General features: G+C 37.9%; 20 protein-coding genes, 1 long non-coding RNA gene and 1 pseudogene across 31 annotated transcripts; 9 read left to right on the forward strand and 13 right to left on the reverse strand.

Moving 5' to 3' along the window:
* The first annotated feature begins 540 nt into the window (after positions 1 to 540).
* LOC136252842 (ras-related protein Rab-18-like) lies at positions 541 to 1,236 on the forward strand. Its single transcript, XM_066045419.1, has one exon. It carries the CDS (start codon positions 541 to 543, stop codon positions 1,234 to 1,236), a length of 696 nt encoding a protein of 231 aa, XP_065901491.1.
* A 12,221-nt stretch (positions 1,237 to 13,457) lies between these two features.
* Positions 13,458 to 62,759, forward strand: LOC136252837 (neurogenic locus notch homolog protein 1-like). 2 transcript variants are annotated; one of them, XM_066045412.1, is made up of 10 exons: positions 26,748 to 26,958; positions 33,951 to 34,082; positions 42,561 to 42,914; positions 52,608 to 56,581; positions 56,909 to 57,153; positions 59,247 to 59,314; positions 59,364 to 59,872; positions 60,097 to 60,326; positions 62,285 to 62,483; positions 62,538 to 62,759. In XM_066045412.1, exons 1-10 carry the CDS (start codon positions 26,859 to 26,861, stop codon positions 62,607 to 62,609), a joined length of 5,883 nt encoding a protein of 1,960 aa, XP_065901484.1. In that variant the 5' UTR covers positions 26,748 to 26,858; the 3' UTR covers positions 62,610 to 62,759. The 2 variants fall into 2 exon arrangements, with proteins under 2 accessions (XP_065901485.1, XP_065901484.1); XM_066045413.1 differs by lacking the exons at positions 26,748 to 26,958; positions 33,951 to 34,082; positions 42,561 to 42,914 and adding an exon at positions 13,458 to 13,526.
* A 3,053-nt stretch (positions 62,760 to 65,812) lies between these two features.
* LOC136254136 (uncharacterized) lies at positions 65,813 to 68,779 on the reverse strand. The gene is made up of 3 exons (XM_066046813.1): positions 68,567 to 68,779; positions 66,604 to 66,996; positions 65,813 to 66,223 (listed from the first exon to the last, which is right to left on the reverse strand). The coding sequence occupies exons 1-3, from the start codon at positions 68,646 to 68,648 to the stop codon at positions 65,967 to 65,969; spliced, it is 732 nt and encodes a 243-aa protein (XP_065902885.1). The 5' UTR covers positions 68,649 to 68,779; the 3' UTR covers positions 65,813 to 65,966.
* Positions 68,780 to 71,725: 2,946 nt separating this feature from the next.
* On the reverse strand, positions 71,726 to 75,415 carry LOC136254169 (uncharacterized). The gene is made up of 3 exons (XM_066046846.1): positions 75,214 to 75,415; positions 72,515 to 72,916; positions 71,726 to 72,097 (listed from the first exon to the last, which is right to left on the reverse strand). Exons 1-3 carry the CDS (start codon positions 75,311 to 75,313, stop codon positions 71,859 to 71,861), a joined length of 741 nt encoding a protein of 246 aa, XP_065902918.1. The 5' UTR covers positions 75,314 to 75,415; the 3' UTR covers positions 71,726 to 71,858.
* Positions 75,416 to 75,475: 60 nt separating this feature from the next.
* Positions 75,476 to 76,648, forward strand: LOC136252840 (membrane progestin receptor gamma-like). Its single transcript, XM_066045416.1, has one exon. The coding sequence runs from the start codon at positions 75,556 to 75,558 to the stop codon at positions 76,549 to 76,551; it is 996 nt and encodes a 331-aa protein (XP_065901488.1). The 5' UTR covers positions 75,476 to 75,555; the 3' UTR covers positions 76,552 to 76,648.
* A 2,993-nt stretch (positions 76,649 to 79,641) lies between these two features.
* Positions 79,642 to 83,805, reverse strand: LOC136252999 (uncharacterized). Its single transcript, XR_010699891.1, has 4 exons — positions 81,668 to 83,805; positions 81,268 to 81,380; positions 79,949 to 80,062; positions 79,642 to 79,899 (listed from the first exon to the last, which is right to left on the reverse strand). It is a non-coding gene; the product is annotated as an uncharacterized lncRNA (long non-coding RNA).
* A 1,709-nt stretch (positions 83,806 to 85,514) lies between these two features.
* Positions 85,515 to 87,181, forward strand: LOC136252998 (membrane progestin receptor delta-like). The gene has a single exon (XM_066045587.1). The coding sequence runs from the start codon at positions 85,948 to 85,950 to the stop codon at positions 86,950 to 86,952; it is 1,005 nt and encodes a 334-aa protein (XP_065901659.1). The 5' UTR covers positions 85,515 to 85,947; the 3' UTR covers positions 86,953 to 87,181.
* Positions 87,182 to 88,399: 1,218 nt separating this feature from the next.
* On the reverse strand, positions 88,400 to 103,999 carry LOC136254581 (elongator complex protein 5-like). Its single transcript, XM_066047327.1, has 5 exons — positions 103,910 to 103,999; positions 92,152 to 92,327; positions 91,916 to 92,094; positions 90,232 to 90,312; positions 88,400 to 88,710 (listed from the first exon to the last, which is right to left on the reverse strand). Exons 2-5 carry the CDS (start codon positions 92,294 to 92,296, stop codon positions 88,504 to 88,506), a joined length of 612 nt encoding a protein of 203 aa, XP_065903399.1. The 5' UTR covers positions 92,297 to 92,327; positions 103,910 to 103,999; the 3' UTR covers positions 88,400 to 88,503.
* LOC136254580 (TNF receptor-associated factor 4-like) lies at positions 96,221 to 99,999 on the forward strand. 3 transcript variants are annotated; one of them, XM_066047326.1, is made up of 3 exons: positions 96,221 to 96,588; positions 98,380 to 99,573; positions 99,619 to 99,999. In XM_066047326.1, exons 2-3 carry the CDS (start codon positions 98,394 to 98,396, stop codon positions 99,765 to 99,767), a joined length of 1,329 nt encoding a protein of 442 aa, XP_065903398.1. In that variant the 5' UTR covers positions 96,221 to 96,588; positions 98,380 to 98,393; the 3' UTR covers positions 99,768 to 99,999. The 3 variants fall into 3 exon arrangements, with proteins under 3 accessions (XP_065903398.1, XP_065903396.1, XP_065903397.1); XM_066047324.1 differs by having other exon boundaries at positions 96,225 to 96,588; positions 98,380 to 99,998; XM_066047325.1 differs by having other exon boundaries at positions 96,485 to 96,588; positions 98,385 to 99,999.
* Positions 104,000 to 105,325: 1,326 nt separating the features above from the next.
* LOC136254583 (elongator complex protein 5-like) lies at positions 105,326 to 109,969 on the reverse strand. The gene is made up of 7 exons (XM_066047332.1): positions 109,879 to 109,969; positions 109,658 to 109,823; positions 109,547 to 109,606; positions 108,476 to 108,651; positions 108,238 to 108,416; positions 106,686 to 106,766; positions 105,326 to 105,638 (listed from the first exon to the last, which is right to left on the reverse strand). Exons 4-7 carry the CDS (start codon positions 108,618 to 108,620, stop codon positions 105,432 to 105,434), a joined length of 612 nt encoding a protein of 203 aa, XP_065903404.1. The 5' UTR covers positions 108,621 to 108,651; positions 109,547 to 109,606; positions 109,658 to 109,823; positions 109,879 to 109,969; the 3' UTR covers positions 105,326 to 105,431.
* On the forward strand, positions 109,794 to 116,780 carry LOC136254582 (oxysterol-binding protein-related protein 11-like). 4 transcript variants are annotated; one of them, XM_066047328.1, is made up of 10 exons: positions 109,794 to 110,111; positions 110,287 to 110,354; positions 110,658 to 110,766; positions 114,720 to 114,770; positions 114,824 to 114,905; positions 115,150 to 115,393; positions 116,017 to 116,179; positions 116,242 to 116,280; positions 116,341 to 116,370; positions 116,467 to 116,780. In XM_066047328.1, exons 1-10 carry the CDS (start codon positions 109,860 to 109,862, stop codon positions 116,653 to 116,655), a joined length of 1,227 nt encoding a protein of 408 aa, XP_065903400.1. In that variant the 5' UTR covers positions 109,794 to 109,859; the 3' UTR covers positions 116,656 to 116,780. The 4 variants fall into 4 exon arrangements, with proteins under 4 accessions (XP_065903400.1, XP_065903401.1, XP_065903402.1 ...); XM_066047329.1 differs by having other exon boundaries at positions 110,661 to 110,766; XM_066047330.1 differs by having other exon boundaries at positions 109,797 to 110,111; positions 110,311 to 110,354.
* Positions 116,781 to 117,300: 520 nt separating this feature from the next.
* Positions 117,301 to 124,290, reverse strand: LOC136254585 (uncharacterized). The gene is made up of 9 exons (XM_066047334.1): positions 124,189 to 124,290; positions 122,346 to 122,439; positions 122,268 to 122,292; positions 122,148 to 122,215; positions 121,109 to 121,269; positions 119,987 to 120,143; positions 117,774 to 117,875; positions 117,619 to 117,659; positions 117,301 to 117,572 (listed from the first exon to the last, which is right to left on the reverse strand). The coding sequence occupies exons 1-9, from the start codon at positions 124,189 to 124,191 to the stop codon at positions 117,456 to 117,458; spliced, it is 768 nt and encodes a 255-aa protein (XP_065903406.1). The 5' UTR covers positions 124,192 to 124,290; the 3' UTR covers positions 117,301 to 117,455.
* On the reverse strand, positions 124,275 to 145,635 carry LOC136254586 (uncharacterized). The gene is made up of 8 exons (XM_066047335.1): positions 145,525 to 145,635; positions 145,423 to 145,471; positions 144,109 to 144,194; positions 143,775 to 143,896; positions 128,480 to 128,630; positions 127,587 to 127,688; positions 127,245 to 127,279; positions 124,275 to 124,500 (listed from the first exon to the last, which is right to left on the reverse strand). The coding sequence occupies exons 1-8, from the start codon at positions 145,589 to 145,591 to the stop codon at positions 124,381 to 124,383; spliced, it is 732 nt and encodes a 243-aa protein (XP_065903407.1). The 5' UTR covers positions 145,592 to 145,635; the 3' UTR covers positions 124,275 to 124,380.
* On the forward strand, positions 145,589 to 148,495 carry LOC136254584 (protein B4-like). The gene is made up of 6 exons (XM_066047333.1): positions 145,589 to 146,098; positions 147,049 to 147,126; positions 147,177 to 147,278; positions 147,720 to 147,821; positions 147,871 to 147,958; positions 148,273 to 148,495. Exons 1-6 carry the CDS (start codon positions 145,709 to 145,711, stop codon positions 148,434 to 148,436), a joined length of 924 nt encoding a protein of 307 aa, XP_065903405.1. The 5' UTR covers positions 145,589 to 145,708; the 3' UTR covers positions 148,437 to 148,495.
* Positions 148,496 to 148,729: 234 nt separating this feature from the next.
* LOC136252909 (methionine aminopeptidase 2-like) lies at positions 148,730 to 152,155 on the reverse strand (annotated as a pseudogene).
* Positions 152,156 to 152,325: 170 nt separating this feature from the next.
* On the reverse strand, positions 152,326 to 155,081 carry LOC136252878 (methionine aminopeptidase 2-like). Its single transcript, XM_066045459.1, has 2 exons — positions 154,298 to 155,081; positions 152,326 to 153,307 (listed from the first exon to the last, which is right to left on the reverse strand). Exons 1-2 carry the CDS (start codon positions 155,052 to 155,054, stop codon positions 152,517 to 152,519), a joined length of 1,548 nt encoding a protein of 515 aa, XP_065901531.1. The 5' UTR covers positions 155,055 to 155,081; the 3' UTR covers positions 152,326 to 152,516.
* Positions 155,082 to 155,176: 95 nt separating this feature from the next.
* Positions 155,177 to 161,248, reverse strand: LOC136252879 (TNF receptor-associated factor 4-like). Its single transcript, XM_066045460.1, has 2 exons — positions 161,095 to 161,248; positions 155,177 to 156,764 (listed from the first exon to the last, which is right to left on the reverse strand). The coding sequence occupies exon 2, from the start codon at positions 156,760 to 156,762 to the stop codon at positions 155,254 to 155,256; it is 1,509 nt and encodes a 502-aa protein (XP_065901532.1). The 5' UTR covers positions 156,763 to 156,764; positions 161,095 to 161,248; the 3' UTR covers positions 155,177 to 155,253.
* A 364-nt stretch (positions 161,249 to 161,612) lies between these two features.
* LOC136253033 (TNF receptor-associated factor 3-like) lies at positions 161,613 to 164,182 on the reverse strand. Of its 2 annotated transcripts, none has more exons than XM_066045616.1 (2): positions 164,044 to 164,182; positions 161,613 to 163,981 (listed from the first exon to the last, which is right to left on the reverse strand). In XM_066045616.1, the coding sequence occupies exon 2, from the start codon at positions 163,971 to 163,973 to the stop codon at positions 161,829 to 161,831; it is 2,145 nt and encodes a 714-aa protein (XP_065901688.1). In that variant the 5' UTR covers positions 163,974 to 163,981; positions 164,044 to 164,182; the 3' UTR covers positions 161,613 to 161,828. The 2 variants fall into 2 exon arrangements, with proteins under 2 accessions (XP_065901688.1, XP_065901689.1); XM_066045617.1 differs by having other exon boundaries at positions 161,613 to 163,973; positions 164,044 to 164,173.
* Positions 164,183 to 184,484: 20,302 nt separating this feature from the next.
* LOC136254262 (peroxisomal membrane protein 4-like) lies at positions 184,485 to 192,850 on the forward strand. Its single transcript, XM_066046927.1, has 4 exons — positions 184,485 to 184,630; positions 187,462 to 187,524; positions 188,127 to 188,325; positions 192,526 to 192,850. The coding sequence occupies exons 1-4, from the start codon at positions 184,533 to 184,535 to the stop codon at positions 192,775 to 192,777; spliced, it is 612 nt and encodes a 203-aa protein (XP_065902999.1). The 5' UTR covers positions 184,485 to 184,532; the 3' UTR covers positions 192,778 to 192,850.
* A 3,361-nt stretch (positions 192,851 to 196,211) lies between these two features.
* On the reverse strand, positions 196,212 to 197,642 carry LOC136252847 (ribonuclease inhibitor-like). Its single transcript, XM_066045424.1, has one exon. The coding sequence runs from the start codon at positions 197,640 to 197,642 to the stop codon at positions 196,212 to 196,214; it is 1,431 nt and encodes a 476-aa protein (XP_065901496.1).
* A 30,302-nt stretch (positions 197,643 to 227,944) lies between these two features.
* LOC136252944 (TNF receptor-associated factor 6-like) lies at positions 227,945 to 261,551 on the reverse strand. 4 transcript variants are annotated; one of them, XM_066045532.1, is made up of 8 exons: positions 261,417 to 261,551; positions 244,071 to 244,991; positions 241,122 to 241,222; positions 240,329 to 240,458; positions 239,843 to 239,926; positions 229,831 to 229,980; positions 229,024 to 229,193; positions 227,945 to 228,102 (listed from the first exon to the last, which is right to left on the reverse strand). In XM_066045532.1, the coding sequence occupies exons 2-8, from the start codon at positions 244,986 to 244,988 to the stop codon at positions 228,093 to 228,095; spliced, it is 1,563 nt and encodes a 520-aa protein (XP_065901604.1). In that variant the 5' UTR covers positions 244,989 to 244,991; positions 261,417 to 261,551; the 3' UTR covers positions 227,945 to 228,092. The 4 variants fall into 4 exon arrangements, with proteins under 4 accessions (XP_065901604.1, XP_065901606.1, XP_065901603.1 ...); XM_066045534.1 differs by lacking the exon at positions 227,945 to 228,102 and having other exon boundaries at positions 228,111 to 229,193; positions 244,071 to 244,432; positions 244,514 to 244,991; XM_066045531.1 differs by lacking the exon at positions 227,945 to 228,102 and having other exon boundaries at positions 228,111 to 229,193.
* Positions 261,552 to 261,804: 253 nt separating this feature from the next.
* On the forward strand, positions 261,805 to 263,142 carry LOC136252848 (TNF receptor-associated factor 4-like). Its single transcript, XM_066045425.1, has one exon. The coding sequence runs from the start codon at positions 261,805 to 261,807 to the stop codon at positions 263,140 to 263,142; it is 1,338 nt and encodes a 445-aa protein (XP_065901497.1).
* Positions 263,143 to 275,680: the final 12,538 nt, after the last annotated feature.

Here is a 275,680-nt window from a genome sequence, read left to right on the forward strand (position 1 = left end):
GGAAGCGACTAGTCTGGCGCGGCCGCCTTCGTTAAGTAGTCTTGTAAGAAGCGGTGAGCTTTTTTTAGCGTTACACTGGATATGAATATCGCAATGACTAATGATAATGGTGCAATCTAATTACGGAAAACCACGTCTCTCCCACTAATTACATTCCATTCGCACAAGAACACTATGCTAGAGTCTCTAGACCCTTCCTGTTTGCGAAGGGGCGGCCGCGCCAGACTAGGAAGCGACCGCCGTTACACTGTTCATGAAGTGCACTAACAAGATATACATATACACGTGATACCACATTACATAATATCTAATAATAATTATATTGATGTCATTAATTATATTGATGTAGTTCTCGACATATATATAGAGGAATATACCCACAATTTCTAGTATTTATAATGATAACATTGCTTATGGGCTGTTCAAGTGCGTGATTAGTAGTTATATAGCAACCACTCAGATGATTACTGAAGAGGATTAAAGTTTAAAAATCGGCACAGTAGCTAGCTACTCAGTTTATCGGCGCCAAAAAGTATGATGATGACACTGGCCCGGAGCGACGAAGCGGACTATGATCATCGATCTGAATACACATCTAGCGATGAGAACCAGCCTGATGTTGTTTTGATGCCCAGAAGAAAAGCTAATTCTTTCAATAACGTTGAAAAATTGACTGTTCTACTTGTTGGAAACAGTAATGCAGGAAAGTCTACCTTTATTAATTGGCTTAAGGAGAGGGAATTCAAGGAAAATCTCAGGACTACACTTGGTTTTGTGCCATCCTTAATCGGAGCCAAAGTTCGTAGTCAACATTACATAGTAACTCTGCTGGATACAGCTGGTACTGAAAGGTTTCACTCTGTTCCTCCAAATTGGTATCGTAAAGCTGATGGTGTAATAGTAATGTATGACCTTACTGATTTAAACAGTTTTGAACATGTTACTACCTGGAAACACAATGTAGAGAAAAATTGTGAGAAAGATAACATTCCTTACATTTTAGTAGGTAATAAAGTTGATAAAAAATGTGCACACATCGATGGAAGCCAAGTGGTCAAAGATTTCGATATGAAAGATTATTTTAAAACATCAGCAGTAACTGGTGAAGGTGTTGATGCAGCTATAAACTCAATCATTAGTTTAGCTGCTGAAACATTGAGTAACAACACTAAACTGGGCACACTTAGTCTAACACTTCATAAAACTAAAGCAAAACGATTTCTACAGTTATGTTAGCCATCACAGAAACAATTATATCTAACTTGCTTAAAGTAGAGTGTATAACTTACAATGCAATTATATGTTACAGAATCATTCACATTTATTTTATTATTGTTATTTTCCACATATATAACATAATTATGTGCAAGCCATGCACTTCTTCATTTTGGAAGCTCTATTGCATTGGGTTTGATGTCTGTTGACTTATATTTATTAAAAAGGTGCTCAAAATTGTAGCAGATGTGTTCTATAGTGTATGTATAGCTAGCTTATATATATATATATATATATATATATATATATATTATGCATGTGTGAAAACATAACAGCAAACAAAAACACATGCCTGCAGCCATGTCTTCTTCCTGTTATACCATTAGCTCAACCTTGAATAAGAGATAAGTATAGTTATATAAGGATTACAATATTTGGAAAGTAGTTACAAACAAACTAATGGAGGTCTTGCTTTGGGCAAAAAAAAAAACTATAGGAAAAAACTGAGATTTCTGTTAATGGTTGTGACAGTTAGCTACAGTAAAAGCAAATTTGAACCATTTTATTTCATTGTACATTTTAAAATTACTTAATCAGCTTTGAAATATTTGCCTTTCTTATACGTTCTACACTCTCACTTTAAGTTCTTGGCTTATGTCACAAAAAAAAGCTATAAGAGAATAGTATAGTGTAAGAGATGTTGAAATACATGGCAAGCACATTAAGTACGTATTATAGTACAGTCTTCCTTACTGTAACTATAGTGCAGAAATTTAATGCAAATTAAGATGTATTCCACAATAGCGATGATGATGCAGTAGCTAATTGCAAAATGGCTAACCAATTGACCTAACAGAGTAAAATTCTTGAACCATGCACTGTATGATATGCATAACATATTATATACAGTACACTTACTACTGTAGTTCAGTGTGTGTGGGAGCCATATAAACATTAATGCTTTTAGGAAGATTTATAAACAGGCAAAGTAGGTATAGTATTTATCACCAAGAAACTAGTATTAAGAAAGTACAATGTAAAGTGGGCCCAGAAGTTATGAACCCTGAGGAAACAGCTAAAAGAGAAGAGTGGATTTTTTCTCAACAGAAATAGCATTTCAGCAAACTGATTAGTGCATGGTGACAGTAAAGATGTCAAGTATAGACATGACAGGTGTGGTTTGGCTCCACACCACGGACAGAAAATGTGGTTTTATGGCTTCTTCATGGTGAAAATTTTGATTTCATGGTCAATATATAATGTTTCAGACATTTCAAAGAAAAGATTTTGAAATATCTTTAGTAGTTCAAGCAGTATTATAAATGAGCTAAATTTTGTAATTCCATTCATGAGTTATTAAATGGTTAGCTCAACGTGTATACATGCTATAGCTTGTATAACATTAACCACACATGCAAGCTGTTTACATTGCCATAAAGCACTAAGCATGCATGTAGGATAATACTTATTTCAGGACCAAGATGCTGTTGACATGCATGATAGACATAATAATTATGTATGAAGACAAGGCATATACCATGTTTCATTGAATTAAGAACTAAACTTGTAGCAGTTTCAGCAACTGCCAAATGATGCTAAAGTTATATCTAGACCATTTCTGTATTAACTGTTACAGTATTAGAAAGCTGGAGGTCTGGGCAGAACATGGAGTATACAGTATTATAGTGATGGAAACTTTTACTGCTTCAACCTAGCTAGCTATACTATAATATGTATGAAGTTGTCTTCCCAACTATTTTTATCATATAAATTAATAATACTGTTCTAGCTGTTGCACTGCATGGAAAAGTAGAATTTCTGCTTGTGTCAGTATGTAGTCTTAAACATTTACAATAAATGTAAATCTTTAGATTTTTGCCGCATTTATGATTATGGTGAAATGCAGCTGTCAACTAATGCATGCCTACTGTAGCTGGATAACTGCAGTAATAACCGATGCATTTATCATTTGATATTGAGCCAACACTTGATTGTCAACATAAATGTTTTGGCACCACCAATTGCAACACATGAATGCATGGAGAATCACATAGGAGAATCACATAGTACAATGTTACAACTGTGTATAAATCTTTAGTTGGTCAGGTGATATGAATTGTTAGCCTCTTATATTAAGGGAACTCCAAAGCTATAGCAGTATAAGGTCATGCTCAGTTTTGCTGTTAGAAAGTCAGAAAACTCCACTAATGGAGTTCTTTAACATAATGGATATTTACATGCATGTTCTATTTTGAGTATACCTGACTGCTCTATTAGAGTATATACCTGACTGCTCTATTGGAGTATATCAATCTTTTTACAAGCTTTCAAGAGGGCTCATGTTCCCTCTGTAAATCCTTCCCTGAGAAATGAATGTAAGCTTTATCAATGGTTGTGCTATGTTATACACTATTACTCACTCATTTTGTCCTGCCACACTAAATGGTGTGTTAGGGTCTTGCTATAAACTCAGAAGCCCAAATTTTACAGGGGGGGGGAGGGGTTCCTGAATCCCCCTCCCTACACCCCCGCTGATCTGAACAAACTGTCAGCTGAAATGTGACTGGATTTAGCAAAATCAACTATATGGGCGCAAGAGCCAAAAGTGAGATAACACCAGCATGAAGTTGCTACACTATCAGGCTAACAATCTCCATATCAAATTCGCCTTCAACTTGTCAGGTCTGCTTTTGGTGAACTGTTTTATGGTGGCCTGTATAACCACGCCAGACATCTGTACAGGTCTGTGAACAACAGGGAAGTCCTTTGGGGGGTTCATACATGAGAAAGGAGTGATGTATGTCTGTTTTGTGACATTCCAGTCAATTTCCTGCTTCTCACAGGTTGTTTTAGTCTGGTACCTTCAGTTACCATCTTCATCCATTTTGTAGCCTATCTCTTGCACACCCCACCCACCCTCCACCCCTTTTTGAGGACTCCTGACACAGCAACACCGGTGAAAAAACCTCTCTAAAATTGCAGGAAACTCTACAGGGATTACCTTGGCCACCAGGTGCTCTTAAAAGTTGTGAATTGCTCCATTTTTGGTGAAAAATCCATGTGCGTAGTTGCCAAGCCTGGTGAGTAACAATGCTTAAAATACGTTTTTTTCTCTGAATCAACAATGCACCCATAAGGGTGATTTTCCAAGGGTACTTGCTAAGTACAGGGTGAAAGTCACACTGCAGCCAGTGGCGGCTGGTCGATGCAACGTACCACCAAGAGTTTCTGAACTCTCGAGAGCTCGCATCCGGAGGGGCCCCAGGCATGTACATTTATTTGGAGGCACTCTTTGGGCATGCAAGGTGTTAGCTAGCTACCTGACAGGTGTCAAGTTATTAAACTGGAGACTGACCAGAAAGCAACTCCATAATATTGTTTAACTCTTAAACCTTATCATTAACTAAGAGATTAATGTTTCCAAAGCAGCTACAAAGAGAAATAAAGCCAAACCCAGTATAGCAATAATTATTTTTAGAGGTGTTTAATACAAAGTAACACCACATAAAGCTGTTGGATTTTGGATTTAGAGATTACTCCAAAATTAGATGACCAAAACCATTCAATTGATGGATATAAGTGTGACCAAATTTTACTACACTATCATACTAGTAGTTTTGACACTCACTACAACTCAAACTACTGGAGGCTGGTTTCAACAGACATCTTTTCTGGGTGGTGTGTAGAGCCACTCGAATGGTGGTTTTAGGCCTTGTGAAGGACCTGGCTTGGCAAGAATCAGTGGTTTACTGGTGGACAGCCTGATAATGTTGGCCAGACGTTTTTCTGTGGATTTTGCCACATATCAGCCACTAAGGAGCTAGCACAGCTCTGTAATCTCGTCTCTGGACTCCAATCGTGGTCTACCTCCATTTTGAGGTCTAACCCTTTCCCACCCCACCACCCCACCACCCCCCACACCGCCGCCTCCCCCACCCCGTCACCCTCCACCCCTTTGTGAACACTCGTGATACTACTTCGCTCGGCCAACCGCTCAGATTTTCTATCTTATTTGGCGGGAAACTCTGTGAGCAGCTACAAACGCTTGAAGTAGTCTGAAAGGTAACAGATTGATGTATCTTTAGTGTAAATTTCATACGTGTGCTTGCTATCCTTGGAGAGTTATGGTGGCTTGCAAGGGCGTCAGCCGGAGTAGGTGCGATAGTGAGGCCAGAGCCTCACCACTTTTTGGCTGAAATAAAAAAAAACTTTCAAACTTGATGAAGCTAAAACTAAATGTAGTGAACATGGAATAGGCAACTATTGACAGAAACAACACTTATCTAACCTGTTTATCATTCAGAACAGCTTCATGTTGACTTCGTCTGTACTAAGCGCGTCTAAAATAATTATCGTTATGTTTAGATTTGGCTTTGTGTCTACTTTAGAATCATTCCTTACAATTTATCTCTTATTAATAAGCTCAAATGGTAAGATTTAAGTGTTAAACAGGTACTTTTTGATCACTGACTAGGCCAGCTAGCACCTTTCACACAGTATTCCAACTCAAAACTTCTTCCAGAGAACATCTCAAGGAGTGTGCAGTTTCAAAAATTTCCTTGTGGGCATTCCACCAGACCCCCCTAGACTGAGCCTCACCACTTTCACTTTTACTCTGACACCCCTGCTGGCTTGAATTCTTTAAAACCATTTATCTCGAAACTTCTAATGTGCAATGTGGATTGTTTTTCCAAAATCCAGTCACAAATTTATTCCAAAACTGGATGACTAGAACCATCCTATTTTTGTTGTTATAAGCTATTTCTATCCAAAATTGGAAGAAAATGTCGCAAAGTAAAGAAAGCGGATCCAAAAGTGGATGAAAATTGGTCCACCATTTTTTTTCCTTTTTGGAAGTGGATCATGCCTCAAGGGGTGACTTGTACCGTAGCTGAGCATTCTAATAGAAGAATGGTGACCTGCTGAACAAAAACCTGACTTCTTTGCATTTTCCTCAGAAATGTTTTATGACTTCTTTGTTGTCTAGGGGGAAATCCTAATGGGCTGTTAAAGTTTCTGCTTTATCTGGTGAGTACTTTTGAGATTAGAGCAATAGACAGCAAGAAGAGCAAAACAATCAATTTGAACAGTACCTATACGGAAATAAATTACAGGCACTTGTTTAAGGGTGCTAGTGCCTTTTTGAAGCCACACAAATGCTGTTCTTTTTAACTTTGATACAGGTAAAACAGAAGCTACAGGAATCTATAATACTGCTTCGAAGATTGACGTACCTTTCTACTATACAGAAACCAAAGTATAAGATTGTACCTTGTTTCATTTACGCGCTATAGTCCCTCAAAGTTGACCCATATATTTTTCTTATTCCGAGATACTGGCTGCTTGCACAGGCATCAAATTTGCTGTGAAGATTCTTCAATCAACTTGTGGAAACATAGCGCATGGATTTGTCTTTACACTTCTTCCTTCTTGAGTTATGAAGCAAAGAGCACTCAAGCAAACTTCAACTTCCAGGCCTTATAACTTCATGCTGGATCACAATAATTATAATTCCATGTGCTAAAAGTTTACAAATTTGTCACTGATGGTGCACCAAAAGTTAGGTAGAGATCCAACTAGCATGTATTCCAGAGTATCACCTTTTACAATGCAGTGTAGAACTTGCGCATGCTGACCAGTTATTACAACAAATTCCACAAATGCCAGCTTTATCAAATAACAAGGTTCTGAATGTTCTTGCTCCATTTCTATACACACTGAGACACCTTCCTGTTGCTTGTAGAGTCGCCAAGCCTGCTCTTCAATAGGTAACATCTCGTAATGCACAGTCAGTGTAGTCAGGTAGCACTAATTTCACAACGCTTGATGCCTTTTGTGACTTTAACTTAAAACTCGAAAAATAATAAAATATGAAAATTCTGAGCTCGATCCCGGGACATTTCGTATTGAATCAGAGCCATAACCACTGTATCACCGCTGCCAGCTGCCGGAACCCTGAATTTTAGATGTACTTAAATGCAAGATAATATAAAAATAGTGATCTAGTGTATATTATGGCGGAACCCAAACCCTACCCGTAACTGGATTTATACTGAACCCAAACCCTAACCCTAACTTTGGACTACTGATCATGAGAAATCATTCTTTAGATAGTAGAGTGCCCTCTACTATCTTGAAACTTCGTGAAACCAATTGTGGTATAATATATCAATATATACATGTGGAGGCACCCACGGGCATGAAGTGTTGTGAAATTAGTGTAAACCAGTGTAGTCTCATCCTCGCAGACCCTATTCTCCAGGGTGGCGCTTATCGATTAGAGATTATAAGCGCCCCCTCCGAAAAGGAGGGGGCGATACCAAAACTTAAGTCTGGTTTCGTCTGGTGGGACTATTTCACATCGCAACATCACACTAAGCCTCTTACCTTTATTATCCAATAGTTCCATATCGTGAAATCCGCAAACAAAGCATATTTTAGTGATTATGTACAAAGTACCCACACTAAACAGGGCCATTTTGTCAATTATAATGTCATTGCAGATAAGGTCCATTGAAGCATGCTCGAGTTATAGTAACTTTTCTAAGTGTACAAAGATTAAAGAAGAAAAAATGAAGAAAGATACAAAGAAAATAAGATGAACTTCAAAGGCACATGTTTCAATGATGACCAATCAGAATCAGCTTGAACTTGGTATAAACGGTGCTCCAGCCTGAAGGAGTTTTTGCAAAAAATTGGCATGTAGGAACTAAGGAAGTAGCTACAGATTTATGAAAATGGTGCCATTGTTTTCATGGTTCCTGTAAAATACACACTTGTCTGTCGTGCACCCGCACCAGCTGTGCTTGATCACACGACACATTATGACACACTGTGCCTTGATTTACATCACTAATCTTAATAGCTTTTGTAGTTGCATTTGAAAACTATAAATCCTTTTACTAAGGCATAGTGATAAGATGTAGCAGTAAAATATATATTGCTGAGATATGCACATAGTACACCCTATGGAGAGTTCAGCTACATTACAAGTCATACTGTAGGAGAGTTCAATTACATTACAAGTCACCCAGTAGAGAGTTTAGCTCATTACAAGTCACCCATGTAACAGTGAGTGCAGCTACAATACAGGCCACCCAGTAGAGAGTTCACCTACATAACAAGTCTCCCTGCAGAGAGTTCAGCTACATAACAAGAGGATGATTCATGTGACAAAATTTCTAGAGCTGGTGAAACTCAATTAGAACTAATGTATGTTTGTTATAGTTAATTAGATTTTTGTGTTGTATGTGATTTGATGTCTGATAATTTCATACTCATCAATTGGTGACTGCGATGTTTGAATTGAACACCAGTATGGAAGATGACGATGTTCATCCACCAGTCAAACAACCATGTGTCGCTGCGGTCACAATCAAGCTCTTGCCATTTTGGTCGTCAGATTTACAAGTATGGTTGAGGCACAATCAATGACCAGAGGCATTAAAAATCAACGAACGATGTTTGACTATGTAATAGCTTCACCGTCACCTGAAGTAGCCACTGAGATTTGTGATCTATTCCTGATGCCCTTGGGAACAACCACCACCTTTCCCTAGGGAGCAATTAATTCAACAGACAGCTATTTCTGAACAATGACAACTTCAGCTGTTGTTGGAAAGTAAAGAGATGGGGACCGCAAACCTTTGCAATTCCTTCACCATTTGCAACAGTTAGCTGGTCCAGGAGATACAGTCAGAAATGATGGTGCTCTCATTCGTTTATAGATCACAAATCTTCCCAATCTCTTTATTATCGTTTGCAGATATACAGTCTGGAGTGATGGTGCCTTCATTCATCAACTCTTTTTACAGCAACTCCTATCCAATATCTGCATGGTCCTGGCCTCAGCTAGTGAAACTGCCTCTATCTCAGAGCTAGCTCAAACCACTGACAGGATTATAGAACTAGCCATTTCCAACATTCCAACATTCACCCCAAACGTATTGACAGAAAGTCCTTCATCTCAAGTTTTTGATATAGTGACACTACATGTCAAAATCACAGGATAAGATCAAGTCACTTTGGTGTTCTTCATGTGAGCATTCTCCTCACAGCTATTGTGCTGGTATCATCAAAATTTTGATCCTCTGCTCAGCTCATGCTCTTATTAAGGAAATGCCTCAGCCAGCTACTAATGGCGACCGTTGTCTCTGGTCACATTTCTTGTAATATATTTTACAATACTGACAATGCAACGGGATTACATTTTCTTTTGTACACCGGTGCAAAGTTAATGTTATCCCATGCACCTTTAGTATCTGATTGCAAATCTAATATCACGCTACAGGCTGTCAGTAATGCATTTGTGATAATCGACTTCTTACATTTAGCATTGAACTTTGTCATACCTTTCAGTTGGTGTTCATAATCGCTGACATTAAGCACCATTGGTGCCGACTTCGTATGAAATTACAGTCTCCTGGTGGATGTCAAGCACAACAAGCTGGTGAATAACATACACAGCTTCGAGTCCAAGGAATTTCTGTTCAAGGATCATCCCCCAGTCCTACTCTGTTATCAAACTATCCAACCACTGAATTTGAGGCAATACTACTAGACCATCCTGTAACTGTGTAGAGCAACATGTCACTTGCTACTGTCATACAGTTAACTTGCATGCACATGCCCACCCACACATACTGTCACCTGAGTGCCCCAAGGCAACGTTTTGAACACAAATAGGCACCAGCCTATTATGCTTTTAATTTTTCCTATTATGCTATGCTGCAGTGCTAAAATATTTTGCCTATTATCCCATAATTATGCTCAAAAGTTTTGCCACAGTTCCCATGTTTTGTTACTTTCTAATGGATAATGGTAAACTTTGGCTTATGAACAACTGGTTAAATGTAAAAATTACTCATTGTGCATTAAGAATTTGGCTGCATGGTAAACTATAATAACAATCATGTTAAACAACTACTTAATGTCATATCATCTTATTATTGTAAGTCAACCTTTTTCTGTGGCATGCATTTTTGCATACAGTATAGAAATTATTCTGCCTATTATGCTAGCATTATGCTTGATGCTTTCAGGCACCTATTATGTTCAAAATTATGCCAGCATAATAGGCTGGTGCCTAAACACAAACTTCAACAGAGGATCATTAGACCATTCTAGTTGTTGGGCATCACCATTATGGTCCAATGAAGATTAGCACTTTTGTGAAAAACACCGAGGCTAAAACAACATCACGTCCTCATCAGACTACAATCACAACCCCTTTCGGCTTATTTGAGTTCCTCTGTATGCCATTTGGACTATATGATGTTACTTAAACCTTTCAAAGATTTATAAACAAAGTTCTACAAGATCTGCCATATTATTATGCACATCTTGATTGCAAACAAAGATTCAGAAGAACACAAGTAGCACTTGAAACAGGTTTTTCAATGTTTCACTAATATGGAATTTTATTTAATCCTCCAAGTGTGAATTTGGACTGGGTGAATTGGCACGCATTTGGACTGCCATTTAAATAGCCAAAGTGTATGCCCTTTAGATGACAAAGTATCAACTATCAGAAAGTTCTCCAGCCATCTACGTACTCAACATGAGCTACTGTACATGAATTTTTGGGATTAGTGAATTTCTACCAATGTTCTATATATTCTCCACTTTGCACACACACTTCACCCATTGACCAATCTACTTTCCAGAGCTCACAGTAACAAATGGCGCTCCAGTGGGATGACCAAACCACACAAGCATTCACAGACAAGTGATTACTGATGCTTCACTACTAGTGCATCCCCTCTCTGATGCTACTACTCAACACATTATGGTACATAGATGCATCTGATACAGTTGTAGTAGCAGTCCTCCAACAAGAAATAGACCATCAATGGCAACCAACTGCCTTCTTCTCAAAGAAGCTTACACCAGCTGAAACAAAATACAGTACCTTTGACAAGGAGCTATTAGCTATTTACCTACATGATTTTCTACATTCTTACTGACTACAAACCGATAACATTTGCATTAGAATCCAGTCATAATCACAGTCCACAACAACTCAAATATTTCAATACAAGTGTTATTCATCATATCAGGGGTCCTAATAATAGTGTCGCAGATGCTTCATCAAAGGTTGAGACTAAATGCAATTCATACAACACAGTCCTCAGTTGTTGCCTTCAAGGACATTGCCACAGAACACCATGAATTTACCCAACTTCTTCACTCAAATTAAAACCATGCCAATTCTCTTCACTTACTCCACCATATCTGCGATGTGTCAACAGGAAACTGCACTCATATGTACCACATAAGATTCAAATAAAATTTTAAGATACCCCAGCATAGGGCAACACAGAAGTTAATCACAGTACATTATGTGTGGCCAGATATTTAAAAAACTTTGTCAGCAGGGGAATAGCCAGGAAATTTTGGAAGGGGGTCGAATTTTGGAAGTTGAATATCTGGAAAATTCCCAGGGTATTGCCCTACAGCCAGTTTCTAGACGAAGATTATGCATACATCAAATCTGTCCTTAGGTAGTAACATTAAAATTAGCTCTGTGTGCTCTATCTAGCTGAAACCTACACTGCTGTTTATGCAGCTTATGAACACTAAAATCCTACTGTAATATTAATGAAACTAGCTAGCTATTCTTCACTTCCAGATAGCATACTGATTCCCAACTTTAATCTTGTAGCACACCTCTCTTCTCCGGGATCCACTCCTGAGCTCCTTTTGTGGCAAAGCGTTATTCTGAGTGCAAACTTTAACATCATTCTTGGCTTTGTCACTAGACTGGCTTGTACTCCAGTACATTTGAGACATCACATGCTCACCTCATGGCACTAAACATCACACTAAACAGACATTCACAGTATAGATATATCATATTCAATACTTTATAGTAACCTGACATGTGTATATCACAATTACTGCAGCTGCTGCCCTTCAACTAATCTTCACCATTTTCACAAATCAGATCTCTTCCACCAGGTATCACATGATACACCCTATAGAATTGCTTCATTTCATCATTAATGATTCACCTTTAGTATCATTTGACTCCCAAGGGGCTGTGAAACATGCGTATACCTACTGGAGAGTTCCAAGGCTGAAAGTTTAATGCAATAATCACTTTAAATTAATTTTTTGCCACTGAAAGGGGGTTCACTCAAACCACTCCTGCCTATGCCCCTGGTAAGTGGGCGCAATCATGCATGCCTTAAATTTCAGAAGTTAAAAGTCCACTGCCAGATAGTTACACCACTGAGCACATTCCCCACTCCTGATGTGCAATTTGACCATGTTCACATTGATATTGTGGGTCCACTTTCAGTTTCTCAAGACAACAGTTATGTTCTTACTTGTATTGACCATTTTACTAGATGGCCAGTAGCCAAGCTCATTCATACATTTGTTCACATTTGAATCTTATGCTTCAGAGTTCCATCCACTGTAACAACTGGTAGGGGGACAACAATTTGAATCAGCTTTATGATCTTCACACATGCATTTACTGGGCTGTCAATGCATTTCTTATCACCCAATAGCTAATGAGACAACTGAATATTTCATTGCCAGTTGAAATCCATTCTAAAATTCTAAAATTATACCCTAACACAGTACAGTCAATTGGATGAAAGCATTACGTACTATATTTGCCACAATTGCCAGTCATCACTGCACTGTTTTTTTGCTGTTCTTTGATGATTATAATACAGCTTTGGATGATTTTTTCAAAATTGTGTCTGGTCAAACTATTCTGTCTTTATCCCACATACCATACAGCATTGGTTTCAGAGCAACCCAACACACACTATACACTTCCCTGATTGCTAGTGATATGGTGAATTGATATCTGCCGTTGATAACGTAAAGACTTTATGAGCTCAGTGTGGAATCCACATTTAGAATATAAGGTTTTTTAATGCATATCCTTGGTTGGATAGCACTTATGATGATGGTAATTGATTCACTTGTCTTTTTCTCAGTACCCACAGGCTACTTTGCAATACTTAATACTACTGAATATGAATTTGATGTCAGTGTGTACTCTCCTCCTGGAACTGTTGTGTTTGAGGCATGCATTTTCCTCGAAGATCCTGGTTCTATAGATCTGGTGGATATTGCCCGCTCTGGTACTCAGGCTGCTATTGATTATTTAATTAATGGAGAGTCAAGTTATGTTGTTAATGAACCAACTGAAATTATTTCCATAAATATTACAACAAATCAATCGCTCATGATTCGTGATGACCAATTTACATTATCTGTCTTTATAGTGAGAAATATGAGTGGAGTACCACCACTACTTTTGACACCACCTTTAATTATCCATATAATTGGTAAGTAAATTAAATATTAATCTGCTAAAACTATTGTCTCAAATAAGTAATTATTATTGTACAGCCATGTAACAGATATATCATCATTGAGAACTTTCAATAACAGTGCACCACATAATAGTTTTAAATAGGAAAGAGTTTCCAAGTTCCTTCAAGTAGATTTAAAGCAAATACTGAAAATATTCAGATACTACTTTTGGTATTCAAAATTGGTATTGGAATGCTTTTTAAAGATTACATGATCAGGGCCAGATCCAGACTTTAAAAACGTGGGGTTCCACTGTGGAACATAGTAACTGCAACTTCAGTGTAGCTACCTAGTAGTAATAAATATGTAATCACTTTCCAGCAATGTTTCGCTTGACACCATAACAGCTGTGAAGTTTGGTTCTTGATATTTAATGCACTTTACTTGTCAGGAACATTTACATGGGAACTTTCATATAATGTGTTTATCATTACTGTTACTTGTGGTATAAAATATGTTGCAAAGGTATTCTAGTCCTGTTTTTATTCACGTAAGATAACTAGACACTTACAGTGTAAAATCTTGTATGCTGAAGTTGAAACTTGGTAGATTAACCATCATAGAAGTGCCTTTTGGTGGTTTGAGAGAAGTTGAGATAATGGCCATGGAGTTTTTTAATACCAAGACCAGATGCATGTAACAAGTGCGTAATCGAACTTCATGAATGAACAATTTGTAGTCTCACCTAAAACCACTTAAAGGAATGAGCTGAATCATAAAAAATCATTTCAGTTATTAATTTAAAAATCCATTATTGAGTTTTAATACAAAAACCAAACATGCATGATCGAGAGACTCTAATAACACAGTCTCTAGTATTCAAGCATTCAGCAAATGCAATCACAGTTGCACAATTAGTCAATTAGCAGCCCAAAAATTGCAACAATATTTCATAAAATTCAGGTACAGTAAAGGCCTTTGTTTACAAAAGAAAAAATAGGCACAAAGCAAATGCCAAAACTGGCTTACAGCAGCTTAATGGCAAATATAAAAGAAGTGGCATTTGTACTAAAATAGTGAACCTGTGCATCCTTTACTGCTAATAAATTTATATGCATTGAAGTATCACAGTAATTTTAGCAATGTCTTCTTTGCTGTACACTTATGTATGAAAGGCTTTTAAGAATGTGTTCACACTAAAGGTCCTGGAATGCTTTCCAATGAATTACTTGATCTTTTACAGTACGTAGTGAAGTCTACAGCAGTAACTTCAGATGGCACTCCTTTTGCTTTGCCGGCTGTTTGGTGGCACGGTACACTGTGTTCTAAGCAATCCTCAACTAAATGTCAGGTTTGAGAGTATCCAGTATTACTGTTACTGTATTGTTAATACCCAGATGCAACTGTTGCTTACAGAATAAGCTTGGTCAGCATTGTTGGGTGTATTGTGTTATTTATGTAATATAAGTACAGTATATTACTAAAAAATAATATAACGTGCTACATTTCTTGAACTAGTAATATGTAACAGATGGTTACTTTCTAAAGTAATGCATTACTTAATAACACATTACTGGCCATTACATGTCTTAAAGTAAACATTATTACCTACTGTAGCAAGTTACATAACAAGCACATTACTGCAGTATTGTTATGTAACAAAATAGTAATGTGCATTAGTGTATTTAGGAGGGTTTCCAGTTCCAGAAACCCCTTCTGAAATTGTAACTTGTATAAGCTTGTAGCAGAAACACCAGATTATCATTGTTTGTAGCTCAAGAGTTATACATATACATATATATATATATATATATATACCACTTTAGAGTGGGCGTTCAAAGGTGCCGCTCAGGGTTAACTCACATATTTACCGGGAAATATCTAGATATTACCCAAGCAATATCATGGGAACACAGTTTGCTCATGGCTTTGATGCCGAATTAGACTAGATATTGAGGATTACAAATTCACCATACTTTAATCACATGAATATTGTCCAGTCTAGTCAGCAACTGCATATAATATCATCTACATTTCTATGTATAGGTAAGATGTGTAGTGCTAGGATTCTTCAGTGCATCCCCCATGTAATAATCACCATGGCAGAGCTGAGGTGATTATTACATCATTCCGGTTTATTCACTGAAGAATCTTAGCAATGCATGTCTTAGTAATTTGGACAATGGTCTGTGTGACTGAAATTTTGTTAGGGAGCCACAAAGTATGCAATTTGTTTGTCAGAGTTTGTAGCTAGATGTTTCATTTATTACATGCATCATATAATGGTTAATTTTCGAAAATTTCAAAAACTGTCAGCTGGTTTTAAACTAAAACATTTTGAAGTTTAGCTTTAAAAAACCTGATAAGTAATAGTACCAGTTCACCACTTTAGATAAAAATGCTATGTTGCAATAAAATCAGGGGGGTGGTACACCAGACGAATGTTTTTTGAAATGTTGGCAAGTTCAAAATTAACTCATCATAAAATACCCACTACATGGTACATAAATTAAAGTATTTTAATAGTGTGGAGTGGGCCTATGTTGTGGAATTTTACTTAATACAAGATATTTTTAAATCCACCTACTCAAGAAGATAAGCTGCCTGAATTTGAAAACTATACAGTAAATCTGACTAAATAAATTGCAGCACAAAGGTGGTCTTTCAATACAGGTGGTCACTAATACAGGTTGTATTGTACTTGAACACCTCCACTGTGGTTTGGCCTTATCAGGAGTGGTTATTAGAGGTGTACACTCCCATATAGCAATAGACTACAAAATTCCACTACATACCACATATATCTCTTGAACCCATTGTGGCCCCACCACAAAAATTTATCAACAATGGACCATGACCCAATCATTATTACTAAAAAATTCTGAAGCGGCACTAGTTTTTGAAATAATTAAGGATTAAAGTTTTTAATGGAGCCTTTTGAACCTTAATTAAGTTTATATCCCATAATTTATGGATTACTTGAAACATCAATTAACAGTCTTTAATCACTGAAAATTATACTGTAAAATATTAACACAGTGGTGAGCTACAGTTGATTTTGTAACTCAAGACGGACCAATTTTTCATGAAATATTCAAAATATTTGTGGTCATAAATCAGAAACTATGTGGTGTATGGGGCTAAAAATTGGTATAAGTGATGAGCACCATAGGTACTAGCTACATACACACTAAGTTTCGAGAGGTGACCTTGCAATTCCTTGGTGATTTGACATGGAATGACCCTAAAGCTAACATACTGACATAGGTCAGCAGCCATGTAGCTACGGATATGTAAGATTGTTATGAGCAGTATTAGTAAACCGCCTTCAGTGCACATATAATTAATTATATAAAGTATATTGTTGTGCTGTCATTTTTCTTATATAAGTAGCTATACCCAAAAGTAAAAACAAACTAGTGAATGTCATGTAGTGAATTTCACTACTAATTTTTACAGTGTGTAATTGCTCTGTAATCATAACTATACATGTATATTACAATAGAAAACAGATCCGATGGAAATGGAGGAGGCTTTATCATAAAAGGATCAATAGCATTGGTGTTGCTCAATGTCATGATCATATTGGGAAAAGTGGCATTGTAAGATGTACCTTTTTTTGCTATTGTGCTGCCCTTGCTACAGAAAACTATTATAATTATATGTATTATTAGCGTAGTGATAATATATGCAACCAAATCTTGGAACAAACAGTACGATGTTTTTTGACTGCTTAATTACTTGTTCACTCACATTAATTTTTTGTTATGTAATGTGGACAGCATGCGTGCAGTTAATAATTAAGCTGTAGATCTATGCTATGCAGTCAATATAGGCATTTTCATATGATTATGAATTCCTGAAAACTAAAGCTTGTACACCCATGCATGCACAATACGCAGGCTTACATACATATATTATACAATATACAGAAAGTAAATTAATATTAACTATATGAATGGTACATATATACCATCATAACAGTAGTTATCTACCGCTGTTTGAACTTATATTCAATTGGTGCATGCTTTCCATAGCATTACTCAAAAGGCTGTTCTAACATCATTTATCACACTAGTACATTAATTTTGTCATGTATTAATTTTGTCATGTGATTGCTCCATCCCATATGAAGATGAAACTGTGTATGGAGTTTGTCATTGTGCTGATGATCTTAAATTTAGCATGCATGTGCATATTACTATGTAAAAGTAAATACTTTTAGTTCAGCATTTTTACTTTTAGCAAATTAATTTTAACTAAAAATAAAATTAAGAAACTAATGATTCATTTTTATAAGTAACGTACTATATAACTAAAACTAAAATACCTTTAGTTCAGTGTAATTACTTTTAGTACACTATTTTTTAACTAAAACTTTATAAAAAATTAATTTTTTAAAAAACTAACACTGAAATTAATTTTCCATACTAAAACAACACTACATCATAGTTAGGGCTAATAAGAGCTATATGTGCATTTTTGCATAAAAGCATGAACTATCACAATTAATTATAACAATATGGTGGAAATCTTGGCGAACCCAAAACTGTGTGTAGCATTGAGGGGGAGCATGCTGCAATGGGAGAACTGAGAAATAAATGTACATATATAGTTACAAGGAGAATGATATTACATTGCTAAGTTCTGATATCTCACACAACAAACATTAGAATTCATCATTTAAAGAGCTCATCATTTCAGGTCAACAATTGTTATTTTGTGGTCCAGCTGTAGCAGGAAATCTATAGAGAAATTTTCATTTACAACCGTAGATAATTCAATACCAGAGTATATGAAAATGGAAAGGAAATATCATGGGCTATATATGCAACACCTGAACTGTGAAAAATTTTATTCGTAAAATAATAACGTTTCAGGAGTTACACTCTGCTGTAGCATTGTAATACCAAGTGGGGCAAATAGTATATACACCATCAATTCAATCAATATTTAGTCAGATATTATGTCAAATTGAGTGTTCTGCACAAACTAGGTTTATTGTGACTAATGTGAAATAGTAGTGTGCTATTGTAAGATGATGTAAATAGTTAATTAAATGAAAAATCACTAAAAGCTATAGAAATAAGTTGGAGTCTGTTATGTGTTCGTTTGTTTGTTGTTGGAATGACAAAGCAGGTTTGATTTTTTAGAGCAGACCCCTAAACTTGATTGTTTCTCAACCCCGTCCACATCCCATTTTACCCCACTGCCTCTATTTCATTACTGCTGTTATCAATCTTGTGCATACTATTTTGATGCTAAGAAGGCTGATTATCATTTACTGCACAGCAAATGTCACTTGCAACTCGATCAGAAACAGTGTAAGTACTATATAGTTCTTAAAAGGCTTTAGCTAACCTTTATAGTAACAGACAGCTTGATTTGGAGTATTTTCTTTAATAATGAACAATGAAAAATGACCTCCCACCTGCATCGATTGATTGATTGATGGGTTGTTGATTTAAACTCCACCAAATGGCCATCGCCGTTCCTCCTTGGCAGAGAGACACACACACAATAGTACACCACACAATGCATACATGCACAATACAATATTACTACAGCAAAACTTATGTTTAATACACATACATAACACTACAACGTAAAGCAAAGAGAGAGAAAAAAATTTTAAAATTAACTAAGTAGATGTCCATAAAGAGTATGTAGAAAGTCACCAAACTGAGTGAATAATACAGATGGTAAACTGTTCCACCACATGGTTGCTTTACAACAGAAGGCCAAAACCACTATATAGTCTTGTGGTGAATAATATGGCAAAAGTGTGGTGATGTACTGCATGGTCTCATATAAATGATTTGATCCAAACTCAAGTGGCGGCTCAAAGGAAATTAGAGTACGATTAATATACTGGTGATGCATCATGATGAGTGCTCTGTACTGCAATACCAGGATAAATGGCAACCACCCCAGATGATGGCGACTGTCAGAAACATGATCAAACTTACATAGACCACAAGTAACTCTAACTGCCTGATTGTTGTAAGCAAGATATTAAATTAGCTTTAAGTGATGGACTCCACACAGAAAGAATATACAACTGAGAAAATACAAGCTATCATCTTAAGGATACGTAGTGGTAACAGACGATGATGATACCATACCAATGGTTAAGGTAGTTTGAGGCTCTGACTTCACTAGTAGCACCTACTCTAGCATCCTTGGTCTATCTGCCTGTCTAGAGAAGTTTATGATAGACAATTTGCAATTGCGGGTTTCATATTACAACCACACGTGGGTTTGAATTTTCTGGTGGTAGTGTTGGTGATGTTGTATATTTAAATTATCCACAATGCCAACAGATACAATCTTTTTAGATGTCAAGAGTACTACATATCTGATGTAAGATAGTCAGTGCCTGTCAACTAAACAGAAACGTGGAGTGTGGCTAGTCTGGGGCAAGACCAGAGCGTGGCCTGTTGCTAAAGTCAGTGAAACATTAGATAAATAAAAAACAAATACGTCAAAAAAACAAGAAACAAGATTGGAAGTCTATTTGGCAGCAGCAGTCTTGAACACAGAGAGAGATCAATGAGTCATTAAACACAACAAGTTGTATTACTTAGTCCAAGTCTGATAACCAGGTAGCCAATCTCACATGATGTTTGGAGATTGGTATGTTGAAATAGTACAATGTTAGTCATATTTGGACCATATACGTATGCATGATGCATAAGTTTCCAAAGGCAAACAATACCAAATATGTGTGCAAGGGTGGATTTGGGGGGGGGGGGGGGTAAGGGACTGTAGCCCCCCCACCCTTTCCTTTCTAAGTTAGTACATCACTACCAACACAAGTAAAGTCTATGTAACTGTACATATCAAGAGTTCTTCAAAAAACAGGTTTCGATTGTGGGTTGCATCTCCAGTTACAAAAGTTTTAATTGTGGGTTTTGTTTTATTAGCAGTGTTTTCCACTATGCTATAAGAGGTGATTATATTTTAAAATGAATTATATGATTCAAAAAGTGCTAGTTGGTTAATTGGATAGAGTTATCAGCTAGCTACCAACTCAGCCATTTAGCAAACTGTAGCTAGTGTTGGACTCTTGTGGTCATATCAGAAGTAACTGATACAGATTTTACATTCATAGAGAATAGCTGCCTTATGAGACTGTAAATTACCAAACCCCCATACTGTGGGTTATGATGCTGGTATTTGTAGCTAGCTATAGATCAGTCTTCATAACCCAGCAGATCTCGAAATAGGTTGACTATCACAACAGCAAATTCAGAAAGCCCATAAATGCAAATATAGTTGTACTTTGCTAAGGATTGCCAGTGGACTAGCTAATAGCTACTAGTACCCTTCACTGCATTCTGCTTTTCAGTACACTTTATTGGTGTTAAGGCTAATAAAGTGCATGTCACTAGGCTAAGGAGCATGCATACTACCTGAATAATTATGACATTCAACACCACTACTAATTAGCTATACATGTTTCTGCCTCACAAATTTAGCTGATTAGAGCATGGCTAAGAGGAGCTGATGCATTATGGTGGTATATCTAAACGCTTAATTGGTAGCTACAAATGAAAATATTATCATGCATGCATGCATGATAGCTACTCAATGCATATTGCAATCAGTCTCGATTTAATGGAAAAGTAAAATTTAATGATATAAACTGAAATTCCATTATTTTCCACTGAAAAACTGCTAAAAACACTCTTAGATTCACCTTTAGAGGGCCTAATTTTCAAAAATGTCCTGTGGGGACATGCCTGCAGGCCCCTCTAGGTTGGCATGCTTTACACACTAATGTGGTCAATATTCCAAATAGCTAATTTGACTATGGATACTACATGAATCTTACCTAGGGCCTTGTCTTGGTATCTTCTAATGTCTGGCTAGTTACCTATGTCCCTAGCCCCCCTTTTAAAAAATCCTAGATCCGCCCCTGATGTGTTACAATAACAGCCAATTGCTAACAATGTATAGGGCTGCATTTGTGAATAAGCAGCAATGCACTTTATAAATGTGTATGAAAAATGTTTTACGGCTCTACATGCAACCTAACAATCTGCTTTAAGTTCACCCGTAGCTACAAAGCTATTCAAAATTTGGAAAATCTGCTACAATCACCCCATCTACAGCCCAGGGGTGAAGAAATAGAAACATAGCTAATATTTTATAAGTTGGTTCTGCAATGCAATTTATTCCATTAACAGATATCTATACATAAGTCAAGTGCATGACTCTATCTGAAATCCCTTCATTTACTGAAGTATAAACTTGTAGTCTAATGATAGCCATTGTTATATGATGAGTCAACTCAGTCAAATACATGATTACCACTGAAAATGCTCTCATTCAATCTCATAACACAAACATTCAAATTTTCCTGTGTGGCCCACCTTGGTACTGATTGTCATGCTAGTGTGACAGCCGCACCAGAGGCGGATTTAGGGGAGGGGCTGTGGGGGGCTGTAGCCCTCCTTTCCTTTCTAAGTTAATACGTGACCAATAAAACCCTAAACTTTCTATGTGTATCAAAAGTAGACTTAATTCAGGAACTATACATCACTACCAACACAAATAATGCCTATGTAACTATACCTATTGTTCAACTCTGTTCCAGGAGAGTACAGCTTCCTTTTCCTCAAGAGTTCTTCAAGAAAGGTTTTGATTGTGGGTTGCATCTTTAGTTACAAAAGTTTTAATTGTGGGTCTTGGATGATTAGCAGTGTTTTCTACTATAGCTATAAGAGGTGATTAGTGTGATTTTTATATTTTAAAATGATATGATTCAGAAAGTGTTAGTTGGTTTAATTGCCGGTTAGAGTTATTAGCTTCAGTATAACATGTAGTTCTTTTGGTATTTTACAAGTCAGCTATAGCACTTTTCTCTAAAATCTGTATTAGTTAACTTCTGATATGACCCCATGCTGTGGGTTATGGTGCTGGTATTTGTATCTAGCTATAGGCAGTCTTCATAACCCGGTACATCTAGAAATAAGTTAACTATCACAACAGCAAATTCAGAAACCCCATAAATGTAAATATAGTTGCACTTTGCTAAGGATTTCCAGTCGACTAGCTAGTAGCTACTAGTACCCTTCACTGCATTCTACTTTTCAGTACACTTTATTGGTGTTAAGGCTAACAAAGTGTCACTAGGCTAAGAAGCATGCATACTAACAATTGTGACATTCAACACCACTACTACTTAGCTATACATGTTTCTGCCTCTGTTAAGCTATACATGTTTCTTCCACACATTATCCCACAAAGGCTTCCCCTATTGTCTAGCTTTGTTTGATCATAATAGTATTTAGAAACAGAATGCTTCATGCAGACTGCAAAATCATCACAGTCAAACTTGTGTAGTTTGTAGTCATAGTCACCCAATGTTGATGAATCCCAGATGGTCTTTAGAAGATGATAGTCATAAAGAGAATTGCCTTAAATCTGTAGATGTTGAGGCTGGGGTAAGGATTTTCCACAATTCTTCCAACTTCATGATGTGTGAAATAATCTATACTCCAGTCTCCAACCAGTGGGATCCAACAACATTATTTTTATTAGTAAGGTAGACAGTTGAGGCTGTTGAAGAGGAGCTGATGCATTGTGGTATTAAAAGCTAGCTATATCTAAATGTTTGGTAGCTACAAAAGAAAAGATTATCATGCATGCATGATAGCTACTCAATACGTATTGCTATCAGTCTTGATTTAACGGAAAAGTAAAAGTGTTTTGATAAACTGAAATTCCATTATTTTCCACTAAAAAATAGCTAAAAATACTCTCAGCCGGATTCACCTTTAGAGGGCCTAAATTTTCAAAAAATTTCTGGGGTGGTGCACCCAGACCCCCTAGGCACACATGTTCACACACTAATGTAGTCATTATTCACAATAGCTACTTTGACCATGGATACTACATGAACCTTACCACTAGGGCCTTGTGAGAAGGCTTGGTATCTTCTAATGTCTGGCTAGTTACCTATGTCTCTGTCCAGCTTAGCCCCCCCCCCCCTTTCAAAAAATCCTAGATCCACCCCTGTGCACTGCCCCTCCAATTTGGTAGGGCTTCCACTCAAAATAGGAAAGTGCTTCATTTTGTTGTTTCTGGAGATTTTCACACAGATTTACCTTTAAGATAAAGCAAACAAGTGCTAATTGTTTGCAGCAGTTACTATCAGCACAATTTTACCATATGTAAATATTCAAAAAGTGGTCACATGACTAAAAATCCCTTCATATAGGATTTCCACTGCAAAATAAGATGATGCCTCAGCCTTTTCATTATTTCTGATGATTTTCATGCAGGTTGACCTTAAACAAAACAAACAAGTGCTAATATATTATTAAACAGTCTATTACTTTCAATATCAGTGCAGTAAATGTGACCAGATTTTACAAAACTGATCCAAATCGCACATCAAGCAAAATCAAACTAACACCTCCAGTGGATAGCTACACTATTGTACTAATAGTTTTGACACTCGGTAAAGTCTACCACGCAAACTACTCGAGGCTGGTTTCAACAGACGTCTTTTCTGGGTGGTGTGTAGAGCTCAAGTGGCTGTTTTAGGCCTTGTGAAGGACCTGGCTTGGCAAGAATCAGTGGTTTACAGGTGGACAGCCTGATAATGTTGGCCAGACGTTTTTCTGTGGATTTTGCTACATATCAGCCACTATAAGGAGCCAGCACGGCCTTGTAATCTCGTCTCTGGACTCCAACGTGGTCTGCCTCCATTTTGAGGTCTAGCCTTTGCCCACCCCCCACCCTCCACCACTCCTTTGTGAGCACTCGTGATACTACTTCGCTCGTCCAACTGCTCAGATTTTCTATCTTGTTTGGCGGGAAACTCCAAGGGAAACTCTACAAGCAGCCAGCTACAAGCACTGGATGTGGCCTGAAAGGTAATAGATTGACGCATCTTTTGTGTAAATTTCATACGCATGCTTGCTATCCTTGGAGAGTTATGCTGGCTTGAATTCTTTAAAACCGTTTATCTCGAAACTTTTATAATGTGTGATTTGGATCGTTTTTCCAAAATCCAGTCACAAATATCCAAAAAGTGGTCACGTGGCCAACAATCCCATTACATCTATAAAGGATGTGATATAGCACTACAAGATGTAGAAGTCTTCATTGTAAGGCAAGAAAATACACTAATTGTGACTTTGGTCACCCTAAAATACAGTAATTTTCTAATAAGCTAGCTGCTCAATTTAACTAGCTATTGTTATATTTTTGGTCAAGTGACCACTTTTTGTATGTTTTTGTGTGCTAAACGTATGCTGATACCCAATGCTACAAGCAATCCATAATAAATTAGCACTTGTTTACTTTATTATTATTGTTTGTTTTTACTGTGCAGAAATCATAACGCACAGATAGAATTACTTAAGTTGTTACAAAAATTATCCAGGGAAGGGGAATTAACTATATAGGGAGGGAGGGGGTTCCAAAGTTTAATCACAGAGGGGGAAAAGGAAAATTTATACGAGTCAATGTTGTCGTCAGTTGCCTATAGTATCCTTTTCTTAATCGTGAATCATTAGAAGAAGTAATCTTTGGAGATATCAATTATAAGATCATTAATAATTTTATACATCATTATAAGTTTAGCTCTCTCTCTCTCTTCTTTGTTATAAAGGAGGTAAGTTGAGTGTGCTTAGCATGTTAGTAACACTAGAGTGATGTGAAAACTCATTTAGACAAAATCTGGCTGCTCTTCTCTGTACTGCTTCAATTTTATTAATATTATTTAAGGTATGGGGGTTCCATACAGATGATGCATATTCAAGCACTGGCCTGACCATACTTCTGTAGCAGTTACATTTCCCCAGTGCTTGGACAGTGGCACAGGTTTCTGTAAATAAAGGCATTGATTTGGTTAGCTTTATTGGTGATTGTTTGGATATGGTCATTGAAGGTAAGCTTGTTGTCGTTGGTGACCCCTAGATATTTGGCAGATGAAACTTCCTTAATGGGAGAATTTTCAATATAATACGTGTGCAAGATAGGATTGTGTTGGTTTGTTACTCTAGGAACTCACATTTCAGGATATTGAATTTCATCTTCCATCTGTTGGCCCATTGAACAAGTAGGTCTAAGTCTTGTTGTAAATTTAAGCAGTCAGCAATTGATCATGTTTTCGAGAATGCAACAATACGTCATCTGCATACAGTTTGATCTTATTGTGGATGGAAAGAGGTAGGTCGTTAATATAAATCAAAAACAATAGAGGGGCAAGAACTGTACCTTGAGGTACACCAGAAAAGACCTTGGTGGTATCACTTTTGTGGTTATCTAGAATAATGTATTGTGATCTGAGACTCAGAAGTAATTTTAGCCAAGATAGTAGTGATCCTTGTACTCCGTAATGTGCTAGCTTGTGATACAGGAGCAAATGAGAAACTTTATCAAAAACCTTACTGAAATCTAGTAGAAGGATGTCGCATTGTCCCCTTTGATTCAGACATTCGGCAAAATCATTCACTGTGGAAATCAATTGAGTTTCACAACTTCTTCTCCTACAAAATCCATGCTGTTCATCACAAAGTGTTTGGTGGTGTTCTAAGTGTTTTGAGTGGCAGAATAAACAATGTGTTCTAGAATTTTGGAACAAATACTAGTAAGGGATACCGGTCTGTAATTGCTTGGCTCAGTTTTACTTCCTTTTTTATATCGGAACGACTGCAGCAGTTCGCCAAATATTTGGTAAGTGACCTTGGTCTAACGATGCTTAGAAAACAATTTTTAAAACAGGAGCAATCTCATTAGCAACTTCCTTGAGGAAACGAGCAGGTAAATTGTCTGGTCCACTAGCTTTGTGTGGTTGGATGTTAGTTAGCAATTGGGCCAGTCCTTCAACATGGACTGTTAAAGGTGATATGCTAGGCAAAGGGATATCATTTTCTTCAGGTAAGAGGGAAGTGTTGTTGCATGTGAAAACAGATGAAAAGTAATCAGCCAGCACATTAGTTTTGCTATACTTTATCTTAAAGGTCAGTCTGTGTGAAAATCACTGCACTGAACCAACAAAAGGAAACACCTTCCTATTTTGAGTTGGAAACCCTAAACTGATTTGGAGCATATAAATAAAAACACTGTTCTCCGCTCTTGGATTAGATACAGTGTGGTTCATTCGAGCAGGATAGCCAACAATGTCTGTATGTTCAATGTTCCATTGCGTCACTATCCCAATCTATGCTAAGCGAGGGGCAAAGGTTGCGAATCCGTGCGTAACAAAGTTAGCTAACCACAAGTATGTGGAATGTTGTTTACAACTTCAGGTGGGTGGTGGTGATGATCGGATAGCTTGCTACTCAGCACTGAGCATAAGGAAAGAGGTCACGTCGCCCAGTAGCATTAGATTATTGGTTGAGATGCAGCTGGCTAAATTGACTCCCGTGACAAGGATGAATGCGCTACTTGGACTGCTTGTCGCTGTTATTACATTGCATTATGGTGTAACGACGTTCACCAGTAAGTTGAAGCTAGCTACAATTAACATCACGTGCTGTGTTTAGGCCATGTCAACTTGATCAGTTGTTACTGGCGAGCCCGACCTACATATTCATGCAGCTAGATAGAAAAAGTCCTCGAAATTTTTACTCAATTGGGCTAATATACCGCTAGAAAACAATGAGCACAAGCCTCGTATTTTTAACTTGTGGGCGCGCGCCTGGTTTACTGAAATTGTTTTCCGAATTATTTGTCTTTCTTCACCCACGTGAGCGAAACTTTGTTCGCTAAAAACAGCCTTTATGTGACAAACAAAGGCCATAATTTATAGAGCCTGTATATTGAACTTCTGGGCAGGTAAGCTTTGGTTTTTAAAAAAAGGTTAATATGTGCCGGTTTGAAATACGGGTGAAACGAGTTTATAAGGACGCGGTGAAGCTTACCCAAAGGGTTCTACGGACGTCAAGCGGCCGAAAATCAACGCAGCTGGCATCCTAGGCTACCGGGTATAACAAATTCCTTACAGTTAAAAAGAGGGCGTGCCCGTACATAAGCGAACAAAAATGAAGAGCAGCTTTGAGGCTTTGCCTGGAGAATTTGCTTAAGAAAGTGTTATAGACAAGCTATAAAACAGTCAAGAAGATGGTTCTGTGCATTATTAGTGGGTTAAAGCGTTTTGTTTGAGGTACGCCTCCTTAGCAGTGCTTAGCAACAGAATTACAAAAATATTTCATCAATTACGAAATACAAATTACTATGATTCAATTGTGTATGTAGCAACAAAGTAAAACCCGTATAAATATTAGTTTAGTACATTGTTAATTAATTCCAGTTAGGTATGTTTGCTGCATGGCGCCTAGTTTTTAGAAGTAACACAACATCAAATGCATTTAACTAGCTACTCAGTGCAAATACCTTTAATGTCACAGGCCGGCGTATCCAGCAAGGTACTGCACATAGCTAGTTTCCAGATTTAGTAAAGTGCAGGGGGGTCTGGGGTTACAACTCCAGCTGCTGATAGATTTTCAACATAAAAATGCTTCAAAATTAATTTTGCTATGCTAGTTTCATTGACTATTTCAATAATGTGCATGCTTGGTTTGCTTTGCTTTGCTTTATGGCTACTCAGATATTTCATAGTGATCTAAATACATAATTGTATAATTAATTTTAAAATGAAGTAGGGATCCAAGCAATAAACAGTAGTGAAACAAGAGGTGAATGATGATATTACAGCATAGCTCAGTGAGAAAATCCCTATACATTTGGCATTGCACTACTTTTATTGCTTAGATCCCTACTTATTTTTGAATTAATAATATTTAATACTAGTTTGTTTTTGTTATAGCATACAGCTATACACATGTGACTGTTCTATTAGGGTGACAGTTGAGTATCTCGAGTCAGTCTTCACCTACCAGGGGGTGTGTCTGTTTCATTTTTCATTGTGCTAGCATTATGAATACAGCTAGGAAAATAATAACTGGGTGTGTCATCGTGATTGAGTAAATGTATTGTTAAGAGGTGTGGTGTCGGTGCTCGACTGTTATGATTAAACAACGAAGATTGCATTAATAAGCATGGTATTAAACCTATCATGAAGTTGCAGGTATCTACAGAGTGTAAGCATTTAAATAAGTTTGCAGCATCTAAATATGCTGCTCGAAGCTAAGAAAGTGCTGATAGGGAAAATTAAACCTAATTATGGTTTCATTGGATGAAGAAGGACGAAGACCAGCCTGATTGAAGATAAAAAAAGGAAATACAAGGTGCAAAGGGCATACGCTCATCGAAACCCCAAAAGGCACATCCCACTGGTGAGTTTGTTATTGTGGCTTAAAATGGTGTCCGTGCACTGCTTCATTTGGCCTCTAACCTTGTAACTGTGGTCAGTTAGGCAGGCTGGTGAGTGATCTAACTACATAAGATTAGCATATTTCATATAACAAACAATAACCAGTTGACCAATATTTTGTGAAAAAGGAAAAAAATCTGAGTCCAGTAGTTCAGTGAACCAGTCCAGTCCACTAGTCCAGTCCACTAGTCCAGTCCACTAGTCCAGTCCACTAGTCCAGTCCACTAGTCCAGTCCACTAGTCCAGTCCACTAGTCCAGTCCACTAGTCCAGTCCACTAGTCCAGTCCACTAGTCCAGTCCACTAGTCCAGTCCACTAGTCCAGTCCACTAGTCCAGTCCACTAGTCCAGTCCACTAGTCCAGTCCACTAGTCCAGTCCACTAGTCCAGTCCACTAGTCCAGTCCACTAGTCCAGTCCACTAGTCCAGTCCACTAGTCCAGTCCACTAGTCCAGTCCACTAGTCCAGTCCACTATAGTATGTTCACGTTGAGCTGAACCCTCAAAAACATTTAATAACTCATGGATGCAATTGCACACGATCTTGAAATTTGGCTCATTTGTATAGTAGCACTGCTTGACCCGCTAAAAATGTTTCAAAATCTTGTTGTTCAAATGTTAGACATAATATTTACGGTCAATCAAAATTTTCACAATACATTTCCTATGGGGAAGCCATATAAGTACAGTGTCCAATCATAGATACTAAATACATAATGGATTGGAAACGCAATACATTTTACGGTTACGGGCTCGATACGGTCACGTGATGACATTTACGGGGCACAGCAGCATTTTCAATAGGCACAATACATTTTTGTCGAATTCGCCCAGAGTTTTCTCGAAAACAGGTGTCTTTTTTAATTCGTTCATCCTTTTTTTAGTACTCTCGAAGGTATGAACTTTTCTTTAGTACAGCATGTATCGCTAGACTTGTTTTCACAAAGCCAGGAAAACCCCCACAGCCACTACCGTCATGTAGCCATTCTTTCGCTTCGCTTACGGAAAGTAACTGCTGTACAGTGCTAAAAATAATTATTTTGTATTCATTACGATGTGGCGAAACAGTTCAGCACTTCTAAAACTTCGTACGTAATACGCCCTATGTACTAAAACCCCCACAGTAGTTTTTGAACACAAATTTCGCGTTCCTTCCTTCACACCTTCGGTTGTACGAAACGACTAACCTTCAGTCACAAACCAATAAATAGCTGAATCATTTAGCAATGATTTAACGCTTTATAAAACCTGTAATAGTAGTTTCAGTGTTAAGAACAACTGCAGTTTGTACACTTGGTAACGTTGCCATAAATCACGTGACCGTATCGAGCCCGTAACCGTAAAATGTATTGCGTTTCCAATCCATTATGTATTTAGTATCTATGGTCCAATACAGCCCTTTCCCGAACTTGTAATGGAGCCAAACCGTACATGTCTGTTGTTGACACCTTTGCTGTTACCAATAATCATCTGGTTGGCTGAAATGGTAACTCTGTTGAGAAAAAAATCCACTTTTAATTTTTAGCCGTTTTTCAGGATTCAACTCAACGTGAACAAACTATAGTCCAGTCCACTAGTCCAGTCCACTAATCCAGTCCAGTGATTGTATACAACTTATAGAAATGTATCCCACATCGAGTTCTTCCAATGCATTTTACTACAGTTTATATATCTTTAGCTCAGAAACACACTATGGCTGCAAACAAGTTGCCAATTCATTGGGAGCATCCAATGAATTTTTACATGGCATCAATTCCTTTTTGGCATATCTAAGAGTGGGCTTGGTAGGGCCGGCCTGGGTCCTAATAAAGAAACTTGGTGCTCTACCAGAGGTTATTGCATACAAGATCAATACACTCTAATACATAAAACAGTCATAGCAGAACTGGTATTGTAATGATTGTAAATGTCCACAGCTCTTGGGATTGTCATTTTGAAAATTGTTTCTTGTACATAAAGTTTTTTTTTTTTATTGTGACATCAACCACTGAACATTTTAGCCAGAAGGAAGAGAAAGACCTTGGCAGGCAGTAGCTTTCCTGTACTCTACCTATCCAGATAGTCTAGATATGCTTGGCCCACAGTTTTTATACTCATGCATCTACCAATTCATCAGCTGAATGAACTCAGTTGTGTTGCTGTAGTCTGACGGTATATTTGTATATTTGTACTCCTTTTGTCCGGATGTTTTATTTATGTGGCGTGCCAACCTACTCCCATAAAAGTACTAATCAAGTATATACAGTAGCTAGAAGTGGCCAAAGTGATGAATTATCAACACGGCAATAATGCAAGGTAACTGCAGGCTGCTATATTAAACTGAACAGGGTGACTTTAACTGAAACTACCAAGATCCATCACTGGTATTGTATCAGTTGTATTTACTTATTAATCAATCAATCAAATCATCAGTATTGCTAGCTGCTTTATTCCAAATGTGTAACTAGATTTGAAATTAGCCCTACCTAATGTCACATTTAACAAATATTTAAAACCAAAATAAGACATGTCAATTAAGCTATTTATAAGCATGGCAGTGATTACAATCATTAATGAGACCTGTCTAAAGTGATCACATTTGGCCAGAAATATTTGGCCTTTATAGAGAGGTGGCTGTCTAACTCAATATCCTCTGTAAAGCAGCCATAGGACTCAAACCAAAATTTAGGGACTTAAATACTCGAGTTAAGGTATCTATACAAAAACAGCCAGGCTGTGAGAAAGGGTACCGCCCCCCAAAAATGATGCAAAATCAAAGGTGGCAACCACAAAATGGCTGGTTGGTGGGTTAATGACAAAAACTTTAATAACAGGTGAATTGTGTTGCCTTCTGCAATTTTCACTAGGATTCAGTACCAAATTCACCTGTATTGTCATTATTAACATTTTTGCTGTTAACCTACCATCAAGAGTTCATAATATTTGTATGAACTCTTGCTACCATAAAATTCCCCATTGTTAGATTAGATTATCGATTTCTGCCAAAAGACAAAGGTTGCACAAAAGGCAAAACCTGCAAACATGCTCCCCATTGTGACCCCTCTGCCACCACTAAATGTTGTAGCCTATAGGTTGAGAAATGATTTATATCTGCAGTTTATGCTGTTATACTAACAATTTTGTATCTGAAGTTCTCAACTGACAAGAAGATTCATGGTCTGCAAAGATCCATGTAAAACATCCTGAGAAAATATGCTTCGATCGTCACTAGATAACACACATATCCAATGCAGAATCTGGGTAAGACCCATTACTTTGTTGACCCAGATGACTCAACTAAGTTTCAACCCTGCAGTAGACATCCACTTTTTGTACTCATTTTGTTAACAGTTAGAATCAGAAATCCGTCAACATATACAGCATGGTAGTACTGCATAGCAAGGATCATGAAGGTTCACACTTACTTATATGAAAAAAGCGACAGCTTCGATTCACAATACCTTTACACCATGCCTTGGCAGCATTGGATGGCCATTATCAAACCCAAAAGTCCCTTCATTCCAACAATTTGTTTGTTTAATGGGATTTCTACTGCTTGACTGTCTGTCTGTCTGACTATCTGTAGACTTTCGCCAATTATGCCGGCATATTAGGCTAGCAAAAGCATCAAGCATTATGCCAATGCTCCCATTATGCCAATGATTTCTCCGTTGCAGAGGGCATCTACCAGTTTGCTAACATTTCCTGGGCTTCTGTAGGTTCTTTTAGGTGTCTTTTCTGTAGGTAAATTCTTTCTGTTTCCCTTTATATGATTTTCTTCTAGTTTCTTTCCATAGAGACATGTGGGTGGAAGGGAATGCCATTAGGGACAGAAAAAAAGCATTATGCCAGCATAATAGGACGATTTTCAAGGATTTTAATTAAAACGTGCAATACGCATGTCAAAAATACTGCACAACATGAACACACTGCACATTATTACTGCATTTCATATCAAAAACCTTGCAGTGTTATTATTTTTACTATATCTTGACTGATTATTCACACTTTATGGAAATAAGATCGAGATACTCTAATAGAGCAGTCACTTACTCTTTCAACAGTCAGGAAATGCAAATATACTCTAATAAAACAGTCCGCTATCATATTATGCTCAAAATTATGCTCTCAAAATCAAGACTACAGCACACGTTGCTGTCAGACCTTTAAGTGCTGGTCACTGTAAAGTGTTAATAATAATAATAAGCTGGCTGGATTTTTGAGCACTGCTCAAAAGCATAATAGGCAATTTTCAAAGCATAATCGGCTCAAGCCTAACTGTCTGACTTAGGGGGACTGACCGACTTAAGCACTGATGCCTTTAGACAAGCACAACTCAATAACAGCTGTTTACCTGACATGTGCCTTTTGGCTTACCTCAATACATACAATGCTTGCATCATGAATTTACATTTAAATTCATATCCAACTTTTTGCTGACACTGCAAGGTGTCAATCACTATGGCTTCATACTGCCTATGTGTCACTATAGCAAAACATTAATTATCACTAATTTTTGTACTACCCAAAGTGAGTAGATTGCAATTGATTGTAGGTCAGTTTTATTGTTCTTAGTATATAGGTCTATTAATTGGCAGAACATAGTTTAAAACAGCTAGTATGCTTTTTAGTAGGGTGTTACATACATTTACAACCGGTATGTTCTTTCAGTTGATGTGTTATAGAAAACTGGTGTTTGGAAAATAATTATAAGCAAGTTAATATGGATCATTACAATAAAACAAGAGGATCATCACCTGAAGTATAAATTTAATCACTATTTTAGCCATGCTGGTTCATTGCTAATTATACGATTTCCCTTGTTTAAGCACTATTAAATTTATTGTTGTGTTGTTTACTATATACTGGCTTGTAAAGTACTTTTCTTTAAAATTGTCATACAGTGAAATCTGTCTATTCCGGCCATCATAGGGACCAAATTTTCTGACCTCATTAAGGAGGTGGCTGCACTAGTCACTTTGTATACAGTTGGCACATGTGGGGATTTTTATAATGGCCAGTTTAGACAGGTGGCCTCTTTATGCAATGACCTGATTAGACAGATTTTACTGTATATGAAATGTTAAATAATGTCTCGCATATCTATTGTTTTGCACATATACAATTGCAATGATTTTTATTTTATTTTAATAATAATATTTTCTTTTATCCTGTGTACAGGTTGTAACTACCCTACCTTTTTTGACTCCGACAGTGGTCAATGTGTGATGACCTGTCCAAGTGGTACTTATGGAGTAGTTAATGGAGATAGTGGTGATCCTTCTTTGAATAATACTAGGAATTGTACTGCAAGTAAGTTTGTAATAACCGTATATAGTAGGAACATTTATGTGATTACCATGACAAGGTTTTACCTTATATTATATTATTGCACAAGCTGTTGCAAGGGAATATCTAGACTTTTGAAAAGGAGGGACTCCATTCTGAGGCATGGTTAGCTAGCTACAGTCCAGCTACCCTGTTGGACCTGAATGCTCTAAAGGGTGACTTGTTTGTAGCTGAACTCTCTACAGGGTAATTGAACTCTTTGCAGGGTGATTTGTTTGTAGCTGAGCTCTCTACTGGGTGATTTTAAACTCCGTACTGGGTAACTTGTTGGTAGTTAAACTCTATACAGGATGACCTGAACTCTCTACAAGGTGACTTGTTATGTAGCTGAGCTCCCTACAGGATGACTTCATATATGTTCTACTTTTAAAAAATGGAAGAAAATGTTGGACCTATTTTCTTCACTATTGAATCTTTCTTTACTTTGCAACATTTTCTTCCAATTTTGGATGGAAATAGCTCATTTTCCTATATACTGTAAACTCTGGTTATTAGGCGCTTGCGCTGATAATTTTCGGAGGAATTATTTGTGAAATTTACTATGCTTGTTAAGCGCATGCGCTTAATAATTATGGTAAGGAATTTTTGCTAGGAGGGCATTAGTTGTGCCCACTACAGTTTTCAAGCGATTTGAACACCAGTTAACAGTTTGCTTCAGTCGTGGAAACGGAAATCCTTAGAAGTTAGGTAGCATCTACAGCTATTGTTATTACAGATGGCAGTATCTGCTAGACACGGGCCTGGCGAGGCATCAAGTGTGCTGTGACATGTCTGATTCATACTGACAACAATTCTACATGGTGCGAGGTGGCAGAGGCAATTTTAACCATATGTGCTTAACAAACAGGTATCTAACACAAGTCTACTATATGCGCTTAACAGGCAATATGCGCTTAATAACCATGTGCACCTAATAACCAGAGTCTACGGTAATGACAAAAATGTACAATCAAGTTCCAAAATTGGATGGTTCTGGTCATCCAATTTTGGAATAAAGTGAACCAAATTTATATCCATCCAAAACTAGTCATCCAATTTTGGAATAAACTGTAACAAATTTATATCCATCAAAAATTGGATGGTTCTGGTCATCCAATTTTGGGATAATCTAAACCAAATTTATATCCATTCATAATTGTATAATTATGATCATCCAATTTTGGTTATATCCATCCAAAATTGGATAGTTCCAGTAATCCAATTTTTCATCTATACTGATTAGGGGATGCATGTATTCAGAGTAGGGAACGCGGATATACCAGTTAGTGTTGAAACCGGGTTGGGTCAACTGGGTCACATTTTGTCCAGGTCAGACCCGCTTTAAAAATTATCTGGGTCTGATCCGGATTGGATCACGTGCAAAGCAAATTGTATAGTTGGATGGTACGGAAGTGCATTAATGCATCATAGGCAAGTCCTGATGCAACTCAGTGAGCCACACCCACTTATCGGACGACTTCCTGCAACCGTACGTGCAGCCATGCCCATTTATCAGTGATATTAAAGTCTACAGGTATGCGCGAAACCATGTTCATAGCTACCTGCTGGCCACGCCCACTAATCAATAGTTATTGTACAAGATAGATCAAGGCCAGTTTCTTTCATAAGCCACACCCACTTTATATCAGGAATGTGTCATACTTTTTAAAATTATGGTGTATTAGGTATGCGCAAAGCCACACCGACTTGTGGGAAACGTATCTTGCTTTTTGCAAACTTACGTGGAATCATGCCCACTGACTACCATCATTACGTAGAGACACCCTCGTGCTTAATGCGCTAGTCAGCACTCAAAACATAGCAGTTGGCACATGCCTCGCTTTACATTAATCCAGGTCAAATCTGGGTCTGCGGGTCATCTAGGTCAACAGTAGTGATCCGGTTTCAACACTGATGCCAGTTAGGGACCCCTGGTAGTGGGTCCTTATCATTAGGGGTAGGGTTCAGTATAATCAATAGTTTGTTGAGTTTATATTACAGTTATGTTGGATTTTGAATATAGAGATTACTCCAAAATTGGATGACTAAAACCATTTAATTTTGGATGGATATAAATTTATTCCAAAATTGGATGACCAGAACCATCCAATTTTTGTCTATTTCTTTCTAAAATTGGAAGAAAATGTCGCAGAATAAAGAAAGATGCAAAGTGGATGAAAATAGGTCCATCATTTTTTTTCCATTTTTGGAAGTGGAACATGCCTCGAGGAGTGTTCAAATTGATTGCCCATTAGGTTTTCCCCCTAGACAACAAAGAAGTCAAAAACAAAATTTGACAAATAAGTCAAGTTTTCGTTCAGCAGGTCACCATTATTCTATTAGAATTCTCAGCTACGATACAAGCATAGTACACCCTATGGAGAGTTCAGCTACATTACAAGTCATGTTGTAGGAGGGTTCAGTTATGTTACAAGTCACCCATGCAGTAGTGAGTGCAGCTACAATACAAGTCTCCTGCAGTGAGTTCAGCTGCATAAAAAGTGTGTAACAACTGATGATTCATGTGACAAAATTTAATGATATTCTAGAACTGGTGAAACTCAATTAGAAGTAATGTGTGTTTGTTATAGTTAATTAGATTTATATGTTTTATGTAAGTTGACAACAACAATTTCATACTCATCAATTGGTGACTGCGATGTTTGAATTGAACACTGACCGGTATGACAGATGACGATGTTCCTCTACCAGTCAAACAACCATGTGTCACTGCGGTCACAATTAAGCTTCTGCCATTTTGGTCGTCAGATTCACAAGTATGGTTGAGGCACAATTAATGACCAGAGGCATTAAAAATCAACGAACAATGTTTAACTATGTAATAGCTTCACTGTCGCCTGAAGTAGCCACTGAGATTTGTGATCTACTTCCGATGCCCTTGGGAACAACCAGTACAATGCCCTAGGGAACAATTAATTCAACAGACTGCTATTTCTGAGCAATGGCGACTTCAGCAGTTATTGGAAAGTTAAGAGTTGGAGATCACAAACCTTTGCAATTCCTTTGTTGTTTGCAACAGTTAGCTGGTCCAGGAGATACAGTCCGAAATTATGGTGCTCTCATTTGTTCAGGAACCACAAACCTTCCCAAATTTCTTTATCATTTGCAGATATGTAGTCAGGAGTGATGGTGCCTTCATTCGTCAACTCTTTTTACAGCAACTCCTATCCAATGTCTGCATGGTCCTGGCCTCAGCTAGTAAAACTCCCTCTGTCTCAGAGCTGGCTAAAACCGCTGACAAGATTATAGAGCTAGCCATCTCCAACATTCCAACATTTCCCCCCAACATATCAACAGTAAGTCCTTCATCCCAAGGTTTTGACATGGTGAAACTACATGCTGAAATCACATGTCTCAAGTCACTTTGCGTGAGCATTCTCCCCACAGCCATCTCCCCACAGCCATTTCCCCAGCCCTGCTGCTGATTCTCCCTCAATTTATGTGCTGGTATCATCAAAAATTTTTGATCCTCTGCTCAGAAGTGCCACTCTTATTTGGGAAATGCCTAAGCCAGCCACTAATGGCGACCATTGTCTCTGGTCACATTCCTAGTGATCTATTTTACAATACTGACAATGCAACAGAATTACATTTTCTTTTGTACACCGGAGCCAAAGTTAATGCTATCCCATGCACCTTTAGTATCTGACTGTAAGTCTAATATCATGCTACAGGCTGCCAGTAACACGTCTGTGATAATCAACTTCTTACATTATTTAGCATTGGACTTCTTCATAACTTTCAGTTAATTAGTGTTCATAATCACTGACATTAAACACCATTGGTGCCAGCTTCCTATGACATTACAGTCTCCTGGTGGATGTTAAACACAACAGGCTGGTGAATAATGTACACAGCTTTGAGTCCAAGAAATTTCTGTTCAAGGATCATCCCCCAGTCCTACTCTGTTATCACTCTATCCAACCATTGAATTTAAGGCAATACCATCCTGTAATTGTAAGACTTTGTACAACAGAACAAACATGTCACTTGCTTACTATCACACAGTTACTGTCAGGGCCGCCCAGAGAAATTAAGGGGCCCAGGGCAAAGAGTTAAAGTGGGGCCCTTGACTCAAGTTGTAAGGTGAAGACCAAAAAAAAAAAAAAAAAAAAGGTCACAACCTACTGGCAATGACAATAAGTACCCATCACCTACCATATCTCCTTATCTATAAGCTTGCTACACTGTTCCTCTGAAGAATACTGTGACTACTCTATTAGAGTATTTAGATCTGACTGCTCTATTAGAGTATATCGATCTTTTAAACAGGTATTCAGGGGGCCCTTCATGGGGCCTCCTGGGGCCCCTTTCAGGCTGGGGCCCGGGGCAAAATGCCCCAGTTGCCCCCCCTGTGGGCAGCCCTGGTTACTGTCACACAGTTGGCTTGCATGCACATGCCCACCCACGCATACTGTCACCTGAGTGCCCCAAGGCAACATTTTGAACACGAACTTCATCACCATTACATATGGTCCAATAGAGATTAGTGCACTTGTGAAGAATACCGAGGCTAAAACAGCATGTGTCCTCATCAGACTACAATCACAACCCCTTTCAGCTTATTCGAGTTCCTCTGTATAATTATATGTTATTTGGACTATATGATGTTACTTAAATCTTTCAAAGATTTATAAACAAAGTTCTACAAGATCTGCCATTTTGTTATACACATTTTGATTGCAAGCAAAGATTCAGAAGAACACAAGCAGCACTTGAAACAGGTTTTTTAATGCTTTACCAAATATTTGAATTTTATTTAATTCTCCAAGTGTGAATTTGGACTGGGTGAATTGACACTTTTGGACCGCCATTTAAATAGCCAGGGTGTATGCACTTTAGATGGAAAAGTATCAGCTATCAGAAAGTTCTCCAGCCATCTACGTACTCAACATGAGCTACATGAATTTTTGGGATTAGTGAATTTCTACCAATGTTCATTCTCCACTGTGCACACACAGTTCAACCCTGAACAATCTACTTTCCAGAGCTCGCAATAACAAACAGCACTCCAGTGGGATGACCAAACCACACAAGCATTCACAGACATAAAGCAAGTGATTGCTGATGCTTCACTACTAGTACATCCCCTTTCTGGTGCTACTACTCAACACATTATGGTACATAGAAGCATCTGATACAGTTACAGTAGCAGTCATCCAGCAAGAAATATACCATCAATGGCAACCAACTACCTTCTTCTCAAAGAAGCTTACACCAGCTGAAGCAAAATACAGTATCTGACAAGGAGCAGTATTATTACTACATGATTTTCTACATTCTTACAGACTGCAAACTGATAACATTTGCATTAGAATCCAGTCATAATCACAGTCCACGACAACTCGAGGCATATAGAGTTCATATTTCAATACAAGTGTTATTATTCATCATCATTGTTATTTTAGTCAAATGACAAGGGTTGCACAAAAGGCTGGGCCTGCAAACATGCTATCATATCAAGGGTCCTGATAATAGTGTCGCAGATGCTTCATCACAGGTTGAGACTAAATGCAACACAGTCCTCAGCTGTTGACTTCAAGGACATTGCCACAGAACACCATGAATTTACCCAACTTCATCACTCAAATTAAAAGCCATGCCAATTCTCTTCACTGACTCCACCATATCTGTGATGTGTAAACAGGAAACTACACTCATATGTACCATGTAAGTTTCAAAGAAATTTTAGGATACCCCAGCATAAGGCAACACAGAAGTTAATCACAGTACATTATGTGTGGCCAGATATTTAAAAAAACTCTTTCAGCAGGAGCGTAGCCAGGAACTTTTGGAAGGGGGTCAAGTTTGGAAGTGGACTATCTGGGAAATTCCCAGGGTATTCCCCTACAGCCAGTTTCTAGATGAAGATTATGCATACATCAAATCTGTCCTTAGGCAGTAACATTAAATTAGCTCTGTGCTCTATCTAGCTGAAACCTACACTGCTGTTTTATTCAGCTTATGAACACTATAGTCCTACTGTATTATTAATGAAACTAGCTAGTTATTCTTCACTTCCAGATAGCATACTGATTCCCAACTTTAATCTTGTAGCACACCACCCTTTTCCGGGATCCACTCCTGAACTCCTTTTGTTGGCAAAGCGTTATTCTGAGTGCAAACTTTAACACCATTCTTGGCTTTGTCACTAGACTGGCTTGTACTCCAATACATTTGAGATATCACATGCTCACCTCATGGCACTAAACATCACACTAAACAGACATTCACAGTGTAAATATGTTATATTCAATGCTTTATACTAACCTGACATGTGTATATCACAATTACTGCAGCTGCTGCCCTTCAACTAATCTTCACCATTTTCACAAATCAGACCTCCGCTGATTCACCTTTAGCACGATTTGATTCTCAAAGGGCCATGAAGTGTGCATATACCTGCTGGAGAGTTCCAAGGCTGAAAGTTTAATGCAGTAATCATTTTAAATTACTTTTTTGCCACTGAAAAGGGGGGTTCACCTGAACTACTCCTGCCTACACCCCTGGTAAGTGGGTGCAATTATGTATACCTTAAATGTCAGAAGTCAAAAGTCCATTGCCACCACTGAGCACATTCCCTGCTCCTGATGTGCGATTTTACCATGTTCAGATATTGTGAGACCACTCTCAGTTTCTCAAGAAAACAGTTACATTCTTACTTGTATTGACCGTTTTACTAGATGGCCAGTAGCCCAGCCCATTCACACATTTGTTCACATTTGAATCTTATGTTTCAGAGTTCCATCCACTGTAACAACTGGTAGGGGGACAACAATTTGAATCAGCTTTGTGGTCCTCACACCTACATTTACTGGGCTTTAAATGCATAACAGTCGATTGGATGACAGTATTATGTACCTATGTTTGTCACAATTGCCAGTCATCTCTATACTGTTTTTTTTGTTGTTCTTTGATGATCAGGGATCGTGGTGAATGTTTCACATGCCACCCAAAGTTCCACCTTTAAAAATCATCCTACAGACATTTTACACGGCGAAAATCACCATTACGGAATAGTACCAGTCCATACAATACATAAAACAGCATTAAATACAACAAAACACTTACAGGTGGCCGGATATAAAATTTTTAAAAACCACCAAAAACTCCAATTTTAGTTTCACTGCCTCACTGCCTGACCACAGTCACAAGCTTAGAGCCCAAGCGAAGCAGCACACAGTCACCATTTTACGCCACAACAACAAACTCACCGGTGGGATGTGCCTTTTGGGGTTCCGACGATTGTACACCCTGTGCGCCTCGTCTTTCCTTTTATCTTCAATCAGGTTGGTTGTCTTCTTCTTCAAGCATCAAAACCATACCGAGGCATTAATTTTCCGTATCAACACTTTTCTGTAGACACCACAAAATTATTTAGAAAGTGCTTATGCTGCTGCGCTTATAAATTCAAGTGTTGCACGTGAAACATTAAGGCTGCTGAGTTGTCACTTCGACTTTTGCCAATTCCTGGACTGCAATCGATGAAGAGATTTGAGATTGACTGATACTCAACGGCTTGTTCCTCTAAACATACTGACTCAGCCACTCAATGCCGGAAGGCAAGATCAGCGCAAGGACCAGCGAGTCAGTGATTCATGTGATAGGATAGTACTTGGGTGGAAATTGTATTACTTCATCCTGTTAGTTGAGACTAAGCTCCAGACAACTGAAAGGGCCTGTTCGTTCGAACAACTTCTGGCCGGGGTGAATAGAACGCAGACTATCGTACTGAGACAGGTCCCTGGACAGGTCATAGATCTGAGCACCACTGCTACTACGATCAAAGCTAAGCTATGCACGCTACTAGGGCCTATGTGCTTCCAATTTTGGCACAGTACGTACTTTAATAAGCTGTAACTAGCTAGCTGTGCTACAACAAAAAGCTAAACAAACTAATATTTTAAAAATTGTTAATTTAAAAATGAAGTAGGGATCTATGCAATAAAAAGTAGTGAAACAAGAGATGAATGATGGTATTACAGCATAGCTCGATGGGAAAGTCCCTACTTTGGCACAATAGCTATAATTTTGCTCAATGCCAAAAGTAGGGACTTTCCCATCGAGCTATGCTGTAATACCATCATTCATCTCTTATTTCACTACTTTTTATTGCATAGATCCCTACTTCATTTTTAAATTAACAATTTTTTAAAGTACTAGTTATAATATAGCTTTGGATGATTTCTTCAAAATTGTGTCTAGTCAACCTATTCTGTCTTTTACCCCACATAACATACAGCATTGGCTTCAGAACAATCCAACACACACTACACTTCCCCGATTGCTAGTGATATGGTGAATTGATATCTGGCTTGATAGTGTAAAGACTTTATGAGCCCAGTGTGGAATCCACATTTAGGTTATAAGATGTTTTAATGCATGTCCTTAGTTGGATAGCACTTATGATGATGGTAATTGATTCACATGTCTTTTTCTCAGTACCCACAGGCTACTTTGCAATACTTAATGCTACTGAATATGAGTTTGATGTCAGTGTGTACTCTCCTCCTGGAACTGTTGTGTTTGAGGCATGCATTTTCCTCGAAGATCCTGGTTCTATAGACCTGGTGGATATTGCCCGTTCTGGTACTCAGGCTGCTGCTAATTATTTAATTAATGGAGAGATAAATCATGTTGTTAATGAACCAACTGAAATTGTTCCCATAAATATTACAACAAATCAACCGCTCATGATTCGTGATGACCAATTTACATTATCTGTCTTTATAGTGAGAAATATGAGTGGAGTACCACCACTATTTTTGACACCACCTCTAATTATCCATATAATTGGTAAGTAAATTAAATATTAATCTGCTAAAGCTTTTGTTTCAAATAAGTAATTATTATTGTACAGCCATGTAACAGATATATCATCATTGAGCACTTTCAATAACAGAGCACCTCACAATGCAAGTATAGGTTTAAATAGGAAAAGAGTTTCCAAGTACCTTCAAGTAGATTTAAAGCAAATACTGCAAATATTCAGATACTACTTTTGGTATTCAAAATTGGTATTGGAATGCTTTTTAAAGATTACATGATTAGGGGCAGATCCAGACTTTTAAAACGTGGGGTTCCACTATGGAACATAGTAATTGCAACTTCAGTGTAGCTACCTAGTAGTAATAAGTATGTAATCACTTTCCAGCAATGTTTCGCTTGACACCATAACAGCTGTGAAGTTTGGTTCTTGATATTTAATGCACTTTACTTGTCAGGAACATTTACATGGGAACTTTCATACAGTGTGTTTATCATTACTGTTACTTGTGGTATAAAATATATTACAAAGGTATTCTAGTCCTGTTTTTACTCATGTAAGAAACTAGGCCCTTATAGTGCTAAACCTTGTATGCTCAAGTTGGAACTTGGTAGATTAACCATCATAGAAGTGCCTTTTGGTGATTTGAGAGACGTTGAGATGATGGCCACAGGGGTGGATCCAGGACCTGTTAAGGGGAGGGGCACAAGTTGTAGGTGGTTGGGGAGAGCACTAGTTGCTGTATATACTTTTTAAGTAGCAATGATCACTCCTTAGCAGGTTGATTATTCTCATTATGGCCTTTGCAGATGGTGGTGAAGTCTTAAAAACTTTTAAAAGGCTATGAAAGTCTTAAACACCAGCAACACGATAATTATTTTTAGAGGCGCTTAGTACATACAAAGTGGCTGGGAGAGTTTGAGTTGTTTTAACTTTGATTTCAGGTGAGTTTGTAATAATGGTGGTAATATGCAGTTTTCATGTGTTATATAAATTGATATTGGTCTGACAAGGTGTATAGTATTTCTATCAAAAGAAGTATGGCTCTTCCACCAAGGTTGGGGGGAGGGAAGGGGGGGAGGGGGGGGGGCATTTGGGGCCTGCCATTGGGCCATGGAGATTTTCAATACCAAGACCAAATGCATGTAACAAGTGCATAATCGAACTTCATGAATGAACAATTTGTAGTCTTGCCTAAAACCACTTAAAGGAATGAGCTGAATCATTAAAAATCATTTCAGTGGTTAATTAAAACTCCACTATTGAGTTTTAATACAAAAACCAAACATACATGATCGAGAGACTCTAATAACACAGTCTCTAGCATTCAAGCATTCAGCAAATGTAATCACAGTTGCACAATTAGCAGCCTAACAATTGCAAAGCAACAATAAAAATGTTTCATAAAACTCATGTACAATAAAGGCCTTTGTTTACAAAAGAAAAAAATTGGCACAAAGCAAATGCCAAAACCGGCTTACAGCAGCTTAATGGCAAATACAAAAGAAGTGGCATTTGTACCAAAATAGTGAACTTGTGCATCCTTTACTGCTAATAAATTTATATGCATTGAAGTATCACAGTAACTTTAGCTATGTCTTCTTTGCTGTCACTTGCGTATGAAAGGTTTTTAAGAATGTGTTCACACTAAAGGTCCTGGAATGCTTTCCAATGAATTACTTGATCTTTTACAGTACGTAGTGAAGTCTATAGCAGTAACTTCAGATGGCACTCCTTTTGCTTTGCCGGCTGTTTGGTGACATGGTACACTGTGTTCTAAGCAATCCTCAACTAAATATCAGGCTTGAGAGTATCCAGTATTACCGTTACTGTATTGTTAATATCCAGATGCAACTGTTGCTTATAGAATAAGCATAGTCAGCATTGTTGGGCGTATTGTGTTATTTATGTAATATAAGTATTACTAAAAAACAATTAGTTTCCAGTTCCAGAAACCCCTTCTGAAATTTTAACTTGTATATATAGGTTTGCAGCAAGAACACCAGATTATCATTGTTTGTAGCCCAATAATTATACATATATACCACTTTAGAGTGGGAATTCAAAGGCGGCGCTCAGGGTTAATATATACCACTTTAGCGTGGGCGTTCAAAGGCGCCGCTTGGTGTTTAACTCGCATATTGCCCGGGAAATATCAAGATATTGCCTGGGCAATATCATGGGAAAGCGGTTTGTCAATGACTTTGATATCCAGCCAGTTCAAAGAATCGATGCGCTTTGACTCATTATATTGAGCGACATAGAGCTTTTTATTGTGGGACTCATTTTTGTAATAGTTGCTAAGCTTAGCACATTTGTTAAGATAGGGTAGTTGGTTGTTACTAAAGGTTAATGAAGGCATAAAATAATCGTTTGGGCGATTGTGGATGCGTATTTCTACCCACCGCGTATCAGCCTTTGAACAGACCACGGAACACCAAAGCTACTACTGCTACATTGAAATAGGTTAGTAACTTACAGTCCTAAGTACTTAACTTAATATAAGAACTTACTTACTGTCCCAATAGCGAAGTTAGTTGGCTTAACTTAGTACAAAAATGATAACAATATAAACTCCATCCCACAATCGCAAGTTTTCTAACATTGTGTGTTGAAGCATAGTAACGTATTAATGACATTTTAATGTATGGACAATGTTTTGATGGCTATTAGCCCATGCTATTAAAACCATGATCGATCTTCAGATGCTACTGTATAAAACAAATAGGATGAGTTCTCGTTAGTTCTTTCACCTATTAGGTGAGTGCGCCCTAAGTGATATATATCACTTGTACCATGGCTGCTTGGGATTTTGCTGACATATACACCCGCAACCCTCGGGCTTTGGGTGTATATATCAGCAAAATCCCTCACAGCCATGGTATAACTATTACATATTCACCAGGCAATATCTAGATATTACCCAAGCAATATCATGGGAACACGGTTTGCTCATGGCTTTGATGCCCAATCAGTTCAAAGATATGAAACACTTTGACTCGTTCTATTGAGCAACATGGAGCATTTTATTGTGGGTTTTAGTTTACACATTAGGTAAGGCTCAGTGTAGTGTGCTTAAGTTTAGATCATTTGACAGTAACTACATGTATGCAATTTTCTACCCACTGTGCCGGGGGGGGCATGTCAGACATTGAGCAGATAATGAAACAAAAAGATTATGCCAACTAAGTGAGTAGCTTATAGTCCTATTAAAGTACTTAACTTAATGTATTAACTTAATTACTGCCACAATTGCGAAGGTTTAATGTAGTATTAAAAACTTTACACCCCAAAAATTAATCCCCCAATCAAAAGTTCCTGAAACATAATGTAGGAATTACGTTCTGAAAGCTATTTGCCTATGTAATAGAAACCACCATTGATCATCAGATGCTAGTGTATAAAACAAATGGGGTGAGTGATCTGTAGTTCTTTCGCCTATCGGGTGAGTGTTCCCTGAGTGATATATATCACTTATACTACGACTGTGTCAGGATTTTGCTGATATATACACCGTTACCCCTCGGGCCTGCGGCCCTCAGGGTTTGGGTGTATATATCAGTAAAATCCCTAGCAGCCACAATATAACTATTACATAAATTGAAAAACCTAAAGATTGAGATACTCCAATAGAGCAGTTGGATGTATGATATTACTGTATAGTAGGGACCACAAAAATGTAGGTGTGGCCCACAAAAAACATCACCCGAAAACCAGCCTCAATTTTCCCTGACAGCGATAAGGTAGTGTTGGTTAGGTAAAACTAAGCCCAAACAAGCTTTCAGATCAACCCGAAACACTTTCAACAAGTTGCTACGAAAAAAAATTTAATTTTCTACTGACTGACTGACTGACTGATGCCTTCAGGCAAATGTAACTTGATAACGGCTAAGGCTACAGGCTTAATTTTTTTCACTGTTTGATATCGCTTCAGCTCAAAAGGTGCCTTTTGGCATACTGCAGTACATACAATGCATTCTTCATGGACTTACCAGTGTCCTCCTTTGTGTTCCACTCATCTTTGCTGACAGCTAAAGGTGTCGATTTGGTGGTAGCACATGATGGCTTCCCCTCATAACGGAAATCGTCTGCATTTTCATAGTGGCTACTTTGATTGTAGAGGTGCTTTTCGAACAGTTCTTGATTCATAATGCTGTGTAACAGGCTGAACATAGCTGACAATGAAACATAATGGATACTACACTTTTCAGACAATAGTTGATATAACTGGTGCGCATGGCGCCATTTCTTTCTTCTGATGTGGTATGTATGAATTGCAGGAGTGCTTTTCAAACAGTTCTTGATTCATAAGGCAGTGTAACGGATTTAACATAGCTGACAACGAAGCGTAATGAATACTTCACTTTTCAGATGATAATTGATAGCTGGGGCACGCAGTGCTATTTCTTTTTTTTCTCTTTTTTTTGATGTGGTTCACCAGTCATAATAATTCAAAAAAAGTTAACAAACAAGTATGCAAAAAATTTTGAATTTTCAACTAGAGTAGGGACCATATCACATTGATAAAAAGTATTGAAACAAGTTGGAGTAGTGCACGATATTAAATCACAGTAAAACAATAAGAAGTGTTATATCCCTACTGTGCATTTTATGGTATCATGAGCACAGTAGGGATATAACACTTCTTATTGTGATTTAACATCATGCACTACTCCAACTACAGTGGATCCAATCTTCAATCTAGTTATAGGAAGCATGAATCTTTAATTTAAGAAGAGGGCTTATGAATCACAATTCCAGGAAGTGGAACACAATTCTTTATCCCATTGGTGTTCTCTGCTTCCGGAGGAAGTTTACTGTCTGAAAAATGGAAGGAACCATATGCAGCTGTGTTAGGATAGATTAGGGGAGTGAGATCTTCACAAGGTCATTATGTAAAGTGTGATCAGAATGACTTGATTCATTTAGAGACTCAGTTATGCAATCATGTATATGTGCTACATGTATTATTGTATCATCATTGCTGTTTTTCGCTTTTTGTCAATCATCAGTGCTTACTTTTATGAAGGCGAAAAGGATCCACTATGATCTGTGATACAAAGATTACTCGAAGGAATGCATCAAACTAACCACACATAATGTGAAACATGATGTAATAAAAAATGCTACTAGAGTTTTCCGGTTGATATACGGAGGAGTAGCAAGTAATCACTTGTAACAAACAATAACTTCTATACTCAGAAAAACAAGTTGATATTGTGCTATTTCTAAAAACCAGGCACCCATGCGGCTAACTAACTCATCTGGAATTAACCAACTATGTATTACTATGTCATTACTTTAGCCAATAGGTTCTTGGTTTGCAATAATACATACTTAATTTATTGTAATTTCAAATTTTGTAATTCATGAAATTTTTATAATTCTTCAACTGTTATGTTGCTATGCACTGCTAAGGAAGCGCTTGTTAAACCATTTTTAACAACATATTATGTCTAAATTGTTTTATAGTTTGACTATCGTGTTTTTTTCCCACAAATTCTCTCGACAAAATCTCAAAGCTGCTATTCATTTTCGTTCACATAGGTAAGGGACTCGCCCCTTTCAACTACTCAAAGGCATAGGCTATTCCTGGTAGTCTACGAGGCCTGCAATGAAGTCATGACAAGCCGCAAAAAATGTTAGCCTTCTACAGTAAACATCTAATGGGCCTTCTACAATAATCATCTTATGGATCGGGTGCATGAGACTCGCCACACCCGTATTTCAAACTACCGAAAAGAAACTACCTCAGAGCACAGGTTACTGGTACAGGAGTTTAATGCAGACTTCATTTTGCTTTGACTTCTTTCATGCAAACTGTTTTAATGATTTGCTCACATGGGTGCGTATGGACAAACATAGGTAGATAGGTAGGTACACGTACACGCACACACACACACACACACACACACACACACACACACACAAAAGCCTTTAAAAAAGCAAAACCTTCAGCTGCCACTACACGGTCACGCTGCCCAGTGGCCAGCACTGGGGCACCTGTGCGCTACTCAGGTGCTATGAGTCAGCACAGGCATGCCCTCCTTGGGCTGGACTAGTAACCCGCAGGAGGCTGTACCATGTCTCACGGGTGAAGCTGTGGGCACCCGAAGTCCCACCTGGACCCTCAACTGCTATATGAGACATGGACAGTTGAGCATTTGCTTCCCCAGTTTGTACCAGGTACCCATTGATGTTACAGCTGGGTGGGCTGCTTCCCCAGTAGACACCAGGCCACCGGGTCCCCATTTTAACAGCTGGGTAAATTGGAGCAATGTGAGTAAAATTTCTTGCTCATGGAAACAACAACACCAAAGTGGCCCCAGCTGGGAATCGAACCTGGAACCTTTAGCTGGGAATCAAACCTGGAACCTTTTGATTACCAGGCTGATGCCCTAACCACTTGACTATGCTACACATCACACATCTGGAAAGTTGCAAAGTATAGCAAATTTCCACAAACATCTTCATATGACATGATGAAGCAACCCAATAGCTAGAAACTGATATCATATTGTAGTGATACCCCTAAGGGTTTTGCTAATTAAAATAAATAATTGCTATAACCTGAACTGTCCAGAGTTTTCACATGAGAGGTAACTGATACTTGTGTGTCAGGGACAGATCTAGGATTTTTAAAAGGAGGGGCTAACTCAAGGTACTAATCTGTGTGCTTTGTACACTTCCCAGCATGCAAAGCATGCTGGAACTAGGGGGCTCTAGGGGGGATGCCCCCCAGGAAAATTTTGAAAAATAGATGCTAAAATACTGCAATTTGGAGACATTACCACATAAAATGCATATTTCTGCCTGTAGATATTTTATATACTGCCTTTAAATTATAGGTACGGCTCTCTGTAGCATTTTGTTAATGGAAAGATTTGGGTAGGTTCAGACAACCAAGCACATGATGCACCCTCTCACAATTGCACAACAATAGGTGCATGTTAGAATAATAATGTTGAAAATGGACAAGATCGAATCTGAAAGCATTTTCAATGGAAATTGTGTATATACTGTATCTGAATTAAGTATTGCCATGCATAATGACTACGCAAGTAGTTGAATGAAGCCTTTTAAACAGACCAATGCACTTCATTGTATGTGTAGGTGTAGACAGATATGGATAAATTCCATAGCCAGAACCAACTATTATGTATCTGCTGAATGTTTTATTAGAGTAGTTAGATGACTGCTCTATTAGAGTATCTCAATCTTGTACACCTCCAATACTGATCCGGGTCCTTGTTGCATAACCTTTAGCATAAATCTACTGATAATGCCTTGGAAAGATGTCCATAAGGTGGGTTTATGAGTATTTGTATTATTAGTGATCATATAATTATGTTAAGACAAAATTTCATTATAATCCTCAGCATATTGATCAAGTAAAGCCTAAAAGTGAGGGGGGCTTCAGCCCCCAAAGTCCCCTCCTGGATCTGCCTCTGTGTGTATATATATTCTCAGAAAATAAGACTTGTTGAATGCTGTAGACCCACATGGAGAGAGATTTTTGATCAAATTGGTTGATTGTGAGACTATCTTCCGAGTAGTGCAGTGTTTTCCATAAATCAAGATACTAAAATATCAACTGTGTTTGTGTGCTAAACATTAGTTACAAGTGTAAGGAAAATTAGTATAGCAGTCCTGTATGTATAAACAACCCCAAAGGAATAATCACTGAGGCAGAGCTGAGGTGATTATTACATTATTCTTGAGTGGTGTTTATCCACTGAAGAATCCTAGTAATGCATGTCTTAGTAATTTAGACAATGGCTCTTGTATGTGTAGTAAACCACAAGCATGCAATCTGTTTTTCAAAGTTTGTGGCTAGGTGTCTCTAAGACACCTGTATACAGGTCTCTTAGCAGAATAAAAACCCGGGAGTGTATAAACAGTGGAATGGACTACTGGAATGGTAGAATACTGGAATGGAATTTTTTAAAGTTCAATATCAGTTTTTGCATCCAAATAAGTACAACTCCTCCCCGTAAGTAAGCAAATAAATAGGATTCCCCTTGCAGTCAGCTCTTTTAGCATAATTCGCCTCACCGTAGACAAAGTTTACCAATATAATGTACTGTAAAGTCAGTTATGAACATGCACAATAGCAGTTTATTGGGAATACCAAGAAGACTCCTGACCTAACTCTTGTTCCCAAATGATAAAAGTTAGCTAGCTAGCTGATTACATGTATGCATTGTAAAAGTACATTCAATGAATAATGGAGTATTCATTTATTTATTATCAACTTTACCAGTTAGGCACTGGAGGGCAAACACAGAAGGCAGAGCTTATACGAGGTGTTTACCACCAGCCTAGGAGCCTAAGCGAAGATCTTTGGGTAAAGTGAAATGGGACTATCTTGTAAGCATTTACAATGAGCCTTTTCCACAATTATGTCAGAAAACAAAATTTAAGCTAAAGTTTGTTGTGGCAGTGCCACATTGCACACTAAACTGAACCTCAGACAAGTATTGAGGAAACTATTGTTGTGGTGAGGAAAAGTATGCTAAATGAGCTGACTTCAAGGAGAATCCTATTTATTTGCTTACTTAAGGGGAGGAGTTGTACATAAATATATAGATGTAAAAAAATGTCCATTTTACCATTCCAGTAGTCCATTCCACTGTTTATACACTCCCATAAAAACCCTGCATACTTTGCAAATATTAAAGCATTCTATTGTCTTAGTAAAAAAATTTGCAATGACTGAAATAGGAATTAAATGTCCACTAGTTAGTACTAGTGTAAGTGACCTCCCTTGTTTTGTTTCTATAATCTACTCAAATCTAATTGTCCTTTCACTTGTTTGTTCACTTTTGTAATCATATAACTCATTACTGGTGAACCATTGCATACCACATCGAAGGAAAGAATGACGCCAGACAAGGGATTGAACATGCACCCTGACTATCAATTACAGAAAAGTGAGGGTCATTTTGTTTTCAACACTGTTCCGTCCATTACAGTGTTGCAAATGAACAGCAGTAAGTAAAGCAATTCTGCAATCAATTCAGTAGCAACAGAAACTTTGGTTTAATGTGTGACCCCCAACTATCAATTACTGAATCGCTAAGGGCCATTCCGCTTTGTTTCAAGCAATTTTCCATCTGTTACACAGTGTTGCAAACAAAGAGCAACACGAGGTGTGATTCTACAATCAATCCACGAAAAGTAAAGTAATGAAGCCATCATGATCTGTTACTGCGAATCAACACCTACACAGTAGTGAAGAAAGAAATGGGGCACAGAGAAGGACAAAGGTAAATAAGCGCATGTCGCATGCATTGTAGCTGCTGCAGTTGGTGAAAATGCATTAAGTCAAACAGTGAAGAAATCAAGTCCATAGCCTTATCCATACTCTAGTTATGCTTGACTGAAGGCATTAGTTAGTCATCAGCTAGATAGTAGAAAATTCAGTTAGATAAACTGTTTTCAAAATTATATGGAAATCTTTTGGAAAGCTCTGAAGGCATTTATTGGCTTGGCTATGCATAACCAATACTGTTAAACTGTTGTGAGGCAAAAATGATGCTAGTATTTGGGTGATGTTCTGGGGCAATCCCTACTATACAGTACGGCACATATATAGGATTTATATGTTGACAATAGAGCCATCATAGTTTACCAGGAATTCAGTCATCAGTGCATATGGTAATTGACATTTCACATTATTATACACCAAACTTATCCATTACTATATTTGCTGATCACAGATCCTTGTGATGATTGTCTACTACAAGATAAGGATTGTGAAGTACATGACCCTCCTGATGGTGGTGTAGACTGTGTGTGCCCTGCTGGGTTTACTGGAGCCAATTGTGATGTGCTTATTGGATGTGATGCTAATCCTTGCATGAATGATGGAGACTGTATGGAGGTTACTGACAACTTTACATGTTCATGTCCTCCTCCACTAACAGGAAGGTTGTGTGAAACTGATCCAGTCGATCAGTGCGCACCACAACCAGGACCTTGTGTGAATGGTATTTGTGGTGACTTTTTCAATTTCTATAACTGTTCATGTTATGATGGTTATACTGGTACTAACTGTACAACTGATATTAATGACTGTCCTCCTCAGGCTTGTATGAATGGTGGAAGTTGTATAGATGGTAATAACACCTTTACCTGTAACTGTACTAGTCCTTGGACTGGAGATGTTTGTGATGTTGATGGTATTGACAATTGTACTGGTATTGACTGTAATAATGGAAATTGTGTTGATCTGGTCAATGATTTTATGTGTCAGTGTGATCAAGGATATGAGGGTAGATATTGTGAGGTCAACATTGATGATTGTGTGAATGTGACATGTCTAAATGATGGATCATGTGTAGATGAAGTTAACAACTTTACTTGTCAATGTAGTCCAGGTTATGAGGGTAGACTGTGTACTAGTGAAACTAATGAATGTGATCCTAATCCTTGTGAGAACTTAGCAACATGTACTGATTTGGTTCTTGGCTACAATTGTACCTGTCGACAAGATTTTATTGGACAGAATTGCAGTGAAAGATTTAATAATTGTATACCTTTTCCATGTCAAAATAATGCAACTTGTGTAGATGGATTTGCCAGTTATACATGTAATTGTCCTGAAGGTATTACTGGTGATGATTGTGAAACAACAATAGACCAGTGTAATCCTGATAATCCATGTATGAATAATGGAACATGTACTACTCTAGTTCCTAATAACTACACATGTACTTGTCCAACTGGTTACACTTCTAGAGATTGTTCACAACTAACAGACTATTGCGATCAAGTGTTGTGTATGAATAATGGAACTTGTATAAACATGCCATTGATGGGTAATTACTCTTGTGTCTGTAGTGATGGGTTTACTGGACGTAATTGTGAAAGTGAAAATAGTAACTGTAGTCCTGATCCTTGTGTTAATGGAGACTGCATGGATCTGGTTAATGGCTTCATGTGTAATTGTAGTGCAGGATATACCGGAGATCTTTGTGATGAAAATATCAATGATTGCACTGGTAATCCTTGTGTTAATGGAAACTGTACCGATTTGGTTAATGGTTTTATGTGCGATTGTAGTGCAGGATATACCGGAGATCTTTGTGATGAAGATATCGATGATTGCACTGGTAGTCCTTGTGTTAATGGAAACTGTACTGATCTGGTTAATGGCTTTATATGTAATTGTAGTGCAGGATATACCGGAGATCTTTGTGATGAAGATATCAATGATTGCACTGGTAGTCCTTGTGTTAATGGAAACTGTACAGATCTGGTTAATGGCTTCATGTGCGATTGTAGTGCAGGATACACCGGAGATCTTTGTGATGAAGATATCGATGATTGTACTGGTAGTCCTTGTGTTAATGGAAACTGTACAGATCTGGTTAATGGCTTCATGTGCAATTGTAGTGCAGGATACACCGGAGATCTTTGTGATGAAGATATCGATGATTGCACTGGTAGTCCTTGTGTTAATGGAAACTGTACAGATCTGGTTAATGGCTTCATGTGCAATTGTAGTGCAGCATACACTGGAGATCTTTGTGATGAAGATACCGATGACTGTGTTGGTAGTCCTTGTGTTAATGGAAACTGTACAGATCTGGTTAATGGCTTCATGTGCGATTGTAGTGCAGGATACACCGGAGATCTTTGTGATGAAGATATCAATGATTGTGTTGGTAGTCCTTGTGTAAATGGAAACTGTACCGATCTGGTTAATGGCTTCATGTGCGATTGTAGTGCAGGATACACCGGAGATCTTTGTGATGAAGATATCAATGATTGTGTTGGTAGTCCTTGTGTTAATGGAAACTGTACAGATCTGGTTAATGGCTTCATGTGCGATTGTAGTGCAGGATACACTGGAGATCTTTGTGATGAAGATATCGATGACTGTGTTGGTAGTCCTTGTGTTAATGGAAACTGTACCGATCTGGTTAATGGCTTCATGTGCGATTGCAGTGCAGGATACACCGGAGATCTTTGTGATGAAGATATCAATGATTGTGTTGGTAGTCCTTGTGTAAATGGAAACTGTACCGATCTGGTTAATGGCTTCATGTGCGATTGTAGTGCAGGATATACCGGAGATCTTTGTGATGAAAATATCAATGATTGCACTGGTAGTCCTTGTGTTAATGGAAACTGTACCGATCTGGTTAATGGCTTTATATGCAATTGTAGTGCAGGATACACTGGAGATCTTTGTGATGAAGATATCAATGATTGTGTTGGTAGTCCTTGTGTAAATGGAAACTGTACAGATCTGGTTAATGGCTTCATGTGCGATTGTAGTGCAGGATACACCGGAGATCTTTGTGATGAAGATATCAATGATTGTGTTGGTAGTCCTTGTGTTAATGGAAACTGTACAGATCTGGTTAATGGCTTCATGTGCGATTGTAGTGCAGGATACACTGGAGATCTTTGTGATGAAGATATCGATGACTGTGTTGGTAGTCCTTGTGTTAATGGAAACTGTACAGATCTGGTTAATGGCTTCATGTGCGATTGCAGTGCAGGATACACCGGAGATCTTTGTGATGAAGATATCAATGATTGTGTTGGTAGTCCTTGTGTTAATGGAAACTGTACAGATCTGGTTAATGGCTTCATGTGCCATTGTAGTGCAGGATACACCGGAGATCTTTGTGATGAAGATATCAATGATTGCACTGGTAGTCCTTGTGTTAATGGAAACTGTACAGATCTGGTTAATGGCTTCATGTGCGATTGTAGTGCAGGATACACTGGAGATCTTTGTGATGAAGATATCAATGATTGTACTGGTAGTCCTTGTGTTAATGGAAACTGTACTGATCTGGTTAATGGCTTCATGTGTAATTGTAGTGCAGGATATACCGGAGATCTTTGTGATGAAAATATCAATGATTGCACTGGTAGTCCTTGTGTTAATGGAAACTGTACCGATCTGGTTAATGGCTTTATATGCAATTGTAGTGCAGGATACACCGGAGATCTTTGTGATGAAGATATCGATGATTGTGTTGGTAGTCCTTGTGTTAATGGAAACTGTACAGATCTGGTTAATGGCTTCATGTGTAATTGTAGTGCAGGATACACCGGAGATCTTTGTGATGAAGATATCAATGATTGCACTGGTAATCCTTGTGTTAATGGAAACTGTACCAATCTGGTTAATGGCTTTATGTGTGACTGTGATCCAGGGTTTACTGGACAACTGTGTGACATACCTCTAGGTGGTCATGACTGCTTGACTGATGAAGAGTGTAGCAGTGGATTATTTTGTCAAAAGAATTGCCCCACAGACACTTATGATGTACACAAATCTTTGTTATCATCAGAAGTTACTCTTACTGGAAATTCTTATGTATCAGTATCGCCAAGCCGGTATCCGACATTCACTGCAAACTTGGCAATTGTTACAAGACTATCACAAGTTGTTAACAATAATGGATACTTAATGTTCTATGGAACATCAGATAGACTGAGAAATCTTGCAGTATACCTACACAGCAACTCAACAGTGACCACCCTCACATTCTATTACACAGATAACACTGGAGATTTGAAATTTAGACGTATCAGATTTAGTCCATCACTTGCTAATGGTGATGAACACTGCATGGTAATAAATGTCAGTCCAACTCAGTTCACTGTGTACATTGATGGTACATTGGCTGGCTTCAGGGAGATTAGTTCTCCTAACTTTACATATGGGGTACGTAAGTCTTTATAATATACAAGCATTCAAGTTGTAAGAATTTCATAATTTTAGCACAAACAAATATTATTTGCAGGTTTTACAATTAATATCTAAAGTATAACTTTTAGGCACAGTGTGTATGTAGCTGTCATCATAATGATGTCATCATAATGATGTCATCATAATGATGTCATCATAATGATGTGTAAAATGTGCAAGGTAGTTTTGTGCAAAGCTGAAAAAGAAACTGAAAATTAGGTACAGGTACTATATCATCTACTGTAAAATTAATGGCCTTGTATATGGCAAAGTGCATATGCTACATTAGGTTGTGTTTAACAGGTTAGTGCTTCCACTCCTGCTCGTCTTCTGGTTGGTGGCAGAATACCAGGACTGTATCGCTTTTCTGGCACTATCAAGTCAATGGCAGTATTTGAAGGTCTCCTGATAGATGTACAAATTGATGTGTTGTGCTCCTCAGCTCTTGACACCTTGCGAGGAACCTGTACATCATTCCTGTCTGACTATGCCACCTGTCCACGTCCAGTAATGGAACCCTCAAGTCTTTGTGTATCCACCCTGAGCAGGTAATGGTATTTATAGACATTAATGTCATGAAAGTAACTGTTAGGCATTAATATCAACTGCAAACAAAGAACATTTCTATATTCAATACCAAATAATTTGCAGTGTTGATAAATGGGTCAACTGAGTCAAAGCAATAACCGTGTAATGCAAATGTATGCAGTACTGTGAATAATTATTTTCTGTGAAGTTTTAAGAATATCAATAAATTTGATCATAAAACCATACACAGTTTTCCAATTAATCAGCATATTAAACTGCAAAATATTTCCCATTGCAACAATATGCATAGCATTTGACAAAATTAAGTCTATGTCAAATATTTACTACACGCACACACTACATACACACACACACTACACACTCACACACACACACACACTACACACACACGCTACACACACACACACTACACACACACACAACACACTGTTTGGGTTTGGGTAACTTGCACTGGTGAATTCAACAGTGCATGCAAGTTATGCATGTTTGGTGAATGCATTTAACAATTTGCATGCAGTAGCTAAGAGACAAACTTCCTTCAGTCTGATATTTTAGTCTCTCCAAATCTGACTTCATCATTTATGATACTCCCTAGGTACAACATTCATAATATGATGGCCCCAAATCCACTATAGTGGCTTTGGTTTTTAAAGAACAAATCTAATTTTATGTAAAATACGCACACACATGGGCTCCTATTAATCCAGGTATGGACCACCTATTCCTCTGGTTACCACTAACCTACTCACAGTAAATAGATCTACAATATCATATCATATCCAGAGTTGGGGGTAACTAGTTACTTTTGTAACTAAGTTACATAACTGATTACTTTTAAAGTAACTAGTAATATAACTAGTTACTTGCTTTGTAACTAGTAACTTGTAACTAGGAGTAATTGTTTGAAAAGTAACTAAGTTACAATAGTAACTAAGTTACAATAGTTACATTGTAATTACAACTAATTGTGCTTTAAAAGCAAGAACACTTCAAATTTTGTGCATATGTGCTACAGCCACATTAAGTAGACATATTCTGTTTACTGTTCTCTATGATTCAGCTTGAGTGACAGGCGTAGCAATAATTAAAACTGACCTGAAATAGCCACAGAATTGTTATTTTAAGTGCACATATGTATTGCATCCCTTAATGATGCATATCTGAGCAAAATTCATGTTACAAAAGCTAACAAGGCATAATTTTTACTGCAAAAGTAACTAGTAACTAGAGTACTTAGTTACCTTTTGAAAAGTAACTGTAACTGTAACTAAGTTACATGGGATGAAAGTAACGTGTAACTAGTAACTAGTTACTTTTCTGAAGTAACTACCCCAACTCTGATCATATCTTACTAACCCTTCTTTATGTTTTATATCGATTATGACAAGTAGTATCGTCATAATTATCATCTTAAAAATGGCCAAAAATTCTTTCCAATGCAGATTCACTTTACAGCTTGATCATGCTACAATGTTCAGAGAAATATAAGAAATTGGCCATTAACCGCAGAATAATGTGGTCCAAAACTGTAACTTTAACTGTTTACTCATAGGATATTCCATTTCCGAAATATATGCCATCGAACGCATGTGTGTTGTGTAAGCCACTATAGTGGCATTCGTGTTTTGTCATGGTCATGATGATGTTAATTAAGTCATTGACACTTATTTTTATGTTACTGAACATTATTTAATATTATGTAATGTTAAATGTGTATAAAAATGCTGTAAACACATTATTAAATCAGTCTTTGTCAATGATAAGACTCGATAAGTGCTTTGACTCGCTGGCAAAGAGACTCTTCGCGACACTAACGGCTCCTTCAACGAGGCTTGGCGTCTCCTTCGTGACATGTTTAACAAAACACTTTTTATTAATGTTAGGGCCAAAGGGTTAATTAAAGAACAGAAGCTCTTGCTTATGTAAAGACTTACTTAAGTACAAATGATTGGCACCATGTAAGTTACCCAAAAATAAAATGATGGCTTACACAGTACAAATACAGTACATATTTTTGGCGAAAGCTATCATATTGTGATCAACAGTTATATAACAATTATAACATAATGTGTATGATATGCTGTCACACTAGGTGTAACCCACAGTCAGCCTGTTTACCTGACATCAATGATGAGTACCAGTGTCAACCAGTACAAGATAGTGAGTTACCATTAGATACAACATGTGTACTAACATCTTAATTGTGTAGTTTGTGAAACTGATGATGATTGCTTGTCCAACCAGTTCTGTGGGGTCAGGGAATATCCTGCCTATCCCAGCAACTATTATCCACGAAGTGATGAACAGCCAGTTGGAGCCATGACAGTACTAGTCAGTGGTGACATATTATTTAATGGATCAGTAATAATCCATAAGCCAGCTGATGACCACCCTGATGTGATGAGGGATATCACCATATTTGCTATAGTACAACAAACTTCTGACAATGATGGATATGTGGTCGCTAAAGGTGTCAATGATCAGTTTAGAGATTTTGGGTTGTACCTACGTTCCACAAAGCAACAAGTCTGGGTACCATATCGTACAGTTGGTGGATCACGTGACATCATCATATTTGATGATGTGCTACTGGACAACACTACATTCCAATCCATTGCTGTAGTAGTGGACAGTGTTTACAACAGATGTATACTGTACATCAATGGTGCTGTGGAGCGCAGCAAGCCACTGATAGGACGACCTGAGTTTAATCCTGGAGTAAGTTGATCACCTGATAATAGCATACCATACATACTTGACTCAACTTTATACATTAGCAACCTAGCCTTAGTATGGTTATGGTACATATACAGAAACAATGACAAAACTAACCAGAAGTTTCGTTTTAGTTGCTATCGATATAAAGTTTACAGTCTCATAATATTATCATAAAATGTTTAAGTGTTAAGTTATTGTTGATAATTTGCATGCAATTTTTGCAGTATAACATGCTATATGTTGGAGGTCGTCCAGGGACAAGGAGGTTCCGCTTTAATGGAATAATCAGATACTTGGTAGCTCAGGACACAATTTTGTCACATGATGAGATATCCAAGATGCACAATGACATGTTTGGGATCACCACCTCTACTACAATTGGTATGGTCAACTATTGCACCAACTACAGTGTGAGTGGTCAAGAGTGTCGACTTGGAGATAACACTGATTTTAGGTTAGTCAGTAGTGTAGTTACAGTCATAGTATAATTATGTACAAGGTACAGTTGTCCTGTGTACCAAGTGTTGCATTCAGATCATGCACAACTAGGCAATTTATAGCAGGTGGCACTCTATTAATAGAACACTGGTTCTGTAATAAGTACTATTGCAACAGTCACTGCCATAGGTGATTCTAAGGGGGGCCATGGTCCCCCTTGCTGAATTTTTTTTTAATTTTGGGGAAAAGTTGAAGTATAGATTGGCATTGTTATTTTTAGCATTTTTCATGTTTTTATCATAAATTTTAGGCTGTTTTCAAGCCTTTAAATTACAAAAATCCTGCATCTTCGAGGGGTTGTACCCCCAGACCCCCTGAAATTCTACTTTATACTATAGCCAAATATGCTGTTCTCTATTTGCCCCCTCGTAGGTCAGGTCTAGAATCTCCACTGGTCACTGCATTCACCGGATACCCGTATGATGCCCCAACTTCATTTTTATTATAGCCATTGTTGGAAATTTAGAAACTAGTCAGGAAAACTTTTGGAGCCATCTGTACTTATGTGCATGTGCTTCCTCATACACACACCTTTGAAAGTTGCCCATAACGTAGAAGGGTACTATAGATGAAATCCTGGGTGAGCTTAAACATCACAATAGCAATGATGCACATGCACATGTGCACACAAAACACACACATACAGTCATGCAACACACGCAGGAGTATTTGCTTGGATTCAGTCTTGGGTATGTGAATAATACTAGCTTTGCAAAAGAAAATATGACCCAGTCTGGGAAAACCGGTCTTATTGCCTATTTAAAAGTATCGAGAAAGGCCGGTTTTAAGTATTTAGTGTGTTGTAGCTCGCCAATGGCTGAAGCTATGTGTACCAAATTTTCACACGTTTTATACCAATTCCTTGCCTTTCACAGCATCCTCTGTGCAAGTAGCCAACGACTAAGCTTCCCGCCATTTTAGATAGTTTTTAAACCGAGGTTGACTGTATCAGGCGAGCTCTAAAATGGGTGGGAGATGGGGGCCTGGAAGGTGGGAACGATGGTGCTCAAAAATTGAAAAGCATGGCTAGGGATGAATTAGGCCAGGTTTTGGGCCAGTGAGATCTCAAATTTGGCTAAACTGAAAGGAAATTCACAGCAGATGTACGTATTCAACACCACAGAGCTGTACAGCCACACACAGTTATCTACAGGCTGACCAGGGCTCCATTAAGGCCCCACATCACACGTATGGATCACCACTTGGCTTGGAAAAAGCAGCCAGCAAAACCAGACCACTCAAGTCTAGCTGAGTTTGATTGTGGAATTAGATAGTTTATTCATGTAACTTTGTGTCCTGGGTGAAAAATCGAATCTGCTGACATGGGCAATAAGACCGGTTTTGTCAGACTGGGTAACAAATATGAGTTGAAAGTATAATAGAAATCATATTTGGCTGTATTGCGATACTGTTTTACCACTAACCACATATGTGATCAACGATGTGACTGTGTGCAGTGTAAGTTAGATAAGTAACAAATTAAAGTGACAGGATGCATCAGTGAATGCATCAGCTACCAGGGTAGTGTATACCTTTGAATCAATGTGATCCTGGTATGAGACACGTAAATTGTCCTCAGGTTTGATGCCAGTCTCTTATGAGACTGACAGATGTACTTAATCCATTGGGTGGGAATGTTAAATTAGCTAAACTTGTTTCACTATCACGTCTTAATAAATCTAGTGATACATGTATGCAGGCTTCTGACTCCCTGCTACACAGGCTTTCAGTAGCCTTTGTGTGGGTCCCTAGTGGGATAGTGACTAATAAAATAATCAACTGATCATGATTGTACACAGACCACTCCATACAGAGTCACTGTTACATCTGTACACACAATGTTACCACACACCACACATGTGACCAGTTAACCACAGTTATACAGTTGTGTGCACTTATCATACTCCTCCACAGGTGTGGCTCTAGAGCAGCGTGTATCCCAGCAGTGGAACAAGATGTTGTGTTACCAACAACTGGTATGACCTTTGCATTATCAGACATTATTGGACACTGTAACTCATACTGTGACTGTCCTGATGTGTACCAGCCAGTGTGTGGAGGAGATGGACAGACCTATACTAATAGGTGCTTTGCCATGTGTGCTGGAGTAGAGGTAACCACTACTGCTATTTGTTGTGACATGATATGATGTCATCTCATACAACAGGTGTTAGATGATACTGGACCATGTACCATGACTTATGGTGACTTGTACACTGAAGTGTTCCCTACCACATAACCCTTCCCATAAATCACATAAGTTAACACTAATAACATGACTCTTTAGCTTATACATACTAGCACAAGTACGTACAATATATAATGATTAATCTTAGGCCAGAATCAGCTTACTGTATTAATTTGTACAGTATAATGTATTGCAAACAGACTTGTTTACAGTGAATGTGTGGCCCAGGGCAATTGGAAACGGTGGAAATGAAAACCAGAAACAATAAAACCTTCATATACATGTATGGCTTTAAGACTTGGTTGGTGGTAATGCTGCTTCTGTTGGACAGGAAACCAAATAGATGGCCTTTAACCAGTTGAACTGTGGGGTCTCCCACACAACACCACTGATGTACTGGTCTCACTGCAAGCCAAACGTTTTGCTGCATGTTTCCTGAGCATCATCTTAAGAGTTCTGTTAAACCTCTGAAACCATGCATGGTTTCCATATACCACCTCAAAGTGATTAGTGATTATAAAGAACTTTGGTATTGTGAATGATGTTGCATGTAGTCAAGTTAGGATTATAATTAGCTGCTCTGTAGATGTGAAAGTACTGTATGTGTGCGTGCTTGCAGCATGTTTGTGTGAAGAAAACATAAGCCCCAGCTGAAAACAATGATGTGGTACCATTGGTGTAGCTGGAATATCCCTTGCTAACAGCTGAATAATGTAATGCGACCATATCATCAACATTTCAATATGTTTGCATGTTTCCAACTGTTGTTGGGTCACTCTATCTTCACAACAAGCTAGTTTTAGCTGTGTATTGATTTGCTTCTGTTGAATATCATTATTAATATCCGTTGCTTATAGCATTAGCAAGTTTAGATTTTTATTAACAATAGAAGTTTCTCAATAACCAAATCAGTGTATCCAGTAATTGTTGACCTCACAAAAGGTAGCAAACCAAAAGCCAATGTTCGGTATAGTGACCCTTTTACTCTGATGAGCAAAGGTACAAGATGTATCTGTATGTATATAGTTATGGTGATGCTGACAGCACTCACCTGTCAGTTCATGAAGGGTCCACATGATGAGCTAACATGGCCACTGAGGGGAAAGTTTGTAATGAAATTGTTGAACCAGCTGCAGATCAGTGACTGCGAGCATTACTCAAGAACAATGATATACACTGATTGTACTCCAGATAGTGCTGCTAGTAGAGCCACAGATAGTCAAATCGATTTCCGGGTCATACCAACCAAACAAGCATTAAGTGACAAAAAAGCCCTGAAAACTATTATGGAAGAAATACTATGTTGCGAGTTCAAGCATTCATGCTAAAGGCCAACTCTTATGATGTAGACTATATAGTTATTGAAAATAAACCTGGCTGTTTAGTCAGAGTATTTCTAGAGTAATGCATGTTCTATTAGAGTAATTACTTGAGTTCAACATACAATTAATCCAACTATTTCTGCACACTTGAGCACTGGTGTTTACATTTCTTTGCTTTATAGAAGTTCTATGTACTGAATGGAGTGGGGGTAAAAGCAGTGGGTAAAAGTGGGATAGGGACACAACTGATGAAATCTGTAAGGTATAATTACATTGGACATTGGTTACACTACACATACTGTACAACCACCACCTCCTATATATGCTTAAGGATCGAGATAGAACAGTCGCAAAGACAAAATCAATTATGATTATATATCCACTCACAACCAATTCTATCAAAAGACAGGGATATACTGTACAAAAGGACAAGTCTGTAAACGTATGACTTATCGGGCAGTCAGCAAAAATTGACCACAGTTGAGGAAAGGAGACAATCTGTAGCCAAATGTTTGAAACAAGGGAAGGGAATTCAAATTATGAGCATTATTCAAAATGGCTCAGCTCATTCATTTTCTGGTTGTTTTATATGACTGCTCTGTTATAGAGTATTTTTAGATATGGTGGTTGGGCTGTGTGTTGCTTTGGTATACAACTTACTAGCTGCAATCTGTAGTATAAACAATGTATCTTCTTTGTTTATGTGGATTTCACTCAGCAGTTGTGTTCTATACACCCTCAGTCCTATTGTCCATCCTGTCCAGGCTGAGGTTCAGGCCCCATCCTACCCCATTCCTACTGTAGTCTAGTCACACACACACACACACACAATGCAATCAACCATAAGCATAGCAATCCGGGGGGCAAGGAGCCCCCTTTGCAATTTTCTGATTGTAAATTGAGAAAATTAAAGATCAAGATATTCTAATAAAGCAGTCAATTAATCTAATAAAGCAGTCACAGTATTCAAAGAATTGAAGCAGTGAAACTATGAAGTTGTAAATAAGGATTTTATGTGCTTTAGGCAGTGTACAATGTATATTTGGTGGAGGGCAGCCATTCTTAGCAGGTATTGATCTTTTTTTTTCTCTCTTCAACACTGCTCCCCATGGCCCTACCAAACCAATGGTCTAGAGTATTGGCTACTTTAGACTTCCCTATACATAAGTATAAAAACACTTCATGAGCTCTCATAGTCTTCTGTGTTCACTCCCCAGTACCTAACTAGCATAGAAACATGGTAACTATTGTCTAACTCCAGCCCTTAGCTAGCTGCGTGCTCTTGGATTGCATGTACTTCATTTCACCCCCTCTATTATCATTAAGGATTTAAAAGTCAACTAGCATTCAGTTTAAGTTGAACTTGAGGTTGACATGAAATGAAACACAGTCATTGACAACATACAGATTTACTGCTCATTAACCAGCAGCAACATCCACAAACAGTGAATAGTAGTGGTATAAAAAAATGATTGTGTGTTTCTAAAGAAATTGCTTAAAATACTACATGAATATTATATTATTGTTTAAAGCATACCAGCTCGTGGCTTGTAATACAGTTGGAAGTAACTATATTGAATGCAAGTGCTTTAATTTTCAGTCGTATTCATAGCAAACATATATGAATAAGTGGCTTACTGAGGTACTGCATGCTGTCTGCAGTTTCATGGAAATACTAATACTATAGTTATATCTGGAGACAAGTATATTTTCATTTATTTCTGCAGACCACCCATGGTGTTTAGATGGCCAAATAGCTCCTTGAAAGCATAAAAATTAAGCTCTCTAGAATACTCAAATATGCTCTAATAGAACAATCTCGTTGCAATTTGATTAAAATTCCAAATTACTGAGGTTACACAGTTGCCACGAGTGTTTACTATATACTTTGTCACTTTCCAGATACTTCACTAGTGCACACATTGTACATGTGTATAAGACTGGATGGAGTAAGGGGTAATGTACTATTTTTATTTAATAACAAAAGAGCATGATTTATGTCATGTTGTCAACTATGATAAACACATCTATATACTATGAAATATACTATGAAATATACAACATCTTCCATAACAAGGGGTGTGTATTAGTCAGACACAAGTTTGGTATCTGCCCAAGCATTCCTGACAATGGCCTCAGCCTTCTGTGCCTCAGGGTGAAGGATGGATATAGGAGCATGCTCAATAGTCTGATTAACTGCTGCTTCTGACTGTCTGGTACTAAGAGAGTCTTTATCATCAGCATAGATCAATAACTCCTTGCCAATACAGCAACAACAAAACCGAGGTTGTGCACGAAGCTCAAGATCCTTTACAAACCGATAATCAACAAACTGTGTCTCCTCTGTGGAAAACAAAGCAATATCACGGTAACATTATTGGTAACTACAAACTGTTTTGATGTTTAGTTTTAAATTCACACAGCATGACCCACTTTGTATTATGTTTATAAGTGCCTATGGGCCATACACTTCATAAGCTATCAGATTAACCATGAGACATATACCACTATGACTAGTGAGTTTAAATTCTATCCATATAGGAATCACTATCATGTTGCCTACCCTCTGTGAACCCACAAATCCATTGTGTATTCAAGCCACATATTTCCACAATCATGTATCATATTACTGTGTATCCTAGCAACTATACACAGAACAACTACTAGTACATATTATTGCATTCCTGCCCATAAGCAGTAACTTGAGAGAATACTAGCCTTACCATCTCCACAGCAGTCTATAGCTGCCCTCATCTTCCTCCAGCGAATGCCCTGTCCTGTAATACGCCAGTCAACTTTGCGTACGCAACACCCACATATAACGAAGAACAAGTATTTTCCACAGTTCTCATGATAAGCACAGCTATTTATTGGAGTCTGGCCACTCCACAGTGCTCTACTGCGGTCCAAATCCTTCTTGTGTTTCTTCAACAACTGTAGGTACTCCATGAAGAGGATACGATCACCCAACACAGCACAGCCAAGCTCCTTGATGTGTTCTTCCCTCAAAGCCAACAGTACAGATCCATTAATGTGGTTCTCCATAAATGCTTTAGCCATGAACTCCATCCCAATTGGCTTCAAGTAGTTTTCAACCACATCTGCTTCAGTCCAGTCTGGGTGGGTAACAAATTGAGCAACCATATAATGAGTTGTCATAACAAAATTAGTAAATTTATTACCAATGGAACTTAATTCACATTACATTCTTATACACTGACTTCCATAGCAACTTTGAAGACCACATAGTACATGCTATTATACGCATGTCATACTTCCACACGTTTACCATGAAAGCAAATCGTTTGGCTGTTATGTATGCACCCAAGACACCTGTCCATTACTTAGGTGTTACAATTCACCACAGGCAATTCCCCAGCATCCCATAGCCTCAATCCATTATGTGAAGTTGTACAGACTAAAACACCACACACACCACACACACACACACACACACATACACACACACACACAACACACACACTGCTACTACTGTTACACATACACACACAGCCATACAGGTGTTGCTAGGATACGGTTGCACACAAGCAAAAAGCTACATATACCAACATTATCTCCTAGCAACCATTGCTAGATTACAAATCAATAAAACTGATAATTAATCACAAACAATATGGCCACACTGACCATTCAGTGGATCATCATGAGACTCTGAGGGTATCTTTTTAAGATGGTGTGCACATTGGAACCAGCATCAACACCTTGGGTCTGACCAAGTGTCTATATTATCAAGGTGTCCTAGTTTCCCCTTGTATACACTATACTACCTAACCCAATAGGATTGTTCGTATAAGGATTGTTGTGCAGGTTAAGATTACATCTGTCCGCTGTACTTTAGCCCTAGCAAATTTCCAATGGGAACATTTACATACATGCATACAAAGTGAGGGGGTAAGTAACTAATTGAAGCACTTTAAATAACTACCTTTACATATACTTTGTAACTAGCAAATTGTAACTAGGAATAATAGTAACTAAGTTACAATAGTAACCATAGCTACAATAGTTACACAGTGACTAATAATATCATATCATGAAGCCAAAACATTCTTCAAGTATTACACCATGATATACATGCTAGAGCCACTTATAAGTGTACACATTTTGTGTACTGTGAGTAACAGACAGAATAGTTGAAAATGACCACAGAATTATTGTTTTCAGAAACTTAATGTACAGTTCTCTTCTTCCCTTGCTAAGGCATACCTGAGTACAGTAATCATGGAAACGTGTTGCAAAAAATAATTACCACTAAAAAACAAATATATCAAAAACACTATAGTCTCGTAACTAGTAATGCACCTTCTAGTCACCCTTAAAAGAGTAACAGTAAGTCACATTGGGTAACCAGAAAAGTAACCATCCAACTCTGCATGTAAAACACTACAATGCAACCTGTCATTACATAGTAACGCTTGTCAAAGTGGATGCCTACATAATACAGACATTCCAAAAGACCTGAAACTGGAGGCTAGGATGCCTCGATAATCAGGACACTAAGAAGGTGTTCACGTTACACAAGATCGACTGCAAATAGCTGTAGCCACAAGTACTCTGATATCGGAGTATCGATCCTTTACACATATCAAAGGACACACTGAAGCCGTGGCTATATCTTAACTACGTATACTTCCGACACAAACTGCAGCACAGGCAACAACTAACCTAGAACGAGCTGGGGGTCCAGTTCCTTTACGAACGTCTCAGTCTCCTTTCTCTTGCCGCGAGGTTGCGTCGTGACCGCCATTGCTAGCTAGCTGCACAAAGAACTGTGTAGTAGGATGACTGAAGCCTGGTATAAGAATGTAATTCCATCGCTTTGTTTAGGCTTCCATGTGTACAAAAGAATTACAGTTACAATTCACAATGTTTCCATGGTTATGTTTAATAATCGATTGTGGGTTTCATATATGATCACGTCCTACCAACCCAGCCATGGTAATATGTGACTGGGCCTGCGAAAACAGGGCATGTGGGCACAAGATTTTTGCCTACTTTTTCACACTTCCTTTACTCATAACTTTTTATATCATTATGCTATAGCAATGAACTTTTAAGCCTTTAGTAAGCATTTAATTGGCTTTACGATACAAGTTACAGAATGCAAATATTCTGTTCCGATACTGGGATATGACCTGTAGTGTTACAGGATGTAGTTTGTGCCCACATGCCCTGTTTTCGCAGGCCCGGTCACATATACTATCTATGACCCAGCTAAGTAGCTTATTACTCTAGTTTGGCGCAATGGCAGGTGCATAATGCAGTGCTGAAGCATGTACTCCTACCCTCCTGCCCCCTCTCCTTTATAATATGTGCCTCCTGCACCAGCCCCGCCCCTCTCCTCTATATGTATACATGTTATAAAATCAATATCAATCGATTTATTTCATGATCAAATATACAATTACCTTAGTAATAATTATTTAGCTGTATAGTTAGATTTTCTGGGCCGGACAAGCTAGTCTCCTGAGCAACATCAGCAGTGCTGCCTGCCCAGTATAAACAATAAATAAATAACTAAACATCATGTGTATGCTGAAATTGAACCTACTATCTCACCATTGTTGCCATACCAATTACTTTAATTCTATATCTTTTAGATAGCTATGTATATACCATGAAGAGACATCCACAATTATTCTTCTTCAAAGGCTATAGCTACTGAGAATAACTTCTTCTGGGTTGACATACTTTGATTCCTTTAGCAGCTATGAAAATAACTACTAGTAGCTATTTAAATGTGGACAAAAGTAGCTATAGCTATCAGCACCTAATGCTTTAATTCCAACTTTCCTTTATTTTAACTTTCCTAAAGAGATCATCAGAATAATTATAGCATTGCATAATTCGTAATTGTAACATAGTTATGTTCTGTAGAGCTGTGTGATTGTGCATCCTAGGCAAATCACCTATGCTGCCTGTCTAATAATAAAAACAAAGAATCAGAAATTCCCAGCCACAAATGTCCTTCTCTGGTGAAATAAACTGAAAACTCTTTGAAAGCACACATGCAGCTGCTCAGTAATATTGCTGATCACAGTTTGATCTTTAGTGTCAATTATTGGCATCAATTTAGAGTAAATTTTATTTATTTTTATTTATTTAAAAATTTTACAGTTAGAAGTTTTCAGGTGCTTGCCACAATTAACACAAGGACACAGGAAAACTATGCTTGATATTGGAGTTGAAGTTTGATAAGAAGTGATTCCAAGGGTATAGGTATGTAGTTTTTGCTTTATGGTAAGAACAAGGAGGTGATCCAAATCAATGACAGGGAGGTAATTCCAAATTCTTGGCAGTCTGCTGAAATAGAAATTTTTGGTGATTTTGTCTGAAAACCTGGTTTGATTCAAATTATGATGGGTGGCATGGAAAGTATTTCCGGTAGCAAATGAAATGTATTTTTGTGATGTCGAAGCCTGGATGAGGTCATTGAGGTGATTTGTAACTATTGAAGAAGAACATAATATCAGAGGTTGGCCCAACATCAAGCAGTGTATGAAAATTTTCACCCTTTATTATGGCAGTGTTCTGACAGTTGCATGATACATGATACAGCAACCCCACACAAACCAAGTGGGAGCCTCACAGCTCACACCTCATGCATGCCAGGGCTGACCAAATACAAGCTATAATATTATAGGGGTACTTGAGACTGATCTTTATGCATGCTAGCATGGTAGCTCTAGTTGCATGCATGGCTGGAGTCCCCAGGACTATCACAAAGCTAGCTAGCTACATCTACAATGGTTAATATGGGGGTTGACCCTTAATCCTGACCCCTCCCATGTTTAGGACAACATCATACGTACCAAAAATGGACTGGGAACCTTAAAGTATAGGAAACCATTGAATGAGCTGATGCTTACAACAGTCTGTCACACAATAGGGAATTCATTACAATTATAGCTGCATGTATGGCTGTTGGCCATTATTCAGCCGCCATTGCACCGTAAGAGCTTGTTTATTCCTTGGTACATGATGTGTCAGCATCCAATTATGCAAGTAGTCTCTATAAGAACACTGAATTGAAAGAAAATGCATTCAGATTTACATTTAAAAAGTCCAAGCTCAAACTGAACTTGTACGTATATTTAAAAGCACACACATGTTCAATTACATTAAAATGTCATTAATATGTAACTATGCTTCAACATGCTATGTTAGAAAACTTGCGATTGTGGGATTGAGTTTATATTGTAAGTCACATGGGCAGTACAAGACTATCACTTAACCAACTGTTCAATTACAATGGTAAGCCGTGCACTTGCCTCACTAAGCTCAGTTACATAACTGCTTTAATTACATGTAAGAAAGAATTATAATATTGCAGATTCCCATCCTTGTTTCTCCTCAACAAGAAATACCTCTAACATTCCACTGTTATTTGATGTGATTTCAAGGTGATCATGTAGTTAAAACATGGTCAGTGAATTGCAAAGTCAGAAATTTGGAAGGGCTATATATAAGACCCCTCTTTGTAGATCCGGTTATGTCTATTACCTATTCTCCCCTGATAAAACTCCCCTAACAATGTCTCATAGATCTAACTACACACTGTAAAAAAAGTTGTAGTGAATTTCTCTACTATAATTCCTGCCACAATACTCACTATTTTTGTGTAGTGATAGTAGTATGCATGGTAGTGAGGGCCACTACAAACTTAGCAGTGAATATCACTACACATATGTGGCAGACTTTAGTAGTGACCTTCACTGGTTTGTTATTACTGTGTATAGGCATGATAATATTAATGATATGTGTATACCAGCTTTTAGCTTAATACACCAGAATGTATATATATATATTATGGCCATGCACATGCAACTATTTTCTGTATAATGTACTATGCAGTCCACAGGATGCATGCACCTTCTATTTTTCTCTTTACAATGGCTAATCAACACTATATATACATGTTATTGCTAATATAGTCCTTTCTATATTGATTCACAGTTCAGTGAGCAGCATAGTTGGCACCAGTCCAGGAAGCTCTAATGATGGACTCTGCTTGCTCCACATCAGGATGACGGATGGACACCTCAGGTGTGGCAGTCACATTTCTTTTAGCCCGTGGCTGGATGGTCTGGATAGCATCAGCACGAAGGATCAATTGTTGACCAGGGCTACAGCAATAACGGTACTTATGAAGCTCAACATTCCTCAGGTTCTTGTAATCAATAAACTTTATCTCCTCTGTAAAGAACAGTATAACAGTTATATATAGCAGCCATGGCCTATGTACCTAGCTTAAAAATGACAATTTTATGGTGTCTGAAGTCAGTACTACATTCCCAAGGGCGGGACACTTCAGTGAAATGTTGCCATATAAAGATGCAGTTGCCAACTGCAGTTGTTGCATGCATGAATGTGTAGAGAATTACAAAGAGTTTTATTGTAATCCATCATCACGCAGTGATAGAGGAAATTACATAAAAGTTGTGAGGATGAGTCACTAGTTATAATTGAGATATTGGTGGCTGCTTAGTTGGAAAAAAATGAACTATATATATATATATATATATGTTAGGAAACCAAGTCATATCAACAAGTCTTGAGTGAGAAGCTTAACTACAGTACTGTAACTCACTACAGTACAGTATGCATGCTTACCGATTCCACAGCACTGACAGTCTGCCAGCCGTTTTGTCCACTTGATACCTTCCTTGGTCACTTCCCATTTAGTCTTACGGGTACAATAGATGCAGCAGACAAACCCACAACAGTGACAACAGTCTTGGTGGTAGGCACATCCTTCAACTGGTGTACGGCCAGTCCACAGGGCAGCTATTGGCTTTTGGTTATTTGGGTCATCACATTTCTTTTTTATAATCTGCAGGTACTCCATGAATAGCATACGATCTCCAGTTGCATGGCAACCAAGCTGGATGACTTGGTGTTCGTTCAAGGCCAGAAGATTACGGCCATTGATCTGACTGCCAATGAATGCTTGTGCCAAGTACTCCATTCCAATTGGCTTCAGGTACTTCTCCACCACTTCTTCCACTGACCAACCTGCAGGAAGAATGAAAATTTCATAACCTTGAATAATGAAAATTGTAGGAAAAGGACATCAAAATTAAATGCTACCTCCAAATGTTAAACTGTTTTACACACATTGAGATTTTTGTAGTAGTACATAAAATAAAATATGTGTTCTAGAGTATACCGACATATTCAAATATACATGTCATACTATTGAATCACATGTTTAAGGATATATAAAAGCAAAATTATTGGCATTACAGCATTCAGTATTATCTTTTGCTGCATTTAAATTCAAGGTTGCTTCCCCATGCATGTTCATAGCAATCATAGGAGTCTACTAAGCATGCAGATATATACTCACCATAGATACAATTAAACTATATAATACTTCCACTTCTTTCCCTGCCTGTTCTCTATTGATATGCAAAACAGATGAACTGGCAATTATATAAACAAACTGGAAACACAAACAAGGTGCAACAAAAGTATAATTTTTAGTAACAGAAACCACAAGACAAGACTTGTTATTGTTCAGAGGTGCACAATGATACCAACCAAGTTACATTCACCTGGCGGAAGACTATAACCACTACAAGGGGAATTCTAACAATGTCAATATGTAGTTGGGCACACCTCAAAAGTTGCATGCTATAAAAGGTCTGCAGCATGCTGTCTATGACGCATGACCAGTGACCACCCTATATGAACAGAAACTGGACAGTGACGACAACTATAAAGGTATATCCTGATTTTCCCTGCAGGTTACAAAGTGAAGCCTACATCCAGATTACACAAGTGCATACCCACACATTTTAGAGCATTCACATTATCAGGTTCTGCTGTACTTATTGTTGATCCTGTCAGTGTAGTCCCCACTATAAGGCAGCACGCTACATAAAGTGGAATGGTGATCAGGTTAGCATGCCATGCAGACTCATCTTAGGGCTTTTGATTATTGGTTGATGAAGTTTAGGCTGAAATTGTCAGAAATCATGGCCTTAATAATGGGGATGTTAAGGGTTTCTAATGTTCAGTTACCATTCCTTAAGACTTCCGTGATGTCCAACAATCTATCTTATTATGATACATAGCATGTATATTTCACTTAATGATAGCTATTGCCAGTGTAAACTGTTTGGGCCTTGGTTCTTTCAGTAACATGCATGCAGATTGCAGGCAGTTAGTTGTTATAACCTCTTGTATAGTTTACAGTTTCTGGCTATATATGAACTATCAGGAACCCAAGGCTAGCTAGTAGCCACTATAAAGCAATTGGCTGCTCTTGTAAAGGTTTTGTTTTTGTACATTTATAAGGGTTTTGGAAATCCTAGCTTCCTAACCTGTTTTTCTGCTTATCAGCTTAAAAATGCAATTGTTTATGTTCGACACAGCCATCCTATAAACTAACTGGGGCCACCTTCAGCAACAAGGAAGCATTAACTACTGCGAATAAGGCCACTCCAAATAAATTCTCTGTTTCCCATCCTAGACTCAGGCATATTTTCAAATGAGCGGGCGGGCGGGCGGTTCATTTCCATTATTCCATTATAAGATTGTCAGCTTTTCAAGCCATCATTTGTCTGGCACAATCATAAAAAGGCATGCTTAAGCTTGTACTTTCCTTTTTAAGTTGCAAAAAATAACACAAACGTGAATTTGTGCCAACTTGATAGCATTGCTGACACATGAGCTGACACCGTTACAAGATGGTTTTCACTGAGCCTGTCAGCATGCAAGAATAACCGGAAAACAATGGAAGAATACAGAATAACGGAATATTTAGAGCTGACAGTATTGGTAACCAGTTACAGGCAGTGAACAGGAAATAGAAATTTTATTTTGAGTGGCCTAATCAGTATATACTCCATGAATTTTTTCCTTACTTGAATTGCACTAACACCATGTAGGCTCATTTTTAGATCTTTTGACACAATTAGCCACCTATAAAGTTGCCACACTGACAGCAGCAGCTAGCTAGCTATACATGCAATAACTATTCTTTTTCAACGACTACACTACAGTCCTTCTCTCCCCTCTCCTTAGTCCACGCCCAGTCCTATATCTATAGCTAGCTACACCACCTATTAGTAGTAAGATTTTAATGTAGCTACCGGTAACATTATTATTTTGGTAAACTGTTTTTCGTTAAAAAGTTTGTCACATCACTGAGTAGCATATAGCTAGTGTCTGCACCCTTGCAGGCATTGCCTTCTATAGCTACCCATGTCTTTGACAAAAGAAAATGATAATCTATAGTGTTAACGCTACTGCCGGCATAAACCCGCCGGTTCATGCAGTGTAAACTGTAAACATGTTTTACTAACCGGAAACACTGGTCGGATCCAATCGTCTGATATATGTTACCATATCCTTCGGTTCTTTGCGAACTCGAGGCTGCGATATCACAGTCGTTAGCTCAGCCATAGTTCAGTGTAAAGTACGATAGTGATTGAAAGGTAAAATTCGTAGGTGATTTCTTTCCATTCGTTTTATAACAGAGCAATAATTAAGCTTCATTAAGGGACTTTCGCTGTAGTAGTACTGCACGTGAGCACTCCGTAGCAGTAACATTAAGTTATGCGGAAATTTCCAAAGCCTGTTTCGAGGCCTGAAATTTATCACCTTAACTTTGTACCGATTGTGGGTAGAAGTTTTCGGCATTCGCAATGAAGAAGCTACTTGTGAAATCTGAAGTTCCTGACTTGTTCGTCGAGCCTTACATTACTTCTGCTTACCGGAAACCATTTTGTGGACCGCTACAATGTATAAAGTACGCCTTCACGCTTCACAACGACGTGGGCAACTTCTGGACTCACTTTCTGACGCTGGTGATATGGATTACGTGGCTACTATTCGTCATGCAAGACTACGACCTATCGTCCGACTATTATGGGCCACTACTGTGGTGCTGGATTGGATGTTGCTCGTACGCGTTCTTCAGTAGCTTTGCCCACATGTTCAGTCCGCTGTCTGAGGTCATGTACCACGTTTGCTTTATGCTGGACTACACTGGGATAAGTATGTACATGTATGGAGGTGGAGTCGCCTATTATTACTACGAGAGACCTTTGACTTTAACTTTCTACAGTTGGGAGGGTGTAAACATTGGTTTACAGGTGATGGTTACGATGATGGCTCTAGTGTTCAGCTGTTTGTCACGATTCTTCTGGAGACGATACCGATACACAATCAGGGCTATGTCATTTGCACCACCATTTTTCATCAACATTACTCCTGTAATTCTACGGTGGTTTGAATGCCAGGGCGAAGAGTGTGTCCTGAGTTCATTACCTTATCATGCCTATGCAACATTGTTTACATTTCTAACTGTGCTTCCATTTGTCACTAAGATGCCAGAACGACTTGCCCCTGGAAAGTTTGACATCTTCTTTCAAAGCCACCAATTGTTTCATGTTTCTGCTGCCATAACAACCACCAGTCAGATGAAGCTGTTGCTCCTAGATAGTCGGGGGCGTCAAGAAATTTTGACAAAGAATGCTCAGCAAACAGGGATTTTCCCCTCTGCTAGTAAACTATATAGCCTATTTTTTATTATCTTTGCAGTGAAACTGTGTGTTGTCATTTTGCTAGGGGTGCTACTAAAAATGGGAATTGTCAAAGACAACAAACGTAAGGACGTCAAACACCCAAAGTCATCTTAAAGATGATAAACACTGCTATTTGTTATTGTTTATTCATAGTATATTTTGAATTATAGTTGTTTATTTGAAGATTTAATAATAATTTTATTTATTTAGACATTTAAAGTGAAACAAATGATCAATTGAAATATTAGATAAATATAATTGGTACATAATGGCGAATGTGCCCCTCAAAGCACCAGCTATACTTGTGTGAAAAACACTTGGGAAGGGAGCTCTTGGACCTAGTACAGTGCCTCATGCTGGCCTCTCAACCAGGATTCCTTGTCCTGTAGTTTCTATACACATGGACACACGGCAGCTATAGTGTTTTATGTCATCAATGCAGTGAAAGTTGTATTTCTAATCAGGTCACTACATAATCTGAGATTATCTAAGCTCCTAAAATATTTGAATGTGTAATTTCGTATGTACAGAATCCATGGATGGATGAACAAGTGATGGTCGGGAAATTATGTTTCTAATATGTATATGTACTGACTGAATTACTATAACTACATATGTTGTATTGCATAGGTGGAGAAAAATAAATTTGTAAGAAATTTAAAGTTGAAGGCAAATTTCATGAAGAGATTCTCTGTCTGCGAAGTTTTACTTATGCTATAACTATGGCTGCAATTACATGCAAGTTGTTATATTAGTAATTTCTCTGTGATATTGTATATGGCAATTCTATTGATGTCACTATGATATGCACCTGATGATATATGTGACTGGATTTGCAAAAAGGGTTCCACACACACCCAATTCACTAACTTTGACAATTCATAACATTGGCCAAATTAGAAAAAGCTATTGACCTAAAATGTGGTCTGTAGTGAGCAGTAACTTAGCTACCTCAACCAAGAGTAAATAATGGAAGAGAGGGTATCCAACTGCCATATACTGCATCACAAATGAGCATGTCAAGTAGAGAAGCCATCCTGTAGTGCTTTCAAAGGCAGTGTTGAATGAAGTAATAAACACCTTCTAGCTCAGACTGTTTGACTTCAAATCATGCCTGGACACTTCAAACAGTCTGAGCTAGAAGGTGTTTATTACTTCATTCAACACTGCCTTTGAAAGCACTACAGGATGGCTTCTCTACTTGACCTGCTCATTTGTGATGCAGTATATGACAGTTGGATACTCTCTCTTCCATTATTTACTCTTGCCTCAACTGATGGAGAAAATTTCAGCAGTGCTTATGTGTGCCCTGAACACTAAGTTATGGTTGTCCAAATTCATAGAATGTGTAAGATCCTTGCAAATCCGATCACAAAAAGTTGCTATGGCATTATACATTAACTTTCTTTCCCCTAGTCATGTATATATACTTCAAAGAATGTACTGGAACTGTATGGTGTTAAATATATTACCTTTGAGAAGTGATTGTAAACAGCTAATGCAACTGCAGCAAAATCAATTTAAACACCAAATTAAATATGCCAATGTTGTCAATCAAAATGTATAATGCATTGTCAGTTTAACATGTTTATGCAAGCTGCATACAAAGCCATATACATCAAAGTACTTAAAAGTCTTTCACTTGGATATAAGCCAGTTATATCAAAGCAGTCATAGAATATCTAGTTATTGACACTTGTCTTCCTCAATTTGTGTCAATAAGTATTAACTATATAAGATATCTTGCTTGAGATGTTCATTCATGGTAAATACTAGTTTATTGTGCATTCAGAGGACCATGGATGTATATTTATAATTAAAGGGGTCAGTGGAAAAAGGGGACACATGCCATTTTAGATTTTCTGTTTTCTAAAAATTAGAATGGTATATGTTTTAACCATGTGAATAATGTTGTCACTAAGTAAACAACAGAATTTAAAAGTTCACAGCAGTCTCAAAATAAGTTTTAGCAAATATTCCAATAATTCAATTATGTCCCAAAATTCTGTTTAATTCCCACTATGTGGTCACCTAAATTTTCAAATGGCACTTGTCCCCTTTTGCCGCTGGCCCCTTCAATTAATTTTAAACTCAACTCTCCATTTGGTTCCACAAGGGTACTTTGAGATAATAAGTCACTCTCTAGAGTTCCTATGAATATATATATATACTTGAAATTGACAAGGAGAAAACATCCTGACCGCCTGGCAGACTCCTGTAAGCATTCAAGCGTTGATCGGATAGCTGCAGATTCGAGGCTGCCTAGGTCCAGTTATGGATTTTTTCTCCTTTCTCCACCTTTTCAAACACACTTTATGTAACAACTTTAAACAGACTGTAGGACAGGTGTCCTACAGACCTTCAGCACCTGTGCTATAAAGCCTTAATAAATAATAAAAAAATAAACTCCTTGTTGGAATACAAAAAAAAGAACAACAACAGTACAGTAACAAAAACAACACAATGCAGAAATAACAATACAACAAACACAGTAAATACACATCAAACATTGGTTAAAATTTACGAAGTGAAGCCTTGAGTCATTATTCCCAGAGGAGGTTGGTCACGTGTCATAAGCCTATGATGTAATATTACACAACCAAGCATTGTTTTAGGTGTTAAGGCTTGTTTAGCAGCTAGGAAAGCAGTACTACAATCTGTCTTTCAGAATATTAAGAGGTGTGAACATTGAACTAGTTCAACCCTTTCTTTGAGATCCGAGATGAATGATGATGAATGACCAACCTCCTCCAGGTTGCTCCTTAATGGGTAGCCTGAAGGCAAAAGAATTTCTGCGTAAAGGCATCTGGTAAGATTGGCAGAGTGTGACTTTGTCTTCATGAAACAAGTTGGCTACCAAACTCAATTGGTGATAGAATAATAAAACCAAGCAATATTACAAGGCTTCACTATGTATTCAGCCACCTAGACATTGCTAATTAAGGTTTCACTTTCACTAGTTACCGCACGCACTAATGTAATACTGAAGTGACAGTGTGGTAAGTGTGTGTGTGTGATTTATGTGTACAATAAAGAGCTGGTAAATAAATCAACGCCGGATAAGATTCTGAGGTGAGCAACTGTAACAATGGCACAGCACATGTAACAAAGTCACATTATATCATTCATGTGTGCAAACTATTATTCTCTGTTGTTTACGTCTATTGGCTTGAATTCCACCCTCCTCCCAGTATTCGTCATTCCGGCTCTATATATATTCTGTGGATGTTGTATATATTATTCTTTTAGTCAGAGATAAAGTGTATACGTATACCTCAGTGTATATATAACTGGCAGCATTCTATTCATTATTGTGTTGAAAATATATGTGTTTGCAAGTATTATTGTTCTTTTTCCACAGCTAAAATATAATTGAGTAGTTTGCTTTTAAAAGGTCTTGACCCTGTCGCAGTACTCTCCCAAATTCAAAAAGTGTTTATCTATCCATTCCAGCTTTGCCTGCTAAAAGCTAGTTATGACACTTCAGTTTAGTACTGAAACATTTCCTCACCATTGTGCTGATCATGGCTGCTGCTGGTGGTGGATGAGCAGAAGAAACAGTGATGTACAGACTTGAAATTTTCAGATGCAAGTTATTGAGTTGATGGTGTACTACTTCTAAAATCTAGGTACACATGCATAGCAACCAATCCCGTACAAAATATAGGAAAATCAACCATGTGTAAAGTTATAAATGATACGTACTTACTATGATATGAGGTTATTATTTCTTGTATTTAGTATTTCATTAATATTTTGTAATTCATTAGTGCAATTAATGTGCTAATAAGAAGCACAACTGAAGCAAACCACTGTAAACCATAAATGTTGCAAAGATGTTCCTTCATTGCTGTTTTATAGTTTGTCTATAAAGTCTTCTTACACAAAATCACGCTCCCATATAATCACTACCTTGAAACTGTTAATTTTGCTCCAGACTAGGCTACGAGGACCCCAGACCTTCAAGTAATACGTTACATTTGGCTGGAGGAATCAGTCAGGAGGCAGTCATTTATTAAATTCAATTTAACAATAACATTTCATAGAAATTTATTGAAAGGGTCTGGAGTTGTTCTGGAGACATATAGGGCTTCAGATTCATGTAAAAATGCATACAGCCAATTACATTCACACTTCTTTCTATGCAGCCATACAGTGGATATTGAGTTGTAAATTTTCAGTCGTGTTCAGTATCATATGACTAGCTTTAACTATCACTGAGCTACTGAGGACTTACCTATCACTGAGAACTTACTATCTCACACACAGGCTGGTTTTAGCAACAATGTTGGTATAACGTTGAACTACATATTTTTGCATCTGGCACTTACATGTTGCATCTAACTATGTGAATGGAATATTATGGAATTCATCAATATAAATCATCAAGCACATGCATGGTTAGAGTGTGCAGCTTGAAGCCCCAGGAGCAATAGAGTAAACTGCACAATACAATTGCTGAAAATCAAGCACTTATGTCATTCAGAACTGATAAAATGTAGTTAAAGAAATTGTATAGGTGCTATTATATAGAAATAACTGAACTTTATAAACTTTAATACCAAAATATACCTCAGATATATAGTTTTGGGGTCCTTAATTTTATCTGGATATATGCATATTGTATTGCTCATCTTGTAATTTCAACAAAAAGAAGGACTCCAAATTCCACTGATGTTTACATAGGGATTGGAAATGGCATTGATTGTCTCAAAACAATCTGTATAGCCTTCTTTAACTTTTACGGCTGCTATATTGTACAACTACAGACACATGTGCACATATGTGCATGTCCACATGTAGTCATGTACACAAATATAAAGTGCTTACCTTTACAACTGAGGTCATTGTGTCCTGTAATTATACTACTGGATGTTCTGCATATTTAGCTCCATCTCCTGATATTGGTCCTGGCTTGCTTCATTCTTGTAGTATTCAGTTATCTACATACATGTAGAAGTGCAGTATGTGTTTGCAGCCAAACCATCCTCATTACTAGCTGATAGGTTCAGTTTGTTAATTATCTGGCAGGTCATGTAATTGAATCAAACACTTTTCTGCCACCTGCCACAGTTCAAGTTGTTGTGTTTTAAATAATTCTTGTATGTAAGCTCAAGTATTTTAATGAGAAATATCTCTTACAACTTTGAAGTGATACATAAGCAATGCTATACATGTCATGTCCTAGTAAATGATCAGTATTTACAATCTACACTATATCTTAGCTTACCACTTCCTCAAGTCTCTCAAGGAGTATATCTTTTAACTTGAAGTATGCACCAGGGAAGCTTCCACTCACTTTGAATACCCCAAGTGCCTTCTGTTGATACAGAACAATAAATGCCATATATACGGCAAATTGTTGTGCATTTAGTGACCTTATAAGGTATCCTGGGCATCAATAAAACTCGGGAGTACAATGGTCCCTGGTTTCCCCACAGTAACTGGTTGCAATAACTTACCGAATTACATAGCTAATTGAGTGTCGTCAACCTGCATGCTGACCCTGATGAGTGATTACATTCATAATTATTTTGTTGGTAAATTATCTAAATGTTTAGGTTCAGCAGCTGCTTCAGGCGATGGGTGAATTGATCCAGGGTATCATAGTGTGACTGATTATGATGACACTCAATTAGCTATGTAATTCGGACAGTTATTCCAACCTGGGGAAACCAGAAGTTCATCTGGTAGTGATTTGATGATCATGGTGTTAAACAAAAATGGTATATAAAATGAGACAAGGTGACGTGTGGGAATACTAAATGCAAATAATTAGTACATAGCTACATACTGTAATGTGTTATCATAGTCTGCTGGTCAGTGCTGGTGTTTACAATGACTCAATCAATTTGCTCAGATTCAACAACTGATTGGTGTGTCTTGCTAGACCACTACTCAGTCCTACATTTGTAATAGCGGCTAATGCATACATATTGCACATCCGTTTCTTAGCTGTACCAATGCTTACACTGAGCAACCTAGTGCCCAGCAGATAACTTTAATTTATACACTCACGCTGACATTAGTTTTACTAGTAATTTTCTTGCGAACTTACTGGTACACCAACTTGGCAATAACATGCAGGAAACAATACAAAAAAGTCTAGTTTACAATACAAAAGATGCCACATATCACCTTCCTTACACAACATCATCATGTCAATATTTTTGACGTGTTGAATGCTTGCAGAGAATGGAAGTGATGTTTTAGGTTTCTTGAGATTGAGAGATGGTCGCACTAGTACTTTGACCAAATATATGACTGAAACTTAAATTATGGTTGTCACTTCCTGCTGTAGGATCAGGCAAAGGGTTAAGTTCTTTGAATATTTCTTCAGATAGTCGAGGTGGTTTACAAATGGTGCATTCTAAAGAACCACATTTACAGATCTCAAAAGAAACATTGCTGTTTTCTACAGCAATGTTGCATGAACTCCTTCAATTTTGGGTGATTAGGTAGAGATGTTTTGTTAATACTATTGTGTTGTCAACTTGCCTAAGCACAGTTATAGACTGACTGGTCCATAGCTTCTTGAGTAGCAGCATTATAGCTCCAGACTCTCTGAAACTTTTATTGTGTGGTTGCCATACCTGGTGAGTTTTAAAAATGTGTCCATTCCCAAATCCGTTCACATTTTAACACAGTTTCTACTTTTAATATTCTAATATAGCTAGCTAGTACTCACCGTTGGTACCCTGGCCGTGGTTGTTGAACCTCCAGAAAGCATTGGGACCAACACACAAGTAAAAAATTCATGAATGGTATCTGTATCCGACTGGGATTGTGCAATTTCCCATGGATGTAACGTTTTTCTATGCGATACATCGACTACTGTAACACACAAAAGAACCACACTGTTATCACAGGCAATAATGAGCACGCACGTGCATAAGAACATTTTGATGCGGGCGGTTTATGAGAAGGCTCCATAAGCGCCTATAGGCACTTTCATAAAATAATTACATGCTTATTACTGAGCGCTATAATTAGAATTGATAATTGAGTCATGTCGTGCATGACCGTGAAGTCTGATAAGCCAAGTTGTTGTTAATTATACTGTGTAGAACTCACAGAAAGAGTATAAACACACAGATAATCATACATAAAATCAGTCTGTTGGGAAGAGGTATAAGGATAAATTATCTTTAAGTTAGAGGTAACAGAACTGCCACTATCAGGATAATTGAGGTATGGGAAACAAGTTACCAGTATCTCATTATAATTTTTTAACAGGGGATCCACTCAGTAACTGAATACTGATTTTCATTGGAGCCCTGTAAAGATTAAAAGCAAAATACAGTATAGCTAAATACAAAACACAAATACACTAAACAATTGCAAATGATAAATACAACAGGCATACACACACACACACACACACACACACACACACACACACACACACACACACACACACACACACACACACACACACACACACACACACACACACACACACACACACACACACACACACAAACAAGTTAATGAAAATACAACTCAGTTTTTAAACAAAGACAAAGAAGCAGCCTCTACAACAGCAGATCTTAAATTGTTCCACAGAACAGACCCATGAAAATAAAAACTTCTCTTTCTATAATTGTTTGAAACTCTAGGAACGAAAATACGATTGAGATTGCGACCAACATGACCTGTAACATCTTTAGAATATTCAAAAATACCTTGCAGATATGATGGGGAATATTTATGTATCGACTTAAAAACTTGAATAGCTGTGTGGTATCGTCGTCGCTCAGTTAAAGTAAAAGACAATCTATTAGATGGTGGTAACCAGTAACAAACTTGGAATGTACTCTTTCAATCATTGCAGTCAGCTTGGTAGTAGTCGGACACCAAACAACGTCACAGTAATCAAGTAACGGCAACACAAAAGCAATATACAGAAGACAAAGTACTGCTGGTGGCAGTGACCCATAACGAATAATAGAGGCAACACGAGACCTGACTCTGGAGATCACATTGGCAGAGGCTCCAACCTTGGATCTTTCTTGGGAGTGAGACTTTTCACAAAGTGAACAATGGAGATGCAGTCCTTCAGCTGCAACCACGCAATTCAGCAGTTATATTATAACTAGCACTTTAGGAATTCATGAGAGAGAAGACCATCATGATTATGATGAATGTGTACAACAAAAAAGGGACAAGTATGTGAATCCTCGGACTAACATGCGACCACAGATCTGATCTACACAGTAGTCAATTGTGGGCATGGTAAGGAAAGAAAAAGTGTAACTACATGCATACGTACATACAACAAGAAAAAGCCCTATAAGGTAATTACAAAATTAAAATCTAGTTCAATCAGTCTGGATCGATAGTCCATTCTTTACAGTTCCTCATTATAATAGCATATGGCCTCTATGTGTGTTATATTTGAAAGTGTTTGCACATAGTTCACACCGTTGAGAAACTAGCTACTAGTACTAGTGTACAATATCAATAACTGCAAGGTGTGTGTGCTAGGTATATATACATTACGATTGTGGCAATTCATTATGATTAGGCCATTCCAAATAAATTCTGTTTCCCGTCCACCGCCCGCATCTGGTTACTGCCAGCTCTAAATATTCCATTATTCCGTATTCTTCCATTATTTTCTGGTTATTCTTGCATACTGATAGGCTCAGTAAAAGCTATCTTGAAACAGTGTCAGCTCACGTGTCAGCAGTGCTATCAAGTCGGCACAAATTCCACGTTTGAGTTATTTTTGCAACTTACAAAGGAAGGAACAAGGCTAAGCATGCTTTTATGCAGCCTTTTTGGCTGTGCCAGGCAAATAATGGCTTGAAAAGCTAGTCAATCTTATAATGAAAATGGACCGCCCGCCCACATGCAAATATGCCTGAGTCCAGGACGGGAAACAGAGAATTTATTTGGAGTGGCCTTACCATGGCATCCGTGACTGGCTCACGTGATCAGCTAGACTCACACTTTAATCATAGATTTATAAATCTATGCTTTAATGGTCATCTTGTGTATCTAAGAGATGTCTTGCTAGTTTAACTACCTGGCTTCTGTCATGTCCACACAGTGTAGCTATCTCGCAGCAACAGAATCACTGAACTTTACAATTAATATCCCGCCTGGATTCCGAGTGACCTTTCAAAGTTCCAGTACACTGTATGCGGGTACCCCTGTTCTCTGTCCTGATGAAAGTGGTGTGAGAATACAAATGTTGGGCGTGAGAGCGTGAGATTGAAGGCCAAATCGTGAGAATCACGCCTAAGACGTGAGAGTTGGAGCCTCTGCATTGGAGATGTGCTGATATGTACTGTGAAATCCAGGACAACGTACCGTATTGTAGTGGCCCATAGGCGCCTGCTCCAAAGCAACCGCTTATAATTCCAATCGATAAGCGCTCTTGCGGAAGAAAGTGGCCTGATTAGCTAATTCAACACCATCCCTTTTTCAGTGAAGGTCATTGTTTTAACACGGGCTCAGGAGGCGACGCTAAAGAGCAAGGCGAAGAGATCTGTAAGACATGAAATGAAGGAAAAGAAGCTTCTCACAAAATCTGAGGTTCCTCCCATCTTTCAACAACCCTACATCACTTCGGCTTACAGGAGACCCTACTGTGGACCGCTACAATGTATAAAGTACGCTTTTACACTTCACAACGACGTGGGAAACTTCTGGACTCACTTTGTGACGTTGATCGTGTGGCTGATGTGGCTACCATTTATCATGAGAGACTACGATCTATCCACTGACTATAACGCGCCACTTCTGTGCTACTGGATTGGATGTTGCTCGTACGTTTTGTTTAGTAGCGTGGCTCATATGTTTAGTCCATTGTCTGACGTAATGTGTCACGTGTGCTGGATGTTAGACTATGCTGGGATAAGTATTTACATGTACATGGTAGGGCTAGCCTACTACTACTATGAGAGACCTCTGACTTTAACCTTTTACAAATGGGAGTATTTACACTTGGCTGTCCAAACTGGCCTCACAATACCTGCTTTTACTGCCAGCAGTCTGTCTAGATTTTACTGGGGACGGTACCAACACTTCATCAGGGCTGTCACATTTATACCAGCATTTCTCTCTGACCTTGTCACTGTGCTTCTACGCTGGTCGGAGTGTCACAGTGAGGAATGTATCCCAAGTTCAGTACCGTATCATGCTTGTATGATTTCATGCTGTGTACTTTTCATATTAGTTTTTATAATAAGAATACCGGAACGATTTGCTCCTCCTGGTAAATTTGATGTCTTCTTTCAAAGCCATCAACTGTTCCACGTATTAAATAGTATAGCAACCACTGCTCTGACAAAGCTGTTACTTGTGGATAGTAGGGAACGACAAGCAATTTTGACAGAAGATGCAAAATTAACAGGAGTTTTCCCATCAGCTTATAAAGTATACGGTTTGTTTTTGACAACATTGACAGTGAAGTTGTGCATCATCCTTGTCTTATGGGTACTGCTACACAAGGGAGTTATCAAGGGTAACAAACAGATCAGCAGTGAACATGATAAATCATCATAATTACTGCAGGAACAACAATGAACTATAAAGTACGTTTGGTGTATATTTATTAACTTAATGAACAACATGAGGTGGATTATTTATTGCTGTATCTACTGTGTGTAGGCAGATTTATTTGAGGATGTTGGTAAATTAGTTTAAATTATTATCAAATGTATTATATTTTTTGACAACAATATTATTGTACCTATTTTTAATATTGTTTATATGATATTGAGGCTGCTCTAAATTCTCAGTTCAAAATTAGTCATCACTCATGCATAAATATTTTCCATTGGCAACCCGCAATTGACATGAAAAAATAATATATTAAGGGTGCTCTGTACAGTCTGCTTATATGGCTTCCCGTGAAATTTAGTTTGTTCTATAACTTACAAATGGTTTTAGCAAATGTTCTGTCCTTTTTTACTGGATATAAGCTAACACTAGTACACAGTTTAGTCCAAACCCAACTGCTAAATTTTCTTTAGAACATGAGTTAACAGTTTTTCCATTTATACTAGAACTAGTCCTACAGTTTATGCACAAGAGCCTTGATACTTTTATGATACACTATGCTAAACAGCAGAAACCATTGTGCGTTTTTATTTTTGTCTTTTAGCTTCTCAATCATCACATATTTATCTTTCGGGTTGACACTCCCAGAAATCCTTTTCTTTACTTCCACGTTATTCATCATCTGGATTTGCTATTTCAAAATGGCAAACGCTCTTCTTTGGCAAAATTACTAAAGTAGCTTGTGTGAAAATTTCATGTCTATTGGATTAAAAATGATGGAGTAGTTCTAATTTAAGTGAGAGAGTGTAGTGCAAGATGCTTGTTGCTATGGGATATCTAATTTACAGGTACTAAAATGCATCAACATTTCACAGACTAATTAAGTGACCATAATCAGGGTGTAGGACCACGTGTCCTACAGACTTATGCTGTAAAGCTTTAATAAATCAATAAAATAAATACATGCAGTAGGATGCTCCGGTCCCTGGCGTTTTCACCTACAAGAGGTGTTTCTTTTACATATATTATTACAGGCGGTGCAACAATTTAATTGTAAGAAACTGCCAAACTGGAACTGGTATGAACTACTGATCTGATGGTTATTATAGATTTAGTAATATATACAGTGAAAACAAATTTGGCAACAAATCTGACTCTCCATTACACAATTTTATCTCCGAAAGAGGAAAACCTCTATTTCAGGCCAAAATTTCTGGGTCCCAAATTTCCCATTATAGAAAGGTTCCACTGTAATTTCTTTTATTTCTCTCAATTTCACAAATTAACTGATCTGCCAATAAGCCTGGATACTGATGCTGAACCTATAAATAATTGATTTCCGATCACTATGAGTATGCAGGCTACGTACAGTATACACACAAACTGAATCATGGTACTCGACTATCCCATAATTTCTACTTTGCTACACACTCCCCCAATAATTAACATGTACAAAACAAGTAATTTCAATTCACTGTGCTAAGGTTTATAGTAACTATGTACATGTTAAGTGTTTTCAAGTATTACAATCATTTCAAACGACACAGTGCAGGTCTAAATATCCACGTCATCATCAGGATCAGAGTCATCCCAATCATCCACATCATCAGGCTGGTAGAACACTCTTCCTTCAAGTTGTTCAGCTTTCTGTGTCTCTGTGTATTTGTATGGTAGTTGGACCTGTGACCGATCTCTCTTTTCCTTGTTGCTGAGGGTGAGGTTGAATGATAGACCAGCAGTGGGGTCAGCATTGTCTGAGGACTGGAGAGGAAGAAAAGAAGGCAACACATGACATACGCCCCACAATAAAGCAGTACGTAAGCATCAGAGGAGGTCTGTCATGTCTTGTACAACCCCTGGAAGGTTCAAACTATTAAAATTAACCACCTCACATGCATTGACACCAAGTATTCTGGTGTGTGAAATTTATAGCTCTCACAAACCTCTTCCTACTCGATAGATTTGTGGGTTATATATTTAAGAGAGGAGCAAAGGGATCCCGGGTTTGTACACATACAAGTACACCTTATTTCTGATCTGCATGGCCACAAAGATAGCACATAGACTTTGACGGTAGTTACTTAGAAAGAGAAGCACGTTGTAGAAATTCTTATACAAATCTGGATACAGAGCATTGTGGCACTAAATATTTAATAAATTTCTACATATACATACATACATACATACATACATACATACATACATACATACATACATACATACATACATACATACATACATACATACATACATACATAGAGAAACCCTTGACGTGTAGAAGTGTTCACTGGAATTTTTACAACATGAACCGAAGCATCTCTAAATAAGGAACATTATTCTTTTTTTTTCTTTAAGATACTTTGCAATACATATATAGCTACAAACAAATAGGGTCACCTCTACATCATTTAATACTAACATTACAGAGATAACAAAGCGATCCATGGCATTAATTAAGCAAGCAGAAGATCGTAAAATCTGTTTGTGTTGTGATATACCATTGTATTGCATCATAAAATGTAATTTTGAAGATCCGTCTTTGAAGTACCAATTATGCAAACTTGTGACCACATAATAACATTTGAGAATTTGTCTGTGTGTGTGTGTGTATTGTAATTTTTTTTACTGTACAGAAACCTCCATACAGAGTATATAGTACAACAATGATTACACTACAATTACATTACTTAGCTAAAATTAATATGTTCCAGGTTTGATTCCCAGCTGGGCCACATTGGTGTTGTTGTTTCCTTGAGCAAGAAACTTTACTCACATTGCTTCAGTCTACCCAGCTGTAAAATGGGGACCTAGCTGGTGCCAACTGGGGAAGCAGCCCATCAAGCTGTAACATCAATGGGTACCTGGGGAAGCAGATGTTCAACTGTCCATGTCTCATAGAGCAGTTGAAGGTCCAGGTGGGACTTCGGGTGCCCACACCTTCACCTCCTGTGGGTTACTAGTCCTACTCCAGAGGGCATGTCTGCACTGACTCATAGCACCGCACCTGAGTAGTGTACAGGTGCCCCAGTGCTGGCCACTGGGCAGTGTGACCATGTAGTGGTAGCTGAAGGTTTTGCTTTGCTGTGCGTGTGTGTGTGAGGGGGGGGGGGGGGGTGCTGTGCGCATGTGTCTGTTTGTGCGCACACATGTGTGTAGGCATGCATTTCTGTATTTGTACATGTGTACACGTACATGTGTGTGTGTGTGTGCGTGCTGCCCACGTGTATTTACACTATGACAGTGTGCAGTGCATGTGTGTCACAAATCAGCATCTCTACCAACCTGTTGCTCAGTGTTAGACTTTGCAGTCACAAATTCACTAGAGACTCCATCAAGATTTTCTCCAATATGGAAAATTTCTCTCTGAAAATCAAAATGCATGCACACATAATAACACATACCAAGAGTACGATGAAGGTACTGTATGCATTTTGCTGTGAAAATTTGCATACGTATGTAAAAAACTTATTTCAATTTTCAATAGAAATCCACACCCATATACAGGTACTTTATGTGTATTATCAGGTGATATTCGCTGAGGATAGAACAGTCAGTCACAAATGTCTAACTTTACTAGCAAATACTAAAACATTATTTTAAACACTACTACATACAAGGAGTACAAGGACTAAAATTAGTTCAGCATACAGTTTCCTTATTAGTGTGGTGTCCTAGTCTCTCTCTCTAAAAGTGTGTACACTGAGTACTTGTGTGCATGGAAAAAATACAGCACAAGGAGACGTCAGGTGTGTATTAGTCTTGAGACACCTCCGAGTGCGATATTTTTTGTGCATACAAACACAGGTGGTACTTTAAGGGGTATACAGTATATATATTGTAGTCAACTTCTTCAGATTGTTCATCTCATGTACTCAAACCACTTCAGTTTATGATCCATTTATCAGTAAATGTCCATATAATCTACAGTACTGTAGTTCTAGTTTAAAACAAATAGCTAGGTAGTTTTAACAATTTACAATGCCATGCACATGATCATTCATGCTGTAGTGGAGCTTTTTTGTAAAGCATTCATTCTTTTCATAACTACTGTATAGCCTAAATACTTCAAGGGGGGGTTAGCTGATTTTGTGGTTTTGGGGGTTATCAGCGAACGTTTTAGCCTTGAAATATTTAGACTTCCATATAGTCTAATGCATTTTGGGAGTGTTTGCAAATCCACGAAAATTTTATTTTTAGCAACATTGCTCAACCTCGAAATATTTGCCCCTCAAAATACTCAGCCTATACAGTATTAAGGGTGCTCTGTACAGTCCGCTTATATGGCTTCCCATGAAATTTAATTTGTTCTATAACTTACAAATGGTTTTAGCAAATGTTCTGTACTTTTTTACTGGATATATGCTAACACTAGTACACAGTTTAGTCCAAACCCAACTGTTAAATTTGCTTTAGAACATGAGTTACAGTTTTTCCCTTTATACTAGAACTAGTCCTACAGTTTACACACTAGAGCCTTAATACTTTTATGATACACTATGCTAAACAGCACAAACCATTGTGCATTTTTATTTTTGTCTTTTAGCTTCTCATTCATCACATATTTATCTTTTGGGTTGACACTCCCAGAAATCCTTTTCTTTACTTCCATGTTATTCATCATCTGAACTTGCTACTTAAAAATGGCAAACGCTCTTCTTTGGCAAAATTGCTAAAGTAGCTTGTGTGAAAATTTCATGTCCATTGGATTAAAAATGATGGAGTAGTTCTAATTTAAGTGAGATGGTGTAGAATAGCAAGATGCGTGTGCTTGTTGCTATGGGATACCTAATTTATGGGTACTAAAATGTGTCAACATGTCACAGACTAATTAAGTGACCATAATATTTCTTTTAGTGCAAAACAGACTATGTCTTGGGAAGCTTTGTACGAACTGTACAGAGCACCCTTAAGTATTATATCCACAACTGCTGCCCAACTGTAATATAATAACATTATAGTTTGTTACCTTTCTCAACACTTTTCCTGATCTTTTTACACGTGTGATGGTACAGAGTTGTTTGCCAAGTACAGGAGACTTGTCAAGGTGCATCACCATTGAAACTATCTGTTCTAAACGTTGCAGATCACTGTTGCTATGGAGATCACCATGGAGATAGGACACCAAACGGGCAACACTACCTCTACCTAAACAATGACAACGATTTTTAAATTTTAAGCATAACATAATAATTATAAGCTCACTTGTTAGTTGTGATCCAGGGAGGGTGTGTTGTAAAGTAGCAACAGCCGGTAGACCTTGTTGTCGTAACAACACAGTTAAGCTGTCTATTACCACATGGTGGTTGCTAGGTAATGAACTGTCAGCCATCTTGATTTGATCATCCATGACAGCAATAAAGTTTTCAGTGGAGAATGAGCTATATAATATGAAATGATTATTAAAATTTAGAACCACAAAGTCCTACCCATGAAGAGGGTAGGAGTCTAACATTGACAGATATTCACGTATCTTGTGACCCCGATCCATTATTGCTGCAATAAATTAAAGAGGTTTTCTCATAGGGAGTTAATCGACAAGTGGATGGCAGTTTGTTTTGTAGATATGGTTATTATTATTATTATTGTTTACTGTGCAAACCTCAGGCACAGGTAAAAGTGTAATTAATCAACAAATTAATAATTGTCCAGTTCCTTGCTTTAAATAGTTCTAAACTTGAGCAGGTGATTAAATCATTAGATAAGTTGTTCCAAATCTTTATAACTGATGGGAAGAATGAATAAAGATATGAATCTATTCTAGTGTTTGGTTATAGTAGCCTCATTGAGTGACCCCGTTAACAGTAGTTGGATGGAGCTGGTATAAGTATGGTGTCAGTCGGTATATCTATTAATTGGTGCATGATCTCAAACATTGTGATAGCCTTAATTTCTGCAGTGAGCTAAAGATGGCCAATTCAAGTTTTGCAACATGTCTGTGACACTTGCATATGATTTCACAACTTTTTTTCACCCAGGATTTTTAAGGCCGCACCTTTTTTTCACAGCTTGGCTGTTTTGTGCGCAGTGTAGCTATATGTTTTATAAAAATGATGAGTAACATCGAATAGAATAGGTATAAATATTCCAGCAGTACAAATTTCACAAATCAGTGTTGAATGCATTCCATGGGGTATAAGTTTTGATGTCAGAGTTGTGACTTCTTTCATGTCTAGTTTTTTGTGGGCCCCCAGTTGAATAGTGTACTATTATATGAACAACTTCTTACTCTGAGTGTAAACCACTAACTGTCAATGACTTTGCTGAATCCTTAAATAACAATGCATGGTCAAACAGATGCAATACTTTTAGACTTCTCCAGGGCCTTTGATAAGGTATCACACCATTATCTCTACCATATTAGATCACTATGGTGTATGGGGTAACACTTTAGAGTGGTTGATCAATTTTCTTGCCGGAAGATGACAGCAGGTATTAGTTAATGGTGAGCACAGTGACGCAACTGAGGTAACATCAGGAGTTCCACAAGGAACTGTTCTTGCATCATTACTATTTTTGTGCTTTATCAATGACGAATGTAAGACTATTGTGCAGATGATGTCATTCTGTACACCTCTAGGAAGACTGTTACCAACTTCAGAAAGATCTAACTACCTTGGAAAGATGGGCAAATGATTGGAAAATGACGTTTAACATTCAGAAATATGAATTTATCAGAATTACGAACAAGAAAAAGCCTATCCTTTTTCATTATACAAGAAGTGACACATACCAAGTATCTAGGACTTATAACTATTGACTCAAAGCTATCCTAGTCTCAGCACATCAGACAAATAACTAACAAGGCTAATAGCATTAAAGGAGTTTTACAACGTAACCTTCAAAGCTGTCCAATCTCTGTCAAAGTGAGCTGTAACAAGTCCCTTATCAAACCAATTCTAGAATACGTCAGTGTAGTTTGGGATCCTTATACACAAAACGACATCTTAGCTATTGAATCAGTCCAAAGACGCTGTGCAAGATTTGTGTATAATAACTATGTCATCATCAAAATTTAGTAGCATTAACATCATTACAGCCATTTGTTGACTGCCACCTTTGATTTCACAACTTCAGGCTTTTAAGGCCGCACCATTTTTCACAGCTTGGCTGTTTTTGTGTGGATATCATTTCTTTTTGTAATTGTAAGTTCCAAAGCCAGCCTATGATTGGCCTTGATACTTCCTTTTAACCTTTTTCCCCTTGACTACAGGAATCGTCGAAGACTGCATGGCGAACAACTGAAATAAGACGCATATATCACAATGACATCTGAGCAGATTCAACTCAAATTAGGAATGGGAGATGCCCTACCCTGAGGAAGCTTCCACTGCAGAAATGGTTAATTATGCCGTTCAAACACTATGGAGCTATGGATACATGAAAACGGCATTTTCTGGTTCCGTAAAACAAGTATGTCGCCCACATGCACCAGCTGTACTTGGCCGCACAACACACTTGATATAGGCTATTTTCATAATTTTTGTAGTATTCTAACAGAGCACACATTTTTTTCTGAGCACTTCAATACAATGCATAATTACACTGATAGATCTATGAGTTATCATTCTAGTGTACTAAACCAAACAACTGACATCAGTGGCAGAGTGGCAAATGGCTTGGGTATATAGGTGTGGTTTGAAACCTGGAGAAATTTTTAGACGTTTTTTTGCATACATTGTTTTTGCTTCACAGTGACTTTTCTATTAGAGTATCTCAATCGCGATGTTTGGTTTTGCTTTGTGTCTCGCTAATCTCTCAGTACTTTCAAACTGCAAAAGGTTAGCACTACGACAGTAACTTCATGTACAGACCGATTTTCAAGTTATTCCGTCAAGCAGATTACCCTGTAGGCGTAACAACAAACTGCTTTTGCAATTTTCAAAATTGCTCATAATTCTGTTGTTCTTAGCTCGATCTGTATGAAAATTGGACTGTAAATGTGCTGTATCATGTTCTTACTGCCCTCCAAATTTGAAATCAATTGAGTAAAGCACGCACAAGTCATTGTAATTTTTCTAAAGTGTGTGAAAAGAAAATTTATGTAAGAAGATTTAGAAGCAAAATATGAAGAAAATAAGACAAACTTTGAAGGTGCATATCTCAGGGCGCATTCAACTCAAATTTGGAATAGGAGGTGATCTGCCCTGAGGGAGTTTCTACAGCAAAACTGGCTAATTTCCATTCAGGCACTACTGAGCTACAAATGCATGAAAACAGTATTTTCTTGGTCGTCTGTTACGCATCCGCTGCACTTGGCTGTACGACACACTATTGTGTGTCCTGATTATATCAGCTAAATTCACACATCTCTACTTTACACTTTAGGTCAACTTGCGGGGAGCATCTGCACTTCACAAGTGCTTTCATCATAACTTTTGACTTGGCCCATGACAACAGCCATCAGATAATTGTTGGGTAGCTATAGTATATGCAAAGTCAGCACTTTGAAACTTTTAAAAACGTACTCTCAGATGGAAGGCATTCACTAGTGCTTTAAAGTACATAGTTACTTTGCTAGGGTTAGCGATTTTCAGCTACCCAACAATTACGCCACTCCAAATAAATTCTGTTTCCCATCCTGGACTCAGGCATATTTGCATGCGGGCGGGTGGTCCATTTCCATTATTTCATTATAATATTGGCAACTTTTCAAGCCATTATTTTCCTGGCAAAACCATAAAAAGCTGCATAAAAGCATGATTAGGCCACTCCAAATAAATTCTGTTTCCCGTCCACCGCCCGCATCTGGTTACTGCTAGCTCTAAATATTCCATTATTCTATATTCTTCCATTATTTTCTGGTTATTCTTGTATACTGATAGGCTCAGTAAAAGCTATCTTGAAACAGTGACAGCTCACGTGTCAGCAGTGCTATCAAGTCGGCACAACTTCACGTTTGTGTTATTTTTGCAACTTACAAAGGAAGGAACAAGCTTAAGCATGCTTTTATGCAGCCTTTTTGGCTGTGCCAGGCAAATAATGGCTTCAAAAGTTAGTGAATCTTATAATGAAATAATGGAAATGGACCGCCCGCCCACATGCAAATATGCCTGAGTCCAGGACGGGAAACAGAGAATTTATTTGGAGTGGCCTTAAGCTTGTTCTTTCCTTTTTAAGTTGTAAAATAGCACAAACGTGAAGTCTGTGCCGACGTGATAGCACTGCCGTGACACTGTTTCAAGATAGCTTTTACTGAGTCTGTCAGTATGCAAGAATAACCGGAAATAATGGAAGAATACGGAATAATTTAGAGCTGACAATAACCAGATGCGGGCGGTGGACGGGAAACAGAGAATTTATTTGGAGTGGCCTTATCTCGTTTTGTAGCTGGGACTTCAGGACTTAAAAAGATTAGTAATACAAAACGACACAAAGCTTACTTGACGGATGTAAATGCGCACGATCATGATAAAATAAGATTTCCACCGCGATGATCAGCGTATGGACAGATCCCACATAGCTAGACAAAGTTTCCTGTTCATAGGAGTTTGCCGCATTGTTGCCTGCGAAATATACGGTGATTTTTTATACTGGAATGCGGAACTTTTGGTCACGTTTTTGCCACGTGGGTTAAGAACCGGAAAATCGCTAGACACACAGTGAAAGTAGGGTTGATTTGAGTAGCCAAAATAAAACCCGGTAAGAATCTGGCCTATTAACATTTAAATGTATGTTTTTTTCTCCATAAATCTAATACATGTGTAATGCTTAAATCTAGTCGAGGGGTAGGTAACGACCTGAAATTTCGTAGATCACTTCTGAAATTATTTCTGAAAGATGAAATATTGCCTGAAATTTGTGCAGTTTGAAAGACGAAATTTGACGATCGAAAAGATGTAACGAAAATTTACGGAGTCTAACTTGACTAATTTTAAAAAGTAAGGTAAGTGTGTGTAATGCTCGGTGTAATTCCGGATGCTTAGATCGTTCTCAACAATGGTAGAATCCCTGCGCCTATAATTTGGTATGCTAATGCAGTGTCCTATGGCCTATCTACAAACCAAAATTGAGGCGAATAAAATTAATTAATTTAAAAAGCTAATTGAGGCGAATCCGTTATTCCACCGCGAAGTTTGACACGAATTTGTACCGCAACCACAATAACGGGTAATTTTGTCTAAAAACTTTGAAAATGTTGACCTAACCAGGCAGCCCAAGCTCATATTTTCGATTTTCAAAGATTTATAGAAAGATCATACATACCCTTGGCTAATCGCTTAGCAAAAATCATAAGAATCCATGCACCACAGGCGATTTTTCAGCAGCTGCTCGGTTGAATTACAAAGAAAATATTCGCGAATTACATAAACTCTTAAAAGTACACACTGCTACTTTCTCCCAAAGGGTATGAACTTTCTACTTGATTTATAAGCTCCAGATGAGTGGTACTTTAGTCTCCATACTTTTAAAGTGGATTGGTAGCCCATTGTTTGACGTCAGGGTTTTCCATCCCAACGCACCAAGTTATCGTCAGACCCGGGTTGCTTCCCTTTTTCGTCGACATGAGCTCGAGAAGAAGCGAGAATATGGGGATCGTATACGCAGTGTTGACTGTGGATCTTTCACCCCGCTAGTTTTTTCAACTTTTGGTGGTTTGGGCAAGGAGGCTACTATTTTCTACAACCGTTTGGCAGATCTTTTATCACAGAAGCACAATACGTCTTACAACCAGACACTCTCCTGGATGCGCTGTGCTTTATCATTTTCCCTATTACGTTCCGCTGTACTGGCCATTCGTGGGAGCAGAAAGCTGCAGTCAACCTAATCGTAATTGGTAGCTAACCTGTGGAAGGCTCAACTTACTTGTTATTCGAAGTATCCGGAATTAGCCGCATGTTACATTTTTACACGCTGTTAAATTTCAGCTCCTAACTCCTCAGCAGTTGGTTGTATCGAAATGAAATTTGTACTACAGATGCACCATAAGGTAGGTTTTAAAACGATTCCTAGAGTTTGTCTTAACTCGTTGTGAGTGCAATGTTAGAGCAATTTTATCAAAGAGTGTCCGGAAATACAGTGGAACCTCTCTTAACAAACTCCCCGAATTAAGGACACAATAGAAAAAACCTCCACAATAAGGACAAAAATTTTGGCTCCAACAGGTCTGGTTAATACATTTTAACCTCTGAAAGAGGAAAACCTAGCAAAAAGTGGCCAAAAATTCTGGGTCCCAAAATGTCCATAATAGAGAGTTTCCACTGTACCCTCATTTACCTTACTGGTTTTTAAGGAGATATTTGAACTGAAATTTGTCTTGAAAGATGAAATATGCATATGGGCAGTCTTATTTCTGAAAGATGAAATATGCATATGGGCAGTCTTATTTCTGAAAGATGAAATATCTTTGAAATTTTGTAGACGATTTTGGCTCGTTACCTACCCCTCGAACGAAGTGTTCTCATGCATTCTAGCTATGTGCTATTACTGTAGTGTAGTTGGGTACAATGGCCATAGCCACTCCTAGTGAAATTGGAGGATATGAATACAAATTTGTTGATACCACACCAGATCGTTATATCTGCATAATATGTCACCTACCAAGTCAAGATCCTTACCTGAGTGTGTGTTGTGGACATGTTTTCTGCAAATCCTGTCTGGACAATGCCAAGAAAGCTACCACCTTTACTAATGCTTGTCCAGTTTGTCGTGATGAAGAATTTGTTACATTTCCCAACAAGCAACTTGATCGTGAGATTAGAAGTCTTCACGTGATGTGTACTAACAAGGAGAGAGGTTGTGAATGGCAGGGTGAACTGAATGACATCAACAATCACCTTGGAAATAGTGCTGGTTGTCAGTTTGAGAATGTCAAGTGTTCCAATGAGTGTGGGAAGATGTTACAACGACGATACCTGACCAGTCATGTTGAGACTGAGTGTCCTTATCGTAAGGTTGACTGTCAGTACTGCCATATTACACGAGAACATCAGTTTATTGCGGGAGAACACAAGGAACAGTGTTCCAAGCTTCCCCTACCCTGTCCCAACAAGTGTGAGGTAGGGAGTGTTCCTCGTGAAGACATGGAAGCACACAGGAAGGAGTGTCCTCTTGAATTTGTCCAGTGTGAGTATCACAATGTGGGGTGTGAGGAGAGGATGATGCGTAAAAGGAAGAAGGAACATGAACAAGAGAGGATGGAGAATCACTTGTCATTGACTAAACGTAAACTGACTGATAATCACCAAGAACTAGCTGATACTAAATCACAACTTTCTAATGCAGAACAAATGATGAATGCTATAATGGTGGCACTTCATCAGGCAGCAGGGCACAGTAGCCACCACAGTGGTGCAACACCAACTGTTTCAGTGGCACAGTGGTGGGTTAAGCTAACTGCTATGACCACAATGTTTCAATCAGATGATCAAACTTGTCCTGTGACCATAAATCTTACTGAGTTCAATAAGAAAAAGAAAGAAAACAAACCATGGTACAGCAAATCTTATTACACTCACGGAAAGGGATACAGGATGTGTCTACGTATTGAAGCTGCTGGTAATGGTTCTGGTAAAGGTACTCACATGTCAGTGTTCCTGTGCCTCATGAAGGGTCCACATGATGATGAGCTAACATGGCCACTGAGGGGAGAGTTTGAAATAAAACTGTTGAACCAGATCAGTGACTGTGAGCATTATTCAGTGACATGTGTGTATGATGATTCTACTACAGATATTTGTTCTGGTCGAGTTATTGATACTGATAGAGCTAGGAGCCGCGGGTGGCCGCGGTTCATTTCCAATGAAGACCTCCATGGTGTCACTCCCACATGTCAGTTTCTTAAAGATGATTGTATCTACCTTCAAGTTAGCAAACTGTAGACATAATCATAATAGTGTATAGCTTAAACTCTAGGATCAATGTGTGTTAGGTAATAAACTCTAGGATCAATGTGTGTGTTAGGCCATGCAGGCAAAGTTAATTCACGGGTTATAATCAAAAGTTGTGATGGTTGGAAGTCATGCACTTATCACTTTTTGTTTTTAATGTGAAATGTACTTTAAAACTACTGTTGCTTGGTTACAATTCTGCAAGGGGCACACAGATGTTGATGAAGATTTAATTTTGCAGAGTTTGAGTGCTGTGGTACTGAACTGAGCTGTATAGTATATGCTTGAATAAAGTAAATGTGATCCAATCTGGGAAAACCGATCTCATCGCCTATTTAAAAGCATTGAGAAATGGTAGTTTTAAGTATTCACTGTGTTGTAGGTTGCCATGCAATGGTTGAATCTATGTATACCACATTTTCATATGTTTTACACCAATTCCTTACCTTCCAGAACATCATCCACTGTAGAAGTAGCCAACAACTAAATTTCCCGCTATTTTAAAACCAGGGTTGACTGTATCAGGCTAGTTCCAAAAGGAGTGGGAAGCAGAGGCCAGAGGAGGGCAAGGGGCTGTATAAAAATTTATTAAAGAGGAAGGTGTAGGGTCAAGTTATGGGCCATTTAGGTCTCAAAACTGGAAGTACAGTTACAGCACAGATCTTTACTCAACACCACGGAGCTGTACAGCCATGGCCAGAGCTCCATTAGGACCCTAGATCGTTTGTACGGATTGCCACTGTGCTTGGGAAAGCAACACAGACTCAAGTTGAGCTGATTTTGAATACGGAATTTGATAGTGTATTCATGTAGCTTGGTTTTCTTGGTGAAAAATCAAATCTGCTGTCATGGGCAATAAGACCGGTTAGACCCAGTCACAAAGTATAATTGTGTTGCCTTCATCAGCATCGTACATGTATAACATACCCAGTTTTAACTAGCTAGCCAGAAAATTTACAGATTACCGAGATCAGTTCTGGAATACCCCCTACAACTTTACCCAGTATACACAAATTGCAATTGATCGACAGCTGTGATTACTAATCACTATAGTAATCATTGTGCACTCATGTAGTTGAGTATGAGCCAAACATTTAGAAAGGATCATGTACATTTTATTTGTATCAGGCTGAGTGTGCCCATGGGATAATGTTGCAGATGTTAGTTTTCATACTAAGCAACTGTTGAACGTGGTAAGCAAATTAATGCATTTTTCATGAACAGTGATGCATGTAATGAAACTACTATATCACATTATTATTCTTGCTTTGTTTTTGTGAATGTGTATGTTATCTTTATGTACTTGTTACTGTTCATGTATGTTTGTTTGGTTTTTGTAACTGCTCGTCTATGGAAGATAGTAGCTACGAGGATAAAATAAAAATCAAATCAATCAATCAAATATTTTAAGAATAAAATTATTTCTGATAACCCCCAAAAATCTTCCCCCTCGAAAAAATAAAAACTTACCAGACCACATTAAATTATACGAATGGTGCAAAAGGTAGCTATTGAAGTTGAATCCTCTGAAGTGTGAAAGCATTTGTTTCTCATAAATTATAAGCATCTTCCTCCAATATGTAGCTATTTTCTAGGTGGTCAACAGATTCCAGTAAAATCAGTAGTCAAGTACTTGGGAGTATTCATTAATTCTAAGCTTAAATGGGGTGATCGTGTGAAGCACCTAGCAGCCAAGGCATCCCGTTCACTGAACTACTTGCGTCACACCCTATTTTCATGTTCTTCATCAGTTAAAGCAACTGCATACAACTAGACCAATTTCTTCCCCGGTTTGGTGCTTACATAACACAAAAGATGTATCTCATTGGTCCAGCGCCGTGCTGCACGTTGGGTGTGTGGTAGTAGATGGAACTCTGTCAGCCATAACTGGACTAAGCCTTCAGACAATTGCCTACAAGAACTTAATTGGTCTTTCTAGTTTATTAGTCTGGCCCATGATAGTCTACACAACAGAGTAGCCATTCCATTTTGCCAATATTTTCAATTTTCTTCTACCATCAATAGATCCCATGAAATGACAATGTATTCCATCCTCGACTATATATCAATCCTTATCGTTACTCTTTTTTCATCAACACTCCTTTCCTATGGGACACTATTCCTCTCTGCATCCTACAGTTATCAAACGCTAAAGCATTTCAAGCTGCACTTCGTCATTTTCTTTGTATTTGTGTAGGTGCTCCACACACACGTACACACACACACATAGTCCCTTGTCTGACGTAATGTGTCACGTGTGCTGGATGTTAGACTATGCTGGGATAAGTATTTACATGTACATGGTAGGGCTAGCCTACTACTACTATGAGAGACCTCTGACTTTAACCTTTTACAAATGGGAGTATTTATACTTGGCTGTCCAAACTGGCCTCACAATACCTGCTTTTACTGCCAGCAGTCTGTCTAGATTTTACTGGGGACGATACCAACACTTCATCAGGGCTGTCACATTTATACCAGCATTTCTCTCTGACCTTGTCACTGTACTTCTGCGCTGGTCTGAGTGTCACAGTGAGGACTGTATCCCAAGTTCAGTACCATATCATGCTTGTATGATTTCGTGCTGTGTACTTATTGTATTAGTTTTTATAACAAGAATACCGGAACAATTTCCTCCTCCCGGTAAATTTTATGTCTTCTTTCAAAGCCATCAACTATTCCATGTATTAAAATTTAATAGTATAGCAACCACTGCTCTGACAAAGCTGTACTTGTGGATAGTAGGGAACGACAAGCAGTTTTGACACAAGATGCAAAATTAACAGGGGTCATAGGCAATTCTAAGGGGGAGCCATAGCCCCCCCCCCCCCCCCTGCTGAAAATTAACTTTTTAAACATCTTGGGGAAAAGTTGCAGTATAGATTGGTATTGTTATTTTTAGCATTTTCATGTTTTAAGCATAAATTTTAGGCTGTTTTCAAGCCTTACAATTGCAAAAATCCTGCAGCTTCTGGGGGTTGCACCCCCAACCCCCCTCCCCTGAAATTCTACTTTATGCTACAGCCAAACAAAAATAGTTATGCTGTTCCCTACTAGGCCCCCCCTGTAGTTCAGGTCTAGAATTGCCTAGGGGTGTTCCCTTCAGCTTATAAAGTATACAGTTTGTTTTCGATGACATTAGCAGTGAAGTTGTGCATCATCCTTGTCTTATGGGTACTGCTACACAAGGGAGTTATCAAGGGTAACAAACAGATCAGCAGTGAACATGATAAATCATCATAATTACTGCAAAAACAACAATAAACTATAAAGTACGTTTGGTGTATATTTATTATTCACTTAATGAACAGGATTATTTATTGTATATACTATGTCTAGGTAGATTTATTTGAGGATGTTGGTAATTTAAATTATTATCAATTGTATATTTTTTTATTATTTGACAATATTATTGTACCTATATGTTTATTTTGAGGCTGCTCTAAACTCTCAGTTCAAAATTAGTCATCACTCACACATAAAATTAATATTTTCCATTGGCAACCCGCAATTGACATCATAATAATATTGAGTGTTGCTTGTATATCGTTGCAAGATTAGCTTAGAGGATTTTCACAATTGCTCCACTTGATTAGCTAAGACTTTACATAGGATGCATATGCTCCAGTCCCTGCAGGCTTTTTCAACTCCAAAAGGTGGAGTGAAAAAGCCAGAGACTGGAGCATTTAGGTGTTGGTTACAGGTGGTGCATCAATTTAATTACAAGAAACTGCCTGCTATAAACTGAATAATACGAACAACGTTAACTGATCTGATGCTTGTTAAAGATAAATTGTACAGTGGAACTGACTCCATATACAATTTTACCTCCAAAAGAGGAAAACTTCTTTCAGCAAATATAGGCCAGTCCCAAAATTGCCGTTATAAGAGTTCCACTATAATTTCTTTCTCTTTGATAAGTTTCACAAATTACCTATATATAATCTGCCAAAAAGCCTGATGACAGTTACTGATGTTGAATCTATAAATGTGACTGGATTTTGGAAAAGCGATCCAAATCGCACATTAGAAGTTCCGAGATAAACGATTTTAAAGAATTGAAGCCAGCATAACTCTCCAAGGATAGCAAGCACGCGTATGAAATTTACACAAAAGATGCATCAATCTGTTACCTTTCAAGCCACTTCCAGTACTTGTAGCTGCCTGTACAGTTTCCCGCCAAATAAGATAGAAAATCTGAGCAGTTGGACGAGCGAAGTAGTATCACCAAGAGTTAATAAGGCCCCTATTCGGTGATTATTAGTTTCTCATCCAGCCTTTCTAATTATTATGATGCGGGCGGGAGGGTATTACCATTATGCCATTATTTTATAATGTTAACACACTGATGTACAGACCTTGTCCAAATTGTCTTTCTTTCTTACTACAAACATTTGCTTCACCAGCTGATTCTACTTTTCGTGATCGCCAACTGTTTTTAGACAGTGAACTCAGTGCGGAAAGCCTGCTTTGATGAAGTCGATAGAGCACGAGTGCAACTGGCACTGCAACAATTTGCTAAGGAAAACAACAGTTCTAGATCTCCTGGCGATATATAGCGCATTGCATAGGCGATTCTAAGGGGGGGCCAAGGCCCCCCCTGTTAAAAAATAACTTTTAAAAAATCTTGGGGAAAAGTTGCTGTATAGATTGGCATTGTTATTTTTAGCATTTTTCATGTTTTTAGAACAAATTTTAGGCTGTTTTCAAGCCTTTAAATTGCAAAAATCCTGCAGCTTCTGGGGGTTGCACCCCCAGACCCCCCTGAAAATTCTACTTTATACTATAGCCAAACAACAATAGTTATGTTGTTCCCTACTGGGCCCCCCCTGTAGGTCAGGTCTAGAATCGCCACTGGCGCATTGTAGCATTCATCAACAAAAATTATAACAGTTTGGTATCACGTGTTCTTCTGAGCATGCACAGAGTAAATAATGGCTTACCATGCGGTAGCTTAAGAAGGATGCGGGCGGTGGATGAGAAACTAATAATCACCAAATAGGGGCCTAATAGAGAGGCACGAGTGCTCACAAAGGGGTGGAGGGCGGGGAGGGCAAAAGATAGGCCTCAAAATGGAGGCAGACCACGATTGGAGTCCAGACACCAGATTACAGGGCTGTGCTGGCTCCTTAGTGGCTGATATGTAGCAAAATCAGCGGAGAACACGTCTAGCCAACATTATAAGGCTGTCCACCAGTAAACAACTGACTCTTGCCAAGCCAGGTCCTTCACAAGGCCTGAAACTGCCATTTGAGCACTCCACACCACCCAGAAAAGACGTGTGTAAAAACCAGCCTCGTGTAGTTTGAGTAGTGCTGAGGGTCAAAACTTGTAGTACGATAGTGTAGCTATCCACTGGTGGTGTTAGTTTGATTTTGCCTGATGTGCGATTTGGATCGGTTCTGTAAAATCTGGTCACAAATTAATTTCCGACCACTAGGAGACAAAGCAGGATACAGCAGTATACACACAAGCTGAACCACGGCACTCGACTGCCCCTCATGTTCCCATAATTTCAACTTTACTACACACACCCCTAATAAATAATATGTACAAAACAAGTAATTTTAATTCACTACGCTAAGCTTTATAGTAGCTATGTACATGTTAAGTATATACAAGTATTACAATCATTATAAATGACACAGTGCGGGTCTAAATATCCAAGTCATCATCAGGATCAGAGTCATCCCAATCATCCACATCATCAGGCTGGTAGAACACTCTTCCTTCAAGTTGTTCAGCTTTCTGTGTCTCTGTGTACTTGTATGGTAATTGGACCTGTGACCGATCTCTCTTCTCCTTGTTGCTGAGGGTGAGGTTGAATGATAGACCAGCAGTCGGATCAGCATTGTCTGAGGGCTGGAGAGGAAGGGAAGAAGGCAACACGTGAAATAGGTTGCTTAGATGCCACAATAAAACAGTACATATATAAGAATCAGAGTGTTATGTGTTACTAAACCATAGAAACATAATGGAAGAAACACAGCATATTTTACCATTACGGGCTTGATATTGTGATGAGATTCATGGGACACAGGTGAGTTTTCAACAGGCATTTTGTCAATGCTTTCTTGAAAATGATTATCTTGTTTGCTTGATTGATATTACATTTGCACTCTTAAAGGTATGAATATTGTGTTAGTACAGCATGTAGCCCTAGACTGGTTTGTGTAAAGCCAGGTAAAACCCCACAAAAGCTTCTGTCATGTATAGCCATTCTTTTGCCTTACCTATACGTGTATCAAACTCCAAGTCAAAATCTAATACACCTGTACACCAAACCCCACACTAGTTTTTGAACACAAAACTCCATGTACTTCCCTTCACACCTTCGTAGTACAAAACAACTATTACTCAAACCAATAAATAGCTGAATCCTTTAGCAATAATATGTAACATTTTGTAAACCGTGTAATAGCAGCCTCGAAGTTAGAATTTCTTGCACTTGGTAACGTTTCTATACATTGTCAACGCTGGATTTGTTTGGTTGCACGATCACACCTGATTTCTGATCACAGGTACTGCATGGCAACAAAGATGGCACATACATCTGTAGACTTTGACAGTAGTTACATGGACCATTTAGAAAATGACAGAGATACGAAAACCGTCCATGGCATTGATTAAGCAAGCAGAAGATAATAAAAAAGCAAATATGTTTGTGTTGTGATGTAAATGGCATATAGCAGTTTAACAAAATGTAGTTTTGAAGTACCAATTATGCAAACTTGTGATCACATAATAATTAACATTCAGTGTTACAGAATTTGTGTGTGTGTGTGTATGTGCATGCTCACACGTGCATGTGTGCATGCCTGCATGTCTGTGTGTTTTTTTGTGTGCGGGTGTATTTATACTATTATAGTGTGTAGTGCATGCATGTCACAAATCAGCATCTCTACCAACCTGTTGCTCACTGTTACACTTTGCAGTCACAAATTCACTAGAGACTACGGCAAGATCTTCTCCAATATGGAAAACTTCTCTCTGAAAATCAAATGATGTACACATAACAAGAGTACAATGAAGTACAGTATTTGTTTTGCTGGAAAGATTTTGGTACGTACAAGATACATATTGCTAAAAATTTATCTCAATTTTCAATAAAAATTTATACCTATAGGTACTCTGTGTAGGTGATATTCGCTGAGAATAGAACAGTCAGTCACAAATTCCTGACTTTACTAGCAAAGAAGACAAATCTTGCAATCTACTCTACATTGTTCCATTGTTCTAAACATAATTACATGCAAGGAGTACAAGGTTGAAGATTTGTTATTAGTGTGGTATCCTAATTTCATAGGTCTCTCTCTAAATGTGTGTACATAGGGGAGGCAGAAAAGGGGGCCGTAGCCCCTGTCAAAAAGATTATGGAGGGCTTAGCTCCCCTAAAATTATCTATAGCTGTCATTGAGAGTCTAGCTTAATAGCTTCGAGATACTCTAATAGAGCAGTCACATGCAGTATTCTTCAGAGGAGCCGTGTAGATGTAATTATAAATAAGGAGATATAGTTAGTGGAAGGCAGCTATTGTCAGCAGATAGTTACCTTTTTTTTCTTCTTCTTGGTCTTTGATTTACAGCTAGGCTATGGCATCACCAAGCAAGACCCCCAGCCCTCCTTAAATAAAGGAGTCTCCTCCGTCCTCGTGTGTACATTAATACAAATGTTACCATGGACAAGTGTCCTGATTATCAAGATGGCCACATTTAATGGAGTCCTTTACAGTATGGAAATCCAACATGAGGTGAAGTCAGGTGCTGTCTCGAGACACTCCCAAGTGTTGTATTTTTACTCTTTTCACACACCAACATATGCGATGCTTTAAGGGATATATAGTACATACTTTCTAGTTGTCTTCTCAGATTATTCATCTCATCTATACTGAGTTTATGGCCTTTCTGATCATCTATCAGTAAATGCTAGTTCTACTAATAGTTAGGAATACTAGTTTGGCTAGTTTTAATGATTTACAGCTGCAGTAGAGTTGTATTGTACAGCATTCATTCTTTTCATATTATATCCATAACTGTATTAAATGTCCCACACAGTGTTGTATAGAAAGTACAACACTCATCCTCTCTCAAGGGTTCCACTAAACTATTACACCAATCATTTATCAACACAGTACAATTGTAATATACACAGTTCTAATCTCATACGCAAATGTGTTTTGTACATTACAATGCAGTTAAAATACAATACTCTGTAATGAACACTGGGACCAAGAATCTTGGCACATATTTGCTGCAATAAAGTGGCTATCTCCTGGAACCAGGCCTGTTGGGACCAAACTTGTTGTCCCTGCTCTGGAGGGTGTATTTCTACTGTGACCATTATATGGACAGTTTAATAAGATTTTTCATGTGAACCAAACATTATAAATATCGATAATTTTTCATGGCTTGTTGCTACTATTGCACACATTGTTATACAAAATGAAATCATAGTTCCTTACCTTTCTCAACACTTTTCCTGATCTCTTTACATGTGTGATGGTACAGAGTTGTTTGCCAGGTACAGGAGACTTATCAAGATGTATCACTGTTGTAGCCATCTGCTCTAAACACTGCAGATCACTGTTGCTATGGAGATCACCATGGAGATAGGACACCAAACGGGCAACACTACCTCTACCTAAACAACGACAATGATTTTTAAAATTTAAGTGCAACTTAATAAGAAACTAAGCTCACTTGTTAGTTGTGATCCAGGGAGGGTGTGTAGTAAAGTAGCAACAGCCGGTAGACCTTGTCGTCGTAGCAACACAGTCAAGCTGTCTATCACCACATGGTGGTTGCTAGGTAAAGAACTGTCAGCCATCTTGATTTGTTCATCCATGGTAGCAATAAAGTGTTCAGTGGAGAATGCGCTGTATAACACGAAATGATTATTAAACTTATAACCACAGAGTCCTACCCATGAAGAAGGGTAGTCTAACAATAACAGATATTCACATATTCTGTGACCCTGGCCCATTATTGCTACAATAAATTAAAGAGGTTTTCCTCTTTTCAGAGAAAAAAAAACAACTTGTTGAGGCCAAAACCTTTGTCCTTAATGATGCAGTCAAGCTTCATGACATCAACATTGGCAACAACCTACACACTACTAAAGACTACTCATTATAATTCATGACATTTAGAGATACATAGTACAACCTGGGAACTTGACCTACACCTTATTTTAGAGAGGGTGAACAGTTAAGGAAAAATTAGCAAACCATTCCTACTGGATGACCAGCTGTTGGTGAATTGACAAGGTAACTGAGAAAATACAATCATTTTTCTTCTTGCTTTAACGTATGGGTCAGATATAAAGCCACACCTAGCTGGTAGATATATGACACTCTGCACGTAATTATATCCCCTCGGATTTTCTTGACAGTAGGCATCCAAGCTTGTAGTCAGTGGCAACTAGTACACAATTTCAGTGACAAGTCTGCCGCTCTAAATCATTATTTGAAAATCACCAACAGATATTCAAAGGGAGTAGCAACAATGTACCGGTTGATATAATTTGCGGTGTGTGGAAATGCTATACGTACTTAGAGGTGGGGAGTTGAGGGCATGCCTCTCACAGAAGTCTTTTGAGAAATCAGCCTTCTGAAATTGACAATTTTATTTGAAAACACTTGATTTACCTGACTGCTCTATTAGAGCATCTTGATTAGGAGCTCCATTGTTGTTACATTTGTGTCAAATCACATGCATGGTTTATGATCCAGACCCAAAATAGGAAACTAGGATTACAATTATGACACTCACCTGTCTGTCTTAGAGCGGTCCCAATTAAGAGGGTCTTTGTAATTGTCATAAACATAATTCCTGTGCACACAAAGATGACATAAATTATTACTTTATTTACAACCTGCGTACCCTGTTTCCCGCCAAGTATTGGGGTCCACTTCGTTCACAAACACGTGGCTCAAAGCATTCCTATCAATATACAAACACTAGCACTTCAAGCTTTATGGCTTCACTTGCTTTGTACTGGCGGCAAAACATTTCAACAAGTCTCTCCCGCGCGTTACGTGTACATTATCTAGACGGGAAAAAAATCAAATAAGTTGACTGAACAATGGATGATATTACGACACCTTCTATGAGTACGGAATTGGAAGATTCAGCGCCTGAAATGATATCACGGAGCAGCGAAGACATAGAAACCCACAATCAAAATCTTCCAAGTCACGAGGTTTGTACGGAAATGGAAGAAAACTCGATTAGTACGGCTGGGGTGCATGCCACCGGCGTAGACGAGGCCCTGGTATCCATGAACCTTACCGAAGAAGAGCGGAGTACACTTATGAACGTCATGGCAAAAGCGAAGGTAAATAGTGTAACTAATCTGCGACCTTTCGACCCGCCCAAACCTTATAATCATTTTAATCATTTGGAAAACGAATGTCCTATACAGGTTTAGGTATTTATTGCTGTTTGGCACGTGTGTGAGTGGTGCTTATGAACATTATTGGGTTGAACTGTTGTGTGTTTGTGTACCGCAGTACCAGCGACCTTGTTTTTCCCAGGATTTCGATTCGACTAACCAAGCTTCACCCATGCCACGATTCAAGTAAGCAACTATTCAACAGTAGGCAATGGTTGAATGTATTGTATGTTAGTTTCACTTTAAGATTCACTTGAATTTTTTGTTTTTGTTTGCCCTCCATTTCAAAGTTCAAAATAGTGAGTCGTTTTCAGTATAATTAATTTTAAACAAGCCACCACAGAGAATTGGGCTTCATGTACTGAACATTGCTGTACTGTTGCTTTGTGTGATGTCTAGCTAATCTTCAAACATTTTTTTTGCCTTTATTTTGAACTCTTCCATTTAATATACCCTGTGCAGTAGCTATATAAACTCTGTGTTCTCTAGCAGCCAGGAGCTGGAGGGCCAGTTACTCAAACACACTAATATGGTGAAGGGATGGCAACCGAGATATTTTAGACTGGACCCCAGGCAAGCCATTCTCTTCTATTACATCGTAAGTATAACTATATGTAGTTAGTTAGTGCATTGTGTTCTTAATGTTGTGGTGTTGAGATGTATTGTAACAGATGGGAGGACTTGTATTGCATGTAAATGCCTAGCCTGCAATATGGCATGGGTTTGTTGAGGTGAACCTTAATTGCCACTTTGTTAATAAGCAGACCACCTCATTATAGTGGCCATGTCAAGTAGGTCCCAAACGGTACCTTATTTTGGAAACTTTTAATATAGATACTTTCGGACACTTCTAACTTCTTTAGTACATAAACTGACTTGACACCTGATAACCAGGACACTATTGCTTGGTCCCAAGCCATGTTATCACACAGTCCAATAACACAGTGTTAACAACAGTGTTAAGTAACTAACACTTGATCCTATCAACACCATCACACTAGTGTGAATTCTCCTGAGAGTGTTGAATTTTGTCTTGTCAATACATGCCTTTCTCTAGTCTATCTTAAGGTTACGGTATAGTCACGGGAAATCATTCAAAATTTTGAATGCCTATCAATATTTTTTGAGAAGCCCATGAAACCAGTCTAGCAGTGTGAAAAGTTTTAAATGAAGGTGAAGCCCTTCATATTTAATGTTTTTATGTAGCTACAGTGTAGTTTGAGGCAGGTGGAACACTACAATTTGTTGTAGTAACACAAGTAAGCCAGCCCGTACAGCGCTCAGCTCCAGCTGTCACTACCATGTTTTTCCGCCGCCAAATACAGCAAAAGCTGTAGGCTCTATTGGCTTTTCTGGGGCATAGTGATACTGTATATTAAATTTGTTAGGTCCTGTGGAAGCGTTTTTGGCATGTTTCTCCCCAGTGACTCGGATACAAGCCTTCAAAGAGCTTGTTCCACCCGAAAAAACTACTAAAAGTTCAATAAAACGTCTATACTACCAGTAACTTAAAAAATCGCTTCCACAGGACCTAGATATTTTAGTTGTTTAGCCACTTGTGTTGAAATTATAAGGATTCAGTAATCTGTTAGTCTGGTTTTTGGCGGCGGGTTTTTATAAAACATCGCTCTATTGTAGACCACACACCCAAGAACAGTCGTTGTTCTGTAGTAAAAACAAACAAGCACAATTAGTTGTATTGCTAACACAACACAGTTGTTGAAATTATTTATCCCTGTTTGGTTTAAAGCAGGTTTTGTAATTTGTTCCGCCCACGCATTTAAAACTATTCCGTAACCTTAAGTTACTCAGTTTCCATCAGTTGAATATTCGTTGTAGGTTTGTAGTAAGTGGAGTGTGCTTCTTAATGCAGATAAAGTCAAGCACTAATGGAATTTTTTAATGCATATCCCAAGCAGTAAAGGTGAAATATTCTATAACAATTAGTCCTCTAACATGTGACAAGGTGAACTGAACACTTTGTTGATACAATATTAGGTGCACTAGTTTGATCCCATTTGGCTATGCTGTTTATTATTATTCATCTTCTAACACATTATGCATGGTACACCATTATACATTTTTGATATAGATTAATCTTTCATAACTTTTACAGTAGTGCAGCTTTCCGTTCACCCAATATACAACAAAATGAAGGGCTTATGGTCACACAAAATTGTCCGACTTCAGAATTTTCATACAGTAACTTGTATTCCCTGTATTGGTATTAAACTATCACTTTGCAATGTTCTTTGCTTTTTTACCATTCATTGGCTACACATTACAAGTTACAGAATGTTGTTATTCCATTCAGCTGACTAAATATGACTTGTGATGTTATAGAGTGTACAGTGGAACTTCGATTTCTATAATTTGGGACTCAGAGTTTTGCCCCATTTTTTGGTGTAATATAGGTTTTTCCTAGGTAAAATTGGAACCTGTGATTTTTTGGAGACTTTGTCAAACGAAGTTCCACTTTACATACAGTACCCACATACCCAATTATCATAATTTTCACTGCCCGTGGTCAAAGAGACCTGACAAATACTGTATGGTTGCGAGGAGTGAAACCTAGAATAATTCTACAGTTGTGAAATAAGTTACAACTTGACATGATTCATCACTACCAACACACACTTCACACATACTTTAGGTAGTATTCAGTACAATATGTGGACTTGCACTTTGAGGGCTTTTGTGATTAAATTTGTATGTCAGTAAATCTTGCTGGTTTCACCTAGAAAGAAACTTACAACAAAACCTAATTGTGGCATATAAAGGTTCAGATTTGTAATGCTTCCAATATTAGTCTTACATCATGTTGTTGATGCTGTAGTAACCAGTGTTATAAAACATGTCTTGTGGGAATAATGTAATTGCCATGTGTGTATGTAAATAAACCTAAACTATACATTGACATGATTTCACGCTTGACAAAATTGCCCAAAACCAGGAGCAAATTGTGATGCTTATAAGCTTATGCAGGGCTCAACCCAGAATATTAAGTTGGGGGCATTGGATTCTGGTGAAATTTTACTGTGATGCCATTGAATATTGACCATTCGATTACACAACTTTGGATCAATTAAACCTTTCCATTTCTCAAGGCTTTAGGTATAAACCTGGAGGGGGGGGGGGCTATGCCCCCTTAACCCCCGTTATGGATATCCATGAAAGTATATTTCATGAAATATACTTCCAATCACAAATTAGTAGAACGGCATATATTTGCAAAAATGGGCATTTCGTGCACTTCGTGATACACAAATTACACTCCTTTTTTGATATAGTGCCATTGTAGATTTGACCTTTGGTGACCTTTACAGCCATTTTTACATTGAAGATTCACCATTTTTGTATTTATTTCCCTGAGGCAATGTTTTACGGTGTTAAACATGGTTTCAGATTAAAGACGTTAACCTAATGACTTTTGTTTGAAGTGAGTAGCTCAATCATTTCACTCCAAAGTTATGACCATTTTATTAGTGACAATAGTCTTGGATGTGATTTACCCTCAAGGTCTAAATTACCAATCAGCAGGTAACCTTATATAATTTCATGGCTAGTACAAATTGTCATCACTTTGAAACGAAATCACCTATTGAAAACCAAGTTGTTACTTACAGCAAGATCATTAGTTTGAAACCATATTTTAACCATGTAAAATAGTGTCTCAGGAAGGAAAAGGCAAGAAGAATGAATTTTCAATACAAAGAGATGGTTATAAAGGTCACCAAAAGTCAAATCTGTGATGTTAGATGGAGTGTAATTCATGTGGAAAGCTGTAGTGTGGGTTACAGTGGTGTCAGATTAGAAATGTGTCGTTCTAGATTTTTTTCCAACAGACTTATTGTACACTAATTTACATTAGTGACATACCCTATTAATGTTGAAAGGTTACAGTGTACAAATTGTGTGTATCTGTTATTGATATATCATCTTGCTATGAGTTGGATGATGGTTTCATTGTTGTGGTAATATTGATTAACTTAGGTACAACTCAACTGGTTTCATTGTTCTCCATCACATAACACGACAGGTGTATTGTATTATGAATATTATCAACAGTTCCAATATATGTTAGCATTGTTCATGCGTACACTAACACCTAATAAGGGAATATTGTACTGTTTATGTCCTATTGCTTACCATACATCGTGCAAACCAAAAGATCTTTGAATATTTGGCGTTATAGTCTAGAGTAGCATGAGGCGTTGATTGTGATGGTCTCTATGGGATTTATGTTTCGTACCAATTTGTGTGTAGTGTGTGCGTGCGTGCATGCGTGTGTGTGTGTGTGTTTGATGTTCACTGTTGTGGTATCCCTATATAGCATGCTCATGTGTACACTGTGTGGATCTGCAATCCATCCCATATGTAATGAATGTATGGAGGTCTAAATTTTTCAAGGATAAAATTTTCACTATTAACCCTAAAAACCTCAAAAAAAGCAAAAAAAAAAAAAAAAAAAAAATGCTAACATGTTGTGTGTACAGATACATGTATGGTATAGTGTGTCTGTCTTTTATCCCATTTTATCAATCATTCTAGTCAGAGGACAAGAAACGCAGTAATCCTCCAAGAGGATTTCTTCATTTATGGGTTAGTTGTGTTAACTTGTGTACTAACCCTATGAGTTATGTGGCTTGCTACAGGGTGCTGTGATCTCCCCTAGTGATGAGGACTCTCAGACATTTAACATCTGTGGGGCTAACTCTGAGGTGTTTCGCCTGAAAGGTGAACAATAACCCTTTAGTGTCACTTAGTAACCACCTCATTATAGTGACCATTTCAAGTAGGAATAGGTGTACTTCATAAGCTCATTAAAAAGACCACCTCATTGTAGTGGCCATGTCAAGTAGGTCCCAAACATAGCTAAGGTGTACTTCATAACCTCATTAATGTATTTTGATCCCATAAATAATACCTATTGTATTTGCCAATGTACATATCACACTAGTTCACTTCTTTATTGCTACAGCTTCTGATGCTAAGGAACGTCAGAAATGGATCACACATTTACGAGCAGCTGTCAATCGTATCTCCAATGCCCATATTCCTTCTCCCGTACGAGAAGCTCCATCTGCACCAGCTGCTTCCATGACACAGTCACTACCGGTGCTCATGGCAACCACCTCAGCTGGAGACCATCTGGAATGCAAGGGACCTGCTAAACGTACCTCGTTCAGCAAGTTTTTCCAGTCATCAAAGAACGCGATAAACAGGTAATTCTAAATGTGTTGAGGAAACTTACATGTAGTGGGCCATATCCGGAGTGGTTTGTTATTTTGGAGATAATACAATTTTAGTTGTTGATGGTTGTATAAATAAGTTACTAGTGTACTACCTTTATACCACACTTGTCTACTCTTTTTTCTGTATGTGTGTGTGTGTTTGTTTTTCCGGGGAGCACCTAAGTATAGGCGTTTGGTTCTCTTGAAAAGAATTTTTTTAAACTGTTTTCTGAGGACTCAGCTCAACATGTATACATACTATAGCTCAATATGTAAGTACGTATGTTGAATACAATACGTATTATGTACATATTGTACTCAACACTAGACCACCTTTAATCCTTTATATTGGAAATCTATAAAGTGTACAGTTGTAAACTACTCCAATAGAGTAACCGTTTTGCTGCTTTTCATATAATGTGTGATCATGCTGTTTTTATAATAGTTCTAGCTACAGTACTTTTATAATGTACGATACTTTCAACCCCTGTTATACACATCATGATGCATGTTTGAATGCACGTACGTGACTAATATGAAGATCATTGTTCTATTGGAGCCATAAGCTTGTATGTGTACCTATATGAGATGATTATTGTTATATTACTGTACAGACCTCCGAAGTCAATGTCTCGGTCAAAACTAGACCCCTTCCTTCATGAAGACAAGGAAGAGAATAGTGCCTCAAGCAGCATCTCTGCCACCACTACCACTGGCATTGATGACACTTTGTCTCATGTGAAACTGTTACAGAAAGAGGTCACCAAGCACCTGGATGTGAGTCGCTTAGCAACAGCCAATGAAATATGTTGTCACTGTGTGTTTATTGTTGTCCACAGACTAATCACACCTCCCTGGGAGTTGATGCTACTAATAAGGTTGGTAAATGTAGTTGTAGGTTGAGAATTCTTAATATCATCATATCCTGGTGCTTTTAGGATCTTCTGTTGTTCAAGGCAACCACTTTGGTGAGTTATAAACGCTTGTTCATAATTCAAATACAGTTGGTATTTACTGAAATACTCTAATAGAACAATCATGGCATGTGTTGCATTGTTATACAGGCAATGGCTCACTGTTTGGAAGAGTGCGTCTCACTTGTAAACAATCCTTCAGTGGCATCACATGAGTCAGCAGTGAATGTGTTAGATTCATTGCTTAGCAACGGCCAATCAGGTAGCAACAAAGTGGCGGACCAGTTAAGCACAAACTCACAAACTTCACTGACCCTTAACAAACAGACTGCTATATAATGTACTCCTAGATATGGAATGTTATAAAGAAGAAATATATATATATAAATTCGAAAAGTGCACTGTGTGTCCATGTAATGTAATAGTCAACAAATATTTGAAATATATAATTTTATTAACTTCAATTCATGATAGTGAGCATATAATTATGTGTCACAATTCAGTTATCATTCAATAACTATATACTTGATGATTCACAGAGCAGTCAGGACCGACTTCTATTAGAGTTATTCCATTAAAGGAAGTGGCAGATGGAATGAAATATTGGTCTGAGTGGCTGCTACATCAGATGTGAGCAACTAATTGCACACCCCATGTATAATTGTAACAATGAGAAATTTTAACACTAGATCTAAACTTTGTTACAAATGCATGACTAACTATAGGCTACTGATACATCTGTGGTGATGTAATTTATACACCCCTCATTATCCATGCATACATAATTTTATATTGTGGCTACATAACCAATTTTATTGGAATACACAGGCAAGGGAGTAATTAGTTACTCATGTCACTAGAGCACTGATCATGTGACTATACTTATACACAATTAAATTTACTTTCACGTCATGTTTTATATTCAATGTATCACCCTTTACAAGCAAGCTAGATGTAATTCCAGAATTATACACTTATAGGCAACCTGCCCAGTAGTAGAGTATAACAGTTACGATAAAACTTCACATGATAAAAACGTAAAGCATTTCAAATGCAATGAATGCAATACACAAGCAATTGAAGTGTACAAGAAATAGATCCAGCAAGTCACACTCTCTGATTCATTATACAGTGGGCTATTAATCCAATAGGTTGTACTGTCCGTGTCTTCGTCGCCGGTAGAGATATGTTGCTAATACAATGACTGCTGCTATGATGACAGCCCCGGCAGCAACACAGCCGAATATCAAACCAGTCTGTGGATCATGTGGGCTAAAGGTGAGCAGTAAATAGAACACCTACCCTATCTTCTTCATCTTTTTTGGGTGAATCACAATTGACAACTACAAGAATGTTATCGCTATAATTATTACAGCCTTAACTCTGACACAATTAATACTGAATATACATTAATACAACACTACATCATAGACTACTCCATTACATGTAACACTCACATCTCTTAGGTGGGTTGGTCACATCCACATCAAAGGCTTGTACATACATCTCTGTTATGACTAGTCTTGAGTCAGTGTTGTTTGATATCTCTGGTATGGAGCCTGTACACAACAGATGGGACATCAATGTATATAAGTGATCTCAATACTTCATTGAGTTTTGTGTAGTAATTATCTCTATGTGGATACAGAGACCATTATTCATATCAGAGGTTTCTAGTGGGGAGGTTCTTTCAGGAGTTTGGGGTATTGCAGGTTTCTGAAACGGGCTCCAAAATGTATACTAGATTACTGCAGAGTTTGGTTATATTACACCACAGTTTTATTGAATTGCAAACTGAGTGTTACTATTAGCTATAGAATGTGACTATTAGAGTACATTGATCTTTCTATGGAGTGTGCTCAGAGCTGGAGCAACGAATTTTTAAAGTGGTCAAGTCAAACTTTTGCAGTTATTGTACAGAGAGTACATTGTAGGACAAAGTGTACAGAGGAATCTGGACGTATATTTAACCAATGATTACAACAGCAACAGTAAACAAGAAAGAAGGTAGCTGACTGCTCTATTAAAATATCTCTAGTTGAAACCTGATCAACCTGACCGGTGGCACTGCTCCTGAGTGTGCTGCTTTTAGAAGTGATGGTTAGTCAAAGACTACCAAATGTCTCCTAGATGTTTACACAAACATCACAATAATTATGTGACCCAGTCTGGGAAAACCGGTATTATCGCCTATTTACAAGTATCAAGAAACACTGGTTTTTAGTATTCAGTGTGTTGTAACTTGCCAATGGTTGAAGCTACATATACCAAATTTCACATGTTATACACCAATTCCAGAGCATCCACTGTACAAGTAGCCAACACTTAAGTTTCCTGCTATTTTAGATAGTTTTAAACTCAGTGTAAACTATACCGGGTAAGCTCCAAAAGGGGTGGGTGGCGATGGCCCCATCAAGAGGCTGTTTAAAAAATTAAAGCAGAAGGGCTAGGGATGAATTGGGCCAAATTATGGGCCATTCATGTCCTAAAATGAAAGGACATTATTACAGCACAGGTCATTTTTCAACACCACAAAACTGTACAGCTAATGCAGCCATCCACAGGCTGGCCAGAGTTCCATTAGGATCCCAGACCACTCATACAGATCGCCAGAAAAGCAGCCAGCAAAAGCGGATCACTCAAGTGTAGCTGAGTTTGATTGTGCAATTTGATAGTTTATTTATGTAGCTATGTTTGAAAAATTAAATCTGGTGTCATGGGTGATAAGACTAGTTCCCAGACTGAGTCACACATACGTGACTAGATTTTGGAAAAACGATCCAAATCGCACATTAGAAGTTCGAGATAAATGGTTTTAAAGAATTCAAGTCAGCATAACATTCCAAGGATAGCAAGCACGCATATAAAATTTACACAAAAGATGCATCAATCTGCTACCTTTCAGGCCACTTCCAGTACTTGTAGCTGCTTGTAGAGTTTCCCGCCAAATAAGTGAGCAGTTGGATGAGTAAAGTAGTATCACGAGTGCTCACAAAGGGGTGGAGGATGTGGGATAGCAGGGTGGGCAAGAGATATACTTCAAAATGGAGGCAGATTACGATTTGAGTCCAGACATGAGATTACAGGGCTGTGCTGGCTCCTTAGTGGCAAAATCAACAGAAAAAAACATCTGGGTAACTTTATCAGGCTGTCCACCAGTAAACCACTGATTCTTGCCAAGCCAGGTCCTTCATAAGGCCTAAAACCACCGTTCGAGCTCTACACACTACCCAGAAAAGACGTCTGTTAAAACTCAAAACCAGCCTCGAGTAGTTTGAGTACTGAGAGTCAAAACTAGTAGTACGATAGTGTAGCTATCCACTGGAGGTGTTAGTTAGATTTTGCCTGATGTGCGATTTGGATCGGTTTTGTAAAATCTGGTATGTATGCATGTAGAAACATATATACAGACCACTGTAGAACTGCCTGTTGTATGGTCTCAACCCCTATAGAACCTGTCCAACCATGTGGCCAAGGGATACTGAGTAATCAATAGAAGCTTAGAATTTAGACCAGATGGGACAACCTCCAAAGTGTGAGCTACAGAGACAGACAGATGCACATACACACACTATATCACAGACACACACTATATCACAGACACACACAAACACAGATGCGCACACACACACATACACACACACAACACACACATATTATATTCACATACTGCAGTAATATCCACTCTTCATTGGTGCACGTACTTCCACAGGATACCGGAATATGAACCCAGTACATGTTCCATTAACCTCATAATCATCATCATTATAACACTGGTGTTGTAGTAGTACCATTGACCAGCTGGATGAGCGCCGCCAGAACAACATCTAAGGAGAAATAGTTATTCTTAAACATTCAGCCACATTCAATTAATTTCTTCAGATCCTCAAGTAGACCACACACTATTGTGTGTCTTAGTCAATATTCTGGCCTGGTAACCTCCACTGAATAAAAGTTCTGGAAAATGGTGTTGAGTTAGTCCAATGTCATCAATTAGTAGTCTTTAGTGCTGTTTATTACACCCCAAATTCCATCAATGTGGTTAAAGGAATGATTATGGGATGTTGGTAACAGATTTACCACTCTACTTTAGTAGACTGGGGAAACCCCGTACAATCCCAGATGTTTATGGTATAAGACTAGAGGAGAGAAAGTAGCTACCAAAATTAATATTTTACCAAGCCTCATGTTTGGTAGGTACACTGTCATATGACAAGTCACATGCCACATCACATGACCAATTATGTACCGTGCAAGGGCGTGGCTGTTTATTTGCAGATGAAAGAGGTTATGCATTGTGGGATTAAGGTTATCACCATTACACTTTGTATCATCATCACAGTACCTTATAATAGTTCAAGGAGCAAAATTTTTGTGGCTGTGTAATGTAATTTTTTTGCGGATTTGCTAACAATCCCAAAATGTATTAGACTATAATATGGAGGTCTTAATATTTCAAGGATAAAATTTTTGCTGTTAACCCCCCAAATCTCAAAGCAGTAAAAATTTATGCTATATGGTAGCATATGTGACTTTACAGAATATAGAACTACACGTTGTTGATTAAAAGGCAGAGGACGTTACTACAAATCAATGGCTGACTCTGATGCAATTTATTATAATGTTTTACTTTACCAAATAAGGTATTTGTTAGACTGAAGTAACAAAATAAAGTCTGTCAGTCAAAATGCTATTGTAACTGTATCAACATTGCTAAATGTGAGGTCCGATCAATGTCCAAACATGTACATAAGGTATACTCCACAACAACAACAACAACAACACCACTCACACTGATGTTGAAGAAATCACCCTCCACATCAAGATTATTACTATATGAATATGTGAAGTTGATGGTGGAGTTGTTGATCTTGACTACGTCACTAGTGATGTCTGTATAGTTGTCGTGTAACCATGACGTGTTGACTATGGCACGACCACTTATAGGTGACACTGTGTGTGGTACAACAACAGTTATAAACCTCATTTAGTTGAATTTCATTTTGTGCAACAAAGCGTGTTAAATGTGGGACATATTGCCATGATCTCATTTGTATATGTACATGAGTGGAATAGAAATACCCCAATTGTAACTAGCATGTTCAATCCTGTAGATTCTTGTAGACATTTTATTTTCATTTTAAAAATTTGAATTTGAGGGTGGAATTGGTATGGTGTAGTGAGCAGTTGCAGGTGCAGCAACAAACAACAAATAAAATATTAAAGAGTTGTTGCTTTACTGAAAAACACTATAATTATAAACCACAAAACCACTTAAATGGAAAAGTAGCTATATTAATGTTAGCAGTACAGCACATGTACTGTACATGTCTAATCTGTGCTACAAGTCTAATCTGTGCTACAAGTCTAATCTATGCTACAAGTCTACAACTACCAGTCACATAGAAACCTGAGCAGGTGAAATAAGCTTGTGTTAGCAAATAGTAGTAGGGCATGGCTAGTTTAATGCTGTGTCAGCCCTAGAGTGAAATATTACATTCAAGTGAAAATTTGTCTTGATTAGGTACAGAAACACTTGTTCATTTACTGACCTACCAAACCTATAATATTGTTTTGCATTAAACCAGCTTTTGAAGTGGCCTAATACTTACAGAAATCAGGTAAAATAAAGCCCAGCTTAACATCACATGAAATATCAAAAGCACTGCCAGATATCATCCACTCATTGAGCCGTACACATGCAGCTAATAATAATAATACATTGGACAGTATTTGATCTCACACTCCCAATCAGACTCTCACCAACATACATCAGTTTAAAAATATATTTTAGCAATTATCACTACACAAATATAGCACTCTACACTCACCTAAGTTAAAGTCAATTCTTCCAATTGAGAGGTACAACAGTTCTGATTGGTTATGATGTATTCCACCACTAACACATCACATATAACATGAGGTACACACTATACTAGTATGACACTTACTTTGTACTGGTGTATAGTGTAGCCGCTGTAACATGTATACAATGAGGTTAGTAGTAGTACAAGTAATAGTTCACTTACATGTGGTCCAGCTGGTATGTAGTATTGTAATAGTGGTTAGTAATAATAGTAGGGTGTGACTATGACCAAATACTGTTTGACTGTGTCGTAATGTCTGTAGGGAGAATGTGTTTGTCATAGTGAATGTACACACATGAACTACACACACATACGTACGTACATACTGTATGTTAACTTTACAATAATTGCTTGTCATTAGAGCTGTGAAACTAGACAGAATATCATAACTGGTTACTGAGCAGATCATAACTGTCGATTATCTGGTTAACTGAATCGAATGCCAAAGTAATAGGGACCATGCAAGTGATCATACTTATAGAAGAATCCAACTACAAGTGTGATATCAATGTTAAAAGCATGAGAAAGTACCCAAGATGTACATTTTTGATCTTACAAATTGGTTATTCGGAAAAACCATTACGGCTATTCTTGACAATTTAACACTTCACCAATCACATATTATGCTAAACACATAATACACATAGCAACATGATATCATAATGTTATATTAATTCTAGAGTGTTTGATGACATCACAACAAGATATTTCTAATCCCACAAATAATAAACACACTATACATTCTGGTAGTGATGTTAGTACAGTTAACTACACACACTTGTTGTTTACACAAGAGCCTTGTACATAAAACATTGAGACCTGCTACTGCCCATGGTCAACAGATGACTGCACCAGGCAAGTAATTTTTTCCCAGCATAAATAACATTACTGGAGATAGCTAGTGTGTGCGTATGTGTGTCTGTGTGTGTGCTGCATTCGTGCATGTGATGTACAATACATATGCATTAGACACAGTTGCATCAGTGTAGTGGTTGTCCGTGGCCTGGAACATTGCAGACCCTATCCGCTGGCCGGGCTTATTGAATAAAGATTATAAGCGCCTGCTGGAAAAGGGGCTTAATCTTTGGAAAAGGGGTCATTATTAAGGGGGCTTATAATTTCTAATCAATAAGCCCCCAGCAGATAGGGTCTGCAACGCACCCTAACTCTTTACCATAGATCCTCCAGCCCCGCCCCTTCCCATGTGATTTATTTACATTTGGTGTTTGCAGGTACTGGTGGCATGGGGCCCACTGCTACAACAGCTTTTAGGAAGCTTACTTCTATGTTGGCTGAGAAGCATAGCATTAATTACAGTAAATGCCTATTCTGGCTGTGATGTAGGCTTTGCTTTTCACTTTTAAGATCTTCGGTGATGTGCTTGAGGGTCATCACTCTTCAAATCGCAGTCCACCAACATCAAATATTGATCTGGCCTACTCCGAGGATCACTTGGAGTCTGGTGGCCTTGTTTGATTGCTGGTATTTCCAGCTGTCCAGCACTTTAACACCTAACGCTGGGGGTGGTGGCAAGGGCAGTCTATCTAGCCCAGGAAAAAATAGACTTATTTACCTTCGCCCCTCAAGATAGAAAAACTGAACCTTACTTGACTCTGCTCCCATGTTACAATCATTTTTGTTTTAGCAACTAGAAATTTCAATGCCTTTTCACCTGCTCATTCTAACACATACAAGGTACTAGTAAAAAAATCAAGAATTTGCCCTCCAAACAATGCAGTTAATACGAAAGTTTGTAGGAAAAACAGTTAATTCGAGCAAATTAACAATCGCGACCCTATTAACATTACATCCCATCCCAGTAAATTGTACAGTTTCCTTCAACAAAGCTGCGAGCACTTCTTAAGTATGCTTCGCAAGGTACCTCGATGCAACAGCACACACCTACAAATTGACTTTGCGTGATCAGCAATACTACGAGTGTACTGGATGCACCAGCAATGATAATACCATCTTCACATTACACGCACATTACGCCAATACTCACCATCGCTCTAAACTGCTAAACGTATCTTCTTTCTGCTGCTCAGGAGAAGCCCCACAGGCAATATATAACATGCAAATCACGTGACAAATTATTTAAACCCACAATCAAAAATGATATATTCAATATTTACAACACAATTGGTCACTTGAAGTGATTGATACAATATACAATATGTACAGAGTGTGTAGTGTGTTAGGTGTCCAGCAGGTTGTATCTGCCATATTTCCATCGTTTGGACAGACAAGATACACAGATAGCCAACACTGCTAACAGTATTGATGTTCCCATACCTCCACTGATGACATAGGTCAACTGTAAAGGGAGATAAAAGCAGTAATTATATGGTAATTATAATTACAAACTGGTATTTAAATAATTATCCACATGTTTACTACATCGTAACATACATGTTACTGACAAATTTGTCACAACAACCATTAGCTTGAAAGGTTTTTCCACTTTCAGAATTGCATTAAGTCAGGGACCAAAAACGTTTGATTGGAAGAGATTTTTCAACTGAGTCCTTAATGCAGAGTTTTGGTTACACTGGTACGAATGTACATGTAAGAAAGAAAACATGAAGGGACACTACGTGCTTAGCACAGTATGAAATGTTTGCCATTATAATTATCATTCATGGAAATGTAATATGTTATTGAAGCCACACCACTTCACTTCCTAACCTACCATCACTTGATAGTTCTAGTGAATTGACCACCTCATATAGTGTTAACACTGTACATTCCATACAATGAATACTGGAGTAAGGAAGTAATCTCAATCGTTGTATCATACAGGCATTACCTGTGACCGGGCCTGCTAAAACTGGCCATGAAGGCCATACAATTTGCATACTTTTATAAGTCATAATTTTTTTATGTCGCCATGCTATGGCCATGCAATTTTCAACCATTACTAAGTATTTAGTTAGCTATACCATACAAGCAAGAGTATACAATAGAAACCAAGAGTGTCGAACGGTGTATCACCCCGTGATTAATGATTGCATAAAGTAGCACGGATATTTCAGTAATTGTTTGTTTATGCGAAATGGTAATTTGAAATGCGTACGTGGCAATGGGTCTTTGTTTGCCAGTTTTCCGTGTTATTCAACCAAGTATTCAACAGTTATTGTACAAAGAAAGTGTAGTAAGGACCCAAGATAACTACAGCTCGCTAAAACAATGGTTGCACAAATGAGTGTTGCCGCGCCTTCAGGGATCCACTTGGCAGTGCCAGAACTTTAACATTATCTAATTCCCTTTAACGCTATCATATTTTCGCTTGATTTAGTGGCCGAATCGGGCTAAACACAGCAACCCTTAATGGCAATGAAAACGAACAATTACTGAAATATCCGTGCTACTGTATGCAATCATTAATCAATGGGGAATACACCCGTTTGATACTCTTGGTTTCTATTATATACTCTTGATACAAGTTACAGAATGCAAATATTCTATTCCAGCCCTGAGATATGACCTGTTCTGTGACGGGGTGTAGTTTGTGCCCACATGTCCTACTTTCGTAGGCCACGTCATTGAACCAAATAAAGTGTGATAATAGAAAAACCCATATCTTGACAATTATTTTATCTTGATAAACAATATCATCTTGATAATGATGTGAAATCAGAGGACTGTTTTGTAAACACAATTTTACATATTTGTTGACATAAGTCACATAGTGCTTGTTAAGTTAGAAAGTATCACTTCCCCAACTAGTTTGACACCTTCCACAAGTTTTCCATCTGATTGTGGTTAATTTACAATAGATTACAAAGATTTACAAATTCATTATCTTATTTATGATAGGTGATTTAGGTATCTAGATAATCTTTTCTCCCAGCCCTAAAGTATGTACGCATTGAGCTGGATCCTCAAAAACATTTAATAATTCATGGATGCAATTACGTGTACACAATCTTGAAATTTGGATCATTTGTAGTTTTGCTTGACCCGCCAAAAATATTTCAAACCCTTTTCGTTCAAATATCTGACATAATGTTTACAGCCAATCAAAATTCTCACCATACATATCCTATGGGGAAGCTATGGTGCAATGTTTATTACAGCCCTTTCCAGAACTTGTAATGGAGCCAAAGCGTACCTGTCTGTTGTTGACACCTTTGCTGTTACTACTAATCATCTGGTTGGCTGAAATTTTAACTCACTTGAGAAAAAATCCACTTAAAATTTTTAACTGTTTTTCAGGATCCAGTCACAGTAATAATCACATCGGTGCCTGTACTACAATCAAACTCTTTTCATAAATAGCAGGTTTTGTCGATTATAACGACTGATACAGTAGACCCTCAGCTATCTGTATACTCTTGCTTATCTAAAATTGGAAATGACTGTTTTGTTAGAATATTTTGATTACAGATGTATGTTCTATTAGAGTATTTCAACAGAGCTCTGTGTAAAAATGTCTGGGGCTCAGAAATTCACTTATCTGAACACCTTTACCACTGCCTGAATATTGGGGTTTAGAGGGTCCACTGTACCAATTATCTATTTCTATACACACACTTTATGGCATTACTCAATAAATGCTATTAAGCACCCATATCAGTAACAATAAACCTAAAAAGTGACAAAATTTTAATAGTTCTTGGTAAACAGACTTCCAATGATTTGCCGATCCACCGCTATTTTGAAGCCATATTCTGAACACTTAAGAAGCTGATGCAATTTCACTCCATAATTATTGAAGTGTTGATGGTTTACCAAGAAATAAGCCACAAATGTGTTCTGTAGTCAAGTGTCGTTAGGAACCAACTGAATTCTATGGACAAGGGAGCATGAAGTACTGTACACATAAATAAAAAGTAAACATCATACTCCTTTGTCCATAAGATTGGATACACTGCACTCCATTTAGAGAAACCATCATTTGTCTAATAGTCCAATAATAATTGACTTGTACTTTATTTATACACTATTCATGACAAGTACAAATTTTGCTTAAGGTATATGTGTGTACGTGTGTACAGTAGTCTTGTGACTTTCCATGTAGTGAAATATCAACATTTACACACACTACACACAACTCACATAATCGTAATCATAAACTTTACCGCATTTGGCCACTACAACAGAAAAAAGCAGAACGGTTAACATAATATGCATAACATTAGTATAAGCCTCAACACAAAACAGTGGTATGGTACACACATGCACACACACGGAAATGCATACAATAATGGATACAAACTATGTGGCAAGAAATCATATTAGCTGTAATACAGAAATTTTTCTCATTCCAATGTATGAATGCTTAGAAACTTGCCACCCGTTGGCACCCAGTCATTGAACTTGTAACCACAGGCCAATGACATACCATTGGCTACTACTGCCTCAATATGCTTCCCAATTAGTTACAAAGATGACACAAACCTCTATCGGACAATGTAGTACCAGCAAGGAAGAAGGCTTGTATTGAGGTGTTGTGTAGTGTGACCTTGGCATCTCCACTGGTTGAGGTGAATGATAACTCATCTAAATAACGCACAACATTGTATAATAAGAACGTAAACGAAACAAGAACATTTACGTGAGAGAAACTTTTGAAAACTATTACAGATGTAGTTACAACGAAATAAAGACAGCTGACGACCGACTGCTGATACCAAGTGAAATTAAACTTTATCATGAATTGTCTTACTACATAATTGCTAATTCTTATTGTCACACAGTAAGTCAACTGTCAGGTAAGTTTCTAATACTCAAAACAGCACAGCAGGTGGAAGGATTACTTTACACTAACCAGAGAGCTGACATGACTTGGAAACAATGCAACTTCTTAAGCTTTGTAATAGCTAACACTCCTATATACAGCCACCCACCAATGGTATAAAATGACATATAAGCAAGGATGAAAAATAATATGCATGGCTTTAAAATGATAGAATAATTCATTAGATGGAGAATCAGTGCTAAGATGCTATAACACTTAACTTATCAGTGTTTCAATGGTAAATACCAAGAGTAAATAATAGAGAAGAGAGTATCCAACTGCCATATACCATATCAAAAATGATCCTGTTAAGTCTTTCTGCATATTTCAGTAAAATTTAGGGTATCATAGAAGTGTTCATATCTAGTAATCATCACCTTCAACACTTACACACAATACAAAGCCTGTGTGCACACCACTTGTTAATAGACTAATTTAACACCTTCTTTGAAAATGTTTTAACAAGCAGAGTGGACTTTACAGGATCATTTTTGATATGGTATATGGCAGTTGGATACTCTCTTCTCTATTATTTACTCTTGTAAATACTTACTGCAGTGAAAGCTGGTCCCATTTGTTGCAGCTACAGACTTGACCTTATAGTCGTATGTCTTGTTTTCTGTGGAATTTTGATGTGAAAATTGTGTCATTGACCAAATATCATCAGAACATTCACTAGCACTTGGTGACATCTTGAATACTGCCTGGAAAAATTAGAATACAACAAATAAATTCCTAGAGTGGATGTACACTAGACTACAAAATCAAGTGAACACAGGACAGTGGAATAGTAGTAGAGAACTCTAACAACACAACTTATGCAATCGTTTAAAGCATACAATAATAAAATACTGACCGGGACTTTTCAACTCCTCTAAGACAGTAGTATGGATTAGTGCAAAAAATGGGCATTTCATTCACTTTGCGATACAATTGTGAAACTTTCCATACAAATAGTACTCCTGGTGACATAAATTTTTTGATATACAGTGAAACCTCACTTATAGTGGGGTTGCTTAGTTGCAAAAATTTAGGGTTAGGGGACGGAGCGGACAAAAGCATCATTTTTTAGGAGAAGGTTCCTTACACATTTAGTTATTGTTTTAAGATAGGAGCCACACCCAAATGTGAACAGAATTAGAATAATCTTATTTGTACTATAGGTATTAGAAATGCGTCATTGGTAAACAATAGTATCACAGTTAAAAGATATTAGGAACCACTGTTGGACAAATACCCATGAGTTATGCGTAGTTGTCCAAAGTCATTGGTCTACAGGTCTATATCAACTTGGCTACAGCTCTAAAAAGTGCACCCTAGCAATATACTGCAGTATGTTAAGACAGGTTTATGAGGTATTCAGCTGATGATTAACTTGTCTGGTGTTTGCATTGGTGTTAACATGCTTTCACACTAAAATGTGCTGACTATAAAGTGCACTCTATTTGGAACTGAGCATGTGGATAGTCTACTATGAATAAAATTGTTGATACCATGGACTGGACACAGTGCATAATATGTCAGCAGATAACTCAAGAGATGCTCAGGTGCCCTTTGAATACAAGAGGTGATGGTGATCAATCAAAAGTGTACAATTCCTTCCTGGATAATGTATGTGAGTTCAATAAGTTAAATCAACTTCCAGTTCCACTCAAATTTGGGGAAGATATAGATGTGGACAAGCTGGTAGCACATGAAGCCAAGTGGCACAAGTCCTGTTATCTGAAGTTTAATGACAGCAAGCTACAGAGAGCAAGAAAAAGAGAAGCTGACAGAAATATTGACAGTGGTAGTTCTTCACAAAAACGATCTCGTGTACAGCGCCAATCTCTGGACAAGTATTTTTTGCTCAAGGAATGATGGACCCCTTCATGAGTTTCGGACTTTTGATGCAGATGACAATGTACGAAGAATGGCTATAGAGTTACAAGACACAGCACTTCTAACCAGAATTGAGGGTGGAGATCTTACTGCACTGGAAGCAAAATATCATTTGTCTTGTCTTACTGCACTCAGGAATAGGTATCGTTCTTTGCTCAGACAGAGACAATGTTTTAGCAGTGATAGAGAAGAGGAAAAGGTTGAAGTAAGAGCCTTTGTTGAGCTCATCAATCATGTAGAAAACTCAATTGAAAATGGGACCTTCTGCTTCAAATTCTCTGTATTACGCCAAATGTTTGAGAGCCGCCTACATGATCTTGGCATCACAAAAGAGATCAATAAGGTTCGTTTTAAGGAAAGAGTTCTAAATTATTTTCCGAATGCCCAAGAACAAAATGATGGGAAAAATGTGATACTAGTTTTTGAAGAAGGAATGCAACAAATGCTTAAGACATCTATGGAGTGCAATAACTACCAAGAAGATGCACTAACTTTAATGAGAGCAGCAAAAATTGTGCGAAATGAGGTCTTTTCATCTAGTGGATTTGTCTTTAATGCCTCCTTCCCTGTGGGTTGTCAACAGCAGTCAGTACCTTATAGCCTTAACTTACTTGTCACTTTGTTGTTACAAGGTGGTGACATTGTGGATCAATGCTCTTCAGACTCACAGCCATGTTTAACCATAGCTCAGCTCGTTCTTTTTAATTGTAAGAAATCTGTAAAGAAGGATGCATCTTTGAAAAGTCGGCACTCCCTAAGCTATGAGCCACCTATGCCACTTTATCTAGGCTTGAATCTTCACACACAAACAAGGTCGAAAAAAGTGATCACAGAGCTTTATGAGCTTGGTCTCAGTGTGAGCTACAATTGAGTTCTTCAAATAGAAAAGCAATTAGCATTTGCAGTTTGTGAAGATTTCAGAAAGAAAGGGGTTGTTTGTCCAGCTCAACTACGCAAAGGGCTATTCACTGTTGCAGCTCTTGATAATTTGGATCATAACCCATCAAGTACTACTGCTAAGGGTTCTTTCCATGGTACAGGTAAGGATTGGATAAATTATTGTACGTATATAGCTTCCTAACAAGTAACGTTTTTATTACTTATTTTTGTCATCCAGGTATCAGCCTTTTTCAATGTCCTACTTCAATGAACATTGGCATCCCTCAGGAGAAACTTACTTTGGCTTTAAGCAAAGAAAGTGAAAAATGTGATTTACCTGAATGCTTCACCATAGTTCCAGCTGTTGCACTGACAAAGGAAAAGGTTGCCATACCCGAGCCACCTCGTAGCATTCAAAGAATTGAAGGTAATTTGAATCAGGCAGTAGCACAAGAGAAACAGTGGATTAATAATTCCATAGCAATGCTAATGGAAACAGAACAAATGGAAGGAAAAGATATCATCGCATGGTCTACTTACCACGCATCTCAAGAAATCCCTTCTGACGTCACACAACCTGCTCTTATGCAGCTGTTGCCTTTGTTTGGTGAGAAAGCTGCCACAGCTGCTATGGTCAAACATGGTATGAGCATTATCAAGCAAGCCACACAGTATCTGAACCCTGGGCAAGTTTCAGTTATTGCATTGGATGCCCCTTTATTTGCTCTAGCAAAGCTTGTGCAATGGAATTGGCCACAGACACATGGTGAAGATCTTTTTGTTGTTATGTTTGGTGGTCTTCATATTGAAATGGCTCTATGGAAGACATTTGGAGACTATTTGGAGTCATCGGGCTGGACGAATGCTCTTGTTCAGGCAGGAATAACATCTTCAGGTGCAGCAGATAGTTTCCTCACCTCACTAGGACAAGGCATGCACACCAAGTTAGTGCTCTTGCTTTGAGTAAGCTGCAGCATGAAGCGTTTCTGCAAAGTGAAGGTCCACATGATGAAAGCACAAAAGAGGCCTGGAGAGAGGAAGCAACCACCAAGAGTCCTACATTTCAGTTCTGGGATACAATTCTGAAAATAGAATTGCTTGGTCTGATTTTTGTTCGAGCACATAGACAGAGAAAGTTTTCCCTCTATGTGGAATCTTTGAAAGGCATAGCTCCTTGGTTCTTTGCATTGGACCACCACAATTATGCTAGGTGGATTCCTGTTCACATCCGTGATATGGAATGTCTACCCTCATCAGTCTATGAGCAGTTTGAAGAATGTGGCCACTGGGTTGTTCAGAAAACAACAAATCGATTCTCTGCAATGCCAATTGATCAGTGTCACGAGCAGAACAATGAAACAGTTAAAGGGTCAGGTGGAGCTGTCGGACTCACAGAAAATCCAGCAGCATTTAGAAGGTGGATGACAGCCGGACCGGAACAAGCCCGGCTTTTGAAGGAGTTTGAATGTGAGTTTATGAAAGAAGCATCTGCTAAGCAGTTGCATCATGAAGAAGGTTTCTCGACGCAAAAAGCTTTCAAGGAACAAACACAGAGTCTAGTTGATGCAATTAATGAGATGGGTAATCCTTTTCTTCATGACAGTGCAGACCTTGTGGTACTAGACTCACGTGATATTCTAGATAATACTGTGGTTTCAACTGTCCGTCGTGTGGAGAAACATGGCTTAGAGCAATACAACATGTACTATGAAACTGTCATCAAAGATAGGAATGCCTCAATTCATAACGCAATCAGGAAAAATTCATTTCCACTCTTTAGCCGTCCAGCACCCAAGATAAAGAGCAAACAAGCTGAGCAAATTTCAATGTTGAAACATGATGTGGAACTGTTTTCCCGCTTGTACATTGTCATGCAGCACAGAGATTGTGATATGGCTACATTTTTTCAGCACGAAAATCATCCATACCCCCCTTCTCTGTCAGACAGAGGAAAATTACGACTGGGAAAGAAGTCAGATCTACTTGGTGTGCTGCCTATAGAAACAGACAAGGATCCTCCTGTTGTGTTTGATGTCAAAGTACTAGATGGTGCTGCTATAGTTCACTTTCTGTCGACTACTGGCATCAGTACTTTTGATGAATATGTTGGGAATGTCTTTATGCCATACATTAAGAAGCAGCTGGAAGCCTCCACACGAGTTGATGTGGTATGGGACACCTACATTACGTGCAGCCTTAAAGAATCAACCAGAGAAAAACGAGGTAAAGGAATGCGACGAGAGGTGACAGGAAGGAATAAACTCCCACGAAATTGGATTGATTTCCTCCAAAACTCTGAAAACAAGCAGCAACTCTTCTCATTCCTCTCTCATAAGTTAGCCTCAATGGAGTGTGTAGAAGGCAAACAAGTAATAGTTACTACTGGCACTTCTGTTGCTCCTGCAAGCATAAACCGTATGCAACCATGCAACCACGAGGAAGCTGATACAAGAATGGTAGTTCACCTTGTAGATGCCCTTGATAATGGTGCTACTACCTGCTTCGTGCGCACAGTTGACACTGACGTTGTTACTATTATTGCAGGCAAATTCCATGACCTACTTCAGAAACATCCAGCTGCAGATTTATGGTTGGGATTTGGAGTTGGAAAAACATTCAGACACATTCACATCAATGCCATGTGTAATGTACTGGGAAGAGAGAAGTCAATAGCACTGCCTATCTTTCATGCTTTTACTGGTTGTGACACCACTTCTGCATTTTTCAGTCAAGGAAAGAAATCTGCATGGGAAGCATGGAAATCTTTCCCAGAGGTTACTGGTGCATTTCTCTACGTGGCTAGCCATCCACATATTCCAATAACTACTCATTGTGAACACTTCAAACTTCTGGAACGCTTTTGTGTTATACTCTATGACAAAACTAGCAGTCTACAATCAGTTGATGAAGCCCGACAGGAGCTCTTCTGCCAAAAAAATAGAACAATGGAATTGATTCCACCGACACAGAATGCATTGTTACAGCACTGCAACAGAGTTATCTACCAAGCTGGCATTTGGAGCAATAGCAACATAACTAATCCAGACTTACCAAGTCCAGAAGAATATGGCTGGAAATTGAGCCAAGAAACGAAGTGGTGTCCTGTGTGGATAACACTTCCAGTGGCCTCAAAGGCTTGTACCGAACTAGTTAAATGCAATTGTAAGAGCTCGAATGGGTGTGGAGGAAGATGTTCATGCAAGAAGGCACAGTGGAAATGCACCCAACTATGTACCTGCAACTGTGAAAAGTGATACTAGTCATATTGTATGCAGTACTGATATAACGAAATTCATGTAATTGTTAAAAGTATCATAGAACAGGATGTGATAAATATTTGAGGTGGCCCCTATCCTTAAATAAGTACTTTCTATCAAAGGATATCACAAAAATTTTTTTGCGCTTTTGTCCGCTTCGTCCCCTTATTGTACCTAAGTGACCCCACTATTAGTGGCCACCTCAGTAATGAGGCCACCTCATTATAGTGGCCAGGTCCAGCAAGTACAAACATATTTTCCAGTATATTACATGTATTTAATTTTCATTAATAGGGCCACCTCATTATTAAGGCCAGTGGCCACATACTATAGGACTAAACTGATAAAACTAATACAATGTTCCCTCAGTAAAGAGGCCAAATGAGGAGGCAGTCAAGGTATCACTGCAAAAGTTGCTACTCTGAAGTGAATATTTTCACTACTGAAAGCTGTACTTATTCTGGCAGTAACCATTATGTCTCAAGTAATGCTGGAATAATTGTTACAGTGGATATTCCGAGGGGTCCGACATGTACCGAATCTAACATCTCTTTGGATTCAATCCCATCAAATCCTTAAATCTTGGAAAAAATCTTCTGAATCTCTTTGCTGCTCAAATCTTCAAATTTTACTTAAAATCCTTAAATCTTTTTAAATCCATTGCAACAACGTAAAGAAATCTGTAAATTTTTGTATTTGTTCCACAATTTTCCATTTAGTTGCACTTGGAGAGTGTCGTGTCTCCTACAACGCTGCCAAAATTTGAAGTGATATAGTATAGAGCTAGCTAACTTGGGCGATAACAACATCTCCATGAGACTTCAGTCAAGCTAGGGTGAGTTAATTTGTTAAGTAGCTATACTGTAGCTAGCTCTATCCTTGCGATTCGTGTCAGTCATCTTCTGTCATCCTTGGCGAGCTACCTCACGAGCTACACTGTCTTAATTGTGTAGCCCGAGATGTAGCCACATGCACTGCATGTATAGAGCTAAATGCTGTGGATTTCCTCGAGGTACGTACTAGTTCATAGTGTATGTTACACCTATTGCTATAGTTAAAGTAGCTCACATGATCAAGGGTTAATAATACGAGTATTTTAGCCATCCCATATGGTTATCACGCTCGCTATCACGACATAATCAGACAGTCAGCTGATACATAATGAAATCTTCTGACTGTTAGCTTACACTGTATGATCCGGGCATGCAATTTGGCCCGGCCTTAAATTTGATAATTAACTATTTGGCTAACAATAATAGAGTTTGGGTTACATAAAAGAATAAGGATAGAGCCTAAGAGCTGTGGTTTACATGCTCATTGGCTGTTTTTATTACTAATAATAACTATTAAGCATTAGTACAGCCCAGGGGATTACCATGAGTGGCTGTCCTTTTGTGTCCTAAACCACTACACAGTACAACTGTGTGTACGCCTTTATCATACATCTTTATCATACTCTGATATCAATATTAAGTTTTTCTGTGTACAAATTGAATTTCTGGCTGGCATCACAACATTGGCATATCCCTATTCCCTACGGCCTCAGATTCCTAGCTAGTGGGACAAAGTCATGACAATAATAGATATTGACATGTATTACCATACCGTACAGTCATCAGAAGTACACAAAAGGAAGATTTAACATGTACATGCATGTGTTACATAGACATCCAGAGTCTCCTCAGCTGTTTAATTATTGAGATGCTCTGCATGGGTATCATTGATAGCTTTGCACAAGTAGTGAAACTACTGATTCATAATTCACATCTTGTATGTTGATGCAATTATACCAATTAATCCATCTGTCCCTATAGTTACCCTTCATCCCTGATAGTTATACTTGCAAGTTGTTGTCATCTTCCAGATCAAACCTTTGTAAGTACTATAGCTGTCCTATGAGCAATCAGCATCATCTTTAGGAGTTTGTCTAGGGAAAATGCGATACAAGGTGATGGTCTAGATATTGATATCATTGCAATAATGCAAAAAGAATTGCCTTCCTACATAGTGAAGTGCTTCAGTTTAGCAGGCTATGATGAAAGGGAGTAATAATGTCAATGGACACTTGCAACAAAGAAGGTAATTCAATTAGAGAAATACATTGACCAAAGACATAAAAATGACCCAGATGTATCACCAGATGTATCACCAGATGTATCACCAGATGTATCACCAGATGTATCACCAGGAGTCTCAAACACACACCCAGAATTACCATTCATGTTTCCACCCGGGCATAGAATTCGAATATGCGATTTTGTAAAATTATTTAAGGAATCTGTAAATTCTTCACTTAAACGATCACTCAATGCAAGTGCTGACCAAATCACAACAGCAAAAATTAATTAAGGCTCAAAGCCAATCCCGACAACTCACACAAAATGCTCACAGCAGCAGAAATAACGTCCCAGGTCCATGATTCTATAAAAGATTGGACTCAAAAGCCCAAGAACAAAGAGTATAGGTATCTTGAGAATGAGAAGCATTATTTAATCTTTGTTAATGAGGAAGGTACCAATTTTGCTGTGAAAGTTGCATGTCTGCATTGTCCTGAACATAAAGCTATCCGACTTCAAAAAGTTAATGACCATTATCAGCTCTCCAACTGGACTAAACATGTACGCAATTGTTTTAAAAGCAGAATTGATAATCAGCAGACTTTGAAACAGATGTTATCCGGAGGTTCAAGCACTACAGTAAGTAAGACTTGTACAGTGGCTGAATTAAGTGCTTCCTTAAGTATAAAGCACCACACTAGCAAACAAGACACTCACGCTAATGACAATCAGGTTTTTTGGAGAGCCCCTCCTTTGCTGTGAAAGGAGGGGCTAACTTAAATACAGATATGTCTGTATATTTATCCAGAAAGCAAAGAAATCCACCAGAATATCCTTGTCAAGCACACATTACAGATTACTATGATTGCATAATAAGTTATGTTGATAAACTGGTAAGAGAAAATCAAAAGTTGTCTGATTTGTTACAGCAGCACTTGCAAGCTGATTAATTTTGTGGATATGGGTTAACCCCATACTAAAGCAGGTAATACTAAATGCTCACAAAAATGCCCGTGCATATCCCACACAAAGGAGGCACACTGAAGTCATCACAAAATCTACCAATGCTCTTTTTATATTCAGTGGGCCATTTGGCTATGAGTTTATTCAAAGAAATATGCAACAAGGATTACCCACACCTAGGAGTGTACAACTTGCCATTCATGTACAATACAAAACCCTAGATGAAAGTGTCTTCAGGTTTAACGATTTAGCAACTCACATAAGGAATCACAGTGCTCCAAGCATTGTAAGGATTGCAGAAGATGCCACTAGAGTAGTTAGAAGAGTAGAATACGATCCTGAAACCGATAGATGTGTTGGGTTTGTTTTACCTATTGATCAAGATGGTCTACCAATTGTAGATTCTTTTTTGGCCACGTCATTTGCTGCAATAAACAGTATGTTTGAGAATGGCTCTATCTCTAAATATGCTTATGTTTACATGGCCCAGCCACTAGGGTGCAACATACCACCATTTATTTTGGCTTGCTTAGGCACTGATAACAAATTCACTGCTAAGTACGTCCTGCAAAGATGGAGTTATATATACACTGAATGCAGCAAACGGGGAATTTCAGTGATAAGCTTTGGTGGTGATGGTGACTCTAGAGCCATGAGGGTGTCAGCATCGCTACTAACACCTGCACAAGATCCATTGCATGGAAACCAGCCAAATTATTCACCCTGTGCTGCACTCCCTGGAATAAGTGGTTTTGCATTGTGCAGAAGCCAGTATTGTTTGTGCAGGATACTGTACATTTAGCAGTAAAGCTGAAATCACGGCTGCTGAATCTTAATGTAACACTAAAGATGGGACCAAATTGTGAAGCAGAGGCATATCACCTTGTAACCCTACGTACAAAAGTTGGCAAGGAAGAGCACTTTTTACGAGAAAGAGATATAAACCACAAAGATGGACAAAATTTTGATGCAGTCATGCACATAATCAATGCAGCCCATCTATTAGACAGAATTACTGGTGCAGCCGCTACTAAATGCTACATTGAATTAATTCAAAACATCACCGATAGCTATCTTGATAAATCCTTGGATCCTATTGCTAGGGTGGAAAAAATTTGGTATGCCAATTTTTTTATTCGCTACTGGAGGCAGTGGATACTGCTGCATCCACAGTTTACCCTAAGGTCAAATTTTATTACACACAATTGCTACATGTGTGTTGAGTTAAATGCTCATGCTATGATAGTATACATCATGTTAATCAGGGATCATTTCCATAGCAATTGGAATTGTTTTGTACCATGGGTACTTGGATCTCAAACATGTGAGAAAACTTTTCGCACCGTGAGAAGTATGAGTACAGCATTTTCTTCTACCATTAATTTCAGCATACTTGGGCTGCTGCATAGGTTGCACAGAATAAACATCCAACTAACGTTGCAAGCAACTTTGAAGGAAATTGTATTTCCTAGTCTTGATTGGCATTGTGCAAAAGAAGGGAAGAATCTTGTATCAAATAAGCCACTATCTGCTATTAGGGATGCTGACATAGCCAATGCTATAGATCATGCTAAAACCAAGGCCAGAAATACACTAGAAATACACTAGAAATATACTAGAAATGCTGGGTATGGAGAAATCGTTGAAAGTGGGATCACTATGGGAAAAAGACTATATATTGCCTGATATGAGTAGTTATGATAACGGGGACAATGATGATGATGATGATGATGATGATGATGATGATGATGAGTTCATCAGCAGAAGTTGAAGATGATGTTACCAATGCTTTCAGCAATGGTGTAATAACAGAAGAAGGCAAGAAAGTACTGACAAAGTTACATATGGCATTATGAGTCAACAAATTACCATCTAGCATGATATCTATTTATAAGCAAAAGATTGGGGACCCAGAATTTAATCCCAAGCTGTTGAGTGACCAGCAAAACAGAAAACAGCTTTTCCACACATGCATAGCTCCATAGCCCATTCTCCAAAGCACACCATTTTTGCACTGTACCTGTCCCCCAGGTAGGGCAGGCCACACAGCAAATTCGCAATAGCCATTTGCGAGATATGGGCGTTAAAGTTTCATTTTAATTTCTTCGCTTTTCTTCTTCTCATGCTGTGGGGGCTATGGGGGCTTTGGTTTATTTTAGCACACTTTGCAAAAATTGCTATAAAACGCAAATGTGTAACTCGATTGCCATGATCTTTGACACAAATGAAGAGCATATAAAGGTGAATTCATGTACCAAGCTTGCTGTTAATCTGGTATGAGTTATGAGTATCTATTTACGTTTAAAAATCAAACTTCTGTCACGGCTACAGGGTAAATCGGGTATGGCAATATCTTGAAAATTGGTGTGTACATAGGCTGATCATCGTAGCAGTGCTTTTTGATGGTTTGAATAGCAATAGAGTTATAGCTACAGAGTTATAAAGCAAAAGCCAAACAAGTGCAAAATCATGGGATCGAGATATTCTAATACAGCAGTCACCACGGGGTAAAAAGGTACACAAAAAAATGTCGAAAAAAAACTTACCAGAGTTCAAATCAGGGACCTCCACACCTCACACCTACAAGTCTGGAACCAAAGACTAGTGTACAAAACAACGTTAGGTATGAAAAATAACTGTGATATAAATGTAAAAGTACATTTTGAGTGTCTGTGTCCACATTCATGTCAAACTACCAGTTACAAGCAGCAATTTTGAAACAAGATTGTACAATTACAGTAGCTGACTACGCTATTGGAGTATTTTATTACAAACAATGTGTCAACTTGAGTTAGAACCCTATGCCTCCTGTTTCTAATGCATTGGAGTAGTCACCTCATTATAGTGACTATGTCAAGCAGGTCACTAGGTCCCAAACATAGCTAAGGTATACTTCATTACCTCATGAAAAGACCATTTCAATGCAACTTCATGATAGTTAGTTACCATGTCAAGTAGATCCCAGGATTAAACACAAATATCAAGCACCTCACAATAATTTTGGTCCTACACTAGGGCTGAGCAATAGTATCGATAGTGCGATATATCGCGATAGTAAATCACTATCGTTATCGCGATGGAGGAAAAATTGCAGGCTTTGTCTCAACAATTAGCAGCACTTACTACCCAGCAGCGTAATCCTTCTGTACGCCAATGCTTCCGCTGTGGAAAGCCTGGCCATTTGGCAAGAAATTGTAGATCCTATCCTTCCCAAGTTGAGTGCTTTAAGTGTGGACGAAGAGGTCACTTGGCCAGAGAGTGCTGGAGTCAGGGAAATGCCAATGGGGGTTCTCCACCCCGTCGAGCAGGGAGCATCCCCCATCCATAGTGATTGCTCACACAATAGAACGCATACCCACACTTACACAACCTCCTCATGTCTCACAAGCTGCATACATTACTGGAAAAGTTGGAACACATATGACAGTGATATGTTAGACTCAGGTGCCTCCTCTCCTGTTCAGTGCTGTGTCCAGCACACACATTCCCCTTAAACACATTCAACCAGAACACAAGATTAGACTGCTTAATGCAGATGGCCGGGCATTGCTTCCTACTGGTGTGGCTTAGGCCGATGTTGTGCTTGGGGACTTTCAAACTACCCACACATTTGTTGTCGACAGCTTGTCAACACCTGTCATCCTAGGATGTGACTTTCTCAATAAGCATGGTTTCATCATTGACTTTAAGAAGTGCACTGTGAGTACATCGGACCCTCAGGGGCTTCAACTGAATCTACAGCTAACAAAAACCAGATTAAAGCTCTGTAATACACTAACTATTGATAATGAACTACCACAAGTCATCCCGTCAACAATCACACACCACAATATTCCAGACATTGACTTACCTGGTGATGTACACCCAGACTTGAAGCAAGTCATTGATGATCACAAACCACTCTTTACCCAACAACTTGGGAAAACCACAGTTGCCGAACACTTCATAGACACAGGTAATGTTACTCCTGTAAAAATTCCACCTCGTCCTATTCCTTTCCATATACAGAACGAGTCAATAAACAAGCTTGAAGACATGGCGAAAGAAGGCATTATAAGGCCAAGCAATAGTCCTTGGTGTGCACCAGCAGTATATGTGCCCAAGAGTAATGGAGAAATAAGAATTTGTGTGGACTTTGTGCAGCTGAACCGGCCGACTAAGAAAGACTCGTATCCTGTTCCACGTGCAGAAGGTTCCCAGCAGAAGCTTGCTGGCAAGAGTCTTTTCAAAGCTTGATCTCAGAAGTGCGTACTGGCAATTTCCAATGAACAGAGACTCTATAGAAAAGACTGCCTTCTGCCCAGGACCTGGCTATGGGCTTTGGGAATTTACAGTGATGCCGTATGGACTCACTGGAGTAACCAAGACATGCCAATGTGGCTTGAATGATGTCCTCCGTGACTGTAAGTTCTGTGTTGATAATTATGTAGACAATTGTATTGTGTATTCTAGTGATATGGGGTCACACATATGAGACTTACAGCTGGTTTCGGGTAAACTGAAAGCTGCTGGCTTTACTCTACGTGGGTCGTAGTGCATGTTTGGCAAGAGCTCAGTTACACACTTTAGCTTTGAATATTCATCAACAGGGGTTTCACCCACACCAGAGAGAAATATGTCAGTAGCTGATTGGCCCGTTCCTACTTCAGCTAAGGAATTGCGGTCCTTTCTGGGTCTTGCCAACTTTTATAGACGATTTATCCCCCTTTTTTGCAGACATTTCAGCTCCTCTAACTCCACTAAGGTTTCCTTTGCTTGGACTCCAAAACATCAGCAGGCTTTTGCAAACCTTAAACATGCCCTTGTTTCCCCACCTGTCTTAGATTACCCCAAGCAGACTGACAGCTTTGTGCTTACCACAGATGCCTCAAACGTAGGTTTAGGTGCAGTTCTGTCAACATCACGAGGCACTGTGGTAGAATATGCAAGCAGGGCCCTCACCTCAGCTGAAAAAAATTATACAACTATTGAGAAAGAGTGCTTGGCAATTGTTTGGGCAACTCATAGGTTCCGACACTATCTCTTGGGTGCCCCATTCACTACCACAAACCCTTACTGTGGCTAGAATCTGCGAAAGAAAGTCGTGCTAGATCACAAAGACTCAAACGTTGGGCACTAGAACAGTGTGCTTTTGAATTCACAGTTAAGCATCGTCCTAGTGTAGAGAATGTTGATGCCGACTCTTTGTCAAGAAAACCTGTGTCTCTAGTGGCCCTAGTGTCCCCCTTAAGTTCTGCTGAACTTGCTACAGCCCAACAGTCAAATTCAGTGCTCTCTGTAGTACTCACACACCTACAGTCATCCACTGTCCATCCAACCTCCAACAACTGGTGATTGTTTCCCTTACGTCGTTACTATCAATTGTGGTCTCAGTTGTGTATACAGAACTCAGTATTGTGCCGTAGAATGAAGTCACCAACAATGGTTGAAGAAAAGTATTTGATTGTTGTACCCCAGTCATTAAAGAGAACCTTCCTGGCCATTGCACACAGCCATTCAGGCCATCAAGGCATCAGCCATACATTGTCATCACTCTTGGAGATAGCTTACTAGGTACAGTAGGTATGAGTAGTGATGTAGCATGCTATTATAACCTTGTGCCACTTGCCAGGCTACCAAAGCCCTGCCAAACCACCCTGCTCCATTGCAGCCAGTTATTGCCTCCAGACCTTGGGAATTGGTTGCAGTCAATATCCTTAAAGTACCTATGTCAGCTCATGGCAACCAATACATTTTAGTTGCCTAGGATCTTTTCCAAGTGGCCATTTGCTCAAGCAATCCCAAACCAAAAGACTGAAAGAATTGCTCGCTCACAGTTGTTGGGCCATCATGCAAATTACATTCCAACCAAAGCCGCAACTTTGAGAGCCACCTATTGTCTGACCTCTGCAAGGCATTCAATGTGACCAAGTCGCACACGACCCCTTACCATCCCATGGGGGATGGCCTGGTGGAAAGAATGAATCGCTCGCTCTTAAATCTCTTGCGTGCATTTGCTCAGAAGAGTAGTGACCGGGAGGACCACCTGCAGCTATTAATGTTTGTATACCGAACGTCTAAACATACATCTACAGGCATGTCTCCATATGAAATTATCTTTGGCCGCAATCCACCATCTAAACATGTTCCAGAGCTGTACACCACTGCAATCTTAGATTCCCAAGAATACAGCACTAACTTGCATCAGAAACTGCTGGAAATCAGATAGCTTGTCGATGCTAGCATTGTGCACTCCACAGAACAACAACAACATTACTACCATGGCAAGGCACCACCTAATTTGAAGGAAGGGCAAAAAGTGCTGCTAGATAATCCAACTAAAGGCAAATTGGATCCTTGTTGGACAGGACCATGGGTAGTGCTCCACTGTAATGACCCTACAACTGTGCAATTGAAGATGGGTTCCAGAAAGCAGACGGTTCATATTAATCAAGTATGCCCCTTGTTAGAAGAAGATAAGGATGCAGATGCGTCTGCACAATGGAGCCCCCCCTTTTCAATAATGACAATGATGAGAACAATCTGGAATCAACCAGTGCGTCAACTGATTCTTCGTGTCTTCCAACTACTAGGAGTGGCCGTACTGTCCGCCCAGTTGACTATTATGGGTACTAGACCATCTCTTCAACTGACTTGATGCACACACTGCACAACTTTTATTATTGATTTTTGTATATTGCTTTTGAACAGGGGGGGGGGGGGAGGTATGTAACGATTATCACATTGATCTTTATATCCATTTGTTGCCCACACACACACACACACCACTATTACACACAGATAGACATAAAATATACTCAAGTGCACTCACTGAGAATGTAAAGTGTGTCCCATAGAAATACTGTAGTGTGATGTGGTTTGTTTCACATCCTGTAACGCCACATGACCCAGAATATTCGTCGTTCATTATGGAAGAGTTGAATTCAACAACACCTGATGGGAGACCATGTGAGCTACACTGTACTGTCTGAGTACAACACATTGATACTATACTAGAGTTTGCTACACACAGAAACAAAGCCTCCAGTAGCTGTGCAAAACACAGCTATTGCCACCCAGCGAAATAGCACTAGGATACCTGTGCACCACTCAGGCACACTCCACACACACAGACAGGCATAAAGACAAACACACAACACACATACCAGTTATGGTGAATGTTATCATATCAGCTGAGAAGTACAGACAATCAGGCCTCATACCAGGAAACACTTCAGAACCAACATCTTCCCTACAGTGTGACATGGTCACTACAATGAGATGGTCTTATTAATGAGGTCATGAAGTACACCTTAGCTATGTTTGTACATGGTCACTATAACAACTTGGTCCTATTACTGAGGCTATGAAGTACTCTTTAGCAACCAACACTGCAAGTGTACTAGATGCGGCCACATATAAAGAGGTTGAGAGGTTCTGCATACTCAGACCACCTGTTAACACCAGCTAAATCTGAAATTCCCCTCTCACCAAAGTATGATATACTATGTACACCCTGTCTATCGAGACAAATACGATGATAAATAGTCTCAGAGTAGAAATTATCTATTAATTTAGCCTTCCTTGTTTGTTTATAATGCTATCAGCATAAAAACAAGATTATTTAGTATACGGTGACAGTCTCCTGTAAAGTTATTCTATCTCAGTCTAATCATCCTCATTCACAGAAGGTTAGTGGTGTCAAATGACTTAAACATACACGTAGTGTTGTTTATAGTCTCCTGGCGATTGTACAGTTGGCAAATAAGTTGGTAAGTTGGTTGAACCAAATGGCTCAGCCTGTTCAAGTTGCCTCCCCAAGATACATACATACAATAGACAGATAAACATGTTATGGCTAGATTACTAAACTCAAAGTAAACAAGTCAGTTCTCAAAGCTTTTCTGAAAGTCTTTCACCTTAGTGAGAACCAATATGCGGTGTGGTATAATATTCCAATTATATGGAGTGCTTACATATCGATATGCATTGCCTGTAGTGGAACTATTTAAAGGAAATTATGCCTTGTACAAGAGGAACTAAAATTGTAAATGGACTGGAAGAGTACCTTTTGCAGAGAGTTCCATAAAAGAAACACACAGAGATAAATTTGACAAATTTCCAAGGTTGGTGATTGTAAAGAGGAAACACATTCTGCAGATGGCTGTCTAATTAAAACAGGATCCAGCAAGCAGCCCATCACTGAACAGATAAAATCTATAGATGCACGAGGGTTCTACACTTACCAGTTGTATGCGGACTTTTAACCAAAGATTTGACTAGAGAGTCTAACACAACAACTTCAAACACTTGGTAGCATAGCAGCCATTACATACCTGATAAATCCAATTAAGTGTTGAATTGATATAAACTCCTAAACATCGACCAACTCATTTCCAACCAGTAATACATTATGCCACATCACACAAATTGTCGTTGTCTTTTTTACAAAAAAAAACAAAATTAATTGTGATTCTTACACATTAGAGCAACTTGATGGTGTGTTTGAAGACGGATCATGTCGTTCTTCTACAAAATTAACAAAAGAGTAAAGGACTTTATTTAAGGACTTTCAGGCTCACCATTTTTGTCTAAGAGACAGAACGCACAAGGAATCAACAAGGTCAGCAAACAGCGATACTTCAACATTTTCACACGATAATTTCGATTGTGGGTTTGATGATGTAATGCCTGGCTGTCATGCCAACACAAACAATCAACTTGTGAAGAAAGGTGTAAAGAGGTGAATTACTATCTGTGATCAACATGGGCTGTGGATCTTCAAAAGCTACCGTAGTTGCGAAGTCTCCGGTGACAATTAAGGAAAACACTACAACGGGAAGCTCTGTACAGCCAGCGCCATGCCCGCCTACAAGCCAGCAGCCCCAAGGCGATGCTGTCAACAGAACGGACGATAACACAGAAATTGAAGACAGGCCTGGCAGCCGTCCGGAATCAGGGCAAAGCTCAAAACAAAGACTAGCACCGGATACTAGAGGCGCTTCAGATGGGGAGAGTACAAGCGCCTTGGCGGTTTCTTCTCCTCAAGAAGAACGGTCAACTAGCGAGGAAGGTATCCGTAAACCAGTTAGTTTTGAAGTCGCCTTCTCGTCTAATGGAGAAGCCGCTAGTAAGAAGCCTCCAAGAAGACTACAAGTGAGCTAAGTGTGTGTTGTGTGTGTGTGTGTGTTCCAGCAGTGCCTTCTGGGCCAACTTGACTGACATGGTCATTGTATCCTTATTACTATCATGAAAGTACACCATAGCTATGTTTTGGACCTACTGTATGTGTAGAAACTGTTGTAGTGTGTACACAGCACAAGGCACAACAACAACAATAACAATCATGAAACGTGGTAAACGAGTAGTACAACGCATGCGTATATATCACGTATTACATAATAATGTGTGTGCAAGTACAAGTCAGTACACTATGTCACACTGTTGAAGTATAAAAATTACTCTTCAGCTACAAAATTTTAGAAGGAAATGTAACTGCCTAGCTATCGCATGCAGTTTTTTTTCCTGCGATATCCATTGATATACAAAATTTTCCTTTTATATATTGTCTTATTAGAGAGGTGGCCCACCATGTGTGTCATAATACATTTGGTGTTTTGTAGTACAGCAAACATGGCCATAGACTCATACCAGCAGTGCCTGTGCTATGTACAATTAATCAGATAATTTCCTTTTTGGCAGGTTGGCAGCAACAGTTCAAGCTGCCAGCGTGACAACAACCATGTATATATAATGCTTAGCTTATATCACCATCATTATTATCATGTTACCACTGTGTGTAATTGATTAGGGGAGTCCCCACCACATGCCTCAATTATTAGTGGTCACTTCATTCCTGTCAAGTATAGTATTCCAAACATGACCTCACAACCTTACTATAGTGGTCAGGTCTCAAACACAGCTGTGGTCATACAGCTAGTACCTAATGCCCTCAACAATAAGACCACCTCATTATTAGTAAGGGTGTGGCTTTTACAGTACATATCAGGTTCCTGATACCAAGACTTCATAAATAATATTATGAACTCTTTCTGACACTGTGTTTGTGGAATTCATGATATTACACTTTGCCACTGTCTGTACAGAAGCTGGAGTCAGCTACCATGCTAACAGCTGAGGCACTGGAGGAGAAGCAGAGAGCAGCAGACGAGAGGAAGAAACAAGTGAGGTATATGGTACAAGGTGATGTGTTGTACGATGGTCCCTACTGTAGGAGCTGGAGAAGAAAACTAAACATCTTAGTAAGAAGGAGAGGTTGAGGAAAGAAATCCGTGATGCTAGAGAGTTTGAGAAAGCGCAACAACAATACACAATGGTGTGTGTAGTATGGTGTGTGCGTAGTGTAATGTGTGCTTATGTGTACATATAAATGAGGTCACCCATGGGACCAATATGTTATGACTTCAATAATGAGATGGTAAGAGACCATAAAATATCATGAGTGACTGCTGTATTAGAATATCTCGATCATTTTTTGTGCAGTGTTTGTGTCCACTATTCCAGCATTTACTCATTGATTTTGTCCACCTATTACTGTATGCCAAAAAAAAATGCCTGCAAAATTGGCGTCTCCCTAGCTAGCCATGGTCACCTTATTTCAATAATCGTAAGTATGAAATACCACTAATACCTAACCTTACTTTATCTATGTTTGAGATTGGCCTAAGGTGTTTTAAGAGGTGGTTGCTAAGTGAGATTTCACTGCATGTATTCATACACAGTGTAGCTTCATAATGTTCGTCAATTGTCTCTTCAGATTGAACAAAGGTTGAGCTCTGGTGATCTAAACAGGGCCAAAGCTCATGGGGAGATTCGTGAGAAACAAAAGAAACGCGAAGAACATGCCAAGAAAGTGAAGGTGAGTCAACACAAACGCAACATCATGACCACATCAGATGATATCACAGGCTCGTAGAGGATCAGTATCGGACAGTGTTGGAATGGAGAGCATCTCTAGTACTATAGAGGCTGATCCACTGTACAATGCTCCTACTGGTATGGTATTTATATTACATTGGGACCACCCAATTGTCCTTATTAGTGAGGTGTCCTGATTTCAAGGGTCTGTATGTGTGTACACTAATACAAATGGGAAGTGTCGTACATTTAATGGTTAGCAGCCCCACCTAACAATTGAGTAATACGAACACCTTTCTACAAAGTTCTTTTAGACACCTTGGGGCTCAAACTAGGAAGGTACATACACTTGAAAATACTCCGAGTACATTGCTCAAAGGTGTAGTGACTTCACACATGCAAATATTGGGATAAGATTTCACATTTTCTTATTACATGTGGTTCACACACAGAATCAATATGGGATGATACAGCCACCAATAACAAAGGGGATGATAATCCTGGTAGTACTACTGCTCCAGCAGATTCCAATGATGATTTCTTTGCTGATGACCAAATTGAAAGTGGACACAATTGCTCCAGACATAGTTCCACAGAGCATGTATTGGTAATGTAATTGTATTTATTTCAATTATTTTGGGAATTTATTATTGAATATTTATAAATATCATACAAGTAGGCAAGTATAGTTTGGGATGTAGGGATTTTGGGGAATGTTTTACTAGTACTAAAACCAGTTACAGCAGTCCAGCAGAAAGCCAAGTGGTTCGAGTATTGGCCTGAGGTAGTTGATGCTGAGTAGCTGTTGTATAAGATGTCCCCACATTGTTCCAACCCTAGAATAGTAGTCCTACCCAAGAAGGATTTTACAGCATCTGAGTAGTATACAAGTGTTCTACTGGATAGGTGTGACTGTTTAACAACCTTTGTGTACATGGCCATGGTAGTGTGTATGCGTGAACTTTGTTTTTTACAGACCCTACACTCAATACAACAAAGGCATACATAAAGTGCAATTACACTATACAAGCAAGTAGCAAGTTAATAGTCATCACCTCTGCTGATGACCTCCTTACAAGTTGGCCTCAATAAGATAGTGTGTTCATATTGAGCAGTGTACGATCCCTTTACGTCACAGAGAGGGGGGCATGCAGAGACGATCCCTACATCACAGAGATTCTTCAATGCCATGAGGTACTTAGTTTGGCCAAGGCGATCCAACCATCGTCTGCAGAATGCCAGAGTTCCAAAATTCTGATTAATAACATGTAGCAATTGCTTTGATCTTGCCATCCTCAAAGGGACATGGCCAGCATCAAAGTCTTTCATGTAGTGGGAGCAGTCCATGTCATCGTGTACAACTCCTCTGCCTGTTGAACCAAATGTTTCAATGGCATAGAATTCACCTTCTTCCATCCGAGTTGCGTCACCACCTTTAACAATGGGTACCATCTTGCCTGCATGAATGTTGTATGGGCCAATAGAGTGGCCATTGAGATTCCTTATTGGTTTAACCTGGTAGGTCTTGCCATCTAGTTCAACCTCATACGACTCCATAACTTCTTGAATACGTTGTCCAACGTCGCATAGTCGTGCGTTGATCCCGGCCTCCTTGATTCCTGTGTACGTGGCATCTTTGACTGCGGCCATGAGTTGCTCATACTTGGGGTTGAAGGCGACTAAAAGCAGAGTCAATTATACGACCATTGATATGTGTACCAAAGTCAATCTTGCAAACATCGTCATATTGTAGCACTGTGTTGTCCCCAACATTAGGAGTGTAGTGGGCAGCACAGTGGTTGAGTGAACAACCAGTTGGGAATGCCAAACCTGAAATAATAGGAATATATTGAAACAACAACTAAGTAATAAAAATTTGGAAATTTAAACAGGGGAATAGGGGGTGTTAAAAGTGGCACAAGTGCAAAAATAAAACAAGAAGGGATTGTTTGGGTGGGAATGTAAACCGCAAATCATTTTGACTCTACTCTCCCTTTTAAAATAAGTCAAAATGGTTTGCATTATTACCACAGCAAACCATGGCTTGTTGTAGCTTCAGTCCATTTCCACCAAGCTAAAGCATTCATGTAATATATTATGGGTTGCACAACATCTGGTGTCCTTTGGGAGGACGTAATATGAAATGTATTGAAACCTATGGGACTAACACCTTCACACTTCAAGGGAGTATACTGTTTGTTTAATGTACTTTTATAGCAGCCACTATACTAGAATCAGGATGTGAAAATTAGAAAGACACGCTGTATTGTGATCGAGAAATCAGTGATCTTGTGTCAAATAGTAGTGATATCTTAAGTTTTAAAGCCTGCATCTTTGATTCCTAAAACAAGGTATTTTAACTCTCATAAGTATAGAGGATCGTAAGGCAACAATACATGACCACTAAAGCTACTGTGACAGGTGAAATGATTGCCTCGTATCGATAGAATCACAGCGATGGAAGATCGCCTGATGAAATATTGCATAGCAGCATTTTTCTCATTGAGGTCTTCTAGTTGCTTACAACACAGCAAATCTCTATAGGCTTCAATGCATTTTAAAGATACAAGACGTTGTACAATCACAATTATTATCCAGTAATTAGCTTATGCAATACTGTTGAAGCCACCATAAAACTGCTCTGTCAGCAAGTTGTGGTTGTCTATAGACGATAATTATGAAACTTATAAATAAATAATTTCAGTACTGCAATAACAAGATAGCTTGTCTCAGCTAGGCACTTGGATAGCTTGTAGCAAATCTGGTTAAGACTCACCCAAGACTGACGATGAAGTTGTAGAGTGCTGTTCTGCTACAATATGCTCCAAAGAAACACTAGCATACACAAACATGACATCCACCCTTGAGCTTGATTAATTTCTCAGTTACCTTTGCAGCGTTTTGCTTATCAGAGAAGTCTGAAAATGACTAAATTACTGGATTCCATTCAGATGATTTGTGGAACACAGGATTATAAATAATTCATGCAAAGAACTCATAAATAGTGTTGCATAGTATTTTGCCCAAAAGAGGATAGATTTTATAGTAGGCCTGTGATATACCGTCACATAAAAACAATAATTTATTATTCTTGAATGTCCCCTAATTTGACTTATGACTTTTGAGTTCAGTGAGCCTCCTGACTGTTATTCATTGAGCAAGTTTTCTTTACATATTTTATAGGTGAATGCTTTATTAGGAGTTTGCAGAAAATCCACTGCAATCCCTATCATGAATCACTACCATGGTTCATGATAGAACACTATTATTATTTGCATCACACCAAAATACCATAACTACACCAAGACATTGGGTTACATTAAACTCTAGGTCAAACATAATAACACCTGCAGCTATATCTGAATTCCAATCCAAGTTTAGATAATTTGCTATAAATTAAAATCTTATAAACTTAATTGCATATAGAATATTAGCACTATTCCTTAAAATTCAAAGCAGAACAAAACTTTTAGACACAATGTGCTGTAATAGCTACACTATACTTCTTGTCATTACAACATGAGCTTGCATGATTGTAGATAAGCAAATTCTGCTTACCAGCTAGCAATCCTTTCTCATTTATCATCAGCCGAGAGTAGTTCTCCAATTCAGTACAAATATCAATCATGGTACGACCAGGCTTGATCACCGTCTGCATGTACTTGCGGATGTGTCTGTGTGCCTCTGCAGCTTGACGTATGTCGTTGTAAAGATCAGCTTGTGCACGTTCAAGTGCTCGCTTCTCTTCACTTGTCACTCTCTGCTGTGCTGCTACATCACTGCTACTATAAGGCATCTCTAGTCCCTTGGGGTACTCCCCATTTGGATACAACTCACATATTGGAATAGACGGAGGGTAAGTCTGCTTCTTTACCGGCTTAATATCTGTAGGCTCCTTGTATGTTCCATCATATAACAATAACATGTCAGTTTTAGGTATGACTTGAGCGTCAGCATCTTTAGCTGCTGCCTTCTTTTTCTTTTTCTCCTTTTTATGAGTCTCTGCAGGATTATCTGTCACAATGTCAATTCCATTCACTATAGCACATGCTCCGGAGTCTTCTTTATTATCATCCACTAGTTCGACCCGGCTGGTTACACTATCCCCCGCCGGTTTCTTCCTTTTCTTTTTCTTCTTCTTAGGCTTTTGGTCGGCAGCAGTGGCAGTCACTTCGTTTTCACCTTCTGCCTTGTCTGACAAGCGTTCCTGCGTTTCTCCAAGGTCCACTTCTACTACAACGTCTGGTGGTTGACCCATAGTAATGCCTTCTACAGTCGCCATTGAACCAGCTAAAGTGTAATAAACAGCTACAAAAGCATGGGATGGTGATTGTGCAACATCCGGACACCGGATGTTGCACAATCCCAGATTTATAATTCCGGCATGCACTATAGTACTTTCTGACACTCTACAATACCAGTAGTTACTATTGACATTCAACAACCACAATTTCATCAGCCAAGTAGTTCAGTATCAGCCCCAGTGTCAATAACCATTGCTGATATCAAGGAACCGCACTAACATGTTGCAAAGGTTGCCATTGGTATGTGTGTTAGTACAGCATGTGTATACACCTATTCAAGTAGCTGTACCTTACAACCTATACAACACAAGCACTAATAAACATACATAAGAAACTTTCAAAATTAAGAAAGGTGCAAAATTACACTATACAAGCAAGCAGCCAGTCAATAGTTAATAGTCGTCACCTCTGCTGATGACCTCCTTACAAGTTGGCCTCAATAAGATTGTGTGTTCATATTGAGCAGTGTACGATCCCTTTACATCACAGAGAGGGGGGTATGCACAGACAATCCCTACATCACAGAGATTCTTCAATGCCATGAGATACTTAGTTTGGCCAAGGCGATCCAACCATCGTCTGCAGAATGCCAGAGTGCCGAAATTCTGATTAACAACATGTAGCAATTGCTTTGATCTTGCTATTCTCAAAGGGACATGGCCAGCATCAAAGTCTTTCATGTAATGAGAGCATTCCATGTCATCATGTACAACTCCCCTGCCTGTTGAACCAAATGTTTCTATGGCAAAGAATTCACCTTCTTCCATCCGAGTTGCGTCACCACCTTTAACAATGGGTACTGTCTTGCCTGCATGAATGTTGTATGGGCCAATAGAGTGGCCATTGAGATTCCTTATCGGTTTAACCTGGTAGGTCTTGCCATCTAGTTCAACCTCGTATGACTCCATAACTTCTTGAATACGTTCCCCAACATCACATAGTCGAGCATCAATTCCGGCCTCTTTGATTCCTGTGTACGTGGCATCTTTGACTGCTGCCATGAGTTGCTCATACTTGGGGTTGAAGGCGACAGTGAAAGCACAGTCAATTATACGACCATTGATGTGTGTACCAAAGTCAATCTTGCAAACATCATCATATTGTAGCACAGTGGTGTCCCCAGCATTAGGAGTGTAGTGGGCAGCACAGTGGTTGAGTGAACAACCAGTTGGGAATGCCAAACCTGAAATAATGGAAACACATTGAAACACTGTAATGAAGATAATAGAAACACACCGTCACACAACACATAATCATACAGTATGGTACTACTGTATATTAGGGATCATGAAGGTTCAAACTTTTCTGGCCAAAAATGTTCATACATTACTGTTATACTGACCGACTAAATGCCTTCAGCCAAGCATAACTTTACTGTAAGGCTACATGGTTGGTTTCTTTACTGTTCGATGTTCCTTTGGCCTGAGATGTGCCTTTTCGCTAACCGCAGCAGTTACAATACATGCATAATGGACTTACCCTTATGCTCCTTAACATAGCTAGCTAGGGTAGCGATAGAACATAGCAGTGGAATTGCCATTTTGTTGTTGGTTCAAGAAGTTGCTATATAGGATGTGGGAGATCAGCTGCTGTACTAATGGTTACCCAGACTAAAATGCTATATAATAGCTTCTTGTATAGGCAGGCAAAGAAATTAGCATTGTCGATGTTTCGCACTTTGTTCAGCCCTGATAACCACCTGCCTCTAACCAGAACACTAATTTGCAACCTTGAAGACTTCTATGGCCTGTCCTGTAACAATACTACTCTGCTCAAGCTGTTTTCACCACCGTATTTCTATGTAGCACAATCATGATTATTGACAGTGGCCCCAATCAAAATGTTGGAAAGGTGCTGCTAAGCAGTGACGTATTTTTGGAAAGAGTCTATTGTGAGCTGTTTGTGAAAGTACACTGTAACTATACATTGTTATGTTCATTAGTACGGACTACAATCCTAGAAGCTACCAACAACTATAGGAATCTCTTTACACAAATTTATTCCATGGTGGTAGGATAAGAACATTGGTAGCTTGCACTATTCGTTAAATTCAACTTTCAAAGGAAGAAACAAAAATGGTTACAACTATCTCAATGGATGGAATGTATTGCAATATCATTACAATGTGAGGGTTGAATAAAAGCATAACTGTAGACTAACAAATTCTGCTTACCAGCTAACAATCCTTTCTCATTTATCATCAGCCGAGAGTAGTTCTCCAATTCAGTACAAATATCAATCATGGTGCGACCAGGCTTGATAACCGTCTGCATGTACTTGCGGACGTGTCTGTGTGCCTCTGCAGCTTGACGTATGTCATTGTAAAGATCAGCTTGTGCGCGTTCAAGTGCTCGCTTCTCTTCACTTGTCACTCTCTGCTGTGCTGCTACATCAGTGCTACTATATGGCATCTCTAGTCCCTTGGGGTACTCCCCATTCGGATACAACTCACATATTGGAATAGATGGAGGATAAGTCTGTTTCTTTACCGGCTTAATATCTGTAGGCTCCTTGTATGTTCCATCATATAACAATAACATGTCAGTTTTAGGTATGACTTGAGCATCAGCATCTTTGGCTGCTGCCTTCTTTTTCTTTTTCTTCTTTTTTTGAGTCTGGGTTTCTTCGGGATTATCTCCGTTGACTAAAGCACATGCTCCGGATTCTTCTTTATCATCTTCAACAGGCTCAACTTGGCTGGCCGCACCGTCCCCTGCTGGTTTCTTCTTTTTCTTTTTCTTCTTCTTAGGCTTTGGGTCGGCAGCAGCGGCAGTCGCATCATTTTCACCTTCTTTATCGTCTGATAAGCGTTCTTGTGTTTCTACTAGTTCTAATTTCTTGACTGTTACTGCCACATCATCTGGTTGTGGACCTGTAGTGTCTGGCGTAAAGTCGTCTACAGCCGAGTCTACAACACACGTTGTAGCCATCGCACCAATGTGTTAGAACACAACAATAAATTACATGGTAATTTCCCGGCCGCCCCCACAAATTCATTATCTACAAGCGGGCGGGTGGGCGGGCGGCAATAAGTTGAATGATGTGACACGCATTGATTCAAAAGTGCTTATAGCTACTCAAGAAAAGTATGCACCATAAATATACTCCATGATAGCATGATGATGCTTATTAAGAGAGTTTGGACACTTTAATAAAAATACAATCATCTCTAACATACTGACAAGTTTCTGTCACTTTTGTAAGTTCCACATGAGATATAAACTGTTTATAACCCAGCCCGTCAGCAGCCATGTCATCTTTACCTAAAACCCTGCCTGCAATGTGAGATGGTGTGAATTGATCAAAAGTCACAATGTTGTAAAAGTGCTCTCCATCCATCACCTGGTTGAGCAGGTTTATGGCAAACACTCCTTTTAGTGGCCAAGTTAAGCTGCTATCAAAAGTTCCCCTCATCAGACTCAGATATAGTGATAGATGAGTACCTAAACTACTGCCAGATCCGGCAACAATCACACGCAGACACATCCTATATCTCTTGTTGTGTGAATAGAAAGGGTGGCTATACCATCTTGCTTCGTCTTTCATTCTATCAGCAAACTTAGGTAGTTTGATTATCACAGGACATATTTCTTCACCCATAATACAACTATGCTGTAATGAACGCATCCATGGGAGATAGTTGATTTGTCCTGCGGTAATGCCAAGTAGATCTTTAATACCTTGAATTTGTGTTTTTGTTGCACATGTATTTGTAGTGTGACTTTTCAAAGCCTCAATGGCGGCTTGAAATTTTGCTTCAAGATCAGTAAAATTCTGTGTTAGGTTGCTTGTGAGCCTTTTCAGTTCACCTAGCTCTTGTTTGGTGCTGACTAATTCATGTTTGGCTGTAGATAGGTTTTTCTCAGTCACTACAATAGTAGCTGTGAGTGTATTAATATGGTCCTGTTGCATGCCAACAAATTTAGTTGTTAATTTTAAATGTTCTTTCATGCAGTCTTGTTCGTGCCTCTCAATATCCTCACGGAGCATTTTCTCCTTACAGCCAACATTGCGATATGCACACTGGACCATCTCTAGAGGACACTCCTTCTTGTGTGTTTCCATGTCTTCACGAGGGACACTCCCTACCTCACATTTGTTGGGACAGGGTAGGGGAAGCTTGGGACACTGTTCCTTGTGTTCTCCCTCAATAAACTGATGTTCTCCTGTAATGTGGCAGTACTGACAGTCAACCTTACGATGTGGACACTCAGTCTCAACATGACTGGTCATATATTGTCGTTGTAACATCTTCCCACACTCATTGGAACACTTTACATTCTCAAACTGACAACCATCACTGTTTCCAAGATGATTGTTGATGTCATTCAGTTCACCCTGCCACTCACAACCTCTCTCTTTGTTAGTACACATCACATGAAGACTCCTAATTTCTCGATCAGCTTGTCTGTTCGGTACAGTTTGGAACATCTCATTGCGGCATAAAGGACACACATGTGCTACAGAAACAGCTTTCTTGGCACCATCCAAACAAGACTTACAAAAATTGTGTCCACAACACACACTCAGGTATGGATCACGGCTTGGACACTGACAAATTTTACACACAAGTCTGTCAGGGGCTGTGGCAACAAAATGATGGTCGTATCCTCCTGCTTCAGTGATTACAGTCGACATTTCTAAACAAGAATTGAAAATGTAAAATGCTAACATGCATATTTCTGTCCACATGATTATGCAGTTGTTAAAAAAATTCGTATTTCAAGGAATATTCCATTAAAATTACAATTAGCTACAGTCATGTACAGTGTTTTGGGCTCTTAACGCTGATTTTATACCCATGTTCAGGGATGATATTATCTGATATTTACATGGGCTTACAAGCGAAGGTCAGGCAATGCCAGATTAGGCCGAGTACTCTACCCACCCCTCGTGTGGCCATACAGCATTAATTTATTGAATTGATTTGCTAATTACCAAGGGGTGCATACTAATATGTCACAAATAATTGTGCTACTTGGATCCATCTACCATATCTTGTCAGCACATTTAAGGTCAAGAAACCAACTCAGCTGTCAGTTAGAATACAGGTATACCTGGTTAGGTTACTTGATAGGGATACAAGTATCATTTGGGAATCAGTAAGGGTGATTATTTTAATTTATTTTTCAGTACATAAAATTATACTGAAAGTCACTGGGCCAGTGACTCACTATATAAAACAAAATTAAGTAATTAGTCACAATAGTATTTCATTATTGGCGATGGTGACGCTGTTGAACAGCAGCAAGGACAAAGGTAATGGAAACTATGAACATTAACATTATTAAATTGCTGTATGAAATGATCCCACATGAAGTTGAACCCTGGATTAGATTAGGGTAAAGACTAAAGAGATAGATGGTTTTACAATTGTTAGGGAATTGGTTTGTTATTGCTCGAGAATCAGATAGTAGGGTAGGGTTAGGATCAATAAAAAACACTATTAGCTAGTGTTCTGCATTCCAACTGACCTCTATTGTACATGTTCTTCACTAGTGAGCTTAGTGCTCAGCTTTAGTTGATGGTAGCAGCTGAGTGGTAAGCCATCTGTGTTTCATGCGCTGTTTAGGCAACTATTTGTCTTACGTCATGTATACAATAATTGGGTCCTCATTTGTGCCTGCATCACGTTTTACAGCAACACTTAGTCACTGATTAGCTGTTAAGTTATATTATGTGTCATGTAAGCTTATTAGATGATTTAAAAATGATAAAATAAAAGTATACTCGCGTACCCACTATTTTGTCTTTCCCCAGACCGCAAAGGTCTGGTGCCTCGTAACACAAAAGTTTGAACAAAAGTATGTATATATGGTCAGCAATCAGATTTGAGAGTGCCTCTGATGTAAGGTATTCTATATATTTCATGTGCCTAGATCTCACTTTTGTTCCTGGGGTCAGATGTTTCTATAAAGTACCATTATCCAGCTTAACCAGTGATCCATCATTGAATCAAGCTCACGCACTGTGATGACATAATGTGCGATGTCATATATATGTTTTAAGGTTTTCCATTATACAACATTCAAGTGTTTCTATTGCATAGCACCAAACCTTTGTGGTCTGGGGTGAGGCTAATTTTGATTATGAATTGGCAATCAAAGTTTATGTGGTTTATAAGGCATGAGGAAAACTTTACAAATGTGATTATTCAGTATGGAACTTTCACTTTATCATTAATGCAATGAGTTTCGGAGTATCACTATCTGAACTGTGATGTCATCAGTGTGCTATTAAAAATGCGCTCTCCCTAACTTGTTATTTATTATATTGATACTGTGCCATTAGGGAGTACACAAGCACAGATAGAAACACAAAATAAGAAATTATACAACATTTCAGTCTATAGACCACGTGCGCACTAAGGCGTGGCACTTTATTACATCATCAAAATAATGCATTCGCCACATTTTGAGGGCAAAATACGTATGCCTAGGAAACTTTTTAATGCTGATATGAAGGAATCGTACTGAAAGATAGAGTAGCGCTGATATAAAGTAAGTTACTAGGTAAAAGCAAGAGTTCATAATATATACTAGTATATTAAAAATTATTATATTAAAAATGAAGTAGGGATCCAAGCAATAATAAGTCAGTGAAACAATAGATGAATGATGGTATTACAGCATACAGTGTAGTTCGGTGGGAAGATCCCTGCTTTGGCATTGAATAAAATCATTGTAATAACATGCCAGTGTAGGGATTTTCCCACCAAGCTATGCTGTAATACTATCATTCATCTCTTGTTTACTTTTATTGCTTGGATCCCTAGCTACTTCATTTTTTAATTAATAATTTTTAATATACTAGTATAAAGCAGCAGCATAAGTTAGTACTAGTGAATTTAAAAATTGTTAATTTAGAAATGGAAGTAGGGATCAAGCGATAAAAACTACTGAAACAAGTGATTTGAATGATGGCAACTATTACAACATAGCTTTGTGGGGAAATCCTTACATTGGCATCTCACCACGTCACCATATATGTTCAATGCCAAAGTAGGGATTTCCCCACAAAGCTATGTTGTAATAGTTGCCATCATTCAAATCACTTGTTTCAGTAGTTTTTATCGCTTGATCCCTACTTCCATTTCTAAATTAACAATTTTTAAATTCACTAGTTTGTTAACTTTTTTTGGTATAGGTATATAGCTATTATTGATCTTTGGCACTGACTGCTCTATTAGAGTATCTCGATCTTGCTGCTTGCTTTATGCAAGCTGCTCAATTACTAAATTGAAAGGCATGCAGGGTTTCTATCTCCTGTTTTCTACAATTAGTTACAGCTGGACCATTAATAATGGGCGTGGTCCACTGATCGTTAAGTACGAGCGCGCGCTCTGATTGATAAGGGCGTGGCAGTGTGTTCTTACTTCACTAGGCTGTTTGATCGCTTTGCAAGTGTTGCTATACAGGCATCTACTTGCCCTTACAGTACGGAATCAGTTATTAGTTTTGTGGCATCCGAATACGGCTGCTCTAAGGAAAGTGTCGATACGAATTATTAACGCCTCCGTGACTGGAAAAGAAGAAGACGATCTGTAATTGAAGATAAAAGGAAAGGCAAAGCGCAGAAGGCAGACACTCGTCGGAAACCGAAAAGGCACATCCCAGCAGCGAGTTAAATATTGTGGCAAAGAATGGTGTTCCTTTGCTGCTTCGTTTGGCCTGTAGCCTTGCGAATGTGGTCAGGCAGGCAGGCAGGCTGGCAGGCAGATGAAAATTTCTGTTTTAGCGATTTTTTTAGAAATAAAATTCCAGCACTTTTCTAGTCGTTTCCTGATATATAACGCTAGAAATAAAGTTAGAAACTTGAAGACTCTTTAGTAAAAGGTTTATTTGCTGTGTGAGATATTTCTAGGATGATTTTTGAGGGATCGAAATTTGAGGCGCGCGCCAAATCCACCCCGATCCCTACTTAAACAGTACTATCGTACTGTTTGATACTAAGGAGAGTATCCTACTCTCATATACCCCTGTAGAAGGGCGTATCGTGAAGTTATGACATAACGACAAGATGTTGTGGTTTGTGACGTACATGAAGCCATAAAAGTGCAAGAATCGTTAGCACTGTTTCACACTTGCGACGCTCAGGATAGCCGTATTCGCGAATGGCCTAGTAAGAAACGCCTACGAAGCGGTCTTAACCCATGAAGGAACGATTGTAGTTGGGTGAGAAACGCTTAGAGCTGGAGTTAATTTGGTTGCTAGCGACGTTGGTAGGCACGCATTCAATCGATACCATGTTCAACTAATGACATCATTAATTATACAAAGAAAAACCGGCGAACTCAGAAGTGTTACATCATAACTTCACGATACGCCTTTCTACAGGGGTATAAGAGAGTAGGATACTCTCCTTAGTATATATATTATGAACTCTTGGTAAAAGTATATAACATACTTGTGGCATGGCAGATTATTCCACTTAGGGAAGGTTTTTGCAATAGAATGCTCAATACTTTTTCCCTCACTTTTCTCGTAAACTATCATGAAACTTGAAGCCGTAGCAACAGTTTTTGCCTAACCATGCTTTAGAACGCACAAGGTCTATAGCTGGGTTGATATAAAATAGTCTACAACCTTTTCTTTTTGTATTATGTGCTTCAATTATAGTACGTTTCGTGAACTGGCACCTGTGAGAATGCCCTCTTACACATGTAGTTTGCATGGGAAGGTGGTAGTTTGGAATGGAGATTTCATTATGTAAAATTTTAAACAGTATGATAGCCCAGGAAATTTCTCATCTACGTTCCAAAAGCATCCAGTCAAGTGATTTCAACATCCCTAGACATAAAACCATAATCACCAGCCCTAGAACTTTGTAAAAAAATACTTAACTCATGGTTTGCTCTTAATATCATCATGTTAAATGCTCCAAGATTCATTATTCAATACATACTAATGTATACATGTGTATGGCTTCAATAATTAATTTACTATTAACTAGATTTAAATACTAACGTACTTCTGTACTTCACTGACGGATCCCAGGAAATATCTTTACAGAGCCAGGAATGAATCTTCAATTAGACACACTCGAAAACCCCAGTTAGCTAGGCAGAGTGATCTCCGAGGTGATCTACTGCTTTAGCAGCTGATGGCTTCGCGCAAGGATCCTTGAAACAATACGCGCTAAATTCCTAGTGCGCTAGGCGCTTTTAAAAATGTGGGGGCTTATAATATCTAGTCTTAATGTAACCATCCCCCACCCCCAGAGGCAATTTGACCTATTTCTATATCCCCTGTATTGGGGAAAAGAAGCTCCATGACCAGAGATGGAGCCAAGGTGTAGATGCCAGTTGGTCACATGGTTGGATCCCCAATAGGGGTGGGGGTGACATCAATAAGTCTATAAGAGTGTCACTGAAATAGTGTGCTGATAGTGGTGAGTACCTGCATAAAATAAATAATGCTTAGTTCGTACATAGTGGGCTAGCTATGTCAAAGTGAAAAACCTACTGCACATGTAATTTTCAATAAAACTTTAAGAAAATGGACAATTTCATGGTTGTGCTAAACCAGACAATCACTTCACAACATCGCCACAGCACCACTTCTGTTATTGGTTATTGGTACAGCCTCAATTTATATGCCACACAAAAACCATGCAAAAACACATTTACTGTTATAACAACTAAAATATGTTCCTAATGTCAAAAACAATAAGTTCAATATAGAAAAAGCATACCTAACCAAAACTTAGGGTTTACGGGACACCTTAATAAAGATACAATCATCTTTGAGGTACTGGCATGTTGGTGTAATCATTGTGAGATTCCTTTCAAGGATGAACTCATTACGTCCCAAGCCATCAGCAGCCATTTCACCGCTCTTGACTTTGTTTGCAATAGCAGCAGGAGTTTTTTCACTAAATTTGACCGTGTTAGAGTGATGTTCATCATCCATCATTTGGTTCAACAGCGTCATCTCAAATTCTCCTTTCAACGGCCACTCTAACTGGCCGTCATACTGACCCTTCATGAGGTATAGAAACACTGACAGATGAGTACCTTTACCAGCCCCTGCTCCGCCAGCAATCACACGTAGGCACATCTTATATCCTCTGTTGTGGGTGTAGAAGCCATGGCTGCACCATTTCACTTCTTTTACTTTCTTACTCTCAAATTTCGGGACCTTGATAATTACTGGACACATTTCTTCACCTGTTATTGATGTAGAGTATAATTCACGGGTCCATGGGAGGTGATTATATTGTCCTGGAGTAATACCAAGTTGTTGTTCTATGTCTTGTACTCTCTTTTGTGGTGCGTAGGTTTGATCAAATTGACCCTTTAACATGTCAATCTTCTTTTGAACTTCTATTTGGAGACCTTCCATATTAAACTGTTGGTCCATTTTTCGCAAACTATCCTTCAAATGCTCGATATCATGCTTGGTGGCTGCTAAATTATCCATGGTTTGCTTTTGCTCACCATTAAGCTTCATTTTCACATTTGTGATTTCTGCCTCGAGTTTAGTGTCAAGGAAATTCACACGTTGCTCAGCAGTAGTTGAAACTGTAGTAAAACGTTTTGTCACTTTTGTAAGCTCGCCCAGTTCATTTTTAGTACTAGTAAACTGTTGTGTCAGTGTAACTATTTCTTGATTGTTAGCAGACAGATCTTTATCAATATCAGCTTTGACCTTTTGATATTGTCTATCAACGTACGTCTGCATCTCTTTCATCTCTGTTTGAGTTTGATTTTTCAAGTCATGTTTAACAGTAGCTAGTTCCTTCTTGGCAGTATTTAATTCTTGTTTGGTTACCTGTAGGTCAGTTTCAATATTACCCTCAACCTTTTGCTTTAGTGCTTCACCAAAACCTTTTAATTCTTTGACATCGTCTTGAAGTTTACCTTGCAAAATAGTTAGATGTCGCTCTTGAGTTGCAAGTTTTGTATTTAAATCTAATGCTAAGCTTCTTGTGTCTTTTAACGTAGCATCTCGCTCTTTAGTTGCAAATCTTTCATTTTCAGATCTAGCTAATTCATCCCTAGCTGCAGATATTTCTTTTCTTGCTGAAAATAGTTCATTTTTAGCAGCAGTTAGTTCCTTTTTATTCTCTGCAACAGTAGCTGTGAGATCTTCAATATGCCGTTGTTGTATGCCAACTAGATGAACAGTCAATCTCAGATGTCTATCCATGTAGTGCTGAGTGTGTGCCACATAGTCCTTACGTGCCATCCTCTCATCACACCCCACATCGTGATACTCGCACTGAACTATCTCAAGAGGACACTCCTTCCTGTGTGCTTCCATGTCTTCACGAGGAACGCCTCTGATAGTACATTTGTTAGGACAAGGTAAAAGAACTTTGGGACACTTCTCCATATGTTCTGCTCCCATAGATTGGCACTCCCCTGTAGCGCCACAGTACTGACATATAACCATACGACGTGGACAGTCAATTTCAACATGACTGGCCATGTACTTTCGCTCTGACATATTCCCACAGTTGTTGGGACATTGCATGAGTTCAAAAAAGCAACTTTTTTTGAGATGATTATTAAGATCGTTTATTTCACCATTCCAATCGCAACCTTTCTGCTTGTTATCACAGAACACACGTAAAGACCTGATTTCTCGATCAGCTTGTTTGTTTGGTACAGACGGAAACTCCTTATTACGGCAATATGGGCAAACTTGTTCAACGGATCTGACTTTCTTGGCAGCATCCAGACAAGACTTACAGAAAACATTTCCACAACACACACTCAGCTGAGGATCTCGACTGGGATACTGACATATCAAACAAAGAAGTCTGTCAGGAACTGGCTCTACAAACTGGTTGTCGTACCCTCCCGTTTCTTCAACCTGTTGAGTGGGCGGGGCGCCTTCGGCCATCTCGATGTCTTGGTAAAGAGTGTCAAAAAGCGGCATTAAATAGATACTCAACAAACGTATTTATACTTACCAAGTTGCCTGTTCGTTTATATGACGCATAGTTTTTCTATTCCGATATGAGGCACGAGTCTTAATGGTCAGCGTGAAGGATGACACGTGATGCTGTTAGTTTTAGGGGCGGGTACGTTAGGTATGCAAGTTTGCGTAATAATGCACGGTGGCCGGTTCTGGTCGTTTCCCATTTCTCGGTTATTTCTCTCTTACTTAACTTATTTCTCACATATTTCTCTCTTACTTAACATTTCTTGTATTTCTTTCTTATTTCCCGGATATTTATCACTTTTCGATCATTTCTCAACTCAGTGTTTCTTGACGATTTCCCGCCTCCTCGACTATTTCCCTTCCATGCCTTCTACTTCTCGGATGAGCTCCCACCCAAGTCAATTACGAGTTGGTAATTACTCAGTGGTTCTACGGAGTCCTCCAGCTAGTAGCTAGTTGACAAGTGAGGATGTGTTCACTCAGTTCAGTATGATATGATGGTTAAACTTTGGTGGCCATCCTGTAAGCCGGGTGCCAAGCTGTGTGTTGCATTAGTCCTTTGAGAACAGCTGCAGCTACACTCACGTCAGCTGTATAGAACTTGTAAAAGTATCAAAGGTAAGACTTTCTTTTGCCTAATTTATAGTATGTTCACGTGAGCTGAACCCTGAAAAACAGCTAAAAATTAAAAGTGGATTTTTTCTCAACAGCGTTAACATTTCTGCCAACCAGATGATTATTGGTAACAGCAAAGGTGTCAACAACAGACACGTACGGTTTGGCTCCATTACAATTTCGGGAAAGGGCTCTAATGGACACTGTACTTATATGGCTTCTCCATAGGAAATGTATTGTGAAAATTTTGGTTGGCCGTAAATATTATGTCAAACATTTGAACAACAAGATTTTGAAACATTTTTAGTGGATCAAGCAGTACTGCAAGTGAGCCAAATTTCAAGATCGTGTGTAATTGCATCCATGAGTTATTAAATGTTTTTGAGGATTCAGCTCAACGCGAACATACTATAGTGGTGCAGTGAACTCCCAGTGGTATGGTTGGAAGGCCATCATTACTATTATGTATCATTTCAAAGGTTTTGGAAAAGATCATCTTTAATATATCGATCAAGTTTCTATCCAACTCGTTTACCCTTCATCAGTTTGGCTTTCTACCTGGTAGATCTGCCGTACAGCAGTTGTTATTATTCATCAATGAACTATTGGAAGTGAAAAGAACAAACAAGGTATCAGATATCATTTATCTAGACTTCAAGAAAGCCTTCGACTCTGTTACTCATACCAAGTTACTACACAGAATAAGATCTTTTGGTATTACTGGAACATAATTTAACTGGTTTGTAGCATATCTTTCTAATCGTGTACAATACATCTGAGTCAACAACAGTCTCTCAGAGTTTCTACCAGTGTTATCTGGGGTTCCCCAAGGAAATATCCTAGGCCCATTATTTTTTTGTTCTATTTATAAATGATCTACCTAAGTGCCTAAAGTTTTCTAGTGCATTTATCTATGCTGACGATACCAAATGCCTGAAACATCAAAGTGGTCTGAATACAACTGAAATGAACCTCCTTCAAAAAGACCTGGATAACCTCTTCTAATGGGGCATAACATCTGATTTATATACCATTTCAGCAAATTTGCACACTTACAATTCTGGCTAAAGAGCTACATGACTGCTGCCTCCTATTTTATTGACGACAAGCCGACTGCTACTGTTAATAGCACTAAAGATCTTGGGATAATAATAACACAGAACTTAACATGGGAGAACCACTACAAATTAATATCAGGCAAGGCCTACAACATCCTTGGATTAATTCGTAGAAGTTTTTCAGGTAATGGACCAGTTGAGACTAGAAAAAAGTTGCATATCTCACTTGTTCGTTCACAAATCTTATATTGTTCACAAGTGTGGAGACCTTATCTAATTAAAAATATCAATATGTTAGAAACAATACAGAGGCAAGCTACAAAGTGGATTTTGAATGACTACCAATCATCATATAGGTTACGCCTGGTCTCTCTACATCTATTACCACTAATGTATGTATATGAAATGAATGATATTATGTTCTTCATCAAGTCCTACAAGCAACAGTCATCACATTTCAACAATGTTACTGAATATGTCCAGTTTAGTACCTCTAATACACGATTTGGTGCATCTGAAAAAATGGTTCATCATAGATGTTCCTCCAACACTGCTCAGAACTTTTACTTTTATCGTTTACCACGTCTCTGGAACTCATTACCAAAAATAGAATTATCCCTGAATTATTTTCCACCTGAATTTGTCAAGTGCCACAAGGGGACATGACTTCAAACTTTTTAAACCTCATGCCCAAAAGAATGTTCGAAGTAAATTCTTTTCAGTAAGAACCATCAATTCATGGAATAATTTACCCAATTATGTAGTGTCGTCTAATTCTACTGACAACTTTAAAATTTTGATTGATAACTTTTATTCTTAATGTAATTGTTTATTGTAATGAGCAGGACTCACAGGCATAATGCCTTTTTCTCTGTATTTAATAATAATAATAATCTCTGTCCACAAACATTATTAAACACAAACTGTACAACTACATGTGGGATCATTCCATGCGGCAATTCAATGATACAAACGTTCATACCTTCCATTACCTCTGTCCCTGCTGCCACTGTTCAACAGCGTCGCCATCACCAATATATGCAGTACTGTTATAAGTAATTATTTACTGTATTTAATTGTAGTATAGAGTCACTGGCAGCACTTGTCAGTGGCTTTCAGTATCTTTTTGTGTGTGTACTGAAAAACTACGTATAATAATAATAATTACTTTATTCCTTGTTTCCTGTCATTGCCTGCATCATTTTTTATGTAGCCACACCAAATTTTAATTATTTAATTATAGATCATGTGAATGCCTTAATTCATACCAGAGGAAGGCACAGAATGACTTAGCTGTGCATATAAACATGGCAGAAAGGTAACTAAAGGGTAGGAGTCTGTCCACTAGCTCTTGTTCAACAGCTAATAGAGGAGTCATAACGTGCAAACTAGAGCTTTAAATTACTCAAGCCTTTATTGTCAATTATTTTGGTGATAACTGATAGAGCGATCTAAGTAGAGTGGCATAGTGTAAAAAGTTGGGCCATTTTATGTACTTTGTGTTAAAGTGTGACTGTCCCTGGGAAAACCAGTCTTATTGCCCATTTACAAATAAAGAAAAACACCAGTTTAAATATTCAGTGTTGTAGCTTGCTAATGGTGGCAGCTACGCGTACCAAATTTTCACACTTTTTACAACAATTTATTGCCTTCTAGATCATCCAGTGAAGAAGTAGTCAACAGCCGAGTTTCCCACCATTTTAGATAATTTCATCATTTGTGACTGGATTTTGTAAAAACGTTCCAAATCGCACATCAGGCAAAATCAAACTAACACCACATGCACCAGTGATAGCTACACAATACTACTAGTTTTGACCCTCAGCAGTATACAAACTATTCAAGGCTGGTTTTAACAGACATCTTTTCTGGGTGGTGTGGTGAGCTTGAATGGCGGTTTCTGGCATTGTGAGGGGGACCTGGCTTCACAAGAATCAGTGATGCACAGGTGGATGACCTCATATGGTTGGCCAAACGTTTTCTGTGTGATTCTTACTGTATATCAGCCACTCAAGAGCCAGCACAGCCCTGTAACCTTGTGTCTGGAGGCTAACCTCCATTTTGAAGTGTAACCTCTTGCACCCCCACCTCCCACCCCTTGTAGGCACTCGTGATATTGCTCATCCAACTGCTCAGATTTTCTATCTTATTTGGCGGGAAACTCTACTAGTAGCCGCAAGTACTGAACATAGTCTTAAAGGTAATAAATTGATGCATCTCTTGTATAAATTTCATGGCATGCTTCCTTCTCTTGGCATGTTATAATAGCTTATATAAAATCTTTAAAATAGTTTATCTGGCACAAAATTTTCAAAAACTTCTTGGGAGGCATGCCCCCAGGCTGCTTAACTTTCGCATGCTTAGCATGCTCACATACCTACACCACCAAAATGGTCCACTTTTTCTTTTAAAAGGAACATTTTTCTAAAATCCAGTCAAATTTTTGTCCTTGTCTCCCTGAGGCATTATTTTACACTGTTAAAACATGGTTTTAAATTAAAGGTGTTGATCTGAAAAACAACTTGACTTTGTTTGAAGGGAATAGTTCATTCCACTCCGATAATTTTTATTAGTTACAAAAATTTGTTGAATGTATGTGCCCTTGGGGTGTAAATTACCAATGAGCAGTAAACTTCATAGAATTTCATGACACTGAAACTATTTTCAACTTACCCTAATAGAACATTCAGCAAGCAGTCAACTACTGTACAAGAACAATTTAGCTGGTGGTGTAACTAGTTTGTGTCATCAAACATTAAAGACGTCCTTGAAGAGGACTTGGCCAGCAAATGCATGACAAGGTAACATTTATTGATAGAACTGAGAAGATTACATGACAACCTATTGGAGCCTGCCAACATGTCAGTACACTCCGTGTTTGTGAATTATACACATACACAGGCGCTGTTGTGAAAATTTTGATTTAAATGCTAAATCAAATTATGACATGCAGTAGAGAGAACCTGACCAAAGTAACTAGGTATTTTGTCAACGTGTATGCTCTATTAGTGTAATCAAACAAAGCTCTGTATCTTGCTCAGATAATAGTACCTCTATGAATGGTGTATTAGTTCATTTGTCGGGGGGGGGGGGGGGGGGGTTTCCAGTGGTTTCCTGAAATTGTCAATAGCAAGCAAAGCCCAGGCTAGTGTGTTGCTACTGAATTGTTAGCAAACACAAATCACCATGAGTACATCAATCTACATTATTAAAGTGGCAGATCTGTGGGGGAACAGCCCCTCCCCAAACACTATATAGTTGTACAAGATCAGGATACTCTAATAGAGCAGTCAGTGAAATACTCTAATAGAACAGTCATAAGATCTGTGATAGTGACAGACATGAATACTCTCATGTAGTTCAGTTACAAGACTAACTCGTCATATACAAAGGACCATCTACTTCTCACTTGAAAAAACTCCTAGCAAGTGCACCCATGGGATAGTGCTGAAAATGTAAGTCTTCTCCACAGTTGCTTAATATGAAGACTTACATTTTCAGCACTATCCCATGGGTGCACTTGCTAGGAGTTTTTCATGTGAGAAGTAGATGGTCCTTTGTATATGACGAGTTAGTCTTGTAACTGAACTACATGAGAGTATTCATGTCTGTCACTACCACAGATCTTGATCAATTTGCAATACTGGGTAAAGTATTGTAATGTCCACTGGTATTCCATAGGTAATCTGTTAGCTAGTAGCTAGTTAGAACTGGGTATGTTATACATACATGAATGATACTGCATGACACCAAGAGTTTATAATATAAAGTAGTATGAGAGAGTGTCCAACAGGAGTACATTCCAGCAAATACACTGAGTAAGATAGAATATCAACACCTTGGTTTGTACAAAGGTTTCACCATCTCAACACATATTAACACTTGCCTTCCACCAGTAAATGTGTCAATTGGATCAAAGCTTTCAAAAGTCTAATTTTACTCGGTGTGTTTGTACAGGCTATATTGGCAGCTTGACACTCTTCCTTAATATTGTATATTATAAACTCTTGATGATACTGATGAAGGCAACACAATTATAACTTGCTTTATTCTTTTAATGATACAAGGTATGTGTGAGCATGAGATCATCAGGCATATAATTATATAGGTCAGTTCAGTAGCTAAAAGTTGACCATATCCTTATGTTATGTAGCATTCAGGCTACTGGCATTTAACAATCTGCAAAATTAAATCTTCTTCAGGGTCTGGGGGTGCACCCTGCATCTACTTTCCAGTGGAAACCCTTTTGAAAAATCCTAGGCACACCCCTAATTGTTTATTTATGATGCACAAAACCTCGTACATGCGTGTGTGTGTGTGCGTGCGTGTGTGTGCGTGCGTGTGTGTGTGTGTGTGCGTGCGTGCATGTGTGTGTGTGTGTGTGTACATGTGTACATGTATAAATTGTTCAGTTAATTCATCTAAACTAGAGAAGTTTACATTGTAGGTGTATGATGTCTCTGATCCAGGAGAGTGAGGCTAAACATGGTGTAGGAGCGCATTGATGGAGTGAATTCATTTCTCTGTGATCGGTGTGATGAGAATTTCAATAATATTATGTCCGTGACCTGCTATTAAAATATCTGTATGTTGCTGAACAAAAAATATGTTACAAAAATAATTTTATGCACTTTTAATTACTTTAGTTAACAGTGTGAAATACCATAGTTTCACAGAGTGTAAGAGTAAGCATATTTTTGCTTCACTTGTGTAACGTAGTTGTTTACATGGCAGTAAAGTACTGCTTTATTACTGCCACTTTTACATATGAATTACTTACTTGCTTGGGTGGTACATTTTAATTTATTTTTTATATGACGGGTCACTACTACAGGGCAAACAATCCGTGAAACATCTGATTAATTTGGTAATATGTAATTATGCCAAGACTTGGCATTAAAAGAATAGCACATAAAAGTAATTTTGAATTTAGCCATTTCCACTGTTTCCAATTGCCCTTTGGGATGTGTGCGCAGATTAGTGCCCTCGGGCCAGCCACTGTGACCCTTCAAGGAAATCACCATCATTATCAATATGATACTGCAATGCACTAGCAAAATTAAAAGATTTGCATGGGTGGAAAAATATTGAACGTTAAGGTATTTCAGTTCATGGCTGGTAAAACAAGAAAGTTTAAATCAGGCTTTCTGAGATTAAATTTTGGAGTAATTTTGATACGTTTTGTGTAGCTACACCATTTTAAAACAAAGTATAGTGTAGTAGTCACATACTGTAAATGAAAATTCTAGTTTAAATGTGACCAGATCTGTGAAAAGGGCCGGGGTCTTATAGCCTTTCCAATTGCATGTACTTGGCAATCCATAACTTGACTTGTGAGTATGGTACCAGCCTGAAATGTGGTCACTTTACACTCCTAACATAGCACTATTACTTAAGTTAACTTTAAGACAAATGGGTTAAACACATGATGAGTTACGACTTGTTAAACTTGGAAAGGCTATAAGACCCTTTCATAGATCCGGTCACAAATATGCTTATGAATAAATGTTTGTAATTTCATAGACCTACCAACAGAAGTACTGGATTTTTTAGAACATTCTATGTACAGTGGAGCGTCAGTTATCCCTTGGGACCAGAGGTGGTCCGTAAGTCTGAAAAGTTCATATCTCTGAAACTGCATATAAACAGCCTTAAAATAGCATGTAAAATACCAGTATATTATTCAATTACCATAATAGAACATGTCACTACTTTTAATAGAGCAGTCATTTCCGTAATTTGATCAACCAACATAATCAAAAAACAAAAATTAAGAATTAAGGTAATAATTCTTAAATGATGCCAATGTGGCAACACTCGCTGATAAATTGTTCCGTAAGACAGCCCTCCAAAAAAAGAAACTCTTTTTACCATAGTTGATAAACACTCTGGGGACAAAGAGTCGATTGATGTTATGACTAATGTGACCTGTTATGTCCTTTGAAAATTGAAAAAATTATATATGTAAATAAGAAATCTGATGTAAAGAATTGAAAATCTGAATCGCTGTATGAAATCTCCGACACTCAGTCAATATATAGGAAAAATTTGAACAGTGAGTCAATGGCAATTTTGTTACTAAACTTGGAGTGGATTCTTTCAATTAAACAATTCAGTTTTGCAGTAGTAGATGAAGACCAAAAAACCGACTGCAAAAATCAAAGATTGGTATCACAAAAGTGGAGTATAGTGTGCAGGTGGCAGTGACCTACGTATAGTAAGTCTTGATCTGACTCTAGAGACCATGCTACAAATATGTAAGTTCCAAGACAACACAAGGTCAATCAAAACACCCAAATACCGAACAGAGTCAACATGTTACCACCAACTGATACGCTCAGAGCTTTACCTGACATTCTTTGACGGCTTCCATTAAGCATGCAATTAGATTTATCAACATTTAGACACAATGAAAACTATGAAGCCAGCTGGTATACACAGAATCCAGGTCAGACTGCAAACATGTGTCAACTACATGTAGCTTTGCATCACCAGCATAAAGATCTAAGAATTACAGTAATCAACAACAGAAAGCAAATCATTAATATATAAGGCAAAGAGTAGTGGTGCCAAAATTGATCCTTAAGGTACTCCAATAGAAATAGAACCCCACTCAGATAAACCACAATGAAACAAAACTCTTTGCTGTCATCCAGCTAAATAATTGCACAATAAGTCAAAAGACGACCCTCAAAAGCCATAATAAGTTAGTTTAGCGCACAAATGATCAACAGTATCAAAACTACACCATAATTGAGCTGAATTTTAGTTTTAGTAAAATTAAAAACGAAATTAAGTTTTAAGTAAACTTTTTATATAAACTTTTAGTTTAGTGTAAGTAATTTATCCTTACAATAATTATTTTAGTTTTAACAACACTACAAGGGAAGCAATAGATAACCAGGGACATTCCTGTTAGTGTTGATCCTCCACCTCATCAATTATGTTGTTAGAAATTTTCAAAGAATAAATTGGATGAGCTTCTTTGTTATTTAGGATGAGGTGTTTTCATTGTTTGATAATGTATCTGACTATCTTGAGTGCTTCAATTTGATTATGTTAGATCTACTAGTGCAACTTAAGAAACTAAGAGTTTGTCAATGCCCCTAGAATACAGAAATTACTGACAATTAAATGATATGGTCACTGCCACTAAGAGGAAACACTCTAGTAGATTCAAAGCACTGAACATCAGTAGGTCAACAAAATTGAACTGCCTCAATCATAACAGACAACAACAGCTTAGTTTGTGATATCAAGATGGCACCAAAAGATCAGCATTCATATCATCAAATATAGCAAATATTACCAAAGATTGAAGTAAATCATGCAATACAATACATTTACAAGTCTGTCTTCAATAAATCACCATTGTGTTGTATAGAAAAGAAGAAATTGTGAATAAAAACAAACCCCAAAGTCAGCTATAGGTTGGTATTGGGGCCTTATAAAGTACAAAAAGAAGTGAATCCACACAAAAAAAGTTAATTGCAAACTGTGAAAAAATGGTGCGGCCTTATGAAAAAAGGTGTGAAATCAAGGTGGCTGCCAAGAATTAATGGCTACAATGATGCTAATGCTAATAAATGTTAATAATGTGTGCATTGTTAGCATTAACTTCATTGCAGCCATTTCGATTCTTGGCCACTACCTTTGATTTCACAATTTTTTCATCCATGCAGGTTTTATGTGTTGCAAATGTGATGTCAGGTGCAGGGTATACTTGCTCCCTGTGTACCCCTTGGATCTGCCCCTGTTTAATTAAGTACAATGTAGTAATGGACATTAATATAGAATTTAATATAGAAGTTACTATTACTATGTAGTATTTGATATATTTTGACTCTAAGCTGACTAGATACTGTATGAATATTAATAACGTTCTGTTCCTTAATTTTTGAAATCATTCACATGTAATAATATGATTCTCCATCATCTGTACGTAGGACAGTACAGCTAACTTCTATCTGTGTAAAATATAATAATTATAGAGTGGCCAGCTATTTTTGGACATAACCCTCATGAATGTATAGGATATAGTATCATCAAGAGTTTATTTGTATCTGGAGAGTGTCTAACTGGCAAACACAGTGCTTCATAATAACACCTCAGGCTTCCCTTAGAAGAAAGGCTTAACCTTATCAATGCCAATCATCACCTATCAACAGTTCTTTGTCATCAGTAGAATCAGGCTAGAACTCGAGGTGTATATGCAATTTAGTGAACTTGCAGCAGTGTGTTTGTACAGGCTATACATACTGGCAGTTAGACACTCTCCCTCATACAAATATTATGAACTCTTGGTATCATCAAAGACTCATGGTAGTGAGTTGTGTAGCCAAGGTAGTAGTAAGAAGAGTATTCTTCAAATGATAATATTATGTGTGGGCCACTACTTTTGAGTTATTTACATGTAGTAGTAATTTTTGCAGTTTACATGATGGTTTATACCCACCATTTTCAACACCTCAGCTCATGAGCATGCGACATGCTTTCAGCATGATATCACACACAAACAATTCCTGTATAGTAATAATATGTCATAGCAGCAAGAGAAGACAAGAAATAGAGGGCATATAGTCATTCGGCTTTGTGATCCAAAATTCCTGGGAAGAAAAAATGATGATATGGCTAGCCGGCTGAGCAGACATGACAGAAAAGAAATGTCCAACTTCTTTGGAAATGATTTGGTGAGTGATCATGTGATTTAGTATGAGTATAAGTGGTACCATAGATACAGTATACTTTCCAAAGTGCAGGAAAGTATAGAAAGTATACTGTATCTATGCATGGTGGTACCAGCCATTTTGACAGCAGCTTTTGTGAAGCTGACAATTTGAAATCCTACTGCAAATAGTTCTTAAGACAACCTGGGCATAATTACATGGCATTGCCATATAAATACACTATTAAAGTTTCAAGAAAAAGTAATGATGATTTTTACTGGTAAAATATTCTTCTCAACATGGATACTCTAAAAAACAGTCTTCCACTTTTAAGGAAACTACTCTAATGAAGCAGTCAACTACTCTAAAGAATATAAATTAGCAGGTTTGCATGCTTTATTTCTGCAGTTACACAATGAAAGTAGTCTTACAATATGTAGTTTTTCAGATGATCTAATCTTTTTCCTGGGGCTAGACTCCTAAGCATAATTATGACATCCTTGCTCTACTGTGTATAAGTTTCATTGCTAAAGTTGCTCTTTATCTTCCGTTTGCCTTGCTCTGATCTGGTATAAAGGCTCCAACTTGGGAACTTGGTTGGAAGTGAGACATGTTACCAACTTGTAAGTGTCTGATGATGACGAAAATGCTGCAAGTGTATTATAACTAGCGCTTCAAAATTTCATAACACTAGATAATTGTAGTGATTTAGCATGATATTCTTGTGTTAATTGTTTGCAAACATTTACATCACTGACATACATATCACTAGCTAAATGTATACAAATTTAATAATTGAAACTTCTGTATACATTACAGTTGAGGTGATTATGATCACCATACAGGTTCACATGGTACACAAGTGTTCTGAATCTGAACCTTTTAACTGAATCATCTTGAAATGTTAAGTGCATTATTATACAGCTGTGAGATGTTTATCAGCTGATTATCTTATTGCCCACTTGACCACACAAGTTGTATCTCACAGGAATAGAATCTGGATCACATACTGCGTATCAAAGCAATTGATTTACAAAAAGAAATGAAATCCTCCATGTAAAACAGCTTGTCACGGGCTGTTAATAAAACACATTTATGAAAGTAAGCAACTGAAAGAGCTGATACAACCACTACTCTGCCTCCGTTGCATATGCATTCAGCATGATGTATGCCATGAGCATACGTTTAGCCTCCTAGGAATTATGTTTATAAAATGGGATATACTTGGAGCATAGATCTTCTACCCACCTGGAGGATTTTGTGTTGCATTAAATGACTGTTCTATTACAGTGTTTGACTGTTCCATGAATGAAATACTTCGAGGATGGGGTAGAGAGGAGTTGGTTTGGTAAACTTTTAAATTAGTATGTTGTAGTATTGTGAATGACTCTGGAGTTAAAATTAAGCAATCAGTATACCTGTGCAACCTGTGGATCTGCAGTGCCCCCATTAATTTAAGTACAAAGTTGTAATGGAAGTTAATGTGGAAGTTGCTATCGCAATGCAGTTGTAGTTGAACTGTACATGTGCTGATCAACTTTGATATATGCACAATGGGAATATGTACGTACTGTATACTATTATATAGTTCATGTATACACATTATACCAAGAGTTAATAATAGTACCTCCCTACTATTATTAACTCTTGATTATACTTTACAGACTAGATACTGAGGTTACTTATGTTACTCACAAACAATAATGAGATAATAAATCCACTTACTAATAGCCACTCATTGTATGCAATTTGGAGGATATAACTCCACCAATTGCAATTAGGTAGTTCAGTTCAAGTAGTAATAGTTGGTGAATTCCCACAATAATAGCTAAAGTCATGTGATTAACTATTACTTTGATTTTCATGTGGTTTGTAGCAGTGGTACAGTAGCTACATAAGTTGGTGAGTATATAGACACAAGAGTACAGTTCACTTTCTTTGTGTTGCACACCTTCCAAAAGTTCCATACTAGCCCTGTTTCTTGTGCTCACATGACTGACTGTCTGTGGTGCCAAATTATGCAGCTATGGCCCACCACCTGTGAGAGGCATATTGTGCATCACTATGCATAATATTGGGATCTCTTTATAATGGACACCTTGGGCCAACTAAAACTGTCCTGGTTAGTTTATGTACTAAAAGATACTTTGGAACCTAACTAATAAGTGCCTGGATTATTTGGGTGTCCTTAAGGCCACAACAACTAGTACTTATATTGCCGATTGTAATTCAAGAGGTTGGTTAATTTTTGTTACAACAACAAGTAAACCAAAATCTTTGCCCTTGTATCATTTCAGAGTTTAGGTTTCACTTGTCACTAACCAATGATACTAGTGGCTCCTTTTTCAGCATCCATGCTTGCCTTGGTACCAGCAGCAAATTTCTCTAAACTCAAACACACCTACAGAACAAGTTAATGATGATGTGTATAAGGATCTGTGCAATATGGACACATTGGATATGCTGCATGTCAAGGTATACTGATTGTCCAGGTCAGCTACTGTATTAAGGAAATTTTTATATAGGACCTTAACTAAGTGTCTGGGTTAAGTAGTGTCCGCATTAACAGGTGCAACTATACAAAAAGCGTAACCTAGCTCAGTTCCTAGGGATAACCTAGTATTCAGACAACTGAAAAGCCCAAACCATTGAAATTGTGGCATTTAAAAAAGTGCATTTTTCAACTACTCTAATAGAACAGTCACCATTGTTCACTAAATTAACCAATTCCATACAATGGCTGGCTGATAATTACTGCAAGGAAACTTGTTTGTCTGCTGTACTGCTTTCCACAGACTGATATTGTGACTTTTGCAATTTTCTATAATTATGTATACAGTTCAAAGATGTGCAATTCTTTAATTAATCGAAAAACCACACATTTCACAGTGAATGGTAATGAATATTTGAGAATTCTGCTAAGCATTTTTTTAGAAATACAGCATGAATAAATCCTAGGTTGTTATGTGAAGTGCTGATAATTGAATCATGCAAAATAATTGAGTTGCTGATAATAAAACACCATGCCAATAATTAATAGCTGCTTTTAATGATCGCCATGTCCATGGCAAACTTGTAATGCTCTTATATATAACTTGGTAAGGGACTTACAAGGATAAAAGATTTTTGATGGAGCTATGTACATGATCACATAATAATCACATTATAGGAAATTATGTCAGAAAAGCAAGTGATCATGAAGAAGTTGCTTTGCTAATCCATCTGATTGTCTTATGTGTCATTGGATGTATGTATATAAGTTTCGGCAATATATATATATATATATATGTGACTGGGCCTGCAAAAATAGGGCATGTGGGCACAAGATTTTTTCCTACTTTTTCAATCTTCCATCACACATAACGTTTTATACCATTATGCTATTACAATGCCATTTTCAAGTAATAGTAAGCATTTAATTTGCTTTATGATGCAAGCTACAGAATGCAAATATTCTGTTCCAGTATGGAGATATGACCTGTAGCTGACAGGGTGTAGTTTGCACCCACATGCCCTGTTTTTGCAGGCCCGGTCACATCATATAGCTTCTGAGGATTGCACCCTAGACCTGCTGCCTACCATCCTAGTGCACCCTCCTGACAGGAAAGTACAGTGGCCATTTTAACAACATTCAAAGTTGTAAATGTCATGCAAGGGCAATTGAGTCTATTTGAGATTTTAAACAACTAGCTATTTGAAGTGAAGTAGGGACCCGCCGATTATGCTGGCATAATTATGAGCATAATAGGTGCCTGAATGCATAATAGGTGCTAAGATCGATATACTCTAATAGAACAGTCAGTAACTCTAATAGAACAATCACATAGCTGACTGTTCTATTAGAGTATATCGATCTTTTCTGTGATATGCAAGTAAGTTTGTGCTTCAGCCACTATAATATATCCATAAACTGGAAATTATTAGCAGAGCATGAGAACTGAGGCATAAATAATTGGGCATAATTTGAGCATAATGGGTAAGTATTGAGCATAAATTTAAGCATATATAATAGGTAAATTTTTGAGCAGTGCAGCATAGCATAATAGTAGGCATTCCAGACTGATTTTAAAATTTTGGAAAAACAGGCTTTTTATATGCTCAATAGATAGAGTATTGATTGCTGATCTCAGAAATATATAGTTTGTTGGGTTGGAATTAGCTACTTTGGCATGCACAGTGCTTAAAAACTGAAAAAAGGTACATTTTTTCTCCAGGGCTCCCCATACATTTTACAGGGGAAAATGGCACAATTGAATCAGGAAGCCATCTAGCAATCTGGACTATCTTGAAACTGCAGTTGCTTCTAGCTGCAAGTTTGTACATGTAATGAGAGTAACTTCAGGTCTTATTGGATCTCAGCGATCTTTGTATGCTTTGTGGTGAGCAAATATGTTTCACCTACTGCACACTTCTCAATACAATGGTGTATGCCCATAGCCAAGTGGCTATCTCAAGTTGGTAAAAACATCAAGTTAACAACTTATAAAGGTAAACAACTAAAGTGGAGGTGCCACAATGATGCAACAATACCTAAGGTGGAGTTGTGGTTTCAATTATGGCATTGTTATGCCGACTTTGAAGTGGTTTATACTTTTGAGTTGATGACACAACCATCAGGAAATTGCTCTGGAGCTGAAAATCGCTAACCCGAGCGAAGTAACTACGCACTTTAAAGTAAGCACCAGTGACTACCTTCCACCCGACCGTACGTTTTTTAAAGTTTTAAAGTATTCTACATACATTACAAGTCTTGAAAAGATTACAAAACAACACAAAACTTACTTATATGTAACGCGCACGATAAAACTAAGATTTTCATGATGATCAGCGTGTGGACAAACCCCACAGCGATTTTCACCCTCATTGGAGCTCGGACGACGGAGCAATCCCAAGTTAAACACGAGTTGTCATTTTGTGCCAGGGTTCTATTGGGGAATATACGGAGAATTTTTTAAATAAAAATATCTCGGATACTGGAATGCCTAATAATAGGTAAAATTATGAGCATAATCGGCGGGTCCTTAAGGTGAAGTAATACAACAGTGGTATAAAAGGGAATGGTGGATCTGCAAGAACTCGTGTTCACACCTATCCCCATAGCCATACAGTAGTACCTGCAATCCATACTGTATACATGTAACAGTAACTATATATAGTCCATTCATAATCACCGAGCCATAATTAATATAAGAATTTGTCTTGTACAGTGTCATCAGAGAGTTTATAGCTACATACCTCATGAAATTCCTTTCTGGGTCCTTTCTTGCAGCAAATAGTAGTGCCTTACTGTAATGGTGCAACTGATGTTATGCTATAAAATAGCTTCTGTACTACCTGGCACCAGAATTGTATCAGAAAAGTGTTACAATTAGCATTAAGTTTTATTATAAACAAGGTAAATACATAGTGTATTTACTTTGCCAATAAGCCTTTTTAGCTAACAGTAGACATGCATGATTGTGTGTTAATACAACAACTCCTTATAAGTCTCACCATACTGATTACAATAAAGCTGGACGCTATCAGCCAGTTAGCCTTTTACAATTGATTTTCTCATGTTGGCACAGGTTTGGCCACATAAACTTAATTATTAGTTTCTCATCCCCACCTGCATGGCCATTTTTCTTACCCCATCAAGGATTTTTTAAACTACTGGTGGCTGAGTGCAGCTATCTAGCACCTTCTAAAGTTAGTACCTTGCTAGAGCAATCTAAGAAAACTGCATTCTGAGTGATTTTAGCTAGCTAATTCAGCTAACTAGTCTGTGAAAAATAAAATAAAAATCTGCTCTCCCGCACTGTTATTTTGAGTACAGGAGAATATTAAGTTTATGTGGCCTTATGGCATTCTTAAATAAAGCTATACTGGAAGGAAAATTCCTATTTATTACATTGTGGACTTGCAGCGCTTATGACCATGAGCTCCTGCAGGAGCTTATAAGGCACTTATGTGCTCCTGGTATAACACTATATAGCATACTCTTAGTCAGTTTTTTTGAAATTTACAGTTAGATGTTTGATGCATGTGTTCCTTATAATTGACTTGTCATCAAAACCAAAAATGGAACTTACAATGTGAAATTTATTTAACCTACTATGATGCTATGATCAGGTAATTAATTTTACCTAGATGTGCTATTTTTTAACTGCCAAGAGTACTTTAGCGTGCAGTGTGACTCAAATCATTGCTCAGTTGTGACTCTGCAATGTCTGCATAAAGGCGCATAATACGTATGTACACTAAACATGCAGGTTAAGTAATTTTGTAAGCACATTCAAAGCTAACTATATGATAATAATTATATTTAGTATCCTTGTTAACATTAAAGTATCTAAAATTATTTCAGTGATCACAACACAGACATGCGCTCTAGATCTTATGACAATGCATTTTGGGTAACATAAAACATTGTGCTTTCTTTAAACTTTAAATAAACAATTTCTATCACAAAGTGCATAACTGCTTACAGTTGTACGTATACACTATATCGACATGCATGTAGTAACCTCCTGTAGTAACCTCCTGTAGTAACAAATTGAAAAGTGTTGTACATTTTGCCATGCATCCTTTTTACACTCAGCTTAGAACATAATATATCCTTATAAGCTAGCATTTTGGTTTTTCCGGAAGCCGGAAGAGGATGCTACCTTCAATGCACTAGATGCTATAATACGTACCTTATGTGGTTGGACTGTGGTATGAATTGTGGTAAGATATCACAATTCATACCACAGTACATATTACAGTACATTTTTGATATCAGTGATGGTATTTCTTCCAATATACGACTCATGCTGATGACTGCATGTATTCTTTATCGTGTAATTTAAGATAAACTTGATCAAGGCACCCTCCAAGCTGAATTAACCTGCTTATTAAATGGACTAAGACCTGGCAGATGGTCTTTAATGCAAATAAATGTGTTGTGTTGCGATGTAGTAGGCTATTGACAACATTTTCTAATGATTACTACATCAATGACTCTCTTCTACATAGAGTTAGTTACTAAACTTCCCTACTTAGAAGTTCATGCATGGAATATACCCATCTTGTGAGACCTATGCTGGAGTACGTATCCATTGTGTGTGTGCGACCCTCATCTTGCCAAAGACATTAATGCCCTAGAAATGGTGCAAAGAAGAGCAGCACGATCGGTCACATCAAATTATGACTGGCAAAGTGGAATAAGCATTTCATCTACTTTCAGTGACAATCACTGCACTTTCACAGAGAAGGCAGACATCAAGGCTTAAAAGGCAGTTCATCATACTGACATCAGGATGAAAATTCCGAATCAAGAAACTTCAGTGCAATCGATCAACCAGGTCTTATCATCCCTTACATTTCTCAACACCATTTATAAAGACTAATTCGTATCAATTCAAGTTAATTATTTCCCTAGAACAATTGAAGATTGGAATCACTTATCCCATTATTTAAATGAATTAGACTCAGTTGATTTATTTGGAGTTAAATAATTTAACTATATACGCTATGTGGTTTTCTGGAACTATGTGGTTTTCTGGAGAAGGGTGGAGGTACCAGATGTTTTATTGGATGATATTACTTTGAAAGTTGTGGATAAGCAGAAATATTTAGGGGTAAAATTTGACAGTAAACTAGACCAGATTTGCAAAAAAAAAGAAAGAAAGAAAAAAAAAAAAGAAGGGCAATGCTTACAAGAACTGTTGATTGACCCACTTTTTTATCACATCCCTTCCTGTGTGGGGACCTCAACAATCAACACAGTGTTTGAACAGAATGCAGAACAGAGCAATATGCTCGGTAACAAATCTAGCTACCTCTCCTTACAGTTGTAACCATTTGTATATGCACTTTCAGAGTTTGCAATGGTTGCCACTTTTACCACCTAATTCAGTTTTGTTCAATGTGTAAAATGTATATAGCTATTTCCAGTATCAATTGAAGCCATCAATTAACATTGGTACTACCACCAGAAGTACTGTACATGAGTCAAACAGTTTCAATGAAGTTTAGCCATACATTTTCACAAAATTTCTTCCGATATCAGTCATTCGACAGTGGTGGAACCACCTGTAACCTCCTTTCCCACTTAAATGACTACTGATTTGTTACTGCCCAGTAAAACTATAAGAAGTGTTATATCCCTACTGTGCATTTCCATTATGGTATCTAGGGATATAACACTTCTTATAGTTTTACTGTGAATTAATATCGTGCACTACTCCAGCTTGTTTCAGTACTTTTTATCGATGAGTTATGGTCCCTACTCTAGTTGAAATTTCCAAATTTTTCTCTGCACTTGTTTGTTAATTTTTCTTTTGTATATAATAGTTATGAATGGTGAACCCACGCATACCAAATCTGAAATGGTGCCGCGCGCCCCAATTATCATCTGAAAAGCTAAGTATCCATTACGCTTCGTCATCAGCTATGTTCGAATCAAAAATGCACCTCTGCAATCCACGCACACCGAAAGAAATGGTGCCGCGCGCCCCAGTAATATCAATTATCCTCTGAAAAGTGAAGTATCCGTTATGCTTCGTTGTCAGCTATGTTCAACCTGTTACGCAGCATTTCGAATCAAGAACTGTTCGAAAAGCACCTCTGCAATTCACACATACTGAAAGAAATAAATGGAGCCGTGCCCCAGTTATATCAATTATTGTCTGAAAAGTGAAGTATCCATTATGCTTCATTGTCGGCTATGTTCAACCCATTACACAGCAGTATGAATCAAGAACTGTTTGAAAAGCACCTCTGATATCAAAATAGCCACTATGACAAATATGGACGATTTCCGTTACAAAAGGGAAGCCATCATGTGCTATCGCCAAATCAACACTTTTTGCTGTCAGCAAAGATGAATGGGACACAAAGGAGGACACTGGTAAGTCCATGAAGAATGCATTGTACATACTGCGGTATGTCAAAAGGCACCTGTCGGGCTGAAGTGATATTGAACAGTGAAAAATCAAGCCCGTAGCCTTAGCTGTTATCGAGTTATGCTTGTCTGAAGGCATCAGTCAGTTACTTACTTACTCTGTCAGTAGAAAATAAATTATTTTTAAATTCTGTAGCAACTTGTCAAAAGCGTTTCTGGTCAATCTGAAAGCTTGTTTTGGCTTAGTTTCACCTAACCAATACTGCCTGATCATCATTAGGGGAAATTGAGGCTGTTTTTTGGGTGATATTATTTCATGGGCCACGCCTACTCCTTTGTGGTTCCTACTATACACTACTATCGTAGTGTATGATATATTATTATTATTATAATAAAGTGCATTCAACAGTATGGAAACGTGTTTGCTAACTCTGATAATATTAGCTGACTACATACTTAACAGCTACTGCATGTACATGATGACTAACTTGATATTATATGTTTAGTACTGTGTAATATCAAGCCTCTTATTATTATGTTAGCTATCCATAAATGGATTTATAAAAAGTAAACAAACTAGTGTAAAAATCATTTTCAAAAATTAAAACATGGGAATAGAGATTGCTGAAAAAAATAAAGAAACAAGGGTCAAACAAGCCAGTATGTTAAACACACAGAAATCTTTATTTGCACCCAAATAAACATTTATACATAAATATTCTCAGTGCTAACTGATCATTCTCAGTACTTATCTGCCCCTATTTAGCTATATAAAACTACTGCTTTGGCTTAGTCTCTAGCTACACTGTATATCATATCCCGCATTGAGTCCAAATAGAGATCTCTGTGTGTTTAACATGCTGGCTTATTTGATCTTTGTTTCTTTACTTTTTTCAGCGATCTCTATTCCCATGTTTTAATTTTTGAAAAATATTTTTACGCTAGTTTTACGTATGTGTTTGTTTGACAGATAGTTTACATCTTTGTTGTGTGTGCTTGTTTTGTTTTGTTTTGTGTTTGTGTTTGTGAGTTTAAGTGTAGTGTAAATAGTTTATTTCCCCTCAACTCTGAAAGACAAAAGTCGGAACAGCTAGCTATACTTTGCTGATTCAGGCTGGAGTCAAAAAAATCATTCAATCCTGCATGTGTCCATTTTTGAAGTGCACAACAAGCCTTAACGAATTTATGCTTCATAGCTAGATTTGATATGTTGATGTGTATTTTGACCATGGACGGGCGGCGCCAGACTCAATCAGGAGGGAATGAAACGTTTACAGCTCCGTAAATTTGCGTAAATTAATCAGGTATCGGAATGTCGGATGCCGTGTCCAGGGCAGTTACTAATCTTCTTCACGATCAAAGACTACGTATTCCTCTAGCAGTATTGAAGGGTTTCAGGAATGGACTAGTGTAAGTATGTTAATCTAGTTTATCATTTATTATGTATCGCGCCCAACTGAATGCCGCGCCTAGTAGAGGGCGCTTGAGGGGGCGTCTTGACCTTTCTCCTTGTTGTTTTATTAGCCGCCCAATAACAGAACTGTATTAACTCTTCACAGTGCTGGTGTTATTCCATCAACATAGCCGTACGTGGTGCTTGTACACCTCACTTGTGGTCAGTGTGTTAATCAATTATGTTCTGAACTTGAGTTGTTAATGAACACTGAACATATTAACGAGCTGTATACAGCAATTAGCAGTGCCCTAGTATACTAACTACTGTGCTGAGAGCAGTAAGGAAACTATAAAAATTTCAATGCGTCTTCTGGTTTATGTACAGCTGTGTCATAACCAAAATTTTGTGCACACGCTGCATGATGGTTCATTGTCTGTCCCTTCCTTTTTGAATGGCATAACCAGACAGTGAAGGAGTGTGTGCATGCATGTGTGTGCTGTGTGTATATTGGTGTGGTAATCAAAAGGTTCCGGGTTTGATTCCTGGTTATAAGCCCAGTTGCTGTTGCCTTGAAATAAAAACTTTGCTCACATTGCTCCGGTCTACCCAGCAGTATCTGGTGACCTGGTGACAACTGGGAAAGCAGCCCATCCATCAATGGGTACCTGGAATTAACTGGCCAATGGTGAAGGTTCAGGTGGGACTTCTGGTACCTATGCTTTCACCTGGGCCTTCGTTAAAACCCAGAACAGACAGGACCGGAATTTTATTGTTGAGGAACGCGTATCCAACTAAAATAAATTAGGTGCGCTTGCAAGGGATGCAGGATGTGGACTCTGTTCTTCATTTGCACTCAGGACACGATTCTCCACTGATCGCAAGATTGGCTGATGGTGAAACATAGTCGTATACTGGTATATATACATATAACGTTTACAAAATGGAAATGTAGTGTATTACACGGACTTGATACTCTCACCGTAGCTAACAATGGTGGCGAGATACAAGCTAGCTAAGACTGGTCACAGATAATATACCTGGACTGATCTACATACTGTACGCAAGGAAATTTAGGTGTAAGAAAAATTTTACGAATTTGACGAATCGGTTTGATTAGTTAAATTTTTCTTACGTCTAAATTTCCTTGCACCTGTGAGATATGGTACGGGTTACTAGTCCTGTCCCAGGAAGATTCACCTGCACCGACTCATAGCACCTGAGTAGCGCACAAGTGTCCCAGTGCTGGTTTACTGGGTAGGCGTGACTGTGCCAGCACAGTATACATAGCTGAAGGCTTTTCTTTTTTACATGTGTGTGTGTTCACTGTGTGTTTACATGTACCATAATTATTTACTTGGTTGAATGCCACAGGTACTATATTGTCCTTATGTGAACAATATGGTGTTGTGCTAAAAGCCAGATGTCCAATTAATTGTTTTAGTAGCCCCTGCGCTTATCCTGTAACGGTCATGCCCTTAAGTGAGTAAAAATGATGTCATCGCATGGTTTCAGAAGGTTGATAACAACCATTGTAGATGATCCTTTGAAGTAATAATAGCACTACTAATGAGGAGAAACAATTAAGGACAGGGATTATATAGGTTGGAATGGCATGTTGCTGCTTTCAGCTGTATCGAACCAGTGATGCCAATATGCACTTGTGCACTTGCTCAAATGCCGGAAAACCAGACTTGAAGATAATCAGTTCAACTGTAAACAGGTTATCGATATTTACAAGGTGATAATAAAAAGTACTAACCTGTTTAGTAGTGGAATTGTACGTTTGGTTTGCTTAGAATAATTTTTGATCTTTGAAGGCTTTGTGATTGCTGTTTTTGTAAACAACAATTGATAATTGAATTCCTTATCATAGTGGGCAATTTGATATATAGTTTTATAGGATTATATGGTGTGGTGTGTAATTTACAGCAGTTTAGAAGTAGTAGATTGGAACCTTTCGTGATGAGAGGGTTAAGACACAACTATTAAGGTGGTAAACCACTATTTGAGAGCAGCTGTTATTGCATACGATAGCTCAAGAGTATGGCGATTATTCAGTATTATGTTGTTGTTATATTTAGTAGAAAATTAACTCCCTACTTCTACTGTATGCAAACTATAGCCATTTTTAAAAAGAATCAGGCCAGTTACCAGTTTAAGAATGTGTTAACCAAGTACAGTACAATACAAATAGTTTTTGAAAAACTTGATCAGATCTATTTCGGTTTGTTGCTGTTGTCCTAGTAACTATTGCTGCTATTTTGTTGATGGCCTAGAGAGACTCTGGTGATGTTTTACAAATAGCCCAAATGGAATTATAGTGATAATGTTGTCAGTAGTCTAGTAATCCGTTATCTAGATTCAGTTCTTAATTACAATAAGAATTTGAATCTTCCAGGGGCAACTAAAGATATACCAGCTCAAGGTAGGGATCACATGGGCTCTATGACATCATGTAATTGTAACGTTGTCTCACAAGTGTGAGTGATTAAAAAGCAAGTAAATTAATGGGCGTGGCATCTGTTTCATGTATTTATCTCAAACTAAACGGGATGAATACTTGTGAGCAAAACAAGTTCCACACCATATTAACTAGTTTTTTAAAATTGCTCGCACTCTAGTGAGACTACATTACATTTGAGTGGTACTGTAATTTTTGTGGTTTGTAATAATTAAATTATTGCCAAAACTTTAGACAAACCGTTTCAAACTTTTAAGGGAGTTTGGGGGTCCTTTAGCAAGTCGCATGCTCTTCACTTGTTTTCCCACACTTCAGTATTGTACACTCTTTCATTGCTTGTGTGTATTTTGTTCTACACATTTAATGTCCTTTACTATCATACAGGTATGGAGTCAAGATCAGACTACCTCATGCCATTGTCATGACTTTCTTATTTCATAATGGAAGGTATGTGGTTTCCATGCAACATAATACCATGATGACCTCAGCACTGACCTTTCATGTACATTGTAAAGTGACCTTATTTATATAGCATGGTCAGTCTGACTTGAAATTGCACTGTTCTGTTTAGGGTCTAAAGTAGTATATGTGATGTAGAGTGCAGTGGCTGGATGTTTACTTGGTGGTATGTTTGCATAGGTGCAGTGCTGTGTGTGTGCGTGCGTGTGTACGTGCGCGCGCGTGTGTGTGGGTGCATGTGTGTGTGAATGTGTGTTGTTGCTGTTGTTGTTCCTTGAGCAAGAAACTTTACTAACATTACTCCACTGTACATGATGACCTGGGTAAGCAAATGCCAACTGTTTGTGTTTCACATACAAGTAGGTGAGGTTCAGGTGGGATTCCTGTGGGACTGCACCTTTGCCTGTGAGGCATAGCATAGCCTCCTGTGGAGGTACTAATCATGCCCTCTCCACCCCTAGAGGATTTGCTTGCACTGACTCATAACATCTGAGTAGTGCACAGGTTCCCCAGTGTTTCTACATTGGGATGACCATGTATAGGCTTTGTACAGTGTGTGCATAAACTTTTCTATCAATTTCTCTTTACAGCTTACAAGAAAAACTTAGTGTTATTCTATCACTAACCTATCAACATGCCAGGAACCTTGCTCTGTTGGCCACCATCTACAAGACTACCACCATGCTTGCCAAGAAAGGAATGGGGCATAGTAGTCCACTGGTCACCTTTCTAGGTGCTGCAGTTGCTGGGTACATCATGTTTGGTAGTAACAACAAGTTGAATATGCAGGTGAGTGGGTTGTTCTCATTTAGGAGCCACTGTCTCCTCATTAGAGAAGTGTGCAAATGATTAAATTTATTTCTAAACCTCAGCAACGTGAAATACTCAAATTTCAAGTATATGAATCATGTATAGATTTCTTTTGGTTTCATCTCCATAGTTCCCTGCCGCTGAGGCAATACAAACAATGGCAATTATGTGGTATTATGTTGGCTAAACACTATGCTAATTAGTGGGAGGAGTAATGGGCTTATTATGCATTTACAAGAAGCTATGAAGGTACAACAAGGAGTTGTGTTCTAAATTAGTTAGACTTTGAACATGGCTTTTGGGTTGCTAAATTCCATGTTTCAAAGTCTAACTACAAAATATTATTTAAAGTTTACAAGTTTTGTCCTGGGTGTTTTTTTTGATGAAATACCTTTTACCCTAGTATGCGTACAGACTATAAAATTATTACAGGTATGGTACCGCCCAAATGCAATGTTGTGAGTAACAATTGTGCACAATGTTGGGCATAATGCGTTACTTTTGTAATGCATTATGTAATATTATTACTTAATGTACAGGTAGTAACAAAGTAATATAATGTGCTACATTTCTTGTGCTAGTAATATCTAACAGAGAGGTAGTTTACATAAGTAATGCGTTACTAAAGTAGTGCATTACTACTCGTTACTGTAATATTATACAGTACGATAGTACTGTATAGTAGGGACATTGAAGGTGTGGGGACGATCCGTGATATAATATAACCCAAAAACCTGCCGCGATTTTTCCTCACAATATGACAGTATTGGTTGGGTAAAACCAAGCCCAAAAGTGTCTTCAGATCGACCTGAAACGTTTCTGTCAAGTTGCTACAGAATTAAAAAAAAAATTTTAGTCAATAGAATTTTCTACTGCCTGCCTGCCTGACGCCTTCAGTCAAGTGTAGCAGAAAACTGGCTACAGCTACAGCTCTAATTCTTTTGCAGAAACGTTTCTAGATTGCTTAAGAAAAAACCTTTGGTATATTGATAAACATACAATGCTTGCACTATTGTCTTACCTTTTATCCTTCTTTAACATGGCCATCAGTCAAGGTTCTACCGCTGAGTGTTAATAGACTACAGTTCGGCTTCCATGTACCAGTGTATATTGCATCAAACTATTCGAATACACGTGGTCGCCAGGTACACCAAACTATTTTGAATACACGAGTATGTGACTTGCTGTTGATATTGATCACTGAGAGCAACTCGTGGCGAACTATATAGCAATGTGTAAGTCAATAAAATGTTTATTTACTAACACTGTTAAACCGAGTTGGGTCATCCAGGTCCCACTTTACAGATTATTTGGGTCTGACCCCACTTGCTAAACTAAATGTGGATGTGTTACTGCACATCATAGCGTAGTCCTGCTCCTTTTGTGAGCCATGCTCACTTACGTAAATTACTGTCTGTAGACATGTGCTAAATAAATGATGGACGTATTACTACATGTCATAGAGTATCCCTGCTTCTTTTGTGAGCCACGCCCACTTACGTAAATTACTGTCTGTAGACATATAGTAGCCACACCCATTCATCAGTCTGTAGGTATGCACAAATCCATGTCCATTATTGTCTGCAGGCTTATGTAGAGCCATGCCCACTGATCAGTTGTTATTTTACGAGTCATAATCTAGTATAATAGTGCTGTGATTAACTCTTAAAAGTATTGTGACTGGTTTTGTGAAAAGCAGGCTATTTTGTGGTCATGAGCTTGCACAAACAAGTAAAAGAAAAAATTAGGAATTTTAAATTAGAGTAGGGACAGTGTATAGTGCTGCAATACAAAGTACTGGATTGGAGTAGTACGTAATGTCCAAATACTGTAAAACAAATAAGAAGTGAATATCCCTACTTTGTATTGAGTTTAGCACAGTAGGGATATTCACTTCTTATTGTTTTACAGTATTTGGACATTACGTACTACTCCAATCCAGCTTGTTTCAATACTTTTTATTGCAGCACTATACATTGTCCCTACTCTAGTTTAAAATTCTAAATTTTTTCTTACGTTTGTTACCTAACAAAGTGCTATCTAACGAAGTGCTTGTGCTTTACTTAACTAGTGCATTATTGCCCAACGAAGTACCTTTGTACATTGTGTAATATAACATATTACTAGTTATTGTTAAACACTGAAGTGATATATAACTGTAATGTGTTTAATCGCAGTGGTAGTAATGACTAATGTACCACTCTGCGTGGCAGTTAAAAGGCACCGCCAGTGCCATAATTTGTATATTGCACTGCTGCAGACCGCAGCGAGTGCATTATAACTTATAACGCACTGGTTGCGGTTTTGTAGACCGCAACGAGTGCATTACAAGATATAATGCACTGACCGCAGTGCAATATACAGATATTGCACTGGCTGCGATTTTATGCAGCATAGCACAAGTGCCGGTGGCCAAGACCACTATGACACCTCACCTAATAGGTGGAAAGACACTTCACAGATCACTTGAATTCTTTTATAGCCTGACATGTAAAGGTTGATTGTGGGCCATAACGTCACCAATATGTATAATGTTTACCAAGCAGCCAATGCGATTGAAAAAGCCAACGCGGTGACCACAACTCTAGTCTACATAATGTATAAACGTGCTTATATACCTTGCTAGTCTGGTGCCATCTTAGCCCAGATTAAACTGTAGTCCACTTCTCAATAAAACTATTATATTCTAAATAATACTCACCTTTACATTTGATTGTGGTAGCCAGTTTTTGTCGCCACCAGATTCGAGTTTAGCCAGTGTGAATAGTAAGAATTAGACTAGTATCGTTTAGTAGTTAGGTTTTGTTTACTTAAACCATCTATCTAGCTGCTTTTTTTCACTCAAGAGAATCATTATGGCGATTAGTCTGGTGCTTAGTCTATATGGCAATTGAGTGATCACGCTGGCATGCTGAGCATTACATGATGAGAGTCAAACAGCGAATGCAGGTTAGTGATATAACCCATAGCATACTAGCTTTCAATATCTCAGGTGGCTGCAGTACTGTAGACGGAACGTCATCACAATGTTCAGCTTGGTTACCCACAATCGATGTTAGAAACCTGGCCTTTATAAGTGTTACAGCTGTCTTTCGAGACTCTCCCCACCTATTAGGTGAGTGGTACATAACAGTTATACAACGTGCACTCATGCTCTGCCTGCATAAATGTACTTCCAAATACTCTAATAGAACAGTCATTTCCACTGATCAATTTACTCTAATAGAACATACAGTAGAACCTAGCTCTCTTAACAAACTCCCTGAAATATGGACACAATAGAAATAACCTCCATAATACGGACAAAAATTTTGGTCCCAAAAGGTCTGGTTAATACATTTTTTACCTCTGAAAGAGGAAAACCTCTATATTACAGCAAAAAATCTGGGTCCCAAAATGTCCGTAATAGAGAGGTTCCACTGTACTTATTTGCCTAATTGAACAGTCACCTACTCACACTATATTCACTGCAATGGTGGTGTAACTATGAAATGAACACTGTAATCTCTCTAAAAAGAGTAGTTTCTGAGAATCCTTTATAATTCTACCCATATAATTTTACCATAATACAGTAGTAAAATTTTTAAAATTGGTTGGTTCCAAAGTGTCCGTTATAAAGAGCTGTGCAAGTGTTCCAAAGTTCAATCACTTGTATATGTTAGTGTATATGTGACCAGCTCATTTCTCGAATTCCATTTTATTGCTTCTCTGCTATTTATAGCACCAAAGAAGTGGCCTGATCCATGAAGATAAAGTTATGGTGCTTTCCCTACATTCCTCCATGTGCATGAAGTAGAAAACCGTTCCAACAAAAATGATGATAGCTAATTTACTTATTGTAAATAAACACGTGCACTTCAAAAATTTTCTTATTTTTCATAGACAGGCAAATGCAATGGTTTAAATAAAAGTGTTTTTGATTTGACATGATAGAATTATGTGGCACGCATTTTAGTTTTAAATACAAGTGTGTGTTCTATTAGAGCAATTGAATGGAGTACAGCAACAAATATATGTAACCGGCTAAGCAAAAATCCATCATTTTTGAAAAATTCTATTTGGTATGAAAATGTATTTGCACTACGTTGTAACCAAATTACTCTAATTGAATAGTCACCTTCAAGTACTGTTGAAATAATACTTATTATTTGTATATATTTCTTCTGGTTTTATCAACAGGTGAACTTGTATCTCCTGTCTCGGATTATACTAGCTCTAGTGAAGTTGGCAGTGAAGAGAAATATTCTTCCGTCGATGAATGTGTTCCCATGGTTTGCAGCTCTGATGTGGGGAGCATCACTGGTCTTGTTTGAGTATGAACAGGGATCATTGCATCCATCACTATCAGCCTCCATGACCTACATCTTTCATGATAGTGAACACTGGACCAACCTCTGGGACTTGTTTGTATATAACACTCTACTACAATAATGAAATTGATGTTGTTTTAATACACTTGTTTTTATTGTGTTTTATATCTATCAACTCAGTGAAATAAACTATACATATGACGTTAAGATTGATGTATAGGAGGTTTAATTGGGGTGAGCCCCACCATATGAGAATAGCTGTGATGGATTCATGTTGCTTGCTTGAAAATGTACTGTACATTCATGTCCCTTACAAGGTAAAGGCATGTAGACCAAACATTACAACCAATAACCCAATCTTTATTATTATGCGTCACAACCACTACTGTATGCCATCCTAAGTAAAACTGCTTATCGCTCTAGTGCTAATAGCTACCTATGCATTGACCCACTGTACACGTATACAGGTATATATATATAACTGTGGCCTATCAACCTTGACTGACTGGTATGTATGTAACTTTTATACAGTATTTGTATGTCACGTTCCTGTGTGTTGATATTAATATTTGATTTGCTCAAAATCTCATAGTAATTTGTGCCTAACCTAAATAAGCATAAATTGAGAATACACATGTACATTATAGAATGTCTATAAAGAATAACTCATCCTTGCAAGCAAACATGGAATAAGACTAACTATAGATTGCTACAAAGTGGGCTTGACCCTTCAATGCTGTGTGTGCATCTTCATAAATACCACTCAAATTTAAAGTATATAGATTCTCTGATATAATAGCAATAAATATAGTTTGAGTTTGGCTGCTTTTCCATTGTTCAAAACATTGCTGTAGACATGCCAAACTCAAACTATTTATTGCTATCAGAGAATCTCAGCCACTTTGCTGTATTGAGAATTAATTTAAATTTGAGTGGTATTTATGAAGATGCACAAAGACTTGAAAAACTAGCAGCATCACTTAGTTCTCATTAATACATTTTGTATTATCTGATTAATAATTATCACTATACGTACTAGCTCACTCATGGCTGCATTCTGGTATCACTATTGTTTATCACAGTTAACTTAGGTGTGCGTATTTTATACAGTGATAAGCTGTTTTTGGATGGGATTTCAATTTTTTTTATTGGAATAAGCACACTTGTGATGCTGAAAACAGTAGCAAATCTAGGTGGGTTTCTATGGTTTTGACAGAACCCCTTTTTAAATTTAGATTACATGACAGTCTATATAGACAATAAGTCATAGCACAAAGCTATAAAATACAGCAGTATTTTTAGCAGCGTATAAAGCTATACACAAACAACTGCAATCAGCTATAACATCCATTTTAGGTATTAAACTCTCAGCAACACTTTTCCACCTGTCACTGCATTAAAATGATCAGTAAAAACAATTCTAATAGAGCAATCAAAATTGTTACAAACTCTGCCTTACAGTTAGTTGTTTTAAAAGCATTGGATTTACTAATTTTAATGGAAAAGTACACTGAAATGTGTTCTCAGAGCTATAAAATCTCGAGACATCTCCTCAAATACTTTGATATTCTATAATACATTCTGAAATCCTAGATCTGCCACTCAACAATGGTATACCATTTGTAGTTAAATTGAAAAATTGTGTATTGTCCACAACCTGCTATTATTAGTGTTTAAATTTGGGGGTGAATCCAGGGTGTGCATAGGGAGCAAGTACACCCTCTCTTAATTTAACTATGCAATACTTTTTCAAACTAAAATTATATTCAGCAGCAAAGCAAATCAGTGAGAAGGTATACAGAAACATATGCTTCTCCACCACACCCTTCTTCATTCTGAAAACTAAAATACACTTGTATGAATACATGTATGGTTTCATGTGATGATGGCTCAATAGAGTATTTAATTTTTGTGATTAAACACTGTCAAAATTTTCCTAGGAGGTTGCATGAATGGCATGGCACTGCACATTCATATATGTACTAAGTACAGTAAGTAGTGACTGTTCTTGATATGTACTATTATTACATTACTGTAGCTTTAGTGTCTGTAGCTATTGTTCCAATATTACAATATTTATTATAATAGTTATACACGTCACTGCAGAGTGGAACTATTCATACAATGAAATAATGTGGTCAAAAATTCTAGCTGGCTGATAGAATTGAGTACACGATCAAGTCAGCAATGTGCATGCATTTGATGCTACTGTCAAACATCTATGCTCTGAATTCTTGGTGTGGAGCAGAGTGGGGGGAAGCAAACTTTGACAATGAAAGATACCGTCACAGTACAGTTTGAAGCATACAACAGATATGGGTACCATTCATAGGAACTGGAACGGTAAGAGACCAGGGTGAAAATTCAAGGTGGTGGCCACAAAAATGGCTGTAATGTAAAAATTTCTCTAACAACAATTTGGGTAAATTCGGTGCTGTAGCATTGAGGTGGAGATAGCTATGTCCCAAGGACTGCTGTGTTATGTAAACATGTTCACAAATAAAATTGCATTGACTGTTAGATCCTTCTTTATAGCTACCACTATAGATCCATCTTTATTAGAGTGTGTTAATGAAATAGTTCACAAAGCAGCCACATTTATAATATTAACACTTTTTACACTTAACCAGTTACCAACAAGCCAAACTTAATAATCATTATCCATTTGGATGAACTGTAGCAAACATTCAGAGCATAATAGGCTGATTTTTGAACACTGCATGCAATATAGCATAATAGGTAAAAGGACGAGGTGTCTTACAGACCTTCAGCATTTGCATGTGTTGTAAAGCCTAAACAAATAAAAAAATTAAAGCATAATAGGCTGATGCCTACTCACGATCACCCTTCATTTATTTTCTTTTTTGCATCACAGGTAAGAATGCATGTGGCTAGCACTGTTGAGGATGCTAGGGATACCTAGAAACCATTACCAGTCATGGTAGTGATCATTTATTCCTTCAATTTGTGTATTGTTTGAAGTTTGGTCACCTTTTGGTTTATCCACCCTGTTCCAATTGCTAACCATATACAAAATGGTTTGTCCTGAAGATTAGCTAGGAGGCAATTGCTTAGATATACTGTATCATTTCTGGTGTGCGAAAAACTGTATAGGTTGTTTTCATCATACAGACATAGATGTTTTTATTGTGTAGCACAAGTACAGTATAATATACTTTGAGAATGATATGTAAAGCTTACAATTTGCATGTTTATAAATGCATCAGTATAATATTACAGCACTTCATTACTATTTCAGTATGAGGGGTAATATTACCAGACACCATCACATGTTCCAGTGGTGCACAATTATAATAAAAAAATCACTGATGCACTCTCACTTTATGTTATTGTTTTGATTGTGTCACATAAAAATTATGCATATAATATGTGCAGTTCATAAAGGGGAATAAACAGAAGCAAACTAGTAAAAGTGTATAAGGTAGAAAAAATTCCGTAAATTAGCATGTATAAAAATAACTCCTATATAAATACAGTGGTACAAGAGTATAAAATGTTTTGATACATCTAAAACTACATGTCAACTAATGTTTACTACAGAAATAACTTGAACTTGGTGAAAATTTCCTTTAGCTGATCTTCATCCTCTTCACTCATATTATTCTCAGTCAAGCTCAATATCATCAACCAGTTCAGCTCTTGTACACCTTCTATGATAGTACATACTCCATCCATATCTAGTTCATTACCATCCAACATCAAGGTAACCAAATATGGCATATTGGACACTGCTGTAGATATTTCACCAGCTGCTTCACATGTGATATGATTATGGCTTAATCCCAGTACCTGTATAGTGTGGGAGCCTTTTAGAGCTGTGACTATCTTTATGGCTCCTGATGAGCACAATTTGTTGCCACCAAGGAATAGCTGTTGTAATTGACTGCTACTGGCGATCACTTCTACTATACTGTTAACTGACACCTCAGTAATATTAGTGCTGGATAAGTCCAGTGTTTGTAGACTAGTTGCATTTATTAATGATGACACTACTTGCATTACACATGCATCATGTAAATTATTTTGGCCGAGATAGAGTTGTTGCAACCTTAGCATATTTGGTAAAACACGTGACAGTGTAATTGCTGCAGATTCAGTGATATTACAGCTTCTCAAACACATCACTTCAATGTCTAGACACTTTTCTAATGAGAGTAGAAATGTAATTCCATCTTGAGGCATGGCATTGTTTTCTAGCCATATCTGTTTTATTTTTTTATTCCTAATTAAAACCTTTGCAACATCATACGTAAGTGCCAGTGAAATATCGCAATGGCTTAAATCAAGCACCTGCAAATTAGACTTCTTCTCAAATGAATTCAGTAATTTTGATATCCCCCTAGGGGAAAATAGGTTGCTTCCAATCCACAACTGTTCCAGCTCAGCATTACAAGTAAGAACTGCTGTGATATAATCTGCTGCTTCATCATCTATGTCGTTGTTCTCAATGCTAAACCGTTTTAATGATGTATTATTAGCTAATGCCTGACAAATCTTAATGCATCCTTCTGTTACCAATTTGTTACATTTTGGAATCTGTTTGACATCACAGGTCAGTAATCTAATAGTACACTTACTACTCTCATGCGTTACAGATGTGTCTGAACTACAGCAGCCAATCATTTTAGTGAGCACTTTCTTTTCCAATATAAATTTGTTGATGAGCAAATTTTCCACTCCCTTTGTGGTTGTATACTCACACTCTGAACCGACAAACAATGACTCCAACATGGTATTATTTAAAATAACCTTACTAATGCTAACAGCTGCTACAAGTGCTATACTGGTATTTTTTAAATCTAACACCCTTAATCCTCCTAAAAGGCTAAGAGCATTAGCTATTTGAATAATTCCATTTGATTCTAAGTGGTTTTCACCAATCAAAACTTCTTCTAATCTTATATTACTACTAATTACAGCAGCTAAATCTTCAGCAGCTTCTACTTCAATACAGTTGTTTGACATGCTCAAGCACCTCAAATAAGTTACAGATTGCAAAGCTTTTGCTACTTGCATTGCTCCTTTTGTCTGCAAATAACTGTCATCTAGATACAGAAACTCCAATGAAGGATTCACTGTGATTACTCATGCAAGGTGCTTAGATATATTTTCAGTATAATGCTCAGATATATTTTCAGTAATATAGTTGCAATCAAGAGACAACATGTGAAGTGAGCATGCTTGTTTAAGACTGGATAAGAGTTTTATCATACCATCTGCTTGTAATTTATTGTCCTCAATGTAGAATTCCTCTAACGAACTGCTGTTGTTTATGATTAAATAAGCAATGACATCTGCTGTTTCACTTTTAATGTTGTTAGAAGTAAGATCTAACACTTTCAATACCCTTGGCTGCAGTGATGTAATAATATTTGCTATATTAGATGTCTTCACTAACTGCAACTTTAATCTGTTAACAGTCTGGTTGTTATTTAGCACCTTTACTACAGAAGTAGTGGCATCAATGTCAATGCTACATTTAAATATTTCAATTTCTTTAAGATGCTTCATTTCACTCAGAGCTTTTAAAATTTTTAACATTCCACGAGAGTCCATACTATGAAAGCAGATATTCTCCAACTTAGTAAAATTATCCAATGCATTTGCTATTTCATCAACTTCTTGTTCAGTGTAATGGTCATCAGTGTACAGCACTAACGTTTTTATATTTTTAAAAACACCAATCAGTTGTAGCATTCCAAGAATGTCTGTACCCACACAATCAATTGTTGTAGTCTCCTTCCCTTCTCCCCAAATACCAAGGCAAGAGTTCTGCTTAACCAAACTCAATGAACTAGTGTTTAAAATTATACCAAGATTAAGTGACAAAGGATTACTCAAACTGGAGTGTGTTAACAATAGTTGGCGTATGCCACAGCTACTTGTAAAATTTGTTAATTGATATAACACCTGTTGTGTTATGATGTTAGTATCAATGGCTAACACAGACAAGTTTACATTACTAAATGCTCTCCAAAAAGTATCCAATGGATCATCACTTAAATGGAAACAATTATTATCTAGATACAATTCGTTTAGATATCTGTTGTTGATGATAATAGCTGAAAAATACTCAAAGATTTTCTCAGTTAAATTGTTATGAGATAAGTCCAAAATTTTTAGGCAACAGCTCTTTGCTAATAAATGACCAAGTTTACGGAAGTTGTCAGCTTGCAAACCACAATGCCTTAGTAACAACACTTCTACCAGAGAACATTTAGAAAGTACATCAGCTAATAATGCAGCTGCCTCATTGATAAAAGTACCAGACAAATTCACCATTTTCAAATTTTCTCCAACTGTTTGTTGTAAGGAATGTAATATTTGTCTGAGCGCTGGCGGTGAAGCAATACATGGCTTAACTTTTTCATAAAAATTGGAAGAATCATACAATATTTTTGGAGAACGGTAGTCTTTACTAAGGCAAATAGTCTCAAGGCTGCTATTATTTGCAATAAGACCTGTAAAAATTTGTGCATCTTTCTCAACTATTTGTTTATCAGTAAAATTACAAAAGTAAACACTTTTACAGCAGTTTACAATAGCAGAGAGGTTGTTTATTATACCCTTCATATCAGTATCATTGAAGACGTTTTGTTCCCATGACAAAAACACTGATTCAGAACTCACTCTAATGTAGACTACAAGTTCAAGTGAATCTAACCGTTGTGACATACGCTTCACAGCATTATCAATGCAATTAATTCCTTTACATAGCACCACTTTTCTTTTATACTGTAAAGAGTCTAGCAGTTTTAAAATCATTTTCTGGTTGCTGCTGTGATCACAGATAATTAAACACTCAAGATGTAGTAGAGCATTGCTTGTGGACAATATCTTGAATAAGTGCATCGTATCTAGAACATTTTTGTCAACACTAAGTTCCTTTAATACTGCAAATTCAGTGGTGAAACTAAACTTTAATAATGGGTTCCCATCCAGGTACAAAGTGTTGAGTTTCTTGTTGTTTTCAATCACAGCTATTAGATCCTTGATAGCTGCTGATGTAATAAGATTTACAGACACATCAAAGTTCTCAAGTGTAGTAGTACATAAGGAAGAAGAGATTATTTGCAGTGAATCAGTTTCCAAGGCACAGCCTCGGAGGACCAATGAACTTAAGTTCACAAAGTTAGAGAGAGCTACGGATAAAGATTGTGCTGCATCTATGTCTATTCTACACCCAGATATATTAAGATTTACAATGCTCTTAGCCTGCAATGAAATGGCAATGTCTGTTAAAGACAACTGCTCAGAAGGAAAGGAATCTAAATTTGAAAGCATTTGGACATATCTCACGTTGGTGATATCTGCAAAACTAGATGTGGAATTTTGGTTAAAATTGCCAATAATTAAATCTTGTAGTTTATCAGTTTTCCTTATAAAATTTGATATGATATGTAAATCTGATTTGGTCATTTGGGAGATATTCACAAACAAATCAGTTAAACTTTTAAATGCATCAATATTATGTAATCCTTCCATCTGGCTACTTTGTGAGAACATAACATTAACTATTTCATCACCTATAATAGCAATAAAGACTGGATATTTTACTAAGAGCAAGAAAGTTACAGATGGTAAAACCTTTAAAGTCATGCTAGCTTCAGAAGCACTGGTGTAAATGCAACTCATTTGCATGATATTATTTGCTGTCTTCAGACAGGTAGATATTTTATCATTTATAGCTTCGCTGGCTGTTATTTTGCCTGATGCTGCTGCAGCATTGTTATTAAACCCATCAAAATATCTCTGCAGTCTTTTGCTGCTTTGAACTCTTAAGTAACAGAATCCTGAACTTGAGAATTTTAACCCAGTGGTACTTATAATGGCTGTTTTAATGTTATCTTCTGTTGTACTAAATATATCATTGCTGGAGAAGGTCAGAAAATCAACAGTAGAATGATGATTAATTGCATTAGAAACTATAACAGCAGCATCTGTACTAAAATAATTACCATGTAATATCAAAACTTTTAGTCTACACTGGATTAGAATGTTAGCAATGCTACCAGCAGCTTCCTCCGTGATTTGGTTGTTATGAATGCTTAACGCAATCACATGATTAAGGGTTTGAAGTGCTTTTGTTATTTTATCAACACCTGATGTTTGCAGCTTATTATTTCCTAAATACAACTCCTGAAGCAATTTATTATTATTAATTAATGATGCTAAGGAATCTGCTGCTTCTTCACCAATATCATTACTCTCCAAGTTTAGAAGTTTAAAATTTGAATGTTGCTTTAATTCTTCACAAAGTTGTTTCACTCCAACTCCTTTAAGATGGTTATAACTTAAATACAACTTTTCTAATCCAGGATTGCTATTAACTACTTCTGCAATGTTCTTAGCTGTGTCTACTTCAATTCTGTTGTTACTTAAATCTAGTATTTTAAGTTGATGTAGCATTTTGAGACCTCTTGCTAGATTAATAACGCCTCTACTACCCAGTTTGTTGTCTTCCAAATTAACATATTCCAGTAATGGATTGTTAGCAATTGCTTCTGCCATGTCATCTGTTGCTACTTCAGTAATATTGTTATCAGCTAAATGAAGGAATCGAAGTGTTCTAACATTCTGCAGTGTACAGGCAATTGTTACAATACCTTCGTCCTTCAAGTCACTACTATATAGCAACAATTCCTCTAACCTAGTGCTATTTGTCGTAACTTCACTTATAGCATTTGCAGCTAATTTTGTGAAATTATTGTTTCCTATATGAATATATCTTAATGTATTAATCTTCTTTAAGGTACAAGCTACTCTAATAATACCTTTATCTTCCAAACAATTATTGCTTAGCCACAACTTCTCAAATCCAGGATTATTTGCTATTACATCAGCAATGCCATCTGCAGCTCCCTCTGTTATTTGGTTGCCAGTAATGTCCAATATTTTCAAGCAATGGAGGTTTTTAAGCACAGGTGTTAATCTATTAATTCCTTTAGTCTTCAGTCTGTTATTCCTTAAGTGAAGTTCTTCAAGTAATTCATTGTTACTGATTGTTAAAGCTAGGCCATCTGCTGCCTCCTCAGTAATACTGTTATTATCTAACTGCAGAAGTTTAAAAGACGAATGCTGTTTTATACTCTCACAAAGTAATTTCACTCCAACACCCCTCATTCTGTTACCATTCAAATACAACTTTTCTAAGCCATGGTTATTATTAATCACTTCTGCAATATACTTGGCTGCATCTGCATCAATGTCATTATCACTAAATCCTAATATTTTGAGATGATTTAACCTTTTGAGAGCACCTGATAGTTTAATAGCACCCCTATTGCCCAGTCTGTTACCTCCAAAGTAAACATATTCCAGTAATGGATTGCTTGTAATTGCTTCTTCTATGTTGTCTGCTTCTTCAGTGATATTATTATCTGCTAAATGAAGAAGCTTTAATGTTTTGATGTTCCTCAGAGCACAAGCAACTTTTTCAATACCTTCATTGTTCAAGTAATTTTCTTGCAGCCACAATTCCTCCAACTTTAAGTTATTTGTGATAACTTGACCTATAGCATTGGCAGCTACTTCTGTGATATTATTGTTTCCCAGATGAAGACTTTTTAATCTCTCAATCTTCTGCAAGGCATTAGCAATGCTGATAGTTCCTCTATCCTTCAAACAATTGTTATTTAACCACAATTTCTCCAATCCAGGATTATTAACTATTACTTCAGCAACTGCATCAGCAGCTCTCTCTGTGATTTGATTGCCAGCAATGTCTACGATTGTCAGATTACAAAACCTTTTAAGCGTTGGTGTTAATTTTGTAATACCTTTGCAGTTCAATTTATTATTCCTCAAGCAAAGCACTTCAAGAAAGTTATTATTACATATTATTGATGCTAGGTCATCTGCTGCTTCTTCAGTTATATCATTATTGTCCAATTGTAGAACTTTCAAACTTGATTGTTGCTTGATGTTCTGACGAAGTTGCCTAACTCCAACTACCTTAAGATTAATATTGTTTAAATACAACTTTGCTAATCCAGGGTTGGTATTAATCACTTCTGCAATATCTTTGGCTGCACTTTCCTCAGTTCTGGTTCCATTTAAAGACAAAATTTTAAGCTCACATAATCCGTTAAGAGCACCTATCAATGTTGAATCACCTGTATTACTCAGCCTATTATTTCCAACAGCCAATGTATCAAGCAGCGTGTTATCACTGATAACTGTAGCTATACTATCTATTGCCTCTTCAGTAATACCATTATTACCAATCTGAAGAAGTTTTAATGATTTTCTTTTGCTTCTCTGTAATGCGCACATAATTATTTTCATTCCGTTGTCATTTAGAGGATTGTCGTTTAACCACAGTTTCTCCACTGCAGTGTTGTTGGTAACCACTCCTGCTATATCACCAGCAGCTTCTTCTGCTATTTGGTTGTCATTCAAGCTAAGTCTCTTCAAGTAACACATTTGTTTAAGAACTTTTGTTATTTTAATAGCACCTGCTGTTTGCAGTTTATTGTGTCCCAAATAAACATCCTCGAGCAAGTGATTATTATGTAGTATGTTTGTTATATCATCTACTGCATCTGGAGTGATGTCATTGTTTTCAAGTTGCAAAACTTTTAGTGCTGAATGCACTTTTAAACTGCTGCAGAGTATCTTTATACCAGATGCCTTAAATCTGTTGCCATTTATCCATAATTTCTCTAATCTGGTTTTATCAGTAATCATAACAGAAATATCATTGGCTGCTTTTTCTTCAAGATAATTATTGTTTAATCCCAATTCTTTCAGATAATATAACTTCTTGAAAGCATAAACCAGTTTATTCACTCCTACTGCTTTTAGTCTGTTGTATCCTAGATGCACACACTCAAGTAAGGGATTGTTAGCAATTAACACAGCGACATCACTTGCTGATGATTCAGTGATGTTGTTATTTCTCAAATGCAAGACTCTCAGTGCATTAATGTGTTTGACAGCATTAGAGACGTTTGTTATTGCACTGTCTCCTAAATTATTGTCATTCAAAGATAAATTCTCTAATTTAGTAGTCACTGCAATGGCTTCACCTACATTCTCTATAGCCACATCATTAATGTGACAATCAGTTAACTTCAACCTCTTTAGCTGGTGAAAATTTTGGAGAGCATCTTTCACTTTGAGCATATCTGATGATGATATGCTGCATTTACTGATGCACAATGCTTCAATGGAGCAAAAAGTTTTATGTGGCATTAACATAATCATATCTGCAGTAATATTGTTGTTTTCTGTTCTAAACAATTTCAATTTATTAACTTGCCAAAGTGCTGTGCTGATAATCTCAATGGCCTTACTCTCTATCCTGTTATTCTGTAACCACAATTTCTCTAAACCAGTGTTACTAGTAATTGCCGCTGCTATACCATCTGCTGCTTCACTAGAAATGCTATTGTTCTCCAATCCTAACATTTTCAAATGACTCACACCACAGAGAGCAGAAGCTATTTTTAAAGCACCTGTGGTCCCCAATCTATTATTACCCAATTCAAGAACTTCAATAAAAGGATTATTAATAATAACAGATACTAAATCATCTGCTAAATGGTGAGTAATATGGTTACCACCAACCAGTAAAACCTTTAAAGAGGAAACTGTTCTTAATGCCATGCATATTCTATGAATACCGTTTGTCTTTAAAGCATTGTTATTTAATTGTAACTTCTCCAATTTGGTGTTGTTGGTAATAACTGCTGCTATATGATGTGCTGCTTCATCAGCAATGTAGTTATAACTTAACCACAACTCCTTTACTTGGTGCAATTTAATTAAAGCTCTAGCTATTTTGATAATGCCAGAAGTAAGCAACAGGTTATTACCAACATCAAGAACTTGTAGAGATAAATTATTACCAATCACCTCGGCTATACCATCTGCTGCTAGCTCAGTGATGCCATTGTTGCTAATGTACAGTTTAGTTAGTGTAGTAATGTTCTTTAGTGCATTTGTAATAATATTACAACCTTCATCCCTTAGGGAATTATCACATATTTGTAGCTTCTGAAATACAGGGCTTTTGACAATAACATTTGCTATGTAAGTAGCAGCATCATTGGTTATTCCACAGTTACTTACACCAAGAACTTTTAGTTGTGTTTGACTAGCAAACCCATGTGTTATTTCTTTTACAGCTTTAGTTAACAGGTGATTGCTGTCTAGATGAACACTTTCAAGATATGAGTTATTGGCAATTACTTCTGCTATTGTGGTGGCAGCCTTGTTTTGGAATTTATTATCCTTTAAATGCAGATGTCTCAATTTGTTTAGATGTTTCAAAGCAGTAGCAATATGTTTTATTTCTTCTGTTCCAAGATAATTGTTATCCAAATATAACTTTTCTAGCCCACTATTATTAGTAATAGCTGCAGCTATATTGAGCGATGCTATTTCAGTTATTTTATTATTGCTCAACATCAAAGTTTTTAATGTTCTAATAGTCGTCAGAGCATTTGCAATGGCGATGGCACCATTGCTTTGTAAATCAACACTTGCAAGACATACAGAATGAAGGAATGACATTTTGCTAATTCCAGTGGCTAAATAAGTTGCTGCAGTTTCTGACATAATGTTACCTGTTAAACTGAGCACCTTTAAGTTAACCAAATTACTGATTGGCAGACAGATTCTTGCTACATCTGCTGAATTTAGACCAATATTATTTAACCTTAGTTCCTCCATGTGTAAATTGTTAGCAATGACCGATTCCAAATAATCTACTGCTTCATCAGAAATATCAATACAATTGAAACTGAAATGCGTCAGTAGTTTGTGAGTTGATATTACCCTTAGTAATGTGGCACAGGCTGGTGTCTGTAATCTATTAAGGTTTCCACCACTTACAGTAAATTCCATCAGTTTGGTACATGCACTCAGAGCTTTAGCTAGTATTTGCAAACTTTCAGTAGTGTATTCACATTCAATCATTCTTATAACTTTCAATGATACTGGTATATGGTTCAGTGAATTGTTAACAATTCCCTTAACAGAAATAAACATGTTACCGCCAATGACAGTAATGCTTGGAACAGATAGTAGCAGACTGATGACCCAGTTGCAATTCAATTCATTTTCACAAATGAAAATTTTCTCCACTTTTATTTGCTTTATAGTATTTAGTAGCAGTTTTTCTAGCCTTCCTTTTGCAGCACTGTTTTCACAAAGCACTAGACTAGAAATAGCACTTTTTCTTTCAAGGTATTTTTCCACTACACTGTACCACTCTGGATCAGTGGTCATTGCACAGTTACACATGTAGAATAGCTCTAGTGGATCACATGATGCCTCTTGGGTGAGGTGCCATCTCACTAGTTTGTAACTACAACTATGAGCTATGAAAACATCTTCAGTGGATATAATCCGGGGTATGTTACAATTTGAATGAAAAGCATTAAGGAGGTTCTGTTTCACAATCCCTGGCAACGTATTTTCACACACAGACATTGTAATCTGCTTATTCTTGATAAAACTATCAGTTGTATAGAACTTTTCTCCATCCCATTTCATATTGGATAAATGTAAGAACATAACCGATTCATTATTATCCAGCGAGTTAGCTAACACTTCACCATCAACAGTACATTCATTGATAAACAAATGAGTTAGGTATGAAGTGTTCGCTACAATACAAGATGAGTCCAGTTTGTGGAAAATACCAACCTTCTTATTGTCACCTGTCAACATCAGTGTCGACTGTCTTCGTGACACAAACCAATTTTCAGCTACTATCATACCAACTGACTCCATGATGCTGTTTGTCAGTGAGCCAGAAATATTAACAGATGATGGGTGGATACAGCAGATTAGTTCAGCTATAAACATTGAAGATACACTTGCTGGTAAACTCAATGAGCTCACCACAACTTCAGGATGTAATGCATTACTGAGAGCATCCAAATGAGAATCATCTACTCTGCTACCAGACAAATCAAGTACATCACATGTAGTAGGAGAGCTGTTTAACAGAGTGGCAACTTCCATCATTGCTTCATGTGTGATGTGACACTGTTTCAACTGTAAATTTGTAACAGAATTTATATAAGTGCAAGCCAAAGTAATTTGATAGCTGGTTGCTTGTATTGCTAAAATCGTACTAGTGCTGACCAACATGAATTTTGAAATAGAGTCAACCTGAGATAAAATTCGATATAAACCATCAGAACAAGTATCTAATAATGATTTCTCATAAAGAAGAAAACTGCATAATGTGTTTGAAACTTTCAAGCTATCAGCTATCTTTAATAAACTGGGGTCCAAAAGTTTATTGTCATAAAGGAAAAGTAATGAAAGAGAGTGATGCAACTTCAATGCACTACAGAAACAGTCCACTGTCTCACTATTAACCTGACACCTGATGATATACAATTCTACAAGAGTAGTTGTAAGGTAACCATCATTAAGATACTGCAGTGGGTTTGCGTAGAAGATAAATGCAGTGTTATGATTTTGGATAGCTCTTAGAAAGTCTTTGTTTAGTTTAGGGAATTGCTTTGGCAACGATAAAATCATACCATTGATATCCTCATCCCTAATTTTGTTGTGAGACAAAATGCATTGCTGAACATTGGGTGTGTTCACTATGACTGAGAGAATATTGGGATTCAGTTTAATGTTATTGTCTGTAAAATTTAAGATATCAATGCAAAATCTATTTTTCAACAAGTCCTGCAGCAATTTTAAAATTTGAATAAGCCTGTCATTATTTAGGTGGCATTTGGAGAAGTCCATACACTTCCATTGTTTAAGTGAGTACCTAGACAAAAATAATTTTAATACTTCAAGTTCTTCACTTGTCAGTCTGCAATTGGAAATATCTAAAATATTTTCATCTGTAACTACCTTTGGCTTAACCTGTTGATATATATAATTTTCAGGTGACTGCATAAAGCAATGGAGCAAGTACAAACATTTCATCTTATCCTGCAGAACCTCACTAGTGCCTTTCACTCCAAATAGGCCACCAATCCAACTACCAGACAGTGAAGCAGTGATGATGTTTTCATTGCCTTTAACTAAGCCACAATAATGAAACCATACATTCAAATACTTGCTACTCCACATATTTTCTTTTCTGAATCTTTCGCATTCAGTGCTAGGTAGAGTGGTAAGGTAAAACGAGATTAAAAATTCTTGCAAATGTTGATGGATAAAACTAAACATTTTATTGCCATCTGCCAAAACAAACACTCTGAGAAACCCTAGTCCATTTGTTTTATTGTCTCCTTGGATGAGATTCGCAATTGTAAATATGCTGTTCCCTGACTGGAGTGCAATATTTGCGCATTTGCTTATCTCTTGTAAAATAAGTTGATGTTCTAATGGTAACTCTTGACACAACATAATAATGGACAAATTCTGATGGGGAGGTTCCATTTGCAAATACCACATGATAATGTGACAAACCAACCTGTCAATGATTGCTGTTTCATAGCTTGGCAGTTGTGAAGCCCTGAAAATGGAAACTACATTTGTCAGCAACAAAGGATGATAACAAATTGATTCAACAAAAGAATGCAATTCAATGAACTTCTCCAGCTTATCGGCACCTTTATTAACCTGCTGTTTAATGTAGTGGTGCTTATGCTCATCAGAAAAGCCCAGTATTTCTACTCTGAAGCCATTAGAGCAATGATAAAGTTGAGCTGCCTCAGGATGACGAGAAGAAATTACTAGGTCACACAGATGTAACTGAAGCAAGTTACGATACACAATATTGAGCAGAAATGAACTACATGAGACATCAAGTTCATTAAACCCATCAATTATGACAAGAACATTCTTACCTCCAGTGTGACTGAGATATTCAAACATCTCCCCTGATAACTTTGTTTGGTTTCCGGGACAAACAGCCTCAAAAAGTGCTTCAAAAGAATTAACTTTTCTGGCATTTGGTAAGTGCAAACATATTAAAAATACCAATTCATAAGTATCTGTTTTGCTACTACCCCACTGATTTGCTATTTCATTACAAACAGTAGTTTTTCCCATTCCAGGACCTCCCTCTAATATCAAAAGGAATGGTTTATGATGGCCAAACGTATTCAGGACATTCATTATGTCAGTGAATTTACGACACCTGTGATAGTAACTACTGTCCTGTTCATTTAGAGATGACAGTTGGCCAATGGTAATGTTCCCAGTATAAAATACATTAGCAACAGATACAGCATCTTCCTTTGTTAATTCATTGCTCTCATGAAGCATGAATACTAACTTTGTGTACTGCATTTTTGGCTTAGACAGCAAGAGTGGTTGATGTGATAAGCCTGGTTTACGTTGTAAACTGGGCCTAAATGATACACTTTGCTTTACTCTTTTGGCTTCTTCCACATAATGGCTTCTTAAAAATGTCTTTACCATTGGGACCATTGAAGGAGCATTGTTATCGTTACCATGGTGACCTGCAAGTAAACTCACTGCTCTGTGAACCTTATCCCAGGAGGCAGTATGATCACCCTGGAGCCATTCATTCAACACTGCAAGACAACAATCATCAGCTCTAGTACGATTTTCATACTCAATTGTATCGAGTTTCCCCATCGGTAGACCAAGCAAAGTACCTAATTGCTTCCACTTGGATGTATATTTTGGCACAATAAAAGGAAACAGGTCCTTTAATTCAGGCTTGCCCTCAGAAGCTACAAAAATCACATATGAAGCATAGTGCACTTTATGAATAATGAGCATAAGTATGTATACGTACAGTACGTACATGCACATATGTACCTATACATGTGAGCATGCACACATGCACACACACACACAAAGCAAAATGCAAAGCCTACAGCAGCCATGTGAAATACAGCTATTGCTTCCTAGCAAACCAGCACTGGAATGCCTTGAGACAAGTTCTGCTGGTGCGGGGCTAGTAACCCACAGGAGGACTATCCAGGTCCCATGGAGAGAGGTCAAGGAACCTGAAGTTCCACAACAATCCCAACACTACTAAATGAGACAAGGGCAGTTGGGAATTTGCTTACCCAAGTACCCAATGATGTTACATCTGGTTGGGCTTTACCAGTTGATATCAGGCCAACAGGTCCCCAATGTATAGCTGGGTAGACTGGAGCGAGTAAAGTTTCTTGCTCAAGGAAACAACATCACCGAATTGGCATAACCAGACATTAAGCCTGGAACACCTGTTGATTACCAGGCTGATGATCTAGCCACTTCACAAACACATACACACATGCATACACACTTACATACATAAACACATATGACGTGTGTAATGTCACACTTTTTTTGCTTGCTCTGTGCTCCCACAGGTAAAAGTAACATTAATAGATGCTAGTTATTTGATGGAATGATTGCAAGTATCCAAACTGGTTCACCAAGTAGGCTTCATTTAGAATGCATTTAACATGCACATGACAGTATGTAGATGCCAAGCATGATGGAGTCTGAGGTTGAATTTATTTGAATTAGAAGAAGAAAGTGTGGAGCTGTGGTGATGAACTGAAAGAGAATTTTACCATTTGCAATAAAATTTTGATGTATGAAAAGTTTGACAAGTTTGACGAATCTGTTTAATTCATCAAATTTAAATCCATCAAATTCCTTAAAAGTACATGTTTTTATCTACAAGTTTTGATTTTCGTCAATGTTTAATTTTTTGATAAAACATGAATTTGTTATAATTATTTTCTGTCAAAATTTCCTTGCATACATGTACAGTAGATAGATTTATTTTTTAACATGCAACATCGAGATCGTTCTGTATTTCTGCTGTATCAACATGTGTGCAGGATACCTGTTTTCATTTATTCATGGGAACTACATATTTTTGGTGAAGAGATTGATGACATTGAAGAAGAAACACCCAGATTTGAGAATGAAGAACTGAACGCCCAGAAAAGAAAATTTGCCACTAAAGAAGAAGGAAAATCAAAAAGAGAAGCACAAACAAGTAACTTGTACACCTCCAAAATTCTTCATAAAAATATTCTAATTCCTGGCTATATTATCATAGATAATTAATAGAGTACAGTAAGACGAAAAAGGGATAGGAAATGCAAGCGATTTCCGGTTTGATTTCCATTACACATGACTACAAAGGACAGCTTTGTGCTCAAGTATGGAAATTTTTGTCAGTAATCCAATAGACTACAGCTAGTATTTAGGCCTTTGTGAGAGATTTTGGTGAGAGAATTCAAACCCTGGATTTTGTAACAATTAACAAAGCAAATTGCATTAACTGTGACTGTTACACGTTGTTGTACCTTTGCTCGTAGTACTTTCATGCCTCTTCTACATCACTTCTTGTATAGCTAGTTCCACTTTTGAATCTTGTGGTAAGCTAGGCATGAAACCAACACCATCTATTACTCTTGCATTGTACTGCTAGCTAAGGGTTTTCAACTTTTGCTAAAAATGGAAGATGCTTTGCCATTTCTTTGAGCAACTTTTCCTGTTTCGCTCTGATATTCCCTCTGGTTCTCTCTGTTAAATGGTAAGGTAAAGGCTTATCACAGTTAAACGGATAGAATATATTTGCGAAAAAGTTATGGTTTAAAGTAATTTGAGCCGTTTTTTCACTTTCAATCTCATTTTATTTTGCATATAACTTCCTTGAGGGTCGGTACCATCCTAGTTAAATTTCCTCAATTACTTACTTGAGTTCATTGTAGCTAAGTTCACAATCGTTGGCTATTATGTTGTTACAACAATTTGTTTCTCTTTGATGCTAACACAGCAAGCGTAACAAGTATGTTGGTGACATGATACATGGAATTCCAATAGAAATGTCCGTATTTAGTGATGTCACGTTATTGTGTTTCCTATCACCTTTACGTACTATATTATCTATGATATTATTGACATGCAGCAGCTGTATATGACTGGAGTATGAATTAAATGTTCATTAGTATAGCTTAAAGTGTAGGAGACCTCCCTTGCATTATTACATTTTATGTCTCACTCAAATTTAAAGTTCCTGATTTTTCTTGTAATTTTTTGTTTCACTGTATGGCTGGTGAACCTGTGCATACCACATCAAAGAAAAGAATGGTGTCAGGCATATCAGAAGGAGATTCTGTGTCTAAACATACAGTGTAGTTGATGTAGACTAATTTTTCTACATTAATTTTATGAAAAGAGAAGTAGTTATTTAGTTTCATTCTCAGCTACTATATTTAATTGGTTAAATGCTGCAACATTAATTTTATTTATTACCTTACTACACAGACTGAATACTGCAACAGGGTGAAAACTGTTGATAGCTTAGAAATAGGACAGGCAGGAATCAGAAGCTTTTCAGCTAGGCAATATGTGTGGAATGTATTTGAAATTTAGCTATTATGAGTATTTATTGTACATATACAGTGTAGTTGTATGATCTTTAAAGCTTAATTTGCTTTCTTGCAATGGTGTGATGTAACATCTGCATGATGTGTATATGTAACCCAGTTTGGGAAAACCGGTCTTATCCCCTATTAAAAATACTGAGAAATGCTGGTTTTAAGTGTTCAGTGTGTTGTAGCTCACCAATAATTGAAGCTACGTGTGCCACATTTTCACATGTTTTATACCAATTCCTTACCTTCAAGAACATCCACTGTACAAGTAGCCAATATCTAAGTTTCCAGTAATTTTAGATAGCTTTCAACTCAATGTTGACTGTGCAACATGAGCTCCAATAGGGGTGGGAGGTGGGGTCCCGGAGGAGGGTAAGAGGCTGTTTAAAAAAGTTAAAGAGGAAAGCATAGAGATGAATTAGGCCAAGATATGGGCCACGGAGGTATCAAAACTGGCTACAATGAAAGTCACCACGGATCTGTACAGCCACATACAGCCATCCAAAGGCTTGACAGTGCTCCGTTAGGATCCCAGACTGCTTGTATGAATTGTCACTGTGCTTGGGAAAAGTAACCAGCAAAAGCAGACGACTCAAGTCTAGCTGATTATGAAATTTGATAGTTTATTCATGTAGCTTTGTGTTCTGGTGAAAAATCAAACCTGCTGTCATGGGTGATAAGACCTGGTTTTCCAGACCCAGTCACACATTGCAGAGCAATAGATTAATACTATGCTAAGAGGGTGAATCACAATGGGATTGATGACTGGTTCACATTACATGTCAGCAATAGATACTAATATTCTCACCTGTCTAGTGCCTTTGGAACAGAATGTTACCCTAGCCCCTAGTCCGGGAAAGCCAGTCTTATCACCTATTGAGAAATACTGGTTTTAAGTATTTTGTGCATTGTAGCTCGCCAATGGTTGCTATATATGTGTACCAAATTTTCACATGTGTTTTTTTACAAGTTCCTTGCCTTCCAAAGCATCCACTGTACAAGTAGCCAGCAGCTAAGCTTCCCTGATAGTGTTTAAACCAAGGTTGATTCTATCAGGCGAGCTCCAAATTAATAGGGGTGGGTGGCAGGCACCCAGAGGAAGGCAAGAGGCTCTTTGACAATATTAAAGAGAAAGGTGTAGGGATAAATTAGGCCAAGTTTTAGGTCTCAAAACTGAAAGGAAATTTACAGCACAAGTCTTTATTCAACACCACGGAGCTGTACAGCCACATACAGCCATCTCCAGGCTGACCAGAACTCCATTGAGGCCCAGACCGCATGTATGGATCACCACTGTATTTGGGAAAAACAGACCACTAAAGTTGTGATTTTGATGGTGCAGTTTGATAGTTAATTCATGTGTCTTTGTGTACTTGGTGAAAAATCAAATCCACTAGCTGTCATGGGTGATAAGACTAGTTTTTCCAAAACCAGTCAAATAATTATGCTGTGGAGAGGAATAGCGCTGTACTCAAAAAACCAGGTCTACGTATTTCACCATAAATGGGTTTCCATTATCTCCAATTTGATGTCTGGAAACTTTCAGAGTTTGCAAAACAATCATTAATAGGAAATCTATATAGATAATGCAGAGAATCTTGCAATAGCTCCATGAGCAACCAAAATAGGTGACCGGATTTGTGAAAAGCTACTTTTCCACACATTTTACATACCAGCAAACAAAACAATGTAACACTTGACTCCTTGTACTGATTAATTTGCTCTTAGTATCAAAATAACGCCAGATACGCAAGCTACACTCATGGAAACTCTCAGGCAATTATATACCATGATCAAAATGTTATGAAACTTCAACATTCAAAAAATGGATCAAATTTTGTGTGTAAAGGTACCTTTTCACAAATCCGGTCACAATTAGCATGATATACGTACCAGAATATTGTTGTGACATGAGATTGAATTTCTGCAGAGGGTAGCACTACATCCAGTAGGTATTTACATTAAAAAGCACTTGGTGATGGGGTGTCAACTGGGAATAAATTCTGCATGTTTCAAATAGTGGTGTTGGGGTCATTGTGGAAATCCTCATCTGTAAGCTATTGCATAGATGCACTGCAGGTTTCTAGTCATTCTAAGAGGACTTGCTTGCACTGACTCTAATACCTGAGGTACCCTAGCAGGTGACTTCTATAGTTGTGTTTCACATAGCTGCTGGAATTTACTTTGGGTACAATAATAGCATGTGTTAGTGTAATAATGATAAATATTAATATATATGTAATAGTTATACCATGGCTGCGAGGGATTTTGCTGATATATACACCCAAAGCACGAGGGCCGCAGGCCCGAGGGCTGCGGGTGTATATGTCAGCAAAATCCCAAGCAGCCATGGTACAAGTGATATATATCACTTGGGGCGCACTCACCTAATAGGTGAAAGAACTAATGAGAACTCATCCCATTTGTTTTATACAGTAGCATCTGAAGATCGATTGTGGTTTTAATAGCGTGGGCTAATAGCCATCAAAACGTTGTCCATACGTTAAAACGTCATTAATACGTTACTATGCTTCAACACGCAATGTTAGAAAACTTGCGATTGTGGGATGGAGTTTATATTGTTATCATTTTTGTACTAAGTTAAGCCAACTAACTTCGCTATTGGAACAGTAAGTAAGTTATTATATTAAGTTAAGTACTTAGAACTGTAAGTTACTAACCTATTTCAACGTAGCAGTAGTAGCTTTGCTGTTCCATGGTCTGTTCAAAGGCTGATACGCGTTGGGTAGAAATGCGCATCCACAATCGCCTAAACAATTATTTTGTGCCTTCATTATCCTTTAGTAACAACCAACTACTCTATCTTAGCCTATGTACTAAGCTTAGCAACCTCTACAAAACCGAATCCCACAATACAAAGCTCTATGTCGCTCAATATAACGAGTCAAAGCGCATCGATTCTTTGAACTGGTTGGGTATCAAAGTCATTGGCAAACCGCTTTCCCATGATATTGCCCGGGCAATATGCGAGTTAAACACCGAGCGGCGCCTTTGAACGCCCACGCTAAAGTGGTATATATATATGTAGTAGTTGTAACATGGGCACGCACGAGTGATTTGCCTGAAATATACACACGAGCACGAGGGCGCAGCCCAAGTGGGAGTGTATATTTCAGGCAAATCACAAGTGCCCATGTTACAACTAATGTATTCCACTTGGGTGAATCACCTGCAAGTGTACATGGAAACTGCAGGAATGCTTTGCGAGTGTATTTATATGGGACCATGTGACTTTCGATTGTGGGTAACGTCGTAAGAGCAACGACAAGGCACTGCTGAGAGGCCGAACGTAAGTGTATCGTCACGAGCATACAGATCGCTTCGATTGTGGGTACGCAATTAAACACAGGAAGCCCAAATACGAGCTGAACAGCTCATAATGAAGCTTAAGTGCACTATAAAGTACTTACTATACTAGCCATGAATAAACTAAAGCAGTGAATATGTTTACAGCGCTATAATGGCCTAGCCAATTAAGCGCCACGCCCAGTCACTAGGCGTGTGTGACATCGCGCCAGGTGTCAAAACGGCAATGTAAAGACGATTCAACTACACTAAAGTACTTACTTTACTAGCCACGAATAAACTAAAGTAGTGAATACTGTTAACACTAATGGCCAAATCAATTAAGCGCTACACCCAGTGTCTGTGGGACATCCCCACGTGACTATTGAATGTAACATGTTTAATTTAACGCTGTGCCTAGAGTCACGGCAATCACGTGAATAAAAAAAAACTTAGACAAAAAAACCTAAGAAAACGAAAAAAAAAAGCTTGGCTAAAGCGAGGATCGAACCCAGGACGTCCCATACTCTAGCCCAGCGCTCTACCAGTGTATCACTGCGGATCCAGCTACCCTACTCCCTTAGTTTGTACCTTATATATGTCATTCATGAAGAAGCCTATATAAATAACACCAATAAAGAAGAAACTAAACCTGAACCCTTACCCTAACCCTAACTCTAAAGTACAAGGCGCATCCCCTAAAGTCGAATGCTCGGGGCATACTACCAGGCGCATCCCCTAAAGTTGAATGCTCGGGGAATACTACTAGGCGCGTGCCCTAAAGTCGAATGCTCGGGGAATACTAGACTCTGCCAACCCTAGCTCGCCTCAAACACAACAAAAACTTACCTTCATACAACTACTGTGTGAATTCTGGTTGACTGCGCCGTGACTTTAGCACCAGTCACGGTGCCGTGACTCTAGGCACAGCGTTAATTTAAACTAACCTGTGACCTTCTTCATTAAAACAATGAACTATCTTCTTCCCCAAGTCCATGATCTATGCCTTGGCTCACTTTACAAAAACTAAAACCCACTATCGACCCTGTGAAGTGTCGCTATATTAAAGGAGAGGAGATCACACGGTTTCATCAAAGAAATCAAATGATTTCTGAGAATGCTTGGAATGAATTAATGAGAATAGGAGGTAGTATTATATAGTTATACAACGGCCACGAGTGCCCTGCCTGATATAAACGCACGAGCCTGAGGGCCGTCAGGCCCGAAGGCAAGTGCGTTTATACAGACAGAGCACGAGTGCACGTTGTATAACTGTTATGTATCATTCACCTAATAGGTGGGGAGAGTCTCACAAGACAGCTGTAACACTTATAAAGGCCAGGTTTCTAACATCGATTGTGGGTAGCCAAGCCTGACGTTGCGATGACGTTCCCCCTGCAGTACTGCAGCCACCTGAGATATTGAAAGCTAGTACGCTATGGGTTATATCACTAACCTGCATTCGCTGTTCCACTCTCATCATGTAGTGCTCAGCATGCCAGCGTGCCATATAGACTAAGCACCAGACTAATCACCATAGTGATTCTCTCGAGCAAAAAAAAGCAGCTAAATAGACGGTTTAAGTAAACAAAACCTAACTACTAAACGATACTAGTCTAATTCTTACTATTCACACTGGCTAAACTCTAATCTGGTGGCATGACAAAACTGGTTACCACAATTGAACGTAAAGGTTAGTATTATTTAGAATATATTTGTTTTATTGAGTCATTGTCGAAGTGGACTACAGTTTAATCTGGGCTAAGATGGCACCAGACTAGTAAGGTGTATAAATACGTTTATATATATATATATATATATGTAGACTAGAGTTGTGGCCACCAGCGTTGGCTTTTTCGATCGCCATTGGCTGCTTGTAAACATTATACGTATTGGTGACGTTATGGCCCACAATCGACCTTTACATGTCAGGCTATAAAAGAATTCGAGTGATCTGTGAAGTGTCTTTCCACCTATTCGGTGAGGTGTCGTAGTGGTCTTGGCCACTGGCACTTGTGCTATGCTGCATAAAACCGCAGCCAGTGCAATATCTGTATATTGCACTGCGGTCGGTGCATTATAACTTATAATGCACTCGTTGTGGTCTACAAAACCGCAACCAGTGCGTTATAAGTTATAATGCACTATACAAATTATGGCACTGGCGGTGCCTTTGAACTGCCCACGCAGAGTGGTACATATACAAGTTATATCACTCCTAGGAGGGATATAACTTGTATATACTACCTCCTATTATCGTTACTGCATTCCTGAGCACTGCTAGCAGTGCTATTATACCACTTATACACCTTTGAAGTGAGGTGTGAAAGTGGTATATGTATGAGATGCTAATAAAGCACGAGGCGAAGCCGAGTGCTTTATTAGCATTGAGGCCAAGTGCCGAGTACTTTATTTTTCATATAGCATGAGCAAGGCTATGCTTTAAATGATTTATGGAACTTCCTAGTCATGTAGCTTCACCATACACTAAGACTCGTAATGAACAAGCGTTGCACGAACTATTAGCAGCCTGATCTCACACAAACTAGTTTAACAAAGTAACTCACGCGTATTTCACCATAGTTTGGCATAGTAGACGTTCATTGCGTCTTTTGGCAGGTTTTGCTCGTAACCCACAATCGATTCTATTGTGAGTCACATGGTGAAGTATTTCCGTGATATCTCCAAGAGTTGTCCGTTTACATTAACAAACGTAACAGCAACGTTATCTTCTCCCACCCATCATCGAAGCATTTAGGTATGTCTATAAAAGTAATCCAGTGGTAGAACTCGTATTGGCTGGGGTGATTGATCACTCAGCACGGCAAGGCTATCAGCCTTCACCGGCTTGGGTGATTAGTTGTACTGGCGCGAGCCCCGTAGGCTATTAGCCTACACTAAGGCACGTGGGCAACTGTGCTTTATTGCCCACAAAGAGTGCTTTATTGCACTGCAAAGAGTGCTTTATTGTGAATAAAGCACTCTTTGTGGTCGATGAAACAGTTGGCCGGCTGAGAGTGTACTTTATGAAATTTAAAGTACACTTTTCCCTTTGATCTCGCCCACGCAAAGTTCTATAAATATATATAATACTTGCTTTGAGATAACTTGCATCCAAGCATCTCATAACTATTTTTGTACTTTTCTTTTAGATTTATTATGTACTTGAATTTCACACAACACAGCTTGTATAGCTAAACCACCTTTTCCTGGTCCCTTGATGTTGTCAGGATTATCATCATCTTCATCCATAACATTAAACTGTTTATAAGAAAGAAAAATCTGTTACATGCATCGTAGGAATATACCATTTCCACAGTATCATATCAAATGGTATGGTAGTACTGTTTAAGTAGGGATCGCCTAGAAAATTTAGTATGCCGGCCAAAATTCTGAATTTAAAAATCACCCTAGAGACATTTTACGTGATGAAAATCACTTTTACAGAATAGTACTAGTCCATATAAAACAGCATTAAATATAATAGAACACTTTCAGGTGGCTGGATATAGAATTTTAAAAAATTGCCAAAACTCAAATTTTAGTCTCACTGCCTCTCTGCTTGCCTCACTGACCACAGTTGCAAGGCTAGAGGCCAAACCAAGCTGTGCATGGCCACCATTTTATGCCACAATAACAACTAACCAGTGGGATGTGCTTTTGGGGTTCTGACAAGTGTGTGCCCTCTGCACCTTGTCTTTTCTTTATCTTCAATCAATCTTTCTTCACCATAATTTCATTGAAGCATTAATTTTCCCTATCAAAACTTTGGCATTAAGTGTACACTTGGCAGATACCTGTAATTTTGCAATAGGTTCAATACTACGACTATTAATTTGATCTTGTGTGATTAATCATAATAATCAAGCACCGAGACCACACCTCTTTTATTTTACTTCATCATGATGACACACTCTGTTATTATGTAAAACAATCACATGTGTATAGCTGTATACTACAACAAAAACCAAACAAACTAGTAAAAATAGTTAATTTAAAAATGAAGTAGGGATCCAAGTGATAAAAAGTGAAACAAGAGATGAATAATTGTATTACAGCATAGCTTGGTGGGAAATCCCTACTTTGGCATTGAACAAAATAATGATTGTTATAAATTGCCAATGTGGGATTTTCCTACCAAGCTATGCTGTAACACCATCATTCGTTTCTTGTTTTACTACTTTTTATCGCTTGGATCCCTACTTCATTTTTGAATTAATAATAATTACCTATATATGGGAAGTTTCAAGTTTGGTGTTGTTCTTGCTGATATTGCATACAGTAAATCTGAAAGTTTTCAAGCATATAGTTAAAGAAAATTACGGCTAGTTAGCTAGGTCTCTGTTCAGAAGCACCACATTAAAAATAATGATTTATAATCACAACCTAATGCATGGGTAGATATAGGATGTGGTGAGATTTATAGCAGGGATGTGGTAGCTAACTGGTTGACGCAACTATATTGTTTGAATAATAATATTATGGATTACTTCATGTAATCATCAGTCTCCAGCAGTGGTAATAACAGAGGGAACAGCATAGCAGTAGTTTGGTGTATGATTTACGTTTAAGGCAATATCATGGAATCTGGATTGCAACCACCAACATTACCTTAAATTGATGCAAGTGACAACCATGTTAATCTATGCGCTCAAATATTTTACAATTTATTAACACTAGTGGAGTGCAATCCCTTCTTTAGGATCATTAATTAAAAGGAAGGAACTTTCTGGCATTATAATATGAGTATCTCCTTTGGATGTTTGGAAATTAAAGGGATAGTGTAGTTTATTTGTTTATGTTGAATATACAACTGCAAGTAGACTAACTTCAGTTGTTCAAACAGTTATTGTGAAGTTAGCGCTTGTGTGGCAAAGTGCCAGTGAAGGGGACAGACTGAGGGGATAGCATGCTACTCAAACTAGGGATGTGGGGGCATGCTCCCCTAAGAAATTTTTAAATACTATAATTTTCTTTTTTTTGTTGTAAAATAATTTTCATATGCAAAAATTTCTTACACAACAATTTTTACATAAGATCAAACAACTATAATAGAGCAATCATTCACATAAATCATACAAAAATAATTTAACATGAAAATTTTTATTACAAATTTTTTTTGGAATGAAAATAAAGCGAATTATGGTAATAGCTTAATCTGGAAACAATTTGACGGCCAGAAAAGATAGCCTGGAAGTAAATAGGGGGGAACAAAACAGTAGTTACAAGCTAAGCTCGGCATTCCCAGGAAAAAATATCTTGCAAGACTTGCAAGATTTGCAGTGCAAGGTCCTTGCACTGTTCTTGCAAGAAACGTGCACTAATCTTGCAAGTTTACAAGAATTTTGCACTGAAAATGTCCCTTTTCTTGCAAGAATTTTGCACAGCAATCTTGCATGCAAGAATCTTGCAAGAAATGTGCACAAATTTTGCAAGTATCTTGCAAATCAAGAATCTTGCACTGAAAATGTCCCTTTTCTCGCAAGAATATTGGAAACCTTGCAAGATATGTTTCCCTGGGTTGTTTCATTAGGTTTAAGGCAATTTTACACCAATAATGTATGGAATGTAACAAAGAAAATTAACAGTATAGCCATGACTACAGTAAGGCTTTATATTTATAAGTTGGCAAGTTTTAATCAAATAATGCACCATGAAGGAGAATGATTTCTAAAGAATAGCTTAATAATAGCTCTATCTCAAGATTGGACCTTGAGGTCCTTTTATTCAAATATTTGTAGTGGGCAATAGAAAGAGATTTAGTTAAAGTCTGGTGGTGTGACAGCTCTAGCAACCACGTACACTAGCAATCAAAAATCAACAAATCATGAGTGATTTCTGCCCATGCAAATACTTAACACTGATTGAAACTAGTCTCGCAAACATATATATATTATTACAGAATACAAGCTCACACAAAGCAGTGTTAATCAATAACTATTGTCCTTAAGAACCCAGAAATAACCTCACAAATTACACCACGACAATCACACATGAAATTTCAAATCACAAATCAGGTTTCAAATCACAAATCAGGTTTCAAATCACAAAATGATTTCAAATCACATAATTATTGCACCCTTAATTTAAAGTGCATGTATATCATAGACTGCATAGGTGTATGAAGCAGGAAGCCAGGGGAAAGCCACCCCCTTGTTATTTCAAGAAGTATTCAACTGTCTATTTACCACCAATGTTTCAGATTATTCTATATAATTCACCTTTCTATTCAATCAGCAATGCAAAAAGAATTTATGAAACTATCAGTTTGAACAGTGACTCCTCACCACTTCAGATCAACGATTGTGACAAGCACCTTTAAAATTAATTTTTGTAGCATCTGTGACCGAGGGGTCACTAACTCACGAAAAAGGGGTACGGATTTCAAAATCTTGAACAAATTTCTCAAAATTTCAAAGGATTTCACAAAATCGAACGAAAGCTGCAAAATCTGATTATAAATTACAGGTTGGCATAGAGGGAGAAAGCCATGCAGGAGCAAAGCCTCACGAAATTGAGAAGAATTGTGAAGCCATATAAAACCAGGAAGAAAGCGAAGACATAACTATTAAAGGAAACCATATAAAACCAGGAGCGACTTGCAGCTGAAGCCCTCAGGATACAAGGCCAATCATTCAGAGGAAATCCCGTGATTAATCCCTCAAAACCAGGACCAACTGTCGAAGCCCTATCTGGTGTGAAACCCCACAAAACCAGGAGCATCTGTATGCTAAATATGCTTTTGTAATTTGTGTGTTGCTAAGTTTATGAAGTCAGTTTGCTAAGTTTGTCTAGTTTGCTAAGTAAATCTGAAGCGGAACGGAACATCGGATTCCATTCTTCTCAGAATGGATTATCTCCTGGTTTTGTATGGCTTCCTCCCCAGCTCCTGGTTTTGTATGGCTTCTTTCCCACAGCTCCTGGTTTTGTTTGGCTTCCACAACTCACTTAATACAAATCCGAAGCGGAGCGGAACATCGGATTCCATTCTTTTTTTGAGCAGTTAGCATGAATTATCTCCTGGTTTTGTATGGCTTCTTTCCCACAGCTCCTGGTTTTGTTTGGCTTCCACAACTCGCTGAATACAAATGCGGAGCGGAACACCGGATTCCATAATTTTTTTGAGCAGTTAGCATGAATTATCTCCTGGTTTTGTATGGCTTCTTTCCCACAGCTCCTGGTTTTGTGCAGCTTCCACAACTCGCTTAATACAAATCCGAAGCGGAGCGGAACATCGGATTTCATTTTTACTTTTGTGCAGGAGCAGTTGAGTACAAGCTACGTAACGGTACCAGAATGAGTATATAATCAGAATCACGATAAGAACATAAGATTTTATATTTCAGGCAGGATTTCATTGAAGGTGTACGAGATTTCGAGTCAGTTAGTGACCCCTCGTCTGTGACTGACATAGAAGTATAGAAGTAAGAATGGACTGCTGGAATGTTTCAAGCATGTTTTTACTGCTAAAATGCTCTGAAATTCAATCTCAGAGCATTAGTTTTAAAAATTTCTTAGGGGCATGTCCCCAGATCCTCCTAGTTTAGCATGCTTTGTATGCTCAGCTCAGTATTATTTTATCCTTACCATTGTCTGCCCCCCCCCCCCCCCCCCCCAACCACGCGGTGCTTGCTACGCCTTTGGACTGATATAGCTGGATAAAACTTTGATATACTTTTCTGTGGTGTAGTAGGCTGGTGTTTTAGTCTGACTTACATCTAGCCCAATCACCCGCATTTACAACAAGCCAACTAACCCCCAGAAATCAAGGAAATTGAGTGGACTGCATGGGCAGGATCAGGGGTTGCCACCCTGTAGAACCATCTGTGACCAAGATCAAGAGTTTTGATCAAAAAAATGTACCTTTATTTCGTTTTTGACTGCTTGAAAAATTTCGTAAATTATCATGTTATTTACAAGCTAGTTTGATTGCCTCTTTCTATGACTTCTTGATTGCTTGATTCAGTACAGATTAAATCCTTGATCGTTTGATTTGATTTTCATGGTTCTATGGGACTATTGGTGGTGACAGCTAGGGTTGATCCATTCATTCAATGATTTTTATTTTAACCTCACGCGATCCATTCTTCAGTGTGTGGTTCAAACACAATGGCTGTCATTAACTTTTGAAGGTCTTATGCCATAAAAACAAGTTTTTATAAACACTTTACAAGAAAATTCCTACTGATTGTGGTAAATACGTGACATACATACTGAAAATCACAGTAGCTACTGAGTCAGCTCACCGACTAAATAGCCAGTAAATCAGCTGGAACCGGCACAGTTGGTCAGTCGATAGTCGCTGATGAAGGAACTTCTGACCACACAGGAATAGTAGTTTCCTTTTTTCAGTGCAGGCCAGTAAAAGGGCGTGGCAATAGAAATCGTTCACACGTGGGCAGCTGGGAACGACTCACCGGCACTGGCATTTCAGCGCGTACTGAATTGCGCTTTGTTGCGCTTCAACGCAACTCACTTTTCTCTCCGTTAATTCAGCAATTTTCTCACGCTCACACAGAGTGGTACAGTGTCACATGACTCTTACTGCGCGCCATATAGTCAAACATCTAAATTCTCACGAATCTGATTGTTAATGATCTCATGCATAGTTTCACACACATTGCCACAATTTTTGGAAGCTGGATTAAGTTAAGCTTTTTTCACCTGACAGGAAGGCACTATGATAGCTAATGGCGCAGATTTCATATTGCCATACAAGTATACAAGATCTTAAAAAGGCTATCACCCTCCTACTTACTTTCCACCTTCAGGTCTGCTTTATCCGTCACAGGTCATGCAGGGCGTAATGTCCATCGTTTGTATGTACCTGCTGTGCGATTAAACTATGGCAAACGAAGTCTATATTATCGTGGCACAACTATATGGAACAGCCTGCCTACCTCAATCACCGAGATGAACTCATTAAATAGCTTTAAACTAGCTTATTTAAGTCATATTTAGTTAATTGTGTGTATATATGTACCTATATTGTTTTTGTATGCTTGTTCAGGGCACAGCTGAAAAACAGCTTTTGCTGATGCTGTCTCCCTGTCTAAATAACATTAAAAAAAAAAAAAAAAAAAGGGTCTGTGTCTGGGTCTGTGTAACCCTTCTGCTAATGCTAACTTTGAATTTGATTCTTCCATTCAAGTTACCTCATCTTTAACCAAGGAGATCACTGAACAACAGACTTGCTTTAGGATGTCAGTGGTTAGTGCCCAGCGTCAAGCTAAGACTGATGTTATAGCTTTGAGACATCGGCGGCTGGTTTGTAAGCATTCGGAACTCACACCACAGTTGCCAGCTAGTTTACGTCGCATTGTTTCTTTATCTAGTGAGAAAGGTGCCTCATCATGGTTATCAGTCCTTCCTATTGAAGAACATGGTTTTGCACTCCATAAAGGTGCATTTAGGGATGCACTGTGTCTATGATATGGTTGGTTGCCCAATAGTCTACCTGCTAAGTGTGTCTGTGGTCATGGCTTTACTGTTAATCATGTAATGAATTGTGCTACAGGTGGTTTCCCTACTCTACGTCATAATGAACTTAGGGACTTCACTGCTGCTGCTCTGTCTGAAGTATGTCATAATGTGGCCATTGAACCAGTGCTGCAACCCCTGTCTGGTGAGTCCTTTCGCTATGCCACAGTTAATGTGGAGGATGAGGCATGTTTAGATGTAAGTGCACATGGTTTTTGGGGAAGTCATCATCAGAAGGCTTTCTTTGATGTTAGAATTTTCAATCCAACTGCTCCCAGTTATCGAAACACAGCGGTTTCTTCCTTGTACAGAAGGTTTGAAAGAGATAAACAAAGGATGTATGAACAGAGAATAAGAGATGTTGAAATGGGCTCATTCACTCCATTGGTTTTCTCCACTTTTGGAGGAATGGGTAGTGCAGCTACAGTTGCTTATAAGCGTCTAGCTTCTATGCTATCTACTCAATGGGGCCAATCTTACAGCAGTGTTGTATCATGGATTAGATGTTCCACCGGTTTCTCTTTGCTCAGGTCAGCAGTGACCTGCTTGCGTGGAGCAATGTCATACCGTGGCAGCCCTGTGACTATTGGAGCACTTGACCTTGCTATTTCGGAAGGCCAAGTGTTGCCATCTCATTGACTTTTTGAGTTTACAGTCTTTTTGTCCAGCACTTTTACCATCTGGTGCTGGGGGTGGTGGCAAGGGGTGCAGGCACCCCGGGAAAAAAGAAATATTAAAAAAAAACAAAAAAAACTATGATAGCTAAAACTTGAGAGAAATATAGCTAGCCTTTATAAAACTGCAACTTTTTATTACTTATGAAACCCAGCAATAATATTTTTCCCATGATAGGATAGTCTTGTGTGGCCTCAGTGCAGGGGCTTTAATATCACAATTAGAAATAAACCCAGGTGGTAGTTGGTTAGCCTAGATAACTGATCATGATGTATATTGACACGCTATTTGTACAGACAGGTGGTGATAGCTACCATACAAGTACAGTCACATGATGTGTTAATTAACAGGTAGGAATGTGCGATTAGTCAATATCCTACATACGGGAGCTTAGCTCTTGCACTGAAATAGAGGTCTGGCCATGCAAGGCTAGCTACACTGATCAGGGGACCTCCCTCTTAAGTAGCTAAGCAATTCTTGCTCATTTAAGGCCATTTGTGTCACTCCCAAGTCATGGTGCACTTCAGTGGCAGATCTAGAAATTTTCAGAGGGGGTTTCAGGTTGAGGAAGTTTTCAATAACTGTCAGGGACAGATTCAGACTTTTGAAAAGAGAAACTTTCAAAGTTGAAGATGAAAAAAAATGAAGGTAACTACCTGCCATTGAATGACGCAATGCTGATTCAAAGGTAAAAGTTTACCTAGTAGAAAAAGTCTTAATATAATACACTATGTATAACTCTTGGTGATGTTATCACCCACACAATTGTGAATCGTTACAAATAAATTAGGAGCGTGCTATTTTCAGAGGGGGTTTCAGCTGAAACCATTGCAATCCCCCTGCCAGTATCCACCACTACACTCTATGGGTAGCTACAGTGAGCAAGAAATCATCAGACAGGAGATTTCATAGTTTTGGGTGACCTCAAAGACATTATTTTTAAATAATATAGCTGCCAACAGTACCCTGCAACTGGTTCTTTAAAGTCATGATCAAGATTAGTGCATGCATGTGATCCAGTGCCCAGATTGTATGGTGAAACAATGCATGCATTACATGGTTGCTGGCAGAATTAGATCTGCACTGTAAAGTTCAGCTCTGTCTAGATAATAGCAACCAGGGAAAAATAGTGCAATTCTCACTGAGTGGGATATATGTGAGACCATGGTTTGCAGCATAGCATTTTTTGCAGAACAATAAAAGAGGAACAAGTAGGCATAAATTAGGTCCACTTATGGGGAATTCTGAGAGCTCAAAAGTGGCTAAAATAAAGGAAATTTACAGCCCAGATACTGATCAAACACTATGAAACCACGTACCTACAGCCATCTCCAGGTTCCATCAAGGCCCCAGGCCATAATGGTCTATGGGAAAAGCAGCCAGCAATTGTACACCAACTGTTCATGTACATGTGGTTGAGGTGAAAAATCAAACCTGCTGCCATGGGTGATAAGACCAGTTTTCCCAGATTCATGAAATCACATTATTATTCAGTACCCATCACGGCTGGCCTTAGCATCCTTGAGGCCCTAGGTAAACATAATGAAGTTTGGAGGCCCCTCTTTAATTTGCAGAAAACAAATGTGCATGAATACCATTTTAACACATAAATCCAGTCAGTTTAAAAGTTTGAATTAGAGCATGGAGGCCCCTTTTTCCCTTAGGCAGGCTGCCTACTCAGTAGGGACCCGCCGATTATGCTCATAATTTTACCTATTATGCTATGCTGCACTGCTCAAAAATTTACCTATTATGCTTTAATTTATGCTCAATGCTTACCTAATATGCTCAAATTATGCCCAATTATTTATGCCTTAGTTCTCATGCTCTGCTAATAATTTCCAGTTTATGGATAAATGATAGTGGCTGAAGCACAAACTTACTTGCATGTGACAGAAAAGATCGATATACTCTAATAGAACAGTCAGCTATGCAATTGTTCTTTTAGAGTTACTGACTGTTCTATTAGAGTATATCGATCTTTCTGTGATAGCTATTTTTATAAGCAAGAATTCATGCTGTTACAAAATATTGTACCTATTATGCTAGCATTATGCTCAATGCTTTCAGGCACCTATTACGCTCATAATTATGCCAGCATAATCGGCGGGTCCCTACTACTCAGCCTATTGCTAAGGCCAGCTGTAGCATCCATATTTGTAGTTACCATAGCTATAGTTTACCACAATACAATTATGTATTGATCAACAGTAATATTTTGCTATAACCACACAGAGAAACCATGCTTACAATGGCATGAAATCTGAGGTATACATTAGTTGGATCTATAGCTACATTTTAAGCTACGGTAAGGCTCTAATTAAATAGCAGACTGCCTTTTTTGTACTCTAGATGCCTATAAATAAATCAAGATACGTGCCTACAAAACTTCAGGGAGATTTTACAAGTGCAGGCTGCCAAGGTATATTGTGTCCATAAGGCATAGATTTTCAAAAATCAGCTATTAGTTAGCTAGATACAGTAGTGTAGGATATGGGATTTTCCATACAACCATTATTTCATCAAGAATTGTTTTTATTAAAAATAATAAATCACTATACGTACACAATCTCAAATATAGCTAGCTATGGTGCTTTGAACTAAATCAAGAGTCCATCTATAATTATAATTATCATTATCATTAGTTTTGTCATTTTCATCTTTACAGCAAACTATAGAAAGAATACATATGAAACACTGAGTTTATATAAATGACAAGGCAATATATATAGTAAAGTGTTGTATTTATGTTTCATAGCAATTTCATAATGTGTGTGAAAAGGAGACTATACTCCTCATACACATCTTAAATGAAACTTTGGTAGCACATATCTTTGGAATGGCTGGAGTGATTTCTATCTGGTGGGTAGCTGTAATGCAAAAACTGTACAATTTGGTGAAGCTATACATTTAAAATGCCTCTTCTTTTTCCCTTTAATACACCCATGGTATGGTGTGCCAGCTATACTTGAAATGGTACCACTGTGCTTGCATGTATGGTGACCAGGGTTTTTGATAAGTATTTCAATTCTGAGCCAAACTGGCCCAACCCAGACATTTACTGCTCCACCAGTAGTATACCACCGGGCCAATCGGCTTATGTTTGATGTGTAATAGCCACAAAGCTGAACTAGAAATTTGAAGCAGAAGCCATGAGTTGTGTGGGTCAATTTGTGTTCACATTGGGCCAATGGAGCACCATATTGCCCTATCAAATACCCTGATGGTGACATAACAAAGTGACTTGGTCTGTGAAAAGGGGTCTTATAGCCTTTTCAATTACATGTACTTGACAACCTGTAACTTGACTTGTGAATGTGGTATCACTCTGCAATTTAGTCCCCTTTTACCCCTAACATAGCACTATGCCTTGGTGTAGTATGAAGGTGATAGGTTCAAAACATGAGGAGTTATGATTAGTCAAACTTGACAATTTGGAAAGGCTATAAGACCCCTTTTCACAGACCAGGTCACAAATATCTCTGCCATCTATAGTACTAAATAATAGCAACGTTCAATACTAGGTGTATTAACATCAGAAGTCTCAAGACACTTATCCTTCCATCTTATACAATAACACTGGTGAAACAAACTTTTCTCCCAACAAATCCTCATTTTCAGATAATGGATCAGTGACCTTGGCTTGCTGCACACCTTGTACAACAGCCATAAAGTTGTAATCAGCTTGTGGCATAGCTATGAGTTTATAAGCATCATCATCATCATCTGATTGACTACTATCTGAGAATAATGGATTTGATGCCTGCCAACAAATGGTGCACGTCACAACATAGATGAAAAATTTCAAATGCAGTACTTACAATATATACATTATTATCTACGGTACCTACAGACTATTTAGCTAGCTTCAATACTAATCATTCTCAGCTATCAGCAAAAAACTATTTAAAACAATTCATAAAAATTTCCAAAATGTTTTCAAAATTTCAATTACAGTAGACCCTAAGTTATATAAATCTTAGTAGCCTCGACAATGATAAGTATTCAGATACAGTAAGTGTTAGGATAATTGAAGTCCTTTCATTATATAATGTATACTCTAATACAACATTCACTTTCTTTAATAGAACATACACCTACATTTGATAAAAGCAGACATTTTCTCACACATGCAAGTGAGGGTATAAGAGTCTACTGTACACCTAACAGTATTCCCTCATTTGTTGCCAGTGATATCAGGTAAAAACTAGAGATAACAATACATAGAATTCAGTTGATATTCCCAGCACCTTTTGAACTGGTTGCTACCTATATTAGTCGAAAAGTATTTACTAACTTTCTTGAACTTCTGGAGTTTAATCATCATTTAGCATGCATAACAATTCAAGTTGTCATTCATTTATTAATAGTGTACAGGAATTAGAAGTGTTATACAGCACCTTGTCTGGTTGCTTGGCAATGGATTGCTTGGAGGGCCTAATACTAAACAAAATTTCATCTTCTTTATCATCATAGTCACTTTGTTCAAAGAGACCACCAAGCCTTGTGTTTGCTTCATCTTTGGTTGTATTGGGAGTAGTGGATGCTTTCTACAAACACACACACAAAGAAACATGATTACACAATAAACACTCATTTGGAATAAAATTATAGTGTCACCAATTATACTCTGTTAAAGTAAGGTCTGTGATTTATGTAACTAGTAAAGAGATGCTGTTACTTTCTTGAGCAAATATGCAGCCACAGAAAAACAGTAACTAACAATGTGTAAAACTGTCTAGTTGCAACTATTATAGTATATACTAACACTTTAGCATGGGCATTCAAAGGCACCACTCGGGGTTTGCCTTGCATATTGTCAAAGGCACCAGTCAGGGTTTGCCTTGCATATTGGTTATATCATGGGAATGCAGTTTGCTCATGGCTTTGATGCCCAAGCAGTTCAACGATACAGTATGCTTTGACTTGGTATGTTGAGCAACATGCAACATTGCATTGTGGGATTTGGGGCCATTACTCTAAAAATGTTACTTGTTACTTCTATGCTATGTAACACACGACAATTAAATATTACTCACAGAAAATAGTAATGAGTTACATATTACTTGTTACTTTAAGGGCTCTAACTAGTACATATAACATTTGTTCGTTACTAGCTATAAAATAAGTCCAACCTTCCAAATACATGCTACCAGCCTACAATTACAAGTGAATTCAGCCATAGTGTTTTGGTCTCAAAGACGCTACCTATACACTATCACTCTTTTTTCATGCCTGCAACTCTGTCTCCAGTGCTGTCTGGGCCCAAAATGCAACCCATCACAAGGCTGACTACAATGCGCCTTACAAAGAAGTAACGCATTACATTCATTACAATTTCCGTAAGTAATATCTGTTGCTCGCTGCTTCATCATGTAATGCATTATATTACTCGTTACTGCAAAAGTAATATTATTATTTGCAAGTAATATGTAATATGTAACTAGTTACTTTTACAAAGTAACTTGCCCAACACTGGTTCTGGTTACATTTAGTTACAGTGAACAGACAAATCTTAGAGATATCACAAAGAATTTCAGTTATGCGAGTTTAATGTGCTATTGAATTGTTCATGGAAAAATTATGGAGTTTATTATAGGTAAGGGATGTTTTGAGGTCTGGAACAATCTCTGATACAACTGAAGCCTTTGTTACTATAATCACTAAAGCTTGTGATCGCTACATTCCATCTACTGTACCTGCTGTAGCACGCCCAACTGTGTGGTGGAATCGCTTTTGTCATATCAAAAGAAAGTAGAGAGTTGGGCTAAGCATGATTGGCCAGCTTATCACGTTGCTGTGTCAGCTGCTAGGAAAACTCAAGCTATTGCTTTTCATCACCATTGTAATTCTCTTCTTTCCAAGTTACAAACTGGATCTAACGACTGTCTGTGGTGGAATCTCAGTAAACGCAATAGTGGATTCTGTATGCCTCACAACAGATTTGCTCCTGATGCTGATAGTATTGCAACCTATTTGCATACAAGCTATTGTTGCCTACAGATTTTTACTGTTTCACTTACACTTCCCCCAGAGGTTTTATCAGTTACTTGTAAGAAATCATGGCGGATAAAGCTATCTATGGTTTACTGTGTGTTGAGCTCACTTGATATGAAGAAAGCTGTAGGTCCAGATGGTGTTAGCCCTTAAAGTTTGAAGCACTGTTGCTTGTTTACCAGTGCATCATACAGTACGATAGTACTGTATATTAGGAACATCGAAGGTGTGGGGGCGATCCGTGATATAATATAAGCCAAAAACCTGCCACGATTTTTCCTCACAACGACATGATAATATTGGTTGGATAAAACCAAGCCCAAAAGTGTCTTCAGATTGTCCCGAAACGTTTGCGTCAAGTTGTTACAGAATTTAGAAAAAAAATTATTCAACAGAATTTTCTACTGCCTGCCTGCCTGCCTACCTGATGCCTTCAGTCAAGCGTAGCAGAAAAGTGGCTACAGCTACAGCCCTAATTTTTTCGCAGAAACATTTCTAGTTCGCTTAAGAAAAAATCTTTGGCATATTGATAAGCATACAATGCTTGTGCTATTGTCTTACCTTTTATCCTTCTTTACCATGGCCATCAGTCAAGGTTCTACTGCTGAGTGTTAATAGACTACAGTATGGCTTCCATACCAGTGTATATTGCATCAAACTATTCAAATACACGTGGTCGCTGGTTGCACCAAAAACACACGCGTACGTGACTTGCTGTTGATATCGATCAGAGAGAGCAACTCACAGCAAACTATACAGCAATGTGTGAGTCAATAAATATGGTTTATTTAGTAACAATGTTAAACCGAGTCGGGTCATCCTGGTCCTGCTTTACAGATTATTTGGGTCTGACCCCACATGCTAAATTAAACGTGGACGTGTTACTACACGTCATAGCATAGCTCTGCTTCTTTCATGAGCCATGCCCACTTACGTAAATTACAGTCTGCAGACATATGGTAGCCACGCCCATTCATCAGTCCGTAGGTATGCATGAATCCGCATCCATTATTGTCTGCAGGCTTATGTAGAGCCACTCCCACTGAATCAGTTGTTATAGTATGAGTCATACTGTAATCTAGTATAATGTCCAAATACTGTAAAACAATAAGAAGTGAATATCCCTACTGTGCATTGAGTGTAGCACAGTAGGGATATTCACTTCTTATTGTTTTACAGTATTTGGACATTACGTACTACTCCGATCCAACTTGTTTCAGTACTTTTATTGCAGCATTATACACTGTAATTTAAAATTCCAATTTTTTTCTTATACTTGTATTATTTTATTTAGCTGTGTATGTAGGCCCGGAGAATTTCCACTATCATGGAAACTATCACATATTACTCCTGTTTACAAGCAGAAGGGCAATGTTACTGATCCCCATTTTTAACGTCCAATTACTGTTCTTCCTACTCTAGCAATGGTGTTTGAATGGTTTGTTTATTTGCAAATATATCATCATATTTTTCCTCAGCTTCTCAATTTGGTTTTATGAAAGGTACTGGTGCTCAGAACTGTGGAACTGCAGTAGCACTTACTGCTATTCGAGCATTGGAACATCATGAGGAGTGTCGTATTGTATCTTTAGACATTCGCGGGACCTTCGATAGTGTATGGTGGGCTGGTTTATTGAAACATCTTTGTAGTGTTAGTTTAAGAAGTAAGGCTTGTGGCCTTTTGTGCTCCTATTTGGAGTTTATTTGTGGTGGCTCATGGTGATACTTCTTCTCAGCGGAACTTTACGGCTGGTGTTCCTCAGGGTGGTGTCTGGTCCTCTTTATTGTTCAATTTGTACATTCATCACCTTACTAAATAAGTTTTATATTGTGACTTGTTTGAATATGCTGATGACTCATCTCTTGTGAAGGTGATTAAGAGCAAGGAGGATTGGATAACAGCTGCTGAAGAGATAATTGCTGATTTAAATCGTGTTTTTTCCTGGGGTAGAATGTGGAACATTAATTTTGAATCTACTACATGTCACTCACCGTGTGTATCATTAAAACGTTATGTTGAGTGTGATCTCCCTCTATTTATGGACTCCCTTTCCATTGAAGACGTTGATAAATTGAAGATTTTAGGGTTCTATTTTGATCGTAGATTGACTTGGAGCTCTATGATAGAAAATAAGTCCACCCTCTGTTGACAGAGAATGGGAGCACTATACTGTGTTAGAGAATTTCTGGGTCCAAGAAGCCTTGCTGTTGCTTTTAAATCCTTTGTGAGGCCTGTATGTGAATGCAGTAGTGTTGCTGTTATGGGTGCTGCAGCTACTCACTTATGCAATACAGAAAATGGCTGAGAAACTGAGTGAATGTACATTTCCCTCACTGCATTCTCACTGTGAGGCCAGTGCTGTGGGCAGTTACTTGATTTCGGAGGCTGAGAGCCTCCACAGCAGTTTCATTTGACTTTTGCCACTGCTCCAATGACACATTCTTATTGCTTAAGAAGTTTAAATGACGATCCTTTATCACTACCCTCATCAGTTCATTTCACATCTTTAGATCTATTTAGAAGAAGTTTTCTCACTAACATATGGGCATCTTAGACATCAGGCTGAGAGGTTCTGAAGAGGGATGGTCAATTGCTTTGAAACTGTTACAGAGACATCTTTGTGTTTAATTGTATGTATGTTGTATGTTCATTAGATGATATTGTAAATAAACAAAAAAAAGATGTTACTTGTAAAGTGGTTACTCTGTGTAGAGTGGTAACTTCGTTGTAGTCTGTATTCAGAAACGTGCAGAAACGATTGGTGAATAAGCTATAGCACTATAGCTCTCACCTTAGCCCAATGTTTTTAACTTGTAGGATAGCAAGGATAACAAAAAGCTTTCTGTCTGATTAGTTTTGTTCATAGCCAAATACAAATCATGATACTGATCACGTGAGAATTAATCGATCTGCACAATCAATTTTGGCCTTAATGTCTATAGACCATGTGCGCACCAAGGCGTGGCACTTTATTACATCATCAAAATAACACATCCGCCATTTATTGAGGGAAAAAATGTACGCATTCTATGCATACGAAAATTTTTTGATGCTAATACGAAGGAATCGTGCTAAAAGATAGAGTGGCGCTAGTATAAAGTAAGTTACTGGGTAAAAGTGTATAATGTATTTGCTGCTTGGCAAGTTATTTCGCCTAGGGAAGATTTTTGCAATAGAACGCTCGATACTTTTGCCCTCACTTTTCCCGTAAACTATCGTGAAACTTGAAGCTGTAGCAACTTTTCCCCAGTTTTTGCCAGACCACGCCTTGGAATGCACAAGGTCTATATAATCACTGCCCAGTGGTAGCTTGGGCTGCATATATACATACCACGGTTGCTTGGGATTTGCTGATGTATATACCCGCAGCCCTCGGGCCTGTGACCCTCAGGCTTTGGATGTATATAACTTATCAGCAAAATCCCTTACAGCCGTGGTATCAAGACACATGGTAGTGTGTCGTGCAGCCCAAGAAGCCAGCGCGCAACACCCATGAGTATATGGACAGGAAGAAAGAAAATGCAATTTTTGCACCTCCGTAGCTCTGTGCTGCCTTATCGAAACAAGACGATTTTTGCTGTGGACAAGCCCGCCAACTTCAGTACTCAACATACCAAATTGAGCGAATCGCTTCAACCATTCCCGAGATATGCGACTTCAAAAATTGGCTTAGTTTCTTTTTTTCCCCTTTTTTCTCTTCGTCTTTTCGTAACCTTACAAAATCTGCCATAAAACGTGAACTCCATATCTGATTGCCTTGAAATTTGGCACACAGAAGGGGGGGTATAAAGGTGCATCTCTGTACCAACTTTGGCTGGAATACGATAAACAGGCAAAGAGTTATTAGCAACTATTCACGAAAAATAACACCAATATGTTATCACACCTACAGGGTAAACCGCTTTTGGGAAGAAGCTGACAATCGGATGGTGAATAGGTTAACTATTGAACCTCAAACATTTTGTGGTTTGAAAGAAATCGAGCTAAAAACCAGGAAGATACAACGAAAAAACCAACAGTGTGTAACAATTACACAATCGAGATTAGCTAATAAAAAACGACTACTTGCTACGCCTACCAGAAAAACCGCTTGGAGTAATGCTTTGAAAATCGCTGTACAGATGGAGTAATCATCTTAGAAAGGCTCTTCAATGGTGTAAAAGAATTAGACTTAAAGCCTCAGAGTTAAAACACGAAATCCATCTTGGTGTAGAAAGTGCGAGATCAAGATACTCTAATAAAGCAGTCATCCTAATAGAGCAGTCACCTGAAGAGAATTCAAGAGATCAGCTAGAAACAAGTAACCCATATAGAGATCAGCTACAAACAAATCACCCTGTAGAGAGTTCAGCTACAAACAATTGACCCTGTAGAGAGATCAGCTAGAAGAAGTTACCATGTAGAGAGTCCAGCCATACGAAAAGATCACCCTGTAGAGAGTTCAGCTACTAGAACTCACCTTGTAGAGAGTTCAGCTACAAAAAAACCACCATGTAGAGAGTTCAGCTGCAAACAAATCACCCTGTAGAGAATTCAGTTACAAATAAGTCACCCTGTAGAGAGATCAGTTAGAAGAAGTTAACTTGTAGAGAGTTCAGCTACAAAGAAACCATCATGTAGAGAGTTCAGCTGCAAACAAATCACCTGTAGAGAGTTCAGCTACAAACAGATCTCCCTGTAGAGAGATCAGCTAGAAGAAGTTACCTAGTGGAGAGTTCAGCTACAAACAAATCACTCTGTAGAGAGATCAGCTAGAAGTCACCTTGTAGAGAGTTCAGTTACAAAGAAACCACCATGTAGAGAGTTCAGCTGCAAACAAATCACCCTGCAGATGGTTCAGCTGGAAACAAGTCATCCTGTAGAGAGATCAGCTAGAAGGACCAATATATGTACTATATATATATAATTTGTACATTACTGATAAAATTAGAAATATTTAAAGTATTTAACATCTGCTTCATCTTTTCTTCTTCCTGTGGTAAAGAAAAAAAGATAAGTTAAAAAGTCCCAAAGCTGGCCATAGGCTGGCGGGTATACAAATACAAAAAGAAGTGAAATCTAATCCAAAACAGCCAAGCTGTAAAAAAAGAGTGCGGCCCTCAAAAAGGCTATTGTGAAAAAAGATGTGAAATCCAAGGTGGCGGCCAAGAAATGGCTGTGATGGTAGGTTAATGTAAAATTTTAATAATGAAAATTCAGATGAATTTTGTGCCAAGACCAAGCGACACCAAATTCACCCGAATTGTCATTATTAAAACTTTTTACCATCAACCTACCATCACAGCCATTCTTGGCCGCCACCTTGGATTTCACATCTTTTTTCACCATGGCCTTTTAGGGACCACACCTTTTTTTACAGCTTGGCTGTTTTGGATTAGATATCTATTACAAAGAAAGATTTTAACAATGGCTCCAAAATAATCACTTTGACTGGAGTGTATCCATTCACTGTACTGGACTACTGAACTGGATTTCTGGACTTGTATAAAATTTACCCACATACTCTTTTAAAGTGATCAACTTTATGACCTTTACTTTGTATGCCACACACTCTGGCTCCTCAAGGTCTTTACTTGCACAATAGAAGGGCATGCTGCTACAGAAGTGTACAATTGCTGGACTGGATTACTGGAATTTTACTTTTACTTCCTAATTAATGTTCTAACACTTCGGTGTTGTTAAACATTGGCATAAAATTCTCTTCAACACACTGGTCCACTTGTTTTCAACATACCTACTAGGAAGTAAGAGTGACATGTGCCAAATAAGTTGTATGTAGTTTTTCTGTATGCTATAGTTAAGCACCGCCACATGTGTGTGAAAAATACAGCACGAGGGATGTGTTGAGAATGCTAATACAGCACAAGGCAAAGTGTGTTAGCCTTGAGACACCCCCCGAGTGCTGTACGTTTCGTACACATAAACATAGGAGGTGCTTTAAGTGTTTATTGTACTTCCTGGCCATCTTGCTCAAAGCGATTTTCTTGAGTACCCGAATTGCTTCAGTAGATCAGACTATCAGTAAGTTGTTATATAGCCTTTTTGTAGTCGTAGAACAATTTGGTAGGATTAGATTGGCTAGTTTTAGCGTTTGACAGTGTCACACACATGATCAATCATGCCATCTGTGTGGGGTTGTTGCTTCAATTTTTGTGTCACATTATCAGTAAGTGTTCATGTAATGTATTTCTAGTCATAGAACCAACTGGCAGGATTAGTCTGGCTAGTTTTAGTTATTTACAATGTCATGCATGTGATCAATCGTGCTGTTTGAGTGGGGTTGTTTTCATAACATTACTTATAACTGCGCCACATAACTGTACTGTATTTCCCCAATTATTCACATAACTGTATTGTATTTGCCAAATTATTCACATAACTGTACTGTATTTGCCCAATTATTCACATAACTGTACTGTATTTGCCCAATTATTCACATAACTGTACTGTATTTGCCCAATTATTCACATAACTGTACTGTAATTTCCACATAACTGTGCTGTACAGGTATGACTCATACAGTACAGTTATGTAGCAAATCGGTACAATATGGAAAATACAGCCCACAGTGAAACGTTGATCCTCCCACACAAAATACAATAAAGCTATATAATGATGCTTTCAGTATACTAACAATCTGTTAAATCTTAATTTATATGCTATTATTAATTGGTAATACACAAGTTTTTCACTGGGAATTGCATCATTTGTCAGAAATGACTACTTGTTGCCTTCTCTACCAAAACACACTATTTTGTAGCATGTACGTATGTAGGATGATGCTAAGCCAATGTGTACATACACAGTACAAGTGGTCTGCAAATAGGGTATTTTGCATGGTGGAGAATTTACCAATTGAGGAAAGTTTCGAAAGCCAACTTACTGATAGGATGTAAAAACACCAGTCTAGAAGTCTACTCCAGTGTTTGTACCTTCCCCCATGCTCTAGTGATCTATTTAACCGTATGAGTTCAAATGAATAGCTTGAACTCTTGTGTACACTGAATAAATATGTGCAGCCTCACCTGTATGTTAGATAGTGTATACATTGGGAAGTGTTTGTTTTTGGGCTAACTGTTATAGTATGTACGTGTTGAGCTGAATCCTCAAAAACATTTTAATAACTCATGGATGCAATTACACACGATCTTGAAGTTAGGCTCATTTGTAGTACTGCTTGACCCGCTAAAAATATTTCAAAATCTTTTCATTCAAATGTCTGACATAATATCTACGGCCAATCAAAATTTTCACAATACATTTTCCTACGTGGAAGCCATATAAGTAAAGTGTCCATTTCTGCCCTTTCCCGAACTTGTATTGGAGCCAAACCATACGTGTCTCTTGCTGACACCTTTGCTTTTACCATTAATTATTTGGTTGGCTGAAATGTTAACTCTGTTGAGAAAAAATCCACTTTTAATTTTTAGCTGTTTTCAGGATTCAGCTCAACTTGTACATACTATAGTACTGTACATTTGTTGATATTTACAAACACTATACAGTTGGCAAATCTACACTGTATACATAGACTACTGAAAGGCTACAGGTGATTCTATATCTAGGGACCTGCCGATTATGCTCATTATTTTACCTATTATGCTATGCTGCACTGTTCAAAAATTTACCTATTATGCTCAAATTATGCTCAATATGTTTACCTCAGTTCCCATGTTTTTCTAATAACTTTACACTTTATGGGAAAACAATAAGTGGTTGAAGCACAGACTGTAAATCCTTGCTAGTCAAAATGTATGTCACAGAAAAGATCGATATACTCTAATAGAACAGTCAGCTATCTGATAATTTTATTAGAGTTACTGACTGTTCTTAGAGATATAGATCTTTTGTGGGATATGTATTTTGATAAGCAAGAATTTATAGTATTGCACTTATGCTCAATGCTTTCAGGCACCTATTATGCTCATTATTATGCCAGCATATTCGGCGGGTCCTTATCTATATCACTCTACGTTACATACATGGTCTGAATGTTAGTGCTACTGTGTTTCACAAAATAAGGCTTAGGAAGACAGACAGATGCATTAGTATTAAAATAGTGCACAGTGCTTGTAGTAGTAAGCAAATCATTTTCGATAACATAGGTTTAAGTTAGTTTTGTGAAGTGTCCATTTTATGCCTCGTGGTGAATGGTATTGGTTTCTAAAACACTTTTGAGGTTACAACTGGCTACAAAATGTAAGAACACAAAATTTGAGCCCAGCAGTAATCCAGTCCACTAGTGAAATGAACATACCCATCTAATTGCATAATTTGACAATTATTTATAGTACCATTAATTCACGACAACAGTGAGATATCAATATTACAAAGAGTTTATAATGAGATATAAACTTTAATATTGCACAGTTTGCACTACATGTTAATAATGGACAATGGTATATGCAGCTTACCTTCGTGTTAATGGTGGGACTGTCATCATCTGATTCTGAACTATCAAATAATGGACGCCATGTACGCTTGTTTTTCAATGGCACCTAAAAACCAATATTATACAGAAAAAGTATGACTTATTTACAGTAAATGCAAAATGTTTGCTTAGCAAAAAGAGCAAATGAGAGTTAATTGGATACACAGCTACAGTATCTTAAGGTGACACAGTAAATTACACTTTAAATCTGCTTGATTTTTGTTTTCTTGATACGCACTGTAACGCACACAAACTTATGAAAATTCAGTTACAGATCAGTGAGATCACTATAGGATCAAATTAGCTGAACAGCTAATTTGAATGGCGGTGATTTGATGATCACTCTAATGTTCTATATACAACAGTAAAAAATGACATGGCAAATTTTTACCACTATCAGTAGCAATTTTACATGAATGTCACTTTTACTAGAATTATAGTAATGATCATCAGAATATACTGTAGTCACCTTTGAAGTAACTGGATTGGTGAGGGAAGAAGCAACTACTGGAATAGTTGTGTCTGCTGATGTGATGAAGTTGCTGTCACTGCTATGCATTATCTCAGCATCATCAATCACTGAAGAGTTTGTCATTAACCTAAAATTTCTCATTTAAAGTTCTAGAGTTGGCACACGCACACACACACACACACACACATACACACACACACACACACACATACACACACACGCCTGCACACACAAACCATACAAGTACCACACAGGTATATTAACTGATAGTTTACATACAGAGCACTTTTTAATCAATCAAATGCCCTTGATTGCCCTTATATACAGTAGAAGGCACAAATGATGAAATACTCTAATTGAACAGTCACCTTTGTCATTTGGATCACCGATGGTGCACAGTACACAAATAACAATTAACAGGCTATTCAACTAGACTATAATATCTTAAGTGTACAGTTCATTGATGTAAACACTCTCTCCTCGTTTAGTTCATACTTTACTCTTCACTGTATTCTTCATACACTGTTACACAATAATAGAGAATATACAAAGAACAGTACATGAAGTGTACATACAGTGCACATACAATAAACTTGTCATGTTTGATTGTAGAAGCATGGTGCAGAAATGTATTTCATACAACGCACAAAGCTATTAACCTGCTACTTACAAAAGAGAAAAGGATTGGACACAAAGGACACATTTAAGTCTATACACGTATATATGATGTACTTATTTCCTGTATAATTTTGATGCCTATACTGTACTCTCAACAATTCTTATTACTTACTCTGTTGCAGGTGATAAGAACAGATCTTCTTCTTCACTGTCATCAAATAACCTTCCTTTTGCACTACCAGCAGTTTTAGCTGGAGGTTTGGTGGACACAGTCTGAGTAGTAGACACACAAATACTACTAAATGTACCAAACGGTACGGTCATACTGTTTAAGTAGGGATTGTGGTGAATGTTTCGCAAAATTCTGCCTTTAAAAATTATCCTACAGACATTTTACGTGGCAAAAATCGCCTCTACAGAATAGTACTAGTCCATATATTACATAAAAAAGCATTAAATACAACAAAACACTTACAGGTGGCCGGATATAAAATTTTAAAAAATCACCAAAAACTCCAATTTTAGTCTCACTGCCTCGCCTGACCACAGTCGCAAGCCTAGAGTCCAAACGAAGCAGCGCATGGTCACCATTTTATGCCACAACAACAAAATCACCCGTGGGATGTGCCTTTTGGGGTTCCAACGAGTGTACGCCCTGTGCGCCTTGTCTTTCCTTTTATCTTCAATCAGGTTGGTTGTCTTCTTCTTCAAGCATTGAACCATACCGAGACATTAATTTTCCATATCAACACTTTTCTGTAGATATCACAAAATTATTTCAGAAAGCGCTTATCCTGCTGAAAGAGTGGGGCACTTATAATTTCAAGTGTTGCACATGAAACATTTGACTTTTGCTAACGCCTGGACTGCAATTGACGAAGAGGTCTGAGACAGATTGATACTCGACGGCGACTCAGCCACTCAGTGCCGGACGGCGAGATCAGCGAGTGATTCATGTGATTGGATAGTACTTGAGTGGAAATTGTATTACTCCATCCTGTTAGTTGAGACTAAGCTCCAGACAACTGAAAGGGCTTGTTCGTTTGAACAACTTCCGGCCGGGGTGAATAGATGCGGACCATCGTACTGAGACAGGTCATAGATCTGAGCGCATATGAGTGCCACTGCTACTACGATCAAAGGTAAGCTATGCATGCTACTACGGGCCTATGTGCTTCCAATTTTGGCACATTATGTACTTTAATAAGCTGTAACTAGCTACTGTGCTACAACAAAAAACTAAACTAACCAGTATTTAAAAAATGAAGTATGGATCTATGCAATAAAAAGTAGTGAAACAAGATACGAATGATAGTAATACAGCATAACTCAATGGGAAAGTCCCTACTTTGGCACATTAGCTATAACGTTGCTCAATGCCAAAGTAGGGACTTTCCCATTGAGCTATGCTGTAATACCATCATTCATATTATCTTGTTTCACTACTTTTTATTGCATATGGTAGATCCCTACCTCATTTTTAAATTAACAATTTTTAAAATACTAGTACCTATTATAGCAGGGGTGATCCACAATGGTGGCAGGTATATATGGAGCTGGGGGTGCAGCCACCCCCAGAATTTCATGTTTCAGGACTGAAATTTTGATGTAGAGCAGCTTCATAGTAATAAATTATGCTGTTTGCATTGATGAAGAGCTATAGGGATCAGTGACAGCCATATATAAGTAGTTCATTAGTGAGCCTAAAGTAAATTGTCATATGGAAATGCATTTCTTTAATTTGGTAAAAATTCCTAGAAGGCTAAAATGTGCTCATGGGATGGTGCCACAGATGTAAATGTTCATACCCAGCAACTGTAGAGATTCTTACATGTGGTGACTGTTCTATTAGAGTATTTGATTGACAGCTTCATTACGTTATCTTATGTGCTTGTTTTTTATTTAAAAAAATTTTTTTTGCACCTATTTGATGTGGTATACTACATTTGACACAGCAGTACATTGGAGTTATAGGGAAAAACAAAGTTAATCATACAGTATGATAGTAGGGACCACAAAGGTGTAGGCGTGGCCCATGAAAAACATCACCCTTAATTAACTTTCCCTGACCACGATGAGGCAGTATTGGTTAGGTAAAGTCCAAATAATCTCTCAGATCAACCTGAAATGCTTTTAACAAGTTGCTACGGAATGTTAAAAAAAATTATCCAACAGAATTTCTATATACTGACTGACTGAGTAACTGACTGATGCTTTCAGACAAGCATAACTCGATAATGGCTAAGGCTACATACGGGCTTGATTTTTTTCACAGTTCGACGTCGTTTTTGCCCGAGCGGTCCTTTTGGCATACCGCAGTACATGCAATGCATTCTTCATGGACGTATCAGTGTCCTCAGTTGTGTCCCATGACAGTGAAAGGTGTCAATTTGGTGGTAGCATGTGATGGCTTCCCTTTGTAATGGAAAGGAAATCATCTGTATTTTTATAGTGGCTATATACTTTGATTGCAGATGTGCTTTTCGAAAGTTCTTGATTCGTAATGTTGTGTAATGGGTTGAACATAGCTGACAATGAAGCATAATAGATACTTCATTTTGATGATAATTGATAGTTGAGGCGCACAGTGCCATTACTTTTTTTTGATGCAGTATGCATGGGTTCACCAGTAATAATAATTTTATTTTTACAAGAAAAGTTAGCAAACAAGTACACAAAAATTTTAAACTATAGAGTAGGAACCATAGCACATCGAAAGGTACTGAAAGAAGCTGAAGTAGTGCACGATATTGAATCACAGTAAAACAATAAGAAGTGTTATATCCCTACTGTGTTAATCCTTAAACAACACTTTTACACTTTTAATGTCGTGTACTACTCCAGCTTGTTTACTTTTATTGATGTGCTATGGTCCCTACTGTAGTTGAAAATTCTAATTTTTTGTGCACTTGTGTAAATGAAGTTAGTGCATGCTTATAAGAAGAGTATTTACAAGACATGAAAACCTTTCAAAATATAGCCGAATAAAAATGCTATGTTAAGACTAACAGAAGCCACACAAATACACACAAGACCTAAAAAAAATTCTCTTTGAAATATTATTTATAATAATTAACTGCTGTTTGTTTACAGTATCTGCTCTTAAAGTAGTCAAACTTACTTTTTTATTATTAGCCGTCAATTCCTCATCTTTACGCTGTAGTTGTGCTTTCAGAATTTTTAGATTATTCTTGGTAGCCCTTAAATCTGAGCTCAGGTGTTTCATCAAATTAACTGCTTCTTCAAACTGCTTCTTGGTTGAAGCCAGCTCATGTTTAGCTACTTTCATTTGAGATTCAAGATCAAATATATACTGTTGCTGCCAACGAGCATGATGAATAGTTAATGAAAGATGTTTTTCCATGAACTCTTTTTCATGCACTACTAGGTTCTTGCACGGTACCAAAACTTCACATCCAACATCACGATACTCACACTGGACCATCTCAAGAGGACACTCGTTCCTGTGTGCTCTCACATTTTCTAAAGGGATGCAACTAAGATAAGGTATGGCTTCCTTAGGGCACTCCGTAGCATGTTTTCCTACAATGTAATGATATTCACCTTGAAATTTACAGTATGTGCAATATACTTTGCGATGTGGACATTCAGTCTGAACATGGCTGGTCAGATATTGCCGCTGAAATATCTTTCCACATTTATTAGGACACCTCATAACTTTAAACTGGCAACCATCACTGTTTTCAAGGTGATTGTTGATGTCATTTAGTTCACCCTGCCACTCACAACCTCTTGTGTTATTGATACAAAACACATGAAGACTTCTGACTTCTCTATCAGCTTGTCTGTTTGGGAATGTCTGAAATTCTTTATTATTGCACACAGGGCACGCATGTGTAACACCAGCCCTCTTCACTACATCCAGACAAGACTTACAATAGTTGTGTCCACAACACACACTCAGGTGAGAATCTCTACAGGGGAAGTGGCATATCACACAAACAAGCCTGTCAGGTAGTGGATGTACAAACTGGTAATCATATCCTCCAGTCTCCCGTTCAGTAGATGAGGTAGACATGACCTTTTGACAAACAGGGAAAAGATACAGCATGTACAGCTGTAAGTTAGGGTTAAGACATACTGTACATAATGTGTACAGAAAATGGTAAAAGCTTACTGCCACCCTTAAAAGACCACTTTAATATAGTAGCAATGTAAGTTATGTTCATTTAGCTACATACAACCTAATAATTATTATGCTTCAATTCTTGAGGTACACATCGGGTTTCAACACAAAATAAGGTAAGCCCAAACAGTTTATAGCAATGTAGCACTACAGCAGGTCCTCAAATATCTGGACATTGATTATCCAAACTCTAATTATCTAAACAGACTGAACAAATGACTGTTTTATTAGAGTATTGTGACAACCTTTGTTTGGTCTACTATACAGTAGTGAACATTCTATTAGAGTGGTTGAACAGAACTCTGCACATAAATAGATCAGCTTTATCCAAACTGATTCACCAACTGGCACACAGGTGTTCCAACAATGGAGGTCCCACCGTAACTCCATACAGAGACATACCAATGGGCTACGTTTGATCCTGATGAACATCTAGTGGCCAAATAACAAACATAGTATTGTCAAACACTGACCATTGTAAAGTAACAACCCAGGTTAGCAAACTTAGTTGGTATGGCTCAACATAAAGTCTTCAATATCAAATTGAAAGACAGATGAACTTTAAGGATTAAAGCATGTATACCTATCTAAACCAAAACAGCCAAGCTGTAAAAAAGAGTACAGCCCTCAAAAAGGCCAAGATGAAAAAAAGATGTGAAATCCAAGGTGGCGGCCAAGAAATGGCTGTGATGGTAGGTTAATGGAAATATTGATTACAACAATTCAGGTGAATTTGCGTTGCCTCCTCCACTAGGATTCAGTGCCAAATTCACCTGAATTATTGTAATTAAATTTTTTGCTGTTAACCTACCATCACAGCCATTTCTTGGCCGCCACCTTGGATTTCACATCTTTTTTTCATCTTAGCCTTTTTGAGGGCTGCACTCTTTTTTTACAGCTTGGCTGTTTTGGTTTATGTATCACTTCTTTTTGTATTGCAAGCCACAAAGCCAGCCATAAACTGTTTTTGGTGCTTCCTATTAACTTGTTTTTTTTTCTTTTTTGCAGAAATTGTGGAACAAAGGAAGAAATTTTGTGTACAGCTTTTTGTCTGATTAAAAATATTTCTATATTTAACAATGCATGATAATCACATACTGTAGGTAATAAGGTGACTTCTTATACATAACTGAACTGTAGCTGAAACTCTCATTGTTTGTAGCTGAACTCTTTTCAGAGTGACTTGAATTCTTTACATGGTGATTTGTTTCCAACACATATTTCTACAAGGGTGATTTGTTTATAACTGATCCCTACAGGGTAACTTGTATCTAGGTGATATCTCTACAGGTTTGTAGCTGAATTCTCTACAGGGTGATTTGTTTGCAGCTGAACTCTCTATATGGTGGTTTCTTTGTAGCTGAACTCTCTACAAGGTGACTTCTTCTAGTTGAACTCTCTACAGGGTGGTCTTTTCGTAGCTGAACTCTCTACAGGGTGACTTACTTGTAGCTGAATTATCTATAAGATTAACTGTTTGTAGCTGAATTCCCTACAGAATAACTTGCAACGTAATATAATGGATTAAGTTATAAACGTAGCTGAATGCTCTATTAGGGTGACTGTTCTATTAGAGTATCTCGATCTCGCATTTGCTACACGTAGTTGGCTTTTGGATCATAACTCAGTGGTTTGTAATCCGATTCTTCTGTACTACTGCAACGACTTTCTATGATGATTATGCCAGCTACACACTGATTTTCAGCTCATTACTCTAAGCGGTTTGCCTGGTAGGCGTGAAAATTAAAGTTTGTTTATTCATAAAAATCGATTGCGTAATTGTGACACAGGTTGGGTTTTGTGTCATATCTCGATGGCCTTTATCTCGATTCTTTTCAAACCACAAAAAGGTACTCCTACGATGACTACTCCATCTACATAGCAATTTTCAGCTCATTCCTTCAAGGGGTTTACTCTGTGGGCGTGACAGACCTTCGACCTTTTTTTCCCCGCGAATAATCAATCATAACTCCGCGAATGTTCATCGGACTCCTTCCAAAGTTGGTACTGAGATCTGCCTTAATGAGCCCTTTAAGTGTGCCAAATTTCAGCCTGATTGGAGCACACATTCGTGCTTTATGGCAGATTTTACAAAGTGTGCGAAAAGAAGAAGAAAAAAAAACCCAAACTTTGGCCAGAGCGATTTTTAAAAAAAAAGTGATTTTCTTCAAATTTGGAATGTAGACTCCCCTACTGCGCGGGCACTTGTGCAACAAATTCGGTTTCAATCGGATAAGGGATCATGGAGCTACAAAGGTGTGAAAATCACGTTTACTTTCTTCCTGTTAATATGTGACCAGATCTTACAAAACCGATCCAAATCGCACATCAGACAAAATCAAAAATAACACCACAAGTGGATAGCTACACTATTGTACTAGTAGTTTTGCCACTCAGTACCACTCAAACTACTCGAGGCTGGTTTCAACACACGTCTTTTCTGGGGTGTGTGTAGAGCTTGAATGGCAGTTTTAGGCCTTGTGAAGAACCTGGTTTGGCAAGAATCAGTGGCTTACTGGTGGACAGCCTGATAATGTAGACTAGATGTTTTTTTCTGTGGATTTTGCTACATATCAACCACTAAGGAGCCAGCACAGCCCTGTAATCTCATCTCTGGACTCCAATTGTGGTCTGCCTCCATTTTGAGGTATAACTCTTGCCCACCCCACCGCCGGCCCCCACCCTCCACCCCTTTGTGAGCACTCATGATACTACTTCGCTTGTCCAACAGCTCAGATTTTCTATCTTATTTGGTGGGAAACTCTACAAGCAGCTACAAGTACTGGAAGTGGTCTGAAAGGTAACAGATTGATGCATCTTTAGTGTAAATTTCATATGTGTGCTTGCTATCCTTGGAGAGTTACGCTGGCTTGAATTCTTTAAAACCGTTTATCCTGAAACTTCTAGCAAAAGCATCAAGCATTATGCCAGCATAATAGGATGATTTTCAAGAATTTTAATTAAAACACGCAATGCGTGTGCCAAAAATACTGCACAGCATGAACATACTGCACATTATTACTGCATTTCATATCAAAAATCTTGCAGTGTTATTATTTTTACTGTTTATGGAAATAAGATCGAGATACTCTAATAGAGGAGTCACTTACTCTAATACAGCAGTCGCTTACTCTAATACAGCAGTCAGGAAATGCATATATACTCTAATAAAACAGTCAATTCTCGAGCATAATCTTGATTTTGAGAGCATAATTGTGAGCATAATAGGCTGGATTTTTGAGCACTGCTCAAAAGCATAATAGGCAATTTTCAAAACATAATCGGCTCAAGCCTATGGATGGCTATTTCACCTCCAACACAGCTACATACATAGCTTCCTCCAACACTGAATTTCAAAGAACGTGGTATCAAGACACACAGTAGTGTGTCATGCGGCCCAAGAAGCTGTCGCGCCACACCGTGAGTATATGTGACTGGATTTTGGAAAAAAGATCCAAAGTGTGGGCATAATTGGCACATTGGCACAAGTCTAGCCATCCATCAAAAGCTATATACAAAGTTAACAAATATTCACAATATTTCAACTTTTGCTTGCGTTAGGAATTCTCCATGTAGATTATTGTAAGGCAAAGACACTCAATTATTTGTTTCTTAGCACTGCATTCCACCATACCGCACCACATTGTACTACAACAGAGTATATTTGGCTGCCAGCTGCAGACAAATGTTATTTACTGGCAGTCAACTATCTTTTTAAAACTCAAAGAAATCAAAGTTCAAATTATGTAGAATACTACACTGCATGTACATAGCTAGTCAGCTAAATTTCCTTATGCTACAGGGGATCCCCCAGAATGGGCCCTAAGATGACAGATTTGCCCACCTAGCTGCTACCTGAAGAATTACAAATACTATACACTGTACACAAAATCACATATCTTTAGGTTTTGTGCATAATGAATTGCAAAATTTCTTTGAAATTTCCAGAAATACAATTTTACGGATGTGCAAAGTTCCTTTTATCCCTTTTGTAAGAAATTTAAGTGCAATTGTCGTACATTTCGATAAAGGAATGTGCCTAATATTTTCAGGAAACTTGACATGAATTACATTTCCTCATAATTTTGTTTAAGTTTCATTATGGAAAAATAACGTATCTTTTCGTGCAAAGGTAGCTAGTGTATCACTCTAATACTGACATACATGGTGATCTGTGAGAAAGTGAATACAGGGAGTCAAATCAACTCCCCAGCAACATGCACTCTAGGCAAGACTGCAGTTAAGGAGCACAACAGTTAGATCTCTTCGTTTTACCTACTAATACAATAGGCTTTCATAAACTTGTGGGACACTGTTATGTCATGTTAATAGCCACGATCACATATTATAGCATGTCAAAATATTGGATGCATTTTGAGAATCTGGACATGTGAATTAGTTTAACATGATTTCAGTAATGGTTGTTAGAAGTTATAGGCTGTTTGTTAGTATAGTAAATGAAGACTACTTCAGTAAGATAGTTGCCAAGAATTTTTCAGCCAAATGCAAAATTTACCCTACAAGCGGCAATTAAACAGCTTCAGCCACGATGTACCGCAGACAATATGGATATATTGTACTTAACAATATATTTATTCATTAGCCAATTCACACTGGTGATTTTCGAGGCTAATAGAACGTCCCATGATCAAGACACACGGTAGTGTCGTGCGGCCCAAGAAGCCAGCGTGCAACACCCGTGAGTATATTGACAGGAAGAAAGAAAATGCAATTTTCGCACCTCCGTACCTCTGTGCTGCCTTGATGAAACAAGACGATTTTTGCTGTGGACATTCCCTCCAACTTCAGCACTCCACATTCCAAATTTAAGCGAAATCGCTTCAAGCATATGTGACTTCACAAATTGGCTTAGTTTCTTCGTTTTTTTTTCTTCTTATTTTTCTTCCTCTTTTCGCACACTTACAAAAACTGTTATAAAACGCGAACGCTATATCCGATTGCCTTGAAATTTGGCACACAGAAGGGGGATATAAAGGCGCATCTTCACTTGGTACCAACTTTGGCTGGAATACAATAAACAGGCAAAGAGTTATGAGCGATTATTCACGAAAAATAACACCAATATGTTGTCATGCCTACAGGGTAAACCGCGTATGGGAAGAAGCTGAAAATTGGTGGGTGAATAGGTTAACTATTGAATCTCACACCTTTTGTGGTTTGAAATAAATCGAGCTTAAACCAGGAAGATACAACGAAAAAACCAACAGTGTGTAACAATTATGCAATCGAGATTAGCTAATAAAAAACGACTGCTTGCCACGCCTACCAGATAAACCACTTGGGCTAATGCTTTGAAAATCGTTGTACAGATGGAATAATCATCTTAGAAAGGCTCTTCAATGGTGTAGAAGAATCAGACTTAAAGCCACGGAGTTATAACACGAAATCCAACTTAGTGCAGCAAGTGCGAGATCGAGATACTCTAATAGAGCAGTCAACCTAATAGAGCAGTCACCCTGAAGAGAATTCAAGAGATCAGCTACAAACAAGTCACCCTGTAGAGAGATCAGCTACAAACAATTCACCCTGTAGAGAGTTCAGCTACAAACAAATCTCCCTGTAGAGAGATCAGCTAGAAGAAATTACCTTGTAGAGAGTTCAGCAACAAAGAAACCACCATGTAGAGAGTTCAGCTGCAAACAAATCAGTCTGTAGAAAATTCAGCCACAAACAAATTGCCCTGTAGAAAGATCAGTTAGAAGAAGTTACCTTGTAGAGAGTTCAGCTACAAAGAAACCATTCTGTAAAGAGCTCAGCTGCAAACAAATCACCTGTAGAGAGATCAGCTAGAAGAAGTCACCTTGTAGATCGTTCAGCTACAAACAATTCACCATGTAGAGAGAGCATCAAGAAGTCACCTTGTAGAGTGTTCAGTTACAAAGAAACCACCATGGAGATTTCTGTAATAAATATATGTATTATTATAATATATATAATTTGTACATTTACTGATAAAATATTTAAAGTACATCTACTTCATCTTTTGTTCTTCCTGTGGTAAAGAAAAAAACATAGGTTAAAAAAGTCCCAAAGCCGGCCTATGGCTGGCTTTGGGGTATACAAATACAAAAAGAAATGAAATCTAATCCAAAACAGCCAAGCTGAAAAAAAGTGTGCAGCCCTCAGTGAAAAAAGATGTAAAATCCAAGGTGGCGGCCAAGAAATGGCTGTGATGGTAAGTTAATGGTAAAAATTTTAATAATGACAATTCAGGTGAATTTTGTGCCAAGACCAAGCGGCACAATAATTCACCTGAATTGCCGTTATTAAAATTTTTACCATTAACCTACCATCACAGCCATTTCTTGGCCGCCACCTTGGATTTCAAATCTTTTTTCACCATAACCTTTTTGAGGGCCGCACACTTTTTTTACAGCTTGGCTGTTTTGGATTAGATTTATATGTCTAAAGTTACCTAGTGTTTTGTAAAACATCATGGCTATTCACTTGACATCATGGTGGCCTGTAAATATACGCATTCTCAGATTTTTCTGAAGACCTCTGCCAGCAGGGGCACATCATATGACAACAGTAGTTACCGTATCTCTTCCTATACTATGATTGATACAGGACCTAGAAAAGGGATCCATGATACTGAGGAAACTGTACAAGGAATGTGAGTCAGAAGCTACAGAGAACACTACAAAAAGTTATCTATTCAACTGCTACATTAAGAAGTTTGACCATTCTACTAGAAAGGCCATCATCGGTGTGCGAAATAACGTCCAGACACACATTTTTCGACCAATTACACCAGGTGTCAGGCCATAATTGAATTTGTCCGGAAATACTGTCCTTTCAAGTTTATAGTGTTAGCATTGGGCTAGGAGGGAGGCCAGACATGATGGTATTGACATGTAATTAAAGTTATGTGTTTTGGGTTTGTATATACTGACCACAAAAGCATGCCTAAGTTAACTTCTGAGGTTAAAAGTATACTATGTTGTGCCAGTCTACTTGGATCAGTCACCTGTACTGCAGTAGTAAAATGTATTTATAATGTGATTGCCATTAGTATTTTTACTTGTAGTATTCATGATCACTTGTACAACCAGTTTATGAACAAGGCATCAGTACATCTAGGGATATAGAGCCACTATATATTCTAAGCCATGGCAGCATAAGCAAAGTTTGACTATATAGCTATATCATTCCAAGGCAAGTAGAAGGCCTTGCTGAAGTCCTTATGGCTCTTTTCCTACAAAGGCCCAATAGACCGTATTTCAAATGACGTCCCACGAATTTTCTATTTGGGGGACTCTTATATTTTCGAGTATTATCACCAATGGTGATCGAGATTTCACAGATTGATATAGAAGCTAACAAACAATATATCGAGGCGAAACTACCAGGTTTGGTTATTACAGCAAAGAAACAATACTATTTCTTCTAAACTTTGAAAACCCGCTGAAAAATTCTAACCCAGTGTTTGAGAATACCCTTATAACTGTACCTGTTAGTTTTACGCCAATAGCTTCTTCCAGGATTGAATAGTGATTTGAATTGTATTAAGCCCCATTGGAACTCTCACTCGAAATTGTTAGAATACCCCAAATAGCCGCAGCCATTTTATTTCGTGATGTCATTTGGAATACAGTCTATTGATTCTATAGAAGCCCTTTCATGTGGCCAGTAGCTACCCTTTAAAATGCTATACTATCAGTATCAGTGAGTGGTTGATAAGTAATCAGTTCTACAGTACATTGGTGGCCCCAATGTTTGAAACAAGCATCCAAGTGGTAGAAACACAGGAAAATAGAAGAAATAAAAGTTAAAATGTCCAATCAAATTGCTTGATGTCCACTCAAATTTTGCAATGTCCTGACAGTACGACAGGATAATATCAGACATGGGGCCAAGTACATGAGTACTTATACTTAAGTACACTTAAGTACAAATTTGAAAGTACTTGTACTTTACTTAAATACTTTCTTAATTTCCCCAATGTACTTGTACTTATACTCAAGTACTTCACTAAGTACTTGTATGTACTTGAGTACTTAAAGTACTTTTAAGTACTTGTAAGTACTGCAAACATTGTATGTAGTTTGTACACAATGGGTGTACAATGAGAATAACAAAATTGTATGAAGGTGCAATTTACAACTACTTGCGATTCTTCTACTGCCTTCCCCAACCATACTATGTATCATGTTGCCACGATTAATGATGTCATAGCTTTATAGCAAACAAAAACAATGCTGCTGTTCTAGGCAGTGCATTTTAAGAGTATAAGAGAGAGAGAGAATGGTTGACAAAAACCTGAAAGTATCAACCCCCCTAGGCACACTTACATACTACAATACACTGAATACAGTGTATATTTTACTACAGCAAAATGTACTTTACTTAAGTACTTCCAGCATGTACTTGTACTTTACTTAAGTACTATCTTGAGTGCTGCAGGAGTACTTGTACTTGTACTTGGAAAATTCAAAAGTACTTGTACTTTACTTAAGTACTTTTAAATGTACTTGGCCCCATGTCTGCAGGATATGTCTGAAAAGTTATTTCGTACACTGCATCATTAGCAATGAATAATAAGCGAGCCTTCGGTTAAACATAGGCCTACCAATATCTTGCATACGTTCTTTGGTATAGGGCAATAGAAGCCCTATTTCTTTTGCTGGGCTAGATGGACTGTCCTTCCAAGCACTAGTTGGCATGTGCTGGACAACCTTTAGAAGAGATGTATAAATAAATAAATAAATTGAAAAAAAAACAAAAACAAAAAAAAACAGGTTGGATTCACTTTATAGAATAATACTAGTCCATCTAACATCAAATACTGCATTAAAACAAGAAAACACTAATTGGCGGCCGGATAAGTTTTAGTCTGCCTGCAGCCTGCCTGCCTGACCACACTCACAAGGCTGGAGGTCAAATGAAGCAGCACATGGCCACCATTTTATTCCACAATAACAAACTCAACAGTGGGATTTGCGTTTTGGGGTTCCAACGATTGTGTGCCCTCTGAGCCTTGCCTTTCCTTTAATCATCAATTAGGCTAATATTCTTCCTTCTTCATGCAATGAAACCATCTTGAGGCATTAATTTTTCCTATCAACATTTTCCTTGAGCAGCACAGCTATTTAGATACCACTGTAACTTCACACGATCTGGTTGATCAATAAAGATCAAGCACCAATACCATACCTCTTGGTTGATCAATAAAGATCAAGCACCAATACCATACCTCTTGGTTGATCAATAAAGATCAAGCACCAATACCATACCTCTTACCAATGTATCACCCTGTTTATTATCCTGTCTGTGTGACACATGTAAACCCTATGCTGACTTGAGATACTCTAATATAGCAGTCACCCTATTAGATGTAAGTATATGAAGTAAGAATCTAAGCAATAAAATAAAAAGTTGCGAAACGAATGACAGCATAGTTCGGTGGAAAATCCCTACTTTGGCAATGAACAAAATCATGATAAGGTATAACATGCCAATGTAGAGATTTTCCCCACTGAGTTACGCTGTAATACCATCATTCATCTCTTGTTTCACTGCTTTTTATTGTTTGGATCCCCAGGGATTTTTCTAGGGGGGGGGGGGGGGGGGGGGGGGGGGGCAAGGGGGGCATTTTGCCCCCCTTGCCCCCCCTATTTAATTTAAAAAAATTTAATATACTAGTTATACAAAAGTATGTTTGAAAAGGTGTAGAAAGGAGAAAAAAACCATGACTGGCAATTTCATGTATATGTATCCATAGGAACTCTAGAGAGTGACTTATTATCTCAAAGTACCCCATGTGGAACCAAATGGATATTAGTTTATCACACAGTACAATAGTACTGTATAGTAGGGACGATGAAGGTGTGGGCGTGGTCTACAAAGAAAAATCTACCCAAATCATCTTCAGAAATCCTTCACGGCCATTTCACAGTATTGGTCAGGTATGTATAAACAAGCCCAAATGTGTCTTCAGAACGACCCAATATGTTTCCGATGAGGTGCTACAAAATTTAAAAAAAAATTACTTTAGCGAATTTTCTACTGCCTCACTGCCTCATTGATGCGTTCAGTCAAGCGTAGCGGAAAACTGGCTACAGCTACAGCCTTGCTTCTTTGGCAGAAACACTTCGAATTTTGTGGAGAAAAAACCTTTCACACCTACGATGTGTGCACTACTGTCTTACTGTTTTATCTTTGATCCTTCTTTATTGTGGCCATCTCTCATGGGTACGGCTTCCATTAAAGCACGCACACCACAGCGCCCCAACATATTGGAGTAAACGTGCAGCATAATTGTAGCAAGCACGTGATTTTAATGTTGGGATACACCTCGGGATATGTTGCTGCCTGTACAACATCGCCACTACACGCGTAAGGATTAGAGTGTGCTTGCTTTGGCTCGAAGGTGGTTTCTTTTCCGAGTTTAAAAACCGGTTGTATATGGCGCCTCTCTACAGACTCTATGGGTAGCTTTCCCAGAGCACTTTTCAGGCGTACTACAACTGAAAAACACCGTAGTAGGCCTCATAGGCTCGCGTATCTCGTCGTCTAGAAAGTGGGCATGACCCATACTTACACGAACTAAAGTAAGAGCAGCCCTGAGGCTTTGTTGAGAGAAATAGTGGAAAATAATACTGTAGACACACTATAAAACAGTTGAAAAGATACTTCTGTGGGTAATGTGTTGTTTAAAGCGGTTTGTTAAAAATCCGCATCCTTAGGAACGTTTAGCTGTGTATTTTGAGAATTGAAGGGGGGGGGGAATTACTAAATACGGTTATTGAATAAAAATTTATAAAAAAAGGACACAAACAAGAACAAGAAAAAATTAAGAATTTTCCATATTAGTAGGGACTGTAGCAATAAAAAGCACTGAAACAAGCCGCTGAGACAAAACACAACTGAATGATTGCATTTTAATCCTTACTTTAGCCTGCTATGATGTATGGTTAAAGTAGGGATTAAAATGCAATCATTCAGTTGTGTTTTGTCTCAGCGGCTTGTTTCAGTGCTTTTTATTGCTGCAGTCCCTACTCATATGGAAAATTCCTAATTTTTCTTACACTTGTTTATTAAGGCTTTACAGCACAAGTGCTGAAGATATCAGTAGGGAATTGTCCTGGTGATCGAGAGGTCCCAAGTCCAATGCTCGAGCAGGGACTCACTACTACTGTTGTTTCCTTGAGCAAGAAACTTAGCCCCCATTGCTCCAGCCACCCAGCTGTTAAACCGGGGAACATATTGTATATGGACACATCAGTAATTACTGGCTGTCCAGTACAATAAATATAAATATATAAATGTGCAATTTAGGGCACAGCTGAAGAACAGCCTTGGCTGATGGTGCCATCCCTGTCAAAATAAATTGTTCTGATTGAAGTGAGAAGGACCTGCTACCACAAACACACTGTCGAAGAGTGCAACAGTGAGGATAGTATGCACTTCATCCAGCCAGAGTACAGCTATACGCAGTGAACTGTCAACCTTGGTGGGACAATGTTAAGGATATGTATTACAATGTAACTGTCAGGTGTATATGTATGCACATGTGTACAAATCGTTGTGTGACAATTATTAGAATCATGAACATGTGAACGTGAAACATGGTGTCAGGAGTAAACCGTTCGTTATTTGAGATGTCGAATTGTCAACTTCCTACCCCCGACACGATGAACTGCACTGGGAATGTTTCAGAAAATTGGACGGTGTTCAAGAATCCTATGATGACTTTACCATTGCCTCACAACCAGCCTGTGAAGATAAGTTGATAAAAGCAGCAACATTAAAGATAATGGGAAAGGAGTGCAGCCAAATCCTTTCATGCTTAGAGCTCACCGACGCTGACAAGGAGATTCCCAGCAAGATTTTCAAGAAGTTAGATGATTATTTTGTGACTACACTGAATGATGAAACACCAGAGAGTGATGAAGCGATTTACACTGTTGAGCATGTGGGAGCTGTTAAACATAATTGTAAAGGACAGTTCTTTGTACCATTGTGGTTCCACCATGAGCTAGGGAGCACCACTATAAACTGTCGGTTGGACATGAGAGCTACCTGTAATGTGATTAGTCTGGAAGATGCGTGCACAATCCTACATGCCAATAACCCATCTCTGCACCCAAAAGCCACACAGCTGAGATGCTATGACAACTCGGTCATAAACACCTTAGGCCATACATGCAGTTATCATGACAAGACGTCCAGCTGAGCTTTAAAGTTATCAAAGGAGACCAGAAGCCACTACTCTCAGATACCACATATAAGGCATTAGGCCTTATAACAGTGCATACAGTATGTAATGTTAAAAGCACAAAACTTGTTGAACAGTACGACCAAGAGTTCATAATATTTGTATGGGGGAGAGTGTCTAACTCTCAGTATGGCCTGTACAAACACCCTACGTAAAGTTTACCAAAGTTCACCTTTCATCAAATCAACACCTTTACTGGGGATAGAAACTGTTGATTGGTGTTGATGAAGGTAAAGCCTTTGTTCTGAAATAAGGCTGAGCTGTTACTTTACACAGGGTGTTTGGTGAGTGCATTCAAGTTAGACACTCTCCACATTACAAATATTATGAACTATTGGTACGACGATGTGTTTAAGGGTTTAGGATGTTTGGGTGATGAGTACCATATTGAGGTACTGTAGATAAGTCAGTACTACAAGTACAGCATGTGCCCTGAAGGGTACCAGTAACAGTGAAAGAACGTTTAAAGCAAAAGCTATCAGAACTTACTAAAAGGGGCATTATTACAAAGGTAGAGGAGCCCACTTCTTGGATCAGTAACATGGTGGCAATTATGAAGTGTTAAACGCAGACCATGTATTGACCCCAGAGACTTAAACAAGGTGATAAAATGACCTAAGCACCAAATGCCAATACTAGAAGAGATTTTGCCAACAGTGTCAAAGGCAAGGATATTTTCAGTGCTAGATGCCAAGGATGGCTTCCACCAGATGAAGTTGGAAGATGCCAGTTCTTACTTGACCACTTTTTGGACTCCACTTGGTCGCTATCAGTGTCTGCACATGCCATTTGGTATACAGTCAGCTCCTAAAAAATTTCAAAGGAAACACGGTATTACAAGGACTTCACAGAGTGGAAGTTATTGCTGATGACATCTTAGTTTATAGCTGTGGGGATACCGATGAAGAGTGTCAGCGTGATCATGATGCCAACTTAGAACAACTGCTTCAGCGAGCATGAGAGCGAAATCTCAAACTCAATAAGAAAAGGTTTAAACTTTGTCTCTCAGAAGTTTCTTATATGGGACACCGCTTGACAAAAGATGGCCTCAGTTCAGATCCAGCCAAGGTCAAAGCAGTCATTGATATGTCCAGACCAGACAGCAGGAAGGCGGTGGGGTGCTTTTTAGGCTGCTTGCAGTGTCTTTCCCGATTTCTACCTCAACTAGCAGAAATTGCAGCCCCACTGAGACTACTAACAAAGACAGTCAGCCATATTTACCTGGCAAAAGCCAACAAGAACAAGTATTCTGTCACTGAAGACTATGATCACCAAAGCACCAGTTTTAATATTTTATGAGTGAATGAGGAAGCTACCATACAATGTGATGCAAAGGGCTTAGATGCTACACTTTTACAAACTGGACATCCTGTTGCCTTTGTCTCATGCTCATTGACGAAAACAGAGCAAAATTATATGCAAATAGAGAAAGAGTGTCTTGCCATAGTGTTCGCATGTGAACACTTCAATCAGTATATCCATGGCCAGGAACAGACAACAGTAAACACTGATCACAGACCACTAGTACCCATTTACAGCAAACTGATTTATAATGCACCAAGCGCCTGCAGTGGATGCTCTTAAGGTTGTAGTGATACACGCTGAAAGTGTAGTATTGCCCAAGAAAAAAAATGTATATTGCTGAGTCGGGCATGTTTACATGAGCAGTCACCAGCTTATAAGACTGATTACCAGATTTTTTCAACTACACCAAGAATCCAAACTGTACAAAGAAAAGGTTCGCCAGACCTCAAGCAGAAACTACCACTTTCCATTAGAGCCTTTTGGTCTTACAGCTGTACTGGTAGAAGATAACCATATAATCTTCAAAGGCACAAAGGTGTTAGTCCTGAAAAGTATGCAAACCCTCATGCTGCAGAGAACTCACTCCAGTCAAGAAGCTTGTGTTAGACGTGCAAGAGATGTTATATATTGGCCTGGCATGGCAAATGAAATCCGGCGTCTAGCCAGCCAATGCTCCACTTGCAATGATTACACGGCCAAACAACAAAAAGAACCTCTACTTCACCAGAAGTGCCAACTAGACCATGGGCCATTGTAGCACAAGACCTGTTTACATTTGCAGGAAAGTCATATCTCATCACTGTTGACTATTACAGCAATTTTTGGGAATTGGACGCAGTAAGTGACATTTCTACTAAAGCTCACTGCTCGTTATGGCATATCCAAAAAGGTGATAACAGACAATGGACCACAGTTCGAGCCCAACTGTATGAAGATTTTGTTAAGCAGTGGGGATTCAAGCATATCACCAGTTCCCAATATCATAGCCAAAGCAACAGCAAAGCCGAGTCAGCAGTGAAGATTGCCAAAGCAATGATGAAAAAGTGACTCAAGACAATAACATAATGGACATGAACCTGGCAATACTGTCATTGTGTAATACACCAACAGAAGGAGGACATTACAGCCCAGTACAGAAGCTGCATTCATGAAAAACACGTACACAGCTACCAACGTCTTGCAAACTGTTCAAACCAAAAGTGGCAAGTGGGATAGTAGATAAAATTCAGCGATGAAGACTAAAAGCTAAACAACAATATGATAAAACAGCAAAGGAACTTTCAACTTTGGCAAATGGAGAAACAGTCTGCATTCAGCCACTTAAGCACAAGGATCAGTGGAAGACGGCCACAGTGATAAAGAAAGTTGGTGCCTGATCGTATATAGTCAAAGCTACTAATGGGCAATTGTACAGAAGAAACAGAAAGCACCTACGCCAAACCATCTTCCATCACAGCAGAAGCGGGTGCTGAAGATAAAATGACAATATCAATTACAACTGAATTCCAACAAGCTAATGAGAATGAACAACCAGTAGATAGTAACGAACAACTTGACAATCAACCGTGTCAAGCTTAGCACCCTGAACTTGTAGTCTCTAGAGCTGGCCGAGTTTCTAAACCACCAAGCTGGCTTAGGGACTGTTAATAATTTATAGGTAACTGTTAGTTTAGCTATTTTTGTATTGGTTGTGTGACTATATGGTGATCTTAATTTTGCTGTTGTAAAGGGAGATGTAGATTTTTAAAAATTTGTTGTAAAGGAGGGAAATGTTAGGGATATGTATTATACGATGTAACTGTCATGTGTATATATGTACATGCGTACCAATCGTTAATTGTGTGACAATTAGTAGAATCATGAACATGTGAACGTGAAACAGACAGTAGGTTAGTCAGATGTCTATATTGCTTCTTTCTGATGCCTCCAGTAGTTGTAATGCACCTATCAATGTATTGCCCCATCCCCCCTCCCCTCGGGCTAAGTGGGGCTTTACAGGGGAAAATTGACACGAAACTACTGCCCCACTATGGGGCATTTGATGATCATTCATTAAGCGACCAAGTATTTTTTGTTGTAACTTTCTATGCTATGTCAAATCACGAGTGAATCACCATGTTGAACTGTGGCCAACAGTGGGGATTTGACACGATAGGTTTGCCCATTTGACATCTGGCTGTGTCAAATCTCCACTATAGCCCCATATATTCCTGAGAGGGGGTAGTGGGGCAATACATTGATAGGTGCATAAACACTGGCAAGGGGGTGGCACTCCAATATATTCTGTACTCTGATCTTCGTCCTCGGTCAAAACGAAAGTCAAGTCAAGCAAGAAATTTGCAGTAGGTCAAAAGACGAGCTTCGTTTGTAAAGAGTATACCACAATAGATACTTTTAGAGTTGCAACATAAACGTAATTTTACGAAAATATGCAAGAATTTGGCCAAGAGTCAAGCGCGGATTTTTGCGTAAGTCAAAGGTCAAGGCTTATTTTTCGACTTTGACCGAGGACGAAGATCGGAGTGCCACCCCGTTGACTGGAAGCATCGTAGAAGCTCTTTAACACAGTCTCCATTTTTAGTTCCTTCTTGGAGCCTGCTTCTTGATACGGCACTGCAAGCTACTAGTATACAAAGGACATTACACAGTAGTCTCGAGAGGACAGCAATTTAACTAAGTTTATTTATTCGAGTTTGTTTTTGACGGGATTTTTGAACGTAGATTGGTGGGTAATAACACAGCTTCAACAGTAGCACAATATATCTAGCACTTACTTTAACAATCAAAAGTCAAGGACGAAGACGATCATTACTCCATTATTAAAGCTATGCATTATACTTTTCTCCATAGCACAGACGAGAGCTCGTGGTGATTTGAAACCCACAATCGCTGATTTAAAGCTAGAAGCGCCAGCGCGTATTAAAAGCAGACCGGGAAGCATTCAGAGGACCGCAGAGGACAGAGGAAATCGATCGTTGGAACTGAACTCCTAGTCTGGGACTTAGTGTATAGAGGGCCAAACTCTCCCCTACAATATTAACTAATTAATCCTCGAATTCATAGTATCGGCTCGAGCTTCATTATTTTGACTCCGCTCTTGGCGGGCTCTTGATAAAACTGTGCTGGTGGCGTCAAATTTAGATTGATTTGGAAAGTGTAACCATGGCAATAACTATACACTTATCCACCGATACTGGCGGATACGACTACAGCTGTGTGGATATCCCTCCAGATCGTCTTGTCTGTAAAATATGTCACTTTACCAGTCGTGATCCTCATCTGAGTGTGTGTTGTGGACACACTTTTTGCAGCTCCTGCTTGGCAAATGCTAAGAAGGCCAATATACTCATTTGCCCAGTTTGCCGAGATGAAGAATTTGTTTCTGTCCCTAACAAACAAGTTGGCAGGGAGATTAGGAGTCTTCATGTGATGTGTACTAACAAGGAGAGAGGTTGTGAGTGGCAGGGTGAATTGAATGACATCAACAATCACTTTGGGAGCAGTGATGGTTGTCAATTTGAGGATGTGAAGTGTTCCAATGAGTGTGGGAAGATGTTACAACGACAATATCTGACCAGTCATGTTGAGATTGAGTGTCCATGTCGTAACGTTGACTGTCAGTACTGCCACATTACAGGAGAACATCAGTTTATTGAGGGAGAACACAAGGAACAGTGTCCCAAGGTTTTCCTGTCCTGTCCCAACAAGTGTGGGATAGGGAGCCTCCTTCGTGAAGACATGGAAGTACACAGGAAGGAGTGCCCTCTTGAGATGATCCAGTGTGAGTATCACAATGTGGGGTGTGAGGAGAGGATGATGCGTAAAAGGAAGAAGAAGCATGAACAGCAAAAGATGAAAGAGCACTTATCATTGGCTAAACGTACGCTGACTGAAACCAAATTACAACTTGATAGTGCTTTAGAAATAGTTACGTTACTAAATCATGGACCACAAGAACACTGCTGCAGTGACACTGCATCAACTATTTCAGCAGTAAAGTGGTGGGCGAGCTTAACAACCAGGACAAGGGTGATGAAATCAGGTGGTGAGGTGTGTCCTGTAATTTTGAATGTCACTGATTTTAATAAGCACAAACTTGATCAAATTGAATGGTGCAGTTACCATTTCTATACTCATGATAAAGGATACCAGATATTTGTATCTATTTATCCAGATGGCTTTGAAGATGCTGAAGGTACTCACCTGTCAATGTTCCTGAACCTAATGAAGGGTCCATATGATGATGAGCTAACATTTCCACTGATGGGAATGTTTGAAGTGAATCTGTTGAACCAGATCAGTGACTGTGAACATTATTCAGTGACTGTGACCTATGATGACAGTACTGCTGATATTGCTGGTAGAGTCCCTGATGATGATGGTGTGGCTTGTGGTTGGGGAGAGACAGAGTTCATTTCCAATGAAGACTTTCACAATGTCACTCCCACATGTCAGTACCTTAAAGATGACTGCATCTTCCTCCAAGTTAGCAAACTCTAGACATTTTGGAACTACAACATAGTTTGATTTTAGCTCTAGGAGAATTACATCAAGTTCTTTATCTTAACTGTATAATACTTTATGCTTTATAAACTAATTCTCAATACTTTTATCCCAGCATTATGGCCTAAATTACAATATCCTGACCTTATAGTATAGTCTCTGCATGCATGGGAATATATGGAGGTGGGTGATGTTACAAAGTTTCAAAGGATATAAATTTTGCAATTATGTACCTTGGTCAGTTTTTGCTAAGAAATTGCTGTCCTTGAACAAAGTTTATCCTATAAAGTACCAGTGTTTTAGTATTGTCTTATACAGAGATAACATACCTATGTATACTATGGTATACAGAAAGAGCTACTAAATCCTCCTCGTCTACTAGTTCACCATGCAACTCTTAATTGGGTTCAGATCATTTTGTACTTATGAACACAACCCAACTAGTGATTACAAATGGTTATACAGCAGCAGTTCTATGTATGTAGTACAGTGATACAGTTATGCGTATAGTATCTAGCAGTATCAATCTAGAGTTCCACATAATTATATTTACGCTAGAGTTAAAGCACTGCTGCGAGTGCTATACGTATGTCAAATAAATGTAGCAAAAAGAGGAGTGGATGAAAGACAAAAATAATGTAGCAACCACTCTACCACTACTGATCATTGCTCATCTCAATTTTAATGAAAGTTCTAGTGTCTACACCAGAATAATATAGATCTATCCATGGATTGTTCTGTGACATTCTATGTGCAAATGTTGTATTAGAAGTGCTCAGAAAAAGGTGCACCCCATTAGAGTACCAATAGTCAAATAAAATTATTAGGCTATACAGTAGAACCTCAGTTATCCGTCAACATGTTCAAATTCCCATGTACATCATTGTTGTTTACACTGTAAAGTTTTAAATAAATAAATATCCGGACTCCACTTATCCGAACTATGGAAATGACTGCTCTATTAGAGTAATGACTGTTCTATCAGGGTAATTGATAATACTGATATAATTTAGAAATAAATGTTCTTAATGTTATATATTTTTAAATTATTAACTTTTGCATATAGTGTCAGTAGATGGCTAGATGCACGGTGAAATTATTTTTGACACATTAAACGAGGGAGACTTTATTGGTGAAAAGTCCTGTTTGTGTGGTACCCCATCACTGACATCCTTCAGTATATATAGAGATATGAACTTTCCAGCCTTATCAAGGGGTTCAGATAACTGAGGTTCCACTGTATACCAAACACACATAAGAGTTACATGATGGAGATGCTCCAATACAAACTGCAATTTGTTGTCACATCTACTTTCTAAACTGCTTAATTATGTAAACTAGTTGAAATTTCTTGCATGTATCAAGTAGCTAAGTATCAAGGTAAAACCTTCAGTAATGTAATTTAAATATCAGTGATTTATAACCAACAACCATACATGTGTGTATACCAAGTGTATTTCGAGATCTCAGTACATACGACATTCAGCAACCAATATGTAGTAAAATTAGTACAAATGTCTCTTGAAGTCTAGTTCTTCTGTTTACCTGTACAAGGGCGGATTTAGGGGGGGGGGGGGGGGGGGGGTGCTTTGGTGGCTGAAGCACCCCCCTTCCAAAATGTTACAATGAGCAAGCTAGGAAGCTTCTAGAAGCTGTAGTATAGGTGCAGTTGCATTTTATGCACATGTATGGACAATGAAAAGATGGAAAGAGCAAGGGGAATAGCTAATCTTATCCAAGAATTACTAAGAGGGGCTCACAATTATTCTTTTGTAGTAAGTCTTACCTTAGAAGCTGCTAAAATCGAAATACTCTAATAGAACAGTCAACTACTCTAATAGAACAACCATCATTAAAACTATAATTTTCAAGAAGTTACCTGAGTATAAGCTGAAATTAAACCTATTCTTCTAGACCTGTGCACTGCTACCCTCATCATTGTACCATACATCCTGTGATATACCCATCACTTTTGGTAAAAGATTTATACCTTTAATGTACTAAATTGTATAATACTTCATTAATTGAAAGTCTATTCTGAAAACAACTTATTCTGTCAAATAGTTTAAGTATTTTAGGCTCTGCTACAAACTTGATTCTTGGGTTGAAATGCTTCTCTTGCAAGTAAAACAACAGTCACTGTCTTATATAATAGTGAATTTCTTAGCATTTATAAAGTTCACAAGGCTGCAACATCTGAGAGCTGTTTGTTTTTGTTTCCCTTACTTGATCAAATCCCAAGCTACTCAACTTTAAGCTTAAAATGATACTGCAACATTTATGTTGTCATGATCATTGTGTGCTAAAAAAAGGGTTATCCAAAAACTAGTCGTATTTGTAGACTAGTTGTAAAACAGTTATGGTGATGGATGGATTAGATTAAAATAGCAACCTGCACCACGGAACAGTGGCTATATATGAAGTAGATCCAATCCTGTGTGTTAAATATTCTCCTTGACCTTACATTCAATTAACTATACTCTCTTTGACAAGCCACTATTATACATTTCTTAAAATCCAATAACAAGAAACAGTGTATAGTTTTGTTTTTTAATTAAAAACTTACTTCCAACTGAACTCATTTATCTTGTACCCACATTTGGTTAAAAATAGCTTCTAGACTTTAACTTGTGATAGCCATTTTCCAAACATTTCCAGGGAAGTATGCCACCAGAGCCCCCTAGCTGGAGAATTCTATACATGCTGAGCGCACATGCACTCCACACACTGGTGAGTCGGTCTACTTTCTCTCTCCATTCACACTTACCTTCTCTACTGTTTGGACAGCTGGCATAGTTTGAGCCATGAGACTGTAAATTATGCTATACTTCAAAGCACTAAATTTGATCATGTGCAGCTGATACCCATATGTTCCACTACTATAGTTCTTTAAGATGTTAGATTGGAGTTTAGCTACTGGCTGTGCGCCTGTGCCCTTTAGTTTTATATTGACAAATTGTAGGGGAATACTGGTATCACATAAACAAAGTCACATCATTTTTCACTCAAAATTACTACTAAATTTAATTTCAGTAGGCCAAATTTGAAAGATTTTCCTGTGGACGGCATGTCCCCAGACCCCCTAGATAGAGCATTCTCCACATGCTGAACTTTCTTGCTACATATATTAATGCCCATGTTAGCACTCCCCTTTCTGAAATCCTAGATCCGCCCCTGTTGTAGGGAAATGGAAAAGATAGACAGAAGCCAGCATATACAAATTATACTAGTCAAGTTATTTTGCAAAGAAACATCAATTCTTGCCCAGCAGAGGTGAAGAAAGCCTGTTATAGGTCTGTGGTAAGGCCAGTAGTAAAATATGCTAGTATATTATTGTATACATGACTGTGTGGTCCTTATTTACAAAGATGAATGTTAATTTAAGTGAAGCTGCAAGGTTTGTGACTGGTAAATTTGGCCTGACATCAATTGTCACAGAAATGTAACAATTATTTGGCTAGACCCCTTGAACTGTTGCCAGGAAATTTCATATTATGTCATCATAATAATAAGATGTTGCATAATGTAATTTCTGTACCTAACCATCACCTTCCCATGCATGGTGGTTACTACAAGCATTGATTAATTCATAATAGCTATATATTTAGTATATAATATTATACATACATAAATGCAATATATTACATATTGTAGCGTGATAAAGTGATTATAGTGAAGACATGGTTTAGCAGTAGCTACCTAGTTTTGAAAGTCATCGCTAATAAGTCCTTCACGATACTCATTGTAATTATGAGTACGTTCAGGAATCTTTGACAGTACAATACAAAGTCTCACAGAATCTGCTCATCACTTTACTTTTGACCATTTGTAATGTGCTCATAATATCACAGTGAAGGGTGAATGTGAAGTTTTATACAAAGCTACAGCTGCTGTGTACAACATTGTAAGGTTTACCAACAAAATCAACTCTTGTATGTTTAATGATTTGTTCTTGTTAGGGCAGGTGTACCCATGAAATTAAGAGACCAAATGTGGTGGGGTGATTTGCTGAGATAGTGCAGTTACAGCAAATAGCACATTTCGTACAATGATGTATATGGCACTCCAGTAATGGTGTTTAATTTTGTATGATCCTTGAAAAGCATCCAACAAGGGAACAAATCGATAAATAACTTCAAATCGCAACAAGTATCTCGTAAACAGCAAGATTATTTTGAAAGGAATAAGTAGTAAGAACATCAATAAAAATGTTATAAATAGTATGGTAAACGTTGCACCAAACAAAGGAACACTGGCATCAATAGCCCACACCAACTGTTGATGACCACTTGGTAGTTATGGTAGAATAAGAGAGTAACACTGTTGATACATGCTCTGAGTACACCTGTGTAGTAGGAACAATGTAGCTAGTACAGGAAGAGATCTAGTATATGTCCATCGTAATATTCTAGAGGAGTAATGACTTGCTATGATAATGAAAGTCGCTATGATAATGAAAGTCGCTATCAATATCAGATACAATGGAAAAAATAACTGTGGCCACACCTTAACATAACTGTCCATCCCATTGTAGTAACATGTTTCAATACCCAAATCTAAGTTAGTAAAAGAGATAATCACTTTACGAGAATTAAACACATTTTATCATTTACCAGGAAGACAGAATCATTGATACTAATAATGTTAGCATATTTTAAAAATATTATTCCATTGATAGTTCCATTAGTAACTGTGAGGTTGAGGAGGTACAGTAACACTACAAAACAATTCCTGCCACTATTATTATGAGAGTGATAAGAATATGTACATTAGTATACTTCATACACCTTGATGATCCAAATACCATACTAAGTCCATGTTGACATTGTGAACACAAGATGCCACTTCTATTAAATTGACACTGTAAGTCAGGATTAGACAAATTCAAATGTGATGAGTATGGTAAACAGTAATCCATTGAGCATGTGGATATGGAATATGTTGTTATGTTTGATAGTGTGTAACTCTTTATCCAACTGTTAGCAGGACGTTGGATAGTAGAGTCATCAACATTGCACATTTTTATAGATAAATGGTTGCTATTAAGAACGGGGTCACAGTCACATATTCCATCAACTAAAACAAATCCAACTGGGCATGGTAAAAGTTTTATATAGAAGACATCATAGCATTTGTTTAAATCCGGTTGAGCTGTTAGGAACAATTCACATTCTTCATTTACAGTTGAAACAATGGTAAAGTTTACCAGGAGAGAGACCATCATGATTATGATGAATGTGTACAACAAAAAAGGGACAAGTATGTGAATCCTCGGACTAAAATGCGACCACAGATCTGATCTAACAGTAGTCAGTTGTGGGCATGACAAGAAAAAAAAAAGTGTAACTACATGTATGCATTACACTGCTTTGTTAAAGTGTTCACCAGTTCAGATTGATGAGCAATCTTACAAGCTGAGTTTGGTAAAGAAGCTGAATGTGTTTCTGCATATACAATGGAAGTTTAATTATTGTATGGTACAGACAAACCTACTTGTAACCTCTGACCAGGATGTACAGGACCCAGTATATCATGAGTACAATTGTGCTCACCAAACTGAGAGCAATAGCATATTGCTGTGTGAGAGTACAACTTTATGTCTTGGTAAATTTTTAGTATTTTGTTGATTTATTTCCTTAGGATGGTACACATGGAATGCTGCAGAAGGTAACCATCTACAATGAGAAGTGTAAAAATAAATCACTGTTTCTAATAAAATTAATACTAAAATGGCTAGTAAAAGAAATATTATTTGTGTTCTCTGCACTCATATACTGGAACAGACATAGTGGGTTAATAGTGTCATCATCAAACACTGAAAATGGCTGTTCAAATAAATTGTTATCAAATGTTATATTAGCACATTCTGTAACAATAATGTAGGGATATTGATTCTGTAAGCCAAAGGCAATGATATCAGTACAGATGTTTGAAGAAAATTTTACTGTGTTATAAAAGAATACCCTACTAGAGTGAAACATTATAATACTTGCAGAATTAACAGTATTCTCACTGATGATGATGACTGTTCCATTAAATATAACATCAACATTGCCAATAAACATCAAACTGGTTGAATGAGTGGAAGTGATATATGAAACAGACACATTTTCACAAAAATAGAGTAATGCTTTGTGATTACCAGTGTTCTGCATACTGAGCAGCATACCATAGTTATTTTCCAGCTTAGAATTCTGTATAGTCATTGTGCTAGGTATTTACTAAGTTATGACCATAGGGCCTGGAAACATTGCACTTTATTACCATAACATAGAAAAGTTGTTGCACCTTTGGAATCAATTATAGAGGTGAATAAAAAGTTAGAAAGAAAAGAAAACTCAATGAAAGATATTGACGTATTGATGTCAGTAATTCGTATGTCCACTGCTGCTCTGTTGATTAAATCTAGTGAATATTCATTATCTTTTAAAGTAAAATTTGTGAGGAGTGCTTTTGAGAAAATATATATAGGTGAGTGTAATTCAATACTTAAAAGAGGACCCATAAAAGATATTATGTCAGATATAACTGCATGAATTTTGCACTATAACTGAAACTCCAAACTTGATATTTATCACTATATACATGGCCATAACATCTGCAAATGAGCGATGTAAAATCTCTTCATTGTCTTCATATACCTGTGATGGCAAGGTTGTTCATTACAAGAATGGTATCTTGGTTAGTTGTAGTGTTTGATGTCTGTAGACTATCTGTGTACGTAATAGAAATTCTGAAGTGTACATTACACGACACCTTTTGATACAGTCACTGTATTTTTATGTGGTGCATGTAAGATTTTCCCATCATGTTGGTTATGTGTAACATAAAGTGAGAGAGTGTCACATGTTCAATGTTACAAAATATACATGAAGTTACGTAAATGGCTGGCCCATCTTCATTGCATTCACTGCATTCACAGAATTCAAATACTAGCTTCGCAATTGATACATTTGCACAGCTAATAAAATAGACAGCATCTGTGTAAAATTTTATCACAACCTGGGAAAAATAATTGTCCACCATACCCAGCAAAGAGAAATTATGTGCATGGGCAATATGCATTTCAGTAACTGTGTGCTCACCAGGTAGGAAGCAATATTCAACATTTAATACCATAGGCAATGAGTAGGCATTCCATTGAAGGTAATGACTGAATGTAGCACATGGTTGAGATGGACAACTTGTGTTGGTCAAGTTGCTGGGCAGTACATAATATATCTCAGTAGCATATGAAAATATCACAATACAAAGTACCGGGTAGTACAGTAATAGACCACTTCATTCTATACTGTTACTAATAATTCATTGAATAAAAGCAAACATAGCCTGTACAAATAGCGGTATTTCGAGTATGCTTGAGAGAAGAGTGCACTATATTTCTGTCAGAATAGCCATATTAAAACTTGTGATATATCTATAATATACAGAATAGATACACTGTGTGAAGTACTAATAGCAACTGTTAAATTTTGACTGAAAGTCTTTAAATTTGTGATTTAGAGCTCACACTCACAAGTCCAAACAATAATATCACTATTCAAATGTTGAAACATGTAGATATCATTGAATCAGATGTTTATCATTCATATTAATAATGACTTTTAAAATCAATATGCAATATAGAAAAAAAAAATTGCTGCTATTGAAAACAATGGCCAGATAATAGTGCTCATAATTATACATTTGGATAATAGTTATACCATGGCTGTGAGGGATTTTGTTGATATATATACACCAAAAGCCCAACACTGAGGGCTAAGGGTGTAATTATCAGCAAAACCCATGGTATAAGTGATAGTCTAGGCACACTCACCTGACAGGTGAAGGAACTACAGAGCACTCACCCTAGGCCTGTTACAGTTTCTTTTATACATCAGTTTCTCATAGCATTGGCTAATAGCCTTAATTCAGAACATCATTGCCGAGTTGTCGAGTGCATTAGTGCGAGGCAAGTAATCTTGCAGTTTTGAACTTTCTGCATATTTACTTATTTATTTATTTGTAGCTGCGCATGTATTTGTCTGCAATGAAAGTAGATGATGGGTGTAGCTGCATTTGTGATTGTAATGTGGTAAAAGGTTGTCGTGCAATCAAATACGTATGATGGGTCTTCAGAGTCATGAATACAATGACTGAATAACTCAGAGCAGCCTTACAAGGTAGTGTTATTTGTTGATGATATGTGGTGTCACAAGACTAAACCTCAACAGACTTTGAGGTGTTGACACCAGCTTGCGAATGGGCAGACGACTTGACAAGAAGTGGTGTACGCATATTGCTTATTCTATGTATTACGTTATACTCTAGTGTATGGGTCAGACTAGAAGGCATTCTTATCAAGTGGCTGAGTATAGTGTAATAAAGCATCTGAGTGCATAATGATGTGAACATGGTTTTGCATTGCAGGAAGTTGTCTGAAGATGTGCTTAGTAAAATTGATGGAGTAGATAACTATTGACCGGTTCTGTGCCAGCTTCCATGAGCTGGTTATGAGTTATATCAACCAGCCTTCTGGTAGTTTTGGTAAATGAGGTAATTATAGATACTATTCACAAGGCACTGGATAGTGCCATGGGTCACTTGATTAAAGTTCTCACTGACACAACAACCTAATTCCAGCAATTTTAATATTTCCCACACATCACGATCATATTTTAGACAATTCCAAATTCACCTGTAGAAATAATGTAAGTGCATACGATCTCATTATTTTAAAAACAATCTATGTGTATTATATTATATTACACATGAGGCTCATACGCTTGGTTATCTCATCACCTAAATGTAGTTAGGTTGTTTATAGCCAAATTAAAACTAATGTGGACACAACTGGCAAAAGCACCAAACTTTCCCCACAAATGTAATACTACCTTAACTTTATAATTTTTTGATAGGATCCATCTTATTCTAAAGAGAGTCTTTCCATAAAAGCATTTATGTAAAGAATTTTAAAATTCGGTAAGCCATAGAAGTGTTAATTTTGCTATTTTTCCCGCAAGAGAAGTGCAAAACAATACTTTAAGTAACAATATCACATCAAACCAAGACCTAATAAACAGTAAAATTTCTCTCACAAAGCTTTATAGTCAATGCAGACAGGTGATTTTTTTGTTCATACGTATATATCAAGACACACAGTAGTGTGTCGTGCGGCCAAGAAAGCCGACATGCTACACTGTAAGTATGTTAACAGGAAGAAAGAAAACAGCCTTTTCATGCTGCATAGGTTCATAGCTCCTTCTCCAAAGCACACCATTTTTGCATTATAGCTGTCTGCCAGGTAGGGCTGGCCACACAGCAAATATGATTATATTCGCAACAGCCATTTGTAAGTTATATATAGGCATTCAAAATTTTGATTTAATTTCTTTGTTTTTTCTTCTTATTCTGTATGGGGGGGCTACAGGTTATTTTTGCACACTTTGGAAAAATTGCTATATAAAAAATGTAGATTGCCTCCTTCTTTGGCAAAAATGAAGAGCATAATTTATAAAGGTGAATTCACGTACCAAGTTTGCTGTGAATCTGATGAATTTCCAAGGAGTTATGAGTGTTTATTCACAAAAAAGGTCAAATGTTTGTCACAGCTACAGGGTAAACTGAGTGTGGGAATAACATGAAAATTTGTGTGTAAACAGGGTGATCATCTTAGCAGTGCCTTTTAATAGTTTGAATAACAATAGAGTTACAGTCACAAAGTTATAGAACTAAAACCGAACAAGTATAAAATTGTGGGATCGAGATAGTCTATAATAGAACAGTCACTGCAGGGTAAAAATATGTTTAAAAAAAGTTTACCCCAGTTTGAACCATTCCTAACACCCACATCCTTAACCACTGAACCACTGCTACCTTCGGTGATCACCTTACTTAATTTCTGCTTTATAAAATTCTAGCTTATAAATAATGTTTGTAATTTCATAGTTTTACCAATAGAAGTACTAGATTGTTTTAAAATATTCTATGTATGTTCAATCTAATAGAAGTCCTCAAAAATGTGCACTCTATTAGAGTACAGGTATTACAATAGTAAATTGCACAATACAATACATTTATAAGTCTGTCTTCAATAATCATCATCGTGTCTGTATAGAAAAGAAGAAATGTGAGTAAAAACAAACTTCAAGCCAGCCAATAAAGCACAAAAAGAGTGAGATCCACACAAAAACAGCAAAGCTGTGAAAAATGGTGTGACCTTAAAAGCCTGGGTGAAAATCAAAGGTGGTGGCCAAGAAATGGCTGCAATGATGATGCTAATAATGGCTGTCGCCACCTTTGATTTCACAACTTTCTTCACCCAGATTTTTAAGGCCACACCATTAATTTTGTGCACAGCTTTTATGATCACAAACTGTATAAAAGAATGATCACTATGGAAACAAATATATACAATTTGTTTGCGATATGAAATATCCTTACATAAATTATACTGTATAGTTGTTCAGTTGTCATAGGATTCATCTTACAGAATTCATTTTGTGCTTGTTAGCAAAGTAGTAAACACAAAATGTTCCATTAATGTCTTTTGTGGTTTTAACACTATAATCATTATCATTGCTACAAATGAGATAAGTTAATAATTAATGTACAGTGGACCTAAACCATAACTGAAAGTTCATAACTATAAAGTTTTGTACAAAATCACATTAAAACAATGCATTTGCAAAACTTGAAAATTTAAACATTAAACTACTCTAATAGAACACTCATTACCATAACAGTGCAATCAGTTTTGGTGTTGAGTTAACTGAGAGTTAAGCTAACTGTAGAGTTCAGATAGCAGAGGTTCCATTGTAGCTAAATAGATGTATATGTATGAGGAAAGCTACATTATAATTAAGCAATAAAAATGTAGCCAGGGAATCTACCATGGTGATAGAGGTATTGCATGGAAGAAAAATTGATTTCACTATAATTTTATTCTGTTTCTGTATGTATATCAATCATATGCTCAAGTTTAAAGCTAATTCATCAAACACTTTCATTGACATCAGTTGCTACAGAAAGTGATTTGCATGGTTCATATAAAATTAAATACTTATGATCAGACTTTGTACTCACTGAAGCTATATATAATATTAATATGTTCAATGACAGTTAAGTTGATACCATAAACCAGACTTACTAAAGCACATTATACTATAAGTGAGTGTGTATAGATATTAAAATTAATACTAATTTAGTTTGAAATTTTGTTGTCGTGATGAGAACTACAGTTATATGGAAAGTCTTGTGAATACAGTACAATCAGTTTTGCATATCATCACTTACATGATCTTTTAACAAAAGGAAAAGAAATGATATGTTGAAAACGTGATCTCTGGTGGTAAAACTGTAGTCAAGAAGAGCCAATTGCAGTAAGAGATGTGGGAATAGCTGTACAAGTAACCAAAGCCTCCTACAAACTGATACTAGGATAGCAACCAGAGTTAGGATGAGAAATTTGGGAAGGTTTATGTAATTTACACATTTTGCCAATATCTATATTTGAAGTAAGTTGGGTATTTGTTCAGCTAGTCACACATTTATCCAGCTTGCTATCTATAAAATTAAACAAAACACCAGCAGATAGCAGCTCTATATACAGTACATATGTAAACTTAAGTAGTGGTTGAATGCAGAGAAAATCTCAGATCCCAGCTGTTGTGGCTCCCTTGGTACATGCCTAGATTGCTTGTTGTGGGGACCTTTTCTGCATTCCTCACAGTTTTAGATACATGTTTCTGACTCCCTGTATTTACAGGCCTAGCCTTCTCACAGGATAGGTCCCTACTGGGATAGTACTTAATGTGACACAATTTTAGAAAATCAGTCTTAATGCCACATTTGACGACTCAAATATTTATAGCCAAAATTAAGTATTCAAAGCAATTAATTTGCTTTTATACTGGTTACACTTGTTAGTCAGTACCTTGAATTACTACATATATGTGACCGGGCCTGCGAAAACAGGGTATGTGGGCACAAACTACACCCCGTCACTCTACAGGTCATATCTCAGTACTGGAACAGAATATTTGCATTCTGTAACCTGCATCATAACGCCAATTAAATGTTTACTAATGGCTACAAATTACATTGTTATAGTGTAATGGTACAAAAGTTATGAGTGATGAAAGTTTGAAAAAGTTGGCAAAAATCATGTGCCCACATGCCCTATTTTCGCAGGCCCAGTCACATATATGAATTCTGAGAAATAATCAAACAGGTGCCAAACTATCTTAATGGTAACACAGTGAATTGTAAACTTCTAAATATTTCATGTGTGACATTAAGACTGATTTTCCAAAATTGGGTCACATATAATTAAACAGTGCAGAGTGAAATAAAGGAAAGGCCAGCACATAATTATATAGTGCTAGGGGGTAGTGGTAGGGGTACTAAGCTACATGTAATAAATATTAATATTGTATAGTAACATTTGATTACTGAAAGATTGACCTTAGACCATTAAGCATAATGCTTTTTAGCTTCAGGTACATAGAGGTATAAGATAAACTTCACCACTACAAAAATTAATATAAAATTGATC

This window comes from Dysidea avara, chromosome 4, assembly GCF_963678975.1.
Source record: "Dysidea avara chromosome 4, odDysAvar1.4, whole genome shotgun sequence".
NCBI lineage: Eukaryota > Metazoa > Porifera > Demospongiae > Dictyoceratida > Dysideidae > Dysidea > Dysidea avara.

Coding starts and splice junctions, on each gene's coding strand:
- LOC136252842 (XM_066045419.1), top strand. CDS start 541: ATGACACTGGCCCGGAGCGACGAAGCGGACTATGATCATCGATCTGAA.
- LOC136252837 (XM_066045412.1), top strand. CDS start 26,859: ATGCAGCTGGCTAAATTGACTCCCGTGACAAGGATGAATGCGCTACTT. Junction 57,154..59,246: donor TGTGTATCCACCCTGAGCAG/GTAATGGTATTT, acceptor CTGTCACACTAG/GTGTAACCCACAGTCAGCCT. Junction 59,315..59,363: donor GTGTCAACCAGTACAAGATA/GTGAGTTACCAT, acceptor TTAATTGTGTAG/TTTGTGAAACTGATGATGAT.
- LOC136254136 (XM_066046813.1), bottom strand. CDS start 68,648: ATGGCGGTCACGACGCAACCTCGCGGCAAGAGAAAGGAGACTGAGACG. Junction 66,997..68,566: donor GGACCCCCAGCTCGTTCTAG/GTTAGTTGTTGC, acceptor TTACCCACCCAG/ACTGGACTGAAGCAGATGTG. Junction 66,224..66,603: donor TATAGACTGCTGTGGAGATG/GTAAGGCTAGTA, acceptor TGTTTTCCACAG/AGGAGACACAGTTTGTTGAT.
- LOC136254169 (XM_066046846.1), bottom strand. CDS start 75,313: ATGGCTGAGCTAACGACTGTGATATCGCAGCCTCGAGTTCGCAAAGAA. Junction 72,917..75,213: donor GGATCCGACCAGTGTTTCCG/GTTAGTAAAACA, acceptor TTCTTCCTGCAG/GTTGGTCAGTGGAAGAAGTG. Junction 72,098..72,514: donor CTGTCAGTGCTGTGGAATCG/GTAAGCATGCAT, acceptor TGTTCTTTACAG/AGGAGATAAAGTTTATTGAT.
- LOC136252840 (XM_066045416.1), top strand. CDS start 75,556: ATGAAGAAGCTACTTGTGAAATCTGAAGTTCCTGACTTGTTCGTCGAG.
- LOC136252998 (XM_066045587.1), top strand. CDS start 85,948: ATGAAGGAAAAGAAGCTTCTCACAAAATCTGAGGTTCCTCCCATCTTT.
- LOC136254581 (XM_066047327.1), bottom strand. CDS start 92,296: ATGGATGATCAAATCAAGATGGCTGACAGTTCATTACCTAGCAACCAC. Junction 92,095..92,151: donor CCCTGGATCACAACTAACAA/GTGAGCTTATAA, acceptor GTCATTGTTTAG/GTAGAGGTAGTGTTGCCCGT. Junction 90,313..91,915: donor CAGGAAAAGTGTTGAGAAAG/GTAACAAACTAT, acceptor TTTGATTTTCAG/AGAGAAATTTTCCATATTGG.
- LOC136254580 (XM_066047324.1), top strand. CDS start 98,394: ATGGCCATAGCCACTCCTAGTGAAATTGGAGGATATGAATACAAATTT.
- LOC136254583 (XM_066047332.1), bottom strand. CDS start 108,620: ATGGATGAACAAATCAAGATGGCTGACAGTTCTTTACCTAGCAACCAC. Junction 106,767..108,237: donor CAGGAAAAGTGTTGAGAAAG/GTAAGGAACTAT, acceptor TTTGATTTTCAG/AGAGAAGTTTTCCATATTGG. Junction 105,639..106,685: donor AGTGTAACAGTGAGCAACAG/GTTGGTAGAGAT, acceptor CTTCCTCTCCAG/CCCTCAGACAATGCTGATCC.
- LOC136254582 (XM_066047328.1), top strand. CDS start 109,860: ATGGATGATATTACGACACCTTCTATGAGTACGGAATTGGAAGATTCA. Junction 110,355..110,657: donor TCACCCATGCCACGATTCAA/GTAAGCAACTAT, acceptor TGTGTTCTCTAG/CAGCCAGGAGCTGGAGGGCC. Junction 116,180..116,241: donor AGGTCACCAAGCACCTGGAT/GTGAGTCGCTTA, acceptor TGTTGTCCACAG/ACTAATCACACCTCCCTGGG.
- LOC136254585 (XM_066047334.1), bottom strand. Junction 121,270..122,147: donor AAGAATTGACTTTAACTTAG/GTGAGTGTAGAG, acceptor TACCACACACAG/TGTCACCTATAAGTGGTCGT. Junction 120,144..121,108: donor GTGATTTCTTCAACATCAGT/GTGAGTGGTGTT, acceptor ATTTCTCCTTAG/ATGTTGTTCTGGCGGCGCTC.
- LOC136254586 (XM_066047335.1), bottom strand. CDS start 145,591: ATGTTGAAGTATCGCTGTTTGCTGACCTTGTTGATTCCTTGTGCGTTC. Junction 127,689..128,479: donor TGGGACCAGCTTTCACTGCA/GTAAGTATTTAC, acceptor TGCGTTATTTAG/ATGAGTTATCATTCACCTCA. Junction 124,501..127,244: donor AAGTTTATGATTACGATTAT/GTGAGTTGTGTG, acceptor CTCCCTTTACAG/TTGACCTATGTCATCAGTGG.
- LOC136254584 (XM_066047333.1), top strand. CDS start 145,709: ATGGGCTGTGGATCTTCAAAAGCTACCGTAGTTGCGAAGTCTCCGGTG. Junction 147,822..147,870: donor AACATGCCAAGAAAGTGAAG/GTGAGTCAACAC, acceptor ATGATATCACAG/GCTCGTAGAGGATCAGTATC. Junction 147,959..148,272: donor ACTGTACAATGCTCCTACTG/GTATGGTATTTA, acceptor GTTCACACACAG/AATCAATATGGGATGATACA.
- LOC136252878 (XM_066045459.1), bottom strand. CDS start 155,054: ATGGCTACAACGTGTGTTGTAGACTCGGCTGTAGACGACTTTACGCCA. Junction 153,308..154,297: donor TGAGAAAGGATTGTTAGCTG/GTAAGCAGAATT, acceptor CCATTATTTCAG/GTTTGGCATTCCCAACTGGT.
- LOC136252879 (XM_066045460.1), bottom strand. CDS start 156,762: ATGTCGACTGTAATCACTGAAGCAGGAGGATACGACCATCATTTTGTT.
- LOC136253033 (XM_066045616.1), bottom strand. CDS start 163,973: ATGGCCGAAGGCGCCCCGCCCACTCAACAGGTTGAAGAAACGGGAGGG.
- LOC136254262 (XM_066046927.1), top strand. CDS start 184,533: ATGTCGGATGCCGTGTCCAGGGCAGTTACTAATCTTCTTCACGATCAA. Junction 184,631..187,461: donor GGTTTCAGGAATGGACTAGT/GTAAGTATGTTA, acceptor ACTATCATACAG/GTATGGAGTCAAGATCAGAC. Junction 188,326..192,525: donor ACAACAAGTTGAATATGCAG/GTGAGTGGGTTG, acceptor TTTTATCAACAG/GTGAACTTGTATCTCCTGTC.
- LOC136252847 (XM_066045424.1), bottom strand. CDS start 197,642: ATGTCAAACAACTGTATTGAAGTAGAAGCTGCTGAAGATTTAGCTGCT.
- LOC136252944 (XM_066045531.1), bottom strand. CDS start 244,988: ATGTCTACCTCATCTACTGAACGGGAGACTGGAGGATATGATTACCAG. Junction 240,459..241,121: donor TTCTTATCACCTGCAACAGA/GTAAGTAATAAG, acceptor GAGAAATTTTAG/GTTAATGACAAACTCTTCAG. Junction 229,194..229,830: donor TTGCCAAGCAACCAGACAAG/GTGCTGTATAAC, acceptor ATTTGTTGGCAG/GCATCAAATCCATTATTCTC.
- LOC136252848 (XM_066045425.1), top strand. CDS start 261,805: ATGGCAATAACTATACACTTATCCACCGATACTGGCGGATACGACTAC.